This window comes from Gavia stellata, chromosome 33 (assembly GCF_030936135.1).
Source record: "Gavia stellata isolate bGavSte3 chromosome 33, bGavSte3.hap2, whole genome shotgun sequence".
Taxonomy (NCBI): domain Eukaryota; kingdom Metazoa; phylum Chordata; class Aves; order Gaviiformes; family Gaviidae; genus Gavia; species Gavia stellata.
In genome coordinates this window covers 3,108,095-3,385,765 of record NC_082626.1, presented here as the reverse complement: position 1 = coordinate 3,385,765, position 277,671 = coordinate 3,108,095, and the positions used below count along the sequence as shown (strand labels likewise).

At 48.5% G+C, this 277,671-nt stretch overlaps 14 protein-coding genes and 1 non-coding gene across 17 annotated transcripts; 6 read left to right on the top strand and 9 right to left on the bottom strand.

Annotated features, from left to right (window-relative positions):
* Positions 1-45,195: 45,195 nt before the first annotated feature.
* Positions 45,196-50,218, bottom strand: MCL1 (MCL1 apoptosis regulator, BCL2 family member). Its single transcript, XM_059832209.1, has 3 exons — positions 49,585-50,218; positions 47,481-47,728; positions 45,196-46,986 (listed from the first exon to the last, which is right to left on the bottom strand). Exons 1-3 carry the CDS (start codon positions 50,216-50,218, stop codon positions 46,870-46,872), a joined length of 999 nt encoding a protein of 332 aa, XP_059688192.1. The 3' UTR covers positions 45,196-46,869.
* A 4,860-nt stretch (positions 50,219-55,078) lies between these two features.
* ENSA (endosulfine alpha) lies at positions 55,079-62,644 on the bottom strand. The gene is made up of 3 exons (XM_059832203.1): positions 62,580-62,644; positions 59,208-59,333; positions 55,079-57,319 (listed from the first exon to the last, which is right to left on the bottom strand). The coding sequence occupies exons 1-3, from the start codon at positions 62,634-62,636 to the stop codon at positions 57,149-57,151; spliced, it is 354 nt and encodes a 117-aa protein (XP_059688186.1). The 5' UTR covers positions 62,637-62,644; the 3' UTR covers positions 55,079-57,148.
* Positions 62,645-64,503: 1,859 nt separating this feature from the next.
* GOLPH3L (golgi phosphoprotein 3 like) lies at positions 64,504-70,105 on the bottom strand. The gene is made up of 4 exons (XM_059832371.1): positions 69,923-70,105; positions 65,742-65,873; positions 65,440-65,554; positions 64,504-64,931 (listed from the first exon to the last, which is right to left on the bottom strand). The coding sequence occupies exons 1-4, from the start codon at positions 70,103-70,105 to the stop codon at positions 64,504-64,506; spliced, it is 858 nt and encodes a 285-aa protein (XP_059688354.1).
* Positions 70,106-72,101: 1,996 nt separating this feature from the next.
* Positions 72,102-87,047, bottom strand: HORMAD1 (HORMA domain containing 1). Its single transcript, XM_059832353.1, has 13 exons — positions 87,015-87,047; positions 86,489-86,633; positions 86,092-86,155; positions 83,943-83,979; positions 83,517-83,537; positions 83,395-83,421; positions 82,662-82,729; positions 80,627-80,778; positions 79,754-80,013; positions 78,504-78,567; positions 74,928-75,004; positions 74,113-74,196; positions 72,102-72,182 (listed from the first exon to the last, which is right to left on the bottom strand). Exons 1-13 carry the CDS (start codon positions 87,045-87,047, stop codon positions 72,102-72,104), a joined length of 1,113 nt encoding a protein of 370 aa, XP_059688336.1.
* Positions 87,048-91,406: 4,359 nt separating this feature from the next.
* Positions 91,407-102,819, top strand: LOC104264179 (EF-hand calcium-binding domain-containing protein 12). Its single transcript, XM_059832116.1, has 15 exons — positions 91,407-91,509; positions 91,915-91,976; positions 92,339-92,498; positions 93,117-93,373; positions 94,207-94,280; positions 94,916-95,010; positions 95,877-95,994; positions 96,681-96,789; positions 98,255-98,521; positions 98,665-98,844; positions 99,381-99,534; positions 100,032-100,243; positions 101,092-101,305; positions 101,789-101,954; positions 102,657-102,819. Exons 1-15 carry the CDS (start codon positions 91,407-91,409, stop codon positions 102,817-102,819), a joined length of 2,334 nt encoding a protein of 777 aa, XP_059688099.1.
* Positions 102,820-105,695: 2,876 nt separating this feature from the next.
* Positions 105,696-119,497, top strand: KHDC4 (KH domain containing 4, pre-mRNA splicing factor). The gene is made up of 14 exons (XM_059832193.1): positions 105,696-105,787; positions 105,935-106,172; positions 108,438-108,566; positions 108,919-108,998; positions 109,622-109,674; positions 110,571-110,734; positions 111,123-111,334; positions 111,894-111,954; positions 112,832-112,889; positions 113,107-113,360; positions 113,867-114,022; positions 115,016-115,128; positions 117,050-117,141; positions 118,126-119,497. Exons 1-14 carry the CDS (start codon positions 105,696-105,698, stop codon positions 118,323-118,325), a joined length of 1,902 nt encoding a protein of 633 aa, XP_059688176.1. The 3' UTR covers positions 118,326-119,497.
* Positions 110,893-111,021, top strand: LOC132320168 (small Cajal body-specific RNA 4). Its single transcript, XR_009484553.1, has one exon. It is a non-coding gene; the product is annotated as a small Cajal body-specific RNA 4 (non-coding RNA).
* A 429-nt stretch (positions 119,498-119,926) lies between the features above and the next one.
* RIT1 (Ras like without CAAX 1) lies at positions 119,927-126,152 on the top strand. Its single transcript, XM_059832428.1, has 5 exons — positions 119,927-120,029; positions 120,585-120,641; positions 121,606-121,679; positions 122,169-122,360; positions 123,429-126,152. The coding sequence occupies exons 1-5, from the start codon at positions 119,927-119,929 to the stop codon at positions 123,657-123,659; spliced, it is 657 nt and encodes a 218-aa protein (XP_059688411.1). The 3' UTR covers positions 123,660-126,152.
* A 7,855-nt stretch (positions 126,153-134,007) lies between these two features.
* SYT11 (synaptotagmin 11) lies at positions 134,008-146,367 on the bottom strand. 2 transcript variants are annotated; one of them, XM_059832190.1, is made up of 4 exons: positions 146,293-146,367; positions 141,500-142,323; positions 138,666-138,786; positions 134,008-137,094 (listed from the first exon to the last, which is right to left on the bottom strand). In XM_059832190.1, exons 1-4 carry the CDS (start codon positions 146,324-146,326, stop codon positions 136,781-136,783), a joined length of 1,293 nt encoding a protein of 430 aa, XP_059688173.1. In that variant the 5' UTR covers positions 146,327-146,367; the 3' UTR covers positions 134,008-136,780. The 2 variants fall into 2 exon arrangements, with proteins under 2 accessions (XP_059688173.1, XP_059688174.1); XM_059832191.1 differs by having other exon boundaries at positions 134,008-137,091.
* A 3,192-nt stretch (positions 146,368-149,559) lies between these two features.
* On the top strand, positions 149,560-176,249 carry LOC104250258 (GON-4-like protein). The gene is made up of 30 exons (XM_059832406.1): positions 149,560-149,633; positions 150,381-150,577; positions 151,988-152,062; positions 152,409-152,459; positions 152,861-152,911; positions 153,691-153,786; positions 154,033-154,137; positions 154,952-155,122; positions 155,963-156,155; positions 156,924-157,025; positions 157,696-157,736; positions 158,040-158,143; positions 160,394-160,592; positions 161,700-161,786; positions 162,332-162,503; positions 163,226-163,370; positions 163,621-163,711; positions 164,390-164,506; positions 165,561-167,300; positions 167,897-168,140; positions 169,003-169,184; positions 169,702-169,899; positions 170,464-170,607; positions 171,088-171,231; positions 171,539-171,658; positions 171,948-172,061; positions 172,551-172,758; positions 173,685-174,477; positions 174,969-175,071; positions 175,663-176,249. The coding sequence occupies exons 1-30, from the start codon at positions 149,606-149,608 to the stop codon at positions 175,810-175,812; spliced, it is 6,165 nt and encodes a 2,054-aa protein (XP_059688389.1). The 5' UTR covers positions 149,560-149,605; the 3' UTR covers positions 175,813-176,249.
* Positions 176,241-179,859, bottom strand: MSTO1 (misato mitochondrial distribution and morphology regulator 1). Its single transcript, XM_009809275.2, has 9 exons — positions 179,339-179,859; positions 179,107-179,224; positions 178,886-179,020; positions 178,616-178,768; positions 177,932-178,063; positions 177,594-177,778; positions 177,245-177,346; positions 177,023-177,141; positions 176,241-176,772 (listed from the first exon to the last, which is right to left on the bottom strand). Exons 1-9 carry the CDS (start codon positions 179,524-179,526, stop codon positions 176,534-176,536), a joined length of 1,371 nt encoding a protein of 456 aa, XP_009807577.2. The 5' UTR covers positions 179,527-179,859; the 3' UTR covers positions 176,241-176,533.
* An 856-nt stretch (positions 179,860-180,715) lies between these two features.
* On the bottom strand, positions 180,716-194,687 carry DAP3 (death associated protein 3). Its single transcript, XM_059832254.1, has 15 exons — positions 194,658-194,687; positions 194,312-194,371; positions 193,224-193,310; positions 192,492-192,538; positions 188,863-188,985; positions 185,566-185,667; positions 184,680-184,788; positions 184,128-184,220; positions 183,636-183,766; positions 183,176-183,256; positions 182,603-182,761; positions 182,136-182,195; positions 181,309-181,398; positions 180,917-181,034; positions 180,716-180,828 (listed from the first exon to the last, which is right to left on the bottom strand). The coding sequence occupies exons 4-15, from the start codon at positions 192,531-192,533 to the stop codon at positions 180,743-180,745; spliced, it is 1,194 nt and encodes a 397-aa protein (XP_059688237.1). The 5' UTR covers positions 192,534-192,538; positions 193,224-193,310; positions 194,312-194,371; positions 194,658-194,687; the 3' UTR covers positions 180,716-180,742.
* Positions 194,688-203,091: 8,404 nt separating this feature from the next.
* On the top strand, positions 203,092-259,748 carry ASH1L (ASH1 like histone lysine methyltransferase). 2 transcript variants are annotated; one of them, XM_059832439.1, is made up of 29 exons: positions 203,092-203,592; positions 211,905-212,206; positions 212,261-212,304; positions 212,407-216,654; positions 223,189-223,290; positions 226,819-227,560; positions 228,706-228,885; positions 235,777-235,867; positions 238,539-238,643; positions 240,211-240,256; positions 240,471-240,579; positions 240,982-241,188; positions 242,213-242,359; positions 243,338-243,446; positions 243,637-243,798; positions 243,997-244,091; positions 244,352-244,509; positions 245,795-245,947; positions 246,413-246,467; positions 246,570-246,702; positions 247,175-247,423; positions 247,842-247,928; positions 248,185-248,275; positions 252,892-253,030; positions 253,630-253,802; positions 254,305-254,471; positions 255,646-255,686; positions 256,420-256,721; positions 257,461-259,748. In XM_059832439.1, exons 1-29 carry the CDS (start codon positions 203,170-203,172, stop codon positions 257,550-257,552), a joined length of 8,952 nt encoding a protein of 2,983 aa, XP_059688422.1. In that variant the 5' UTR covers positions 203,092-203,169; the 3' UTR covers positions 257,553-259,748. The 2 variants fall into 2 exon arrangements, with proteins under 2 accessions (XP_059688422.1, XP_059688423.1); XM_059832440.1 differs by having other exon boundaries at positions 235,777-235,871; positions 238,570-238,643.
* Positions 259,749-262,051: 2,303 nt separating this feature from the next.
* RUSC1 (RUN and SH3 domain containing 1) lies at positions 262,052-269,708 on the bottom strand. The gene is made up of 9 exons (XM_059832296.1): positions 268,115-269,708; positions 267,429-267,521; positions 265,933-266,009; positions 265,593-265,767; positions 265,361-265,466; positions 265,214-265,260; positions 263,930-264,953; positions 263,447-263,575; positions 262,052-262,720 (listed from the first exon to the last, which is right to left on the bottom strand). Exons 1-9 carry the CDS (start codon positions 269,706-269,708, stop codon positions 262,552-262,554), a joined length of 3,414 nt encoding a protein of 1,137 aa, XP_059688279.1. The 3' UTR covers positions 262,052-262,551.
* A 1,048-nt stretch (positions 269,709-270,756) lies between these two features.
* Positions 270,757-273,298, bottom strand: FDPS (farnesyl diphosphate synthase). Its single transcript, XM_059832115.1, has 9 exons — positions 273,155-273,298; positions 272,928-273,068; positions 272,771-272,851; positions 272,563-272,685; positions 272,234-272,322; positions 271,897-271,969; positions 271,679-271,756; positions 271,468-271,602; positions 270,757-271,174 (listed from the first exon to the last, which is right to left on the bottom strand). Exons 1-9 carry the CDS (start codon positions 273,296-273,298, stop codon positions 270,974-270,976), a joined length of 1,065 nt encoding a protein of 354 aa, XP_059688098.1. The 3' UTR covers positions 270,757-270,973.
* Positions 273,299-277,671: the final 4,373 nt, after the last annotated feature.

Here is a 277,671-nt window from a genome sequence, read left to right as displayed (position 1 = left end):
GATGTTCCAGATACTGAGAAGTCATTGTCACGAGGGAGACAGCATCACAGAAGAAGGTAGCAAGGGTGCCGGTCTGTATTTCCTCCACAAAAAACCTCTCAGAGGAACAAGTATAATTGTTAAATGTCTCCATGAGATGGTACCCGAAGAACAGTAATGGCTTCAGTACAGAGATCAAATACCAGATTAAGCTCAAGGTCAGTGTTTTAAAAACGAATCTCCCAGGCAAAACATCACTAATCACTACAGAGCACAGCAAACTGAAAAAGCCAACACCAATCTTTAACAGGTCCAGCAAAAAGAAAAGAGCATGGTGCAGATCAAATAAACTAATGTCAAGAACAGATGAATCAATAGTGTGACCTGTAACTTTTAACAGATAGAAACCCCTTCTAATAAGTTCTGTTGAACCTGTTATTACCTCAAACCCTTCGAGCCCCACGTTGGGCACCAAAAAGGACTGGCAACTAAGCACCACAGAGATGCTCCCTCACTCCTCCCACACCCCAGTGGGATGGGGGAGAGAATAGGAAAAGTAAAAGCGAGAAAGCTCGTGGGTTGAGATAAGACAAGTTCAATACATGAAATGAAATAAAATAAAAGAGTAATAATAATGATAATAAAAATTGTAACGAAAAGGAAAATAACAACAACAAACAAGAAAGGCAAGTGATGCAAATGAAAACAATTGCTCCCCACCCTCCGACCGATGCCCAGCCCAAGCAGCGGTCCCCCAGCCAGCTTGCCCCCTAGTTTATATGCTGAGCATGACATCATATGGTATGGAATATCCCTTTGGTCAGTTGGGGTCAGCTGTCCCGGCTGTGTCCCCTCCCAACTTCCCGTGCACCCCCAGCCTACTCGCTGGTGGGGTGGGGTGAGAAGCAGAAAAGGCCTTGACGCTGTGTAAGCACTGCTCAGCAGTAACTAAAACATCCCTCTGTATCAACACTGTTTTCAGCACAAATCCAAAACATGGCCCCATACTAGCTACTATGAAGACAATTAACGCTATCCCAGCCAAAACCAGCACATTCTTGCAGTTCCGTTGCAAACTACAGCAGACGGGCAAGCAGCCTGGACTCTCAGCACCGGTGGCGATTGCTGCTCTTTCTCCGTTTAGAGGACCAATGCCCAGAAGGTCAAAAGCCTCCAACAGAAACCAGCTGGCTCAGGACTCGGGCAAACTTGGGCCGCTTCTGCTGGGCAACCTCTAATCAGAAGCATATCCCTGGATCTGTTGGCATTGCTCCTGCCTACCCTGCCTGCCTGACAGCTCTTGCCTATGTGTGCAGGGGTGCTGCTGCACCCCCCTGTTCTCATGGCTCTGCTTTAGGAACTGAAGTCAAGGAGTGTCACAGCTTTGGAAATTCCTGTCTCTGGAGGGATGGATGTCTGACACGTCTCACTCGACCTGTGCTGCAGTGTTTGCTTTCCTCCCAGTATAACTGAAGTTTCGAGCCTCTGTTGGCAGGAATGTCTATTTTCCTACTGTCAGAGCCCAGAGGTCCCTAACAGATCTCTCAATAAAATAACTGATTTCGAATTTTGTGCATCTGCTCAGTGCAAGTCCTTTTGCTGGGGCTCTGGTAAACGAATCCGTGGAAGTCCTGGGACTCTGGCAGACAAATTTCAAAACTACATTCCTTTTAAGTCGACAGTAAAAATTGGCGTCACGGACAGGACTGCCATGGATAAACTACTGCAAAACTAGAAATGTGCACCGTCCCAAGCAGGACTAGAGTGGGCCCAGAAATTCTGGAAAGATGAAAATAAAATAATAGAACAACTTGAAGAGTGCAGGAGTGAGCAAAAGGTTAAAGATTGTAAGGGTAAAGGAATTGCTTGTGCTCTTTTAGGAGCTTGTTTGTCCTGTGCACGGGAGGAGGCTGAGGAATCCCCACCTCCTGAACAAATTGCAGATGTGGAATATGTTACCTTAAAGTCACACAATGATGTGTTACAGAAATCACTAAATTGTGAACATGAACAGTTAGGAACGCGAGTAGATACCCTCCTAATAGACAATGCAATTTTAAAGAAGGAAAATGAGCTGCTTAAGACACTGTTGCTGCCTGTTAGTGAAAAATCTATAGAAAGTCCACTTTGGGAAAAGTTGCGCTCTGTGCTGGAATCAATGCAGACAGCTAGCGATCCCACGGCACAGATCCGCAAAATCGTTCAGGATACTGAGCCTGAAACATGGGATGGAGATGTCTGGTGTGATGATGATGATTCTGATGAAACAAAGGAGGGTTCCCATCATGATTATGCCCCAGAGCCGGTATCCGTACAGCCCCACAGCAAAGGTCACTTTATGGCTCCCGGGAGAAGATAAACTGACTCGAACTGAGGTATTGGTAGGTGCAGCCAATACCAACACATGGGGATTTAATTTCTTATTTGGTAGAGCATGGAAACTCCCTGATGGCTCTGTTTGGAGCTTTGCTGGGCAGGTTAACACAAAAGGGGATGAGACAAAAAGCAGAAATTTATTAGAGATGTCCATACCCTTGCCCCCATCAAAAATTACTAATGTGAGACAATACCCGCTGCCAGCGACCGTGCAGTCGGGCGTTGAAGGGGTGGTAACAGGCTTGGAAAAAAGAAATATTATCACTCGCACTCACTCCCCATATAATTCTCCTGTCTGACCGGTACAAAAGCCAAACAGGCAGCGGCCACTTACAATTGACTATTGGCGATTGAATGCCAATACAGCACCTTTAACTGCCGCTGCACCAAATACTGCAGAGGCAGTGACCCAAATCCAGGGAGCATCTCACACATGGGTGGCCACCCTAGATAGAAAGGATATGTTTTTAACAGCGGCAATGGCATTAACAACCCCAAAGAATCTCTGTGCTTGGGAAGCAAAGCACAGTTCTGGGAAAATACACCCCATTAGTACCAGGTGGGTGGTACCTACCTTTTAACAGAACTCTGCCGGTCAGAATACGACCGAGCATATTTTATGCCTTCCTTTTAATGCGACACCCGCCAGCCCCTGGAGCAGCGGCTGGAGGATGGGTAGGTCAAAGGACCCTGATGGGAGCCCTGCAGGGCCTCATCCATCGGACCAACGGGCACCTTCCCTTCTCACACAGAGCATCTCGGGGGCTGGAAAAGGGATGCTCGGGAGAACTTCTAGCAAAGCTCTGCGGAAGAGCTTCTCCCGCGCCCTCTGCCAGGGGCTTTCTCCACTCTGGCACCCTTCCCAAGGACAGCCCCACCAGGTGGGAGCAGGCAGCATTGCAGGGAAGAACAGGCAGCAGCCACAACAGCCAGCACTGCGGGCAAGCTGGGAGGGAGCCCCCAGAGCCTGCCAGGCTCTCCCATCCCAGCCTAGCCCCGCCTGTGTGAGACAGGGCCCAGAAGAGTGGCTTTTTCATCTAGGCTACCTGCTGTCTAACGCTCTAGGTGAGAGAACAACGCGCTGCGATGTTGCACGTAACATCAGCACTGTGAAGAGCTGTGGCATTCAAATGAAAAATGAGGCAGTTGGAGCACGTTTTAATAGCCCGCAGGAAGAAAAAGAAGAAGCACTGTGTATATTATAAAAAAGATATACAATAAAATAAAATCATTCCTGAGCCATCTGTGACAAGTCACATCGTGCCAAAGTGCATGTCCGCAACCCCCTGCACTGCACTGTGAGGGTCCCGATCCCATTCCGTGATCTGGGCGATGGGGCAGAGCGTACCCTCAGGCAGCTCGCCGATGGCACACCACTGGGAGGAGAGGCTCGTGCACAGGAGGGTCGCGCTGCCAACCGGAGGGGCCTTGACAGGCTGGAGAAAGGGGCTGACAGGAACCTCCGGAGGTTCGCCCAGGGGAAGAGCAAAGTCCTGCAGCTGGGGAGGAACAAGCCCTTGCACCAGTCTGTGCTGGGGGACACCCAGCTGGAAAGCAGCTGTGCAGACACCGGGGGTCACGGTGCACCCCAGGCTGACCAGCTTGCAGCCAGCACCGTGCCCTTGGGGCAAAGCAAGCCAGCTGCATCCTGGGCTGCCCTAGGCAAAGCCCTGGCAGCAGGTGGAGGGAGGTGATCCCTCCCGTCTGCTGTGTCCAGCTCTGGGCTCCCCGCTGCAAGGCAGACGTGGCCATACTGGAGAGAACCCCCAGCCCAGCACCCCGCCAGCTCCGCCCCCAGAATGAACGTTCCGTTGGAACGTTGGTCCGTTGCAGCCAACAGCCACCAGTGCTGGCAGGAGGGAGCTGTGCTGGCACGGGGCGGCACTGGCAGGAGGCAGGCTCTAGCCAAGCAGCGCTGCCTGGGCACCAGCACCGGCACCCCGCTTCCCAGCCTCGCTCACGCCGCCTGGCCCTTGTCCTTGGCGTCAGCCAGCGCCACACACCGCGACGGTCCTCCTGACCCAGGCGGGATGGGCCAGGCCAACTGCTGCTGCTGCTCCAGGTGGGCTCCCCCCACGGCTCGGGGACACGTGGGCACAGCCGCGCCCCGCAGCAGCGGCGTTGCTCATGCGCGCCGCCCTCTGCCCTGCAGGGAGGCTCTCACCGACGCCGAGCCCGTGCTGAGCGCAGACGTGCGGCTGACCCGGGGCCGCAAGAGGAGCGAGAGGCGCCTTCTCCTCCTCCAGGAGGAACTGGTGGTGGCCAAGCTGCAGTAAGACCCCCATTCCCCAGCTGCCTTTCCCCCAGCCCTGGCCCTGGCACCACGGCAGGGCACCTGGCACCAGCCCCAGGCCCCGGGCCCTTGCTGCTGGATGCACCAACGTCCGTCCCAAGGGCAGGCGGGAGACAGGACTCTGCCCGGGGGGGCCCCAAGGAGGCCACCTCCAGCTCACTGCCTGCCTCTCCTCTCTGCAGACGTGGCACCCCCGTGCGCCCACAGCTCCGCCTGGCCCTGGAACAGCTGTGGGTGCTGAGCGGCGGGACGGAGGATGGCACCAGCGAAGACAGCAACTCCCTCCTCCTCGTCTGGCCCACCGGCTCCTGCCTTGCCACTTTCGAGTGAGTCGTGGTGCCACGTCTCAGGGCAGGCCTGGCCGGTGCGGCACAGCGCGGCGCTGGCCCCGTCCCCTCGGGGGTCTGGCAGCTGTGGCCAGGGCTGGCAAGGGCCAGGAGAGGTTCCCAACCATGGCCACGCCATCCTGCCAACGGCCTCTGCCCTCCGTGCAGAGCCTGGGCAGGGAGCGGGCAGCACGCCGGCAGGGAGGGAGGGAGGGAGGCTGGCTTGGCCGCGTGGGGCTGAGGGGTAGGCATGCAGGCAGCTGGAACGAGAGGGCTGGGGGGCATTTCTGTGTCCTGCATCCCCTGGTCACCTTTGGTCACCATGTGACCCAAAATGGTAACCAAGCAAGCTCTCCAAACCCAGGGATAGTTTAGAAAGCCGACACTGGTTTCTAGCAGCGCTGGGTGCATGGGGGATTTCTCCTCCTGGCATGCACACCCGGTTGAAAGCAGGACAAGTCTTTAAACAGTTAACGAAGTTAGCTATGCCCACTGGTCCCACCACTTGACAAACTGTTGGTTAGTGCCTTTCTTACTTCCTCCTAAAGATAGAGTTCTCCTTTCATTCACTACGCATGCTCAGAGAGTAGGGGGCTTCTTTGGGTTGGGGGCTTTTCTAGCTCGGCGGGGTGGATTTTAACACTGTCATGAGATGATAAGGAGGCAGGTGAACTTTAGGGCACTGCCTGGCACCTGTTTTTCTAAAATTGGCCCTTGTGTTAATCGCTATTGCCTGTTAGTGGAGAGTCAGTGGACAGTCTGTGTCGTTCATAGGTCTAAACACCCGGTGCACTTGTTACAAAGTATCTTCTTTCCATTCTTCCCATTCTTTTTCACTTGTTCTTGACCTCGTGTCTGGAGATGTTCTGGAACGACCAGAAGGGAAGGCTGAAAGCAGCTCCTCTGGCAGGACAGAGGCAGGAGGGCTTCGGCAGCGCCTCTGAGCTGCCCCACGGGGCTTTGTCCTGCCCCTGTGTCCTTCCCCACGGGGCAGGGCTGTGAAGGCGCCCACCTCTGCCCAGGGGCTGGGGGGCAGCAGGGCCTGATGCCGTTTCTCCTCTCTTTCTGCAGCTCACGTGCGGTGAAGGAGCTGTGGGTGGGCACGCTGCTGGGGTAAGCCGGGGGCATGCTCCAGGTGCAGACGTATGGGGGAACCCAGCTCTCCAGCTCGGGAGAGGTGCCCCCACGGCTGCGGGCAGCCAAGGGATGAGCAGGGATGGAAAACCTCTTCTTGCTCTCTTTGCAGCTGGGAGAGGCAGGCAGGGAAGCAGGGCTGAGTGCCTGGCAGGCTGGAGCTCTGCAGGCAGCTCGGCTCTCTGCTTGGCTCGGGGGCGAGCACCCGCGGGGGTGGTTCGGGATCCCTTTCGCTGGAGGGAGAAGAGGTGTCTTGGGGCTCACTCTTTCGCTGTCCCTTCCCCGTGCACAGGCAACCAGAAGGAGCCAAGAGGGCCCGGGTGACACAACTGCCATCCATCCAACTCCTGCAGAAGGAGCTGAGCTGCCGCCACGCCGTGAGTGTCTCTCTCGGCTCGGCTCTCTCCCCCGAGCTCTGGTCCTCCAGCCGAGCAGCAGAGGCATCGCTTCTCACCTTCTTCCACTCCTTCTCTCTTGCCCAGGGGAGGACATTAAGCCCCAGGAGCCTGGAGACCCTGATCGAGGGCCAGGCAAAGGTGAGAATGGCTGCCTTTCGCCCGCCTCTCGCTGTGCCGCAGCGCCAGGGATCTCTGGCGAGCGACGTGACCTTCTGCGGGAGGGTCCCGCGGTGCCACTCGGGGAGCTGAGGGGTTTGGGGAGCCACCAGCAACGCCGGCACATCCTCGCTGGCCCTGGCGGTGCTGGGAGGAAACCTGCCGCACGGGGCAGAGAGCCCGGCAGGGCAGAGGGACCCAGCTCTGGCGCGCTCAGGCTGCTGGTGCCGGGTGGCAGATCGCCGGTGGCCCTTCCTGCTGCAGGGCTGCTCTCTAAGCACAGCCTGCTTCTTGCAGGATGCTCCCAAGCAAGGGCCTCTGCCGGTCCCTTCCAGCAATGGAGGGGGACGTTGCCACTCGGCAGGTGAGTTTTGGAAAGAAAGGCAGGGAGGGCCTTCTTTCCTCCTCCAACCAGCACTGCCGCAGAGGATGGGATGCTGCTGCGGCTGCCCTTCGCCGCGAGCAAGTCGGTCTCCATCGCCCTGCGGCAGGAGAGAGCTGAGCCCTGGGGGTCCCTCCATTCCAACCTGAGGTCTCTCCCTTGCACGCAGGGGCAGAGGGCACACTGCCGAGCGCTCGAGGTGGTGCCTGCCCCTGCTCCATCCTCAGAGCCAGGCGGACGGCTCCCTGCTCCTCAGCTGCAGGCGGCAGGAGCTCCGCTCACTTGTCCCCTGAGTGTCGCCATGCAGGTTTGGCACCCCAAGGGAGGACGTCACCTGGACGAGGACGGACACCCGCGGGGCAGTGCCCGCTGAACGTGGTTCTCTGAGGACACGGAGTCTCTGCTGCCGCGCACAGCTTGGAGGAGGGCAGGGCCGGGGCCGGGCCAGGCTGTCCCGGTGGCACGCCAGCTCTCAGGAGCCTCCGAGCTGGAGCCGCTGAGCAGGAGCCGCGGTTCCAGCTGCTGCCTCCCTGCCCGTCCTGCTGCAGTACTCAGCACTGCGCTGCAGGCAGGGCAGGGCAGGGCAGGGCAGGCTCCGAGAGCGCTGGCCTGGCGGTCTCCATTGACGGGCTCTTGCTCTGTTTCCCTTTGTAGCAGGAGGGACCGGGAGGAGGAAGGGGCTGCCCTGGCCCTTTGCTCTGCGGCAGACCCCTCCCACTGCCCAGACGCCAGGGCAGGTGGGCTCCGGCAGCGTCAGGGCGCTCTTTGGACGGCCCCTGGCAGCTCTCTGTGGGGAGGACGGCACACTGCCCCAGCCCATCCAGGTAAGCCAGCCTGGACAGGGGCTCCCCAGCCCTCCCTCCGCCTGCTCCAGAGAGGCAGTGTCCCCAGGAGCTCCGCGGATGGGGGACTGGGCTCTTCAGCCCTGGCTCACGCCCTGGTCCCAGCCCCTTTGCAAGGGGAGGCAGCCGGCTGTGGGGCAGAGCTCTGGCCATGGCCACCGCTCTCAGAAGGCAGCTCTTCAGCCAAGCCCCGTTCCTCCTGCGTCTCCTGCAGGAGCTCCTGGATATCCTGCACCAGCAAGGCCCGTCGACGGAGGGGATATTCCGGAGAGCTGCCAGCGGGGCAGCACTTCGGGAGCTGAAGGAGGCCCTTGACAGCGGCGCGGACGTCGACCTGGGAAGCCAGCCCGTGCTCCTGCTGGCCGTCGTCTTGAAGGTGAGCGCTTCTGCCCTGCAGCGGGAAGAGCTTCTGGCTGGCCTGCAGTCTTCAAAGGCTCACCTGGAGCCCTTGGCACTGCAGGACTTCCTCCGAAGCATCCCCGGCAAGCTCCTCGTCAACGACCTCTACGAGGATTGGATGCGAGCCATGGAGAAGCCAAGTAGGCAGGCAAAGGTGGAAGAGCTGAAAGCGTAAGTGCGGCCGGCAGCCTGCCTTTAGAGCAGGGACTGGTAGAGGCCTGCGACTGGCCTGCGAAGGGACGGGCTCCTTAAAAAGCCCTGTTTTCTGGCAGCCCGCTGTTGCTGGGCTGGGGTTGGATTTTGGGGGAAAGGGCACGGGCAGGGAGCCTTCCCTTGCATGGGCTTGGGTGAAACCAGGAGCTGGGAAGCAACGCCGTGCTTCCTTCCCGGAGGGCAGGAGCACTGTTCGCTGGCTGAGAGCGCCTGGAAAGCTGCGCAGCACAGCCGCTGGCTCCCACCTGCCTTCTGCCAGCTACGGGGACGGCTGTGGGCAACATCTGCTTTTTTAACGCCGTGTTCCTGTTCCCTCAGGGTGGCCGGCAAGTTGCCTGCAGCCAACCTCCTCCTCCTCAAGCGGCTGCTGTCCCTCCTCCAGCTCATCGGCCACAACGCGTCCGCCAGCAGGATGAGCTGCAGCAACCTGGCCATCTGCGTTGGGCCAAACCTGCTGAGCCCAGCCAACGAGGACCTGCTCCCGCTGGAGGCCATGCTGGAGGTGACGGAGAAGGTACGCTGGAGAGAGCAGCCGGCTGCAGCCTTCCCCGCCCATCAGAGCTTGGCTCTTCAGAGGTCCCGGGCTGCCCCGTCTCTCCAACCAATGCTGGTGGGGGGGCTGCCTGCAAGAGCAGCCCCGCAGCGACAGCCTTCTGCGCCGTGCAAGGCTCAGCAGGGGGAAAGGCTGCTTGACACCTTTTCAGGGGCCTGCGCTGAAACCAAGGCTTTCTGGTGTGCAGGTGAAGGCGCTCGTGCAGTTTCTGGCCGACAACTGCTCTGAAATCTTTGCGGAGGAGACGGCTGGCCTTGGCAGTCCCTCAGCTGAGGAGTCGCCAGCGCCCATGGGCAGATCCACAGGTGGGAGGAGGGCCTGGGGGTCGTCGCAGCCTGAGCAGACAGCCGGCGTAGGGCTTCGGGTGCCTTTTGCTTTACCGGTTGTCCACTGCCAGCAAGTCACTTTGCCGCACATGCTTTTGCTCTCCAGAGCTGCCTTTGGAAGAGCAACGTGGCCCTGCAGGCGAAGCAGGCGTGGAGCACCGGGCAAAAGCCTTCCTGGACGCAGCACCCTCTCTGCTCGTCCTCCAGAAAGCAGCAGGGGCAGACACGGTGGTGGGATCGGGAACGGCAGAGGTATGGCAGCTCCACACACGCTGGGAGAGCGTGTCTCGTGTAGCAGGGTAGATCCTGGCGCGTGCATGTGGCTGCTGTGCCTCTTCCTGGCGTTCGATCTCCTGTGGCTTTGTGGGGGTTTTTCTCCCCCGGAATCACACGTTGGAAGTAAAACTGGAAAGCAGTCTCCCTGTTGAATGGCCCCCACAGATGAACTGAGCGTCGCACACCCGTGTGAACCTTGTGTTCCCAAGTGAGGCCCTTGGCAGGAGGGCTAATGCAAACCAGCCAAAGGGACCTTCTCTGCAGAGCTAAGGTAGCAGTTGGCCAAAGAGTCGCTCACTACTCCAGGGCGTCCCTTGCCGCCTGCTCACGCCAGCATTTCTGGTTTAGGCACCCGTTGCTTTGCCTCCAACCACCCCAGAGACCACGGCAGACTCCTTGGGACGTGCGGAAGAGCTAAAGAGCCTTTCAGAGGCAAGAAGGTAAAATGAGTCCGCTTTGGCTAAATCAAGAACTGATTATTCCAGGGGATCCTGGCTCTACCGATCTCATCACACTGTGGGATGCAAAGGTTTGCAGGCTCCCCCCGGGAAAATGAAAAGCAAAGGAAAAGAAAGAGACAAGAGGCCTGGCCAGAGGAGGGGGAATGCCACCGAGAAGAGAAAAGAAGGAAGAGAGCAAGACAGAGACTGAAGAAAAGCAGGAAGGTCCAGAAGGTGAAGAAGCCCAGGTGTGTACCAGGCTCTGCTGCCCATCTTTCCCAACTCTGACCCTGCTCTAAGTCAGTCCAACTCGCTGGCAAGGGACGGCGAGGGATGGTGCTGCGCAGGGTTTGGCAAGAACTCCGTGGCAGCTCCCCAGGGGCTCCCCATCGAGCCCTGCTGTGAGGCACAGGGGCACGGGGCATCTCTGGACACTCACGGGTCTCTAAGGCCATTCCCCATGGCAGGGAGAAGGCGCCAGAGCCATCCCATAGCCAATGCCAGCAAGAGCTCTCTCTTCCAGGCTGTGAACAATTCCTTGTCGACTCTGCTCCCCGAAGAAAGGGGAACCAAGTCTCGCCTATTCCTGCCTTTGTGGCTTTATCCGAGCTTTGTGACTCTACCCTTGCAGGTGCCCATCTCCTGTTAGTGGCTGAACCCCTGCGGCTCCCGGGCTCCCGCACGTGAAGTCCACAATAAAAGGCTATTTTCTCTCCTCTGACTGTGTCTGCCCTACGAGAGTCTGGACTAGGTAGAGGTTGTTTTGTGATGAATCGTATTGGAGGAGTTTGGGATCATCCCTTGGGCCAGAATCCTTTCCCGCGGGCACCAGGGCTGAGTTCAAAGGCTTTAGGAGTCAAACCAAAGCCCACACCACACAGAACGGCTGAGGTTGGGAGGGACCCGTGGAGCTCGTCTGGTCCAAGCCGCCTGCTCCAGCAGGGTCACCGAGAGCCACTAAAACATACCACCCCGACGGTAAGATATCGGACTCTCCTGTGCGGCTGGGATACCACGTGTTTGAACAGGTGCCCCTTTCCTCTCAGCGCACACTCTTGAGAAGAGCCCCGCTCCCTCCCCTTCTTTCCTTCGCAGCAGGTTTTGACACACATCGCTAAGAGACCCCAGCCCTGCCCACCCCCACTCCTCCCTTCTCCCAGCTGAAGAGTGCCAGCTCTCCCAGCCGCTCCTCACAGGGCAACCAGAAGGAGAATTTCCACCGGTCCCCTTCTGGAGACTTTTGGGAGGCCTCCCTCTCAGTAGAGAAATGACATAAGAAATTGGAGGCGTTCGCCTTCACCTAGGTTTCCTCATGAGCTCATGCCGTGTGGTGTAGAAGTGCCAGAGCGCAGCACTAGCAAAAATAAGTAAGGAAAATAACCTCTGCTGACCAGACGGGGCCGCTTTTGAGCAGGAATTTCCTAAGCGCAAAGGGCTGTGGGGAGGAATCTTTGCCCTCTAGACTGCCAGAGCTACCCAGACTGGGGGATAACAAGACAAGAAAGCATGGTAGCCTGCTTGCTTTATTTTCTCCTCCTGATTTTTCCTACTACCCTCTCACATAGGTGTTCCCATCTTTCCTCCCTTAGCTCCTCAGAAGCACGGACTCAGCACTGGCTCGTGGTTTAGAAATCACTTGTTCGCCTCCTTCCAAACAAAGGCTCAAGTGATGAAGACCTGGATGTATTTTCCAGTTGGGTAGTTATTCTAGTCAGGGTATAGTTGATTCCGTAGCTGTTGGGAGTTGAAATCTTTATTGAACTCTTTTCCTGAGCAGGTCAGCGAGAAAGCTGCTAGCTAGCAGTAGGCAGTCGATGTGAACTGGCCCCGGTCACCCACTGTGCAGTTCATTGTTCCCCTCACTTGGGTGATGGAAATAGGTTTTTCTGTCAAGTACGTGCAGCTGCTTCAGGGGAGATGCACCCAGCTGATACAGGGCGTACGGACCTCCAAAGCTTGTCTGTTCTGTGGCATTTTGGAACGGGTCGAAATGCTGGTTTTCACTGGGCGTGAACGTAAACATTCGCTAGAGCATTGAAGTGCTTCCCCCGTCAGAGTCACCGCTTCAGGAAAACCGAGATTCTGAACTGCATGCGACAAGGAGGAGAAAATGCTGATGCAGTGCCTGGTTTAGCCACAGTGCCTGTTGGTTTGTCTTCCCTCTCTTCTCCCTGAGGGTGCTGCATGATACCGAGCAGTGTTTGCTAGATACTGGCCAGGGCCCAGCACAGTGCAGTAAGATGTGCCTCTTTGGCACAATGCCATGGCATTTTTTTTTCAAACGTTCTACCACTTCATCAGGCTCCTGTAGTTGTTCGGGAGTGAAGTTCCAGACCATTGGAGGTGAGAAGTCCTCTAGATAGCTGCCCCTATTCTCCCACATGCCGTTCCACCCATGACCATACTCTCGCAGAGCCTGGGCCATATTCCTAAATTGCTTGTTAACCTTAGAACAAACGGAAGCAATATTTCTAAGAAATACGAATAGAAGTATTTTAACTACCCAAGGATGTTCCAGATACTGAGAAGTCATTGTCACGAGGGAGACAGCATCACAGAAGAAGGTAGCAAGGGTGCCGGTCTGTATTTCCTCCACAAAAAACCTCTCAGAGGAACAAGTATAATTGTTAAATGTCTCCATGAGATGGTACCCAAAGAACAGTAATGGCTTCAGTACAGAGATCAAATACCAGATTAAGCTCAAGGTCAGTGTTTTAAAAACGAATCTCCCAGGCAAAACAGCACTAATCACTACAGAGCACAGCAAACTGAAAAAGCCAACAGCAGTCTTTAACAGGTCCAGCAAAAAGAAAAGAGCATGGTGCAGATCAAATAAACTAATGTCAAGAACAGATGAATCAATAGTGTGACCTGTAACTTTTAACAGATAGAAACCCCTTCTAATAAGTTCTGTTGAACCTGTTATTACCTCAAACCCTTTGAGCCCCACGTTGGGCACCAAAAAGGACTGGCAACTAAGCACCACAGAGTTGCTCCCTCACTCCTCCCACACCCCAGCGGGATGGGGGAGAGAATAGGAAAAGTAAAAGCGAGAAAGCTCGTGGGTTGAGATAAGACAAGTTCAATACATGAAATGAAATAAAATAAAAGAGTAATAATAATGATAATAAAAATTGTAACGAAAAGGAAAATAACAACAACAAACAAGAAAGGCAAGTGATGCAAATGAAAACAATTGCTCCCCACCCTCCGACCGATGCCCAGCCCAAGCAGCGGTCCCCCAGCCAGCTTGCCCCCTAGTTTATATACTGAGCATGACATCATATGGTATGGAATATCCCTTTGGTCAGTTAGGGTCAGCTGTCCCGGCTGTGTCCCCTCCCAACTTCCCGTGCACCCCCAGCCTACTCGCTGGTGGGGTGGGGTGAGAAGCAGAAAAGGCCTTGACGCTGTGTAAGCACTGCTCAGCAGTAACTAAAACATCCCTCTGTATCAACACTGTTTTCAGCACAAATCCAAAACATGGCCCCATACTAGCTACTATGAAGACAATTAACGCTATCCCAGCCAAAACCAGCACATTCTTGCAGTTCCGTTGCAAACTACAGCAGACGGGCAAGCAGCCTGGACTCTCAGCACCGGTGGCGATTGCTGCTCTTTCTCCGTTTAGAGGACCAATGCCCAGAAGGTCAAAAGCCTCCAACAGAAACCAGCTGGCTCAGGACTCGGGCAAACTTGGGCCGCTTCTGCTGGGCAACCTCTAATCAGAAGCATATCCCTGGATCTGTTGGCATTGCTCCTGCCTACCCTGCCTGCCTGACAGCTCTTGCCTATGTGTGCAGGGGTGCTGCTGCACCCCCCTGTTCTCATGGCTCTGCTTTAGGAACTGAAGTCAAGGAGTGTCACAGCTTTGGAAATTCCTGTCTCTGGAGGGATGGATGTCTGACACGTCTCACTCGACCAGTGCTGCAGTGTTTGCTTTCCTCCCAGTATAACTGAAGTTTCGAGCCTCTGTTGGCAGGAATGTCTATTTTCCTACTGTCAGAGCCCAGAGGTCCCTAACAGATCTCTCAATAAAATAACTGATTCCGAATTTTGTGCATCTGCTCAGTGCAAGTCCTTTTGCTGGGGCTCTGGTAAACGAATCCGTGCAAGTCCTGGGACTCTGGCAGACAAATTTCAAAACTACATTCCTTTTAAGTCGACAGTAAAAATTGGCGTCACGGACAGGACTGCCATGGATAAACTACTGCAAAACTAGAAATGTGCACCGTCCCAAGCAGGACTAGAGTGGGCCCAGAAATTCTGGAAAGATGAAAATAAAATAATAGAACAACTTGAAGAGTGCAGGAGTGAGCAAAAGGTTAAAGATTGTAAGGGTAAAGGAATTGCTTGTGCTCTTTTAGGAGCTTGTTTGTCCTGTGCACGGGAGGAGGCTGAGGAATCCCCACCTCCTGAACAAATTGCAGATGTGGAATATGTTACCTTAAAGTCACACAATGATGTGTTACAGAAATCACTAAATTGTGAACATGAACAGTTAGGAACGCGAGTAGATACCCTCCTAATAGACAATGCAATTTTAAAGAAGGAAAATGAGCTGCTTAAGACACTGTTGCTGCCTGTTAGTGAAAAATCTATAGAAAGTCCACTTTGGGAAAAGTTGCGCTCTGTGCTGGAATCAATGCAGATAGCTAGCGATCCCACGGCACAGATCCGCAAAATCGTTCAGGATACTGAGCCTGAAACATGGGATGGAGATGTCTGGTGTGATGATGATGATTCTGATGAAACAAAGGAGGGTTCCCATCATGATTATGCCCCAGAGCCGGTATCCGTACAGCCCCACAGCAAAGATCACTTTATGGCTCCCGGGAGAAGATAAACTGACTCGAACTGAGGTATTGGTAGGTGCAGCCAATACCAACACATGGGGATTTAATTTATTATTTGGTAGAGCATGGAAACTCCCTGATGGCTCTGTTTGGAGCTTTGCTGGGCAGGTTAACACAAAAGGGGATGAGACAAAAAGCAGAAATTTATTAGAGATGTCCATACCCTTGCCCCCATCAAAAATACTAATGTGAGACAATACCCGCTGCCAGCGACCGTGCAGTCGGGCGTTGAAGGGGTGGTAACAGGCTTGGAAAAAAGAAATATTATCACTCGCACTCACTCCCCATATAATTCTCCTGTCTGGGCGGTACAAAAGCCAAACAGGCAGCGGCCGCTTACAATTGACTATAGGCGATTGAATGCCAATACAGCACCTTTAACTGCCGCTGCACCAAATACTGCAGAGGCAGTGACCCAAATCCAGGGAGCGTCTCACACATGGGTGGCCGCCCTAGGTAGAAAGGATATGTTTTTAACAGCGGCAATGGCATTAACAACCCCAAAGAATCTCTGTGCTTGGGAAGCAAAGCACAGTTCTGGGAAAATACACCCCATTAGTACCAGGTGGGTGGTACCTACCTTTTAACAGAACTCTGCCGGTCAGAATACGACCGAGCACATTTTATGCCTTCCTTTTAATGCGACACCCGCCAGCCCCTGGAGCGGCGGCTGGAGGATGGGTAGGTCAAAGGACCCTGATGGGAGCCCTGCAGGGCCTCATCCATCGGACCAACGGGCACCTTCCCTTCTCACACAGAGCATCTCGTGGGCTGGAAAAGGGATGCTCGGCAGAGCTTCTGGCAAAGCTCTGCGGAAGAGCTTCTCCCGCGCCCTCTGCCAGGGGCTTTCTCCACTCTGGCACCCTTCCCAAGGACAGCCCCACCAGGTGGGAGCAGGCAGCATTGCAGGGAAGAACAGGCAGCAGCCACAACAGCCAGCACTGCGGGAAAGCTGGGAGGGAGCCCCCAGAGCCTGCCAGGCTCTCCCATCCCAGCCTAGCCCCGCCTGTGTGAGACAGGGCCCAGAAGAGTGGCTTTATATCCCTTTTCCCAAAGTGTTATATTTCCCTTATAGCATTAACCACTGGACCCACACTGTTTCTTGCTGGAATTTAAAATATCTACAAGACACTTTCATAAATGTCTCTGATTTTCTGCATTTTTCCTGAAAAAGACACGTTTTTAACTCTCTTAATCGCTTTTATTTTAATCAAGGCATTGCTCAGCATCTGCACAGTTAAACCAGACACACGACATCAAAAGCTGACTTTGGACCCTTTTTGGCCATCAGGGTGGACTTGCACACAAACTTGTCCCTGGCTGTGCTGGCCACTCGGTGGGTGAAGGTCACGGGTAACAGGGCAGGACTCCTTTCTGGTGCTCCTCCATCCGTGTGTGCCAAAGATAAAGCCTTAACACCCAAGTGTGATGAAGCCAACTTAATACCCAAGTGTGATAAAGCCTTAATACCCAAGTGTGCTGCTCCGTGGAGATGAGTATTCCCATCTAAGCTCACCACACATTTCATTTACATGTAGCTCTTGGCAGGATATGAACGGCTCTTCAGTGCTGGTGATTATTCCCCTCTTTTAGTAAAAAGGGCAAATTTTCTTCCAGTTGGACCTGCCTTAATTCCAGCGTCTTGGGGATTGAAAGCCAGAGCAGTATGTGTGCCAGAGACATTCCCCCAGCTTGGCTGGTGTGCACCAAGAGGAGTCTGTCTTTAGCCACAAAGGTCATTTCCAGGGAAAAGACCGTGTTTTATCGACCAGGAGCCTACAGGGAGAACAGAAGAGCAGGGATGCAGACACAACATTTGCCACAAGTCCAGTGGAGCAGGTTGCTCAAAGGCAGCCCGCTGTGACTTTCTATGCTGCTGGGCCTGTGGGGATGGTCGGGGAACACAGGACTAAACCTGAACTACCAACCTGAAATAGAGCAACCGCTGGCCTTGGTGCCAGGGGACCCAGGAGCTGGTCCTGCAAACCACCAGTCCAGGACACGGAAAGCTTTTAACAACTGTGGCTATTCTGGAACAGATTGTGCCACGTGCATCCATTTCTATGAACAACCCTTCTTCTACAGCTGAAAAGGAGTTTGAGATCTTGTTCATGGCTAAAGGAGGATGATGGCCTCGGTCGGTGGCTGAGGCTTGGGGCTTGCATTGCCTATGGCCAGCAATGCCCACAGCATGACAGAGGAAAGAGCAGCACTGGGAGGAGGCCAGGTCTGGCTGAGCAGCGCTGCCCTGGCACCAGAACCCTGCTTCCCAGCCTCGCTCGCGCCATCCGGCCCACGTCCTTGGCATCAGCCAGCGCCGTGCACTGCGGCGGTCCTCCTGGCCCGAACAACCTCATCAGCTCTAGTGGGAACTTCCCTCCTGCTCTGGAATAAGGCTCATCTCTGCTCCTAGCCCTTGTAGGTTAATTGTCACTGTGAAGAGCTGGCAGTGGAGATGATGAAGGTGGAAGAAAAAATCCTCAGAACAATCGCTGAAACATATTTCAGGCAGAAAACCAAACCTGTTCTTTCAGGTATCTGATCTGAGCTCATCAGGATCAGGATTTCACATGCAGGGGCCATAGAAACACAGAAAGAGAAAAATTGCTGCCCACGCCTCCACCAACTTGCAGTAGAAGAGCTGCAGTGTTTACAAATCTTTTACATTCCTGAAGAATTTATGAACCCTTTAATTGCAAGCCTTCAGGAAGACACAGTGACAATCACAAGTCCCTGGTGCTCTGCTGCTGTGCATTTGAGCTCCCATTGCTCGCAGTCCACCATTCACTGTACACAGCTCCCCTGATACTTGCTGTCTGATATGCGTTTAATAAAACAGTGTACCCCCAGAGATTTTTTTTCTTCACCTTGAGGTGTGGGGAGGGGGTTTGTGTGGGTGAGGAAGATCTGCTTTCTCTGTTTAATTTTTACGCCTGAGCAAAAACACTGCAAGGTTCGGACTGGAGGAGGGCACTGAAATCAAAAGGGGACGCAATGCAGACAGCTCTAACCACACGTTTTCACCTGATTGCCTTAAACAAAACCAGCTTGGGATCCCGACTGATCACCTTGCCCTGGAATAGTCTCCCTCCTCCTCTGAAACCCACTGCGCACCTGGCTGAGGACGGATACAATTCACACAGAGAGCAATCAATCAGAGCTAAACACTGCACCACGATAGCAGCCAGGTCCTTCCCTGCATGCTCTCTGCAGAGTGCAGAGCGTCCTGGGGACTGTTCAGGACAAATAATCATCAATTCGTATTTGAAAAGGCCATAACTGGTGATGCAGAAAGGATTTTTCCTGGGTGGTAAGGGATATTCTGATAGGCGAGTTCGCAGTGACATGGCTTTAATATACATAGTTATGTAGTTTAATATACATAGTTACGATGTTGGACAGTAACACTACTATTTTGGCTGCTTATCCTACATAGCTGTAGGATGTTCCTTGAGTGGAGACAGGTTCCAAGTGTCAGACCCGGGTCAGTCGGCACGCTGCCCAAAGCACACCTGCACTCAACCAGCTCGTAAAAGGGAGCGTGTTTGCATTCGTCAGACCTTTCCCTTCGGACCTGTGCTGGGAGACACAGAGAAGTGTCTGCAGGGGAAATGGGAGACTTGCGGATTGAAGCCTTTGTTCCAGCCCCATGCCAACGTCTTCTGTCGGCAAACCCTGCACAAACAGTGCACGGCACAGCCTGGAAACACAGGCAGCAGGAGCCCGAGACAAGAGCATGGAGAAATGCCCGGGGCAGGAGGAGGGTGCGCAGTGCCCACAGGCTTCTGTTGCTGGCCAGAGGGCAGCAAGTGCCAACGCCGCCTCCAGCCGTCAGCGGCTCCCGGCTGGCCGTCGGATGGGGCAGCTCTCACAGAGCAAGGGAAGAGCCTCTCACAGCTCCAGTTCATCTCCTCTGCCAGCGTCTGGCTCCAAACTCAAGACATTTGACAATACCCACTGCCTCAGGCACCCCTGGGGTAGAGACATCACCCCTGAGCTTCAGACGCCTTTGGCTTCCATGTTTCAGTTTTAAGCTCCTGAGCGTAATAGGAAATATTGAAATATTTTTATATATATGTTTAAGATCTAGAGGAATGCAGATGATCAGGGAAAAAGAAGAATTACAAATTGGAAAAGGATTCCCAAAAGTTTCCTTTGCAACAAAAAGGCAAAGGCCAGTCAAGCCAGGATGAACTGGCGTGGAGGGCGAGAAGGGGTTAAGCAGGCTGGGAGCAGGAATGCCAGAGCCAGGAGGACTCCATGTCAGGGAGGGAAGTTTCCCTGGCTGAGGAGGGGAGAAGCGCCGCAGTTCTCCTTGTCCCGTAGCCATGGTGCAACGGGGGTGCTTAGGGGGCACCTATGCCCAGCAGTGCTGGCGCCGGGGCACGGACCCAACGCCGGGCTGAGGCGCCCCGTGCCGATGCCCTCCGCATCGGTACTGGTGTCAGTGTATATAAGGAATCAGCTCGTGGCGCACCTTCGCAGACTCCTTGCAGAACCATGTATGGCGGCAGGACTCAATGACACGTCTGTGGCAACGCTGCGGTGATGCCAGTATCAGTGTGATGTGGAACGGTAACAAGGAGCTTCCTTTGGAGCTGTGAACATATTGGCTCTTTTTTCTCCCTTTTTTGTACGGGTTTTTTTTGGTCATTTTGTTTATGCCACTTCCTGTGAACCCGTGAGCCTCGAATGAAGTTGGGGAGCAGCAAAAGTTTTGCTGCAAAAAGAGGTTTGTGTCCATGTCCCCACCTCCCGGGTCTGTCGTTGTCCCGGGGATCAGTGCTGCTTTCTGTGTGGGGCTGTGTCCGTGAGTCCTGCAGGGACCCATCCATCCTGGCTCCCCCGCCAAAGGGCTGCTACCCTGGGGAAGGGAACAGGAGAGTCACCCCCCACCATCGCCCGCCCCGCTGGTGGCTACTCGGCCCTGGGGACGGCTCGGCACCCTTTGGGGCTCACCAGCTCTGATTTTGGGCTGAACAGTGCTTTTGCACCTCTTTGGTGCTGTTTCCCGGTGCCCCCTGCACAGCCTCCCCCCCAGGTACGGAGCGGTTCTGGAGAAATGGCATTTAATGGGAAAAAACAAGAGCAAAGCTCTCATCTGAGCAACTACATCGAACACACCCCCCGGGCCCCCCCCAGTCCCTCCCATCCTGCAGCCTGGCCTGATCCCACCCTCCCACCCCAGCGCCGGCTGCGAGAGCCTCGTGTTTGCTGCCTGGTTTTGAACACGAGCTCCACTGCCGCTTTTCCCCCGCTTTTCCAGCCTGCCGCTGCCTGCCAGCATCCCAGCAAGGTTTGGGGGGGGCAGAGTCGCCTGGGTGCTTGGGGGCCAGGGGAATGGGGGGACAGGGGTGCCGGCTTACCAGGTGGGTTGGGGTGCCATGCCTGCTGGGGTTGCCCAGGGTGCCAGCAACGAAACAAAAGAAAAGAACAAAACGGAAGGAAGAAATGCAGGAAATGAAATTAATTAATAATGAAATGAAAGCATGAAAGGGAAGAATGAAAGCAATGAAGGGAAGTGATATGAAAGAAAGCAATGAAGGGAAAGAATGAAATTTAATAAAGTGAAATGAATTAGTAATGGAAGGAAGCAATGAAAAGAAATTAAAGAAAGCAATGAAAGAAAAATTAAATGAAAGGGTAGAATTCAGTGAAAGAATGAAACAAAACAGGGAAATGAAATCAAATCAAACGATGAAACAAAATTGTGAAATCAAATCAAATTAAATCAAATCAAACGAAACAATGAAATGAAATTAAGTTAAATTAAAATGCAAGAAAGAGACAATGCGAGAAAGATTGAATTGAAAGAAGAAAGGAAAGAAAAGGGAAAGGAAAGAAAGACTGAAAAGCACGAAAAAAGACCAAAAAGCTGACACAAAAGAACTAACGAACAGAAGGAATGAAAAGAAGAAAGGATGAAAGAAAGAAAAGAAAAAAGAAAGGAAGAAAGAAAAGAAATTATGTAATGACATGACACGAACTGAAAGGACATGAAGGAACAAAATAATGAAAGATTGAATTGAAAGAAAGAAATGACAGACTAAAATGACATCCAGAAACAAAAGAATGAAATCAGGAAATCACAACATCCAGAAATTGTGAAACGGAAGAATGAAATCGTATGAAATCAATAAATCGCATGAAACCAAAAGACTCATGAAATCATGATAAATGGAATCAAATTAAATCAAAATAATGAAATAATGCAATCATGCAATGAAAATGAAATCTTGAAAGGCAAGGAAGGGCAAGGCACAAGGCAAAGAAGTGACATGAACTCGTGGCACGAATTCTTTCATAATGAAAGAATTAATATTCTTTCGCAATGAAATAATTAATTCAAAGAATGGAATGAAATTAAAAGAAGTTAAAGTGAAAGAAAAACACCAGATAGAGAGAAAGAACATATGATATGAAAGAACGTGGCAATGCAAGGTGACGTGACAACACAATGAAAGAAATACTGCAATGAAAGAAAGAAATATTGCAATGAAAGAAAGAAATATTGCAATGAAAGAAAGGATGAGGCAAGCTGGAGTCAAGAGAGATGGAGGAAAGGACAAAAAGACTGCTCTGAGGAAGAGGGGTGACCTGAGATTTTCTGACAAACTAAGAGGGGTACAAATTACACTCCAGAGATAAAAGCGTGCCGAGGAGACCCTCTAAAGCCTCGGGATGAACTGAGAGAAGAGGAAAAAAAAAAAAGGAAAAGACACAAAGAGAATTTAAAAAGCAACAGGGTATGTGACAAACAAGAAAGAATTAAAAAATAGGGATAGACAGCTTGATAAAAGTAGAGGTAGAAAGAAAATTTTAAAAGCAACTGCGTACAGTACAGACAAGAATGAATTACAAAATAAAGCCAGCAAACTGGATAAAAATAGACAAGGAAAGACAATTTAAAAGCAGCGGGGTACAGGACAGACAGGAAACAATTAAAATACAGGGAGCCACTTCTTGATAGAAGTAGACATAGAACAAAAATTTGAAAAGCAACAGGAAACAGGAAAAAATGAAAACATAGGGACAGGAAATGAGATAAAAATACACCTAGAAACAAAATTTCACAACTGAAAGAATTATGAGAGTAAAAAATTGAAAAATAGAGACAGTGAACTAGATAAAATTAGACATAGAAAGAAAATTTAAAAAGCAATGCAGTTCATGACAGACAGGAAAGAATTAAAAAATAGAAACAGGAACTGGATAAAAGTAGACACAAAGAATATTTTAAAAGCGACAGGATTAAGGAAATAAAGGAAAAAATTAAAAAATAGAGACAGCCAAATAAAACAGGGACATATAAAGAGAAGAAATAATTAAAAAATAAAGACAGTGAACAGGAAAAAGGTACACAGAAAGAAGATTTCAAAAGCGACAGGGATTAGGGAAATAAAGGGAAAAAATTAAAAATAGGGACTGCGACTTAAAACAGAGATGCTGAAAGAAAATTTTTAAAGTGACAGAACTAAGGAAAGAAGAAAAAATTTAAAAATAAACACAGTGAATGGGATAAAAGTAGACAGAACGTTTAAAAAGCAACAGCAATTAGGAAAATAAAGGAAAAATTTAAAAATAGGGACAGCCAATTTAATAACAAATTTGAAAGCAACAGGGTACACGACAGACAAAGAACAATTAAAAATAGGGATTGGCAGCTTCACAAAAGTAGACATAGAAAGAGAATTTAAAAAATGACAGGGTATTTTAAATATAATAAATGACAGGGAATTCTAAAAATGACAGAGGAAAAAAATTTAAAAATAGGGACAGCAAACTGGATAAAAGCTGACATAGTAAGAAAATTTAAAAAGCGAAGGGATTAAGAACAGAGAGGAAAAAATAAAAAATAGGGTCAGCAAACTAAATAAATTAAGACATTGAAACAAAATTTTAAAAGCGATGAAGTGGAGGACTGGCAGGAAGAAATAAAAAACACGGAGAGGGAACTGGATAAAATGTAGGCATAGAAAGAAAATTCAGCAAGCAGGGGGGTACCGGCCATACGGGTAAGAAGTTAAATATCAGGAGGGGGAAGGAGCCAGCAGCCGCAGGGAACGGACACTGGAAGAGCAACAGGGTGAGAGCAGAGGGAGTCGCTGGAAACAGAGAGAGGTCGCTGGGTAGAGCGAGTCCTCGAAGCACGATTTTCACAAGCAACAGGGACGAAGGCAGGGCAGGAAGAATGGAATCACCACGGGTGGGGCGCCGGAAAGAGGCCTAGAAAGGAAACGTAGGCAGCGACAGGGTACAGTGCTGGTAAAAGAGCAAAGAGCTTCGGAGAGCTGGACAGCCCGAAAGGGAGAGGAGGCAGGGACAGGCAAGGAGGCAGGCAGAGATCTGGAAGAGTGTGGCGGGGAAGGGCCCGGACGCGGGCAAGGGGACACCGCAGCTCCGGGTGCCAGCGGGAGACCCCACGGCTTCTCTCTCTGCCCCTGCCCCTTCCTCCGCCGCAGCGCCGGCTGCCCGACCCTCGCCCACCCAGGAGCGGACAGCGGGTCCCGTGAGGCTCCTCTCCCACGAGGCTTCCCGGACGTGCAGTGGCTCAGAGGGGCAGCTGACGGAGTGCCGCACGCTGGTGGTGCGCTCTGTCGGGGATGGCTAGGAGGGATCCTTCCTTGCTGCGGGGACCGGCCGTCCCTTGCTGGAGGCAGCTGCCTGTGGAAGCCCCTTCGTTTCACTCCTCAGCCAGCTCCCGCAGGCAGCCCCCTCCCCAGAGCCCCTTGGCACACCAGGACCAGGACCAGGACCAGGACCAGGACCAGGACCAGGACCAGGACCAGCCTCACCAGCTGCTCCTGGGGCTGCCCTGGGCTGTCCCCACCTGCAGCCTTTTTAAACCCTGGGCCCAGCCCCATCCTCACCTCGTGGGTCCCACTGGGCTGCCCCAGTCGAAGCCCATTGGGAACAGGTGGCCATCACCCCTTCCCTGGACCCAACCACAGCCACTCGCCCCGAGCCCAGTGGCTGGAAATGCACCAGGAGCGCGAAGGAGGCAGCGACGGTTTGGTCCTTCGTGCACATCAGAAGTCCCAGCAGTGAGTCGGCTGCAAGGCTCAGTGCCCAAAGGCAGCAGGATGGAGGGAAGAGGAAAGCAGAAGGGAGGACAGAGGGAGGTGGAGAAGAGGTGTGGGACAGGGAGCCAAAAAATGGGATACTGGGAGTAAGAGAGGGACAGGGAGCTGCACAAGGGTGTCGAGAGAGAGAAATGGAGCGCAGCGAGGAGGAGGATGGGGAGATGGAGCGCGAGAACCACAGGAACGGGGAGATGGAGCAACAAATAAGAGGGGGAGGGAGCAGGAGTGAGAGATGGGAAGGACCGAGCAGGACAACAGGGACAGAGAGTAGACACGCACAGATGGGAGACGGAGGTGCGGGATTTTACCACAGTAGGGAACTGCATAGAGGGAGACAGAAAACTACAACAAGGGAACAAAGCAGAAAGAACTAAAAAAAAAAAAAAAAGGGGACAGGAAGCTGGATGGAGGCAGTCATAGAAAGAGAAAATAAAAAGCGACAAACACAGGGAAAAATTAAAAATTAGAGAATGTAAGATGGATAGAGCGAGAAATAGAAAGGAAACAGGACAGAGAGGTAGGAAATTTTAAAAATTGTTAAAGGGAGCGATGTAGAGGGAGATTCAAAAGAGAAAATAGAAAGTGATGGGCTGTAGGAAACAGGAAAGAAAAAAATGGGCCAGGGAACTAGATAAATGGAGACATAAAATTTTAAAAGCAACATGGTACACAACAGGAAAGAATTAATAACAAGGGAAAGTGAACTAGATAAATGGAGGCATAAAAAGAAAATGTTAAAAGTGACAGGGTAAGGAAAGTGGAAAAAAAAATAGGGAGAGCAAACCAGATAAGAGATGAGCAAGAGGGACAGCAAACTAAAAAGAGATGGAGAAAGAAAATTTAAACCGCGAGGGCACTATGGAAAGACAAATAATTCAGAAATAAAGACAGCAAATGGGATAAAAGTAGACAGGAAATTTTAAAACCAATGGCGATTAAGGAAAAAATTAAGAACTAGCAACAGCAAGCTGAAACAGAGACGTAGAAACAAAATCTAAGAAGTGATGGCACAGAAGAAAGAAGAAATAATTTTAAAAGACAGCAAAGGGAATAAAAGTAGGCATAGAAAGACCATTTAAAAAGTAATAGGCGTTAGGGAAATAAAAGAAATATTAAAAAAATAGGAACAGTGACCTAGAACAGATGTAGAAACAAATTTAAAAAGCAACAGCATTACAGAAAGACAAGAAATAATTAAAAAAATAAAGGTAGGCAAAAAAAGACTGTGAATGGGATAAAAGTAGACAGAAGATTTTAAAAGCAATGGTGATTAAGGAAATAAAGAAATAATAAAGACAGTGAATAGGTCAAAGTAGACATAGAAAGAAAATGTGAAGAGCAACAGGGTACACAATAGCCAGGAAAGAATTAAAAAACAGTGATACACAGTTTGACGGAAGTAGACACAGAAGGAAAATTTAAAAAGTGATCAGGCACAGGACAGACGGGGAAAAATAAAAAAGCAGTGACAGTGAACTAAAACTGAGAAATAGAAAGGAAATTTAGAAGTGATGGGGCACAGGACAGAGGAAAAAAAAACAAAACCAAAGACAGTGATCTGGATAAAAGTAGACATAGAAAGAAAATTTTAAAAGAGATGGGGTACATGACAGACAGGAAATATTTAAAAAGTAGCATTAGGCAGATTCATAAAAGTAGACATAGCGTCGTGGTTTAAGCCCGGCTGGCAACTAAGCACCATACAGCTGCTCGCTCACTCCCCCACAGTGGGATGGGGGGAGAATCAGAAGGGTAAACATGAGAAAGAAACTTGTGGGTTGATATAAAGACAGTTTAATAATTAAAAATAAATTTAAAACAATGTAAGGGGGAAAAAAAACGAGGAAAATATAACCCAAGAAAATGAAAACAATGGCTCACCACCAACTGAGCGATGGCCAGCCAGCCCCGACCAGCAGCCCCCCCACCAACCTCCCCCCCGTTTTATTGCTGAACATGACATCATACAGTCTGGAGTATCCCTTGGGTTGATTGGGCTCAGCTGTCCCGGCTGCGTCCCCTCCCAACTCCTTGTGCACCCCCAGCTCTCGCTGGCGGGGCAGGGTGAGGAGCAGAACAGCCCTTGATGCTGGGCAAGCGCAGCTCAGCAGTGACTAACACTCCCCTGGGTTATCAACGCTGTTTTCAGCACAAATCCAAAACACAGCCCCGTATCAGCTACCGTCAAGAAAACAAACTCTATCCCATCCAAAACCAGCACACGCAGAAACAAAATTTAAAAAGCTGTGGTACAGGAAACACAGGAAAAAAATTAAAAATGGGGACAGAAAACTAGATAAGTGGAGACATAGAAAGAGAATTTAAAAAGCGAAGGGGTACAGGAAAGACAGGAAAACAGTAACAAATAGGGACAGCAAATATAATAAATGTTGATGTAGAAAGAAAATTTAATAAGCGATGGCATTAAGAAAGACAAGAAAAAAAATAAAAAATAAGGATAGGGTGAAAAATAGAGACAGACATGGAAATACAACTTTAAAAGTGTGTGGTGGGTTGACCCTGGCTGGATGCCAGGTGCCCACCAAAGCCACTCTATCATTCCCCTCCTCAGCTGGACAGGGGAGAGAAAATATAACAAAAGGCTCGTGGGTCGAGATAAGGACAGGGAGATCCCTCACCAGTACTGTCACGGGCAAAACAGACTCGTCTTGGGGAAATTAGTTGAATTTATTACCAATCAAAATCAGAGTAGGATAATGAGAAGTAAAACCAAATCTTAAAACCACCTTCCCCCCACCCCTCCTTTCTTCCCGGGCTCAACTTCACTTCCGATTTTCTCTACCTCCTCCCCCCGAGCGGCACAGGGGGACAGGGAATGGGGGTTGTGGTCAGTTCATCACAAGTTGTTTCTGCCGCTCCTTCCTCCTCACACTCTTCCCCTGCTGCAGCGTGGGGTCCCTCCCACGGCAGACAGTTCTCCACAAACTTCTCCAACGTGGGTTCTTCCCACAGGCTGCAGATCTTCATGAAGTGCTCCAGCGTAGATCCCTTCCATGAGGTGCAGTCCTTCAGGAACAGAGTGCTCCAGCGTGGGCTCCTCTCTCCACGAGACCACAGGTCCTGCCAGGAGCCTGCTCCAGCATGGGCTTCCCACAGGATCACAGCCTCCTTCGGGCATCCACCTACTCCGGCGTGGGGTCCTCCACGGGCTGCAGGTGAGATATCTGCTCCACCATGGACATCCATGGGCTGCAGGGGGACAGCCTGCCTCACCATGGTCTTCACCAGGGGCTGCTGGGGAATATCTGCTCCGGCGCCTGGAGCACCTCCTCCTCCTCCTTCTTCACTGACCTTGGTGTCTGCAGAGTTGTTCACAGAATCGCAGAATCACTAAGGTTGGAAAAGACCTGTAAGATCATCAAGTCCAACCATCAACCCAAGACCACCATGCCCACTAAACCATGTCCCGCAGTGCCACGTCCACACGTTCCTTCAACACTTCCAGTGACGGTGACTCCACCACCTCCCTGGGCAGCCTCTTCCAGTGCTTCACCACTCCCTCAGGAAAGAAATTTTTCCTAATATCCAGCCTGAACCTCCCCTGATGCAACTTGAGGCCATTTCCTCTTGTCCTATCACTTGTCATCTTGGGAGAAGAGACCAACACCCACCTCACCACAACCCCCTTTCAGGTAATTGGAGAGAGCAATGAGGTCTCCCCTCAGCCTCCTCTTCTCCAGACTGAACAACCCCAGCTCCCTCAGCCGCTCCTCATCAGACTTGTGCTCCAGACCCCTCACCAGCTCCGTCGCCCTTCTCTGGACACGCTCCAGCACCTCAGTGTCCTTCTTGTAGTGAGGGGCCCAACACTGAACACAGCATTCGAGGTGCGGCCTCACCAGCGCCGAGTCCAGGGGCACGATCACCTCCCTACTCCTGCTGGCCACACCATTTCTGATACAGGCCAGGATGCCGCTGGCCTTCTTGGCCACCTGAGCGCACTGCCGGCTCACATTCAGCCAGCTGTCGACCAGCACCCCCAGGTCCTTTTCCGCTGGGCAGCTTTCCAGCCACTCGTCCCCAAGCCTGGAGCATTGCATGGGGTTGTTGTGACCCAAGGGCAGGACCGGGCATTTGGCCTTGTTGCACCTCATACAATTGGCCTCGGCCCATCGACCCAGCCTGTCCCGATCCCTCTGAAGAGCGTTCCTACCCTCGAGCAGATCAACACTCCCACCCAACTTGGTGTCGTGTGCAAACTTGCTGAGGGAGCGCTCGATCCCCTCATCCAGATCATCAATAAATACGTTAAACAAGACTGGCCCCAAAACTGAGCGCTGGGGGACTCCGCTTGTCACCGGCCAACAACTGGATTTGACTCCATTCACCACGACTCTCTGGGCTCGGCCGTCCAGCCAGTTTTTTACCCAGCAAATAGTGCACCTGTCTAAGCCATGAGTCCCCAGCTTCTCCAGGAGAATACTGTGGGAGACAGTGTCAAAGGCTTTACTGAAGTCCAGGTAGACAACATCCACAGCCTTTCCCTCATCCACCAGGCGGGTCACCTGGTCATAGAAGGAGATCAGGTTTGCCAAGCAGGACCTGCCTCTCATGAACCCGTGCTGGCTTGGCCTGATCCCTTGGTTCTCCTGCACGTGCCCTGTGAGCGCCCTCAGGATGAACCTCTCCATAATCTTCCCCGGCGCCGAGGTCAGGCTGACAGGCCTGTAGTTCCCCAGATCCTCCTTCCGGCCCTTCTTCTGGTTCCTCTCGCATAGTCTCACTGCTCTCTCTGGCTGCCATTGCTCAGTAACTTTATCCCCTTCTTAAATCTGTTATCCCAGAGGCGCTACCACCGTCGCTGACAGCATCAGCCTTGGCCAGTGGCGGGTCCGTCTTGGAGCCGGCTGGCATTGGCTCTATCAGACATGGGGGAAGCTTCTAGCAGCTTCCCACAGAAGCCACCCCTGTAGTCCCCCTGCTACCAAAACCTTGCCACGCAAACCCAATACAAAGAAACATTAGAGACAGAGAGAGGAGGAGAGTGACAGGACTGAAGCAGAGAGATGAAGAAAGAAAAAAAAGACTGTGATGGGTAGCAGGCCAGAGGGACAAGGAAAGACAGGAGGAAGGACAGAGGGATATAGAAAACAGGTGAGGGACAGGGAGATAGAAAGTGGGATACCACAAAAGAGAGCGGGACAGGGAGCAGGACACTGGGCTACAGAGCCGATGAGAGCAACAGAGACAGGGACAGTGAGATACAGAAGGAAAAAAACCCAGTGACAGTGAGCAAGACAAAGGGATAGAGAGAGAAAGAGAAGGAAGGAGGGAGAGAGAAAGGAAGTCAGGGACACAGCGTGGCACATACAGGCACAGAGAGGAAAAGAACACCAGGGAACAGGCCAGAGAAATTGGGGGGAAAAAAAAGACGGATTCAGATCAGGACAAAGAGATGGAAAAGGAAAAAACAGTGATGGGCTACTGGACAGAGACGGAGGATGAAATAAAAAGAGGGAGCAGGACAAAAGCACAAAGAGAAAAAGAAAAGGGAGTGGTAGAACAACAAAGAGAAAAGGACAGAGGAAGAGGGAGCAGGACAGAAGAACAGAGGGAAGAGGAGAGGTAAAGGGAAGAAAAGAAAATCGCAGCAGCATGAGAGAGGGGGCCAGGGGAGTGGCAGGGAGGGACTGGGACACTCAAGAAAGGCGACAGGACCCCGAGGACCCGGGACTCACGGCAGCTCTCGCTCTCTGCGCTGACGGGAGAATTTGCCAGTTCAGACACTTCTTCCTCCTTCCCTTCTCCCTTTCTCTTCTGCAACTCCAGTCGCTTGGCTGTCCTCCACCTAAGAGGATACGTGGCTGTCTTACAGCTCTGACAAGACAAGGCTTCCTAGACACATAGCCTCCGTCGCTCACGTAATGCATGGCCATACCACGCTGTTGGCGATGCACACAGACCCTGCAGTGCACAATGGCGACCTGGCCTGCTGCGGACTACGAAGAGGGATGCTTCCTCACCCGCAGAGGCAGGCTCTCTCTTGCCTGCAGCAGGAGGCAGCTGCCAGCCAGATGGCCTTTGATTTCTTTTTCTTTACCTTTCTCTGGCCTCTCCAGCTTCAGCCGCAGCAACTCCTGTCCACAAACAGTAAGTGCTCTGCCTGACCCATTTCCCTCCCACGCCGCAAGGAGAGCGAGGCCACCAGAGACAACCCACGCAAGTCTGAGGTGGGCGCAGTCAACGGCATCCCCAGGGATGGAACGGACAACCACGCCCTCAGCACGGCCTCTGGGAGAGGGAAAGAAGAAGCAAAGACCGTTAGTACCATAGCTCGCCCCTGGCCGCAGCCCCTCCTTCCAGAGGGGCTTCTGGACACGCATTCGGACCCAGCTTGCCGCTGTCACGACAGGGCTCGGGGGTGGCCTGGGGCTACGGGACAGGCTTCAGGGGAGGTGCCGGCGCTGGGGGCAGCTGCGGGGCCGGGGGAGGCTCGGGGCCAGGCCTGGCGAGCTGGGGAGGCAGCCGGTGGCTGCGCCCGGGCGGGTGTCCGCCTCCTTCCCCTCTTCCCTTCTGCCAGCCCTCGCCTGGCTCCCGGGGGCTGCCCGGGCCCCGCTCGCCCCCAGCTGACCGGGAGCCTGCCGCAACGGGCGGTTCGAAGCCTCCCGTCCCGCCACCCCCGGGCAGCCAGCGGACAGGAGACACCCCCCGGATCCGCCAAAGGGGGTCGCTCACCTCACCGGAGCCCTCGGCCCTCACCCGCCGCCGCCGCCGCCGCGACCCGCGCCCTGCGCGCCGCCATGCTGCTCCCGGGCACCGCGCATGCGCCGCCCACCGACGGCGCGCCGGAAGGGCCAGAGCCGGCGCGCGGACGCCGGGCTGCAGTACCGCGCGGCGGCCACGCGGCGGCAGCAGCAGCGACACCTGGCGGGCGGCGCCTGCCCCGCTGCTGCGCCGTACGCGCCCAGCGCCCGCCGACCCCGCGTCCTGCCCGGCGGACGGCAGCGGGGGGCGCCACAGCGCATGCGCGGCGCCACAGCGGCAGTAGCGGCGCCGGTCCTTTCCCGAGCGTTTCCGGGTGAGAGGTGACCGAGACCGCGGCCCGGTGGATGCCGTCTGCGGACGGTGACCGCGTACTGGGGGTGCAGGGCTTGAATTTCCCTGCCCTTTTCCCCCGGGCAGCGATACACACCGCCGCGGCGCCCCGGGGCATCCAGGCGGCTCCAGCGTTTCGGTCCTTCGCGTTTGTTCTGAAAGTCCGGTGGCGGCTTCTGCCCGTGCCCCCCGCCGGTGCCTGGGGAGGAGAGGCAGCACGGGGAGCCTGTGGAGCAGTTCGGTTCCCCCCGAGTGAGCCCCGGGGACTGCGGTATGGGGCTGCGCGGGGCCCCAGGCCTGCGGGAGCGATGGCAGCGAGTCGACGGGTGCCGGTGAGGGATGAAAACGAAGACGGCGGAACAAACGGTGTCCCGAAGGCCGGAGAGAGGAGACCGAAAGCTGCTTCGTGTGAGAGGGGCGGCTGTGTTGAGCGGGAAGCAGCGCGGCCCATGCGAGCGGCCAATCTGCAGACAAGCGATAGGCTGGTGTCCCGTGGCTTTGCCGTGTGGTTTGCACCTTTCCTCACCTCCGTGCTGTCGGTAACCTGCTCTCCTAATCCTGCGTACACACACGGCTTCCTGCGCAGGGCTTGTCACTCAGATAAGAGACGCTGTGGGGTGTTACTTAACGCTCTGCCCTCCAGCGTGCAAAGTGATTAGACGCGAAGCAGGGGAAGCGAAGAGGCCCGCTGGCGTACTGGATGTCCTCAGCAGATGACCGTAGAGCCCTGGAGGTTCCAGCTTTGCTCGGTATGGGAGCTAGCTCTGCACGGCTTGCCACGCCTGCCAAGCAAGCGTCATGGTTGCACTTTGCTGCCTGCAACACGCAGTACTTGGTAGGCTGGAAAGGCTGTTCTGCCACCGTGTCGGGTGAGCAGCTCGGTTCCTTTGGCTGCCTAATTCACCTCCTTAAAATAAAAACTTTTTTTTTTTTTCCCTTTAATTCAGACCCCTTTAAATACCTCCTGGCCTGCAAGCCATTTCCACCTAGCAACACAGCTGAAATACAGTGCTGGTAGAAATCTAGCTGTCATCTTGCTTTGATGTCAAAAGGCTTTTGTAACCTGAACCCGACTGTTTTGGCATCAAGACTGCAAGGCAAGAAATGCGCCTCTACTTGAACAAGCAAGACACCTGCCCAATAGCTGCGCACTGTGATACGTGGCTGCCTGTGACCAGCACCATTTTCTGCTGAAAGCAGAGCACGGTTCCTTGTGAAGAGCCACTGGCAGTGCAGAATGTACCTCAGCTTTCCCTGCACCAGGTCCACAGAAAACAGTCTGAGTGGAGTGTGCAGCAGCCTGTTGTCATCCCAGTCCCTTGCCCTTGAGAATGGGGCTGCCTGTAGCAGTCGCAGAACCGCTGCTGCCCAGAGGGGAGAGGAATGACTTGGAGTAAAGCTCTCCAGGCGGACGGTGTCCTGTGCAGAGTCGATGTTCTTGGCAGCCTACACCCAGGGCCAAGCTAACAGCCTGAGAAGGAGTCACAGAGAGTAGCCATTTCTGCAACAACTGTACTTTCCAGCCTAGCTAGACAGCATAAGAGGCGAGAGAAAGGGGCCTGCCAGGTCCCTTGAGAGGCAGAATTGCTGTAGATTGTGCCGTGGCTGTTTTGCTCTTTGTCTTTGGCAGAGTTACTTCCCAGAGGTTGGGAGACGGGTATGCTCACATGGCATGACTACTGCTGCTTAAGGAGCAAAAGGCACTATAAAGCAGCAGTGAATAACAAGGACGGCCTGTCAAGCTGGTAGGAATAACATGGAGAGCCTAAAGCATTAGCCAGGCAGGGCTTGCAACTAACCTTGTGCCTTGGTTTCATCCCAGCTGGCAACTAAGCACCACACAACCGCTCACTCACTCCTCTGCCCCCATGGTGGGATGGAGGGGAGAATCGGAAGGGCAAAAGTGAGAAAACTTGCAGGTTGAGATAAAAAGAGTTTAATAATTAAAAAAACCCACCAACAACAAACTGTAAGGAAAAGAAGAAAGAAAAAAAAAATTACAAAGAGAGAAAAATAAAATCCAAGAATGACAAGGTGACCCATTTAGTAGGTGAGGGAAAGGCTGTGGATATAGTCTTAGACTTAGACTTAGACTTTAGTAAAGCCTTTGACACTGTTTCCTGCAGCATTCTCCTGGAGAAACTGGCTGCTCATAGCTTGGATGGGTGCACTCTTCACTGGGTAAAAAACTGGCTGGGTGGCTGGGCCCAAAGGGTTGTGGTGAATGGAGGTAAACCCAGTTGGCGGCCAGTCACAAGTGGGCTCAGTACTGGGGCCGGTCTTGTTTAATATCTTTATCAACTATTTGGATGAGGGGATTGAGTGCTCCCTAAGTTTGCAGACGACACCAAGTTGGGTGGGAGTGTTGATCTGCTGGAGGGCAGGAAGGCTCTGCAGAGGGATCTGGACAGGCTGGATCGATGGGCCGAGGCCAATTGTATGAGGTTCAACAAGGCCAAGTGCCGGGTCCTGCACTTGGGTCACAACAACCCCATGCAATGCTCCAGGCTCGGGGACGAGTGGCTGGAAAGCTGCCTGATGGAAAAGGACCTGGGGGTGTTGGTCGACAGCCGGCTGAATATGAGCCGGCAGTGTGCCCAGGTGGCCAAGAAGGCCAGCGGCATCCTGGCCTGTATCAGAAATGGTGTGGCCAGCGGGAGTAGAGAGGTGATCGTGCCCCTGTACTCGGTGCTGCTGAGGCCGCACCTCGACTACTGTGTTCAGTTTTGGGCCCCTCACTCCAAGAAGGACATTGAGGTGCTGGAGCGTGTCCAGAGAAGGGCGGCGAAGCTGGTGAGGGGTCTGGAGCACAAGTCTGATGAGGAGCGGCTGAGGGAGCTGGGGTTGTTCAGTCTGGAGAAGAGGAGGCTGAGGGGAGACCTTATAGCTCTCTCCAATTACCTGAAAGGCGGTTGTGGGGAGGTGGGTGTTGGTCTCTTGTCCCAGGTGACTAGCGACACGACAAGAGGAAATGGCCTCAAGTTGCATCAGGGGAGGTTTAGATTGGGTATTAGGAAAAACTTCTTCACTGAAAGGGTTGTCAGACACTGAAACAGGCTGCCCAGGGAGGTGGTGGAGTCACCATCCCTGGAGGTATTCAAAAGACATGTGGATAAGGCGCTTAGGGACAAGCTTTAGTGCTGGACTTAGCAGGGTTAGGTTAACAGTTGGATTTGATGGTCTTCAAGGTCTTTTCCAACCTAAATGATTCTATGATTCTAAATGAAAACAGTTGCTCACCACCAACTGAGTGATGCTCAGCTGGTTCCTGAGCAGTGGCCCCCCCGCCAACCTCCCCCCTAGTTTTATTACTGAGCGTGACGTCATACGGTCTGCAATATCCCTGGGGTCAGTTGGGGTCAGCTGTCCCAACTGTGTCCCCTCCCAATTTTCTGTGCACCCTGGTGCGGAATAGGGGGGGGTGGAAGGCGGGGGGGGGGGGGGGGGGGGCGGCACAAGATAGGAGGGCAGGGAATGTGGGGGGTGTCACGCGGGAAGAAAACTCACGTGGGGAAGACTCGCGTGGGGAAAAGACTCACGTGGGGTACGTTTCAGTAGAAAGGGGGATGGAGAGACATGCAGAGGGAGACGGACATGGGGGGACAAACACAGATAAAGAGGGAGAGACCGACAGTGGGTGGGGGAAAGACAGCAGGAGAAGGGGGAGGGAAACGGGGGGCAGGGGAGATGGGACATATCTTGTCGGATGGGCCTTCTGGGGCTGCATCACCTTTCAAGATGCAGGAGGGACGTGACGGTCATCCCACCCCACCAAGGCTGTGCAGGGCCAGGACTCTGAGATGGGTGCAGGGAGTGTCCTAGAGCCAGCCTGGGGGTGGTGACCGGGCAGGTCTTTTTCTGGTGGCGGGCAGGTGCCGGGTTTCCGGCGCCGGTATTGGTAGCACAGACACAGCTCAGACTTCATACAGACACCCTCTCTGTCCTGCAGCTCCCACCAGATGAGACCCTGGGAAGACGGAGGGCCCAAAGACACAGGAATTTCTTACCTTCAGTGGAAACATGTAAAACCCAAGACTGCCTTTTAGTTAGAGATGAAAAGGAGCAGTGATAACCTGCCACTGTGGTGGGCCTCAGGTCAGAAGATGGAATGCTGCTCTGCCAGGGCATATTGCACGGTAATGCCAGCTCCATCTCTGTAGATGGATGGCACCAAAGATGTGGCCCCCCCATCCCATCCCCAGCACTGCATGGGCAGCATTTTCCCCTTGAACACCGTATACGACAGGACCCGGAGGATCAGCCAGTCTGAAAGAGACCCCAAGAGCAGCAGCTGAAAGGGGCCCTGGAAAGAGGGGTGCATTTTGCAGAGGAGGGGAGGCAAAAAGCCCTCATAGTCCAGCTTGCAGCACCCCAAACCCAACAGCATTGCCTTCGTTAACCCCACAGGAGCTGCATTTGTCCCAGGCCAGGACAAGTAGGTCCACAGCAAAGCCCAGGGGTCCTGGGGCAGGGGGACAGCAGGGGTCATCCCTGGGCCATGTAACTCACCACAGGAGACAGTCAGGGTGATGTGGTTGCCATGTGTGAAACCAGGGCTCTGGCACTCGTTCTGCCCATTTGATTTTGCCTGGCATTTCTGATGCTGTGTGGGTGCCAAGAGCTTGCCATTGTATCAAGCCGTGGGGTGCTGCCGCAGCGAGCGGGAACCCCAGCACATAAGGGTCATGCTCTCTCCTGCAAGTATGCTCCGGGGTGGGTCCAGGGTCGGCAGGGCTGCCTTTGCAGCCGTGAAGGTCCAGGCAGGAAGGAAAAGCAGGACAGAGCAGAGATCAGTGCAATAGCATGCATAGTGGGGAGCCCTCAACCCTGAGCATGTAGGCTGGGATGGGGGAAGAGGGCAGAACCCCAATGCTCACTGGGGTTTCTAGGGCACTGATGGGATTTTGGGGGACTGTCTAATCTTTCAGAGGGGCGGCAGGGCTGGTGCTCGGCACCCAGTGTTGCCTGGCATCTTTTGAGCCAGACAGCACGTGGACGGGCAGCAGAATCACACCGTGCCCTGCTGCCACTTGAGGGCACACCAGGCCCTGCCGTCTTGTTCATCAAGAGCTGTCCAGGGCCCCAAGGCCTGTCATCATAAATCTGCAAGCAAAGAGACTCACCAGCAAGGACAAGGGCTTGAGCTGAAAGGAGGAAAGGAAGAAGGCACCCCTGGGATGTGCCTGCCAGGTCTCCTGCAGTGTCCCTGGTGTAGAGAGGAGTGATGCTGGCCTTGGACATGAACCATCCTGTAGGGTGGGGGTTTGGCAAGGCCTGCCAGGTCCCTGAGACACCCACCAGCAACTCCCCACTGCCCCAAAGCACGGCATCCGCATCCTCACCACACTCATACCCACCAGCCTGGCTGGACCCCAGTTTCCTTCCTCCCCAACAAATGGGCCCACCCCAAGGAGAAAGCCCTGAGCCTACGTTGTGACAGGGATGACCACTGCTCCATCCAAATCTCCTCAGCCTGGCAGGATAAAGAAAAATCTTCCCTTCCCTGGGCAGAGCAAAACCCCATCCAGACATACCCCAAAGAGGTACAAGGGGCAAGTGCCCAGCAGAGCTTGTGCTGGAGATGGAGCCTCTGTCCTCCAGCCCCCAAAGCTCACTGGGTCACTGGGGCTCTTTGGGGACGCGTTACCTCCTGGCATCCACACGGGCTGTCCATCCACTGGGAGGACAGCAGGCACCAGACCCTGCCATGCTCCCCACCAGCCCCCTTCGCCACACTCACCCAGGAGGAGCAGAGCTCTGTTCCCTGCCATCCCAGGCTGGGGGTCCAGCACTTGGTGACTTTCCTGCAGAGAGCGACGGTGACGTCCATTGCACGGAGAGAAAAAGAGGAAGGAAATGGCTTTCATTACTGTAGTTGTGATGATGATGATGCAAAGAAACAATCCCAGCTAACCAGAAGCCTCTGTGTTGCTGTAATGACTGTGCCTGAATGCACTTTTTTCCCCCCCCTCACTTCGTAGAGGATTCAGGTCTTGCTCTGTCCTTGGAAAACAAGCCCCATAAAGCCTCTGCTTCATGCAACCCCTCTGAGATCCTTCCTCCACTCCCTTGGGAGACTCTGCTGCTCCTGGGTGGCTGTCAGCATTTGCTGGTTTTTTTCCGCCCAGAGAAAAGGGGTTTTGACAGATCCTCTTCTCATAAGATTTTTTGCTACATGTTGTTTCCCTCCTTCCCCAGCATCTTGGAGTCCATCCACAAGCCAGCACCTGCCTAGCCCTCAAGCAGCAGGAGTCTTGGACCCTTCTGGGATCATATTTGTGATTTCTTTGGAGCTTTCTCCCTGCCTTCCTAGAAAAACTTTCCCTGTGCTGGAGATCACACACCAATGGGAGAGAAACAGGTTTGTTTCTGCTGCTTGCCCCTGACATGAATCATGTTGGATGGGTTGTGACAAGCACAGGACTAGTTATGGGACCCTGTGCAGCATGCAACTTCTTGTAGAAACCGTATTTCAGCAGAGCTGCCCTGAAACATGTAAGAGTGAAGCACAGACCAAGTCTGCCCCACAGTCTTTGCTTAAGCCATGACATGTCCCTATTAAAATAGCCTTAAACCACCCTATCCCCTCTACTACCACTTAACTCCAAACAGCCCATCATCCACTACCATCACCAGAGCTCGTACCTCGGCACCTCCTGCGGGGATGAGACCCATCCGACAGTCAGTCCCATGCACAGTGACGTAGAGGCCCAGACGGTTGACACTGCATTTCTCCTAACTTCGTCGTACCTCGTATTGGCCGCAGAGTTACTCAAACAGAACAGACCTCCTCGACAGCTGAATCTGACTGCAAAACCAACCTGAGGATGACTGATGAACCAGGCTCTCTTTCCCAACCATCCCTCAGTCCCAAAACTTTACAACCCCCTTCTCTTCTTCTGAACTGTCAGGGAAGAAACCCGACTCCTTCCCATCAGCTCCTGCCCTGTATTTGCACCCCTGAATCCCCTGCATCAGCTGCTCCTCAGAAGCTGCTCTTCCAAGCCCTGCCCTGCTTCCTGCAGGTACCTCCGATCCTCCGACATCCCACAGGCTCTGGGCTCTGCTACAGGCCCACACAGTAAGTGAATTTCAGACACTTACAGCCTGGGAAGGGACCTGCTGCAGGCTGCAAACGCCCCAGGGACAACATGGTACTTTATGGGCGATTGGGAAAGGCGACGAGCTGTCCCATGCCCTGAAAAACACTATGCTCAATATGCCTGCTGCTTTCTTGAGAAATGCTCAAAGTCCAGATACAAGAGGCATACAAGGTGCTCACCCTAACCCCTGCTAGATGATCTTATCATCAGTCCTATAGAAAAAGATGATCTTTAACAATATCCAACAGAACCAGTGAAAAAAACAAGGTTCCTTCTACAGTAAACTCAGAAATGCCAAGAAACCGCAATGCACCTAAAATAAAAAAACAAGAATGCAGAATATTAAACCACCTTGCAACTCCTGAACACCCCATATACAATCACTGATCCAAGAACAAGCTGTGCACAACAAACGTACTTTCTACTATAGACGCTGCTCAACCTTGACTCACCCTGAAGCTCCTACCTCAGACAGACACCTCGGCCTCTCTGCACGTCAGAACGCAGCTGCCCAAATAGCTCGGCCAGCTCCGAGCCATGGCTGCCTGAAGGAGCAGAGCACCCACCCCAAAGCAGCCCAGGAGCAGACCGAGCTCTCTCCGGGATGGCCGGCGGCTCGTGCCCCCCAGGCCCCGCACACCACCTTCCCACAGTCCGCTGGGGAAGGGGCGGGTGGGTGCCAGGAGGCAGCAGGGCGGCCGGAGGACCGGCGGCGGGTTTTCTGCTGTGTGCAAAGCACCAACCAAAGAAGTGGACCGTTACTGGAAATTGTGATACCTGCTCTTCTGCTACAACTTTGTCTATCACACCAGCCATGTGACCAGGTCAGTAGTTAAGCTTAATTTTACTGGGACAAACACAAACTTGTATTTAAATAGATAAAAATAGCTTAAGATCATACTAACCCATGTGGGAAAGTAGTTATTAAATGCAATAGCAACATTATTAGCAGAAATTATTATGTGCTTTAGTTCCCTGTTGAAGAAACCAAACACTATGTGGTTAGAATTCATTTCTAGCAGGACCAGACGTATTTCCTAACTTCTACCAGAGCTACATTCTGCATAGGACTGAATGACAAAGCAGAACTAGATCCCACACGAATCCCTTCTCAAACATATCTCCGGTCGCAAAGTGAATTATTTACAGTAAATAACCAACAACTCTGAGTCACTGAGACTCCTCGACGGTCTCTCTAACTCCCTTAACAGAAAGAGACGAGGCTCAAAGGATAGAGAACACCCCAAAAAGCATGGAAATACAAGAAATGCATTTCGTAGGAGGACTACAAAGGACTTCTCTGAAATACCCAAGAGAAGATCTGAGCTGACGAGGTATCTGTGGCGTACCAGGGACTGAACTGAAATGTACTATAAGCCATAGAAACGAAAAGACTGCTCTGGAGCACAAAGATGGCTTCGGAAAAGGTTCTGACAGGACAGGAAACATCATTACAGGGATTAGAGAAGTCCTGAGGAGGCCGGAGAGACCAAAGAAGTCCTGGGGACACAATGAGGAACTCAACGGGGAATTTAACAAAGTACAGATGCCCTCAGGGGGCTGAGGATTGAATGGAGGCACACGGAATGGATGAGAGGACAAAAAGAGCGACCTGGTTAACCGATACGGTCTCAGGAAGGGTTCTGAGGAAAAAAGGGGTGGAAGTGCCCTCCCGAGCTAAAACAGGGCTCTGGGGCACTGGGGATGTCTCAGGAGGGCTCAGCAAAGGGGGCAGAGGGGTCTTGAGGAGGGCAGAGAGACTGAAGAAGCCCCAGAGGCAACGAGGAACTCGGAAGTACAGATGTCATCAGGGGGGCAGAGGCTGAATGGAGGTACCCTAAATGGCAAAGGGGACTGAACAGCGGAATCCTAGATAGCGTACAGGACAAAATGTGTGTTCTGGGCCTCAAAGACGGTATTAGGAATGGATCTGAGGGAGCAAGAGGGGTCCAAAGTGCACTACAGAGTTGGAAGAGGGCTGTGGTGCCTAAGGAAGGTCTCAGGAGGCATCGTGAAAGATGTTCCCTATGGCTTTTGCTGAGCTTTTCCGAAGCCCACCAGAGGCCCTGCTGCCTTCCAGAGTCTCCAACAGCTCCTGCCGGGCTCTGCCGATGCCCATGTGGGGCTTTTCTGCCTCCCAGAACATCTGACAGCTTTTGTCAGGTTTGCCGAGGCCTCAGGGGGCCCTGCTTCTGTCCAGAGTGCCCCAGGGCTTTCGCCGGGCTTTGCCAATGCCTGGGAGGCCTCTGCTGCCTTCCAGAGTGTCCTGACGGCTTTTCCCAGGCTTTCCGGATGCCCTCAAGTGGCACTGCTTCCCTCCAGAGTGGCCCAGGGCTTTTGCTGGTCTTTGCCAGGGTCCGCAAGGGTCCCTGCTGCCTTCGGGAGGTCCACAGGGCTGTCGCTGTGCTTTGCAGACACCAGCGCTGGGTGTGGGGTGCTCGGGGCGGGGGTTATGTGGCTGGGCGCAGGGTGTGGGGCATGGGGCTGGGCTGGGTGCACGGGGCTGGAGGATGGATTTGGGGCTGGGCTGGGTGCACGGGGCTGGAGGATGGATTTGGGGCTGGGTGTGAGTTGGTGCTGAGCCGAGTATGGTGCTGGGTGTAGGTGGGTGCAAGGGGGAGCGGAGAGGGTGCAGGGTGGGTGTAGGGCGGGTGCAGAGTGGGCACAGGGAGAGTGCCGGGTGCGGTGCCAGGTGGGTGTCGGGTGGCTGTGGGGATTGCAGGTGGGTACAGGGGCTTAGCTGGCGCGGTGCCCTGCGGTGCTCAGCCGAGTGCCGGCCAGGGGTGCAGCACAGGGTGGTGGTGTCCCTGTCCAGGGATGCCAAGGGAACACTGGCAGGGGCAGCACAGCAGATGAATGCAGCCCCTTGGAGCGGCCCCAGCCCTGCAGTGCTGTGCCTCCCCCCCCACCTTTCCCGCTGGTTCAGCGCTGCCTGGAGCCCCGGCATCCCCGCGTCTGGCTGTGCAGTGCCCTGTGTCCCCTGTCCCACAGGTGCCTGGCTGTGAGGTGCCCTGTGTCCCCCCTCACCATGGATCCCTGGCCTTGGGGTCCCCTCTGTGTCCCCCATCCCCATACATCCCAAGCCACCGGGTCCCCTCCATGTCCTCAGCCCCACTGCTCCTGGCCGTGGGGTGCCCCATGCCTTCTCACCCCTTCCCATCCTCAGCGCAGTCCCCATGTCCCCACAGTGCTCCCAAGCGTGCCAGAGGGCACCCGGGCAGGGGACATGCAGTACCTGACCCCCAAGAAGACCCTCAGCACCCTCCATGCCCCCCACCTCAAAACCAGCACCAAGCACTCCTGCAACACCCAACCCTGTGCCCTGGAGCTCGGTAAGGGGCTGGGGCAGGGTGGGAGGGGGGCCAGGGCATCAGGACAGCAGGGTCCCCAGTGCCCTGTGCCTCAGTTTCCCCCCACCAGCAGACAAGAGCTGCAGGGACACATAACCCAACTGCGTGGTGGTGGTGCAGGCCCAGCTCTGCATCTGCTGCGCTGCCTGCGCCCACAACCCACCACTGCCACCCCCGGCCAGTAGCTCCCTGGGACCCTGCAGCCACCCCCAGCCCGCAGGACAGCTCCGAAGGGGCAGCAGCCACGTGGGGCAAATTAATTTGGTGTCCCGTCTGCTTCCCATGGGGACATGGGGGGGGGAGGCTATGCATCACGCATGCCCCCATCAGCGGCTGTGCTGCTTTGCAGCCTGTCCCCAGTGTCCCCACAGGCACTGTTCTGCTTGGGGACACCCCAGTGCCCTGCCTGTTCCCTGCACCGCTCCCAGGCACCCCACGGGACACACGCATCATTGCTGGGGTGCATGGGTCACCCCCAGCCCCGGTGGGGTGTGGGCCTGGGGCTGAGCCAAGTGGGACAGGGCTATTCCGGGCCTGGCCACGGGGCCCTCAGCAGTACGCCAGATGCGGGGCTGAGGACTGGGTGCTGGCCGCGGGCATGGGTGCTGCTGGAACAGCACGTCCTGCCAGCACATTCCTGCCTGAGTCACTGCTGGCTCCTGCCTGGGCAGGTCCACGCCACAGCCGCCCCACGCTGGAGCCACGCAAGGCCCACAGCAGCCCCACTCCACCCCACGCAGCCGGGCCAGCCCCACACACACGCACTCAAACCCTGCCGCCCCCCCAATCAGTGCACGTACACATGGGTAAGTGCCCATACACCCACTCACCCCTATCCCCCCCCCCAATAAACCCTGTGACTGCAAAGTCCCACCCACAACCTGTACACCCCCTCTGCCCTATACACACCCCACGCGCCTCTTAACCCCCATATCCTGTACTCCCTACGCCGCACAAACACCCCTGTGACCCACACGCACACTCTTTACACCCCCATACCTCAACACCCCCCCCCCCCATCCCTCCTAACTCCCATGCCAGGGGGCACTGAGGCATCCAGGCGAGGAGGAGGAGGGAGGCCTTCGTCAGGGCAGCCTCCTGCCCAGCGCCAGGCTTGCGGGCGGGGAAGGCGGGGGGGGTGTCTGCCACCCCCCCGGTGTCACCCCCAGCCTGGGAAGGGGAGGGGCCGCACCGGACGCCCGGGTTCCTGGAAGAGGCCCACGTGACTTCCCCATATGCTATTAGCGGCCCTTGTTGCTGGGCAGAGCGCTGCCGGGGGGGGGCAGAACGCAGGGCTGCACCCCCAGACCCGGCCCTGGCACCCCGAGAGGGGCCCGGGTGGGCGCGGGCAGCGGGGCCTGAGCCCCGGGCTGAACCCGGGGAGGGGACAGGAGCCCACCAGAGGCCAGCGTCGCTCCCCCGGGGGGACGGGATGGGACCCCAGGCAACCTGGCCACACACCCTGCCGCCGGGGGCTGAGGCCTGACGGGCTCATTACAGGAGTGCAGTGACACCCCTCCCACGCGGCCTGCCGAAACCAGCTACCACGTATTTGTCACCTCAGCCCAAATGAGTCACCCGTCCCCATGCCCGGCAGCCTCCCCACACAGGGACAATCCCAGGGAGCTTGGCAGGGCGGGGTAGTCCCCAGCACCCACCCGTGGCCACCCTGATAAGCCCGGGGCCATTTCTCAGGGGAGGGGGTGCTGCTCCAGGAAGCCCCTCTCCCCCCAAAGCCTCCCCATTTCAAGGACCTGTCCCCAGTGGGTGGGTGGGGGTCCTGTCCCTGCCCAGTCCTCCTGACTCAGCTCCCGGGGGCTCCTCATGGATCCAGCACCACACTGGCCCCCCCTGCAAGACACCGGCTCCGGGAGGGAGCTGCACCACCCTGCCCCACAGATGAGGGGGCAGCAGGTTGCAAGGGGAAGTACTGTGCCAGCAAGATAAGGGTGCAGCCACTAAGCACCCCCTAATCTCCCAGAACCCCCCAGAGAGGAAAGGGACACATGTAGGGCAAAAGCAGCCCAGGCTCCTGTCACAAGAAATAACAGGAAATATTATCTGAGTCCCCAATGCAGGACCAGGGCCACCGAGGCTGAAATGGGCAGGAATGGGGGTTTTTTTCCCAGCCGGGGGATTTTCTGCATTTGCATGTGCCCCCACCCACCCACAAGCAACATCAATGGGAGCTTTCGAACACCCTCCCCCCGAGGCAGACCCTGGTTCGGCCCCATTTGGTGCAGAGGAGGCAGCAGGAGGGGAGGGTGCTGCTTTGCCAACACCTCCCCTCCCACCACAGGGCAGCACCCAAAAGCCCAGCCGATGGTGAGAAATGCCCACCTGCCCTCTGTCCCAGGCAAAGGGGACCCCAAATCAGCCAAGCTGGCAGCTGAAGCAACCCCACAGACACACCATTAGACACAGCCTCCGCTTTAATCCCCTCCCCCCCGCCCTTATTTACTCAAAAGGTTCAGAGAAGTCAAAGCTGGCTTCTGCGAAAAGCCCTCGCTGGAGCGGAAGAGGAAGCCTCTGGTTTATCGGCGCCGAGCCAGGCGTTATCGGAGTGCTGCGGCCTTCCAGGAAGCACCAGCAGCCCCGACCCCCTCCGCACCCGCCAGCACCTTTGCATATTTCCATGGCAAAGGCCCAGCTTTGCATGAGGGCCCCCACCGCATCCCAGGGGACCAAACAGGCCCAAAATAGCCTGCAAAGACACAGCATTAGAAAAAAACCCACACCAAAAAAACCCCATTTTGCAGTATCTGCATAGCAGGGCTGAGCCACCAGCTTGTTTTCAGTAGTGAGGGCCTCACCAGCACTGCAGGAAGCTGTTGCCTCTCCCCTGCCTCGCCCCATCTGCAGTAAGGCTTGACGGCCCATGGGGCTGGAGCCACCAGCAGTTTTTGGGGTAGGGAAGTGCTTTGCCCCTCAGGAGGGGGATTTTCCAGCCAAGGCTGCCACAGCAGAGCTGGTCCTGGCAGGAGGAAGCTGTTCAAAGCACTGTCCAAGCAAGGTCTGCCTGTAACTGGGCCACACCCTCCATCCCCAACCTGCAGGAATCGAACCTCAGGGGCTGCAGGGCAGGGAAGCAGGGTCCCCCTAAAGACAGCTCCTAGGCAACTGCAACGCCAGCTTGCTCTGCCCGAGCAGAGGAGGGACAGAACCAACACTAAACAACCAAAGCCACACAGAGCATCTCCCTGCCTTGGAAGGGGAAAGGAGCACAGCTCACCCCCAGGCTGGGTCCCCTCTCCCCGGGGCTGTGAGCCCCTGCCTTGCTGACTCACAGGGTGACAAGCCCCAGCTGCCAAGCGCAGGCACCCAGAGAACCACAGCACGCTCCGGGGCACCGCAAGAAAAGCTGTTTCAGAGCTTGCAGGCACTGAGCACGAGGCATGTCACGGACTTTCCCCACCCACATACATGGTGAAGAAGAGTGTCTCAGCACAGAGCAGCTCCGGGGAGCCCTGACCAGTGACACAAGACACCCACGGCAGTTTTCCACAGCCTGCAGAGGCTTTCTAATAACCAAGAGGCTGTGGGGCACCCCACAAGCAGCATCCGTGTGAACAGGCCCACATCAGCAAAGCAGAGCAGGAGCATTTAGCACATCATCATCTCATTACAGGAAATGGCAAGTTTTATACTAGAGAATTGAGAACAAAAAGACATTTATTGACAAAACTAAGTGCTTGTTCAGCAAACAAGCAGGCCTGACAATAGCACCATCTTTCGGCTCTCCACTTGGGTTTCCATCGGGCATCGCTTGGGCTGCAGGTCAAGCACCACGGACGAGGATGTTCCTCGCTGTGCGGGACCCGGTCCCACGGAGTAGAGCTCCCCAAGAACCAACCGATCCCCGGTCAGAGGGCACGAGGTGGACAAGCGCTGCAGGCCCACCGAGAAGCAATGCTACCAGCTGGGGACCAGGGACCGAGCCCAGGGCCGGCACCAATGGACTCGCACAAGCTGCAGATCCGAGCTGACGAGTTTTATTCTGCTCCAGAACATTTACATTCAAACATCAGCTTCGTTTGACTCATGGCTTAGAGGATCAAAATGAAAGGAAGACAAGGAAGCAACTGATAATGACTTCCACAGCTCCCCACCCGCTAGAAGGGCTAGGCTAGAATAACCAAAAAGATTAAAATAAACAGAAACATCAACTGTCGCCAGCAAGCTGTGGGCACATTGAGAGTCCACCAGGCCACTGATCCTTGCTACACTCCCTGGCAATGTTGCTCAAGTACATCAGAGAAAGGCTCACTTGGAGTCAAGGCAGGAGAAGGCTTCGCCACAAAAATGCTACTTCACATGAGGAATGAAGTACAGTGCACCCATAAGCAGTTCTACCACATTCAAAATTACCCCTTTTTTGTATCATTAGCTCTGTAAAAATGTACATATTCTACAGATTCATAGATATTTACAGGTTCTCTACAGCTTCCCCACCCCATGTGGGGTTTTACATACTTACAAATGCACTCCCTGTTTTTAAACTGCCTGTGTGTGGTGAGTCGCATCGGTGTAGCCGAGATCAGCCAGACAGGCCAATGTGGCCGCGCCGCAGCTGGCTGTGGTTACTGCCCTGAGTCCTGCTTCACCGCCCCCCCCAACGCTCCTCTGCCTGCTCGGTGACCTGGCTGAAGCCCTGCTGGGAGGGAAGGGGCCACGCAGGGCTCCAGCACCCCATGTTCTGGCAGCGGGTTGCACATCTTGGCTGCTGGCACAGCTCTACCGCTTCCAGAGGGCAGATATGTGCAGAGCTGGCAGTGGCCAAAGGCCAGCTCGCCTGCACACCTGGGGGCAGGCGCAGGCTCACACAACACCCAGCATTCAATGCTTCTGCTCCAACAGAAAAGCCGCAAGTTTAGGCAGGACACCAGCAGCAGAAGATGCTATTTCCAGAAACCCACAACCACAACCCTGAAACATCTGCTCTGTGCACAGCTGCTGTGCCAAGCCCAGGAGGCTTCAGTCCAGACAAGAGCTGCTGGTGCTCACTGGCTTGCTGCTAAGCAGATCAGTTCCCTCCGGGATAAAACTGAAGCAGTCCACTTGAGCTTTCTGTCATCATCCTCTTGAAGGAAGCAGAATATCAATTCTTCCACTTTCTGTTCCCAAAGCAACGAATCCTCATCAGTACCCACAATCTGACTGGATCACACCTTCCTTCTTAGGAAAGGATTGCTCAGGGGATGCCTAGATATTCTCCTCAGGTCACTCAAGTCCAGCTTCATAAGTACTCACAGGAGGAAGTGATCAGCTCGCCGGCCCCAAACAGAGCCGGTCCACCCAGAGTTTTGTCCCTCTGCAGCATACCCTGGCTCACCGGATCATGTAGGCCAAGCTCGCTCCCAGTCCGGCCACACCTGCAAACGCCATCAGTACATTTCTGATGCTGCCTTCTAGGTCCTCAACTCGAAAGAAGTCGACAAAGCCCTCCTAGGAGAAAGAAGGGAAAGTCATTCCCCGGCCAGCCACCCTTCTTTGACAGGAAGGCATGGAAAGCCTTTTTCCCTGGCATTGGGCTGGGGCACAGCCTGCCCAGCACATCCATCAAGTGCGCTCCCCCAGAATCATTACAGCCACAGCCCGCCCGCAGAGGGGGCAATCAGGAGACAGCACCAAAGCAGCTGTGGAGCAGCTTCAAGCAAGCTCAGCGCATCCGGGATTGACTCAGCTTTGGGAATGCTGCCCCCTCCGCACTGGGCAGGGCACATTTTTAGGTCAAGACTGCTTCAGGCAGCTCATTGTAAGGAGCTCCTGAAACACCAGAACTCCGGCTAGATGTTTCAGACTGTGGTTTTAACTGGAGCAGTGAGTCATCTCTGTGCTTTGCTGACACACATGGTTATCAGTGAGCAGGTCACAGAAATAGGAAAATATTGGATTGTTCCGAAAAAAGCTCGCAGTGTTCAGGACAGGCAGTGACTCACCCAGCCTCCCTGGCTCATTAGCCATTCGCGCTTAGATGAGACGAGCGCATCTGTGATGATCCCTGCCAGCGAGCTGATGCACTTCTCCTGGTTTATGCTTTTCAGGTGTTTCGCAACAAAGGCACCAAACGAGATGAGCGTCACCACTCGACCCCAGTTTGTTACTCCATCACTGAACACATGGGTAGCCACTTCACACACCGACTGCAGATCTTCCTCTTTCTGGATTTCCAGCTTCCGAAGCATTCCTAAAAGAGATACTGGTTTAGAGGCAGGCACACACACAACACTGAATACCCCGCAAGGCCACCAGCGAGGAGATGCAGCCCCCACACTCTAGGTCCAAAAGCTGTAAGAGTCACCGCCGAGTGTCAGGGATGGAAAGCAAGTACCTGCCTGCTTCTGCAGAGGGCTCTGCTGCTCACACTTGCCTGGGCCAGACAAAAAACAGCCCATAACCCATTTCTAGTTCCTTCCTCCCCACCTTCAGCACAGCTGCTGTCTCTGTGCACATCACACTCCCCTATCTCACAAGGGCTTTAAAGCCCCACCACATCAGAACCACAGCACAGAAATCAGTTTGCAGCCTGGTGCAAGCCCTGCCCCTCGAGCCGAAACGAAGGGCAGTCAGGCAGATGCGTCGCAGTTTTATTAATGTGGTTTTAGTGACTGGAACAACAGAATTCCCCAGTTTGGCCTGCAGTGCCCCCTCATGAATAAGGAAACAAGACAAGCCTTTACAAAACTGAAAGGCGTTGCTTGTTGTTCCTCAAACTAACAGGAAGCCTTCCTGAAGCCAGTTCCTTTTCTGCACACACAAAGGTAACCGTCCCTACAGAAGCCTCAGATACCAATGCCAGCTCGCTTTGGTCTGAACATTCCTCCCAAGCGTGGCTCATTCAACAAGCACGTCCATGAATTTGGCCAAGGTAAATGAACCCACAGTCTTTCGCATCAGCACAGCTAAGGATGCAAGGAAGAAACTGAAGCCCTTTGCTTTTAAAAAAACCAAAAACTAGAATATCCTCCTGCAAAAAGGAAGGCGTTTCACCACATGCCACCTCAGGAGGAAATGCAGACACTACCCTTCTGTGCCAGGCACCATCCTGATCTGGTATCAGATGCAGTACAGCATGCAGAAGGCAGTCGCAGCACAAGCCCCGAGGCCAGGAGCTCAGCCCCACCACCCCAACAGCTCAGGCTAGCGCTCATTTCTGAGTTACACGAAACCAGGTCAAAAGGGTCAGTTCTCACTTCCAGTCCATTCCCAGGACACTCTGCAGTGAGGACACCCACTCATCCAAGCCCAGGCACTGGGGTTCAAGTTTTTATAGCTATTCTAGGACTCGTTAGACATGGGCAAAATACATTAAAATAGCTATAAGCCAAGCACATTGTCTGGGAGAATTTCTCCCCCAGAAACCCTGTTCCACCCGAGCCAGGGGTGTGAGGAGTTTAAACTCCTGAGCTAATTAATCTTTGGACGCTTGGGATTATTTGCATAAAGTCATGCTGAGCAAAGCAGGAGGCAAGGAGGAACCGGGGCTAATCTGTAACTAGATTATCTCCTCTGCACACGTTACCAGCGGTTTTTCCACCTCCCAGTCGAACAAAGTTCAGTTTCATTTTTAATCACTTCTCAGCTGTTTTAACTCCCTCGAAACCAGGGCCACATCCCATCCGGTAAATGACCCGGCCGAGAGCTCAGGCACCCCCTCCTCTCCCCTTGCTGGGGTAGGGTGGGGGTGGCACAGAGGCCTGGCTCCAGCCCCAAGGACCAGCTCCGGCCTAGGCCTCTCCCAGCCCCTGCCATGCAGCAGCCAGCAGCCCACCCACCTTGAGGGCCCACACGCACACGGGGCAGAATCTCTCGGGATCCCACATCCCTGTGCCTCTCTCTTCGAATGGCAAGCCCCCAAAAAAACCCGGGACCACCCACAGGGAAGGGACAGAGGCTTATAACTCGCCTCCAAAGGAGGGCAAGTGGGTCCCAGGCACCCCCGTGGCCTCCCGCCCTCCCGGCCGGGCCCGAGGCGCCCCCACCCCACACACCGCCCGTTCCCCGCCCCCCGCGTCCGCCGGGGAGGAGCCGGCCGCCACACACCCTGGAAGGCGAGCTCGTGTTTCTGCATGACGCCGTCGCCGACCCTCCGCAGCGTCTCCAGCGCCTTCTCCATCACGGCATCGCCCGATCCGCCGGGCCGGCCGGGCCCGCCCAGCAGCCCCGGGAAGAGCTTCTTCACGCCAGGCTCGGCCTCGCCCGCCGCCTCCCGCAGATAGCGGCTGATGAGTTCCAGGGAGTCCTGCCGCAGCCCATCGGGCGGCTCCAGCGGCCCGGGCGGCGTGCCGGGCAGTGAGTCCCCCCCCGGGCCGCGCTCGGCCTCGGGCTCGCAGCCGTCCAGCTCCTCCTCGGGCCTCCACAACGCGCCCGGCCGCGCCGCGGGGGGCAGCGCCGCGCAGGGGGCCGCGCCGCAGCCAATCAGCGCGCGAGGAGCCACGGCGGGGCCAATCAGCGCGCGGGGGGCCTCAGGGCGACCGGCGGCGGCCCAGGCCCCCGCGGAGCCAATCAGTGCCCGGGGTACCTCAGCGGCGGCGGCCGCGCTGGGGGCTGCTGCTGCTGCTGCTGTGCTGGGCGGCGGCGGAGCCGGGCCCCCCCCCGGTGAGGCGGGCGCCAGGGCCGGGCCGCCGCCGCAGTAGAGGTTGAAGCCGATGACGGCGTTCCGCTTCACAGCGAACATGGCGCTCAGTACACCCCGGCGGCGAGCTGCGCGGGTGGGAGCGTCGCTGCCGCTTATATGGCGGCTGTGACGCGAGAGCGGGGCGCGGCGGGGGCGGGGCGAGGCTGCGCCGGTTCCGCTTCCGGCCACGCTTCCGGCCTGGCCCCGCCGAGGGACCGGCGCCGTGGGGGCGGGGGCCGCGCCTTGCGTGGTCGTTGCTTTTTGGGGTGAAAAAGGGCGAAACAAGTCGCCGCCTCGGCGGAGAGGCGCCCCTTCCGCCGGGCCTTGCCTGGGCCTTGCTGCGGCCCCCCGGCACCCACGCCCTCCCCCGCCCCAGGCCCCACACCGGGTACCCCCCGACCCCCCGTGCTGCCGGGCCCTGCTGTGGGCCGCGGGCCCTTCTTGATGCCGTGCAAGAGCCCCTCAGCAGTGCAGGGTACCTCAGTGCCGGTACACACACCCCCCCCAGCAGCACCAGGCCTTGCCGTGACCCCCCAGCACCACGAGGGGGGCCCCAAGTCCCCTGGCAAAGCTGGGCTCCACCGCAGTACCCCCCCCAGCACGGGGCACGCAGTGCTCGCAGCCTGCACCATTTTCCAAGGGGGTGCATGTCCCACCCCTGCCTCAGCTCCTGTTTTCTGTCTGTTTTTTGCAATACAAAGCACCCCCCGGCAGGGCCGTGAGCGTGCGGCCAGCGGGACAGAAGCCCTGACACACGCGGGGAGCGAGGATGCCCTTGCTGGTGTACACCATAGGGGCTGCTTGGAAGGAGGGAGTATGATGTGCTCCGGTGAGACCCCCCTGGAGTACTGCATCCAGCTCTGGTGTCCTCAGTACAGGAAAGACATGGACCTGTTGGAACGGGTCCAGAGGAGGCCACAAAAACGATCCGAGTGCTGGAACACCTCTGCTGTGAGGAAGGGCTGCGAGAGTTGGGGTTGTTCAGCCCAGAGAAGTTAAGGGTCCGGGGAGACCTTATTGCAGCCTTTCAGTACTTAAAGGGGGCTTACAAGAAAGATGAGGACACTTTTTACCAGGGTCTGTAGCAATAGAACAGGTGATGGTTTTAAACTAAAAGAGGGGAGATGTAGACTAGATAAAAGGAAGACATTTTTTACACTGAGGGTGGTGAGACCCTGGCCCAGGTTGCCCAGAGATGTGGTGGGTGCCCCATCCCTGGAGGCATTCCAGGTGAGGTTGGACAGGGCTTTGAGCAATCTGATCTAGTTGAAGATGCCCCTGCTTATGGCAGGGGGGTTGGACTAGATGACCTTTAAAGGTCCCTTCCAACCCAAACCATTCTATGATTCTCTGTCGCTTCCCACCCGCTCAGCATTTTACTTGGATCTGTCTGGTTAAAGCCCTCTCTGACTTCAGTTTGCTTAGCTGGACGTGCAGAGGGAACTGTCCCATTTCTTCCAGTCATCGGTGGGTTGCCTCACATCTGTACTTGCAACCTCCTTCCATTTGCCGGCTCCATGAGGGCCATGGTGTCACAAAGCAGGGCAGTGCCCTCGAAGCTGCGGGCAGATCTGGCAGGGTGTGGGTTGTGAAAGGGCTGTTGGGTGCTCCCAGAGGCCAAACCTGCTCCACCATCGCCTGCAACACCGCAGGGTCACTTTGGCCAGTCTCAGCACTGTTCGGGCTCTCAATTCTGGTATTCCCTGGCCACAGGCCCATCCTTCGTCCCCTGGGACTGAGCCTGACGCCCTCAAAATCCACCCCGGTTTGGGCAAAACTTGGCTGGGGAAGAAGCCAGGGGGATCTGTGCTGATGCAGGTGGATCAGGCGCTCCTCAGAGAGGCAAATGCCGCGGCTTTGCTCTGGGGCAGTGAGGAAGGAAAGGAGGTCTCCCAAGCACCCCTTTGCCGGACCCCTTGCCCGGACTGTGTCCCAGGGACTGCACTCTGCTCCATCCCCGCCTCTCGGAAAGGCCGGATGGAGGGAGAGGCACAGGGGCAAAGGCGGCTGCCGGCCTCGGAGCTCACCTGCGGGGGATTTCCACCTGCAGAGCCAAGCACCAATGCAGCTCAACCTGCTCCAGCCTTGGGGCCTTTTTGTGCCTGACCAGACCCAAGTCACTGGAAATTGGGGTTTGGGGCCCCCAGAAATCACACCCCCAGTTACCCCCTCTGAATGCAGGAAAGGGTTTCCCTGCAGGCCCTGATGGCAGACAGGTGGCCAGGCTGGCAACGCCAGGGACACATGCTGGGGCCACTCCGTGCTGCCGCTCTGTCCAAAGGCCACCAAAATACTCCATGGCAGCAGAGCTCCGGTCCCCACCTGGGAAGGTGACGTCAGCCCCAAGTCACCCAGCCAAGGCGCCGCAGCGTCACCGAACCCAGACGTGATGACAGCGAGACGCTGGGCCAGGGGTCACAGCATGGGGGGGTTTCTTGTTTCCCCTCCTGGTGCAGGCAGGCGGGCTCACTGCTGAACCCCAAACAGCCCTGCAAGAGGGACCCGGGAAACTCCTGCCCACCCCGACAGCAAGGCCTCAGGGGCAGGTGATCCTTGGGCTTTGGGGGGGTGGGGGGAACCCCAGATGTGGCGATAAAATGCCAGATGCAGGGAGAGAACGCCAGCACAGCTCCTCAAATGGCTCTTTCCGCTCCAGGAAGGCAGTGAGGACACAGGGAGCTGCCACCGTGAAGAAGCCCCTCTCTGGTCAGCGTTTTTGGGGACAGAAACCGCAGCAAACCCAAGCCTCTGTCATCATCCTGAGATCACCATGCACTGTCAGGAACAGCAAAGGAGGAAGCTGTGGTGAGCACAGGGCATGGCCCTGTCCTGAGTGCCCCAAAGTGCTCTTGCCCCAGATCTTGCAAGAAATAGGGACGTGCATCCACCCTGGGTGCCCCTTCACCCCCTCAGCCAGCTCCTTTCCCAGCTGCCACCCCCACAAACCAGGGCGAGAGTGCAACCGGGTGTCACTGGGGTCCAGCAAGACGAAACCCAGCCCCCTCAAAATCATTCCCGTGGCCCCAAGGAATGCGTCCTTGTCGGGAAGCGAATTCTTGGCACTGGGAGCAATAACAGAGGCGAGCTCAGCTTGCTCCGGCAGCTTGGGGCAGCGCCCGGCACATATTTCACCAGCAGTTCCAAGCTTTAAAGCACAAACAAACACCGGCACATACTTGGCACCAGGCTGGAACAGTGCGTCCCTGTGCAAACACGCCGGCCCCCGCTGTAGGTGGGCTTGAGGGGCTGTGAAATGGCTGACGGGGGGGTGGAAGACGCAGCACAGAGGCTTCAGGCAGCCCCAGGGAGGGTCAATGGGTTCTTTTGAACTGTGGCCCACCCCAGTGACACCATCGGCTGGGCTGTTAAACTCTAGAAAGGAAAGGTGTGACGTCAAGACTGAAAACCCTGGAGTTAAAGCCTCTGGGATGGCTGCCAGCTGGGACAGAGGGAGTCACTGTGGGGCAGCCCTGACCCCTGGGGAGGGCACCAGCAGACCCTGCCCCACGGCATGGAGGTGGGGGAGGGATTTGGTTTGAAGGCAGAAGGATAAAAACCCACCTCTCCCTGTGCTCCCCCTCAAAGTCTCTCAGCTGTGAGCCGAGGTGGCTGCTGGCCCCACTTGGCCTGTGGCTGCACAATGGGATGGACCCCACGCCACCCCCCACCCAGCCCACACACATCCGATATGCCCCATGGCCCCACTGGTGGGCAATGGCGCCCATACACCCCACACCCACCCAGCACACACCTTCTTGCCCCATGCACACCCCAGAGCCCTGTGTATATCCCGTGGCCACATTGCTGGGGGACAGCCCCACAGAGAACCCGTCGCCCAGCACACACACCCATGGCCTCATAGCTGGGGTTCAGCCCCACACACACCTCAGAGGCCCCATCATCAGGGGACAGCCCTATGAACAACCCACAGCCCCAGTGCCAGGGGACGGCCCCCTGCATAGCCCATAGCCCCATTGCTGGGGGACAGCTCTCCCTACACCCTATAGCTGGGGATGAACCCCACATACACCCCATGGCTCCACTGCTGGGGCACAGCCCCCAGAGAAGGGTACTATGCTGCTCACACACCCAGGGCTGGGGGAGGTGGTGCACAGCATTAGCTGAAAGGAGCCCTGAAGGAGGAGGAAGAAAAGGCAGGGACTTTGAGCCATTTCAGAGGCCTATCAGGGTCTCTCCACATGCCCTCTCCCACCCAGTGCCCATCCCTGGGGTGCAGCAGCGTGGCCACACCCACCTTCCCCGACGCAACAAAACCCCGCCTGGGCTCGGCGAGCCCCAGCCCTCCCTCTGCACCCCATCCCACCCCATGGCTGCGCTTTGATGGCCTTGCTTGAGCTGCACAAGTCCCTCAGACACCCTGATAGTTGGTGCTAAACATGACTTTCCTCCTGCTGGCTCACCCCAAAAGCCCTGGGGACATCAAGCCTCCCACCGCTACCAGCCTCATCCTTGTGGTAATATTTTACAAGGAGCAGAGGATGAGAACACAAATGCCTCTGAGATCCAGGGTGGTTCCCACTGCACCCCTTCCCGTGAGACGTGGACAGCGGGGCAGACAGCATCATCACCCCCTCGCTGCCCGCCTGGCTCTGGGGGCGGAATGGAAATAACACCGCTACTACCCTTGTACCTTATACGGAATTGCTTTTGCTGGTTCTCATCCTGTGTCGTCACAATCACTTCCCCCTCCTGCGCAAGCATGCCTGGCATTTCCGGAAAACCGGGGAAAGACGTGATTCGAGAGCTGTCCCCTCCCTCTGCCCCCCCTCAGCACAGGGGCAGCCCCCAAGCTGCATTGTCCCTTTGTATTTGTCACTATATTTCCTCTTTTTTAAAAAAAAAAAAAAAGAAAAAAAAGAAAAAAGCAAGCATAGCACTCTAGAAGAGAGGAGAAACATGTAAAAAATTATATATATTTTTATATCTATGATTCATATCTATTTACAACATGGCTGGGACAGACAGCAGAACATCCAAGGAAGTTGCACAGCCACTGCCAGCACCACCTTGGCCAGGTTACACAGCGTCTGGAAAGGTGACGAAGACCGAAGCACGGACCCATGGTTACAAGTGGGCAGCCCCCAGTCCCGCTACGCTCCTTGCCCGCTCCACAAAGAGAAAACTGACCTCCGTGGCCATGGCGCCAGCAACGGAGCCCCTTGCTCAGAGTGCCCTGACAAGGGGAGCTGCGACTGGCTTGTTCCAAACCACCTGAAGGCAGACACAAGCATTCGAGCACACCCTTGGCAAACACTCTCCAGGGAAGCAACACCGCGTTCCTCACTCTAACCAGCAGCAGGAAAGTGCAATGAGTGAAAACAGGTTCTCAGGAAAGCCTGAGTCAGCCAGCCAAGAACGCACATAAGGAAAGCTGTGCCCTGCCTAGGTTTCTCCTGACCTGATGGGAATCCTTACCCCAAAAAAAAAAACCCCAAACCCAAAACAAAACACAAACACACACCCCCCCCCAACAACAAAAACAACAAAAAACCCCACATTCACTCAACTTCCGCTTGCCCACATGCCTTCAATACTGGCCCTAAACCAGGCAGGTTTAGCGCTGCCCTGGCACAGGCATGCTGAGACCTTCCGCTGCACAGGACGGGAGGCCACGTTGTCTCCGCTGCGTGAGGAGCAGACAGTCTATGCACAGAGTGTGCATGTCGTTCTGCAGGCTGCAGCCATCACACCAACTTTTTGGTTTGTTGTTTGGTTGTTTTTTTCCAGGCCTGGAACAAAGAAAAGGCAAGAAGGAAAAAAGGGAGAAGAAAGAAATCCAAGCTTGGGGTGCCTGACACTGTCAACACAGGCTTGCCTCTATGCTCTGCTTTTCCTGATCTCCACGCTCTGTCTCCAGTGCTTTTTTCCCTTCTGGGGCGGTTATTCCCAGTCCTGCCTCTCTCCCTCCAGAGATCAGCTCCAACAGCTCACATCCATTTCACCGGCTGCTGCTGGCCCCCTCTTTGCAAGCACCAAAGTCTGGGCACCAGGCAGGGGCTGCACGCAACCAGGTGGGGCTCTGCCTGCCTGCTTGGCCACAGTCTCCTGCGTCCCCAGCACCCTGCTGCTGGGGGGCTTCAGCTCACCACCTTTTGCTTCCTACCCAGCAGCCGGGAGAGGAGCCACCTCTCACCTCTGCCAAGGCAGACAGCCTTGCTGGCCAGAACTGACCGGGTCAAGAGAAACTGCCCCCAAGCCCTCCGGGGCAGCCACGAGCCTCACGCTGCGTCCCCGATCACAGCCACACTCAGACACGGCTGTGGTGGGGCTCTACCCCCAAAACAGAAAAAGCCTCATCACAGCTCCAAGCCACAAGGACTGTTTCAAACACTGCCTGGCTCCTCTCCTGTGGCTGTCAGACACGTTGTCCCCTCCTGTGAGCTCAGCTGCTTTGTGCAAATGGGACAGATCCCAGGCAGCTCAGCCCAGCAACACAGCCACGTAATTTTTTGCGTATCAGTCGATTTCTTCACTTAGACGCTCTAACGCACACACCTAACTAAACTTCCAGATCGCGTACCACACCTTTTGCCCAGCCGGTTCTTCCTCTGCAGACACCCGATGCCTGAAAAGCATTCGCACACCACGGCTCCGAGCTCTCCCTTCCTATCCGGTGCCAAGCAAACAGCAAGCGACTCCTCTGAGCACTTTCCTGCTTCTCCTGGGGCCGCTCGACTCTCCCAGCGAGGAGGCAGCGCTTCAGTGGCTCTGCAAGCCAGGATGGTTTCAAACAGCACAAAAATTAAGGCAGCAACCGACTCGCTAAAAGGAACGGCCCAATCAAATCTGCCTGTGCATCCCGGGCTACTGTCCTCTCGCTCGCCTTCTCAGTTTTGGTGTGTGTTCGCTGTAAATGCTCAAATAACTATGTGGATTCTGGTGCTCCCGTCCCTATGGTACAGTGAAGTTCAATCCATTTAGCCAAAAGAAAAAAAGAAAATAGGAAAAACCCCAGCCTGTGAGTGCAGGCTACCCTGCCAGCTTGCTGGTTACAAGCGAGGATTTTCTCTGCGGGAGGTCCTGCGGCGTGGGGATGTGGTCTCCTGTCACCAGGTTCTTGTCTGGCCCTGCACTTGGCAACTGCTTGTTCTTCATCTTTGCCTTGGCCATGTTGTAGTCACCAGAATCGAAGTATTTTTGCTGGAAGAGGGAGAGGAGTTTGGGTTACTTTGATTTGCAGAAGTATGGGGACATAGCAGAGACACAGACATGTGGCCACAAATACGATCCTGTAAGGAGCTGCTGGGGTTGCTCAAAACCAGGTCACCAAAACATCACGCAAGAGGAAAATCCAAGCAAGGGAGCCTGGCCCAATTTAAAAGGCCTTTAGCACCCCCCACCCCCCCCCAAACCCCACAGTGACTCAGAGCTGCCCCAGCTGAAAGAAGCTTTGCCCCACAGCAGCTGCCTGTCTGACTTGAGACACCGGGGTGCAGCATTTTCTCCCTTTGACCCACCTTTGGGTGTTCACAGCCTGGGATCTTTCACTGCTTGGCATGTGGCACTTGCTGGGTAAAGACCAGGTTTGTCCTGCTCAGCCCATGCACCACACTCAGCGTGACAAGGTTTCAATTCCAGTCCAGAGACCCTGAGACAGCTGAACGCAGGCACAGCCACACGCAGGCACAGCCACGTCAGCAGATGCCTCCAGGCAGAGGCTCAGCTGCAGTGGCAAAGCCAGGGGATGCTTGCTGATGCAGTTTATTCTGGTTTGGTGAACAGATGAGCCGGTGTGACAGGGGCAGGATTTTCTCCCTGGGAAGCACAGCCTGGCCAGTGCCAAGGCCAGGCCATCCAGGCTCCCAACGGCCGAAATGACGCAGGGAAATGCCTGCGAGGACGTGGCCAGAGGACACCTCCCTGCTGCACAGCACCACCGACCCAGGGTTCAAAGGGCATTTCGCTCCCTTATCACATACATCACCATGGGACTCTGTGCTCCTTCACGGTGCTGCTTCACTCCCACAGCGGCGTAAGAAAGACTGAGCACCAAAGCAGAGCTTGCGCTGGTGCTACAGACAGGGCTTTGCTGGGCACAAGGAGCTCTGAAGCCACAGTTCTGCCCCGATGTGCCGTCAGGCCCCAATGAGCCCAGTGCCGACCGAAAGCCCTTCCCTGCTTCAGCACCAAGCCATTGAACAACCCTCCTTTTGTTCTTACTGTAGGAGCTGGTACCTAAAACAACAGTCCCGGTGATCACGTCAACCGTGAGAGCAAGCATGCACAGCGGCTGCACAGGCAGAGGGGACAGCTGTCAATACAAGCTGAACGGGAAGCAACGGGACAAAGCCAAACCCTGCGCAGCGTGACACGGAGACACCGTGTGTTCAGAGCTGGGGAAGGCACGCGGCCACTGGCTGCCAGCAGCTCAGGAGGGATTTCTGTTTTCTGCACCAGCCTCCGCAAGGAGGAGAGCCAGCAGTGACAACCCAAGCCAGCTACAGATGGCTCTCGGAGAGGGATTTAATTACATTTCCAGAGAGCAGTCAGAGTGTTGGCTTTTTACACCGGTGCCAGCATGGAGATGCAGCCAGCTGACTCACTGGCATTCTCAGTGCCCTTTGCGCCAGCCCAGAACCCAGGCAAAGTGCAGACCAGACAGAAAAACTCAGGCCCACAGCATCTCAGTGGCCCACTGAACCCCAGGGAGCACAGCAGCAGGCAGGGAGGGATTTATACACTTGTTTTGGCTCTGGACCCCAAGTTTCGGGCCAGGGTGTGGAGGACACGGTGTGATCCACCACTGGCGGAGATACGCAGAGCAAAACCACCCGAGAGCCAGCAGCTTTTGGGGTCTGAGCAGGCACAAGCCCTTCTTCCTTGACCGCAGCAGCCCTCACTGCTTCAGGCTTGTGCCCACTGGATGCCATGTCCAGCGCAGGCACTGAAAGGAGCCTGGCCCATGGATTCAACAGACTTTTTGACCTAGGGAATTTTGGCGTGATTCCTCTGGCCTGGTTGGAGCTTGGCTGCCTGCGCCATCGAGGGAGGAGAGGACACGAACGAGCCATGGCTGAGAAATAAATACCCCTTTCTGCAGTCTCTTCATGAGGAAGTCGGAGCCTCCGGGTCTCTGGCCTAGGTTGGGGTATTTAGCCTTCAGTTTTGCCTCTTCTGCTCTCTCAGGGGTGATGGTTTCCTTCTCTTGCGTGTCCTGAAAAACAAAGAGGGGGGTGGAAACCCCTTCAGCCCCACAGAAAAACACACACCTGTGATGTCGTAACACAATATTCAGCAGCACGTCCAAACCCCAGCATCTGGCTTGCCGAGCAAGGTGTGGTGCCCTGGAAAACCCAGACGCACTCAGAGAATATTATAAACACCTTCCCAGCCAGAAACAGCTTGTACCTCCAGTACCTGTGGAAACAGGCTGAGACCCCCCTCCCTGCTTCCCTCCCAGACGGGCGCCCCTGCAGGTGCTTGTGCTGACATTTGGCTTTGCAAACTGGGTTAAAATGTCGCTGCAAATTGCTGCTGGACAAGCATCTTCCCCTGACCAGTGACAGGTCAGACCAGCATCGACAAACATCAGTCCAGAGCTGCCCAGCATGACGGGCTGCAGCAGCGCACTGCGGTGCTGGGAGGGTTCAGCCTTGCTGCGCCCCATCGCAGTACAGCTGAGATGGAAGAAATCCTTCTGCTCCAAAACCAATTTATCAGGAATGGCAACTGGCACAGGCAGCAAAGCAGCGTTTTAGCACCTGTTTCACAGCCACGGGAGTTTCGGGATGTTTCGGGAAGCCACCCAGCCCCCTCGAAGCCTGGGACCCCTGGGGCTGATTGCAGCAGGAGGTGCCAGGCCCTGGTTGTTGCCTGGCCCTTCTGCAGGGGCTTTGAGACATTCCCCCCCCAGTCCACCTATCGAAGAAGCATCAGCTGAGCAACGACGCCCAAAGCAGGGTTCCCAGTGCAGGGCTTGGATCTGCTCCCCACCCACCAGCCTCTCTCTTCAGGGAGGCGCATTCCCCCCTCCAGGGAAGGGCTGCAGGCCTGGGGACAGGAGCTTCGGTCTGGGGTGGGAAGGAGTCAGGGTCCCAGCAGGGCCTGGAGAGCCTCACCCACGGCAAGGCCGAGTTCTGGCCAACCGCAAGCCCAGCTCCCACGGGAACATGTCACCGCTGGCCACCTCTGCCAGTGGCCATGTTGGGCCAAGCCACCGCACAAGCGTGAGTCGCTGCTTCACAGAATGTTGGCAAGGGGTGTCTTTCATTGCTGTTCCCTTTCCAGCAGGGACGATGCTGGCAAACTTGGCAGCGGCAGCTCTGCTCCTACCAACCTGGCTGCACCGATGGATGCCACATGCATCTTCTCCCCAGTGCTGAGGCCCTGAACTGCTCCTGGCCCACCAGAGATGGCACGCTCCACGCAATAAGCATGGCAGAACACTACCACCATGAGCCTCTGCCCCATCTGTGAAACAGGAAAGCCCTCAGCATCGGACAGGACCAGCGAGGTGGCAGGACGCAGCTGGCAATTACGCAAGGTGGAGGCGGGTGGGATGGGAGTCCTGGGCTCCCCAAGGGCGAGGCACTGAAGCTCGGCCTGGTGGCGTTCAGGGGACGTGCTCCTGTGCGTTCAACTGCTGGGACTTCCCTTCTCCAGTGGCTAAGAGCAGAGCCGGAGCCCGTGAGCCCCCAGGTTGGAAACCATTGCTGGCACTGCAGGAGGTTTCCAATGTGATCTTCCACTGGCGCTGAGCCAGGGGAGCAGCTCTTGGCAGCACGGCTGCGGCCCTGGGGGCCAGCTCGCCGCAGAGGCTGCGAGAGCGCGTGCACAAAGGCTGCCATGAAACGGCTCCTCGGCTGCATCTCAAAAAGATAAAGCAAACCTGAGTTAATGGGAGCTCCCGACAGTCACAACTGGGACAACTGGAGCTGGGAGCAGCAGCGTGATGCGCAGGCTCGGTGCATCCCACTCGGAGGCCCAACCACGCAGGCTCCTCCTCACGCCCCCGTCCGTGGGGGTCCCCAGGGGATCGAAGGGGGGAGTGAAAGCGGGGGAAGGTGCCGAGAGTCTCATCACGATCTTCAGCTCCTGCATGCTGCAGGGCTTCGCCCACGCACGGCGAAGGAGCCCGGCTCTTCTTACCCGTCTCCATGACAGCCCCAGGAATAAGACAGCAACCAGCGCGTGCCACTTGGCCCTGCCACAGAGCCAGGCATCCCGCGAGCCCCAACATCAGACAGGTCGAGGAGGGTTTTGGCAGCAGGAGCTGAAGCTTTGTCCCCCACAGTGCTTCCATCACCTCAGCCTGCTCTGCTGAGTTCTTCATCTCCAAGTCTCCTTCCTCCCTGCCCGGATGCAAACACCGCTGGCTCCCGTCACTCTTTCTCTCCCGCAGTGTCTGGGATGCGCCGCTGCACCCCGCTGCTTGCCCACCTCCTGGGCACCACCTCTTCTGCAGCACCCGGCAGAGCCAACGCCACGCCGGCGTCCTCAACACCTGCCAGCAGATCCCGAGGCCGCCCACGGCAGCGCGGCCCATCGCATCCCTCCACCATGGCAGAGCACCCACCACCTCCTCTGGGTGCCTGAAAGGCAGCACACCTGCCTCCTTCCTACGCCCACCCCAGAGCCCAATTAACGCCATGGACGAGGAAAAAGCTTCTCCCGCTGCGACATCTGAGCGAGGCCACGCTGGCCGCAGGGGCACGGCTGAAGGTGGCTGGCAGCGGGAGAAGGCAGCAGCTCTGCCTGCGCCCCGGAGCGGGTCCGACTGCCCGCGGGGGCTCAGGCTCGCTCCCGGGGACGCAGTAGCCACTTCAGCCGCCTGGGACCGTTGCCCAGCCCCGCTGTTTGAGGCCAGCCTGGCTCCCCCGATGCCTGCAGGCAGCTCTGCCCCACCGGGGCAGCCAACAGGCCGCAGCCAGGGCTCGTCGCTCGGCCCCCGCGGTGGTCCTGGGGGGGAACCGGAGGGGGGGCTGCGGCACCCCGCATGCCCCTGCCCCGAAAGGGCCTCAGGCAGCTGCTGACGGGGCAGCCGCCCCCCCCCCCAACCCGCAGTCGGGCCCGGTCCCTCGGCAGCGGGGCGCAGCCCAGGGCAGCCCCCGGCCCCCCGCCCGGACACCCCCCAGCTCCCCCTCCCGCCTCAGGGGTCCCCAGGACCCCCCAGCCCAATGCTCCCCAGCACCCACAAGCCCCCCCCCATCCCACAGCCCCCTCCCACCAGTGCCCCCACCCCCAGTATCCCACAAGCCCCCACGCACCCCCCACGCCGCCATCGAGACCGAGCTATCCCACAGCCCTGCCGGAAGTCCGACCCCCAGCAGCCCCATAACCAATGAGAGACCAGCATTCATCAGAAGGACAACAGAAGCAACCAATCCGCGCACAGGGCTGTAAAGAGCGATATGCGGCCGGGCCAATGGGAGCCGGCCGGGCCCGCCCCCTGTTTCCCCACCTGTTTCTCCTGCCCAGTCTCCTCCGCGCGGGCACCGGTACCGAGCGGAGCCGCCATGGCGGGGAGGGGGGGGGGCCGGCTCCGCGCTCCCTCCGCGCCCCGGCCTCCCTCCGCTCTGTCCGGCCCCGCGCTCTGCTCCAAAATGGCCGCCGCCGCCCCCTGTCGCCTCAGCTGCCTGACGGACAGCGTGCTGCCCAATGGACATAGGGAGGCGGCCGCGGTGACCTCATACCTGGCCAACCAGCGCCCGCGGAGGGCGGGGAGAGTGGCGGGGCGGGAACGCCTCGGCTGGAGCGGCCACTGGCCAATGGGAAGTGAGGCAGCACCACGTGGGCGGGGCAGGGGGCGCGGGCTGCGGCACCCCCGGCCCCGCCCAGCGCGGCCCCTTCCGCCTGCGGGCGCGGGAAGCGCGGTGGGGGCGCCCCTGCGCGGCCCGGCCCTCCTGCCCCCGGTCCTGGTCCCGGTGCCGGTGCCGGTGCCACCGCGGCCACCCCCGGTGCTGGGGGGCGGCCCCTACAGCAGCGCGGAATCGCCAGCGCAGGGACGAGGGGCCTGGCGCGTCTGCTGCCCCCCCCCCCCACCCGGCTGCCTCACCGGCCCGCTCCCGGCAGGGACGCGCCGCCCGCTGCAGGCCCCGGCCCGGTGCGCGGTGCCGGCGACTCCCGGGCGCGAGGCACGGCGGCGGAGGCGCGTCTGGGCGAGCAGGGGGCCACCCCCCTCCCCCCCCCACCCCGGATTTTGGGGACCCCCCGCAGCACCCACACGCAACGGGGGCGGGCGAGCCCGGGGGAGGCCGAGGCAGACGGAGCGGCGGGGACGGGCAGGCCCGGGGGACGGACAGGCCCGGGGGGCGGACAGGCCCGGGGGACGGGCAGCGGATCCCGGACCCGCGGCCCAGGGGGGCCCCGCGGGGGGGGCAGGAGGCGGCGCTCGGCCCCGCCACCCCGGGCATCACCGGGCGCAGGCGGGGACAGCCACCGGGGCCCAGCACGGTGGTGACCCAAGAGCCGCCAGCACCCCCGGGGGGACCCCGAGGACACCGGGCCAGGCCAGGGCGCTGCCAGCGCCGCTTCAGCCGCAGAGCCCCGCACCGGCAATGAACTGAACACCCGGGACTCCCCCGGCCTGCGGAGAAACACCTTTAACTGAACCACAGCAGATTAAAGCGGTGGAGGAAGGGCAGGGGGGGAATAAGAAATAAAGATCACAGTTTTAACTTCTCCTACTAGAAAGAGCGGGTGTGCGACCGGGGCACAGCCCGGGACAGGACCCCACGGCCCCTGCAGAGCTGCTCCTCGATGGCCCCACGTGCCGAGGGCTTTGGGCTGCCCCGTGCCAGCCAGCGCCTGGGGTGCTCCCAGCCACCAGCCACCCCTGAACGAGCCCCCCGCGCGCTCCCCTGCCCGCTCCCCACCCCAGGAGGAGGTCAGCATGCTCCATACGGGAATCCATGCCGCCCAGGCAGCTCAAAGGCAAGACCTGGGTATGGAAGAGGGAGCCACGGAGGCGGTCGGACGAGCCGGGAGCGCACAGGGAGCGCAGGCTGCTCTGCAGCCCCGTTTCCGCCGGAGTTTGGCCCATCTGAGCAGCTCAGTTCCCGCACGCAGGGGCAGGTCTGGGCCCTGGGCCCTGCCACCAGCTCCGCACTGGCCCGAGGAGGAGGCCCACGGGCAAGGAGCAGTGGACAGGGAGCGAAGAGCTGCCACCACCACTTCTCGCCGGAGGCACCGGCCTTCGGAGGAGTGTGCGACCTGCCCACCCAGGTGGGCTCCTGCCCTCCCACCCCTGCCCAGGGGGGAGCGAAACCCCCCAGTGTCCCCGAGCTGAGCCCAGCCACTGCCGCAGGAACTCTGTGCCCAAATACCCCCGGCCTCGCGCCGAGGGGGTGAACCTCCCCCACCTGGTTTAGGGATTCGGGGGCTTTTTAGGACTTATTGAAGGCTGCCAGGACGGCCCAGATCATCTCTGCAGCCCCGGCTTTGGCTGCTTCCACCTCGGGGTCCATATTGAGGAGGTCCTTGGTCCTGTTCATTGCCACATCGTACTTGTCGTCTGCCAGGCTGGTGAAAACGTTCTCCAGCACGTCTGAGGAGTGGGCCAGCACTAGGAGAGCCAGAATCCTGCGGTCCATGCGGTGGGGGTCGTTCACCCACCGCTCCAGCATGCTCTCCTGGAGCTTCTTCACCAGGCGCTGCTTCTCGGTGGCGTTGCTGACGGGGTGGGTGGTCATGTCGAAGAGCAGGAAGTTCTGCTTCTCCGTGGTGAGGATGCCCTTCTCCACCAGCGCCTTGGCGATGCGCTCGCGCACGTTCCTCAGCTGGTACTGCAGCTTGAAGGGGTTCCACGTCTCCCCTGCAGGAGAGGAGACCCTGTTTAAGGCCAGGGCAGCGATGGCTATGCCACCCAACCCCAGCGCCCAGGCTGCTTCCAGCCCAGACTTGTGCTTGCACAGACACCGGTCCCCGCCGCAGGAACCCTCTTCCTCCCCTTGGCCTGACTCTGATGCGCTTCTCCCATCAGTCCAAGCTGGCAAAGCTCCCAGCAGCCATGGGGCGCAGCAGCCTGGGGCAGATCTCTTTGGAAACCCCGTTCTACCCAGGACCTTGGACCCCAGACTCGGTGAAGACTCATCATGAAAAAAGTGGCAATAGGGAACGAGGTCCAAGTCTTCCACCGAGCTCCCAACAAAAAAGACCTGGAAAACCATTCCCTACCCCCACATTCAGCCTTCCCCTGTTCTGCTGTCAGTATTCTGCCCATCTCCAGTGAAGTGAGGGGATGGCCAAGCCGTGGAGAGGGGACAGGCAGCAGGGACGGGCCCCGAGGCAGCCGGGGAGATGGCATCTCTAACTGGCCCTACCAGTGAGCAGCTCTATCCAGGTCTGCACTGTTTCCGCAGACTCCGTGGCCTTGATGTGTCGGAGGGTCTCATCCAACAAGACGTCACCAGTCGGCACGTCTGACTTCAAGAGCACCTGGAAGGACAAAGTGGAAACGTGGCCTAAGGCTGGAGGCAGAGCTGCCACTCCCTTCCTGAAGGAATGACACCAGCCCTGGCGTGCAGCGCTGCTTCGGCAGAGCTCGCTGCCAGCGAGCTCGGCTGGGGTGGACAGAGCCCCGAAGCCTGTTGGGCCCCCCGCCCAGCTCCTGTGGCACCTTCACCTTCCTCTCCAGCAGCCTCTTCTTCCTCATGGAGAGCGGCTCCAGGCGGATCCGGCCGCGCAGAGCCAGCTCAATGAGGATGCCGCCCCGCAGGCCTGAAGAGATGCAGTCGTTCCAGAAAGAGGTGTAGCCCTGGGAGAGAGGATGGACGGAAAGGGGGGAAGAGAGATGGGAAGGGGAGCTCTGCTGAGCCCCCCACCCCTCCCGGCCTCCTCGGCCCCTGCCCAGGCGACTCTCCCAACTCCCATTAACCGCTCTACCTCCCTGCTCTGCCTCCCAGACCAAAGGGAGAAAGGGGTTTTCCCCGTCAGGTGGAAAGTGCCCAGCAGCCCCAACTAACCCCCTCCTTGCCCAAAACCTCCCTGTAAACATTGAGCAATTCAGGCCGTGCCCCTCCCTCGGCACCCACAACCACCCGGCACACCCCAGCACCAGCCAGGCAGCTGTGCCCAACCCCGGATCGTAAAAAATCCGAGCAAGAATGAGAAAAGCAGGGCCCTTTCCCCTGGCCACAGAAGGACGTCGCTGCTGCTGTGGGGCTGCAACCAGCGGCGCGAGCTCTGCTCTGCCGCAGCGCCTGCTGCAGACATGGCCGGGGGAAACAGGAGGCGAAATCTGCTCCTCTTCTTGAAGAAAGCCCCCACCAGCTCCAGGTATGCCCTGAGAGTAATTAGCTGTATGAATAAATCACTCATCAGGCCCGTGAAGAAGAGTTTGCCCACTACCCACAGCACCGTCCCACGGGGCGCGGGCTGCAGCGAGCCCCAGCTCACCGCAGGGCACAAGAGCTTCCCCAGCCCCTCGCCCCCTCCCGCCCTCACTCAAATCCGTCCGCAGACTTCTGCGAGGGAAGTGAAGATTTCCAGCCAGGGATGAAGGATGGGAAAATACATCCCACCTCTCCCCCCAGGGTGGGGGCCTTGGGGCTGGGGTGCAGCAGTTCGGGTCCCAGCAGTGGGGCAGCGCTGGGGCTGCCGCTGACCGGATCTGCTCCGACTCAGCACGCTCTCCACCTGAGCCCACCACGGGCCGGGGTCCTCATCCCGAGAAGCACAAGCTCCAAAATCGTTAAAGCATTTGGCAAAGCACCAAGAAGGCGCAGAGGTCTGGAAAATATGACCCACAAGGAACCAGCAACTGAATCAGGGGGGTTGATCCAGGGAAGAGAAGACGGAGGGTGAATAGGATAAGGGGGATCAGACACGTGAAAGGCAGCAGCAAAAAGGAAGGGAATGCCAGTTCCCACTTCCACTGTGCATGGGACAGAGTCCTGGGCTAAAATCGTAACCAAACAGAGTGGAGCTGGCACCAGGAAGAAATAACTGTCCAGATAAGAAAGTCCAGAAACGGTTTGCCCCTGGAGGGATGGGACAGGGAAGGGAAGTCTCTGTCCCTTGAGGTTTAAGAACATTCAGCTGATGCTTCTCAGGAGACAGCTGACCCTGGTTTGAAGCAACGGGACAGCCTAGGTGACCTCTCCGTTCCCTTCTTCCACTCGTCTTTTATCCCCTGATTAGAACAAAGCCCGGTTGTTCCGACCCAGTGACTGCTGCGCTGTGGCACAGACGCGAGGCGGCAGTCCTTGGATTTCAGGGCTCGTCCAGGCAGGCAGCGGGGCTGGGAACGGGGCAGGCGCTGGTGTTTGGGATGGGCCCAAGGGCAGGGCGAGCCAAGCGGGATGCAAAGTCACAACGCACTTATTTGCAGGGGGACGCCGATACACCAGGAATGCTACAGCCCCCTCGTAACTCCCTTTTCATTGCTCTGTTTCTCTGGAGGGAATGGGAGGGAGGAGAGAAAGGGCAGGTCTAAAAGCCACCAGGAGACTGCAGGCAAAGCAACCTAACAAGCTCCTTTCCTAAGGAAAAAAGGCTGAGAACATGCAGCCCTCCGACAGAGAAGATTTTACAGTCCATATGGGTAAACTCTTGTCCCTAGCGTATCTGTTTATATAGTGCACCTGGACACCGGTTTGCTCAGCTTGCGTAGCGTAAAAGAAATTAAAATCTTTATTTGCTTTCTTCATTTCCTTGTGAGGAAAGACAAAGCAACCTTTCATCCCTGCCCTGCTGATTTACATCCTTGGGAGATGCACTGGTTTTTGCACGTGTCCTTTAGAAAGGAGTTCTCCAGAAAAGGGTGTGGAGGTGACCGAAAGTTTCAATTCACTGGGCTGGAAGGCACATTACCCCTAGAAAATTTTAAGGGGTCTGAAATCAAACAAGTCAAAAGCTCCTGGGTTACTTTCAGCTTCTGGAATCAGAGTGGTTACAAATGGCAGGCTGGTATGCAGCCAGTTTCTCTTAGATGGACAGACTCACTTAAAATAATGAAATTACACTGTGAGCTCATTGGATTTGGCTAAAATTGTCTTTTTTTCTTCCAATCATCAAACCATGAGCAAACAACAGAGCTGGGAAAACCCAATGCCTGGGAGCTCAGCTCACCGCCAGGCTACTGCTGCCTCTCGTCTTCCTTCTGAGATGGAGGAATGCGGAAGGACAGGATGGGAGGAAAAAAAAAAGTGCGACAAGTGTTTTTCGTATCTATTGTGCTCTCCTAACATCCTGGTGGCTGAAGGGCCATTCCTGGGAATACATTAACCAAGCCACGAACGCTAAACGTAGCCCGGGAAGGAAGCAGACCATGCCACGCTCCTAGGCTGCTCTCAAATGTTTCCTCCAAAATTATTTGCGTGATGTTCTCTTATAGCCCTTCTCTCCTGTTACTTCCTATTTGGCTCAGCAAGTCTTAGATCTTATCTGGGTTCCTTAAACAGGACAGCTACAAGCCTCTGTCACTCACACAACCCGCAGCTCTTCCCTGCCGGATCTGCGAGCGTGGTCCACGTGACGAGCCATGGCCTGAGCAGGTCTATGTGAGAGCAAGGCACCAGCTCAGACTAAATCAGCAATAGCAGGGTCCTACGGAAAAAAAAGCTCAGGCACCTCACAGGGGCTTCACTTCAACCCAGAGGAAGAGAAGAAGAGAAGGTGGCCCATCCAGCACAGCTTCGACAGCCACAGTGTCTCCTTTCCTCCGGGTGGAAGACAGGCTCATAGGGAGAGTGCTCCTGCAGCTGAGAAACCCATGTTTAAGGCTCTGCTCTGCCATTATCATCCCAAGAAGCACCTTGGGCAACTGGTTAGCTTCCCCTGGTCTCGATTTCCCCATCTGCTCGACAGGAATAGCAGCACCAGATTCCCCCAAAGAGATCAAGGTGATGCGTGCGCTAAAGGAGACAAGGCATGCCGACACAGCTGATAAGAGCCAAGCAGCTCAGAGAATTCAACACAGGATGTCTTCTCCTTTCCCCACGGCTCGTTCTAGGCAGAGGTGAGAAACGAGTTCCTACCGGCATCAGCACAAACCGATTCAGTCTGAGCAGGGTCCCTTCCCAGCAGAGAACAACCCCCTCAAAAGAACTGGCTGTGAAGTTTGTCCACTGCTGCCAAGGAAAGCCATTAAACCGGCACGTGTGGGCAAGACGAGCACCCAGCAAAGAGATTCCCATCGGGCCCCGCTCCCCCCCGAAGCGTGGAGCTGCACGGTGCCGTTCCTGCCCAGCTAAGGAAACTACCGGCCTGAAAACAGAGACATGGCTCCTACCTCCTCTGCCACTGCCATGTTCAGACCCATCCTGCACCTGCTTTCAACTCCCGGTCCAGCCGCCTTCTCTCGCCTTGTGCGCTTCTCTCAAAACCTGCCCCGGCCGTTTGTCACATCAATTTTTAACAAAGTGGAAACAGTGCTCAGAGTGTCTCTGTGTTTCAGCTGATGGTTTCGGATAGGAAAGCGCACCGGGGCTAGGGAGGAGGACATTTACCATCTGGTGCACAAGGTGAGGCTCCTTTTACCCCACGTCTTTGACCCCGGCAAAGAACAAACCCACCTTTGCTCTGCAAATGGCAGCAGCACAATACCATAAGGTACCTCTCGCCTCCAGCCGCTCCTCCAGTCCCCGCGGCAGAGCTGGTGGGAGAACGCTTGCAAGCACATCTCCACAGCTCAGTTTAAGCTACGGATGAAGGTGGTTTGAGCTGAGCAGGCTGGCTTTGTCGAAGGGGACTCCGAGGAACTCGTACGATCCCTTCTGCTGCTCACCGAGAACCTCACCTCCAGGTACAGCGAGGCAGCGCTGCCACCGCTGCACACACAGCCATCGGAGACGGCTGCCTTACCTCCTTGTCCTTCAGCCCCAGGAGCAGCACCTCCTCCATGAGCGTGAGGCGGATATCTTTGGAGTCGTCGGGATCACCGTCATTCAGGTCTCTGTCCGCAGCCGCGTCTTCCTCGCTGTTGGGCTTCTTGTCTGAGTTCCTTCCCGCCTCAGCACGCCGTGCTCGGTGCGTTAGCGTCGTCATCTCCCCCTCCGCCGGGCACAGAGAACCAAGGTCTGCCCCGTTTCTAAACGCGACAGCCCCAAGCCCCACAACCCAGGCTCCAGGGAGGGACAGACAAGGACAAGGGACGCACACCCTTTCTACCCAGGAATTTTTGGCTCACCCTTCCCGGGATGGCTGTGCAAGAGTCAGTGACAGGGAGCGGCCGTCTGTCACCGAATGACGTGCCTGAGGAGAGGACTGCACCTTCAGGGAGAGGACGGGAGAGCTGAGCCGCAGCCGAGTCCTCTCACCGGGGACCTCCCGGCCACGCACTCACAACGGAGATGAGGTCCCGCACCCGGACAGGACGCGGGGCAGTGTCCCGGGGTGATGCCGAAGGAGCACCCTCATTCCCACGGTTCTCGTCCTCACCTCCTCCCCGGGCAACCTCCCTGCTCGCCTCTGGCACGCACCTTTTCGCCGAGGCCGAGGAGCTGCACCTCCCGGGCTGCCAACCCCAAACCTCCCACTAAGCGCCCCGAAACCCCGCGCAGCAGCAGCGAGATCCGACACCTTTGCTCCTGCGAAATGGGCAAAAGCAGCAAACGCGGGGGGGGGGGGGGGGGCACAGCCTTACCCCCGCTCGGCGGGTCCTTCCCAAACCTCCCCCGCGGTCTAACGTGGGGGCCGGGCGGAGGAAAAGCTTCCTGGGGGGCCCGGGCGGGAGCGGCCCGGCGGCTTCCTGGGCTCCGGTGGCTTCCTGGGCTCCGGTAACCCAGCCCGGTGCGCGGCCCCGGTAAATGGGCGCCCGCAGGGCCCGGAGCCGCCAATGAGCGCGGCCGGGGTGGGGTTTCCCCTCCGTCCCCCCGCGGGAGGGCAGGCGGCACGTGGGGGCACCGCTCCCCGCCCCGGAGCCCCGCGGCGGCCGCGGCCGGAGCCCCGCGGCGGCGGTTCGGCGCGGGGAAGCGGAGGGAGAGGCGCAGCCCCGGGCAGGCGCCGGCCCGCGGGGCTCCTTCCCGCAAAGCCCCGTCCAACACCCTCCGCCCCACCGACAGCCCGAAGGAGCGGGCGGCCGCAGGGCCCCGGTCGGCGCGGTAAGGAAACGCACAGCCATTAAAGGTTAACAGGGTTTTAACTGAGGAATGATAAAGAGACACGCTTAAAGGACAAAAATGCCAAGAAAGGTGCAGCTGTCCCCACCTAAAGACAGCAGCAGCTCTTGGCCGTACAGGAACAGCACAGGAAAAAATCAACAATTTTTTGTTAGAAAAAGAGATGGCACCACATCCAACTTCTGCAATTAAATCATTTTACATACATACACAAGTTTCCTCTTCAAGTAATCTCACACCGTTGTAACAGATGCCTGCCGCAGATTAATACTTCACTTGCAATTACATAGGTCTCACGACGGCTGTACAGAAATTCCTGCGTTTTGGCACAAAATACGTAATTAAAGGCGTGAAGAATGCTTGTTTTTTACTTCAGCCTGGCACCTTCAGTCTGGAAGAAGCGCAAAGAATCAAGCCCCCCTAACTGTCCCAGTAGTGATACTGCTGTAATTGCAAGGCAGCGCCCCTCAACCGGCTCCGCAAAGCTCTGGAACAGGCTCGAGGGGGTTTGTGCCCTGCGTGGCAGGTTCTGGACAAGGAGTTCCTCCGCTCCGAAACAGCCCAAAGCCCCCAGTGAAACCTGGTGGTGCCGGTAATGAACATTACACATCACCATCAGGATTTAAATGCGTTAGGAACAGGGAGTCAAATCCCCCGAATCACCTTTGTTACAGACATTTTCTCGGTTACAGCACTTGTCAGGTACCTTCTGCTTCTCCTGATGGGGTACGACCTCCTATAAAAACTAAGTTCCGATTTCTCCAGCTGGGCTTCTTGACAGAATTTCTTTCCTTAAAATATACTCCATTTTGACTACAAATAGAAAAGATCCCTAAAAGATACTTAAATACGAACATTCACATTAAACAACAAAATGGAAGTGGTGCGGGGAAGAACTCGGTAAACAGCAGGGAGATGAGTATCTAAAACTGCTCCTTTGGTTCACTGATCTTCCTCCTTTTTGGCAGCACATCTTGACTAGATGAGGGTTCAAAGTGATGAACCTGCCAAGGGAAAATAAATACTGCATTACAGGTTGCCACACTGCACGGACTGTGGCCTGCTCCGGGGCATCAGCAAGTTTAACGTGTAGAAGCCCACCCCAAACAAGACAGCTGCATGACGCACCGAGCTGCGTCCGGAGCATCTGGCTCGACCTTGCTATTACCTGGTCCCTGCCCAGAGGTGCCAAGCCTGGAGTAACACCTGGATACTCTGCTCTGACAGAATTGACTCTCCCTCTAAATTACTGAAAGAGGGCTGGGATGTTTTTACGCTGCAACGGCAGGACCTCCTGCGTGCCTCAGCTTTGAGAGAACATCATGAAGGCTGTTCCCGCCACAGAGGCAACACACCTGAAGTCCAATTCCATGAGCAGCTCGGAGCCAATGCAGTGGCCCCAGCTGCAGGCAGGGCAGAGCCAGGCAGCACCAGGAGGCCTTTGCACAGCAGCAGAGTGCCCCGTACCAGCGGGAGAGGGGACTCAGCACCACGCAGGCTCACCTCACCGAGTATAATCCAATTATTTCTGACTTGCACATGTGTGAAAAGATGAGAATTTAGCCTTTAGCTCAGCTGTGCTTTTGATTACTTAAAGCAACTGTGATTTGTTTACATTCTAGTATTAAGTTCATTAACAAAACCTTTTTTTAAAAGATTCAGTGATAGTGAGCATACAGAATGATGTCGTTTGGTTTTTTCCACATCAGTGAATAACAAAAAATACTGCATATGACCCTGGGGTTGGAAGTAAAAAAGTTCTATTCTGCGGTAAGCAGCACTTTACAAAAGACTGAATCTACTAGTTCTGAAGTTAACATCTCTACTTCATGAATGTGTTGCAAACTCCGATAGCCCTTTTCACATGCAACTTTCATACATAGATATTTTTCAGACACAGACCAATTTCTCCTCTGTATTTCTTTAGAACATTCTGCTGAGGAATGAATTTTGCATGCTCCCAAGCTTGATTTCCATCAGCCTTTATAGAAATAAGGCAACTGTAAGTTTAGGAGAAAACTACTGGCAACAATTGAGCTGCACATTATGAATCTTACACAACTACTGTTCCCTAACCCACACTAAAAATTAATGAAGGGCTTTCCTGAGCGGGGACAGGAAGGGTACGATCTTCCTTGGCCCTGACACATAATTTCCCCTCCAGACTGTAAATGAAGAGCACTTATTTACCAGAATGGTAGTATTGACCCCACAGCTTTTTCTGAGAAGAACCTACCAGTAACCCTGAACATTCACAAGCGAGAGATACATTGAGGTCTTGTGAAGGCCCCCCAGAGCCTCACAAAGCTGAAGGTACCAAGCTCAGCTGGTAAAAACAGCAACAACAGAGGCCCCCAACACCATCCCCAAAGGACAAATTCCTCCCTGAAGACAACTTCTGCTCCACCTGTGCAAGACTGGAGGAATTTGGCTCCCCACAGGTAGCACCGACTACAAGACTCATCCGCTGCAATGTGATTAAGCAAAGACATAACGGATTTTTCTTGGTATGAATGAGTCATAGATCTGAGGTTAGAATTTTGGCCTCATGTTTTCCAAGTAAAATCACTAGCAAGCATATGGTACATTGGGCTGGGGATGTCTTCTGGCACACACTCCTATCAACAACGGATTAAACCAGCGGGGAATTTGGCTAAATGCATTCTCAAAAAGATATAATCAATGCTAACGAATCCTTTTCAACCTGTGTTAACTACATCAACACTCAGCTTTTAACTCTTTGGAACAGACTTTTTTTGACACTAAGAATCCAAATGTGTTGAAGTTAATGGGAATTTTGGAAGCGATGAGAATGTAATTCTGTCAACATGAAATGTATTAAAGCTTAGAGTTTTCTTCACTGTTTGGAACAGAAAAAGGCTTAAAGAAGAACAGAAACAGAAAGAACAGAACTAGAGAAAAAATGATACTAACAGCGCTGGTTTGAAATATCTTTCCACTTCTTGTCCTGCTCTCTGACACATTAAGTTCAGATGTCTTACTTGCCAAATGATCAACCTGAAATCAGAAAACAGATGGTGCCTTGTGACAGCAGTAAAAAATATGTATTAGAGGCTACAGCAGGGTTCAGTGCTGGAGCATGCAAAGAGCTCTGGCTCTGCTCACCACAGCACTCAGGCTGAAATTTGAATACAGGAGTATACCCACTGAAGTCAACAGCACCATTTACAGCTGAATGTGTCGAGTGCCCTGACGGCTCACAGCATCACTTATTTTTATACAGTAAGTCACTCACAGTTGCCTAGGGCTATTCTGTTTTAAGAAATCTTAAGGACCTGTGTTTGAAGTAGTCCTCCACATTTAAATTAGACCATTTTGCTATATGTAAGGGAATACAGCCTGAGTTTTCAGTTTGAGTAATAAACGTGCGTTTTAAGCTTTCATCAACCTTTAATCAAATTTTGGTCTGTCAGAATTAGCAGAGAAATTTCTGTTAGGCAGAGTGTTTAGTTACAGCAGTTTATAAACATGGAAATTACATTCCCATTTATCTTAGTATCAGTCAGACAATCTGTTTGGTTTGAAAACTGTATCACAGAGAAACAACCTTTTGTTATTGCTTTAGAATATTAATCACTTTTGTAAAACATTGGAAAGTAAAATGTAAATGCTTTTTATTGCTGAAAATACTGACTGTGGTAGTCTATAACCTATTAATCGCTCAAAGTAGGAAAGAAACTTCACAAAAGCTCTAGTAAGTTTAAAACGACAGAGTGCAGTTTTCATACCTGAGGATTAGAAACATACAGATTCTGGTTCCCTCCAGCCTTCGTACTTTCACCCTCTTCACAAGTTAAATTTGGTTCTGTAAAAGAGCAGTTAAATAATAAAGCACATTGTTGACAACACCCCAGCAGCCCCTTAACACACTGATGTTTTGCCACAAGAACACGCGCACATTGTAAATGCAGCAAACAGGTGCTTCAAAAGGGTTCTAATTCTCTACATGCAAGCAAGTCCTTAACTCCACCAAACATTACACTCTCTTACGTCTTTAATTCAGCAATTGCCTATCACAACTTCCTATCACAGGCACTTAAGAGATGCTTATGCTAAGTAGTACAGATTTACACGCAGGATCGTTGCAAGAGTGGGCTTGATCCCCAAACTCGCTTATACACTGTACTGCTAAAGGCTCATCTACATCAGGATTTGCTTCCAAGTAAAAAGCCTCACAAGCCCATTTTGCACCGCAGAGAAGGCAAACACACTGCAGGGCCACTCTGGCACAGCTTCTGCGTATCCTGGACCCGCTGCCAGCAGACGGCTCCCATTTTGTAACCCAACCACACACAACGGAGCAACTTTGGCTGCAGTTCCTGTCACTACAGTTCCCCTTGTCACTGCCTGCAGCTGCATGAACGGGCCACAAAGAATGAGCAGTCAGTTCTGGAGATTTTCTTTTGTTGTTTCTAATCCACGCTGGTTTTTTTTCTAGGATGCAGATATAAGCATGAACTGGTTAAAGATAACTGTGTTTCAGCTATGGAAATGACTGAAGAATTTCAGGGTGACAAATGCATATTCCTGTGTCTTGTAGTTCCTGCAAATAAAACATTATACTAACTCTATAAGACAAGTAATTTGCTGCATTTTTGCATGGTTTTGGAACTTCTATGAATTTCTAAAAGCACCAGATACAGCTTTATGTGGTTATTCCAGTTCTGCAGCCTACTAGCATCATCAAGATAAAAACACTAATCTACACGGGCTGCTTCCTACACATTTCCACGATTATTTTTGAACAGCATGGAAACGTTAACTGTTTTTGCAAAGTTGCACATTTTATTTCTGAAAAAACATCATTAATGCCACCATTTAAATACACAACACAGCCTGTTCAGCGTTGGGCTTGAATGACAGGAGACTCCAACCCATTTTAAAAAAATAAAATCCAGGCTCAACTTGCTTTGTCCAACTGCCTCTGCAAGCACTCAGACACCATGGTAGCCCCAGCAAGCTCCTAGTCTTGTTCAGGCTGGGAAGACCAAAAGCCTCACCACTAACACAGTTGCCACTTCTACAGTCACATGGAAAGCAACACATCTGGAAGTTTTAGTGGAAAATTGTGTTTCTGAAGTCTGCAGAACCAGAGTTATATTTCAAAGCAGATGCAACTTTAGCAAAATGCCTTAAGAAGAGTGAACAGAGCAAGCAGCAGCATTAATGGGCGTTTTTTCCTAGGCATGCCATATATTCATTATCTCCACAGAAGCCTCTACTACAGAAGCCTCTGCTACAGAAAAAAAAGCATTTTGCTTAAGGGTCTCATCCAAATTAAGTCGTCGTTCCGCGCCCCCCCCCCCCCCCCCCCCGATTTTGGTCATAAAGCTTGGGTTTTTTACTTCACAGTCTTGAGAACTGAGTTCCTTTAGCTATCCTGTTTTACGTGAGCATATCGAATAATTTCTGAGCATACTCGTCAACATCATCTCTACTTAATCTTCTTCCAAAAAGGGCACTTATTTCCCCTTTTGATCTTTCTTTGCTATGTTTGAAATGCTTTATGTACAGCAAATGGGTCCCAGTATCGTCTGCATGCTTCATATATAGCCTCTGCAAGATTAACAAGCAGCAATTCATTCTTCGGCTCGTTCGATCTTTGAGGCCCTGGGCTATCTTGGGAAATCTGAAGATAAATCACCTTTCCTCCTCGTTTTTCTAAAAATCTTAAAGGGAAGCTTCTGCCGACAGAGATCGCTGAGGACAGAGTTTGCTGTCTCATGTTTTGAATTGGAGACAGTCTGGGTCCACATCTTGGACCACTGATAAAAAAACAGTGGAGTGCTTCCAAGGTGTGTTTCTGGCAGCAGCTGCGCTCAGGCTGGTGTAGCCAGGACAGGTATTTCATTGGCACTTCTGCATTCAGAGCTCACAGTGGAGGACATTTATATAACTGCAAGCAAACAGCACAGAAACTATTTATAAAGCCTAACAAAAATCCAGCAAGACAGGTGCTGCTGTTTTTCCATCAGAAAGGATGAGCAGGAACTTCCTGATGTCCTGCATAGCAGGAAGGGCATAATCGTTTATTTGATAACAAGGCAGAAGGCAGCTTTGCCTTGCAGTGTTAAGAGTCCTCAGAGTGCTTCCAAAACATAAGATTTCACTTATATTATCCGCAGAATTCAGTTCAATTGCTTACTGAAGTTATATGAAACTTTTTTAAAATTTAAACAGAAGTAAATGTTTTCGGTACCTTCTTGAGAAGTGCTGTCTTATAGGCTTCCACCTGGAATTTGCTTTTTGCTGCTACTCACATTGCTTGCACAGTTTTACCTTGACAGATTTTAGGGTGTTAGGATTTTACTTGAGGAAACTCAGTTTGTTGAGATTCATACTAACAAAAATGCTTTGCTAGAACTTGTACCTATTAAAACTCCAGTTAAAAAAGTTCACTTGCAATATCAAAATGTTCCACGTATGCAGTAAGAGAAAAGGGCACACAGGTCCAGAATAAGCTGTGAAAGCAGGCTAGAAAAGGCACTAAAATAGCCAGCAGCACAGACATAATCATACAATCATTCATAAAACAAAACATTTTTTGAGCTGAAGTTACTGATTGTATCAGGAATAGCAAACCACAGGAATGAACAACTAACTTTGTACAGAAGAACATGCATCATACAGATTGGTATTTTTACATGGATATCAGTCTACCACAACGTAAAAACTCTTCTGTTGTACACAAGCCCCCCTGGTGTCAATTCTTCCATAACCACAGACTGACGCATGTATGGACTGCAGAACCAGACCGTGGTCCTACTGCAGTCAGAGCTTAAGGAAAAAGGGTGGCTAAAAGTAGTATTTCTGCTAAACTTATTTAATGGCTGAAGCTGTGAGGATACAGTCCAAACAGGTGTGATTTAAACACAAATAGACCTGGACTGGTTTTTTGCACAGAGAATTCCACTTTCCAAGTCTGCAATAATGAACTCAAGAGCACAATACCTCTGCAAGCTTTATGTGGAAATAAATATATTAGTAAAAACATAACAACAACAACAACAAAAATCAAACAACAAAATTTACTTCTATATACATATAACCCATTAAATTTAGCTTATCTGATGAAGTGGAACAGATCAGAACTTTAGAACAGAAACATGACAATGTCCATGTGCTAACCAAGCGCTTCACAGAACACAACCAGGATAGAAAATAAAGGCATAGCAATGTATGTGAAGAAAACAGAATGTAAATTTGAATATAGCGGTCTACAACAGAAAATTAAGCTTTCATTTTAGTAACATCAGGAAAAAAAGGCACAAACTGGATACTTGAAAAATACACATAAATGTTACCTTGAGCTTCTGAAATATTTACATTATTCTTATCTTCCACTTTATTATCCAAGACAGGATCTTCCTAGATTAAGAAAAAGGTCTATCACTTACTGCAGACAAATAAGGAAGAGGGTTTGTACTCAGATGCTTAGGGCCAGAGCTTATTAGATGGATTCTCAGTGGAACAAACTTATTGAAATACTTGAATCTGACATGGAACATACAGGCTAGCTCAGTATTACTTAATTATTAATGCAAGCACACATTTAATTCAACTACCAAGCAAAACATCTGTACAAAATACTAAATTTGTAACGATACTGAAAGAATACTATCAGTGCATCAATTACTGCCTTCCAGTTGCCTGTGAAACAGCAATTCAGAGGCATATGCAGATTTAGAGGGCCAAGCAGTTTATTTCCATCACATCACGTACAGGCCTCCTGAGCAATGCTCACTGAGGTGGAGGGGCCAGAAGCCTTGAAGCTCCACCTCCTTCCACCTATGGCCAGTAGTGATCAGCACACGTATTTGCACATTCTAACATGACTAAAGTATTTGCTGCCTGCCTCAACTTACCCCAGAAATATATGCCTCCAATTGCTGAAGCCTGCACAAGCACAGTCCCGAGAGCTGTCTCGCACACTCTAGCCTCAGCAGCAGGATGCACATGTCTGTCACGCGCTTGTGCCTTCAGCAAGTTTAACTTTGTGCTTTTTTTCTGGGCAGATTTCCCCAGGGAAAAATCCCAATACAGAATCAAGTTTGTTTTAACTTTAGCTGTGGCATTACTGGCTGGATGTACACTGCTGTACAAGAGGATCCCAGAGCCGATTTATTGCCAGTCAATACTGCTGGGCTGCAGCAGCTCGCTTGGGACTGGTATGGGACAGCTCCAAGAAGGTTTCGCCTGCATCCTGTGATCGGAGCTGAACAAACAGCACCCATACCCACAGCATGAAGCTGTCCCTCTGCTTCTCACCCTGCTGTTCCTCTCCAGTCTCAGAGACATGTCTACCAACAATGCTGCTGTGACAAGCATTATGCTGATGCACTCGTTCAACACTGCTTTGATAATGACAGATTGCTAACTGGAGCAGAAAAATTAAGCAAAAATGTATTGAAGACATATTGTCTCGCTTAAATATATCTGGAAACACAGAGGGTTTTTTAATGTTATAGTAAAACATGCAATAAAATAATTAATGGCCCTTTTCTAGACTATAAATCATAAAAAAAATTCAACAAGCTACACAAAACATTTGTGCTCTTACATTCATGTCCTGGTTCTCTTCTGGATCATCTCTGTCCACTCTGAGCACCTGGAGGGGCACATTAGTCTCTCCGTGCTTTAGGATGCTTTTATCAACATTTTCCATTCGTTGTTTTTCAGTCGTAACTTTAACTTTCAGCATATGAAAAGGCGTTGGCACTTCACCCACATTAAGATACATAGGCTCCCCCTCAAATATCATCCCCTCACATTCACCCTCCTTAAAACCAGGAGGCTGGTAATCAGATGGTGTAACTGCAGAAAAGAATTCATTAAATGTGTCAGAATGAAACACAAAATTAATTTTAACTTGTGTGGCTAAAGGACTCTTCTCCTCTTTAAATACAAAGAGCTACTCCAAAAAATTGTGTGTGCAGGGAAGGGAATAATCAATATTCAACTTGTACTAAATGAAGTTGTTCTTCCCCTACACAACAGGCAAAACCCAATTAAAGCTACTTGAAACAGTTTATATATGCAAAGAGATGAGCTAGAAGCTCTGATTTTTCATTACAAAGCAATAATACATTCTGAAAGCAGAGCTAGCGTCAGACAATTAAATAGTCATCCAAACTAGAACTAGTCTGGCAAACACGTTACATCCTAACATACTCAGGAAATCTCAATTTGTTTTTAAAACACACTGAAATCCTTGCTCCAATGAAGTCAGTGACAAGATTGTGTTCCTATAGTGGGATCAAATCTGTTCCCCTTGGGTTTTAGAAATTGTCGTGAGAAACAGACACATGCAAAATAACATCATTTAACAAGTCCCAGCAACCATAAATATTATACATTAACACATTTCTTTGACTTGTTTTCCAATGTCTGACACAGTTGACAAATCAAGGCAATAGAGAAATACTACCTTCATCATAATAAAACAGCTTCATAGTCAGGCAAACATCATTTGGTAATGGACTCAGGTTTTGCATCAGAACATAAATCTTGCGAATGAGGAGGATACTTGCTTTCTTGGTGTCTGCACAGGTGATTGGGGAATCATTCCTTTTATTCTTACTAAAAATGGACAGAATATTCAGATTCTTTTTTATACAGAGTAAGCTGTTTCTAGAATTAAGGTACAGGAGTGTTTAACAGACTATGAATGTCAGAAGCAGACATCACATTTATCGCTTAAGGTCTGTGAGTACAAGCATTGCAATTCCTAACACTGTCCAAGTGACCTGCATGTTCTCTGCCCCTTGAAGATCAAATCCTGAGCCAGGGACATCATGAAAGCGTTATGGTTCAGCAGCTGTGACCAACTACTGTGTTTACATTACACAGCGCTTAAAAAAATAACCAATCTGAAAGAAAGAAAAAAGTAGGTACTTTTGAAAGCCCCAATTCTGCGCAGTCTTACATACTTGCTTTCCCTTAAATAAAACAAGTAACACTATTGACTTTGACAAGAATGGTTCCTGATAAGAAAATGCGTGCCTAAATGACTCTTGGCATCCAGCTCCGACGTTTCCATGCTCCTGTTCTACCAGCAGCTGACCCAAAGCCCACCTTGCTGCCACTAAAAATGCTTTCCCTCTACTCCCCTGCTCCTCACAGCCACGCAGCTTAGAGAGGCCCCTGAGGACCTGAAGAGCCAGCCCAAGGCTGTGAGTTATTTGATTGGGTAACCCTGTCTTTTGGAAACACACCCTTAGCTGCAATGGTTTCAGCTATCTCACCCCTCTGCAGATGGTTATCTCCTTCCCTGCAGGGCGACACAGAAGCAGGCCCATGCCTTCTATTTTCAAATTCGTCTGGTGTGAATTTATGCTAATACACTAAGGCAGCCTGGCATAGCTGAGACAGATTCACATCCCTTTCCACCAGTGTTTTTACATGACTTACAACCTCTTTCAGAGGGAAGTAACTAAACTCAGCCCAAAGGACCCAGGTCTGCAACACTGCAGCTTTTTTTTTTTAATTTAAAAAGCATTTTCTGCAGGAGGAAACCTGGGAGAAGTTTGTTAGGTACAAACTTGCTACATTTCAATTACTTGTCTTAAAATAAGCCATTTCCTTGCAGCTGTGACTGACCAGTAAACCCCTACAACGAAAGAAGGCTCAGTGGAGATGGGCAAAGGTGACATGCCCATGAAGCTCAGGGAATAATGCAGGGTGTCACTGACCATAGCTGTTGTAAAGAAAGCTGACTTTATCTCAACACACAGGGGACCTAAGTGTGGCCTTAGATAAATAGCTATGTCAGTTGAGTGGATCAACCAGTGGTGTAAACGCTTCTCCTTGAGTTCATTTAGTGTGTGAATGTCTCCTTGAGTTAGCCAGACCAGTATGGGGGAAGTGAATACGTGGCTCAGCCCAAAGAGTATAAAAATGAGTATAAAACCTAAACTAACAAAAGAATTCCGAAGAGAGCAATGGGCTGGAGGTGGCTTCAACCCACATATTCCTCCCCTGTGACTGGGGATGCCCAGCATTGTGGTGGTGAGCATATTAGAGACCAGTAATGGGAATCACATTGGTATTGTGATTAAACTGTGTATTGCAATTTTGCTAAGCATTTTCAGTGTATTTTGTATCATCTCCGCTAAATGAGAAATTCCATGCAACATCAAGTACCTTCAGATAAGTAAATCTGATATTAAACATTTCACCCTCCACACACGGAATATCTTCAAGAACCTGGTCAGAGAGTATTGAACTCTGACACCAAGAACCATCTTTTGAGTGAATGTTTAAAAATATGACCATAATCTGACAAAATTATTAATTGTATTTTAAGAATAAGTCTAAGCTAATAGTACACATTAATAAAATTAGTCTTAAGATCCAGAATTAAAAAAGGAAACCCCAAACAGATAAAATCCGAGGTTTTTACATTCAGGTGTATGCAATGGACTGTAAAACCACAGAGCAGAATAAAGTCACAGTGACAGTACCTGCTGAAATCCAGGAGTGGCCCATTGTGGGTGTACTTGAATTTGAAGTGGTAACATTCTGTAATTGTCTGCAAACAAATCCAGTAATTATTAAACAACCAGCTGTCAAGCCAACTACTACTGCAGCTTCTGTCTAGTAATCTGTTACCCCTGCATTTAAAGAAAATGATAGCCCAACTCCTGTCTGATGCACTTACATGCATTGAATACAGCTTTCTAATGCTGTAACAGTTAACGGTATGTAACTGTCATCAAATAAAAACAAAGATTTACATTATTTTCCAGGAATCACTGTGATAAAATATTTTGAAACATCAGCCTAAGTTTTTAGAATGAAATATTTGTTCAAATTTTAATCACTACGAAAATGTTTCACACATGTAACAGAAACATGGTGACACCCAGTGGTTAGTTAAAACACACTGTGCTTTCCCCAAAGAAGTTCCATAAATTTGTTAAGCAGAGTTACAACCATGCATCTTTACAGGCATTTAACCCTCCAACCACACTTTGGGTTTCTTGTACTGGCCTGAGAATAACCCGACACTAGATATTCAAAGGCAATTCACTATGTGGCAATTCTGATTAGCTCTATGATTCTTACGTTTGGTATTTTAAGATGTCTTTTTTTTAATGTGCATTAATGTGAATGTTAAGTACTATTGCTTGTATACACATTCCACTATATCCATACTATCATTAAGCATCCAGTAAAATATTCTAGCAGGTTTACCTGAGGATCTTCTGGATGGGTATAGACCTGTATTTTCAAAGAGAGGAAACAGTAAGAACTGTACATAGCTCTTCAGCATCTACCTTAAAAAAATATGTACCTTACTTTTCAAAGATACTTACTGCTAGGACAATCATCCTTAGCTGTCAGAAATATAATGAAAGAAAGAAAAAGAACATTAAATGTATTCCATAGCCCATTTCTGCTCACCAAGCTGTTTTGTTTCTCTAGCTCTGGAAACCAAGACAGACAACTATGGGCCTGTTTGAAGAGAAACCTCTTCATACGCTTAACTCCTTAGCTGTTTAAGAAAGGACTTAACTGGCAGAAGAAAATTCCTAAGTATCCCTGCCTTTAAGTGTTTCTGTTTACAAAGAATATTATCCTGAAACATCTGTGCATCCCACATTGTCGCTAACTGTTTTAACATACTGAAGTACAGCTGTTCCCTAACCAGAAAGTCCTATAACTACACTGGCAGCTAACGGACTTAGATAAATGAATGTTTAAATACATTTAAAATGGCTAAATGATACTGGAAGACTTACGTATTTCTTCTGCAAGGCATCATAACATCCTAACATCCTGCAAAAATCAAATAATATTGTCCATCTAGTACTAATTTCCATTTGCTTTACTTCTGACTAAATAAATAAAATAGTCCCAAAAAATGAAATTCTTGTGTTTAGCCTTCCTAATATTAGATTACAGCAATAAAGAATACATATTCCATTATTTTGTTTTTTTATTAGTAGCAATACAAGCAATTACTATGTTTGTAACACCCCAAATCATCCTAACCTCTTTGCGCAGTAAGTAAAAATATAATCTGTAAGTAAATAATTTACAAGAAAAAACATAATGCAATCGTAGGGCTATAATTTTCAAGCACCTACTAACACATGCATTCATTAATCAGTTTATAAATAAGTACTTCAGCTGAACACCAACATCTCTGAAGCACAAAGGAGTTGTGTTATTGCCATTATTTACATGTTCCAATTTGCTTTTTATATAATGTGCAAGCAACAGTCAAATAGTGATCCAAAACTTACCCTAATTTTTTTCTAACATTTCTTTTGAATATAGTTAACCAGCAAAAATTGGTTTTGGTGTGTGCGTGATGCTGAGTTAAGAAGGGCTACTCACCTGTAAACTCCAAACAGGTAGCACACGCCCTTCACACAAAAACCAGGGAGCTTTTCCTTGCCAGCATCCACGGGCTGCCACGCCACTGCCCTCACTAATGTTTGATGCGTGAGGGTAAGGTGAAATGCACCCGGCGCCACTTGAGTTTCCTCTACCACAGAAGATCAGTTAAGAAATTCCAGGTTACAGTAAGGAAGCCTTTTCTCCCCCTCTCTTAGTGACAGCACATGGACAAAGAGTGGATGACTAATTACACCTTTAACATCAGAACTCAGACCTACATCTCTGAACACCTCAACACTGACAGCAGCTGCAAACCTCCTCTGCTGAATGCAGCATCATTTCCGACACCTTACCTTGTACTACAACTGGTAGAAGTGTGAAAAGAACAAAGATGGCCTTTATAGAGGTAACAAAAAGCAAGGAGAGCAGCCATGAACAAATCACACAGAATCACTACAGTTGGAAAAGACCTGTAAAATCATCAAGTCCAACCATCAACTCAACACAACCATGCCCACTAAACCATGTCCCACAGTGCCATGTCCACACGTTCCTTTAACACCTCCAGGGATGGTGACTCCACCACCTCCCTGGGCAGCCTCTTCCAGTGCTTCACCACTCTCCCAGTAAAGACATTTTTCCTAATATCCAACCTAAACCTCCCCTGGTGCAACTGGAGGCCATTCCCTCTCGTTCTATCACTTGTCACTTGGGAGAAGAGACCAACACCCACCTCACCACAACCCCCTTTCAGGTCATTGGAGAGAGCGATGAGGTCTCCCCTCAGCCTCCTCTTCTCCAGACTGAACAACTCCAGCTCCCTCAGCTGCTCCTCATCAGACTTGTGCTCCAGACCCCTCACCAGCTCCGTCGCCCTTCTCTGGACACGCTCCAGCACTCAATGTCCTTCTTGTAGTGAGGGGCCCAAAACTGAATACAGGATTCGAGGTGCAGTTATTGTGAACAGAAAGAAAATCAAAATAAATACCTCTAGTTCCACGTGACAAACTTACACTCAACTGTGTGACTGTACAAGTGGACAGACTAGTGTTTGCAGATACAATTCTGCCTTTGAATATAAAGGCCAACAGTACCACTTTCTTATACAAGTCTGAGAGCAAGACCTTTAAATACAAGATGCAAAATGGTAACGCTGCATCTCCTGTTCAACTAGAGAGGAACTACTGGTTAGATTTTTGCATTTATATGCACCTTAAACACTCATATACACCCACAAAAACTAAATGTAAAGTATAATCACTCTGTAAACAAAGATTTGGGCTCTATTAAGCACCGAGTTGTAAGCCTTTCTAGAAACACAACTGTACAAGTCAATTACATCTTTACCAAAACACACACCACTTCATTTTCCATTTTAAAAAATAATTGCCAACATAGTAAATACCATGCACTAAAAGCCGTGCTTCAGCAGTTGTTTACTCACAGCAAGGGAAATTTTTTCTTTGTATTTGCAAACAACCAGAAAGGTATCTCTCAGAATTGACATGCTATGGAAGTGTTATATATGCACAATAATTAACATACCATTTCACCAGCTGAGTAGAGCCAGGACAGTTTTTGTCTTCCCTCAGAATTTTGACACAGACATCTCAAAAAAAGAATATATACATGCATATTTACTTAGGACAAAATGCAACTACATCGCTGAGAAAGTGAAGTTCATTCCCTAAAAGCATACATCAAAAGCAGACTAAAATTAACATTACTGACAAGTGCCAGCATGGTTTTAATTACTGAGTCAGCATCACCGTTATCATTAACAAAATCCCATGATGACTGTCTTCGTGAAGTTTCCATTACAGTCACTGAAAGTGGCTATTGGCTTTAATCAAGACAACCAAGCGGCTTGAAAAACTCATTAACTTCACAACAATCCTATGACAACAGATTTTGCAAAGAATCATGAAAACAGGCCTGTTACCATCCATGTATCTTGTTCCATAGGCACTTTCAGGAAAGATTCCTCTCAGATATGTAATGCAGGATACAGCTACTGCCAGGAGCCTCTTCACTAGCATCAGGGATTGCTGTTCAGTAGATATTTTGTTAGGAAATACAACTGCACTCTGAAAGTTAGAGAAAAAAGAATTAATCTCTGTCCACAACAACCAACCTGTACGGTCTACCATCTGGTCCAATGCCCACTTAACATTTTAATTTAATTGAAAAGTATGACTTTCAGCATTTATAAAGTTAAGCATATTCTTAACACTTGGCATTACTATGGTTTTAGGACATAGCTGATTTCTACCAAGTGTATGACCAAAGTTCAGACTCAAACTATTTCGCTACTAAGCATCTTTATTCATAGTTAAAAGACTGAATTAGCCTGTAATTTTCAAGTTAAGAAATATTAAAGAGCACCTGGGTGCACTATTTCAGCTAAAATTCACTGATTATTCCAATTCAACCAATACACTGTGCTGAAATACACAAGAAAATCATACCACACAATTCCTTTGCTTCTGAGCGGTTGCCATTTTGCAGATACTCTTCTGTCTGTTAATAAAACATCTGCATTAACACACGTATGACCACCATTCACAAGCGCACGCAAGCCCAGACCACAGCTATTCAGCTTTAACTAGTCAGTGCCTGAACCTACAGACACTTCCTACACAATCAATCTGCATCAGTTCAAACACCGTAATTTTAAGGCAACAGAATGGGATGGTTTATCTCATCATCACCAATATTAGATTCTTGATTTTCACACCAGCACAGGCCTCCCCCAAGGTTGCAGTATGTGGTAATTAAAATATCGTGTGCTTATTTCTATGAAACACAAGCCTTTGAAAGTGATGCTCTGAAGTGCTAACTGGCACCCAGCCGAACAGATTTTCAAAGCACCCTGAGAAGTGGCTCTCCACGTTTATGTCACCTCCAGCCAAAGCTCAGCCATCGCCTTTGGAAAACACCTCCAGGCTTGGGTTGTTTTCCTCTAATTTAAACAAGTATTGTAGAAAGAGACCCCTCTCCAGCTATTCTTTTTGGTCACCCATGTTTGGATCAAGCCTTTAACCCTCAGCACTGTGAGCCTGACTCCACAAGACAAGGCTTCCCCACTGTCTGTAAAAAGAAGATGCAACCACACCTCCTTCCCCACTGTCCGTAAAAAGAAGATGCAACCACACCTAAGGACATGGAAGATGCCTTTCCCAAGTAGGAGGTTGGCCCTGGGCTACGCAGGGAAATGAGCTCCCCCTCAGCTGAGCCTCCACAAAGCCACCTGATCTCGGTACATGGCTAAGCTCAGCTCTTCTATGAAAAACGCAGAAATAGAGGAGCCCTTTCCCCACACTAACACCCCTAGGAAAGACAACCTGCCTCGACAAGGTATAAAGGCCACCCACAACCCGAGGTGGAAGGCAAGAATAGCGTGGGTGGGGGGGTGTGGTGTGGGTGGATGGGTGTCAAAAAGCCGCAGGAGGTGAGGAACCGGACACAGCCCTCACGCCCGGCGGTAACGCAGCGGACCCCCCTCACCCACGCTGGTCCCCCGGCCGCCGGGCGCTTCCCGGGCCCGCCCGCCCCCTCCGCTTTTATAAGGCAAGGGGCCGTGTGCAAACGGAGGGGCGGGGCTCGCCCTCCCGGCACGCGCCGGCCGCCGCGGGCCGTGCGCAGTGCCGCCGCGCAAAGCCCGTCACTTTCCCCCCCCCCCCCCCCCAGCAAAATGGAGGCGGGTTCAGCGCCGAAACCGGCTCTTAATTTAACCTACACCGGCGGGTTCACGTAAAGCGTTGCTACTCTCTTAGCTCTTTAGCCCAGCTAAATACAAAAGTGATTCACAGCGGCTGTTGTTCGCTAAAACAATTTTTAAACCCGTGCGGAGGCCTTATGTCAATGTAATTTATGCTTAAACGTAAAGAAAAGGTTTCAGTGAGATTGCAGGCTCAAGCAACAGTTTATACATGAAGACCTTTTTCCTTCAGAATTGGTGTTACCTCCCTGTTTGAAGCAAGCGCTGTGCAGGAGCAGGGAGGTGATCGTGCCCCTGTACTCAGCGCTGGTGAGGCCGCACCTCGAATCCTGTGTTCAGTTTTGGGCCCCTCACTACAAGAAGGACATTGAGGTGCTGGAGCGTGTCCAGAGAAGGGCGGCGGAGCTGGTGAGGGATCTGGAGCACAAGTCTGATGAGGAGTGGCTGAGGGAACTGGAGTTGTTCAGTCTGGAGAAGAGGAGGCTGAGGGGAGACCTTATAGCTCTCTCCAGTTACCTGAAAGGGGGTTGTGGTGAGGTGGGTGTTGGTCTCTTCTCCCAAGTGACAGCGACAGGACAAGAGGAAATGGCCTCAAGTTGCGCCAGGGGAGGTTTAGGCTGGATATTAGGAAAAATTTCCTTACTGAGAGTGGTGAAGCACTGGAAGAGGCTGCCCAGGGAGATGGTGGAGTCACCATCCCTGGAGGGGTTCAAGGAATGTGTGAACGTGGCACTGCGGGACATGGTTTAGTGGGCATGGTGGTCTTGGGTTGATGGTTGGACTTGATGGTCTTACAGGTCTTTTCCAACCTTAATGATTCTGCGATTCTGTGTGAAAACTTGGGTTCATTAGCTGATGTGCATCGCCCAATTTACACACAGAGTCGAGGTATTATCTTTTATTACGTAAATGCGCAGATACTGGACCAAACCAGCACACCGTTGGTACAAGTTAACAGTTATTTACATTCACTCTCTCTCACAATGTGATTGGTTTACATTTTCTAATCTAGTATGTAAATAGTCATGCATGCTCAATAGGTATTTTTATGATCTCATTTCCTTATTCTTTTGAGTCGGTGGGTTTCCTGAGTGGGTGGTCTTTGAGTCAGTGGTCGTGATCTCCCCCTGCCGCGATTACTTTCACCCTAGTTTTTCGTTTGTTTGACAACCTTAATTGCTTTTTCATGGACTCCTAACTCTGCAAATCATTATTTACGCACAGTCATTGTTTTAAGACAGCAAACTAATATATAGTTCAAAAGACATTCCATTTCTAACTAAGTTATAATATAAAGGCATTCAGTTTCTGTTAGTCTTTAATGGCAACTATCCCAGGTTGTGTTGTGTGGGTGCGATGGCAGCTGAAAGTGCCAGGGACAGCGTCTGTATTTCCATTTCATTATCACAAAAATACATCATCGTGAAACCATTGACAGCAGTTACTTCCCCTCCCCACACCTGGCAGTGGTGGGACAGTCCATATCCTCCATTCCTGAATCACAAACAAAACAAAAATAAAGAGAAGCCGGCCAGGGTGAGGGTCTCAGTGGGACAGTGGGAGGCCAGGAGACACAGCCTCCAAGGAGACCAGCTCCACCTGAAGTTCTTTTCCAAGCAGCACGAGATGTGTGCACAACTTTGTCATCCGTCAGTCAGCTCAGGGGATCTGGGCCCTGCTCCTGGATAAAATAAACGTATTAAATAAACTCAAGCTGAAGGTGTAGGAGAGGAACATGGCTCGTCATAGAATCACAGAATGAGAAGGGTTGGAAGGGACCTCTGGAGATCACCTAGCCCAACCCCCCGCCAGAGCAGGGTCACCCAGAGCAGATTGCAAAGCAATGCGTCCAGGCGAGTTTTGAATATCTCCAGAGAAGGAGACTCCGCAACCTCTCTGGGCAGCTTGTTCCAGTGCTCTGCCACCCTCAAAGTAAAGAAGTTCCTCCTCATGTTTAGATGGAACTTACTATGACCAAGTTTGTGCCCGTTACCTCTCGTCCTGTCACTGGGCACCACTGAAAAAAGACTGGCCCCATCCTCCTGGCACCCACCCCTTCAGTATTTATAAGCATTAATAAGATCTCCCCTCAGTCTTCTCTTCTCCAGACTAAAAAGACCCAAGTCCCTCAGCCTTTCCTGAGAGGTTTCCCTCCTGGGGGTGCCCTTAAACAACACCACTTTCCCAAGGAAGTGTTTCTGTCCTGCTTTTTGAACAAGAAGGATTCACCATGCCACAGGCAAGCAAACTATGGCATAGCTGCCAAGGACAGCAAGCAGGCAAATTTGAGCATCAAACAGCTGGGCTGTAGGAAAAGGGAGCTGAAGCATTCTGTGAGAGATACCTACTTGGGGGAGCACCGCCAGATGACAAACTACCAGATAGAGCCAGGCCAGCTAGAATTCCCTCTGCCATCTATTCCTGCCTCCAGATACCACATACAGGACTTCCAGACGGTGAAACTGATCTTTAATTCTTCAAAGAAGGTCCACAATTCCATCAACAATGCACAGAGATAAAGTGATATCTGTGTCATGGTCACAATACTCAGAACGGAACTGGAGGGAGGAAGATGGGATGTCCTTTATGACTGTAGGCACCACAGTTTTACTTGGAAAAAAACTGGTGGCCCTGCTTGAGCAGGGGGGTTGGACCAGATGACCTCCAGAGGTCCCTTCCAACCTCAACCAGTGTGCGATCGTGTGATTCTGTGTCCCAGTTTCCATCATTTGGTGACATCTCGGAGGCTCTCCCTGCCCCACGCCCTCCTCAGGGAGTGAAGATTGAGTGTGTGTTTTAGGGAGCAGCCCGGGACCAAACCTGGTTGGGTCAGTGGGTGTGGGGGTGATGTGGGGGCGTCCCTCTGTCACCTCATCCCATGTCACAAAGCCCCTCCTCATCATAACCCCGTGCCCCAGACCCTCCCTTCACTTAGTTCACTGCGAGGTCTCGGCGAGCTCTCAGATCCAGGGGACACGAGAAGTCTCTCCTGTACCTCAGAGACGCAGAGGACACGGGGAGGTCGTTGGAGAGCCGTTTGGTGAAGCACAGGCGAGGGCATCGGAGAGGGGGTGTTTCCCAGTAGGAGACATCAAAATCCTTCCCCCAGCAGCCTCATGTGCTGACCCAAAGCAAGAACATGACCAACCTGGAAGCGCTGATCACCGACATCGAGCTCTGCAGCAAGGCTGATGGCTGCAGCACGGTCACGTTTCCCACCCTCAAGAAGCTTTCTGTCAATGGTAAGTAAAGCCTTTGGGAGCTCTCTGACGAGCATCACTGCAGACATGATGAAGGGCACAAATCGTTGTGGGAAGTGGGGTTCATCCCTGGGGGGGAGGTCCCTAGGGACACCCTGAGCCCTGCAGAGTCCAGTGCATGCAGCACCTCCCCTTGCTGTGGTGGAAGTCCCATGGACGGGTTTCCCTCAGCAGGGGGTCACACTCAGGGTTCTGGCTCTGAAAGGAAAGATGTTCTGTTGGAAGAAGGCTGAGGTCAGTCAAAGATTCGACCCATGCCACAGATGGATTTATCCCATGAGGAGTGGCGGAGCACACTTGCATCTGCCGTCTCCTTGTCTACAGATGTGCTGATGGGCCGTGAGCTGGCTGTCTTATAGCCTGACGTGTCTTTCCCTTGCTTTCCAGATGTCGTTACTATTTGGAACACTGTGTCTAAGCACGTTCGGCAACAGCTCCTGCAGAGAAAGGTGGGATCCTACCCTACCCCTCCCCTCGCCCACATGGCTTCAGGGGTCCCAGCAGCCCTGTGCCAGCAAGTGCCGTTGTTCCTCCCAGAACTGCATCGCAATTTACAGATTTGCTGCGAATGTGCCAAACACCAGCTTCTCCGTAAATTGAGAGGCATTATATAAACAAATAAATAAACATAAAATATATATTTTATATATAAATGCAATATATAAATACAGAAATAAAAATCTGGTCGAGGTGTGCAAAAGTGTTCTGCACCAGGAGTCGGCAGGGCACAAGGCAACCCCCTTGCAAGCTCTCACAAGTCCTGACTCTGTTTTTCAACCTACAAATGCTTGCCCTTCTCTTCTTTTTGCAGCCTCAAGCTGTCAGCATAACAGGACTGGGGACATTTCATATTCAAAAATGGCATTCTTTCGAAAACGGCGAGGTAGTCACGTTTCAGAGACCTCTGTTTTCGCTGTCCAGGACTGTTGCACAGATCCGTGAGCTGCAACATGTTTCTGTACCTGTTCCTGGTAAGAAGAGCAATGCAAGTCTTTGTCTTCCCCTGTGTCCATATATTTGCTGTTTAGAAGGGGGGGCCTTGAATAAGAGATGGAAATGATAGTGAGCACAGAAACCTGCCAATGGCCAGATTAACTGCCATTTCTGACCATTTCTGCCATTGCTGTATCTGCACTGTGCCATTGGTGGGTCCTGTGCAGCACTAAGAGCTTGGTGGTTTATTTGTGTTTATATCCAAGTCTCCCCAGACCAGGAGTGTGCTACATGTGGGCTCAGCTCCATGGCCCGGCACCCTCCGCTCTTCCCATGGGAACCAGCCCCATTCTTCCCACCTTGTCCTACCCTCCTGCGCAGTGCGGACACAGATGGCTGAGGTCCTTGGACAGAGATGGCTGGGGTCCTTGGTTCCTTTTTCTGTTTAGGGAGTCATGGATGCGGCTTGGCACATCCGTTAGTGGAGTGGTTTGACCTTAACTTGAGGAGGGGCCTACATCAGCTCCTTTAAGGAGCTGTACCGGGTGGTTAGACCAGACAGTGCTATAGCAATGTATTTTACCTGAGAGCTGCTGGCACTTTATTTGAATCAGCACAACTGCTGTCTGAGTTACAGTCTTCCTCCTCTTTTCCAGGCGAGATTACAGAAGTGTCAGTGAACTACAAGAATATCCTCTCAGACGTCCCTTACTCTAAGGAAGTTGTGCAGGACTGTATGCAGGAGACCCTGAACTTTTTCTACTTCATCCTAAAAAACAGAGAAGACACGGACTTCATTTTAAATGACGTTGGCACTCTTGCTATCCGGGGAAGAGAAGTGACAATGGCATTTTGTGAAGACTTTTTACTAAGCCTCAACAAGTCTACATGCATAGTAGAGAAGTTGCTCACAGTAAGTGTCTTGTTTTTTCAGCACTACTTAGAGTGGGTTAGACATGCTCTCAAAGGACTGGGGAACTGAGCCCTGCTGTCCAGCTGTAACGCGCTGGGTCACGTGGGCTAGGCAAGTAGCAGTGAAAGCTTTCTGTAGTTTCTTTCTTTTATTTGCTGCGGTTCAAGGGTGCTGGGAAGGTACGCAGTACTACTTTTGCTGGGCAAGGGAAAGCCCTTGGAAGGGCCTTGCCATAAATAGGAAAAAGGCCAAAGCAATGGCAGGGGTGATGATGTTCACCCCACGTCCTGGACATGAGGCTGAGGCGCAGAGACACCAAGGCCTTGCTGAGACCAGCCCCTCATGACTGCTGGCATGCTATTGGTGTAGTTCTCCTGGCCTGACAGAAGAGAAGGAGCCGGTGGCTGGGTTCCTCCACACTGCAGAGGCGTGCAGACTCTTTGGAAGTCTTTGGAAGGACTCAGGGGATAAAACCAGCTTAGAACCATTTGTTTTCGGTTCAGCAATAGTTCAGGCAAGCCACCTCACTGCAACCAGCAGCCAGGAACCCAGGCTTGTAATGGGCCTTCCCTTGTGTTTGCCACCATTGACTTCTTCCCTGGTAAACAAGGAGTCTCCTGCCTGACGCCATCAACTCTTGTCCTTGCAAAAAGGCTGGCAACATTCTTCGCCCTAGCAGATGATATGCTGTACAGCTTGTTTTAGCAAGGGGCTGAAGCACTTGGCCAGAAGTTTGCTGAGAGGCCACTAATTCTTGGAGCTATGGAAAAGCCATTGTGAGCATTGAGTTCATTTCCCTGGAGTCACGTCAGATGTTTCTGTCCCTGTTGCAGAAGAAGTGGGTCATATCAGACAAAGAAGTCACTCTTTCTCCGAGCCATTTTGGCCATGTCCACCAGCTTCCACAGTGAGTATATTTGTTTCTGCAGCCCTTGTCTGACCAAGCGCAGATGTGCTCAGCTCATGTTTGGTAGCACTCTGTCAAATTACTGCTTTGCAGTTAACTTCATCCTTGCTTTTGCTTAGTCTGGAGTTATGCATCCTCTGTTACTGATTGTGGTTTGCATTTTACCATTACTCCCATCAGAGGGAACTGATTTGCTAGGCAGAGGGATTTAGGCAACCCTGCTAACCTTTCTTCTGCTCATACTCTTTCCATTGCTAGAGACTGCCCAAACATGTAACAGAAATAAGATCCTAATATTTCCATTGTTTTGAATATAACATGGAAATTTTCTCTTAGAGGGTGGATCAAAGACCAGATGCATGCAAGTCCTCTGTGACGTTTCTGTGCCTTCTGTGAAACTCATGTGAATCAAAGTATATCCGAAACGCCTTCTTGGGTCAAGATGGCACAGGAGGACTGAGGCAAAAACCCCAAACCTCTGTCTAGTGAGGGGCTGCTGAGCCATTCCTGAGGCCAGCACTACTTGGTGGTTCCCTTAATGGCCTAGGACATGGGGTTGACTCTACAGAGATACCTTGACATTCATCTGGCAAAGAAGCCCGTTTCTCAGAATTGTGCCTTCTTCCTATTTCCAGGTTTGAGACTAGGGCAGTGCCTCGAAGAACTCCTCCCACAGACAAAGAGATAATTACAGAATTTGAGAATGCTTTGAGCAGCTTGGGATTAAGAGGTAATGTTAGTGACTGATTCCTAGCAGAGGTTTATGTCTTTGCCTGTCTTCATTACTGGTGGATGTTTAGGGCCCAGGCTACAATAGATGCCTGGAATGGTAGCGGCACCCTGTGTGCCTCTATTTACCCCTCCCAGTAAATCTCAAGGGACTGGTTTTGGAGCAAGATCCCAGGAGAGCTCAGCAGTAGACAGTGCTGAAGTATGTTTTGCCCCTGCACTCCATGCCCTGGAGTATACCTCTTCCATTTTAGGAGTCTGTTTGTGCAGGAGGGAGTCAATGTTTGGGGAATTCCACTGGCACTGTGAATGACAAACTCTGCCTTGAGTTGTGGGAGACTGGGGGATTGGTGTATCTGTTGGAATCACCACGGTGTGATTTGATGAGAAAAATCATGTAGAGAACAACTGTGCAAAGGTTACTAAGCTGTGCCAAGACCTCACTTCTCTTTTAAAGCTGGGAAGTCTAGCTCCTTTACCTAAATCCCTCAGGAACATCAAAGCCATAACGTGTTTGAGTTGAATGTGCCATGATAGCAAATTTTTGTATACCAAACACATATGCAACGCCAAGAAATTGTTCCCCCAAAAGAGAATGTTAAGCACCAAGATCTGTCTCCCCATGAAAGCTGCTGTGCAGAGGAAGGACTAGCCGCAGCAGGAGAAAACTCACACGGAAGAGAACAATGTGGCTATGGAGGGTTGAACAGCATCAAGGCTGGTGTCAGGAAGGGCTTAAGATCTCCCTCCGAGAAAGCAGGTCTCAGAAGGAATCCCAGCGAGGCCTCAAACAGCTTCTAACATTGCAGGGCAGATCTGTGCCTCCTCCTGCCTGTTCTGAGAGGTTTTCTCCTTTCACCCTTGCAGCAGCTGTTCATCACACACTGCAGCGTCTGCGAAGGGGCATTTCTCTAGACAGCTTAGCCAGAGTTAAGCTGGAGGAAGAAGCGCAGGAGAAAACAGAGGGAGAAGGACCTCATGGCAGGTAAGACTCTGAAAGGGCTCGATTAGAGTGGCCTTGTGCTCTAGTGCTTGTGTGGGATGTTTTATAGGCTCATAAAATAATGGAGGTTGGAAGGCTCTCTGGAGGTCCTAGTCCAACCACCTGCTCCAAGCAAAGTCACCTATGAGCTGAGGTCAGACCAGGCTGCTCAGGACTTTATCCAGTCTCATCTTCAAAGCCTTCAAGGATGGAGACTGCCCAAGCTCTCTGAGAAACCTGTTCCCCTGTTTCCTTTGGACCCAGTGTTTGTATTAACTCAGAAGGGCTGTTAACACACGTCACCAGACAGTGCATTTCCTTGCTGGACGGGAAGTCCCACAGTGTTTGGGACTGCTTTGCAGTGGTCAGTGTAATGGCCAGGAGCAGGACACTGCTATCTCCAGGTGCCTGTCATTGCACAGGATGCAAACCCTCTCGTCATTCCATCAAGAGGGCCGCATCAGGCTTCATGTCCTGGAGCCTGCCTTATGGAAAAAGCTCATCTCCTTGATTTCCTTGCTGGCACATCTGAGCGTTACAGCTCAGGGCTATCCCTGTCTCTGTGGAGGGAAAGACAACTGGGTCAAGAAAGCTCACTCTGCTGCCAAAGTAGGTGAGCAGTGTGAGCACAGGGTGGAGAAGAAACTCTTCCTGCACTCATACCAACTCACCCCGGTGTGTATTTTCAGACTGTTGCCACAATGTGCAGGCACAGAAGGAAGGCTGCACAAAGAAACTCCTTTTGAGAGCCCTGAATTGCCATTGCCTGCTTCCGAAGAACACAGGCAGACAGGACAGGTACGTAATATGGATTGAGACAATTGTTGCGTCACTTGATTGTAGAAAATCAAGTGGGGATATCTTAGGAGAAATAGGTACATAAAAAAATACATAGGTACTGATTCTGAGTAGATCTCTTACTGTGGCTCATTTTCCCATTCAATTACCTATTTTGGGTATTGTTCATCTCAGAAAAGGAACTGTAGCCCTTTTCAAAAAGTAGCTCTTTGATTACTTAGTTCATTGGTCATAACAGAAGGGCTTTCTGGTTGCATCTGTAAGAACTGGCTGTCGACAGAAACTGGAGAAAAAAGGAAGATGAGAGAGAGAAGAGCATTATTTAAAAAAAAAAAAAAGCAAAGGCAGATGAGACTAGCCTCTGTTACAGCATTTCTGGGTTCCCTGTAGAAAGGACAGTCTGTATTTAGGCTGAATGGTAGAAGAAAACTGGAGGCATCCATGGCCAAAAGGGAGGAGAAAAAAGAGAACATAAAAGCAGGAACGGTCACCTTGCTAAAATTGCCTCAACCGCAAGCTGGGAGGGAAGGTGACAAGATGCAGAGGGCCCAGGTCCGGGAGTATCAACAGAGCAGCCTTTTTCTGGTTGAGGTGGCACTGAGTTGGGAAGGTCTCCAAGTCCCAGCAGCATTGCTCCCTCCAAAGAGCAGGGCGGGTGGCTGTGGTTTTCATTCTTGGGTGCTCACTGCTGTGAGGGAGGAGTTGCTGGTAGAGGCCAAGGGGCAAAATGAGCAGCCGGCCAGGGTGAGGGCATCAGTGGGCTCACTCCGTCCCTGGAAAGGTGGCCACCTCTGCCCAGGCCCCAGCTCTGGAGCTCAAGCAGGAGCTCTTCTAGTCACATGGCTTGAGCCAGCTCCAGCCGGAGGCGTGGAGGGGGAGAGCTGTCTCTCCAAGTAGCACGGGGAGCACTCCGGCCATTCTTCATAAGCAAAATGGCCAACATGTTATTTCAGCTGCTCCTTGGTGGCACGGAGCCAGCATTTTGTGAAATGGTTTGCTGATGTCCCTGTCTCCACCCCACCCCTTCTGGTTCAGCCAGAAGCACGTCCGAATTGGAGGTCCCTGCCCACTACATGCACGGAGGCCGCCACTTTTGACCACATCCTACCATGCGTGTTTCCACACCGCTCTGTGACAGGCTTGCTGCTGGTTTTGGAAACCACCATACCCACTCTCAATTCCACAAGAAGTGCACCTGTTGTCACGTAAAGTACCAGCATGAGCAGCGAGGATATGATAAGAGGGTTTGTCTGAAGTCAAGCCAGAAGTAGTCTTGGAGCATGGTTTCCAATGACACCATTGGAGAAATACGTATCCAACATTTGCATTTAAACTGAAAGCAAGTAGGTGTGGGCCATGCAAATCCAGACATCACATTATTTTTGCTCCATGTGTGGCAAGACCAGCTTCTCCCTCTTTGAAACCAACTCAGGCCACAGATTTCTGTCATTTGTCTGTCTTGCAGCTGCCCCAGGAAGAAGATAGCCTCACCTTCCCAGAGACCACCTCCAATTCAGAAGAGGGTCTACAAATGGTGGAGGCTTGGATTCAGGCGAGGAGGAAGTTTCGAACTGAGCTGGAAGGCTTAGGGGACATTGAAAAATGGCTGACTCATAAACCTTCCCTCAGCAAGCAAGAAGAAAGATGCTGGCAAAGAATAAAGGCACACAGAGCAGACAGGAAGGCTGCTGTCAAATCACCCGTGACTGACAGCCTGGATGTAAGTACGGAAGTGCATCGGAAATAGCGTCTGCTGTGAAATCAGTAGAATGACGCTACTTTACCCCAGCTGATGCCACATTGATGGGCATGGTGATCCTGGATAATGGTGATCTCAGGGTATTTTCTAATACTTTTCAGCGCTCACCACCAAAGAGCAGCCAGCCCCAGAAGAAGGGTAGAATTCCCCTTATTTGTGCACCATATCCCCAGGCTCTTGTCACGCTGCATAACCTCCTGCACAAACAGAAGCTGAGGATGGTGGACGTATTCAAGAAGGCTGGTATGGAGGGGAGGAAGATCAAGAGAGCAGACTTCATCAAAGTCATCAAGGAGGTATGTAGGGAACAGAAAAATAATGAACGCTGCAACTCTGCCCTATTTTCCTGCGTGCCAACCCAGAGCAAATGGAAGAGCTTCAGCAAGGGGCGTTTTCACTTGCCTTAGTCTCAGAGAATAGCCCCCACAACCTGTTGAAGGGGCTATTCAGTACATGTTTGCACAGCATGGCTCACACTGGGCCTCACTTTCCACAGGCTACAGCATTACAGAGCTGTGAAGAGCATGTTCAGGTTTATTTGGGTTTAGGAATTCAGATGTTAACTGATATTCTAGTCCCAGCCATAATATCTTCCTGAATCCCAGAGGGCTGGGAAGTTTGGCACAGTAAAAATTGAGAGCTCTGCAGAGGGCAGCAGAAGACCGGTCAAGTTGTGAATGCTTGATAAACCCAAGGTAACCTCAGCAGGTTGCCTTTGTGCCATGCTTCCCTGCAAAAGCATCTGGAACAACAGCAAAACTCGCCCCTCCCACTCTGCGGCAAGCTTTGATCTTTTGGTGATCCCACTGTCATTTTCTGTTTTGATTGCCAGACCAAAGTTCCCATCAGCGACAAGGATCTGGAGGACGTGGTCATCTTCTTGACTTCCTCAAAACCGGGGAATTTTATAAGCCCCGAAGATCTGATTGACTGTCAAAAGCAGTGGCTGGAAATGAGGAAAGGACAATCCCAAGAGACCAGAACAGGTGAGAGGAGAGCACCAGGTTGGGAAAGCATCTTTAAACAGACAGGAAATGCCAAAGTGGGTCCAGAATATGGCTTCTTGAGTCCATTGTCCTAGAGTAGAGTGGCCAGAAGGAGACTTCTAGGGAAAAGCTGAAGGATCCGGGGGGATGTGCAATACCATAGTCAGCCCAATTGCAGGAGACAGGTTATCCAATCTTTTTGGTTGGGATCAAAGTCTGAACCCTGCAGTTTAACATCCTGTACTGGATTTTGTTTGTTAGCACTCATCATCCAGCCCATCCAAAGCAGACCCTTTCTCCAGCTGTTGGTGGCAGCTGGAAAAAAAATGATTCAGAAGAGCTTATTCTTTAGTAAGCTCTGTTGGGAGTTCCAATCAGCACAACATGCCAAACATCTTTGTTTTAAACATGGATCAGATGTTCCTTTCTGCTACGCTCTAACATGGCTTCTCTGGGCTTTTTGTTTTTTTTTGTTTTTTAATCTATCCCGGGTGTAGAGGCTCAGTTCTGGAAAGCCACCTGCAAAACTGCCACTTGTCCACCTTCTGCTGGGGACACAGTGAAACAGATGGCTCCTACCAAGCCCAAAAGAAAGTTAATACACTTGGAAGTTCCACCAGTCAACACTGAGCCAGAACGACGACATCTGAGCTATGATGAAATGGAAGAGGTTGGAAAACTTGTAAGAGAGAGGAGACGGTGGAAGAAGGTACTGTGTATGTGGCAGGAGAGCAAGCACACCTGCCTGCCTTGGTGAATGCTGGGTGGTTTGGAGGACAGTGCAGCAGTAAAGGAAAGGGCAAGGGGTTATTGTGCGTATTAGCTTCCCAGTAGTCCCTTGACCACATGGTGCCTTGCAGCTGAGGTGCTACAAGCCATCTCAAACAATTCATTTGGCTTCTGAACACTCTGGTGAGATAAACACTTTCTGGGTAACTGGCAAGAAGAAGAAGAAGGAGGAGGAGAAGCTGAAGCAGTTTCTATGTCTGGGGAGGGAGCTGTCTTCTGATTATCTAGTTGACCTATCCACCGGGCTGTGATTTGTCCCTTAAGGTGCTGATAAGCACTTTGTCCTGTTCAGTTTTGAGGCTCAGTGCAAGACAGTCCAATGGAAATATAACAGTGACTCACTCATTCACTCACTCCCAAATGTTTTCTCTGGAGCATCTTGGGTTGGATGAACTGTGGCAGAATACAAGACTACCAACGTGCTCTTGCCAACGTGCTGCCCACAGTCGCCGGCTATGGGGAGAGCCTCTGGCTCCCTGATACAATCAGAATCGAGAAGGTGACTACAAGACTTTTTTCATCTGAGGCACCTGTGCCCAGTGTGCTGCTCTTCTGCTAAGCCCTCCAGGGACTATCTGTCTGAAGACCCAGCTCTGGATGGGAATTGCACTCCCAGAGGAGTGCCTATCCCTGTGATCTCATTGCAGGGTGCTGCCTCCTGTTTGCACACACTTTTGAGATTAATCCCTGCCTGTAGCTTTTCTGAAGGGAATGCAGCAACTCCAGGGCCTCACTGAATGCTAATCAGGATGTGCCCTTTACTTGCAGAATAAAGACAGCCCGATAGAAAAGAAAGAAAAGTGCCGGATGGTGAGATCTGGGGATGGCCCTGTTGATAAGCACTGTCTGCCATCAACTGTGGATGCTGACTTGGGAGAACTGGTTGACCGATATCGCAGGAGTGCCTTCATGAGCTATGTGAAGAGCTCCGAGCTGTGCAAAGAGCGCAGTGTTCACATCACCGAGCCAACGCTGCAGAAAGGTAAAGCAAAGACCAAGGGCCTGATGCGAATGCACCAAATCTGACAAGTTCATGTCTCTTCCCAAGCCCAGAAGCATGACTGATGTCAGGGCGCACTGCCAATGGAGCATGTTTGCAGCCCTCGGAGAGCTGTGGCAGATGCTGCCGGTTAGGATCAGCAATATCATCAACAGGGCCAGAGCAGGGCTGAGATATCAAAGGGCACTGCAGATCAGCCAGGGCCCTGTCCCGTTGCCCCTGGGATGGCAGTCAGGTTCAACCGAGAGTGCAGCTCACGAGGCAAGCTGCAAGTTCATGGTGATGGGGCAGGTCCAAAGTCAGGCCAGGAAGTCAGACCATAGTCAGGATCAGCGGGTCCATGGCCAGGAACAGACATGGCTGTGGCTCAGCTGAAGACTGCTACGCCTACAACGTCTGAGCTGAAACAGGGCTCCTGATCCCAGGGCGAGGCATGACTGTTTTCTCTGTACACTTTGCCAACAGGCCTGCTGCATCCAGGAGACAGGATCATCAAGGAGGGAGAAGACCTAAGGAAGATCAGGCAGCCTGGAGGATACTACAGCACAGGACGTGATGGTGCTCTATCACCTGGGAGCACCTCCAGATCAGGAACTGCATCTGGAAGCCAGGCTGAGCAGGCAGAAAATAGGTTTGTCCAAAGAGGGCTTAAGAGCAGTCCCCTCCTGCTGCCCTGCGGTGTATCACCCCTCTGTGCTCAGTCCCCACGGTGTCAGAGGCAGTACCAAGGTAGTGGAGTGAACCATTAGGATGCTGCAAGGGAGCAGCGAGTGACAGTGAAGAGGCAGATCCTCTTCTCAGCTACACGGCCACTCCTGTGTTTTAGCAAAGTCTTTGCATTGCAGTGGTGCCGGTGAACAGTTTGTGGTGCCTGGCAGGAGCCTTGCAGACTAATTGGGACTAGCTCTGTGCTCTGAACTACAGAGGTGACAAAGCTTCTCCTCAGACCGACCCAACGCTTGTCTGAAATCCCCTCAGAGAATGTTTATTCTTGTGGAAGAAAGACAATCCTGAAGAGCCGAGCTTTGGATGGCCAGAGAAGCTTTTGGAGAGAAAAAAACATTGCAAAGCAGAGCACAGTCTTCTTTGTTTAGCTGAGTTAAAGTGTTTAGATACTACAGTGATGGGCAACAAAGCAGCTCTTAAGATAGCTTCACAAGCTGGCATTTCCAGTGTCATTCGTGTCTAATAAGGACTGACAGAGTCTGCACAGGTCTGGCAGACCTTCCCGGGGTCTGGAAGCCCAGAGAGCTGGTCCTTGTCAGGCTCACTGTAAAATGTGCTATACTTATTTTTTTTTTCTTCCCTTTCCCTCCCCCCCTTTTTTTCACAGGCATCTTCAGAGGAATAAGATGCAAAAGTCAAGTGACAATAAGTTCTGGCCAGGTCATCTCCTGGACAAGCTATGCCTTTACTTTCCTGAAAAGAAGCATGACAGGGCACATGCCTTGTTCAGTTATGTTCATCCAACCAAGCCTGTCTACCGTCATATCTAAAGCCTTGACTGCAGCTAGCTCCTCGGTGAGCCAGGACACTCGGCCGCTGGAGACACCGCCTTCAAGACACTCTTCTCCAAGCAGCAGATGTGTGCATGGCTTTGTCACGCCTGTCAGCTCAGGGGATCTGGGCCCCGCTTCTGGATAAAATAAACGTATTAAATAAAGAGCGTATACTTAGGCTGAAGGTGTGGGAAGCGGACTGACTGCAAAATACACTTCTCAACTGGGAGCTTTTCTGCTTGCCTGGTAACAAAAGGTCTTGGCATTTTGTGATGGGTAATGAACACCACACTTCCCAAGCCCAAGAGCTGCAGCTGAAGTGTGTGTGTGGGCAGCGGGTGGTGGAGGGAAACCCTGCTCGACATCCAGCTGCCAGGATCCGACCCTTCCCTGGGTGGCACCTGGCGCTGCCAGTTCCCCAAGGTCCCCGAGGGTCGGAAGGCTCTGCAGAGGTATCTGGACAGGCTGGATCGATGGGCCGAGGACAATTGTATGATGTTCAACAAAGCCAAGTGCCGGGTCCTGCACTGGGGTCACAACAACCCCTTGCAATGCTACAGGCTTGGGGAAGAGTGGCTGGAAAGCTGCCCAGCGGAAAAGGACCTGGGGGTGTTGGTCGACAGCCGGCTGAATATGAGCCGGCAGTGCGCTCAGGTGGCCAAGAAGGCCAACAGCATCCTGGCCTGTATCAGAAATAGTGTGGCCAGCGGGAGTAGAGAGGTGATCGTGCCCCTGTACTCGGCGCTGGTGAGGCCGCACCTCGAATACTGTGTTCAGTTTTGGGCCCCTCACTACAAGAAGGACATTGAGGTGCTGGAGCGTGTCCAGAGAAGGGCGACGGAGCTGGTGAGGGGTCTGGAGCACAAGTCTGATGAGGAGAGGCTGAGGGAGCTGGGGTTGTTCAGTCTGGAGAAGAGGAGGCTGAGGGGAGATCTTATCGCTCTCTCCAATGACCTGAAAGGGGGTTGTGGTGAGGTGGGTGTTGGTCTCTTCTCCCAGGTGACTAGCGACAGGACAAGAGGAAATGGCCTCAAGTTGCGCCAGGGGAGGTTTAGGCTGGATATTAGGAGAAGCATTTGGAACAGGCTGCCCAGGGAGGTGGTGGAGTCACCATCCCTGGAGGTGTTCAAGGAATGTGTGAACGTGGCACTGTGGGACATGGTTTAGTGGGCATGGTGGTGTTGGGTTGATGGTTGGACTTGATGATCTTACAGGTCTTTTCCAACCTTAGTGATTCTGTGAAGGTCTGATCCTGTCTGGTGGAGCAGCCATCTGCAAAAGACGTGTGGCAGGGCTCAGATGGTTGCGAAGTTGCTGAGCCTCTAGTTCAGTCCCAGGAGAGAAGATCAGACTGGTGGATCCTGGAGAAGGATTGCAGGAACCCCAGTTACAAGTGCAAAGATCAAATCAATCGTTAATTAGTTAATGCAGATAAATGACCCCTCTGCAGGAGCCTGTCACAGTACTTGGTGCCACAGTGGTCCCCTTCCCTCGCAACACCAGAAGAGTCATTACTGGGCCGGCATTCATCAGTCTCGTCATGGGGCAGGGCCAGCTCCTGCTGCTGCCCTTGACACAGCAAGTCCCCAACTGTCCTCTTCCCCGCTTTTTCCTTCAGGAATAGGATAATAATTTGGAGGGGAACATGCCTTCTGAGAGGTTTCCCTCCTGGGGGAGCCCTTGGAATGCCATCCTTTTCCCAAGGAAGTATTTCCGACCTGCTTTTTGAACAAGAAGGATCCACCATGCCACAGGCAAACAAACTGTGGCATAGCTGACAGGGACAGTGGGCAAATTTGAGCATCAGACACCACATGCAGGCTTTTCAAACTGATCTGAAACTGATCTCTAATTCTTCAAAGAAAGCCTACAATTCCATCCACGTTGCACAGAGATAAAGTGGTATCTGTGTCATGGTCGCAACACTCAGTACTGAACTGGAGGGAGGAAAATGGGATGTCCTTTATGACTGGAAGTCTGAGTTTTACTTGGAAAGAGAGACCAAAGACCCTCCAAGTGCCTCCCAATACCCTCCAAAAGCCTCTCGGTACAGCCCAGAAAGTCTTAAAACAGATCTGCTCCTGGTGACTCATGGTGACCGTTTCTGTGGAAGTGCAGCTGAACAAAGAGAGGGAGAGACCAGGCACCTCCGCAGCCTCTCCAGCACCCCCTCTTCTCCACACCACCAGGACAGCTGCCCACGGGCAGGCCTGTGGCCTCTTGGGGGACCTGGAGCAGTGTTTAGGCCCGAGTTCAGCGGCCGTTGGGCTCAAGATGGCGGCAGCTTCTCCTCCCCCGGCCGCGGCTTAGAGGCGCCAGCACGGCGGAGGGCAGCGCGCATGCGCCAGGGGGTAGCGCGAAGTGTAACTCGCGCCCAAGCGGCTGGGGGCAGTGCGCATGCGTCAGCCGACCGGCTGCCGTACCGGTGTGTAAACAACTGACGGCGGCACTGTGACAGACAGCGGTGCGCATGCGTCAGCGGCCCGGTGGCAGTACGGGTGGGCAGCCGCTAGGGGCAACACTGCGCATGCGTGAGGTCCCTGCTGGCAGTGCCCGGAGCGCGCGTGCTCGGCTGCAGCCGCCGTCTTCCGTGACGTCATCGCCGGCAGCCCTGCGGTGCGGGCGCTCCCCGGCCTGTACCGCCTCGCCTTTGCCGCGGTGCTGCGCGGTCGGTGGGCGGTTTCCCGCGGTCAGCCTCAGAGCGTGCCGTCCGCTAGGGCAGCGGGGGCAGGTACCGCGCCCCGTCCCGGTCCTCCTTGCCTGTCCGGTGTCGGTTCCCGGCAAGCCCCGCCTGAGGGGACGCCGTCCGCGGGCCGCGCCGTCTCCGTGGCAACGCCCGGAAGGGGCGTTTCGAGGCGGCCTGGAGGCCGGAAATGACGCTGCGGCTGGCGCGGAGGCGGTGGAGCCGGGCCGGAGCCATGTCAGCGGGTGGTGGAGGGCAGCGCGACGCTGGGGCCGCTGGCGGGTGAGGCCGGGCTGCGGGCGTGGCGGGGCCTCGGGCGCCCCCGGAGAAGGGCCTCGGTGGGGCGGTTGCGAGGCGCGGCAGGTCCTGGGGCTCCCGCGGGGCAGCGGGCTGGGAGGCGGCCGGGTCTGAGGCCTCTCTCTTTTCCAGGCGCCGCAGTAAGTGGGACCAGCCCGGCCCGGCCCCCGCCTTCCTTCTCCCTGGCACGGCGCCGCTGCCCGGGCGCCCCTTTCCCGGCGGCGGAGATGGCGGCTCCTCTGTGGCGGGCTCCGAGAGCTCCGCAGCCCCCTCGGGAGCGCTGGATGCGGCCGCGGCCGTGGCCGCGAAAATCAACGCGATGTTAATGGCCAAAGGGAAACTGAAGCCGGCGCCCAGCACGGCGGACAAGGTGGGTGCCCGGAGGGGCGGCAGGAGCCGTGCCGTGATGGTGGGACCGCCAGGCCCGGGGGTGATGGGCGAGGGTGGGTGTCAGGTCTGTTTTCCGGAGACCTGCGACGGTTATTTTTCGGAATAGCACTCAGTGAGACGGGAAATGATGCAGGTTTGCTTCCTAAAGCAGAATATAACAAAAAACATTCGCAAAACCTTTTTTAAAAGTTTCTTCAGAATAACAAAAGACAGTAGTGTAGCTGTAAGGTCAGTCCTGCTGCTCTTCCATAAGGCTTAACCAAAGCGATCTGTCAGAAGGTGATAAGCTTTTTTCAGAAGTATTTTCTAAGTAGTACAGCTGATGTAAAAACTGCAGTATAAACCAGCCAATTTAAAACATGAGACCAAATTATTTTCACGTTTCAGCACATTATGAGTAGGAGCTGTGTGTCCAAGTTCTAAACAACTTGGTCAGCTCTGACCTGAACCTTGGTCAGGCAGTTGGACTAGATGATTGTTGTAGGTCCCTTCCAACTGAACTTTTCTATTCCAAAGCAAGTGTAACTTAAAGCCTGTTTGCCAATTTCAGTAATGGGAACAGCCTTGCTTTTCTGCATGTTACTAGCCTATGCTAGAGCCAGGTTTAGAAGGCTGTTTCAGGTTTCCTTCCAAACTTGTTCAGATACAAAGTTAAGAAGAGTATCTTTTCATGGTGTATTTTATCTTCTTTTTCACATGCACGGTATTGGTGGGACCGCCAGTTATGTTCTAAGGGTTTGCCTTGTAAGGCAGCATGAAAATAAGTACTCATTTTGTCATTGGATTTATTCACAGATAATATAAGAAAGAGTAGCAAATGGGCTCTGCCACATATTCACCCTAGTTGGTTCTCTGTAAGTTCTGTATCCGAAATGATCGTTACGGGCTTTGTAATATGTGAGGTTTAGTAGTGAGTGTTTCTTTGATCATTGCCATCAGCAGTCCTGGGTGGTTTTACACATTGTTTGCTGCACAATGGTGTCTGCTTCTCAATACTTAACATGCACCTGAGGATGTGAAATTTTCAGTGTTGAAGAACGCGTGGCTTGCTATGGTAGCCTCCGTAGTCATACCGGATGGAAGGAAAGTCTGTTTGCTGACTGGCAGTTTGAGACACCTAAAAATTGGAAGATACTGTGATGTCTCATTCTTCCATCTATGTTTGTTCCATTAGCTCTGGTGGCATTCTGGCATCCTGTGACAAATTGTATCGCTGTGGGAACCACTTAACCAATTAATTTTCTGATGGGATGATTTATTTTAGAAGTTGCTTTTGTTAGGAGATGTTCAGTGATGACACTTCCAGAGTAATTAACTCTGATGGCACTTCAGATTGTGAGCAAATGGAAATTAAGGAGCCTGCAGGTTAATGAATGTACTTTTTTTTAAGTGTGGAAGGAATGGAGAAATGGAATGCATGTACAATGCATTAGACTTGTGTCCCTCTATAGCTGCCTTCTGGCTCCCTTGCAAGTGCTGTGCTTCATGTGATATTTATGAGAGTGGATAGATACCTTTTGGATGTTACTGGAAGGTTCTCTTTTCGTAGAGTTTTCTTTTATGTCCATGTCCCCAAAAGCATTTCAGAATTTGTAGAAGGACGTACTAGCTAACTCTCTACATGTGGAAAAAGCTATAAGGTCTTTGTTGTAACTCCAGCTCTTCTGCCATGTCTTCTGAATCTTTTTGTGACTCTGTGGCTTTTCCTTTCTTAGCACTTAAATACTGACACAAAATATCATGGCCTTGTTTTAAAAAAAATAAGTGGAGGGGGGAGTGCAGTCATAGTGTGGATGAGTTTAGGTCTTGAACAGAAATTCTAAATTCTATGTCTATGTAAGGGGAGTTGAGAGAAGTGTGAATTACATGTTCTATTAGTCTCACAGATTTCTGTCAGAGATGCCAATTCAAGTGTAAGATGCCTTGGTTTCCGTTTGAGCAAATTTACTGCTTAGTTCTACATCTGTTTCTCCATTTACAGAACAGAAACAGTAATTACTTGTTATATTAAAATGTGCTGAAGATAAAACTAGTGTTTTTATTTGGGCTCAGGGCTGTGAAGAGGTAGATTAAGTAGTAGATATAATGTGCTTTCTGCTAATATTTGTAAAGCTTTTGGGTTCAACAGCTGAACGGCAAGAACAAAAAGGATATTCACCTCTTAGAGTACTAGCATCAATTTGTTTGTTACATCATTTGTCTCTGCTTTCCAACTGCTGGTCTTTTGCAACGGTTGTCTTTGAAGCTGCAGGCTCTGGGAAAAGGTCCGGCTACAAGTAAAAGCAAAGATGACCTTGTGGTGGCAGAGGTAGAAATCAATGATGTCCCCCTCACATGCAGAAACCTGCTGACAAGAGGACAGACTCAGGATGAGGTATGTTCAGGATCCAAATCTGATTTGTTAGGCTTGGCAGCACATTTGTACCTGTTTGTAAGGTTAAAAGAGCTTGCAATAAACTATATTTGGTGGTCGTTTCCTCTTTTTACAAAACCTGTGTTTTCTAAGATGCTTTAATAGTTTATTGGTTTGTTCAATAAAATGTCATACGATGAGGTAAGGTAGCACAGCTAGCATCCTTTAGCGGGTGCCATTCATTCTCTTACCACTTTATTAATGACTTCTGGTCTTTTTATACAACAACATAGGTTAAACTGCTTTGGGTTTTTTGTGTGTGCTTTGTTTATTATTGGTAAACTTGTCACTGTGTTTTTTAAATTGTTTGTAGATAAGTCGACTGAGTGGAGCAGCTGTTTCTACTCGAGGGAGATTCATGACTGCAGAAGAGAAAGCAAAAGTGGGACCCGGGTTTGTATTTCTTTTTTGGGGTTTCTGCTTTTTTGTTTTTTCTCTCTGGGTGGCTATGTGGTTGGGGTGTCAAGTCTGTGTGCCAGAGCGAATTGACTGTTGAGTGTTTCAAATGTTTACAATTAAGATAGTACTGACTGCATAGCTGCTTTCCTACCTGCTTAATATTGATAGGGTGAAATAAAAAAACCCTAACAAACAAACTACAAATGTGACAGATCAGACTGTGCTGAACTCCCTCTGACTGAACACTATACTGGATCTCTTGTGCATTTTGCCGAAAATGGGCAACTTTCCAATTACAAAGAGAGCTAATGTTTCATAGACTTGGTGCTTTTAGTTAACCTTTCATGTGGACAAACAAATTAAAGTCTTCAGTGGTGTAACTTTAATAACTCGTCATGTAAATAACTTCTGAATCTTTTCAGTTTTCAGTGCAAAGCTTTGCTTACTGACCCCTGTGATTTTCAATAAATATGTATTTACTTCCTTATTTGAAGAGTATTTCCAATCTTTATGTGTTTAAGACTTTATGTGTCTAGATGACTGTAATATAATTAGATTGAATCCATTATTGTATGTTCTCTGTGGGTTTCATGGAATATTTGACATTTCCTTTCCAGAGATCGTCCTTTGTATCTTCATGTCCAGGGTCAGACACGGGAATTGGTTGACAGTAAGTGTACAAAGCATTCTGCTTTTTCTCTCATTATTTGTGATAAAGGGGTTTTACTAAGGGCCTTTGTTATGACCGGTATGGATTTGTACTATAAATATCTCCGTGTTGATAACAGACCCCATTTAAACTTTGATGTTAAGGTCTCTGCTCAAAACTACCTAAGGTGCTGTGTACTGCATCCTTTAAGTCATGAAACAAAAACTTGTGATAGACTACAAGGAAGGCGGGGGCAGCGGGTAGGGTTCCTAGGCAGGTACAGCTCTTATGTGTAAGTTTATTCACTGATAACACGCTGAGATCCCATTACAATAGGTGTGTGACAGGGAGACCTTCCCTTCAATATACAAGTGTGAACGTTTTTTATGAAATATCTGAATTTCTATTAGAAGCACAAAGAGCTTCTGGTTGCCTGTGCCTGCTGGAAAAAAAGGAAAAGTATAAACTGTTCAGGTGTTCATTTGTTCTGTGTATCAGTTCACGGGTTTGCCCTCAGTTGTCTTGTGAAACTTGAAGCTGCCCATTTGTATGTACCTTGATTTCCACAGCCAGTAAACAATTTCTTACGTGTTAGGTTGCTCATTCACGCAGATTTAAGTTCTATACAGGGTTAATGTAAATGTTTCTAAATGTTGCTAAAATGTGTGGGCTAAAACTGCCCGCCTGCATATATCAGCGTAAGCTTTATCAGGGAGGGAGTGGAGAAAGAACGCTGATGCTTGTTGCCATCCAATCCCAGAATGCTAATATTGGGCCCCACTGTCAGATGTAATCTTTTTGCCTGTAGATCTGCTGTCACAGAATATGGGAAAGTAACCTAGTCATTTCATAGTTTGGTTAATCTGGGCAGTTGACAGTGGCTGAAGTATAAATGAATTTCATATTCTGTCAACTAGGAGCTGTTAACCGAATTAAAGAGATAATTACTAATGGAGTAGTGAAAGCAGCCACAGGTTCTAGTCCGACATTCAACGGAGCTACGGTTACTGTCTATCACCAGCCAGCCCCTATTACTCAGTTGTCTCCAGCAGTTGGCCAAAAACCTCCATTCCAGTCAGGGGTGAGTAATTAGTTTATGTGACTTTCATTGAATATCACTGATTAAAAGATTTGCATATTACAAAGTATACATATAATGTGCTATTTATTTAAAAAAAGTAACAACCAAACAACAAAAGACCACCCCAAAAAATAAAATAACCCTTGTGTGTTGTGAAAAATGGAGGACTAATCAGACTGAGTTGGCAGAGTGAGACTCAGGTGACGGTAGCCTCCTAAAAGAAAAGGGATGGAGAGAGCAGTCCTACTTACAGAAAAGCAAAGGGCTGACTGTGCCATCCAACACTGAACTGTTCTGACTGTCATAGAAATAAGATTTCTGGCCTCCAGTGAAATGAACATCCTAATTCTTAGAGTGAAATAATAACCTTTTACTGTTACATTTACAGATGCATTATGTTCAGGACAAGTTATTTGTTGGTCTGGAACATGCTGTACCTACATTTAATGTGAAGGAGAAGGTGGAAGGGCCTGGTTGTTCCTACTTGCAGCACATTCAAATTGAAACGGGTGCCAAAGTCTTTCTTCGTGGGAAAGGCTCAGGTTGCATAGAACCAGCATCAGGCAGAGAAGCTTTTGAACCCATGTACATCTACATCAGGTATGAGGGGGTTTTAAAAATAAAATAAAAATACCAGTGCCCAGACATGAATGTACCTTAATGCTTAATCAATTTGCGGAATTCTTAATTCTGACTGACAATGCAAATGAAACAGGTTTTGAACCTGACTTTTATTTTAATAGAGCTCTCCCTAAAGTGGTAAATATATCAACCATATGATGATATGGTATAAAGTGATATTCCACCATAAGATAGTGCTTTTATTGGGAACACAGTAAAGCTGCGTTCTTTTTGGGCTTGGGTTGTGAGGTTGAGCTTTAAGCGAAGAATACAAAATGCACTGACCAATCAAGTCAGTGTTCTGTGCTCGTTTCTTGCAGTATTTAGACTAACCTGAATTTTCATGTAGAAAATAAATACTCATCGCTTTTGTTCACAATTGTTCTAAATAGCTGCAGAGCTGCTAGAGTCCTGTTGAGGTGACTGATCTCTCGTTAAAGGGATAAGATCTGACAGCAGGTTGCTGATGAAAGAAGTAGCTCCCAAATTTGGTGGAAATGTTTGTGCTTATGAGGTATTTTTTTGTATATGTTTTCAGTCACCCAAAGCCAGAAGGTTTGGCAGCTGCTAAAAAGCTGTGTGAGAATCTGTTGCAAACCGTGAGTACCTCTTACAAATAGGAGATTTCGGAGCCTGTTGTAGCTTTAGAGTGTGCCTGGCTAATGATGTTTTTTTATGCTCTCAGCGAAACTGTCCATGTGTTCTGACTTGCTAATAGGTATTTCCTTCTAAGTACTGCTGTCTGATTTTTGTGCAGTGAATAAACATTTCTCAGGATGGAGCTGTAGTAGTGGAATTTTGGGAGAAAAAAAAAAATGCAAATGCTTCCTGAGTAGAATGGAGGGTGAAAATTGTCTGACTGTATGCAAACATAAAGGAATCCTGCTTTTTTCTGATTGCTGTAGCTTCCCTTGCTTTAGCTTTAAAAGTTGTCCAGAGCCACGCTGTCTGCTTTATCTTTCCTAAAGTGATTATTATACCAAAAAAGTTTTAGAAAATCTCACATGTACACCCAGAAAATTAATTTATCAGCTTTTCTTATATGAATGCAAACAGAGTAAAATCCTGTGAGACAGTCTTTCTGTTAGTATTAGTAATTGAGTATGGGCTTACAAAGTCTCCTTTGAAAAAGATATGGAAGCTTTTAGATTCTTTGAGTATTTTTATGTCTACTGAAGTAATTAGCTTACAGCTCTGTATTTCCTGTGAAAGATTATCCTGTATTTTACACAAATCTGTCACAGAGACCAGCGGGATCAGTGGGATGTTCAGCAGGGTTTTGGTAGTGTTTTTGGTCTGTGGGGTTTTGTTTTTGGGTTTTTATGTTTGGATTATTGCTGTCTTTGTGCATAGTATGTTCTGTAATCGAAGTCCCCTTACAGTTTTGTGGGGATGCACGGTAAGATGCCTTCTGCCTGCAAAAGATTAATATAGGAAATGGATGTTTATTGTCTAATCTTTTAAAATCCTTTGTAGGTTCATGCTGAATACTCCCGATTTGTGAATCAGATAACCACTGCAGTACCCTTAGCAGGTAAACACTAGCAATAATGAAGTCTTTGGAGTTGCATTCTGCAGAGCTGTACTTAGTGTTAGTTTTGTGGAATTTATTTATCTGTGGAAGTCTTTGTGTTTTAAGTCTTTCAGTTGAAAAGAAGTCCAGCTTTTTTTACATTTGGTAATTAAATTTACTATTTTTGTGACTCTGACTGAATTGAAGATGACCCTTCTTTTCCCCTTTCTCTCACCAGGCTTCACACAGCCTGCCGCTATAAATAGCGTACCTTCCCAGCCATCGTATTACCCTTCCAATGGGTATCAGTCTGGTTATCCTGTTGTTCCCCCTCCTCAACAACCAGTTCAGCCACCATATGGTGTACCAGGCATAGTACCACCTGCAGTGCCATTGGCACCTGGAGTCTTAACAACACTACCTACAGGAGTTCCGCCTGTGCCGACACAGTATCCAATATCTCAAGTACAGCCTCCAGCCAGCACTGGCCAGGTACTCCCGCAGATGAATTATTTGCCCTATAGTTGTCAATTTACTAAGCTGTTTCTTTGCTAACAGTAAAATACTTAAAGAAGAATTATCCATCTGGAACTACTTCAGGGCGGTTTTCTGGCTGTTGCTTTGCTGATGCTTCTGTCTAAGCAACTAAATTGTTGGTATGGCTGCTTCATACCATGTTTTTCGTATCGTAGCCACCTGTTAACATACAGGATGTTTGCAGGGTGTGGTCACTTGTTTATGAAAAGTGTTGTTGCAGGCTGTGATACAGCTATGCAGGTACAATGAGTTTGAGTTACAGGTAGTGATTACTTTGAGGTGGGAGCGTTCTATAAATTAAATACTTTAAGTAGTGAATTTCCTTTTAGTTTCTCTTGGGTTCTGCAAAGAGAAACTAGTTGTGGGTTCTGCTCCTATATGTGAAACTATACATTGAATTAATACTTTGTATGCATATTACCAAATTTTCTTGTGTTTTGTTTTCAATTTCTGCATGCCAGAGTCCACTGAGTGGTCCTTTTCTTCCTGCTGCCCCAGTAAAAACAACTGTGCCGACTGGTACGCAGCCACAAGTCCAACCCCATCCCCAAGGTCAAAAGAGACGCTTCACTGAGGAACTACCGGATGAGAGAGAGTCGGGACTGCTGGGATATCAGGTGGAATAAAATCGGCAATTTTAATTCATTCACCAAAATGGAACTTGGCTGGAGAGGGATTGTTTTATCACAGTTTATTTGACAAGAGTCATGCAAGACCTTTGGCAGATGGCAGCAGTTGTTACAAAACATCGAGACCACGCTTTGGTTTCTTTGAGTGGATGCACTGTTCTTAAACTGTGACTGACTTGATTCATTGGCAGCTTGCTTTCCATACCCTCAATCTTTCGTGAAGAATAGCAGTGCGTTCAGGTCAAAGAGATGACAAGAGCGTGTCACTGGTTAGTTTAAAGGGAGATTACTTGGGGTTTTGTTTGTTCTTTTGAGTGGGCTTGTTTGAGGGGTGGGAGGGAAATGTGGTAATAACTTCCAGATTTTCCCATTTACCTTTCTTGCAGGTTGCACTTGAGAGGATTTCAAGAAGCCTAGTTTTAAGAAATTGATTTTATTTTTTTTGATAGGGAATGTTAAACAGTTGATTTTAATAAAAATAATTTTGAGTTCTTCAGATTTGTATGTGAGGAAAAGGGAGTTTCTGCAAATGCTTCTGTCATGATACACCCCTGCTCACAGGCAGAAACCCTTAATAAAAGCTTTGCCTAGAGAAAATAAGGAACTGCCTATGTGTTTAGGTCTAATATTAGTATCTTGAGCAGAGTTTACTGTGGCATGAGGTCTATAGAGTATTCTATATGACTGAAGAGGTACTAAGTTGATCCATGAGCTAAGCAGCTATCTTTACTGTCCTGAACTACTGGAAAGGTGGAGTAGGTGGTGAGGTGTCTTCCATATTGGTGCTCAGGCATGTTTCTTACTATGTTACCCTCAGTGTTTTTAGGACAAAGCATTTTGTTTAACAATGGCGATTAGTGGTTTCTTCTACTAGTTGGCAATATGCTCTGAAAAGTTGGGTTTCCTATCATTATCATTAAGGAGCTATAGCTTATGTTGTAGTTGTAGATTTGCTAATGCCGTGTGTTTTTCTGCTCATAGCATGGACCCATTCATATGACTAATTTAGGTACAGGCTTCTCCAGTCAGAGTGAAATCGATGGAGCCGGATCGAAGCCAGCAAGTTCCTCAGGAAAGGAGAGAGAGAGGGACAGGTGAGTGATGAAAGAACTATGTTCAGGTCTTCTCTGATTCTGATAAAAAGCTTATTTCAGAGATGATCTGTGTTTCATGTTCTCTTCTGTGACTTGGGGAATAGGGGGGGTGGTTTGTTTTCTTGTGGGTGTTTTTTTGTGGTGTTTTTTTTTCTTAAGGAGAAGGGATGGAAGAGTACCTTTTCATGCTACATAATGAAAATAGCTTGATTTCCGTTCCTCTCAAAGTGTGTATGGTCTTACTTTGTCTGGGTCTGGTATTTTGCCAGCTTCTTGAGATAACAGGATATTCTTGTGAAATAGGTTAGCACTTACACTTTAAATGATTCCAATTTTAAAACAAATCTGGAAGTGTTGTAAACTTGAAGTTTTGCAGCCTGAAATTTCAGGGGAAGATTAACTTGGTAGTCCCTTTTGTTTTCTGGTCGTTATGAAATACATCAAGGGTATTGGCAAAGTTTTCTATGTTCTACATCTTGTATGTAGTCCTAAATTCAGCCTAGCTATTTGAAGTCATCAGGCATCACTATTCTTCCTTACGCACTTCAGTGTATTGAGCCACAAAACTGTCAGACTTGCACTTTATTTCATAGCATCACAGCATAGTTTGGGTTGGAAGGGACCCTTAAAGATCATCTAGTCCATCCCCTCTGCCTTGGGGAGGGATATCTTCTGCTAGATCAGATTGCTCAAAGCCCCTATCCAACCTGACCTTGAACAGTTCAGGGACAGGGCATCTACCACCAGTCTGGGCAACCTGTTCCAGTGTCTCATCACCATTCAGAAAATAATTTCTTCCTTATATCTAATCTAAATCTGCCCTCTTCTAGTTTAAAACCATGACCCCTTGTCCTCTCACTACAGGCCTTGGTAAAAAGTCTGTTTCCATCTTTCTTACAAGCCCCTTTGAGGTATTGAAAGGTTATAATAAGGTCTCCTCAGAGCCTTCTCTTCTCCAGGCTGAACAACCCCAACTCTCTCAGCCTGTCTTCATAGGAGAGGTGCTCCAGCCCTCGGATCATTTTTGTGGCTCTCCTCTGGACCTGCTCCAACAGGTCTGTGTCTTGTGCTGGGGATCCCAGAGCTGGGTGCAGTGCTCCAGGTGGGGTCTCAGGAGAGCAGAGTAGAGGGGAAGAATCCCTTCCCTCAGCCTGCTGGCCACGCTTCTTTTTATGCAGCCCAGGACATGATTGACTTTCTGGGCTGCAAGCGCATGTTGCCAGCTTGTGTCCAATTTTTCATCCACCAGTATCCCCAAGCCCTTCTCTCTCAATCCATTCATCTGCCAGACAGTGTTGATACCCAGGATTGCTCTGACCTAAGTGCAGCACCTTGCACTTGGCCTTGTGGAACTTCATGAGGCTTGCATGGGCCCACTCCTCAAGCCTGTCAAGGTCGCTCTGGGTGGCATCCCTCCCCTCTAGTGTATAGACCGCACCGCTCAGCTTGGTGTCATCTGCAAACTTACTTACTGAGGGTGCACTCAATTCCACTGTCTATGTCATTGATGAAGACATTAAATAGTATTGGTCCCAGTACAGACCCTTGAGGGACACCACTTGTAACTGGTTTCCACTTGGACATTGAGCCGTTCGTTGTAACTCTTTGGACGTGGCCATCCCGCCAATTCCTTAGCCATCTAATAGTCCGTCTATCAAATCCGTTTCTCTCCGATCTAGAGATAAGAATGTTGGGTGGGACCATATTGAAGGCCTTACAGAAGTCCAGATGGGTGACATCAGTTGCTCTTCCCTTGTCCACTGATGCGATCGCTCCATCGTAGAAGGTCACTAGATTAGTCAGGCAATTAAAAGTTAAACTCCTCAGGTCAAGGACTGAGTTATGAATGTGTTTGTTATTACCTTTGACTCTTCGCTTGTTTTAAAAAAGAAAAAATAAGGGCTTGCATTGGTTTGAATAGGCAGTTGATGCCTCCGCCAGCTTTTCCTGTCACTGGGATGAAATCGGAATCTGAAGAAAGAAATGGTGCGGGGTCTTTACCAGGCAACCATGGTGAGTGCAATGAATAAAATACACTTGTAAGTCAAGTTTTCCTTTCCCAAATGAGTTTCTGCTGGTCTTTACACTCATTCAAATCGGTGATTTTTTTTTTCTTTTTGGCTGTTCTTTACACCGCATTTTTTAAGTGAAAAGCAGGTTGTATTGTACTGCTCTAAAATCACTTATGTTCACTGTGATTATACACACATTATATTCTTTTAAAACTTTAATAAATATCCGTATGAACGAGGAGAGTGTAATTAAGCGAAGGACCAAAGACAGGTATTTTTGACCCCTCAGTCAGCTGAGGCACAGAATCTCACAGGATTGTTCTGCAACACAGATATGTGGCTTTACATTGTGAACAGCTATCTCTAGAGGCACTGAGGAGTATCAGTGGGAGTTATGGTTCAGGTGTGTATTTACAGGCATGAGTTAATGTCTACCTTGTCTGCGGACAACAGAAGTGCTGTCAGATTTCCTCCCTTTGTAGGGCTTTCATACATCAAGTGTTTGCAACTTGGTAAAACATGTAATCGTTATAACTCTCCTGGTAGTTCAGTGCCTTTCAGGTCTGCAGGCACATCATGTTAGTCTGTTTAACCTTAGTTTTTCTGCAGTATTGGTCCCAGAGATTGCTCTTCTGTTAGCTTTCTTTTGAACAAAATTTCTACTTTTCTTTACGTGTTTATCTCTTTAACGGTGAAATTTCCATCACTTAGACCCATTTGCTAACTTTACCTTTTTTGTGTGTTTCTTTCTTCTTTCTCTGTTCTCTTACATGGTTCTGATGGATCACACGTGCTGTTGCTGGTGCTGTTTCGTGTGGCCTTCGACCTTGGATGACCATTGGCCTTGTGACCTCAAAATGGTGTCCAACTAACAATTTACAATTAACATCTTTTTTTATTAACTCGTTTTGGGGCATTTTATCTCTTTTTATTTTTATTTTTCCTTCTTGGGGGCTGGGGGGATTGTTTTGTTTTCCCCTCCTAGATCATCAAGCTAAGAAGATGAAAACTGCAGAAAAGGGCTTTGGATTAGTGGCATATGCTGGAGATTCATCGGATGAAGAGGAGGAACATGGTGGCCATAAAAACGCAAGTACTTTTTCACAGGGATGGAGTTTGGGATACCAGTACCCTTCCTCACAACAGCGAGCTAAACAACAGATGCCATTTTGGATGGCACCGTAAAACCTGCAGAAGAGTTTTCATTCATCTTTTTTTTTTTTTCCCCCCTCTAGCAATAATGCATGTATATTACAAAATGAACTTTGCAAATATGCATTGTTTTTACATTTGCAGAAGCTAAAGGTTCAGTACTCCCCCTTGAAAGGGCTCCATTATTTTTAAAATCCTTCTTTCTGCAGTGAATTTGTCAACTAAAAGAATATTTGAAATAGTATTCTGACAGGGCTAGTCCCTTATACAATGGGGGAAGTACTGTAAAGAGAAACTAGGGAAGCCTGTGGGTCCGCATTTCCCATTTTTCCAGGATAACTTAAAAATGGAAAGAGTCAGTCATGCTGACTTCATTCTACACCTCGTGTTTGTGTCTTATTGAGCGTTCCTACTGTCAGCCTGCATCTGCAGTCCCGTTGAGCTCATGGTGACCCCGGCTTCAATGTTTGGACTTTCAACAAAGGAATACACAGTAGTTCTGCAAAACTTGGGGATCGCATTTCCTAAAACTCGTCATTTGTTTTTACTTTAAGCATCTCCTGTAACTCAGCACTGTTTTTTCTTTAAAATGTGGTTTTACTAACCCCACAACTTCTCGTTCTAGCCAAACCTCGGGGCGGGGGGATGCTCGGTTTTTTTGGGTGGGTTCATCTGAAAGCTAATCCCCAGCTGGACTTGGCGCTGTAGCGCTGGCACTTCATCTTCTCCCATCACCCCTCTGCATTTCGTTCCCATTCAGCAGTTCGGACGGAACCCCTTCTCCTGAGGTTCGCCCCCATCTCTTAATCTGTCATTCGATTCTACCCCTTCTGTTTCACGGCGATTTAACAAAGAAAAGGCAGGCAGCAGCCGGGTCCACGCAGCGCCGGGACCCCAGCGCAGGCCTCGCTCTTGCCGTGAAGCGCGGAACTGGAACCCGGGAATGAGTTGTTGGGTTGTTGATGGACGCGAACTGCACCACGGGCTTTCTTGGCGGGCGGGCTGTTGCAGAAAGAACTCTCGTACGGAGAGCAGCGACGCGCGGGACCGCGACGAGGTGCTGCTCGGCTTTCCCCGGGGGAGAAGTGGTTTTAAAAACGGGGCTGTGTGTGGCTGTTGCACACGGAAAGACCTTGCTGGCTCCCTTGTACAAACACTGTCTTTCCTACCTGTTGTAAATAATTAGAACCGTACTTTCATTATAAATAAATGTATAAATATTCTGCTTCCTGCTGCTTTTTTGGCCAGGCTCGACCTCAGTGCAGCCAGCAGCCCTGGCAGGCAGTGTGTGTGGGGAGCCCTTAGGCCGTAGGCGCCCGCGGGACCCGAACCCGCGACCCTGCAGCGCGGAGGGGCGCGGCGGGCGGCGCGAGCACTGCGCCTGCGCTGGGCTGGCCGGGCCCCGCCCCCTCCGCGCGGCGGGGGCGTGGCCGGGGGCTCGCTGGCGGTGGAGGACCCGCCGCCATTTTGGTGTCGTTGCCGCGGCGCGGAGCGGCAGCCGGAGGGATGCGGCGCGGAGGAGCCTGACGGTGAGGGGGAAGGGGGTGGCGGCGGGGCAGGGCCGGGCGAGGGGCTGCCGCTGCTGACGCTCTCCTCTCCTCTTCAGCGGCGGCGGCTTCCTGGGCGCTGAGGAGATGGATTCGGGAGCCCGCCCGGGCGGCGGCGGCGGCGGCGCGCCGGGGCAGTCCCGCGAGTACAAGCTGGTGATGCTGGGCGCCGGTGGCGTCGGCAAGAGCGGTGCGTACGGCTCCTCCGGAGCGGAGCGGAGCGGACCGCGGGGCCCATCTGCCGTCGGAGGGGGAACCGCGGGGGGCGGCCCTGGAGCCCCGCTTCTGCTGCCGCGGGCGGGGCCGCCGCTCTCCCCTCGGCCGCGCGGAGCGGCCCGGGGGCTCCGCAGGTAGCGCTGGCGGCCGGAGCGCCGGGGGGGCTCTGCGCGGCCGCCGCGGGAGGACGCGGTTCTGGGGCGAACCGGCCCGGTTTCGGGCGCTGCTCCGCCCGCCGGCGCGTCCCGGGAGCGCGGTGTGTCAGCGGCTTCCGCGTTCGGGCGGCCTCCGGCTTTGTTTGCGAACCTCGCACGGAGCGCTTCGCTGAGGGCGAGGGCGTAGTTCTCGGTGTTCCCGGGCTGTTTAACCCGTTTCGTTTACCGTGCTTCCTCCCAGCCTTGCACCGAGCGTGGCTTTATGTTTTAGCTGTTAGTGAGATAACGTGCTCAAGCGTGGCGTGAAGTGAGCGCTGAAGCGGCAGATGTGTTGCCGAGACTTGATCAGTTGTGTCTCTGGCTTTTGTTTCCAGCCATGACCATGCAGTTCATCAGTCACCGGTTTCCAGAGGATCACGATCCCACGATTGGTAAGAAAAATCTTTGTTTTCTCTTTGCTGTTCACTCCCTCTCTTAGCAGGTTAAGCTGTTGTGGGGTCCATTGCTTTAAAGCACTCAGTTTAAAGAAAGCTCTACCTTTGGCTGTCAGTTTGAGGACTTAAGTCCTTTAGATTACTCATTTAAAGGTATTAAGAGTGCTGAGACTGCCGTGAGGACTGGGATACTATCCTGACTTTTAGATCTTTAATGGTTTTCCTATCACGTGTATTCAGGCCATGCGCTATCTATATTTCTTTGTACGTTAGCAGACAAGGATGAGAAACTGCTGATAAGTGATTATCAGCTGTCTATTCAAAACAACCTAGTCTCCATGCTGTGTAGATCAGCTCTCTGCTATTAATTTGTGAGGCCAAATTCTGCTCTGTGTTTTAGAAATTGGGAGGGATGAAAGTGCTTGACAACTTAGTATGTTGCTGCGTAACTTTTGCGGCATCTCTAAGAGAAACCTTAACCAAAAGTTACACTGTGAAAGGAAAAGTGGGGAAACCAGCCAGCTTCTTGTTGAAAGCGGACTGTTGCAGTGTGGGTAGTGCTGACTTAGAGGGACAGAATCTTTAGTGTCTTACTTTTAAGAAAATGGCCGTTGGTGGTGGCCAGTTCTTCTCTTGAATCACGGGTATTTTCTAGCTTTGAGAAAAATGTAATGCTCTTACTCCGTGCTTTCCACCAAGGTGTCCAGAATTGAATTTATAGGATGTGGTCAGAAATAGCATGTGCAGTAGCATGATTTTAGCAAACAATTGGGAGGATGCTAAATCACACCAGAACAATTAAAAATTTGATTTGTTGTTAACCAAAGATCAGACTAATTTTGTGTACTAACATTACCAGATTAGGTTTTTCTAGTGTAACATTCTCTTTGTGAATTGATGACTAATGAGTATTGCAATTGTATTCCAATCTTGTTTTTTCCAATGTGTCGTGGATTCACAGAGGATGCTTATAAAATACGAATACGGATTGATGACGAACCTGCTAATCTGGATATCTTGGACACGGCGGGACAGGTGTGTGAGTAATAATAAGTGAATTGGGATGATGTTAAGAAGTCTGTAATGGTCAGGCATAGAGACGGAAATCCTGTAAAAGTACACCCGTCTTTTCTTCCCACTTGTTTTTTGAGCTCTCTCACTTCTTCTAAGCATCACGTTGCTTATAGCATCTGTATCATACTATCTATGTTTAGGAAGCTCAGATGGTATTCTGGTTTCATGCACTGCTTTCTCTGTTGTACCTTGCTCTTCATGATCAACAAGCAGTAAGTGTTGGCTGATAAATAATGCATTGGGACGATTTCTGTAGCGAGGGAAACTTGGTGTTAATCCCAGACATAGGTAGTATCTTGTCCTGTATGTAATGGGACGAGAAGATAGATGACCAGCTTGTTTACAGAGTTCCTATGCAGCTGTTTTGGGAATGTGTATTGTGTTTCCCATTCTGAGCAAATTAGAAAATCATTGTATTTGTGCAACTGAAATGTAATTGTCTGTTTCTAGGCAGAGTTTACGGCCATGAGAGACCAGTACATGAGAGCTGGCGAGGGATTTATCATCTGTTATTCAATCACAGACCGGCGCAGTTTCCATGAAGTGCGAGAGTTCAAACAGCTGATCTATCGTGTTCGACGCACTGATGACACTCCCGTGGTCCTGGTGGGAAACAAATCTGATCTGACACAGCTACGGCAGGTAAATGGCACAAAAGGGGCCCACAATTACAAGCTATTTCTGTTGTAAAATGCAGTAATACAAGAGGTTATACTCCCTTTCCTAATTTTTTGCATGTTTACTATATAGTAGGTTTAACATTAGAGAAATACTTGTTTAAGCCAGAATATGTTGAATAACCAAATGCGTATAGCAATCACGAAAGTAAAGGCTTCAAGTTGATGCTTTGGGTTTCAGCTGCTCTTGGGCTTTTCCTTTTTTTTTAGTTCTTGAAAGGAGATACTGTTAATAGAGGTTTAGCATTCCATAAACCACTGGCAGATACTGGTACAAATTGCAGGTGCAAGGGTGCTAAGAGTGGACGCGTAAGAACGGACAGAAAGGAAAATTACTTTCAGCTTAAGATGACCATAACTACCATCAGTGGGAAAACAGTTTGAAGCAGAGCTTCACCCAAAGGAAATGTGCTTTGAAAAACAAGTTCCAGAGGTGCTGTTTGTATGCCTGGAGTTAGGTGAATTTTCAGTGTGCATTATAGCAGGAAAATTCTGATAGCTACGGTAGGACACCCATGCTAAGAGAAGTGAAGCACAGGATGAGGAGTGGGTGTTGCTGTTCTATGGCCTTGGCAAGACTGGGGGTTTTTTGTTTTGGTTGGTTTGGGGTTTTTTTTTTTGGAAAGGGTTTGCTTGGTTCTGGGAAGTAGTTTGACAAACATAATAGATTTGGACCAGGAGAAGGAAATAGCCTTAGCTTACCCAACTGACAAATACTTGTGTTAGGGCGGAGGACTGCTTACGTTAGCCAACTTCTAGATTAAGCTCCAAGGAAAGAATATTCTTTCGAAGGATTTTGTTGTTTCATGAATGTCCAGAGAGTCTCTTGCAGATGATTGCATTGCTAGAGAAGCGATGAGTGAAAGAAAAAGAAAAACAGGTTTGTAGAGAAATATTTAGAGATCAGTGGAAATGAGCTGTTCTGGAACTGTGAGGGTGCATGCACAGTTACAGAGCAAGCCGAACAAGAAATGGTAAAGAAATAAGCTTTCTGGTTTTGGCTTTCTTGACAAGTGTGAACTTCTTTTTTCAGGTCTCCAAAGAAGAAGGCTCTGCTTTAGCACGAGAATTCAACTGCCCTTTTTTTGAAACTTCAGCTGCATACCGTTACTATATTGATGATGTATTTCATGCTCTTGTGCGAGAAATCCGCAGGAAAGAAAAAGAAGCAGTAATGGCAATGGAAAAAAAATCAAAACCTAAAAGCAGCGTGTGGAAAAGACTGAAGTCACCATTTAGAAGGAAGAAGGATTCAGTCACTTGAACAGAGAGAATTCCTCCGCAAAATAAAACCTGTGAACAGCCATTTGTAACCAAAGCGGTTTAGTGACAACATTTTGCCAGCATGTTTTAAACCTGATGGGACTTTTATGAGGGAATGCATAACTTTTTCCAGTTATTTTTGTTTAGAATGATATTCCCTTAATTTTGGATATTTAACTTAAGACACAGTAACAGTTGTACTTTTGTTTGTCGTCATTTTTTTACTGGATCCAGCAAATGTTGCTTGTATGTCGTTGGTTACAAATGCTGGTAGGTTATGTCCCTGCACTTTTGAATGTTTGTCTTCAGTCACTGCGTACTGGAAACTGAATCATGTAAAATATTGCTGAAGCTCTACCCAACCTAACTTAATTCATTTTTGTCCTAGTTGTTTGCACAAGAAAATTTTGCTGCTCTCCGGAGCAGTAACCCACATCACGAGAGGCGGCTCGTCACGGTCGTGCTGAAAAGTATTTTACAGACTGTATGTCGTGACTAGCAGCCTTGGCTGTGTATAGGTGTCATCGAACGGAGCTGTGCTAGAGTTCTTGTGTTCTCATTGAATAGATTTTTTTCCAGCAAAAGTAATGTGGAATACTTGTACAAGTTTATCTAAATGATCAGTTAATCAGCAGTTTTGTAGGTGGGATTCTAAACAAGTCAGAAAAAACAAATTATGGTTCCAACGGCAGCTATAACTTGGCAACAGAGCATGAATATGTAGCATTTTCCTACTGTATATAGCATTTACTGTGGTGCCATAGCATGTGTAACGTAATGATGCTGTAGAAACCACTGCTTTGAATTTTCTGACTTGCTTGTTAAAAATCATAGCTGTAATGGTGTGCTGGCTTATTTATTTACATTCAGTTTTATGTTCTTGTCTTAAAGGAGCCAGTATCTTTGTTAAGTAGAAGTCTCTAACATAGTCATTTCAAATTATTCTATGATAACTCCTTTGTAGAGAGGATGACTGATACTGAGGTATCTGGGCCCAGAATTAATATCCCTAATACTGGTAAGATTCTTCCAGTGCAGTCTTAAAAGTAGAATTGCCGGTGCAGTGGAAGGAAGCAATTAGCTGGGCACAGTGACAGTCCTGACGGATACTCGCATCCCTGACCTGACATCTGCGGGCGGTCCAGGCAGTGCGGGTACAGGGTTTCATATGCTCAGGAAAGAAAGGTTTGGTTAAGAAGGTGATTCTGAGGCAGACCCTCCACACGTAGAGATACTTGCTGCTTTCGAGCCGATTTACGTATACATCGGTTCTAGAATTTAAATCCAGCAGAGAGACGGATGTCTGGTGTTCCTCTTGATCTTGTTTTTCACTAATAGAACAAATCATAGTTGGGTAACTCAGACATGATTAAAACAAGTTTCTCAGAGAACTAAGTGCCTAGAATCTTTCAGTTTAAGAGTGAAAGAGCGTAGTAGACCAAATGTACTATAGCTTCTGTTATTCTTTGATCATCTGTGCCAGTAGCTATGTTAATCTTATGATCACAAATCCAACCTGTAATGGCAGTCTTACTGTGCTGCATGTGACAGTGCAGTCAAAACTGAAAATTCACGTGTAAAAGGGTTAGTACGAGCAGCGAGGATAGCAAATACATAAACTTAAGCTATTTTTCTTGCTACACTCCTTATTGCTTAAGATACAACTGGAAATTCTGTGCCTGTTGGTTTTAACAGTATTTTCTTTGTGTAAGGTTTAAAAAAACTTAAGACGAGAAATTTGAAGGAGGGGGTACATTTTTTTATTTTCTTTATGGCTGAGCTAAACATTTGAATTGGTTTCTGTTTCTCACTTCCTTCCAGTGCTCCAGTGTGACGCTACGCTGGTAATAACCACACGTAGGTTGTCTGAGAACGAGACTGAGCATAATTCAGGCTGTTGAGAATTTAAGACCTCTTTTACATTAACCGTGAGAGCAGTTGTGTGCATCTTTTCGGTAGTTACCAGTGTAGGACTGAAAGCCCTAGTAATCATTCATTGTTGGATTAAGTGCTGTCTGTAACTTGGGTAAAAACCCTGGGAAAACCATCTGGCAGAAAACTTAAGGAGAAGGCGGGGGCAACAGCTAAGAAGTTGCTCTAAAAGCAGTAGCTGATTCTGTCATCGTAAAAATTACTTCCGACCAACCTTCTGGAAATGCTGAACAGGGGCCTGACTGTGATTACAAGTTTTCCCTGTGCTTCTCCTTGATGCAGTAAGTTAACATAAAATATTAGCCTCCATTCAGAGTTTTTAGGTGATACGTAAAGGTAACCCGTCAGCAGTACTGAAAGCTGCGTGGGACTATTTTCACGTTTAAATACCTGATGTCTGTGCCTTACGCGAGTCCTTCAATGCAATTGAATTGTTTACTAATGCCTTTTGTGAGCCTGTTGCTTAGAGAATTATTACATCAGAACAGCAGCAAGCACTTTTTTTACACAGTGTTATTCAAAAAGAGTTTTATTTTTGTCATGTATAAATTTGTACACAGAATTATTGTTTTACTTGACACAATATATAATTTTTAATACAAACATTTGCATCGGATGTTTTAATCTGGGGTGTCGAGCGTGATGGGTCGAAGGCCGTTCAGCCTGAGGGTGCGGGAGAAGGCAAGCTCATGGTGTGTTAGCAAATTATTTTGGAAAATGCTCATCTTGCTTGAAAAAAAAAAAAGGAGTTGGTATGTTACGTTTAAGTGGGGCAAAGCTTAAAAACTCCGTGATGCGAGTCTGGTGCTAAATGATTCTATGATTCTAAATCCTGTACGTACTATCTGGACACTTTGCAACTGAATTACTTTGCCTTTGTACGCTCTGCGTAAAGCCTGTTGACTTTCTGAGTTTTGGTTAGGAGTGGGGCAATAGCAGCTGCATGAGGTGTCTAAATCTTTGCCCAGATACTTGAGTGTTGGGGCACTGACCAGAGTAATCCCTCTGCATTTGCCGCTGCCTCAGTTTCTCTGTGCGTTGGTTGGTTTTGTTTTATTATTTTGTGCTAGTAGGAAGCAGCTGGGTTTAGACTCCTGTGGGCCTTCGGTATAGTTGTTTTTTCTTTCCTTAAGGTTTTTATACTGTAGCCAATTTGCAATACAACTCTCCCTTCGTGACTACCGGAAGGCTACTGTCATCACTTGCGTTGGTTAGAGAGGATCTCGTCTGGTAGTAGAGGCGCAGAACGTTTCAGCTTCCGCACGTGGCGCCAATGTCTTCTGGTGTGTTTGTGAGGCGTTTGGAGGCAACTTCCCCAGCTACCATCTCGTCTAACCACGGCTTGTAAGAATCGTCTTGTCGTTGGCAGCTTTTTTTCTGGTCTGGAGAGACGTGCATAAATTGCGGTGGTTGTGCCGATAATGTCCCTAATCAGGTTTACAACTGTATCTTTTTTGCTGTCTAAACAGATCAGTCGGCAGATGAGTCTTCCCCTGGTTGATAGCCTGATAGGTGTTACCCGCTCCTGCTTTTGGGAGGAAGCCTCTTGGACTATAATTTTGGACTAAATGCAAGATTCCTAGAAGGTTAACTCTCTCACAGTTTTTTGTTCAACACGACGTCCAGCTGATGGCCGTGAATCACGTAAGAGGCACGCGGATGTTGTTGTGGTTCCTCCGTTATTGCCCTTCTCGTAACAGAAAGAATATCTTTGTCCATCAGCACCTAGCTGGTGATGAGGCGTGAGTTTAAAGTACGCTTTAGAAACCGCTTCTTATCCAATAAACTTTGAAAAAATAGAAATTAATGAAAACTCGGTAGACCTGCAAGTTGTTTTTAGCAACGTGAAATGACTTCAGGATATTGTCTAAGTAGTAGTAAGTAATACAATAGTGATAGCTTTGGTGGTGTTACTTTCCTCCTGGGTGTGTTTTCACGCTGTGTGCAGTTTCATCCAGTCATTTAATAGTGTAGCTCCTTTCTAAGCCCACTAGGAAATATTCCGGGTCTATCTAGCGTTTAATACCTCTAAAGCCATGACATCATCGCCTGCTCCATTTTGCAGACCGCTTAAGAGTATATTGAATAACATGGACTCTGCCGTGTGTTCTCTTAGAGCTTCCCGGTAACTCGTCTGCTGTGAACAGTGTCACCTTGCTCATGCTCCTTTTGGTTTTCATCCTTTTGCAGAGCTGACAACATTCCTTCTTATTCCGAGGTAGCTTTGCTTAAGAGTCACAGGTAAGATACAAAATACCCAAATACGTCAGCTATTTCACCCCCTCCCTGCTAAATCCTTCGATACATCCTGAGTAAAGATCTGAAACACGACTACCTTTTTCTAATGCTATCTTGTCATCGATCGAGCTGTTGCTCGTGTTATTTACTCTGGATTGGGCCGGTTTATCCGAAGTCAGCGTGTGGAAGTGTATTCAGTAGCAGTTAGGTAGCAGTTCTTCAATAATTTTGCTACGTCTCTGTTGTGTTCTCCATAAATACAGGAAACATCATTTAGACCAAAAGAAAAAGCTGTTCTTCCATCATTTTTGGCTACGTGGCTTTCAAATGTAGACCGCAACAGATTACTTTGCAGACATTCATACTAAAAATTCGTAGGTGTGTAGGTACTGTGGTAAGATCTAGAGACGAATTGGGGGAAAACCTCTAATTATCTTGTTAAAAGCAGAAAACTAAGAGCTTAGTTTTTAGGCTTCTCCCTAGAAATTCAGAAGCTGTTTCAGCTGTTCCAGTGGTGACCCCTTTCTTAAAGGGCTTGAACAAATCTGTGGAATTAAATCCTGCCACAGCATTCTTACAATTCTTTGTCCAACCTGGGTGTCAAGTGCTGTTTATCTGTCATCTGAATAGTTACAGCAGTGTTTTTTTTATATAAAAACTTCCTGTAATGGAGACTTTAAATAAGAACTGCCTTAGGGATCAAAGAAGTCGGTACCATTGCATAGTGGTTGCCTGAGTCTCTGAGAGTTCACATACGAGTCGGATGTCTGGGAAGAGACAGCTTTGCAGTATTTCATCTCCCCAAGACCGGGCTCAAAGGTGTTGAATGTTGCAGTTACCGAGAGCTGCTCACAAACAGCGTATGCATCGCCAGAACAAAGAAATCTCGGCTAAGAAGGGTCTAACTGTTGTAGTCGGTGTGTGCGCGTAGTTGAGCTGTTCGCTGTCCGCTTCGAGTGTGCTAAGAAAATCTTTCATATATTCTGTGGTGCTGATATGGATTTACTTTGCGTAATTTTATTATAGGGATGCAAAACTATAATGCCTCCTTGCTGTTCATAAAGGTCAGTCTTTTGCCGAGATAACAAGTTGTTGTTTAGAAAAGTGCAAAACTGGTAAAATTTAAGGTACATGCAGGTTAATTACCTGTAACTGAGAACTTAAAAAACCTGCCAAAATTCCTGCTGAATTACAGCAGCAACACTTGTGTCACGAGACTGGAGGAGTGAAACAAAAGACTACATAGAAACCGGATGATGAAGTCAAGTATCTCGGCCATGGGTAGCGTGCTGACGTGCCGTCTGGTTTACACCTGCATATATCTGGTCGCAAGTGAACTTACAAGTCGTAAGATGAATGCTCCTGCGCTGTCCGTTGTTCTCCAGCGCGAGCCAGCTGTCTGCCAGTTTGCGCTTTGCCGCAGCACATGAGCGAAGCTGGAACATTTCACTTGGCATAGGCTGAGGTCTGTGGGTCTGTGCGTTAAATGGAGGGAAGATGCACAAAAAGCACCTGCTGTGAATTTGCGCTCGAACAGCTGAAACTCCAGAGGCTCTGCAGGGGAAGAGCTGATCAGCAAGAGCTGATCCCTGGAAGGGATCGTGCCCCTGTACTCAGCGTTGGTGAGGCCGCACCTCGAATCCTGTGTTCAGTTTTGGGCCCCTCACTCCAAGAAGGACATTGAGGTGCTGGAGTGTGTCCAGAGAAGGGCGATGGAGCTGGTGAGGGGTCTGGAGCACAAGTCTGATGAGGAGTGGCTGAGGGAGCTGGGGTTGTTCAGTCTGGAGAAGAGGAGGCTGAGGGGAGGCCTCATCGCTCTCTACAACTACCTGAAAGGGGGTTGTGGTGAGGTGGGTGTTGGTCTCTTCTCCCAAGTGACTAGCGACAGGACAAGATGAAATGGCCTCAAGTTGCGCCAGGGGAGGTTTAGGCTGGATATTAGGAAAAATTTCTTTACTGAGAGTGGTGAAGCACTGGAACAGGCTGCCCAGGGAGGTGGTGGGGTCACCATCACTGGAGGTGTTCAAGGAACGTGTGGACGTGGCATTGCAGGACATGGTTTAGTGGGCATGGTGGTCTTGGGTTGGTGGTTGGACTTGATGATCTTACCGGTCTTTTCCAACCTTAGTGATTCTGCGATCACTAACTGGGATGGAAAAGTTAATTCTGACAAATGCTTTCTTTACTAATAGTCAGCTTTGTAATTTGCATGTAATTTGAATGTTGTCGAAGAAATAAACCCTAGAAATACAAAAAAACCTCTGCTGAAAACATTACCAAAACTCAGTATTGAGAAACATTACCTTAGGATGACTAGGAAAGGATGAAAAGGAAAAAATACAAAGCTTATTACATGGCCTAAAGATAAGCATTTGCATAAACGTGGTCTCACCAACGTGCATGAGCCAGTAAAACCGATATTGCCATGAGATCTCAAGGAACACTTGGATGAATTTGCTTTAATTTTTTTAACTTGTTTGCTTTTTGGTTTTGTTATTTTTGGGTTTTTTTCCCTCTTCTGTATGACAAATAATGGAGTGCAGCACTTTGAAGATGGGATAAGAAAAGGTGGAGTAGTTCTCCTCTAGAGTCATCGTGTGACCACGACGTTGGAGGTATGTGGAAACACAGATAATTCTCTGCAGAGAATATTGGTAATAATGATTAAAAAAAAAAAAAAAAACATTCTATAGATTGGTGACGGCCAAGACACTGATTCACTCTGACAGCATCCAGTATGATTAAATGACATTCTGTACAGGCTTACTCTTGGATTTCTGTGTCCGGGCTGTGCAGCTCTTGTGTAAGGGCATCTTTCCTATTCAATCCTTTTATACATTTTTCCCCACCATTCCCAAACTTCATTATTTTTTCCCCAGACCTGTTACTGCTATATTATTATAAGAAAAAAATTGACTTGAAAGCATCAGTTCTGGCTTTGTGCTGTAATGTGTGGTAACACGCGGATTTTTCTCCTGTCTGCACTCCTGGTATAGTATTTCTTTCAATGATAAGATCTTGGTAGATAGATCTCGGTGTTGTAATTCATTCTTTTAACAGTGTAACACTGTGAGACACTTTGTGTTTGCTAAATTTTGCTTTGCTGAACTCCTGTTCGTCTCGTTACGTTCACTAGCAGGAAGGAATCGGAGAAGCTTTTACATTTTGGCTTTCTGGGTGTAACCTGAAGTCTGAATTTTTCCGTATGTGTATTAACACTCTGTTCAGGACCAAAAATTAAGATGGTGAGCTCCCTGGGATAAGTTGCATTGCTCCTTTAATTTTTTTAAAAAGTCAATGTTATGTAAATTGAATGTTCCCCGAATAACTTTGCCTGGTTTTTATTCTTTTCTGGGTGCAGATGGGTCAGCCCTTCCCCTGTCCCAGCGGAAATTAAAGTGTCCTGAGTACGTTGTGACTGAGAACATACCTTACCCTTCTCAGGCCAGACGTGCTCAGCATTCCTGCGCCTCCCTACAGCTTCCCTTCGGCAGCGTGGGGAGGGGTCGCATGCTCCCCGTGCTCTCATTTATTTTGGGTACGCTTCTAATATTTCTTTTTTTCCAACAGCTGGCTGCTTTTCTTCAGGGATAATGGGATGTCTGTAAGTGGCTACTGAGCCCTTTGAGATGACCAATTTCAGGACCAGAGGAATTAATACGCTGATGTATGCGATCCAGCAGGTTCTGTCTTGACGTAGAGTCTGAAAATTGTCTATACGGGCCCTTCCATGTTGGGAAGAAGGGTAGAACTGTCGTGCAACATAGTAGAGGTAAAGGGGGGTCATTCTGTTTTTTTGGGGTTTGGTTTTTGTGTGTGGTTGTTTTTTCTTTGCATTGCCTTTTCTGTCACTTCCTTAGGTTCTACTTATTTCTCGGTATGTTTTTCCTTTCCTGTCCCATTTCCCATTTGGCCCAATGGAGAAAGCAGCTCCCGAAGAGCCGTGTACTTTCTGTAGCACAGAGTGAAACCAGGAGTTGAGACGCAGCACTTGCCGACGTCCCGGCAGGTGGTACGTTACAGACCTGCTCAGGCACGCTGGCCTTCTGCTGCCGTAGGCTCCAAGGGGGACTAGCTCGGCTTTAAATAGCGATTGGAGGAGACTTCCCAACTTTCAACAGGAACGGTGTTAACGTTGGGGCCCTGTGATCTGTCTGACGTGGTGGAATGGCTCGTTGAATGCTCGAGATCCAGTTGTTGCGTTTTAACGAGGGTGAAATGAGGGCGCCCTGAAGCCCTTCAGAGGGACCCGGCTGATGGCAGCTTCTTCCCTCTTAGCGCAATCCCGTGGATCTGGGGCTCGGAAAGGAGACGGAGCTATTCCCGACTCTGCCTGCTGAAAGGAAATACCGAAAGACCCCGACGCAGTGTCTGCCGTCAAAAGTGAATCGCATTGCCGTGGCAACACGACTGGCTCCTACAGGGAATTAGGTGGGGCAGAAGCTGTCGGAGGAGGAAAGTCTCAACTGTGCTGAAAGCAACGCAGAATCCTGCTGATTGAAATGGCACCAGCACCCGGACCCAGGGAAGGTGGGAAGAGAGTCAGAGCTGAGCTTCCATGCTCTCCACAAAACCATTTCTTTTTTCATGGTTTGTCAAACCCATTCTGTTTGCTTTTTTTCTTTTTCTTATGCAAATTCTTTTGTTTCTGTTTCAGCTGAATGGTGTAAGAACCTGAAACGGGACGTTTTATTAAAGGCATGCAGTATTAGAGGCAGAAGCCAAGCAGAGAAGGATGAAGAGAGATTTTCTTTCACATCTTGCACAATGAGTAGAAAATAATCAGCGACTGTGCGCTTTGGCTGAGCAGTTTTAACCAATGCTCCAATGACTGCGGTTATTACCATGATAAATAACTGAAAGTGGTTAAACACTGCGATCAATCGCAGTGCAGAGAACAACGTAATTAATGGAAAGCATAGGTGTTAAATAAACCACTGTGTCCCGAGTCCCTGGACACTGAACTCAAATGCACGCACGTCATGTGGATCACCAGCTGCCTCATCGCAGCAGCTTCTGGTATTTTTGTGTGTTCAGCACCTTGTCTGACTGCCGCTGTTGAGCGACGTGGTGGAACTGAATCACCAGAGCAGGAGTCGGGTCAAGCCCATTCAACTTCTTGAGTGCTTCCGTAACTCCTTCCTCAGAACCACTGGGAACGTCACTGGTGAACCCGGCGAGGGGAACGGCAGCCGTTGCAGTTTCATCTTTGTCCCGGAGTGAGGCTGGAGAGCGCCGGTTTTTAATGTTCACTGGGGTGTTTGTGTCAGAGAAGGCAGGCAAAGGTACTCCCCAGGGAGCACTTTGCGCTCGGTGTACAAGGCAGGAGAGCTTGTGATCTCCTTACCTCTGGTGCAGAATTGTATGTGGAGAGCTGCAGCACTGGCCACCGTCCTTTTTCTGGGACATTAGGCAATCTTTCCGTAAAGCTTGGACTGAAACTGTCAGGTTCCTTGAAGATGAGACCTGAAGCTCACACGAAGTTCATGTTAAGTGTTGGGACACCTCAAACACGGCCGGAGATGGGTCCTTTGCTACATGAAGCCATCAAAAAGAGCGAAGTATGGCACTGAAGTGCTTGCTGTAGTCTGTGTTGCTGGGGAAACGCAGCTCACTGCTCTGCGCTATTTGGCATTTTCTAAAGACGTGGCTTTGTGCCTCGCAATATTGTTCTGTGTAGTGCTGGTGGGGAGCTGCAGAAAAACAAGTCACAGAAGCCAGATCGCTGTGCTTGGGAGAGACTGCTGCCTCTCGCACAGAGCGAGATGGACAGAAGCATTCCTGGAGAATTCAGTTTTGACTAGGAATCCAGGAGTGACTCTAGGTTACAAATGTTAGAGTCAAATTCCTTCTTTTTCTGCCCATCTGATGTCCCCTTCTTTCACTTAGATGCAACTTGGCTAATTAATATCCATTTACGCCAAATTACACCCACGTACTAGGCCGTGTAGATTACTGAGAGTTTTTGTACGTGCTAATGTTTTAAGTAACAGTGTTATACTTAATTTGCCAGGATTCTCTTACGTCCCTCTATTTCTTTGACATTTATTTTGTGTGTGCTTTCCCTGTGAATTGTCCTCGCAGAAATGCATGTTTTTAGAAACAAGTTCTTAAAAGTATTCAGAATAGTCATGCATGTGTTGCCTACGGTCAAACATGGCACAGTCAGCAGCTAAAGTGATTTAATTTTTATTTGCACGCTCAATGTGCGTTAACAAATTCAACATACAAGATAGCATTACATAATGTAGATTAGCTTATAGCATTATGCAGTTTCACACATGTTGAGTTAGGTTTTTTGCCTTTTTTCTTTTTTCACACAAAGTTGTAACTGTCCAAGTTAATTTTACAATAGAAGACACAAGGTAAAGAATAACCACACCTGGGAGATTTTACAGTGAGTCCGCTGTCACTTACTGTCTCTTTTACGTTTTAAAAAATATATATCTGCACATCTTCAGTTTCCTATTATTCCAGAAGAGTGTTGGAGCTGCTCCTATCTGCCCGATAGCCTAAGTCTATTTACCCTGAGCATGTTTCCTTGACAAGAAGTTCATCTTTCCTTTTCAACTAAAGGAATCTTAAGGAGATCATCTAGGCTTAAGCATGCTTTTCACACCGAAGGGAAAAAAGGGAACTTTTCTGTTGTTGTTAGTGCGTCTATACAGATGTTTGGAGCGGTGTTGGAAAGCACGTTCCGAGGAAAAGTCGTGACAGTTGCTAAGCTTCAGCAACACAATTGCTTAGTGCAAAAACTAGGATTGAAATAGATCTACACCAATTTCCAAGGGAGAACTCGTTCTCTGGTTTGTGGCTGTGAGCCACTAATAGAGCAGAAGCTAGAAAGCATTTAAGACAAAGATAAAATCTACCGTAACCTCAGGCAGAAACCTCGTTATCAGGATCGATAAAGCACGAACGGAAGTCCACGCTTCTGTCTGCCACGCGAGGCTGAGAAACAGAGCGCTTCAGCTTCAATGCGACTTCTGTTGCTAAAAAGACGCTCTGCCTGGGAGGAAGTTTCAATGAGTAACTAGCTATGAGTGAGGAAATTTGGCTTTCCAAAAATAATTTCTTAGGACGAGATGCCAAAGTATTGCCAACTAACAAAGTGCTGACTGTTTGCACGAAGAGCCCTCCCAGCAGCTGTTGGTGGCTGGAGAGGAAACCGAGTAAGACTTGCTCAATTATTCTACTTTCATTAGTACGAAGGTGGAAAGGATCGTTTTCCCAGCAGGGCTCTAAAATTCAGTAGTCAAGTCCTGTAAGTAGTTAAATGATCTTAAATTTTTAGAATTATAATACATTATTTACATTCCACAGGGCACAGAACAGACTGGCTGCCTGGAAGCAACTAAACGTTTACTGAAAATTCACCGTCTTCTATTTGCCTCTTTGCAAGCTCAGTTCTGCTCCGTATTTCCATTGGAGAGTTCAGAAATAATCTGAATTTCTACAGCCTGTTGTAACTATTTCCGCTCAGTTTACCAACAATGTTTACAATTAATTATTTGCTGCCAATTATCATCCTTATTTCTTTCCTGGCTTGAATGTAGTAAGAAGCCAAATCGAGTTACCTGCCAGGACGCTGCTGCCTTGTACAAAACCAGGTCGTAGGCTGGTGTGTTTACTGCGAGATCTAACGCAGCCGCTTCCAAACTTCATTTCTATTTGTGGAACTTTATGAACTTCTCTTCAAAACTACTGACTATTCAGGGTTAATAGCCTGAAGTGCTACAGGTCACACTTGTCAAGTAACATTTTTACACTTCAGAGGTGATGGTAAGCGTATCCTAAGTCTCAGAAGTCATTCACAGTTATCCTAAGTCTCAGAAGTCATTCACAGTTTAAGAACTGATTCAAGCTGCCTTGAAACTCTGAAAATCAACTTGAAGCGTTTGACGCATTTTGTAGTGACAGGCTTTGCCCTGTGTTTACTCCTTTTTTGAGAGCTGGCTTTTAGGTAACTACAAGATCATATATAATGCAAATTGACTCAAGTATGAATGAAGAGAAGCTTTGTAATTTTTTCGCTTAAAACCTCTCCCCCCAAGATATCTTCCTAGCTCAGATATGTTATGCCATTATAACAGAACATATCCATCATGTAGAATTTCACATTTAACGTTTAAAAGAATCAGCAAGAGTTTCCTTACCAATCAATGACACGCCAGTTTGGGGGTGTTTTCTTGGGCCCTTCATGCACGGGCAGGGTTAAATAAAATGAAATAGAGCGGAAATTCCCCAATTCTGGTAGTCTGTGAGATCACGCCTGTGCTCACTTCCACGTGGCAAAAGCAACGTGATCAGTTTGTTGGCGTTTGAATTTTAGATGCAAATCTTTGCTGTTGCGGCCCTACAGCTCCACAACAAGTACATCGCAACGGCAAGTATTTCAGTACCTGACAACAGAATTATTTCTTCTCTGAAGGAAAGTGCCATTTTCCCCTGTATTTTCCTTTTGCGCTAGTGCAGAATTCTAAACCACCTTTATACGGAAACGCGGTTGGTACTCCCAAACCAGCGAAGAACAGAACTGCAAGAACCAATGGGCAGGCAAACTAACAAGAAACTAGAGGTTAAACAGCAGAATTCAGAACCTTTGGGAGAAGCCTAATAAAGACAGGCCAATCTTGGTGAATACCAGCAAAGACAGTTCGGCACAAACACAACTTCCATAGTGACAGATAATTGTATTAAAATCTGCAACTCGATATTGGTAGTTATACTAATTTCAGTTTGTATTAGGCATGCAATAGCGTGATTACACTGTTATATATATTCGTGGTATCTTTTTTTTTTCCACTTAATGCTCTTTAGGATTTTAGTGCCCTGCAAAATCACATCACTAGAGAACCAATCAGCTGCTGCTTCTTACGAAAGTTTAGTTTCTACAGCTAAAACAAGGTTTAAGTCTGTTCTACGAGTCGGCTGTCGCTGCCGCAACCTCTGCTAGTATTCGCTCAGGCTGTGCCATTTGGCAACTGGCTTTCTAGGATTCTCACACACCTCTCGCCAGTGTTCCACGCCACCTGCAGTGATGCTGTGCGCTCCCAAAATCAGCCGTCCCACCACTTCGTTTTTTGTGGTACGGTCGAAATCGATAACTAGAAATTCAATGCTGATGTCAGGAAGGAGATCGACAGGGATATCGTAAATGAAGGATTCGTTGAAGACAGGATTCAAAGTGCACTTCTTCACGTGAGTCTTCTTTTTTGCTATGCGCTTTCTTCCGTAATACACATTCACCTTAACATACGGATCTGCTGGAGAAGAGAGAGAAATAAACTAATAACACAGCCCAGTAACGCTCCTGGAAGTAACGGCTAGGGTTCAGCTTGCTGAACTTGAGCCAGCTCAAGTAAATGCTGTGAATCCAGGCTCCTCGCTACAGCTTGCCCAGGAGGGGGGATTGCTGGCGTGTTTTCTCATTGCAAAGCAACCCGCTGGTGTTAGCAGGGTGAGTTCTTTACGAGTTTCAACATTGCGTGGGGACTGGGGGGAAGCAAGTCGCACATAAATTGCGGTAATTAATCCTAGAAATACCGAACGGGTAGCTTTTTGGTGAGGTCAGTGCTCGACTGGCCAAAGCTCGCACTTTTCACGGTCATCTGCAACAAGGAATATTTTTACCCTATATTTCAGGAAATAGCCCAACAAAGCATCAAAATGGTTTTAATAATTTGCAGATGGAAAACATATATAGAGGAAGGGACTGAAAAAGAAGAAAGTTTAAAACGAAGCCTTCGTTTTTCCATCAGCATCACTTTCTTATTTTATCGGTCAGCTTGCTCTTTATGCGGATGCTTGTTTAGGATTAAAATTAAGATACCAGGCACACAGTGTTTTTTGTTTTCACTTAACACAAGTTTTGAAGCTGGAAGTCACTTGCCCAGCTGACACTGGCTAATTTTCCCATTTTTATCCAACTGAAATGATGACCTTATGCATAACATAAAGAACATATAAAGAAATTATTTTAGCCTTGCAAGATTCAGCAGGTAGAAGAACAATTACTAGAAAATTTATCTTGTAATTGGAGACCACGCATGGAAAGCTTTTTTTTTTTTTTTAAAGAAAGAGTAAAATTTAAGGCCTACAATAGAGAATTAAGCCTAGTTTTCTGAGGTGTGCAGGAGAAAGCTGCAAAAACAGGATTAAATTTGGTATCAGTCTGACTATTATTGAATCTCAAGTTGATTCCAACCATTCTCCCGTAATTCTGAAGGAAACTTTGCTAAGGGGATTCAGGACTCTGAGAACCTGTGACTGCGAAATAGGAAAGCCAGAAGAGCTGCTCTTCTCTTCAAAGAGCGGAACAACAAAACTGGCAAAAACAAGAAAGAAAAAAAATAATTGTTTCTAATGTCATATGAATTTACTCCTCTTTATCATGAGTCTATCCCTCCTCTTTTTTACGCTCGCTCTCTTCCACCCTCCCCATCTAGGAGCAGTGTTTGAGGTAGACGTAGTAAGCAGTGGTCGTGCCATGGAAAAATTGCTGCTAAGGGCAACGCTGAGTGACGGCAGCGTGGAGGCACAGAGCCTGCACAGCCTGGCCAAAAGCAATGGGGAGATCTGCTGAATTTGGAAAATGCTGTCTGCATAAACAAACCAGGTGATGCCAGAAAGATGCAACTGTTGGTCTCGCAGTAGGAAGGATTTGGTCTTGTTTGTATAACCATCTGTTGGTGAGTGATGGCTCACTCGTAGTGATCCATCACCCTTAGAAAGAGTTTGAGGAAAAGTATGCAAACAAAATGGTCAGAGAAAAGACCTGGAAGTGAACTCGGAGATTTGTGTATACACATTGAGAGCTGGAGAAAATAGCTTCTACCTGAGAGGCCAGTGATATCCATCTTTGGCAAATGTCTGGCTTTCAGCACCACAACAGTCATTCTCTGCGCCACAGGCTGGTACGACAAGGAGACTTGCAGCTCCCCTCTGCTAATGCATTTCTGTGAAAAAGAAACAGAATGAACTTGTTAGGACATGATGGCCTTATAAATAGGAGCAAATATTGGGGGTCACCAGAATTTCCTTTCCCTGTGCTAAATGCCTAAAAAGCTGGAAAATCAGATGCAGGCCATTTTAAGTGCCTCAGGCAGATGGAGCCTCTGGGAGAAGGAGCGAGCGGCGTAAGGTAATTCCTCCTGGGCTGTTCACGCTGCGCCTGTTGAGCACAGTAAGCATCACTACAGCCTCTCCCTCGAATTCTGTGTTTCCATGAGGGCGAACCTGGTGAGCACCTTCGGGAGAACAGCAGCTCTGGCTGCCTTTTGAGGCCTGCTACTAGAGGCATCTGTGGGTTTTAGAAGCTTAAGGCTCACTGACTTTTGGTGGAGCTTCGATGGTCGAGCACCTCAAGCTCTTTAGGTATGCTTTGACAGTTTCACCATTGGTTTAGTCTGCAAAGGTAAAGGATGAAGATAAAAGAAGATAAAACCAGATCTACTCGGTTAAACTTGCTGTACATCCTTTCGAAGAGTAATATAATATTAAGATAATTAGGTTTGGTTTCCAGATGGTGTTCATTAACTTTCATTGAGATGGCACTAATTTAAATTAAGTTTAGTTGCTATCAAGGCAAACAGAATTAGCAACGGGTACGCAATCGTGTGGTGTCAGTAACGCACCGATAGCAGGGCTACTGCAACTACTCGAATAGCTGCCCGCAGAAAGTTTTGAGTGGAGCACCTTGCCCCACTCCTGCCCCCGTCGGTGTCTGGTATGTTCACTCTGTGGAGCAAGGGGTGGGGGTCCCCAAATGAAGGAATTTTTCTCACTTCAAACCGGTAAAGTGCTACGGGAAACATCACACTAAATGCTCTGGTGATCACCCAAGAGGTGAAGCTGTTCTTTCAACTGCTGTTACTCAGCTTAGCAGGGAAAAATTGTGTATGTAAACTTAAACATGGAAAATGTTCATTATAATTTTGGTGGTTCCTTTTTATTTAAGCAGTTCCCATGTATTTAAGACAACGTTTCCAAATGCAAGGAACGAAGCCTGTGGCTGCTTATGCAAAATTTTCGGAGGAGAGTAAATATATGAGCAAGTTTCTGGCCCCGGAATGGGAATCTTGAGGACTTTGGCTCCTTGGATACACCAGAATACAATGGCCAGAGAGAGCACTGGGGGGGGTGGAGGGTGTATGTTGTTAGAGTTTTGGGGTTCTTTTGGCCTTAAGTAATTTAATGCAGTTACTTCAAAGTAATCTGCATTGTTAGATTGTCTGTTAGAAATTATTGGGAATGTTCATTAGGATGGGGTGTACACCTTTGCTGGCTTGGATCAGTGCAATAATTTACTGGGGTTTAAATGCAATTCTGTATTCCGGATTTTGAAACTTCCTGACATTGAAAACTTTGTTCAGTAACGGATGTTGTGACATTGTGGAACTATGCAGATTTTCAAGAATGCACACCTGACACTAAGGTAAATCTATTTTTGATTACTGATAAATGTTAAATAATTTGCATCCTTGATTAAATCTATTTTTATTTAGTGTGACCTGTTTCCTCTATTTTTAATCTATTACTTCTAAGGGATACGGTCAATGCACTGAAAAGAATGCTGGTAAAAGAACCTAAACCAGTCAATTGTTTTATCATATTAGAGTCTCCTTTAAATAACTTAAAAAAAAAAAAAGTTAAATACCCCATACAGTAGAAAAAACTTTTCAAGTAAAATACTGCCACTCTAGGAGGTAATGAAGTATTTCATAGAGCCCAGCAACAATTTCCAACACGTTAAGGCAGTAAGTGAGCCCAAATGCCATTTTCTGTTGAACCTGGAGGATGGGTAGCAAAAATAAACAAAGCAAGAAAATAAAAATCTGCAGTACCACCTCATCCTCCTACTTGAGCACAGTGTATTTTCTGAGGACAGAAGACATCTTCCCCAATGTAAGCCTTAGTATCTTAGACGGATTGCTCATCTTTCTAGTTTACAGCAGTAGACACTAAGAGTGGGATTCATTTCACCTCAATTTTAGATGTCTACATTTGACAAAACCATCTTAGACACACTTTGTTCTCAAGTGAAAAAAATAGCCATCTAGGGTGGGATTCATCTGAGACGATTTAAATATCTACTCCAGGACAAGAGGAATCATGTCGGACTCCGCTGTGTTGATGTATTCCCACTTACTTACGGCTTACAGTAACAAATTCAGATGTAGATAATTACAAGTATAGGTGTCTCAAATGGTCAGAGCAGACAAATCTCCTTCTCTAAGCGAGGTTTGTCTTTGCAGAACAGACTATGTTGTTACTCAGAATGCATACAAAACTTACTCAGAGCACCCTTATCTCTAGCTCTCCCCCCGCCGCCATTCGGTCCAGAAGGCCGGGCTCCGAGGAATGTCCCACTATCACATCAGCTCTTTTACTTGGGGATGGGGACATTGCCTTTTTTCTTGGCATCATCAGTTATAGCATTCATCATTTCTACGCCGAAATAGTGACTATGCCTTATCAAATCGCCATATCCACACAGCAAAGAACTGCCTAACTAAAAGAGCACAGCCATACAACACCAATAATATGTATCTGTGGAAAAATGGGTCTCATGGCTAAGGATCTGCAGTATTCCTGCTTATTAGACCACAGAGACTCCCGGATCAAATACAGTGCAAGAGGTCTTGTGTCACACTACGTGAAGCGACTTACTTGTATGTTCCTTTTGAGGATCTCCCTGGTCAGCTGAACCTTTCCAGTGCTTGGATCCACCCCTGCAAGGGGCACCATGACTTCTCCAATAACATCATCTCGAGAAAAGCGATCAAAGCTCAACACGAGGAAGTGAAGCACCAAATCCTGGAGCTGGCTGTACGGGATCCCATAGAAGGTGAAGGTTTCATCAAAGACCGGGTCTAGCGTCTTGCGAAGTACACGAGTCTTCACTCGATGCCTTTTATCTGGAAGAATTGTCATCTTGATGTAAGGGTCAGAGCTCTGAGTGTGCTCATCCATCACTGGCAGCCCATGAGCCTCCTGAATGGTAACTACCAGCGCTTTTTTAGGGAAGTTGTAGTCCACTGAGAAAGTCAGTTCACCCAACATGACGTCATCCCCCGGAGAAGATGGGGAGGAGGTTTTACTTCCTCCTGGAGTGAGGCTTTGATCTGGACTTAGTTCATCTCCATAATCTACTTTTATTGGGAGCTGGTCGACGTGGGGGGCTGCACTTGGCCCATCTGGAGCCTTATCGGAGCCTATTAAACCAGATTCAGCAGCATCCACCAAGAGGTTTCCCCTTCCAGTCTCCTTAGGGGTGCCATTCTTGTCTCTCCGGATTCGGTTGATTTTCTTCTTGTTACTCAAGGTCTCCGGATAGATACTGATGCCTTTCAACATGTGAATGAATTTATACGGTGGGGTTTTGTGCTTCTTTTCTGCTTGCTGGTGACAGCATGTCCACACAAAAACTGTTACTGAGACAGAAACCACGAGGACAGTAGCACCAATGAGGCCTGCCACAACTGGAGAGACATCTGCGGAGAAGACAAGGCAGTCAGGAATGAGCTTGTACCTTTGCGGTGGCCGTGCCCTCACGGGGCCAAGCACATCTGGACGGAGATCTATACAGTACCATTATGTTGTTCTTAATTCAATAATCCCAGTATCAAAGCTTCCCCAGAATAAAAAAATCACTTCCTTTAATTTCTATTTTCCTACATGGGAAACATTTTACACGACCAACGCATTGCTTGATCTATGTTTCACGTGCCAAGAATTTCAAACGGTTGATTGCCTTTATCTTGCCAAATCAAGCTCCTGCCTTACCAGCATCTCCACTGGAATACAGTTTCTTGATTTACAGGAGACACTCTTTCTTTTTTAATGCCCTGTTCAGAAACATTACACAATTCTATTTTAACAAGAGGAAGGGAGTAACAAATATGGCCATTACACCGGATCTGGAGTTATCCTTTGTTAACAATTTTTAAAAAATCACTTTGGCCTGAAATGGTCGATTGTTTTGTCCTAGCCCCTTATGACAGATATGGGACCAATGGTACCCACAAAAAAGACAGAGAGGTGTCATTTGGATAGACGACAATTATTTTTCACTGGTGGGCTGAATATTGCCCTGACCTAAGATGTCCAAGGGAGAGAAGGGCAGTTGCATGTCCATATAGCATGACAACGATCTGTATCGCACTGGTGGACTGCTTCTCCCCCAGTGATCGTTCTGGCCATTCCCACAACCTCCTTGGGGAAAGTAGCTGAGCACTGACGAAATGATCATGCGGGTCCCTCTGTGTCTCACCCAAAAGCTGAGGTTGTCTCTGTAACTGTTCCTCTGCTTTTTCATCCCAGTATTGCTACTGATGTTCTTACAGGTTTTGCTGAGGCGGGAGCTACTGACAAAAGTCTTTCCACCCCACAGTTACCACCAAGACTCCTTTTCATGTGAAAATCCAATGTCCAAAAGCAACGGACAGAAAACCCTGTACTTGCATTTAGGGATTGTTTGATATTTTCTAGGGCTTATGTCGGCTGCGTTCTCCAGTAGTGACATGCCAGAATAAAAAAGCACCATGCTCATTTTTAGCAACCATGCTAGTTATTTTCTATTTATAACAGTTGACTTTAGAGAAGTATTACCAAGACACAGAATGAAACCAGCAGTGTTGAGCTCCCCAGTATATTATATTGACATACTCAGGCAATTCCAGTCAAGGGCCACTGAGATGATTAAAAAGTTGGAGTGGATGGAGAATGGAGAGTGGATGGAAGATGAGGAGAGACCGAAAGAGCAGGATTTGCTCAGTCTTAAAAGGGAAGGAAAAGGGAGAGATCTTTTTGCTGTCTCCAATTTCTTAGTGGGAGGTTATAGGGAAGGTAGAGCCAGGTTCTTCTTAGAACTTATTATTATATTACTGGCTTAATCATCATTAAAGCAATTTTTTTTTTTTTTTTGAAGCAAGCAAACAAAAAAGCCCTCTAGCCCTACATCTCTTTCTTTACAAACTGTACAAACTGCTTCCATAGTAAAAGGGAAAACCAAAAATCATTGTCATGACAATCACAGCAACAGCTAAATGGAGCAGCTAGTACAAAAGGTAAGCTTGTGTGATTTTCATATCTTCATTCTGTACCATAAAGAGGAGAAAATAATCTTCCAACCTCATACTTGAAGCTACAGAGAGCACCTTAATTTTGTATTTTGTCTGTTCTTTCCACACTATTACTTATTGAGGTTAACAGGCAAGAGGACAAGACTGCCAGACTGCAATCTGAATAGCTGATAGGCTCAGGGAAACAGGGATTTTCAAGAGAATGCACCTCGTTTTTTGCAAAAATAGCAGTATCACTTTTGGTTAGACAGAAGTCTTCCCAGACTGAAGCTGCAAGTCTTTTGCAACGGTGACCGACTCCACAGATAAATCTGTCTCAGCGCCCACTGCAAGTATAGCCTTGGACTGAATTAACTAAAGCAAGAAGAATTCATATTAACAAAACACCCCCCAAAACCCAACTTTGTTACTTAATGTTCCCTCTTTGAAAAGTGGCAAGTGGTCTGTAACAGCTAATTTGAATACAAGTCAGCCATAAACAGATATCAAAAGCCTCAGTGGATAGGCAAAAAAGGACAAATGCAGAAACTCCTTTCTTATTCTGATCTCATTTTTTTGGTGCATGTTTTGTTTCTATCGTGTCTTCATAGAATCAGCTCTTGTACCTTCATTTCCCCCAGAGCTGATGGACAATTTTAGAAGAAGCAACCAGCAGTCCCACTAGAAAGCATCAAATAAGTCTTTGGGATCTTTCCTCCACCGAAATATCTTAACTCTTAAATTTGGGTCCCGTAATGCTCTGTGGCAAGGAGTAATGTTCTGTGGCAAGGAGTTCCGCAGCTTAATTACGCGGCCAGACAAAACAAGGGCTTTTATTTTGAGCCTGCCCCACCTCGTCTCATTTGATGCCTGTTCTTGCATTAGAAGAAACAGGGAACAATGGTTCCCTGCTCTGTGCCGCTCGTGACACCCCTCTTGTCCTGGCTGAAGACTCCTAGTTGTGTAATCATTCCATACATTCACTAATCCTGTCTCTATAATTCCTTACGGTTGTAAACCACACTGATGTAAGGCTGCCTAAAACCAATTTTAGTCAAGCTTTGGCAACTTTATGCATAGCGAAGCGCTTTGAATGTCCATTTTCAATGGCACTGCAGCCTGCCTCCTCTCTCAAAAAGAGCAGAACTGCGCTTTTTTTATTCAAACTTCGCGGAAGAAATCTTTGTTCTGATGTGATGCTAAGGTTTAAATGAAACAAAACCAACTTCTGGGGATATGTAGTTATTTTTCACTTAAAGAAAAATCCCTGAAAACTTCCTTTTAAAACTGACGTTTGCCAATGATACCCTAATAGCTAATGGTGGCCAATGGTTAAACTATGACAGCGCGTGGCTCTTGGATTCCAGGAAACACAGAATGTAAAAGGTAAGTCGATACATTGTAGATAAATTAGATAAATTATATAGTACGGAGAATTATTACTAAGTGCTTCAGAATTTAAAGGAAATGTAGTAACCGTGATTTAACTACGGGGCCTTATGGTCTGGGGGGAAGGTCAGTCAATTGCTGGAGGACAGAAAGAGGCAGCGATTTGAATCTTCAGGACTGGAGAAACCCAGCCGACACAGACACCCAGCGCTGCGGTACCAGCCCTTGTCCCCCACCGGACTACAAAAAAAAGCATATTAAACATCAGCCAGTACCAACTCGGAGAATCACGTCGCCGGCAGCGCAGGGAGCTGCGCCATGGCCCTGGCTGGACCGCGGCCACGCAGCCCCGGCTTTGGGCCGCTTCGCCTCTGATGATTTAGCAGGGTTTGCAGTTTCTCCCTCGCCGCCGAGGCGCTCCCGGCAGCCCCGGGACCGGCTCCCCACTCCACCGGGGCCCGGCCCGGCTGGGCCGCCCCCCGCCAGCCCCGGGCTGGAGGACGGCGTGACACCCCCTCCGCCCCGCACCAACACCCCCCCACCCCCCACCCCGCTCAGGGGCCCCCGCCGCCGCCCGCAGACCCCCTCTCCCGGTTGCCAGGCCCCCCCGGCGGGCCCCGCCTTGGCGGGCCGCCGGTGCCGCAGCCGCCCCGGCCCCCGGGGAGGCGCGAACAAAGGCCGGGGCGCGGCGCGGCCCGGCACAGACATCACGTCATGCGGCGGGGGCCGCCCGGCCCGGCCGCGCACCTGCTCCCCGCGGGCCCGGGGCCCCGCTGCCGACGGCCGGGCCGGGCCGCGGCCCCTCTCCCGCGGCGGCCTCGGGGGCGAGCGCCGGCACCGCCCCAGCCGCCGGCGGCGAGCGGTGGGTGTTGGCTGCCGCCGGGGGGAGGACGACCGGCCCGCGGGGACGGGGACGGCGCGGCGAGCGGGGCCGATGGCGCCGCGCGGGGCCTCGCCTGGGCGCTCCCGGGGCGGAGGAAGGGGCCCTCCGCGCGGCCCGGCCCCACTCACCGAAGCCGGGGTGGACGCTGGTGATCTCCGCCATGGCCCAGCTTAGGCCGAGGCGGCCGGGATGCGGAGCCCGGTGCGGAGGCGCCGCGATGCCGGCCCCCGCCCGGAGGATGCTCGCAGCCCGGGATGCAGGAGCTGCCGACTGGTCCCGATGCGGCGCAGGCCCCGCCCGGCGGCCCGGCCCGCCCCTCCCGCGCCAGCCGGCGGGCGGCCCCGCCCCGCAGCCGCCCGGCGGTGACTCGGCAAGTGTCGGGGCTCCGGCCGCGCCTCCCGGGCGAGGAGCCGGGTGGCACCGGAGCGGCGGCGCGGGGCGTGTGCGTGGGCTCGCGGGGCCGGTGACCCCCCCCCGCTACCGCCGTGAGGGGACGGCGCTGGGGCCGACGGGCTCCGCCGGGGAGCGCGGGCAGCAGTACCGGGCAGGCCCTCCCTGCCCCACGGGAAGACCCTCCGAGGCGGCGGGGCGGGGGGGGGGGGGCGGGCCGGAGCTAGGCAGCGGACGCGGCGCCCGGCGGCGTCGCCCAGCAAAGATGGCGGCGGCCGCGCTCGCCGCCCCCGCCGCCCCGCGTCGTCACGGCGGGGCTGGCGGCCTCCGCGCCGCCAACATGGCGGCGCCTCGCCCCGCGCCTGGCCAACATGGCGGCGCGGCGCCTGCGCGGCGGGCGGGCCCCGCGGCGCTTCCGCTTCCTGCGGAGCGAGCGGGACGGGGCGGCGGGGCCCGGGCGGCGGCGGTGGCTCGCGGCCAGCCGCTTTCCTGTCTTCCAGGTGGGCGCCGGGATGTCGCTCTCGCTGAAGATGCTGCCCTGCAAGAAGAGGAGAGCGGCGGCGGGGCCGCAGAGCCCGCGGGAGCGCGGCGCCGCCGGGGAGGACGGGGAGCTGCCCGGCGCCGGCGGCTCCTCCTCGGCGGGCGCTGCCGATGGCGGCTCCTCCGCCAAACTCGCGCCGGCGGCCCGAGCCGCTGGGCCGCCCCCCTCCGGCCCGGGCGGGTGGAGGGGGCCTGGGGAGGCCCCGCTGAAGGGCGGGAAGAGGCCCGCGGCCAGGCCGGCCCCGAGCTCCGGTCAGGAGGCGGCGGGCGCGAAGGAGGCCTGCGCCGCCGCCGCGCTCCCGGAGGGCCTGAGGAGCCCCGAGGCGGCGGCGGAAGGTAAATGGAGCGCTGCCCCCCGCGGCGCGCGTTGCCGGGTGTGGGGCCGTTCCCCACCCCCCCCCCGCTGCCGCCCCAGCTCCTGGGGTCGGGCCTCGGTCCTGGGAGCTCTGCTCGTCGCCGGGGTCGGCTGAGGGGGAGCTTCGTAGGTGTGTTTATATAAAGCTGCTCCTTTGGGTGATGGGGTTTTGTGGTGGTTTGTTTTTTTTCTCTGGAGTATTACAGGTTAGGCACCCAGGTTTCAATGTTTGGGGGTTTTCCTCCCTTAAAACATTAGAAAACTAATGGAGAAGTTAAGCCGCTTGCCTCTAGCGCTGCCAAACACCAAGCGCTTTAGAAGTTGCTTTTTTTCCAAATTTCCAGTCTAAAATACCCAGTTTTACCAACCTGCACGCGTTTTCCTGGTCTTGTCCCTGGGTTAGTCGTTTATGGACTGCAGTAGCGATCAGTCCCAACAGTAACTCACAGACGTATTTCACAGGTTTTATATGCTGCAGAATGTGTTACTTTCAGCTACTTTAAACAAATGTTTGTAAATCCAGGCTTTGATTTGAAACGGTCACCTTGCGTTTAGTTTCTAAAACAAGTGTTTGGCTAATGAGTTGTGAGACTGGCAAAAGTGCAAGGAGCTGCTTCCAAAAATACTGTTTTTCAGAGGTTTTTGTCCACGTTTGCTTTCATTCTCAGAAGATAATTCTTTCAAGCATTCAGCAAAGTAGTCTAGAGGGGCGGTTGTATGGGGCTGCACCGTGACCCTCTACAAGAGCTGATGTGAGTAGAGCTTGTGTTAATACCAAGTTACCAATTTGTCGTGGAACGCAGGTATTTTGGATGTTTGTGTAAAAAGCAAGGTGATGTTTGCTCCCTCTGAGGTTCACTCAGTGAAAGTGTGAGCTTGTGAGGGAGACGAGAGATATTCACGATCCAAGTGATGCTCATTTTGTATCTCCGGTCGTCTTGAAGTCTACTGAAATAAGTAGTTATTCTCTCTTGCCCCAGATTGCCCGTCCTATTCTTTTTCTCTTTTCCTGGCGTATGCCTTTGCCTCTGAGCTCAGTGAGATCGGAGAATTGATCTGGCAAAAAAAAGTGGGGATGTGTGGGAAGTGTGTGTTTGTGGGGTGTTGTTTTTTCCTCTCCATCTGGATTGACTCGCTGATCTCATTTTCTGCGCAGCTACACAAACTGCTGCGCCAGCCCGGAGCAGCGACCGCTGCCGTGTCGGGGAGCTGGTTTTATCAGGTGACAATGTGTTTTTGTACTTGCTTAAGGTGTTCGTGAAACTTCAGGGTTCAGTTGTTTCTTAATAATCATTGTAATCCCATCTAAGTACAGGCCGCAGCAAAAAGGGACAGCGCTTCCTTGTTTCCTTGTGAAAAGTGTCGTTTCTGGTTCTCGTGCTGCTGTGATTAGTTCACTGGTTTGACTGAAAGCTGATTTTGTGTCGGGAGAAGGGGAGTGGAGTCAGTTCACAGTCGTTTTCTAGGCCTGTGTGACTTCTAGGACTGTGCAGAGTAGGAGCGGGAAGGTTGTGTAGCCAGCCCTGTCAGCAGTGGTGTGGTTTTAAATTGGCCCAAGGTGGCTGTGAAGCTGCATCCTAAGGTTGCCGTCAGCTGTGCTGTTCTAGCTGTGAATAACCTGTCTGGGTGAAGGAGCGCCTACCCCTAGCTGTAGATTGCTGTTCTTGCAGTTGCATTTATACAACAGGGAGTACAACCATGTTTTAAACAGCTCATCAGTTTTTTGCGATTGGATCATTTGACAGGAGCGGTTTTGAGCGTAGCTGTGCAAAACTGATAGTGGAGGGAGCAAGACTGAAATAGCTGGAGGTGGGGATCTCTTTGCCTGGATTTGTTTCCAGCAGGATGAGCCTGCTGCTGCAGTGTTCAGTGTACCTGGATCACTTTCACAGGCTAGGTTAGACTTCTGCGGTTGATTTAACAGATTTGAATGGGTCATGACAAGCTTTTGTAATTGCAGCAGCCTCTTAACCTTGCTCAGCTGTGTCCGTATGACTACAACTTAGTGTATACTGTTTACAGGGAAAATGCCTAAGCTGTATACAGAGGTGGAAGTGAATTCACAGAGAGATACGTATCTGACTGAAAACCAGTCTGCAGTGCAGGAGTCTCCAGTGAGAAGTTCTCTGCAGCTGGCTGTTAGAAATCCTAATGTGATGAAGCCGCTGAAGAACACCAGAGCTGGTGAGTAGCCGCAGCAGACTGATGAGGAAAATGAGGATGTGGGGCTGTTTATTCCACTGGGTAAGCTTTGTGCAAGGAACAGATCTGTGACTTGATACAGTAGACACAGAACTCTGGAATTGCATACACCGTGGCAGGAGCTGCTTAGGTGCGACGTCTTTTTTAAGTTTTCATCCTCTGCTCCATAATTCAGTGGCTAAATAAACTACAGGTATCCAAGTGAAACTTGCTGGAGTTGATATCTGCAATTTTTGGTTACTAAAAACACTGCTTTCCTTAAGAGGAAGTTATGCTTCTTTCATTTCCTTGAGTCAGCAAAACAGTACCACTTGGGAAACACTTTAAGTCCCAGAAAGTGTAATCTGCTCTTGCTGTATGGTGCCTGGAGTTTTGCAACTGTTTTAATCTTGATGGCATACTTAGAACGCCTCCTCTGGAAAAGGCGTAAAAAGGCTGCTGAGACCATTCTGCAAAATCCATCTAGTAGAGATGGCAAATACGTAACCTTTATTTGCTTGACTACTGTGACTCACTCGGGTCCTACAGAATTTGAATCCATTACTCAAAAGACTGTTTCTAGTTCTTACGGCCATTTCCATTTGGGTGATCTCCTTATCAGCTGTTGGAAAGCTGCTGCCCCTTCAGTATCTGCAGAATTCTAGCTTTTTTTTTTCCAAACTCATCCTGTCAGAATGTGCAGGATGTGAAGTATCTGAATTTTTAGACTGCATTTTTATTAATTTTCAGAGGAGCAAGATGGAGAGGATGTTGAGAGAAGGAAGAGGAGGAGGAAGGCAACCAAACGGAAAAGAGAAGGGAAAAGTCAAGAGGAGGAGGGACCCTTGTCTTGTGACATCAAGCTGGATGATACCCTTGATCGCACCTTAGAAGATGGGGCTAAACAACATAACCTGACAGTTGTCAACGTGCGAAACATCCTGCATGTGAGTGCGGTGGGACTGGGACAGGGAACGGAGGGGTACCCAGCTTTTTGAGAAAGTGCAGTCTGGACTTGAGTATAGTACTAACGGTAGCATTTGATTTCATGAACGAGGAAGACTTGGTAGGCACCCATGTCCTAATCTCTCCTATAAAAAGCTATAAAGAGAGAATCATGTGGTGTACGTATAAGTTACCTGAACCTGGCTTTGTTAGTAGGTATTGATCCCTGACTTCCGTTTATTTACAGTGGCGAGTGGGTCTGTTTTACTGTACCGTAATAGCAGTAGCAGGAGTAATTGAATTAAAATGCATGCTTCTGGTTCCAGGTGAGGAGATGTAGACTGTGAACTCACTGTTTCTTGTTTTGAGTGAACTGTTTCATGATAAAGTCCTGATGGAATTCTAACGGTGCTGGCAGAAATGCATTACTCTTGCATTACTCTTAGTTAATGACCCCAACCAACCTTTTAGTCCATCGCACAACTTCCAGTTAGAAAGGAACTGCAAGAAGAATATCTGTGCTGCCACAGCTGAAACCCTAATTCTATGCCTACATTAGGTGTAGATTTCAGTTTATCCTGTGAGCAGGATCTGGAGAGCAACAGTATTTGTTTTTCCACAGCATCAAAAATTGTGCCTTTTTTTTTCCCCCTGCAGCTGGTGGTGTTCTAATCCAGGTGATCTCACATATTTTCCCTTCTTGCTTTCCATGTAGCAAACAAACTGGAGACTGCCATTATTCGTGCAGGCAGATTCACCACCTGATTTTGCGCAAGTGCCATAAATTAATGCCTTTCTCTGTCACATGGCACTGTGGAAGGGCTGTATCTCACAGTCACCTACTTTCCCTGGAACCTCATGGTGGCATTCAGAAAATGTAGCCATGGATATTGGATCTCTTTGGCCTTCCCCTATTTCTTTTCAATATATACAATGTTTTCTGAAATGATGTAGCACAGAGTTTCAAGGAGTAGATTATTACGTACTTTCTGTAGAGAATTAGACCCTTACTATTTTGGAAGCCTGGGAGTGCTTAAGGATTTTAGTTTTCTGTTGCAGCTTTGTAGCAGCATTTCTCATGTGGCTGGGATCGGCACATTTTACTGATTATGTGATACAAGGGAAGGGAAACTGGTGTGGGCTTTTGTTTCAACTATTTTCTTTCCTTCTGCCAGAAATTTATTCCGTAGAGTGTTCACAGAGAATGTAGTGCAAATGTTTTTATCGCTGCTCTGCTTACTTTATATTGTCTTGTCCGATCGCTGAACAATCTTTTTATTATAGTATGATTACAAAGTATATTGTACACTGCGTATTTCTCCATTGTGTTTCCAACTAGTTTATTTTAACATTAAGTCTGTTTCTTTTTAACAAACAGAATGTAAAGGATACTTTTTTGTGTGTTCCTGTAGGAGGTGATCACAAATGAGCATGTCGTTGCCATGATGAAAGCAGCCATCAGTGAGACAGAAGATATACCTTTGTTTGTAAGTAAAAAGCTTTTTCAGTTTGGTTTTTCAGTTGTTCCAAATGTATGATACCTTCACCAGTCTATCTTCTTGGTCCGTGAAGTGGTATGGAGAGAATAGGTAGTACCATAATTTATGTTTCATTACCAGATTTGCTACCTGGATGAAGCGAGTAGTGTCTGTGTATAAGTGTAGATTATGAAACAGAATTATGAGGCGTTATTTTTGAGGTCACTCTGATCGTGTCTAAAAGGTGATGAATTTAAAAAAAGAGAAGAGTCTTGTGGTAAGAGTTGCTGGGGAAAAGTTTGCAGTTAAGGAAAATAGCTGAACAGGTTGCTGTTGTCTTGTGTTAAACTCTCAGGAGCCCAAAATGACTCGTTCCAAACTGAAGGAAGTTGTGGAGAAAGGAGTGGTAAGTGTGTCATCTGCTTTTACTATTGCACCCTCCCCCTACCCAAATGGTTTTGATTGTTGGGTCTTCTAAAAGAAGTGTAAAGTGTGCTTTTATGTGATTTATTCTTAAAATGAAAAAAGTAAGTTAAAACAATGTAAAAAATAATTAATTTTAGGTGAGCAGAATAGAATCGGGTCAGAGTTAGAAATGCAGTGAATTGACAGTGTCCATTATACTAAAGTTCTTGCCCGTAGAGATCACCTGGGCAGTTTAGAAAACATTTGTTTGAAGTCTGTTGTTACTTGGCTGCCTTGGAGAACAAGGCCTCGAGCTCAAGTACTCATTTGATTTAATAGGTTGTCTAAGCTGTGCAACACCGTGCTTTTCAGAGACAGTTAAAGTGGTTTTGCTATCTTTAGGTGATTCCAACATGGAATATTTCTCCAATTAAGAAGGCAAATGAGGTGAAGGTAAGTGAACTACTGCTGGGAAATAGGAGACCACACTAGAGGCACCCTGCTGAGCAAGGAGCCTTTTGGAGGGGTGGAGCAGACTCGTGTCCAGCATGTTGGGAGTATTGGTGACCAGGAGCGTTGCAAACAGGGTATGCAAGGCAGGACACGGCAGTTAACATAGCAGCAGGTGCACAGAGGGCCCAAAAGAGCTGCCTGGCAGGGGAGGACAGAACAGGATGAGGCGATGACATGCCCTAGGGAGTGGTCTTTCCCTCTGGGTGGTCCAGCTTCCCATGTTGGTACTGCACCAGCCCCTACCTGGATGAAACTCCTGATAGTGAATGCCACTGCCCAGGCCTCATGCTGTGAGGTTCTCCTCCCTGGGACTCTTCTATACGTTTTAAGAGTGCCTGGAAACATGGCCTGGATCTCAGATTTTTTCCCTGAGTTCTGCCTGCTCCAAAATGTTACCTAGGTGTGGGCAGGATTCAGGAGTGAATGGCCATTCAAGTACTAGACCCATGTCTTTGAGATAGTGTCTGCTCACGCGGTGTTGCCATCATATAAATGCCAAGTCTTTTGTGCCCGTTCTTGCACCTTTTCAAACCACTTACTTTGCTTTACCAATCTTACTAATATATTTGGTTTCTTCAGCCTTTTTCAGTAGTCTCCTTCTGTTTATAGCTTCAGGGTATTTCCTCAGTTAGAAATCTTTGATCTGATAGTGCACTATTAGAGTGTAACTCTTTATCTTGCCTGTAAAAAGTTGTCACCTTTCTTCTGTTCTGTTGCAGCCTCCTCAGTTTGTGGACATTCCTCTTGAGGAAGATGATTCATCTGATGAAGAATACCAGCCTGATGATGAGGATGAGGATGAGACTGCAGAAGAGGTAAATGGAACTTGTACAAGTTCCCTGTTCTGTTCAGCATGGCGCTGTCTGCATGTTTGAGGCAGTAGAATGCTGTCTTTTTTTTTAACCACATGAAAACTTGTAAGTCATCCCAGACCTTCTAGTAATCTTTCTTCAAAACTATAATATTCATTTGGCTAAAAAAGAGTCTTTGGAATATTAGCTGAGGTAGTATTTGATTGTGGCATGATTGTTTGCTTGCATTCTGCATCTCTTGCACTGTAGAGCTTACTGGAAAGTGATGTAGAGAGCACTGCTTCTTCTCCTCGGGGAGCAAAACGATCTAGGACAAGGCGATCATCTGATGAAGAGGGAGGGACACTCTGCGAGGTAAACTTGCAAGAGAGTTTTTGCTTTCTTTAGAAACAACTTTCAGTCATTATTCCAAAATTATTCATGCAAAAGCAAAAAATACGTATTCTCGCTTAAAGTTGTGGTGACGTGACAGGTGCTCTGTGGATTTGGCATCCCACTGCAATGGTTCCTGCATAAGCAGTGACGTGCAACCCTTGCAGAAAGAGCTTAGTCTAAAATAAACATGAATACTAGAAAAAGCACTGGCAATGGAAACAATCGGCTCTTCTTCAGATAATGATTATTTTTGAGAGGAGTTCAGGAGAATTGCTTTCTGTGCTTGGCTTTGGAAGAGGAAGTGATTTTGATAAAAGCGTAGTTATTTGTGGTGACTGTATGCACTGTCACATCAGCAGGAGTGTGTGCAGTGGAATAAGAGCCGAGTATCAGCAGATAAGAATGAGAAAGCAGCTGTGAGAAAGGACCACTGACACTGGAATCAGAGAAAGAGCAATAATGTATTGATATTTCCACATTCTACTCACCATGGGTTTGTTTTTGGGAGTGTGCGGCAATTACTAGTGTGCAGGTTTATCAGCTTTAGTAATGTTGAGGCTGATACTCGAATCTTCCAAATGTCTCCTTTCCTGTAAGTCTTTTGAATAGTGAATTTATTTGTACTTCCTGAAAATCAAAGTGAGTGTAATATGAAGAATCCATTTCCTTCTGTGAAGCATTTCTCTCATTTCTATTGTGCTGGGCTTTGATCAAACAGAAAGAGACACTTATTCTGTCCTTGGAAATTTATGTTCTAAATAAAACCTTTTAACACAAAGGCCTTTTTAATTAGATGGAGAAGGTTACTACACCTGTTGTTAGACATATTAGTGCTGAAGTAGTTCCCATGGGACCTCCACCACCTCCTAAACCAAAGCAAAACAAAGACAGCACGTTCATGGAGAAGCTGCATGCAGTGGATGAAGAATTGGCTTCAAGCCCAGTATGCATGGATTCTTACCAGGTACCGTTTTGGGGGATGCTGTAGTAGTGTGGGTTTAGTTTGAGGAAAATTGGTTAGAACGGAGGTAGCTTCCTGATGTTCTCTGCTATTACTTGTGCTACATTCTGCTCTCCCTTTGTAATTTTAAATAATAAGTTGAATCTCCACAGTGTGTAGGATGCTAGCTCTGTGAGAGAATAGAGGTAGCTGTTAGTAAAGTGTTGTTAGGGACGTATGCTTTTAGTTTCTTGTAACTGCACTTTCTATTTTTGCTTGTAAGTGTCTCACTGCCATTGTTTTGACTGTTAAATGTAATTCAGTGACATTTACATAACTAATGAAAATAGTTTTCCTTTTGAAAGATATCCTGTCAGCTTAGTTGTGTTTTGCAGGCAAGTATACTATTGACACCTGAGGAAGCTTGGTTGTAAAGAGAACCACTATTTAATAATATTAATGAGAAAAATATTACTGATCTGTGTTACTGTGCAAGGGTGAGGAGTCATGAAGAAACAGTCCTGTGCTGCTGCTCGAGATTAATTTCAGATAGTGAAGAGGGCAAACAGAGTAAAACACATGTGAAAGAATCAAATATTCCAAGTGGAGACTGCTTCCTCGGTGGCAGACAGGCGTTTAGCATGAGATAAATGAACAACAATATATTTATAAACAATAACAGTTTAATAGTGAGAGTAATGAAAGTTTCGCTTCCTTGGACTACCGAAGTAAATGATTCTTTGTGGCATGAATCTAATATTATTGGTATTGGACTTCTTTGGCGGGGCTGAAAACCCCACTGCTGGAGAAACTGAGAAAAGCAGAGACGTTGTAATTCTGTTGTGCTTTTCTGTCGCCTTTCAGTCCCTGGAAGACAGCCTCATTGCCTTCCGAACCCGATCTAAGAGACCACTGAAGGATGTTCCTCTGGGTCAGCTGGAGGCTGAGCTCCGAGCCCCGGATATCACACCTGATATGTATGATCCCAATACTGCAGATGATGAAGAATGGAAAAGGTGGCTTGGGGGACTCATGAACGACGATGTAGAGAATGAAGGTATATGACAGATGTGGTGGTGGTGGTGTTCACTGGAATTGGTTACATTGAAAGCCTGGAGCTTTTTCTTTCTATTTATATGTGATGTTCTTGGCTGCAGCCATTGTCTTGTTTAGTAATATGCATGTTTTGCATGCCGTCAGCTTTCCTCATCTTGTCCATGGACATTTGTGAGGGTTTTTAAAACTTCAGGTGTCTCACTTGTAAATATTTACTAGCCAGCACATGCAGTAACTGGCAACCACAAATGAAAGTTTTATGTTTCAGCCCTTAATCCATCGTGCTGTGTTGTGAAGTTAGCAGCATTGATATACCTGAATCTGAGTGTGTCATGCTCCTTGTTAGGGACATGACTTGTTTTGATAGAAACAACTATTTTGTTCTTCGAGAATAAACAAGAACAAGCTTTGGGGCTTGACTTCCTTTTGTCCTGAGTTTACCGGTTGCTTACAGTTGTACAAATTGAATATAAAACACAAATTGAAATAATACTACTTCACTCTTTCTAAATTTAGCTGAAACTCAGGTCACAGAGAATAAATCCAGCTTGTCTAAATGGGAATGGCTACAAATAAGGATGCTGGTAGCTCAGTGTGAAAAGAGGATGGGCTTGATATTGCTTCCATAAAAAGGAACATACAGTTAATTTCAAGCAGTAATCCTAGCCCTCTTTATGCCAGGTCAGGCAGTAAACAAAGTGCTTCTGCTCCTGGCTACAGATTGGTCTTGGGGCAGGGTAATGACATTTCAAAACATGCTTCTTATTAGATGAAGCAGATGATGATGATGACCCTGAGTACAACTTCCTGGAAGATCTGGATGAACCAGATACAGAAGACTTCAGAAATGATCGTGCTGTGAGAATTACCAGTAAGTTCTTTGGGAATCTCACCTCCTTTCATGTTAGGATTAGTAATTCATTTTGAAAAGTGAGTGTTTTGTTGCAAAGATTTTGCAGTGTAGGCTAATTTAAAAAAAAAATCTGCATACTGACTTGAATAGCTTTTCTATGCAAAGCTGCCTTTCTGTGAATGCATGAAAGGATCTAGCCAGAGCTGCTGGGCTGTCAGATGCAACTTTGCTCCATAGCAAAGACTGGAGAATAATACTTATGGGATAGTACAGTCTTTCAAAAAGCTTCAGCCAATGCAGAACTGAATGCTTGCCTTTATGACTTGAGTGTAATTAAATTTTCTCCAAGCCCTTACAATCTTTGAGTTAGTTTTATAAACATACCATGTTTCATCTTCTCAGTAAAGCACATTTGTTTTAGGTATTATTAAAGGTTAACATAACTTTAAATTCTGAAAATTAGTTTTTATATTATTTTTTTGAATTAAAACAGTCTCAGCTGAAGTTTTTTGGGGCCCAGCATTAAAAAGGGTTATACTATCGGGGCCTTTCCTTCTTGGTCCTCTCTTTGCAAGAGGAGGGTTTCTCTTTGCAAGAGGGATTCCTTAAATGACTTGATATTATGACAGGATTGCTAAGTGTTTCTTGGAAAAGGAATCTTCATACTTCTTTTTAATTTTACTTGCAGAAAAGGAAGTGAATGAACTGATGGAGGAGCTGTTTGAAACAGTAAGTGATAAATTGGGCATAGCACTGAAGAATAGATCTTTCCCAGATCTGAAATGGAATCTCTAAAGCCATAAAGGGGTGGTCTGTAAGATGCTTAGTGCTGACTATGTGCAAAGGGCTCTATCATAAAAGTGTGATTTTTAGCCTTAGGAAGGAACGTATATAGGAACTTCCATAAGTCCCTGCAGAGATGGATGTCTATGCTAAGAGGATCATCATGAGCTTTATTAGCTAAAGGCAGTTGGTGGTAAATGTACTACTTGAGCTTTCTATTCCTGACTGTTGCTGCACATTTGCTGTCAGTTTCAGGATGAGATGGGTTTCTCGAACATGGAAGATGAAGGTCCAGAAGATGAAGATAACGTTACGGAATCACGGCCAAATTTTAATACACCACAAGCACTTAGGTAGGATCATTTGCTTATGGTCATAAAATTAAAAAAATAATAATAACAACTCTGTTCTGATAAAAAGCCTGTTGTTACCTGCAGCTGTACTATGCCATGCACCAAAGAGATAATGCCTTTTCAGCACAGGCCACTGATTTGAAAGCTCTGAGCCATTTTTATTTATGATATTGAACACTTCACTTGACCCTCTTTTTTCTATCTGCCACCTTTGACTTTACTGATTGTGATGCATCTGAAGAAGATAACAACAACAATGAAAATGTAACTGTTCAGAAAGAGACAGCAAGAATGCCTGCGCTAAAAGATTGGTGCTGGCTGTTCTGTATCATAGGTGAAAACAGCCGAGGTCTTTCAGAATGGTGATCTATTCCAACAAGCCATCAACTCTAGTGGAGGATTCTGTTCCTGCTTCTTCAATCTCCATGCTATATATACTGTCCCTGTGTATTTAAATTATCTTTATTTCTCAAGTCTGTTATATTCTAACTCTGTTAGACTCACCCTTCTGAAAAAATTGTTTCACTACCTGCTAAGTCGTTTAATTCAGCTGTTAAACTAACAATAGTTAGTGGAGGAGATATTGCATGGCTGGCGATGACACTTCAAAACAATGGGTAGAGAAACAGTGGATACTGGGGTGTTGCTGCGTATGTCATCAAAGCTATGTAGGACCTGGGCAAAGAAAGTCCCAACCTCAAAGTGGTAGCCACGCTAGCTCTCTTAATTCTTGTGCTTTACACTGTGGTGGTGGGCGTAATGTTCTGAAATAATTTCAGAAAAATAATTGTTTTCTTGCCCTTTTTTTATTTTTTTTTTTTTAATTGTTAAGGGGGGGGTAAAGTCCACTTACTGCCCTTACATTTTTTTTTTTGTTAACAAGAAGCACTTGAGGAGCTGGTTTGACCACGTGTGTCACCTTGTCTTTTAAGTAAATAGCGTGGATGTAATGGTGGCCTTTTCTGCGGAAAAGGACTGCATAAGATAGCTGAGGCCTAGGTCTGAAACAACTATAAAGTTTGGAAATTGGCTTTTGATGATTTTTGGTATGGGTTATACTTGAAACAGTGCCTTGAAGAGGAAAGGGCCTAAAGCTTTTCTTTCTAGGTAATAATACTGCTCTATTGAACCAATTACAGAAACTGCGGTATGAATGGTGTCTCCTTGTTTATGGGGCAGATCAGCTCGAGATCAAGCTGTATCTGTTTGGGAAAGGAGCTAAAATGAAGGCTGGAGTTTCTTGATACTCTCTCTGGGATGAGCAGTACCAGAGGGGAGTGCAGCAATTCTTAAACCAGCTACAGACTAAAAGCAGGGAAACTTTACGCTCTCTTATTATTTGTATGCATTTGTCTTTCATAATGGCTAGTTGTGTTCATTTTTCTTTGGTGGGCAGTTCTCCCAATTGTTTCTTCCCCAGTTTTATTTGTATACAGGATTCTTAAAGTTGGTTTGTGGCAAAATACCCATTTGCTAGGTTTATTGTTGTTTTTATGATACCTTGCATTAGAAGCATCATGGAACAACTTTATTTGCAACTGACTTCAGGCCTATTACAGAAGTGAAGCTAATAACAAGCAGAAATCAGAATATTAACTGGTGTAGCTAAAAAATAAAAATCTGTCATAAGACAGGGGATAGTTGAAGCTGTTTTTGAAAGGACGGTAATATGTACATCCTCTTTCTGCTACAGGAGTAGCTCCTACTATAGTATCAGCAGATGTCTAGTAGAGTACTGTGCGTAAAGCTAGATAATACTTAATTTTTTTTTTTTTTTTTGGTAAAGTAACAGTATTTGAGTCAGTGTGTGATCTTTCTGGAGACCCTCATGGTAAAACGCCACCAATAATACCTTGGGTTCAGACTTTGCCTGATGATATAAATTAAATAGGATTGGTATGCTGGATTATTTTAGATCCTGAGTGCTTATCTGAGCACTTGAGCGGAACACACATGGGGTATGATTGGGAATGGTGGATGAGACTGTTAACTGTCCTTGGTATAAACAGTTGAAGCATTGCATCCCAGAACTACAACAGTGCTGTAGCAGATTAAAAGATTTATGTATAAGCCAACTGTATAAATAACTCTGTTTTTTCAAGTTGACATATACTGTCAAAGTGTTGAGTAGTACAGGGATGATAGTTCTTAAACTGTGCATCCCAGATACAGAGTAAAATATTCTAAATAAATGTGAATGGTTATTAAATCATACGCTTATTATATTTTGGTCTGCCTGGTCTGAAACAGATTTGAAGAGCCTCTGGCCAATTTACTGAATGAACAACACCGGACGGTGAAGGAACAACTTGAGCAATTGAGAATGAAAAAGTCCTCGATCAAACCACCACAAGAGATAGAAAAATCAAAACCTCAAAATGAGAAGCCTCTCCAGAGCCTTGTTCTGGACAGTATGCAAAGAAAGAGGCTCCAGCAGCAAATGCAGCAGGTAATAAAATGTTATCTGGTCTGACCTAATGAATATTTGCTGTACATTGCAGGGGGCGGGGAAAGCCAATGGTACAGCAAGCACTTTGGTGTGCTTCCTTAAAGAAATTAATTGAAAAAGCTGCATTTGAAGCTGGAGCTTTAATAGGTGATACTTAGATGCCTGATTCCACACCGAAGGACAATTTGAATAGAATGTGCAAAGTAGAGCTTATTTCTTGGCATCTGTATTGTTCTCATGTGAGATAGCTGCCTTGGCTATGTTTGAATTCTGACTGTAGTCTGTCAAAATCCTCTGTTTTCACCAACTTCTTTATTACTTTCTGAGAATATTACTCTTGATGTAGTTTGGATTCTTTTTTTCCTCCTCCCACCAGGTAAAACTACATAGAAATTCAGTTTGAATGTTTTAAAAGCTGTCAGCAGCATAGATGAGAAGCTGTACTTAGAGAATTTTTTTCTGTGTCCATACAAAGTTCGAAAGGACTTCTTCCCAAAACCTGAAACTTACTGTCAACTCGATCTCATGAGGACAGAGTGTGCTGGTTTTGCGTGAACTTGATACAAGTCTTGCTGAGTAGTCGTTTATTATTCTGCATACCTCATACAGTGTCATGTCTTGGTCTGTGGCAGCTACGAGAGGACACAGACCTCTCAAACACAAGCTAAAGAAACGGATCTTGCGTTGGACTTGTAGAGTAAATGACCTTTTTAATTTTTCAGCTGCAAAGCAAGATGTATGGTGTTTGTGTGCATATGGGGAGTTCCAATAGCTGAAGTCCATTGTTTCTGAAGAAATACTTAAGTATTTAATTAGAAAAAAAATCCTTTCGGTATTAATCGTTATGTTATGAGACTGTCACAAAAGCTAGGAAGCTGCCCTAAGCCTTAAACAGATGATGTGTTCTAAATCTGTGTAATAAACTTCCTGCCAGTGGATATTAAAGTTTCCGCTCAATTTTCTGTTGCTTAAAAGGTTTTTTTGAAGTCCGAATGTGATTTTTGAGGTGCTCAGGAGGTATTTCTTGTGCCTCTATACTTATGCTCTCCAGTTTCTTGGATTTCTGATACACTGAAAAAAAAATTTTCTCTGATTTTATTCTTCCAGCATGTTCAGCTTCTGACTCAAATCCATCTTCTTGCAAGTTCCAACCCTGCTTTAAGTTCGGAGGCTAGTACTACCAGGATGTTTTTGGTAAGGACATGTCTAAAATCAGAGCTACGTGAATTTTAATGATTGCTGGTCACTGGAGATTAACTTCGAGAGCTTAATTTATTTAATTAATCCCATTAAATTGAGAGAGAGTACCACTCAATAAGGGAGTGATGTTGTTAGCCTATTATGAACATGCTCATTACTTCAAGAAATAATTCACATTGTGATGACTAATAATAGTGCTTTGAATTGGCATGTCTTTGTATTTTTCTTACTGTTTTCTTGGAAATACTGAAATCAAAGTTCAACAAATACAGCTTCTGTAATTAGTGAACATTCTGTGGCCTTGAAAGGTTCCGGAAAGTAGGGGATTTAAAAAAAAAAAACCATAATTAAAAAAAAAAAAATCCCCTGATTGTTGCTAGACTTGTAATGCTCAAAAATAAGACCTGTAACACTCTACATTTTTATGCCTATCGCTTCACCAGCTTTTGGTTTTTGCGTTATTGTATTATGTGTATTTGTTCTTTACCTTCCATTTGAAGGCATGTTTTTTTATTTTTTTTCTGTGCTTGACTTTGCAGAGCGAGCTTGGTAACTTTGCCCGAAGCTCTACGCTCCTTCGTCAGTCGTTCAATCCTAAGTTTCAAACGATGTTCCAGCCATGTAACTTGAAGGGAGCACTGCAGCTCATCGAAGATTTTCATGCCCAAGTCCAAGTTGACTGGAGCCCTCGCAAAGCTGTGAAGAAGAGTGGTATGTATTTGAAGGGACAAGAGGTGGGAAAGCACTTACAGTGGGAGTTATTTCATGCTATGCACCCTCCAGATGAGATGTCGTTCAGACTGCTGTTTGGAAATTTTTTTTTTTAATTTTGTGAGGTATTTTTAAATAAAACAATCCACTTTATTGATGGCCTTTTTGCTTCTTAAACTTGCAATACAGTAAAGCATGTTAAATGAGCTGTTGACTTTCCTTTGACATCATAATCCTGCAGATATGATGTCCATATCCATATTCTTCTGCAGATGATGTTTTGAGCTGCAGAAGTCCATCAAGAAACTACGAAACTGCAAAAAAATGTTCCAAATGTGGTGGTTAACACACATCAAGGAATATCCCCTTCATTGAAGTATTTTGGTAAAAAAAAAAAGCTCCAAACTGTTGGTTTCAAGTACTTGGTTTGTGATTTTTCTGCTACCTAGAGAGTGAACTCACTTGAAGTAAATGGAGCTTTTTACAAATGCTTTTGCATTATAGAGCAAAAGAGAAGATGGAAAGGGAAAGTAATTTTACCTTTTGCTGATGTAAACTTAAGGGCAAAACCTAGGAAATACGCAAATTCTAAAAAGCAGGGAGAAAGTCTCTCTCTTTTTGCAGTGGAGGGATTAAAAGAAACTGTTTTCAGGAAGTCAGTTGTGAAAAAACATTATTTGTCCATGTGTACGTCTATTCTTATCTGTTAATTCTTTTCACAGCCAGTGAATTTCCATGTTTGCCAAAGCAAGTGGCATGGATTTTGGCAACAAGGAGAGTCTTCATGTATCCAGAGTTACTGCCAATATGTTCCTTGAAAGCAAACCCTCCCCGGGACAAGATTATCTTTACCAAGGCAGAGGACAAGTAGGTGCTTAGAATTATTGAATAAAATGCATACAAATGAGACTTCTTGGCAAAGGAGAATTTCTAGGATGCAAACTTTTGGGTTTTCCATGTGTTGTGCAACAGCGCATCCAAATAGCAATCTGCTGTACTGTCTAAAAGAATTTTCTTTTTTTAATTTCTTTTTTCCCCTCCTTCCTTCCTCCTTCAGCTTATTAGCTTTAGGTTTGAAACATTTTGAAGGGACAGAGTTTCCAAAGCCTTTGATCAGCAAGTATCTGTTGCCAACGAAAACTGCCCACCAGCTTACAGTACGAATCAAGAATCTCAATATGAATCGAGCCCCTGATAATATCATCAGAGTAAGTGATGCATTCAGATTGTGGTTTGGTATTTTTCAGATTTGTCTGTCTGGTTGGTGTTTGTTATACAAGAGAGGTGCTGTTTGTTCCCAGGACCTTTTTGTATATGTCCTGACACTTTCTTAAAAGATAATAACATCCTTTTATTAGCAATGAGGATTTCTTCAAAAAGACCTTATCCTCTGTACTTTGCAAGTACTTACATTACTATTTTGGCTCTTTAGAGGCCAGCACTTGCAGACAGTCCTAGTACAACTGTGACTTTGGTAATCCTGACAGATTCATACAAATAAACTTGGAGTAATGAAACTTAAACAAAAGTGCTGTTTCCAGTCAGGCTGAAGGTCCAGCTGGCCAAATATCCTGTCCCATAAGCTGAGGGCCACTGCTGAAGAGAGAATAAGAACCAGAAACACTTAAAGCAAGTATGCCTGCACATCTGCTAGAATTTCATGCTTTCTTTTGAGAGAAACCAAGATGGCAGTGAGCTCTTGTTCAGCCTTTATTATTCTTTTTCAATGATTCTGTGGGTAGGACCTTATTAAAGTACTAGTGACAAGAATCGCTTAATTCACATAAACACTTTTACAGAGCACAATCCTTATCCTACATCCCAGCAGTTATTTGCACAGGTGTTCTGACCACAGTCGTCTTGCATTCTCTCCTGTCCCCACATAGTACTATAAAAAGACAAAACAGTTGCCCATTCTGTTCAAGTGCTGTGAGGAAATCCAGCCTAACGAGTGGAAGCCACCTGTGGAGAGAGAAGAACATCGTCTGCCATTTTGGCTAAAGGTAGTTTCTGCTGTTCTTCATCCAGCATAGGGGGGGGTTGTCGTTGTTGTTTGGTTGATTTCTTTTGGCGCTTTTTTGTTCTTTTTTTTTTTTTTTCTTTCCCTTTCTTTACAGCCTAGGTCTAGAGTGAGTTGTTTGGTTAGCCTACAGCTCTGAAGTCAAAAGGTAGTCTGATTGTATTGCATGGGAGCCTGTGTTGTCCTGAGTCTAGCTAGTAAATGTAGCAAGAACAGTAGTACTTAGCAACCTGAAGTGTTATACACTACTCTTGGTGCTTGTCTGCACAGCTGCAGTGCATGATTGAAGTTACCATGGACATACAGTGTGTGTTCGTCACATCCTTGTTTTGCTACATGGGTGTATTTCTAATGGCTCTGGTTTGATGCGTTGATTTTGTTACTTGGCTTTGTTAATGTTAATCAACATAGTCTTACCCTTGCCTCGTGGTTAGCAGTGTTGGCATCTTTCCCACTGTATTACAGCTATGAGAGAGTGTTCTTCCCCCTTAAAACCTCACCTCCTAAGAGGAAAGAAGAAATCTGGGGGCTTGGGGTGGTTGTTCTTAAGGTTATCTTCACCTGCAGTGTGGCTGCTATTTTTGTTATACCCAAATGTCTCACGCTTTGTAAGGATTCTTTCTCTGAGATTCTTTGCACAAGGAAGACTAAGTTCAAGGCATAGTGACCATGCCTGCGAGTCAGTCAAGGACTGTGTCTGAGGAAAGAATTAGACTCAGATGCCATAAAATCCAGTTCTCTTTATTGCCTGTTGTATTTCATTGTTACAGTGAAGCTTCCTTCCCACAAAATACTGTATTTACTAAAGGAACCTTTATAAAGCAATTCAATTCTGTTGTTTCTTTAGGCTCTCAGATTCTTTTGAAGGCTTTGGAGTAAAACTCATGAATATAAAGTAATATACAGTAGTTTAAAGTAAATAAAAAACGCTTTACTTTATAAGCAAGTTGCTGTCTGTCACCTTCTGTGGTGCTGTTTGAAGGTGGTAATAGAGGAATAGCCTATGGACTGGACTAATAAACTCTTGTTCCCTTTAGGCAAGCTTGCCCTCCATTCAGGGGGAATTGAAGCAGTTAGCAGAAGATGCCAGGGAGATGCCAGGTTCACCTGATGCAGAATCTGTCTTTTTGGGGACAGGAAAGGAAACTTCAGACACAGAATATGATGAAAAATACCCTCTACTCATGCCAAAGGGACTAGTCCTGACCTTAAAGCCCCTTGCCAATCGATTCTCTAGGAGAGCATGGAGGAGGCAGAGGTCTTCAGCTCTGAAGCCTGTCCTCATTCGACCGAGTCCTTGTCTGCAGCCCAGTTCCAACACTATTAACATCCAGAAAACTGTGAAGTTGTCCCAGTCAGAAGCTCCTCCCAGCAAAGTTATGGTTCAGATTCCTCGGCTGATCCAGCCAGCTACAGTTGTGCAGACGGTGCCGGGAGTGCAGCCTTTGAATGTTCCAGCAGTGGTAGGAAGTGCGGATGGCTTGGAATTTCAGAACGTGCTCTCCACTTCACATTCGGACTCCAGGCAAGCTTTCTCAGCTGCTGTGCCACCAGCTCTAGTGTCCTCAAATCCAGTCACTTTTCAGCCAAAACTGATGTTGCCAGCTTTGGCTGGAGCAAAAATACGCAAACCTTGTGTTCGTAAGGGATACCAAAAGAAAAAAGGGACAAAATCTGCCCCACTGATAAAGACTTCACCTTTGATTCAGCCATCTCCCGTCATCCTTACTGTACCTGCTACCACAGTGAAAGTGGTTAATATAGGCAATGGTTGCAATATGATTCAGCCTATAAATACAACAGTTGGTAGAGGCACTCAGGCTATTCCAGTTACAACCTTATTGGTAAATCCATCCACTTTCCCATGTCCCTTAAATCAACCTCTAGTGACTTCTTCAATCCCTTCGTTGATAGTCTCTCCTAACCCTGTTGGTCTTTCTGCATCATCTGTTGGTGAAAATGAAGAACAGCTGAATCTGATTCCTTCCTGCCCTGCTGGAAACAACAAAAGTACCTATCCCACAGTGGAGCCCAAGGTTGAACCCCCAGAGCTGTACGTTTCATGCTCTGCTGTCTCCCCCAAAGAGGAGTGTAATACAAATCCTGCCACTTCAAATAATGGCAGTCAGGAAAAGGTAAATAAGAGTGACTGTGGTAGCTGGACAGTGGTAGAAGGAGACGAGAACGCTTCGGAGCCATTGTCTGTGGACCTTTTGCCTCATTTAGAAGATCCAGATGAAACGGTGAAAATCGAGCCTGAAGATTCAAATGATGCTACCAAGGAAGTAAATCCAGTGCAGAAGAGGGATCTTTTATGTGCTGAAGTGAAGGAGGAATTCATGCTGGATCTTGGCCAGGAGCTGAACATGGAGACTGCATGTTCATGTTCAAATGACCTGAAAGAAGTTAAAAAGGAGCACACTTCATGTGATGAGAAGGGAGAAGAAGAACGACGGGCTTTGCAGTCATCTCCCCATGGTGAACAGCAGATGGATGCAGGTGTTGCTGCCGCACCACAAGTAAGCAGTGAGTCCCCAAAGACTCTTTCGTATACAGCAGATGTTGAGGCAGAATTTAGTAGTCCATTAGGAAGACCAGAGGATTCATCCAGTATAGATGGCCAGTCTGTTGGGACACCAGCTGGCCCTGAAGCTGGAGGAGAGAGAGAAGGACAGGAAGAGGAGGAAGAAGACGACTTTGATGATTTTACACAAGATGAGGATGAAGAAATGTCATCAGCCTCAGAAGAATCTATTCTTTCAGTGCCAGAACTTCAGGTAAAAGCCAAAAAAACTTTAAAAAACTTGCTAATGACAAATAGTGGTATCCTGAAACACGCTGGTGGAGTCAGGGCAAATCACAATTTGAATCCAGTTGGAAAGCTGGACTGTTAACTACGTAATAGCATGGTATTGTGCTGTTTTACAGAGAAATTGGACACCACATTTTCCTGAGAAGATTTTAAGTCCAAGCTAAAGGAATATTTTGCAAATATGCAGATTTAAATTCTGCTGAGTTGTAAGGACCTCCTCAACTGAGGCTGTTCTTTAATAAGCAGTACTTTCACTTAAAGTTATTTTCTGGGTCACGATTCCAGCAAGCCTTTAAGAACTAAGATGATCATTAAGGAATCCTGTCGTAACTTAAGGCTTTTATAAGTGGCAGATTCTGAAATTTAATTTTATGCATGATACAAAAATAGACAGTTCTGGTTGTTGAATTCTGTCCCTTCAGTAGAATCCTCTAGCTGGCCAGATGTTGATCTGTGAAATTGGCTGATAGAATTATGGAGTGAGCTAGTTGCTGAATGACAGACATCAAAACAAACACTAAAAGAAAACAATGTGAGGTTTTCTTGTTGTTGCTTTCTAAGGAGACAATGGAAAAACTTACTTGGCTTGCAACAGAGAGACGTTTAAGCCAAGAAGGAGATTCTGAAGAAGAGAATTCCCAGGAAGAGAACTCTGAGCCTGAGGAAGAGGAGGAGGAGGAAGGGGAAGGAATAGAGAGTTTACAGAAAGATGATGAAATATGTGGAGATATATCAGAGGAACCTAAATCTGCCTTCACATTGACAAAGACGGCCCCGCAGGTGGAAGCCCACAGAATGCCAGCAGGTAAGTTCTGTGGGTTTCTTTTGACACAGTGCATGGGGAAGTAGAGCAGCTCTCTGCATTAAAAGCAAAACCATAGGGAAACTCTTATCTGGGTTTAATTTCACTTAGCGTGTCTGAGCTTAGCGATGCTTTCCATCTGGAAATTAAATTTTACAACACAGTCACAATTCTGTAAAAAAAAAAGTTCCTGCCATAGAAGCCCTTGTGCATGTGAACAGAGTGTCTTTAATCCGTTGTAATGCATTTGTGCTTCAAAAATTTGCAGACGTAAGATTTGTGGTTTGTGTCAGCTAATACCCAATGCCTGTATAAGGACAATAGTAAATAGACAAATCTTTGCTAAATTGAACTTTGTGTTAAAAATCTCTCTGTAGCAACTCTTAGTACACTATTTCATTCCCTATTATGTGACACCAGTTATTTATCTGTGACGTTAACTCTATTCATGTAAATATTATAAGCTAAAAGAATAATTTGCAAGTGTTACAGCCAGCTCTGCTGCTCATCTCATATCTCTGTTCACCCACTAGGATTTTTTTGCCCCCGGTATGCAGTAGATGTACCTATTAGTTCTTAGTAGATTGCTAGCTGAGTAACAGCTAGAATGGGTTTGTTGCTGTATCCAGAGATTTTTCCCATCAGATGCTATAAAATTAAACAGCCAATTTAAAATATGTTAGACAGCCTGACTACTGAAAAGTATGTTGCTCATACACTTACAAGAGAATGTAAACAGTTAACTCATCACTAACTCTGAAAACCTACTTTTTCCGTTGCAGTATTGATCTAAAAGAGTAGTTGTCTGCCAGCCCAGGAAATGTATGAAAAGTACCTGTATAGCTTTCTCTGTGCTTCTTCACAGGAGAAAACATGAAAGCCCCTGGGAAGAGCAGGAGCTCACACAGAACCAGAAATAAGAGGGGACGGGCTCGTGCTAGCAAAGATACATCTAAGCTGCTCCTCTTGTATGATGAAGACATCCTGGAGAGAGATCCCCTGCGGGAACAGAAAGATCTGGCATTTGCACAAGCCTATCTAACCAGGGTAAGCCAGACCAGTATGTAACCCAGAAATAGGAACATCGGACACTGAGTCCTCTAACACAGTTCACGCCTGAGCCACATAACTGCCAGTTCTAACTGGGTGTACTGAATCTGGTCGGGATGGAGTTACCTTTCTTCATAGCACCCCATATGGTGGTCCTTTACTTATTAAACTGTCTTTATCTCAACCTATGAGTCTTGCTTTTGCTCTTCCTTTTCCCTCCCCTGTCCTCCCTGGGGGAGGCGGGGAGTGAGTGAGCGGCTGTGGGGGTGCTTAGCTGCTGGCTGCAGTCGATCCACAATGCCGGGCCTCTTTTTAATTTCAGAGTTTTGTAGTCTTGGATTTGGTTCCCTTCTCTCTTGAGAGCAGTTTAAATTTATCTTTAAGGAAGAGACTTGGTTGGCTCAACAAAACTGGAAGCACTGTGTAAATTCTGAGTAGCAAGAGATCAAAGATTACTAAATTAAATTGTTTTCTTCCCAGATGCAGTTCTGTAAAGGTCTGTTGCTCTTTCTAGGTGCGTGAAGCCTTGCAGCATGTTCCTGGAAAGTATGAAGACTTTCTTCGCGTTATCTATGAGTTTGAGATTAGCACGGACAAGCGAACAGCTGTGGATCTCTATTCCACTTTACAGAAACTGTTGCATGACTGGCCACAGTTGCTCACAGATTTTGCTGCCTTTCTTTTACCAGAACAAGCCTTGGAGTGTGGACTGGTAAGTAGAACGGAAGGAGACCAGGTTTTAAGCAGAGAATGTGAATGCTTGTAGGAGTGAAAGAATAAGGAATTCTTCCTAGGGCAAGAAAGGTAAACAGCTGGTAAACCATTTGCTTACCTTGCTGTTTTATTAATCAGAATTGAAAAGTCTAGTGTTTGTTTTAAGTCTCATACTAAGTATTACTGGGGAGGATCAGCCTTTCCCAGTGACACCGCAGAACCTGACTGCAGAGCCAACGTGCAGATACAGCAAGTGGAATGGTTTCCCTGTCTCACAAATCAGCCTTCCACTTTGTAAGACAGAGGTTTTCACCTGTTACATTCTTTCTGGATTTCCCTACCTTATGTGCATACAGTTGAAGCAAAACTTTATAGCTCACATAAGTATTGATAAAACAAAGTCTTGTTTCTCTTCCTCCACCTCTTCCCAGTTTTGCAATGGGTGTCAATGCAAGTGGAAAACAAATAGCAAGACAGGCATTTCATAGCTTGCTTAAGCCAACTAGAGATGCTTGGAAATACATTCTTGAACATGAGGGGTGAATCTTTTTCTTTTGCTCAGTTTGAAGAGCAGCAAGCATTTGAGAAAAGCCGGAAGTTCCTCAGGCAGCTGGAGATTTGTTTTGCTGAAAATCCTGCCCACCATCAAAAGATCATCAAAGTTCTGCAGAGTTGTGCAGACTGCCTCCCCCAGGAGATTGCAGAGGTAATCAGGCATCCAAGGTATCTCCTTTCGCTCAAACCCCCTGAGAATACAATTAGCTAGCCTGCTTCCGTGTTCCCACGTGCTGCTCTTTGAGACCACAAGAGTTTAGCAAATGTGATCTCCCTCTTTGGGTTGTGGTAGAGAACTGAAGCTGCTTTTCAAGAGGCTTTACAATTAACTGGCCTGTGTGAGTCTCCTCTCTCCTACCTCCACCTTGCTTTTATCACCTTGCAGGTGAAATCTTAACTTAGTGCCTCCTACAGAGTCTGCCTAAATTTTGGAGGGATATTTCTATGTGAATTTGATAGCTGGATGTGGAACTATGTCAAAACGTTCATGAAGTAGTACCAATGCAAGTACAGACTTCCATGTTCGAGGTCTAATAAGCCTTGATGTTCCACTTGCTTTGAGAAATCTTTCTGAGAAGAATGTGACGACATGGGATGAAATGCTCATTGTCTCTGGATTTCTCTCTTTCAGCTGAAGACCCAAATGTGGCAGTTGTTGAAAGGACATGACCACTTGCAGGATGAGTTCTCCATTTTCTTTGATCACTTACGGCCCTCAGCCAGCCGCATGGGAGATTTTGAGGAGATCAACTGGACAGAAGAGAAGGAGTATGAGGTGGAGTAATCTTTTCCCCAAGACCAGAAAAGATAAAAGCAGAGATACTAGACCTGGTTGAGCTTGAAGGACTCAAATTGAGGCTGCATTTCCAGAATGAGGGAAGCAGCAGGTTGGGATAGCTGTTGGTGGACTGAAGCAAACGTCACAATTTTTTTTTACAGCATTTATGTCTTTTCTAACATAATTGAACTTGTGATGTCCTGGAACTGAGCTCAATGTTCAGAAATTCACAGGGAAAAGGAAGTTTGGTCTGCTGAAGAGCTATCATCACAGCACAGTTTTGTGTGTTTCTTTTTTTTTGTAGTTTGATGGGTTTGAAGAGGTGTCTTTGCCAGATGTAGAAGAAGAGGATGAACCACCCAAGATGCATGCAGCCTCAAAAAATAAGAAGCGGAAAGAGATCGGAGGCCAGAACAATGACAAGGTGGGCCTGGACTATCTCACTACACTGCATATCTGGACACTGAGCAAATACGTGCCCATGAGGATAAATGTGTCTTAGAGAGACATGACAACAGTCCAAAAAGATTTGAAGAAAGGGAGTTGAAATGTTTCCATTGTGCTTTACTTGCTAGAAGCATAATCGCTTTCGTTTTCTGAGTGTGCACAGAGTGCCACTCAGCCCTTCCTGGCTCCCTCTGGGGTTAACCTTCCCCTGACTGTCATCTTTGTGTACCATGTGCATTTGTCAGCTGGAGTATGTCTGTTTCCAGGAGGTCGAGTGGGTAGATGGGATGAAGGAATGTTCATGTTCCTGCCATGAAGGGAGTAGCGATCTCAAGCTAAAGAAAAGCAAAAGGAGGACCTGCAGCCATTGTAGTAGTAAGGTTAGTTGATAGGCCAAGTCATTGGAATGGTGAGTGGAAAGTAGAGTCCTGCCAAGAGTCCCGCTGTTGTGATGATCTGTCCAGCCTTGGGCCTCATGTCTCCAGAATAACGTGTTGAGGAAGAAAGTAAATCAAAAGTTGACCATTAGTGTCTCTTCTTCAGAGCTCTGACTGCACTACCTGGCCTTCCCCTGTCTTATCTCCTGCTCACTTCCTATTGCCCCTCCTTGCTGTGCTAAATAGTGTTCATTTTGATATTCTTTTGAGTTAAGAATAAGCTTTTTTAGTAGAACGTGCTTGTGTGCCACTATGTGAAAAGAACTGTGCCTGTTCACAATAATAAAAAAGATTCAGCTTTCTAAATGCAAACATATTGCCAAACTGAAGCCTTTTTTCGGGTCAAGGAATACTTTGGAAGCAAAGGCTGAGGTGTTAGGTTTGGATTGATATGCCACATCTGTAATTGTATGCCTCTATATTAATTTGCAGGTGTGTGAAAACAAATTTTATAAAAATAAAGATTCTGAAGGGCTGACTGCAAGCCTTGTTCAACAAGAATCAAGTCCTCGGCCTGAAGGAAAGGATTCTGGAATGTCTAAGGAACCTGCAGAAGAAAGCCTGGAGAACAAAGATGAGGGAGAGGATGTCCAGAGCAGAACAAAAACCGTATCTAGGAAAGCGGACTCTCTTGCTTCAGGTATGTGAAAGTCTTGTGTACAGACATGTGTATCATTCATCTCCAAGCTGGTTCACACAAGTGAAAATAGGTATAGGACTTTCTAATGCAAATTTATTGAGATGATGAGAACTTCTAATAACATTTTTTCATTTTTTTTTTCCTTGTGTTCATCCACTCTGGATGCTCTAAACATGCATATGTCCAGAGCATTCCCGTCAAAAAAAACCCCTTTCCTGACTAGAGAATTATTTCTCCCCTTTTCAGAATGATTGGCCCATTTAAGCTTCTCTTGCTAGCGTACTAATCCAATTCCTAGAACTACCAGTCCATGATAACTGTTTTTTTTCCAGTTTTCATTTTAGCACAGCAATTAAAAATTACGGTCTCTCTAATCTTCCTTTAAATTATCTCCTTCGTGTTACTTGTTTCTCCTTCAGTCTGGTACAGACAAGGGGAAACGTGGTTACTGCAGGATAAACAACCTGAGAGAGATCTCTTCCTTCTTTCAGTAACCATGTCTCAGTTAATGCTACTGTTGGAGGCACTGCACAGGTTAAATATAGCGGTTTAAATGTAATGCAATGATGTCTAGTTTATAGTTGTTTTGTAAATAGGGCGCCAAGAGCAGCAATGTCTTTTTCACTTGAGAATTTTGTTCTGGGCAATGCACTTAAGCTTTCTCATGTGGTCATTACTTCTTCACACAGCAGCTGGTTATAGTAACCCACAACGGTGAAGAAAATGGACTGCAGAGTGCCTTCTTTGAAGTATAGGATGGGTACAGAACTACAAAGTTGCTCCCAAACTGTGTTCTCATTTACAGCATTATGCTCTAGAATTTAAAAAAAAAAAAAACAAACAACCTCTTAAAAAGTAAATTAATAAAGCCTCCAGAAGTTTTTCTTACTAACAGCTAGTCTAAACTTGTTTGGGTTTCTTATCAGGATCTCACCTGGAAGGAAAGATTGTCTCCAGCAGACATGCATCTTCTGAAAAAGCTGCACTGCCTGATAATCAGGTTCAAGATGCGGGTGTCAGTGCTGCTGTGAATACTGCAAAGGACAGTGACTCTTCTATCACTGGCCCCAGATGGACACATCTACAAAAAGCTGCTCTAAAACTACCTCAAGAAACCAAAGACTGCCCTTGCACTGTGGGAAGTGAGAGTGAGGAACTAAACCAGCAACGTCAAGGAAATGCAGATGCTTCCCTTGGGCTGAGCAGAGACCTGCTGCTGTCTTCTCATTCTGCTACAGTAAAAGGTTTAACGGGACCTAGTTCCCCTTCTGGAAAGAGTTTATGTCAGACTGGAGGGCTTCATTCTGATTCATCAGATAAGCTCACTGTCTTTGGTCATGCTTCAAAATTAGGTGTGAAAGAATCTGAGGGACCACCTTTGCCTCTGGAAGGAACACCTGAAGCAAAGCAGGGTTGGATAACACCAGGGAGAAAACCAACTCTGAGTAAGAGCTGCAGCGCACAGTCCCCTGATAATCGCATTTTGGAAGCAGATGATACGGGCTGCACTGGAAACTTTCCTGAGAGCAGATTGAAGTCAAATGCAAACAACTGCTTCCAGATGCATCAGCATTCTGAGCAGCTAGAATATAGAGTGGTTACGGCCTCCCTGGGGCAAAAGGAAGAGGAGCAGCAACAGCAGCGAGTCACAGAAGCAACTGTGTGTGCCAAGAACAGCAAAGTCAGCTCGACTGGGGAGAAGGTTGTCCTCTGGACCAGGTACGTCTGCCTGAACTGCATCTTGCATCCTTTGCGCATTTCAGTATTTGGCTGAAGCCAAATTATAGAGTACCCTCTATAATTCATATTATAGAGTACCCTCTATTTTCACTTTGTATTCTGATTTTCTAATGTCTTCTGCCCCCTCCCTCTGAATATTTTTGCCTTGTTTCCTCTAACCACAGTCCATCATAGCTGTCATTTTGGTCCTATGAGAAATGCTGTCTGCTCATGGCAGTGTAATTATTGTAGTACTTCAGGCTGGGAAAGGATTTTTTTTCTCCTTCAAAAACCTTAAAAATAGGCTAAATGCAGCTCTGCTTAGAGATACGTCTTGTGATTGGTGGTGGTAGTAGCAGTAAAGGAACAAGCCTGCTGGACTTGCTTTGCGATTGTTATCCTTACCCAGGAACAGGCCTCGTGGGCTTGTGGGGGTTGAAGTGTGTCAGTGTGTTTTCAATTGCTTTTGTAACTACTGTACTGTTTTGCAGGGAGGCTGACAGAGTCATCCTTACCACCTGTCAGGAGAAAGGAGCCCATCTGGAAACCTTCCACGCCATCTCGCAGAAACTGGGCAACAAGACTGCTAGTGAGGTGAGGGGTTGCTGTGGAAAAGCTTGCACCTGTACAGGGACTGGGGAAAGCGGGGTGAAAAGGAAGGAAAGGTGGAGGTTTGCTGTCATATTAGTCTCCCAGACTTAACTTCAAGTTGATGCTGCACCAGAGAAAAATAATCCCAATTGCAAATAAAAAAACAAACCAAACCCTGATCTGTTCTGGTGGAGCCAAAAATCGTGACTGCTATGGTCCTTTTACAACATTACCATTGACATTCTAGCCTTGTATTTGGTACCAGAATTGTTTCCGTGACTGCTACTTGGGTCTTTAGCCTTCTACTTAAATACAAGGAATGTGTCGGGTTTTGTCTTTTAACCTTCCCTACCTCACTGCCTAGGAATCTTCTCAAAGTGCCAGTTTTTACCTGTAAATCAGTAGAATGTAACTGTTCTTCCAAAGAAAACAGAAAAACCCAGTGCTCTTCCATTTCTCTTTCCCTTTCTGATTGAATCTTGCAATGTTCTTTTTTACATAAAAGCATAAACACCCTGAACTTTGTAACATGACACTTCCATTTCATACCACCTTTTACGTGACTAATCATCTTGGATTTCTCTGGTTCTTCAGGTATCCCACAGGTTCAGAGAACTGATGAAGCTCTTTCATACATCCTGCGACGGGAGCTCTGAAGATGAGGAGGATGCAACTAGTACCAGTAACACAGACCAGTTGTCAGATAAAGATCTTCTGCTTTCTGAGGAAGAACCTGATGACTAAGTTTTTTTTTTTCTGGCTTGATAAGCTATTGACTGAATCAGGAGAGTTGTTTGCCAGTTTGCTGCTAGACAGGTGCTGTGGATAAAGGAAAAATATTTGCACAGGTACTTAAGATAGCACCTTTTTTTTTTTCACTTTCCTGCTACACTTCTGACAAGCTGCACTTCTCAAATTGTACCAAACTGAAGGAATGAAGAAAGTTGTTAGGGTGATAACATCCTCTAGAACCTACATGGGGAGCTTCAGCAGTGAAACGACAGAAGTGATGCTTGTGGACACTGACCTCAGTCTGTGGTGAAGGTTGGGCCACCAGCCTTTGAAAAGAAGATGTAAATATTGTATCATAAGATGTCTGTTTTCATGTGGAACACACACGATTTTTTTTGTAAGATTTCTCCTTGTGTTGATTGTACATGGGAAAGTTACAATCTGAATTCTGTATTTATTGTGTGGTCTTATTCTAACAAACAGGCAGAGCAAATTCACTTTGCAAAGTTTAAAAAAAAAAATCCCAAACAAACAAAAAGAGCCCCAAAAAAGCAGCTTTCCTCCTTTACAACACAACTGCAAGTAGCTGGACAGCTTCAGCCAGCCTTTGTAACAGGATTTTGCTGAAATGAAAAGAAAGTAGCAGTTGGGCCATCTTTAAAGCCATTCCCTTTATTTTGAAAGTGATCTTAAAGATACGAATACTTCCACTATCTCTAGTAATAAAGATGAGTTAGTCTGAATCTGCTTCATCTTCAGACTCATCTGCTTCAAACCCTGTTTCATAGCACTGTGACAGAGTTCTTAGCTCCTCTAAGGCCTCCTGGAAGTCATCCTGTTCAACTCCAGCAGAGAAGAAGCTGGCCCATCGCCGCGTGTTCAACTTCTGTAGATCCTTGTATAAGCTGTAGAGGAGCGTGTGCAGAACTGGTGAAGACTGCAGGGCTGCCAGTACAGGGATGCTTTCAACAGCTGCAGGGAAAAACATCTTTGTTTAAATATACCAATCAAAATTTGTTTCCCTACCCTGTTCTACTTCAAGCAGTTGCTTTACTTGAACTTAGCGTAGCATAAGAGTTGCTTAACACTCGTAATTTTTGCCCTACAAACACTCAAAAGTGTTGGGGTTTTCTTTAAATAATTCTCTTTTACCTCCGTTAGACCCTACCCCTCCCAGATGATCTCATTCTGTTGCAAAGTAAGTTTACGGGGTACTTGTTACCTGCTGAAGAATAACTGGGAGGTTTGTCCAGGAGGAAGCCTTGTTTGGTCAGAAGAGGAGAAAAAAACTGGGGGTACGGAGGAAGGGTATTACATGGCTGCTCAAGCACGTGGGATGTGCTGTAAGGAAGAAGGTGGATAAAGTTATCCAAAACTCCCTCTACCTTCAGTTTTCAGTTAGCGTTCCCTGTTCTGGAAAAAATGGTACCAGACTGTTACCAACCTGAATGCCCCAGGAAACGCAGCGTGTAAGTAATGCTGCAGAATCTGCTCAGTGCTCTCACAAGCGTGGAGCGGAGAAGTGGGCTGCTTTCCTGGGCAGCTGCTGCAAAGAAAACCAATTCATGGTTTGCCAGGGGACTTGACTGAAAGTGTTGGCGACTCAGCTGCTTTTTAGCTGTTTTGCTATAAAGTTATTAGCGTATAACCAGCTAGATCACTAGACTTTTTTTTTTTTCCTCCATTCAGCTGACACTCCTAATAGAAGGATTGTGGATGACTTTTGTAAGAAATCATCGCTGTTGAGAGTGACAGAGTTCTGGAGGGAAAAGTGCACTTCAAATGCTGATTACCTGATGTGACTTTCTTTGCGAATTCCTCGTAGCACAACAGACTGAGCAAAACAGCAGCTGACCTTTTGCTCCCTACATGAAGACAGAAGCTTCCAGGGTACGTCCTGCTGGTAGGCGTATAAAGTATCGGGGAGCGAGTAGCCGTGTAGGGCAGGAAAGGGAACAGAAGCCCACGCAGCCACAACCTGTGAGTTGGAGAGGGGGTGACAAATCACGATCTGGAACACGCTCCCCATGTCTTGTGTGTCTGGATGTGAAGTGGAACAGCAGCTCTTGCCTACAGCAGTGGTTCAGGTAGAGCTGAAAGGATGGGAGGTTGCTATTCTCCCTCCCCTTACCTTTCTCCCAGAGAAGTTAAGTGTTTCGGCAAGGTGCATCATGGAGCACTGAGAGGAACAGAGCCGGTAAGGCGCAGTAAGGGTGTCGAGCGCTGCTGCCAAAATTGCGCTACTGTGGTAGTTAAGTGATGCCTGTGGAGGGAGACAAAGGGAAGTTACAGGACAAGCTAAACTCATCTGTTCCTTAACCGATTTTTGTATATTTAATTTAAGCATATTGTAAATTGTGCTTTTATATAGGTTGTGTTTAACAGTTATTCTAGGTTTTGGATAAGCAAGTCAGCTGTTTACTAACAAACAGTCTGTTGCCAGTAGCTTTATAGTGCTCAGACAAGGCTGGAGTTACATGTTCCACACGTGAAGAATAATGCAGTAAAGCATTTTTTTCAATGCTGAAACTGAAGGCAGCAGTACACCAACAGAAAGACTGCAAAACCAGAAATGTGTCAATATTTTTAAGAGTATGAAAAAACTATGGGAATGAAAAGTTGGCAGTTAAGTCTCTGCTAACAGTGAAAAAGCAGGAAAAAAGTCTTTTCTGCTTAGCAGAACACCATCATGAAAAAACATTGCTTAAAAATACACAACTGCAGAAAACACTTTTAGAGAGGGGTACATCTGAAAAAAGCTGAAAGCCAACCAAGGTGGGTGTTGTTTCTACGTAAACCACTACACGTTACGTACATCATAGTTTATATACGGAAATGTCACGGGAGGTTGTGGCTTGATTCCTAGGCTCCCACTGAGCGACAGCGGACAAAAGAGCGAGCTGTGACTGGCGAGACGGACGATTCCTAGGGCTGTGTTCATCAGCCTGTAAAAATTCTTCTGAGAATCCTGGGGGGGGAAAGAACCCCAACCATTACAGTCTTAAAGGTGCAAACAAGAAGCGGTCTAATCCAGATTGGGCACAAAAGCGTCTCCTCTTCTTGTTTTTTCCCGTTGTTTACTTACTCCCACATTACTTGTGACCGGGGTCAAGCCCCAGGTCAGGATTCCTTTTCCTGAATACTCATCGTAGAGCAGTTCTGTCACCTTGGCACCAACTCCCGAGAATCCATTGTGTAGGTCGCAGAGGACTTGAAATCCCTGGGTAAAATGATGGCAGCACCTCAGATTCTACTTAATCAGAAAGTTTCTTGAAAGTAAAGGGAGTTTGGCCTAAGCTGTCAAACCTGCAGATAATCACACTCCTCAACATAGAAGTGCAGCCGATCTTCCAACTCTTCTATGCAGCCAGGATCCTGCAGGAGACTTTCACCTTGTCCGAAGGCTTCTAGACAACCACACTCCCTAAGGAAAAAAGGGAGGGAAAAGCTTATTCTATCCCCTTTTAATTTTTCCTGGAAGGCAAAACTAAGATCCTGTTCTGGACGACTGGTTCTGGAGCACGCCTTTAGGTCATACCCATCGTGCATGTACTGACGGATGACGTAGACGCTCTTGGGGTGCAAGTGCACATTGAGGTAATCGGACCAGACCTGCACGCTGCCGCCCGGGGAAACTTGCTGGGAAACAGCGAGTCGCGAAGGGGCGGGAGCTGCGCCTGGAACGAGATGGATGTGAAGAGCGAAGGCCTTTGCAACTCCCAACATCCCTTTGAGTAAAGAAAACAAACCCAGCGTTTCACCTCCTCCAGGTTCTTAACCTATTTGCTGCTCTTCGCCCCGTCCTTCTGTAAGCGAAGAAGTCTTACCCCATCCTTTTCCTTCTCCCCGCGCGCTCGTTCGCTGGCAGCTCGTCCCGTCAGCCTGCTGCCAGAGGGCTGGTCCTACCTTTCTAGAGCGCTCTGGTCCCAGCGAGTGAACCAAAGCCCTCGGGCCAGCCCGGACCGCACAAAGCCCACGGAACGCACAGAAACCGCACACACGCACCTCCAACCGCCGCGCTGGACCTTTCCCTGCTGTCGGAGGCAGCGTCTTCCTAGGGACAAGGCCCGGGGCGCTCGTTACGGGCTGCTTCGCCCCGTCCTTCCACGCCTGGCCGGGCAGGGAGCGCCACGGGGGAAACAAACCCGCCCGGAGCCCCCGACACCCCCGGCGGGCTCCGGGCAGCGCTTCGTGCCGCGGGGCCGCGCTGCGCCCCGCCCGCCCTCACCGTGCAGCGCCCGGCGTCCCGCGGCGCGGAGCCCCGCTCCGAGGCGCACTCCAGGTAGGCGGCCACCGCCCCGTCCCTGCAACACAAACCGGCGGCAGCTGCCGGCGGCCCCGCGCCGCCGCCGCCGCCGCCGCCGCCGCCCCGCACTCACCAGGCCACCGCCGCCTCCGCGCCCGCGCCGCCGGGCCCCAGCGCGCCCACACCGCCTGCAAGAGAGAGCGGTCACGGCGGGGCCGCCCCGCGCCCGCCCGCCCCCCGCCCCGCGGTACCTTTCAGCTCCAGCGCCACCAGCCGCGGCGTCCGCGTCTCCCGCCCGCCCGCCCCGCGCCCGCTGCGGAGCAGCGCGGCGGAGCGGAGCTCGGCGGCCTCGGCGGGGCTGCGCAGCGCGGCGGCCTGCGGGGAAGGGGTGGGGGGAGCGGGTCAGCCCCGGCCCCGGCCCCGATCCCGACCCCCGCCCGGCCCCGGCGCCCCCCGCACCTGCAGCCCCCACCAGTGGGCGCCCACGCAGCCCGCGTACTGCCCCAGCTGCAGCGTCACCGCCTCCCCCGGCATCGCGCTCGCGCCCCGCGCCAGCCAGCGCGCATGCGCGCCGCGCCCGCAGCGGCGGCGCAGCCGGAAGCGCGTCAGCGGCGGAGCCACGCCCCCCCCTCCCCGCCCCGAGCAGACCGACACTGACACCGACACGGAACCGCCGCCGCTGCGGCCTTTATTGCGCTACAGGGGCCCCGCCAGCCGCTCCAGCTGCCGCGGGTTGGAGCCGCTCAGGAACCGCAGCTCCTCCTTGCCGTCCTCCGTGCGCGCTGCAAGACAAGAAGGTGCGTTGGGGGCGCGGCCGCCGCCGGGACAGGCCGCTCCCCGCCGGGACAGGCCGCTCCCCGCCGCGCTGACCTTTCTCGTGCTGCAGCCACTTGCGATCGAGGTAGTAGCCGTAGCAGCTCTCGAACTCCCGCGGGCTGTAGTTGGGGACCGGGACGGGGACGAAGGGGTCCAGCGCGTCGAACCCCTCCTGGGGAGGAAAGCCGGGTGAGGCCCGGGGGGGAGGCCCGGGGGGGAGGCCCGGGGGGGAGGCCCGCGGTGCCCGGGCAGGGCCCTGCCTTTCCGCCTGCCGGGGAGGGGGCCCGGCCCAGCCGCCTGCGAGCTCCAGCGGGGTCAGGTGGAAGGAGGAGGAGGATGTACACAATCCGAAGAGTAACTACGGCGAAGTCCGCCACCCGAACGGAACGCAGCTCCCAAAGCCCCGTTTCTCGGCGGTTCCCAAGGTGAAGGGGGCCAAGACTCACCTTTCCCAGCAACTCCTGGGGCAAATAGGCAGAGCTGGGTTTGAAGAGAGAGCCCGTCTGGCTGAGGGTCGTCACAATCGCACCTCCGCTCTGAAGGAGAGGTAGATTAGAAACCCTTTTAGCCACAGACGTAGTTATTTGCGAAATAGTTATGGGTTGATTCTAAACAAGTGAGGTGTTTTCTTTTTGTTACTTCAATTCCAAAATTCTATATAATGGACTTACTACAACGTTCCTAACTGCATTAAACCTGGCTACTCCAAGTACGCACACAGCACAGGGCATACGCACCTGGTGTTTCCAGTGCTGGCATTTAAACCTGTCATTCCCACCTATAAACAGCTTTCAGCTGAAACAACTGAAATACTCTAAAAAGGATTTTTCTGTATGCTTTCAAATCTGAAGACTACCTGTTGGAGATATCAGCACCCAGGGGATTGGAAAAGAAGCAAAAAGAGTTTACCTCCTAGAGCAAAAAGTTTAACAGGGTTTTTTTTTTTAGCAACTGAAAGTTCTCCTTAATTCAAAAAATCATAAAATGAAGTGTCATTAAGGGTTATTAAATACCTCTAGCTCAGGAAGCACGAGTCATAAACCGGAGTTTGGCACAGTAACTAAGCAAAGCATTGTTATATATTTGACCTGTTCTTATTCTCTTCAGGTGATGTCAGAAACACTGAGGAGGTACTAACCCTTAACAGTTGCACTATGCTCACGCTCCCCTCTGCTAAAGGAACAGTGTGATGTTAGATTTGTAGCTTTACGCTTATCGGCGCGTAGCTTTGATTGCTGAGAGTAATGCACCCAAAGGTACAGACCGAACTCACCCAATCGTTCATCATCATCTTCCTTAGGTTGTACACAAGCGTCAGCTCCTCTGGAGAAACCTGGTAAGATTGTCTGTATCACTCTTTTTTGCCAGCAGTTTCTACCTGAGACATAAATTCCCTTCCCCTACTCTAAATTAGACTGGATCATTTGCATGATTTTAGGCACATTTCTTTCTTTGCTTTGACTTAGCACTGTAGCATTCAGCCTTAGTAATGTGACATAGCGAAACGCCCAGACCTTTCCTACTGTAACAAGACATAAGCGCTTTTTTCTCACTGAGAGAACTTTCTTCAGTAAAAACTGTCTAAGCACAATACAAATTTTGCAGGTCCCTCCAAGCTAGCGAAGCCAAACGCACATCTTTCAGGGATCGCTACAGAACTTAAAAATGAACCAAACGCCCTCCCCTGCTCTCCCTTGCAGTAGGAATGCAGAAATAGCATCAGAGCAGATCACTTCTTACGGGGCTTTTGTCTTCCTTCTTTAACGTAGTCCTTCCCCAGAGCGCGTTGACACCGTCCACTGCCACAAGAAGTCGGAATGAGCCGAGATGACATTGCTGCTTTATCTCTTTCAGCACAACCCCTACAGCATCGCTGGCATTTCTCATGCGAGCTAAACCCTTTAAGTAGAAAAAGGCACATAACTTGGGTTGGTTTTCTTGTTAATAAAGAAAGCTGGCAACTTTGTGCACTGTCCACCCTTTCTAAGGGGGAAGGACGATAAAACGACAGTCAATGCTCTGTTCGTTCCTATCAAAGGAGCAATCTGGTCTAAGGCACTGAGCATCAAAGGAGTAGGAACTTTCAAACTCTAATTTTTTGTTTCTACGCAAGTTCTCTGTACAGCTTCCTTTACAGATCCACCGCATCTTCCACAACATTTTCTGTAGCCACACCTTGTTGATAGGGAAATGCCTTCCATTTCCTAGAACTGCTACTTGTAAGATCTTTAGAAGCAATTTCTTCTACATACACAATGATGGGACCGTCTAATAAAAGGTGAGACAAAGCAAGAAACACTTGTTGTTCCTTACCTGCTCCACCACTTCACCCAATGGTCTGCCCTCCTCCGTGCTTTCTCGTTTGCCCCACACGTATTTTTTTTGTGTTTTTATCTGCAGTAAGAGAACAACAATTAAACTGAGAACTAAGTGCAAAGGCAGCTCAGCAAATCTGGATGGCAAGATTCCTCTTTCTTTGCCACTGTTAAAGACTAGTGCAGAATCTGGGAGAAGTGTTCATTGCAAATAGCCATGCCCACAGCGGGGATTTAAAGTACTACTTCTACAAAAACTGAATTCCAGTGAAGGGTAGGGTTTGTGGGTTTGCATGCAATGTGACTGCATACATGAAGCATTTCTTGAAAATGAATAAATCTAGAATTGGCGTCAAGGTGCTCAGTGACAGGAAGCACGTGCACACGCAGTCCCTGAGAGATGATCCTGTGGGTAGTTCTTGGCTACTAACCAAAACAACTTGACAGGCTCTACAAACCTCTTTTAGGAAGCGCTCATTTGAGGTTTTGAAGTTCTTGAGCCAGAAAGATGCCTGCAAAGGCTGATCAAGCCGTTCTTTGTTATAGGAAGACTGCATAAGCTCCTTGCAGTTTTTCACCCAGAGATGAGCTGTAAGCAAAAGAAAACAGTTGCTTTTTTTTTTTTTTAAGTCAAAATAATTGTATGAGTCTGCCATCCTTAATGGACAAGGCTCTCCCTTGAGAACAGAGGAGGCCACACAGACCCACGCGCAATACATCTCCTGTCGTACTCGTTAACAGTGGGGAAAAAAAGACTGCCTATAAGCATGTGAAAATAACGAATTGTGTTCTACTTTATTTGGGGGGTTTGTGCTTTATTAGCCTTCTCCGCTATGGAAAAACCAAAGATAATTTGCTGTGGCCTACCCTCCACCTTTCACTTGAAGGAGCATCTTGCGGATCAGCAAGTGTATTTGAGGTAGTAGCACAGATAGCGTCGGTGTTCTTACCGTCTGGGATGTGCAGCACCAGCCAGCCTTGCCTTGCACAGTAGTGAACCACGTGACAAAGAGTCATGGTTTTCCCCGTTCCTTTCTCGCCGTCTCCAACATGGACTGTCAAGGAAAGTCTCCAAAAAACCGCTTCCGTTTATACTTGACTGTAATTTTTTCGCAAAAGGCATAAAGGAAGTTCAAAGGTGGTAAAAGCAGGGATGGCATTCCATCATGCTTTTGTCCAGCAGCAAACCTAGCCTAAACAATTCCTTCTCTCTGTATCCTCCCACCCCACTATATCAGAGCTGATGATTCCCATTCCCTTAGTTGTGCTCATAGCCCTGTTTGTGGATCTGTGTCATAAGCCAGGTCTGGCTTAAAATAAAAGTATATGAGGTTCATGAACTCCTCAGACTAGCTCTGCTGACAACAGGCCTGTGGTAGAACCACCTCCTGAAGACTAAACCACAGTGGTCAGCATAGGATCAAAACATCACCCTCATCTGTGTAAACTCACCTGCTTGCATTTAATTTGCATTCTACCATCAAGTGAGTGATAAAAGATACAGATCACATATCTGACAGCTGGGTGTGCAAAGTTGGAGCTTTTCAGGTAAGTGAAAAGTTCTAGAGCTGGTTTTCGCACCATCAGGCAGGCTTCATTGAAGGTCTTAATCTGAGAAAAGGAACAGAACGTGAACAAGAAGCCGGATGCCAGCACACTACCGCTGTTCCTGATGCGACTCCATCTCTGACTGGTACTGTGCAGGGCCTGAATATCCACCGCTCTCCCCTCGTCTGCCAGGCCAGTCATGTCATCACAGAAGTTTATCAAGCTGGTAAAGCGTGACTTCCCCTGGGTGAAGCCGTGCCAACTGCCCCTGATGACTTTCTTGTCCTTTGTGTGCCTGGAAATGGTTTCCAGGATTAGCTGTTCCATCACCTTCCCAGAGAGCAAGGTGAGGCCGACCAGCCTGTCAGTGAATCAAAAGTCAACCACCTAGAATTACTAACTCACAGATAAGAAATCTGTTCTTAAACTCAAGTAGGCAGTCCACGAAGCCTTATCCAGTCACAGCATAATCTGTCTCACAACAGGAATCAAGATTTTTTTGTTGCTGATATAAACTTACTTAATGAGACAGCCTGTCATACAGAAATGTAACTATGGAAAATGTTTCTGTAATTTTTTATGTACTCAGAAGTTAGACATGAAAAATATTGGATAGAATGTTGCCTAAGGTCGAATCCTCACACCCTTCTGCCACTATTCTGATTAGGTTGATTGATACCTTTTAGATGTAGAAAATAACAGTAAGGACCAGGAATAATTGCATTCTTGCAGCACGTCACTCTCTCTTACTCCAACAGGAAAGCATCATAGTTACGCGATGGATCTGGTTCTTCCCACGTACCAGTCCACTTCCTACAAATCTGCTCTAAGACAAAGTACCTGCTGCTGGAAGCGGTAGGGCAGCCCATGTGGAAACACAGCTTTCACCTCCTCAAGTGAAATGCTATAATGGCGACCCTCATGGTGTTCTGCGTGATTGGCCTGGGAAGGTAAAAGGCAAACTGTAAGACTCGGGAAAGTTGGATACCTTTTTTCTGGATACAGAATGCCTGTGAGTATGGAACAGGGAGGGAACACTCAATCAAAGCGAGTATCTACTTACTGAGTCAGAAGAACTAGTGTATTAAAGTAAAGCAGGAATTGTAGTATCAGGACACTACTGGCAGATGCTTAGGAGGAGTCTAAAGAAAGGATATCCTCCCTGGCAATAAATGATACAGGGATTCCTTGAGCTTTTATATGAACCACTGGGTTTTGTGGGCACCGGTGGCCCTATGCTTCATGAATTTATCTAATCTTTTATTAGTCGACTTGTACGTCTGGTCACCACAATATCTTAACGGTAATGTGATCCCCTTTTGAGTTCTCCAATAGATTCAAATTTACTTTCTTTAAGTCTGCAACAAAATTACATTTTCTGGTTTGTTCTTTCTTGTGTCTCTCAACAGTAATTCCTAATATGCCATTTGCCTTTTTAACTAGTACTGGTCGCTTGAGAACTCTGTTTTCTGATCTCTTTTCCAGGCGCTAATTTCAAGTCCCTTGTTGTGACATAAGCGGTCAATATTACTTCTCCAGCGGACATGCATCTTTCTGCATTTATTTATAGCGACTACTTTAAGATCTCTGACTATGCACTCTAAGAAGCAGTTGTTACTGGTATCTGAAAATTTAATACCTGTTTCATGCCTTGTTATACATCCTTGTTTTTTCCCTTCATTATTCTATTTTCCTACCATGCCATACTTGCAAAGCACTTACTTATTTACTCTTGGTGTACGTCAGCTTTTGTGTCTTGTGTAATTAGGACAGTATATAGACTATTCTGCAGTATTTCCCGTGTGACTTTTAGCAACTTTTGTGCCAAGCTTTGTCTGGCTTTTCTAGCAGCTTTGTGCCAAGCTTTGAAGCTTGTATCACATCCCGCTCTGCACTTTCCCATGGATTTAAAGTCAAAAAAACCTCCTCTATATTCTTGTGCATGCCCATCTCTTCCTTCCATTTTGGTTGAGATGGAATCAGAATGTAACAACTTCCTTGTTTTCTTTATTTTGCATAATGATCCAGGAAAATACTATTCAGAAAGAAAAAGAAATAGTCATTATTTCTGCCTGCTGTAGCAGATTTAGGGGCTGATCCAGACTTGCCTTGTATCCTTATTAGCTTTGGTGTAGACCCAGGGCTTGATTTACTGAGGCCCAGAACAGATGAGACAATACTGGTGTGGGCTTGGTCGCTCACCTGTGCTGTCTGGCTGACAAATGGTTTGACCAGAATGAATGGATGGGGGAAAAAAAGGTTGTGATGGGTACTGCTACCCTGACCTGGCTGCCTGCTGTGTTCCTCACATGAAACCACGGGAGCAGCCGGACCTACAGGTTTGACTACTGCCTGCTTTTGCTGTGAATATTTTGCTTTTCCCAGTTCCCTGACGGACTCTTCATGCGCAACTGCTGCAGCTCTATTGCAGGCCCATGAATTCTTTAGCCCCAGAATTCTTGCTACGTGTTAGTCTCCCTACCCTTTCTTCAGACCAGATTTTCAGTCTTCCAGCATGCAACGTGCCTGTTCTCTTATCTTCTGCCCCCACCTCCACTCTGAAAAGCCCGTGGTAACTACACCCCTATTCCACACCTTACTGAGGACAGGTCAATGCATCCTGGACTGTACGGTTTACCTTGGTACGACTGCAGGATTCGAGGTACCCACAGGTTTGCCAAACTGCTTATATGAAGAAACCATTTGGCAACTTCAGCAAACTGCTCTCTAAGCTGCCTAAGTTGCCAATCTGCTGTTTACTGGTCAGTAAATCTTAGCAACAGGAAGAAAATTTAAAAAAACCTGGCTAGTCAATAGCTCCTCTACTGTAAGGAGATGTTACTTGGAGATAGACTAAAGAGGAGAACTATTAAGAGAGACTTCAGTCCTTTTCCATGCAGAGCTGCATTTCAAACTCTGGGCTGGATTCCCTAGAGTTTTCCTGCACGTGCTGGACACAGACAAACAGGACCTGTGTTTTTGCATGGCAGTGTTATCTATGTACTCGAACAGAAGAGCAGGACTCCAGAGACCATTTTCATTCTCAGTTTCATCACTGACTCGCTGCGTAACCTTGGGCAAATTCCTTCACTATTCAGCTCCTACATCTGTAAAGTGGGTCAGTATCTCTATCCTCATGTTTAGTCACTTGGAGTTTTGATAATGGACAGGTATATAAAAGCTAAGTCTTATTAAAAATGTAGTTTTCATTTGGTCGTCTTAATCCATTTTTAATGGGACTTTATGGTGCACAAGTACGGGTGCAGTCAGAGCTATCGGGTTTGTAGAGGAGGCGAGCCAGCGGAGCCTCTCCGCTGCAATACGCGATCTGCAACACAGCAAGTCTGAGGAACGCTGATCTGATAAATTCAGAAGCAATGGCGGTTGTCGCCAAACATCAGGCACGTGAAGTCAGAATGCCAAAGCCAGTTGCCTGGCAACGTAAATGGTAGGCACAGGACAGTGGGGACAATCCTTGCCATCTGGACTCTTCTGTGCGATCTATAGAGACACTCGCATCACGTGAGTAAGATCATCTGCATGCTGCTGTTTCCATAGAGACCCCAGAGGAATCAGTATTGAAAGAGTCCAATTACAGAGGCAGCAGAAAAGCACCTCAAAGGCTTATTCCATTCATTTATTCCACTTCATTTTGTGCTTGAGACAGAGAGTGTGAGGCTGGAATTACGATGTTGGAGAGCTGTGCTGTGCTGAGGTCATCTGGGGTGTGTGTTTTTTATTCCCCTTCCTAGCCAATTTGGGGAGGTTAGTCAGGGAAGAATAACCCTGGAGTTGAAATTAATGGTGTCTGATGACAAGCTAAGCCACATCTGAGCTTCTACAATACACGGTCTCTCTCATCTGTGCAACTACAGAGAAGGAATCAATACTTGTTCCCAGGAGCTTTCAGGCAGAGGACCAGCCCTGTCTTATTTAAACCCAGGCAGGTGCACTGTTTTCCTTTGGGCTGCGGATCATGGTCTAGAGGCCTGTTATTAGACCCGTGGACTCCCTTCCCAGATGTTTACTAGAACAACACAATCCCAGTAAGCATTCCTGGCTCCAGCATGTCCGCAGACAGTCTGATGGAATTTAGGCACTTGCTGTCTGACAATAACAACTGTGGCAGTAACTCACCGGGTCGTTCTCGCTGGTATAGAAAACTGCTCGCGGTCTTTCTGCCAGTGTTTGGGCATCCTGGCTGGCAACGGAACTTAAGCAATCTTTGGCTGCCGTATGGAGGGCATACCCATGGTCCAACTAAGGAAAGAAAAAGGCAAACAGACAACAAACTTCTCAGCAGTCAAAGATTACCGGTAAAAAATCCAGGTAGTAGTTTGGTTTGTACACTCATTGCTTGCACATTATGATCAGATCAAGGTAGCGTGCAATACAGAATAGAATTCTCTGCAATCGGAATAAAAATTCATCATCAGAATGTAAATTCATCGTGAAAACCCACGTGCTTTAGAACCCCATTTCACGTTTAGATGCCTGCTTCTAAACCATTTCCATTCGCTTAAGTCAACTACCACCTTAAGTCAGCCAGAGACTCAAGCCCTGTACCCGAAAGAGTTATCCCCCTCAAGATTGCTTAAGAGCACAAGTACAGCCATTAAGGTGCTTTCGCTGGGAAGTTCCCACAACATTTCTGCCTACACTGAGTACTAGCTAGCACCTTGAAATTCAAGCTGTCTAGTAATCCATAATCACCTCAATTATTGAGGGATTAGTGCCATGCTGCCCACTATTTGATATTTATAATTACATTCCCTGCACTGATTTTCCTAACTGCGTCCCTGCATACAGACTCTTTCATTATAATACAGGTGTGGCTGAGAAACTGAAACAGCCAGCTAAGCTGATTAATTCTTTTTTCCATAGACAGACTGCTGAAGCATGCCTGTAAAGCCTAGCCAAAATAGGCAAGAAAGTGAGTAGTAGAAGGACAAGCATTTTATTATGTTACGGTGAAAGAAAATAGGAGCGTTTGTCAATGAATCAAAAAAGCGTACGCTCCAAACAGAGGCTGTGACCACGGCAAGCAAAACGGAAAGCCACCCTTCATATTACTGACTGGAACAGTTGCAGGCTCCACTGTAAACAGAGCAAGTAGTTTCCTATTTTGTCTGTCTGCATAGATGAGAGTAGCCATGAACTACGGTTTAGAGACAGGAACAGCTGCTCCGGTTCTCCAGGGCATGATGCAATCCTGCTGTCATCCGGGTTTTCCTCAGGGGGTCATCTGAAAGCCACGAGGGCTCAGAAGCAAGTGTAATGTCGGATTACCCCACATCCCCTGTGAAACGCACAATGGACGCCTGAATCAGCATTTCAGCGCTCCTCTTGTAGGGAAGGAAATAAACCGGTTTGTACTCAACACCAGATACCCATAGAACGAACTACTGCGATGTAAACATGGAAGATCACTAAGCATTCACTGTTGTCATCGCATTTTACCACCACCTTCTCTTGTTCCCACCGAGTTCTTTTCCTCCTCAAATCCGAACGATCAAGTAGGATGTCTTATTTGGCTACGTCTAGTTTTAAGTCCACAGAAGTGACTTAATTTACAGCCTAGAGCAAGGCACTAAGATGCTAATTTAATACGTGAATAACTGGAGCACGCAACTATTGTCACCTATTCATCTAGAAAATGTCAGCCCTAGGTCATTTCTAGCCTGGAATCATAGTCCCTCTCATTTTCTTTGAACATCCCGCATTCCCTCCTCCTCAAAGCTCAGATGAACGTCTTGGGGCTGTGAGCTTTGCTCGCTTAGAAGAAAAGGCAAGCTTATAGCTCCGGGGACATCCTTTCTCTGGAGTACCGTACAAATCCTTGTCCCTGCCCTGTGTAACAGTGAATGAAAATTAAGCAAGGATTAACGCCTTGCTCTGACCGTGTTCAGTTTTTATGTGTGTCTAGACTCAGCTCAAGACTTTAGCTGAATGATACTTAGTCAAACCAAGATTAGCAATACAACTTTTTAAAAAGCACGATCTCAGAAGATCAGCAGGAGTTGGATTCTCTATGGTACAAAAGCCAATTCCCAGTAAGTTCTATGAAGGGAGTAGAAGACAGCACAGTAAGACAGGGTGCAAGTGGGAGAGGGATGTGTCTTTAAGTTCAGTCCTCTCTTCTTGCAGCCAAGAACACAGAATTTCTATATTTCCATCAACAGAACATATCTCATCTTTAAATTATGACATCTTCCTCCTGGAAGGACACCGTTTTAGAACGGCACTTCTTTGAGCCCCTTAGCATGATACATCTTCCTCAGAACCACCATCTAGCCTTGCAGTGCTTTGGAACTTTTCCTTTGTGGACTATAGCTTGCACTGGGCTGTAGACGCAGCTTCTAAGTACCTGGAGACATGAAATCCTTCCTAACTCTTTGAAGTGCTACAAAATCAAGACAAGCTCCTAGAGCAGTGACTACACCACTATTCACAGTTCTCCTGAATTTGAGAGATACAGACTTGCATTTTATGAATTACTGTGTTTCCGTTTACAAAATCCATGCACAAGTGCATCTGTGTTTTTAACAGGCTACAAGAATACTTTTGAGCGACCCAGAATACCACTGCTAATGCATTACATATCCTGACTTTAAAGCAGCAACATGCCACTTGCTCCCTCCTCCTGCACAGAAGACAGTGGCTTATCACTGATCCCCTTGGCTTCACGCAGAATGCCAGAAACACATACATATACCTTTCTGGCTCACTGTAGAGCTCTGCGTAGTAAATCCTAACGCGTACATAAGGCTCTCACATTTTCACATCATCTTTTAACGCGGTTAATGCTCATCGTGTAGAGCGGATTTTATAGTAAGTTTCCATCTGCCAAAGGACAGAGTAATCTAACTCAGATCCCTGAAATGGCAGCAAACTATCACGTGGTACATGGAGATTAATCAAAGTCATGTGCCATAAGGTGGAGCTGTTCCTACATGATTCCACGTATCTTAGTCTCTAAAAAAGAATGTTCATTTCATAAAGGCTGCCATCATAAGTACAGTACTGTACAAGCAGAGCCTCGTCTCTGGAAACAAGTAGTTATACAGCCATCCCCTTCAGTGGTTGCATATCGCGATGTACTAGTGCAAAAGCATTGAAAAGACAACAGCAAACAAAACAACTAAAATTCTTTAGCATTAGGAAGTCATTCCAGATATGCAACATTAATTCATTATGCTGTTTATAATTGTAAGGAAGCTTTACTGATAACGTAGTGCTGCTGTGGTGTTGTGGCAGAGCTAATGCTACTACACCCACCTGAAGCACTGAGCCATCTTTGGCAAAATTATCTTCCCACCAGCAACGCAGGCGTTGTGAAAGGCTGGTGGTTCTGTTCTGTATGAAGGGCTTCTTCCCTTGTACTTCCCAGCAGCGCAGCGCAAGTAGATTCTCTGTTTTCTGAGAAACACTTGCACTGAAGATGCAGAATTTCAGCATTCTGGACATTTCAGAAAGCTGCTAAACTTTAGTCTTCTAACAAATATTTAAGCCAGCTATCCAGGCTTGCTTGCTTGCATGTTCTCCCTCTCCAGCCAACGCAGAGAAATGGAGGAGGAGTAACACACACAAGCGGTCTCTCTTTCCTTTGCCCATAATGGGAGTTTACACAACCAGCTTATAGTCAACACCAAGTTTTTAGGTGACAAACGTAAGAAGAATCTCACTTTTTACAGCTGTAAATTGTCATTCCAGGTCACAGGACAGCTGAAATATTGGAAGAAGCATCACGCTATTACAGGACTTACCTTGAGAGGATGGTAGACAAGTCCTTTCAGACTTCTCAGCATTTTTTCTGCAGAGACAGAAGTGGATGTTTTAGGGATTTTTTATCACGTTTAACGTATCTTACACTGGGAGAGAATCGTTCCTGCCTAAAGAGCTTAAAGTCTAGGCACACAGATAATTCAGACAACCTGTCAGAATGCTCTGTAGCAATACAGCTGACTACTGGTAAGCAGCATAATTTGCCTAATTAAAAAATATTCCATTAATTATGTTGCCTTTTTACAGAGAGACATTTACCAAAAAATCCCTTACTTTATAAATAAAGAGATTTCATTCATCTAGTGAGGAGGACAGATTCTTTTAATGGGGAAGGGCATCTATTTTGACTGCAGCTGTTAAGAGATGTAAGAGCAAGGGCTACACAGTGGTTATTTAGAAGAAACTGGAGTAAGGCAGAGACTGAAGGTGCTTCTGCATTTCCAGCTTCATCCTAATCAAATATTAGTATCTACTGCTCAGCAGTCTTTGATCAAAACAGGAGAAAGAACCCAAAAGAAAACACTTGAGCAATTGTGATGCAAAAATAGAGGCAAAAAGGCAAGTAAATTAATTAAATCTGTCATCTCTGCCGGCATTCAAGGCCTTCTTCATACCACTTTCTGAGAAGAAAATGATGACGATACCTAACAAAGATGCTTTAAGAATTCTGGCTTGAGATACGTTACACAATGCATTCAAAGTGAGATAATTACCTTGTAATTCCTTAGGAGGAATAGCTGTCTCGGTGAAATCGGTGGTTAACTGCAGCGTCAATGCTAAGCAATTCAAAGATGATTTAACTGCATAGAACGGCATTTACAGCTGTTACTGCATAGAATGAGAAAATAACTCCGCACTGAAGGACGTTAATTTTGTTAAGATGCTTGACATTCTTTCATCTAACAATCAACGCACAATACATGTTTGAAAAACAAGCTCCAGTTTTGCTACTTCAAGAATAGGTGACGGTATCAGCCTGTGGAGGCTGTTCCAGGCGTTTTCCTTTGCCACGCCAGCATGTACAGCAGAAGGGGAAGGAGAAATCCAGCTCTGCTGAGAATGAATCGCATTTTGTTCTGTATCAGAGGTTTAATGGTAAAGAAAGTAGGGTGGGAAAGCTGTTTTCTCACACACAACGGGTAGAATTAAGGAGTCACGAGAACCTGAAAGTTTCCGTTTATTTTGGGCACCCTAACATTGTGACAGAATTCCTGAATGAGTACTTTAACGCAGCTGCCGGGGCTCTTCTCTAGGGCTTGTCTGTCGTGGGAGAGGAGCCTCAGCAGAAGAGTAGATTAAAACTGCGGCCACTTCGCTGAGCTGTGCCTGGCTCAGGTTAAAGAATCGTCCAATTCAGCGTACTGCTCCATTATAGGACAAATACTTGTCTGTTTGTGGTCTTTAGGAAAGGGCTTATAGATCGGAGTATAATCTGCTGGTAATTATGATGCAAAGAACCCCGAAAGTTATATTTGCAGACATCGTTAAGTAATCCTAACCTATCCCCGCTCCGGACTAAACTAAAAACAAGTTCCTGGTTGCCTGCTGTCTCTGTTTTTACTGCTGCCTTCAGGAACTCCAAGCCAAGCGCCAGAAACGCGGGCCTCGAAAACGGGAACAACTTCGAGGTGACCAACGGTACCGTCTTCGGACGAGCCGTGTCTGCGCGCCCGCCGCTGCTCCCGGGCCGCGTCTCCCCGCGCCTTCCCCCCGCTTTCCCTTCCCGTGTGCTCCCCGCCGGGAGCCGTTATTCCCTCTCTAGTCACGCACAGGCCCGGGATAAGCAGGAGGCGCCGCGTACCTGAGCCAGGACCGGGGCCGTTGGGGGACACGGCGAGGGCTGAAGCGCTGCTCGTAAAACCTGCGAAGGCACGAAAGGCAACGCGTCGCCCTCCCCTCCCCGCCTCCCGCAGGCCAGAGCCCGCTTCCCTCGGCCCCGCCGCTCCTCCGCCCCCCTCCTCCCGCAGCCGGGCCCCATCACCGCCCCGCAGCCGCCGCAGGCTGCCGCACCGCGCGGGCCCGACCTCCGCACGGCTGCTGCCCGAGCGGCCGCCGCGCCTCGGGGACGGGCCCTGCGGGCAGCAGCCGCCGCCGAGCCGAGCGGCCGACCCGCGGGCCCCGGCCCGGCGATCCCCCCCGGTACTCACGGCTGGCGGCGGGCCCGCCCCGCCGGCAGGATCGGCCGCGCGAGAGGCCGCGGGTGCCGCGAGGCCGCTACGGGTGCCGCGCAGGGACAGGCGGCGCGGGGCGGGGTGGCGCGGGCCCCGCCCACCGCCTGGCTAACGGCGCCCTCTCTCGGCGGGGGCGGGGCTAGGCCGGAGGGGTGTGGCCGGGCGCGGGGCGGGCGGGGCGCCGGGCGCTCGCTCGCGGTGGAGCAGGAGCCGCCGCCATTTTGGTTTCGCTGCCTCGGCTCGGAGCAGGGCCGAAGCGGCGGCCGGTCGGTCCGGGTCCCGCCCTGGCCCCGTCCGCGCGGGCGGCCGGGAAGATGCGGCGCGGAGGAGCCCGTCCTCGGCCCCGGCCGTGTTGTCGCTGACACGGTGAGGAGCGGGCGAGCGAGCGGGCGGCGGGCGGGGACTGGGACCGCCTCAGGCCCGGAGCCCGGGGGGAGGGGAGCCTGGCCGGGGAGCCGCCGCGGGGGCCGCCCCGCCCCGCACCGGCGCCGAGGCGCGCGCTGCCCCGCATCCCCGCGGGCCGCCGCGCCGCCCCGGGCCCCGCTCGCGGGCGCGGGGCATCCCCGGCGGCGGGGCTTGCCGGGGCGGCGGCGGGGGATCCCCGGCGGCGGCGGGGTCCGCGGCGGCGGGCGTGCGCGCGGGCCCCGGCAGGGCCCGCGCCCGAAGTAGAGCGGGGGACCCCGGCAGGGCCCTTGCGTGAAGCGGGGCGGGGGATCCCTGACAGCCGGGCCCGCGCCGGGAGGGGGCGGGGGATCCCTGACAGCCGGGGCGGGAGGCGGGGTATCCCCGCCAGCGGGGCCCGGGGCGGCGCGGGGGGTCCCGGTGACAGGAGGCCCGTGCGCCGGCGGGACGCCCGCCGCCGGGCCTGTGCCCTGCGGGGGTGGCGGGAGGCTGACAGCCGCGCTCATGCGTTGTGTCGGGCCCCGCGGAGGGGGGGGGGGGGGGCGGGATATCACCTGACAGCTGGCCCGCTGCCGCGCCGGGGGGGCCGGGGGGGCGCGGGTCCCCCTGGCAGCGGCCCCGGGGAGTCCCTCGCCGGCCCGGCGCCCGCCTCGGCGGTCGGGAAGTTTCCCGGTGGTCGGGTCCGCGCGCCAGCCTCCGCATCCCCGAAACTTTCATTTTTCCCTAGGGCAGAGCCGGTGGGAAGAGCGTGGTGGTGCTTCCCCTGGGAGGAAGGCGGTGGTGCAGCGGGAGCCGGGGGTGCTGAGCTGCTGGAGGCAGCGGTCTCTCCGGCAGATCGGTTTTTGTGCTTATTGGGATATTGGCTCGTTAGGTCAGTGGCTTGTAGGCTGTTCTTCTTGCAGTCCTCCCCCCCAAAATCATACTTGTGAAATTTTACTTCTGTTGGATTTTTAATCCCGTTTTAGTTTTACGATGGGTAATTTGGGATTTGGTGGTTGAGCCTAACGTATCTTAGCCTTACCCGTCTCTCAGACCAGGAGCCAAAATGTGTTGCTGTCCTTTTCTTTCTATTAGATAGTCTCCTGACTTTCTAACTGCTGTTTTTCACCCTCGGTTTGTGGTTCCTTCACCCTGTTAATTACCTAGCAGAGAAGGAGAAACTACTTGGAATGTGGCTTTCCATCAGATGGCCTCAGGACACGCATTCACTCTCCTGGTAGTTGTGTGTTGTTGTCGGGAGCCAGTAAGGGAAACTCGAGATAGTGGGTTCTTACCCTGGTTTTCCAGTCTTGTTAGGAGAGTTTTGGGGAGCAGGGACTGCGGGATGGATGCGTGGTGAAAATCTGTGACTTTACGTTCATACGTTTAAATATACGCCGTTTTCCTTTTCAAGAGCAGCGTACCTTTTTTGCATCTTCCGTTGTTTATGTTGATTGTCTTCCTTGCATTAGTGTAGATTGCACCTGCAAAGGCAACGTTTTCCGAGAACGTGGGAGTTTGTAGGGGGTTTTTTTGGTGAATCCTGAAAGACTTGTGTTTCACGTGGTCGTCCTTGAGGACATTGAGACCATCCCTGGTGCTTCTGCCTCTGCGTGAATGGGGAAGTTCTAGCAGCTGCTTGAACATATGGGTAGAGATGGGCTCTAAAATCATCATCTGTCTGCCTACTTGAGTTCTTAAGAAGCATTCTTACTCGAAAATGAAAGCTTCAGTAGCTTTTCTAAGCTGTGTAAGAGTATAAGACAGATTTTTTTTTTTTTATTTTGAGGGTGTCTAAGCACATCTTGGTTTTAAAGACAAAATTATCGCAACTTCTTTTTGGACTTTAGTTACATTTGATTGCTACAGGCAGTGAACAGTCATCGAAAAAGCACTTAATGTTTGAGTGATGATGAACAATGTTTGAGTAATGATGAACAGTAAAATAATTTGAGTCATAATTTACAAAAAGAAAAAGTTTGTTTTCAGTTGTTTTCAGGAATTTAAACTGTCCTTGAGGATACAAAAACCAGTTTTAACACTTGGTGTGAGAGACAGGCTTATTGATATAAATTATACCGCTGTTGTCACAAGAGAAAAATGGAAATAGCACATATAGTTACTGAATCACAGTTACTTTTCAATAGGTATTGTTGTCAAATGGATTGTTGACTTTAAAAAAAAAAATTGGATTTGTGCTGCCATTGGCAAGAGGTCGACTTTTGCCATTGTGGACACATTTCTTCCACTCCAGTGAGGTCATGTGTTTCATCTCCCAGCCTTCAAAATGAGAAAAATAAAAAAATCTGATATGCAGATCTAATGTGATTATTCTGTGAAAGCAAAATCTGTATTTGTTCCTAATTTTCTGTATCAGGGCGTTACCTGTTGTGCAGCGTGGCTCACACGGTGCGCTTGGCCATCCTCGCACTGGGGTATTTTTGGCATAACCAAAGGCATTGTCTGCACATTATGTCAGGAGTTAAAGGTGAAATACTGGTTTACTATGTCCCTTCCATTATCTTTTACTAGGTGGGTATAAACAACAGAGGTTTTTGTTCAGAAAAACCCATTGAAAGGCATTAGATGTAGAGACATACCTCTCAGGAAGTTCCTGAATCACAAATTTAGAGGCTGGGAGAATATTTTAGTGGAGTTACCACAGCATACATTGGGGTTTTTTATGCTTTTCCCTAGGCAATCAGCATTGGCTAATATTGGGACTAACAGCATAAGGCTAAACGAACCTTTGCTCTGATCAAATACAGGTTTTGTTATGCAGTGGTTAGCAATTTCATATTAATTTGCATATGAATAGTGAAAGAACAAAACTATCGGGCAAGTCAAAATTCAATCTCGTGTTTCCAAACTTTTCAGTTGAGGTACGGTATCAGAAGTAAGGTTAAGATACCAGAAGAAACATTATATCTGCTACCAAAGTTTTCTTCCCACTGGAGCATACTCGCAAAGTGTCATCCTGTCTGCCCTCTGCGTTTCTTCCTACAAAATAAGTGTCCTGCCACCGTTTGCTCTCCCAGCACGTGGCCCGTACCGCCTTTGCCGCAAACACTTCTGAAGAATATTCCTCTTGACAAGACAGGTACTCTGTTATTTTATGGCTGTCAAAAAACACATTTAACAGATTCTTTTTGTAAAATATTATAACACAAACAGTAACTTTATTTCTGACAAATGTCTCCATCTCTAAACATTTAAAAAATACTCACATAGGTAATCCAAGGTCCTTGAGCTCCTGTTTCCGTGACCTCCGGTGGTCCTTGTTGCTGCTTAGGATATGTGATGTGGAGAAATATTGTGGGGTTTTTATGACACGTTTTATTCTCTTTTTGAGAAAGAACTTCTGAGTGTAGTAGCCATCTTCCATAGCAGAAGAAGGAAGACTAGGAATATGCAGAGGGATTGTGGGAGGCTATAGAGTTACTAGTAATATTCTGCGATTTCAGACGCTCAGCTGAATTTTTTTAATGTCCCCTGGAGCTGAAGCAATGGAAAGAACCAAAAGAAAACTACCCACCTTCCAAATATACAGTCACAATATGTTTTCATCAACAAAAGCAGTAGCAGAAATGAGGATTACTTAGTAAATTGGACAGAGGAAAAAAAAGCTCCTTTAATACTGCTAAGGGGATGGGGGGGAAACATATCTAGGAGCTGACAGTAAAAGTCAACCCTTGGGGTTTTTTTCTGGAAAAGCAGGGGATCAGAAGAACAGAAATCTTAGCAGATGATGGGCAAAAAGGGCTTTGGATGCATCAACAGGGGAATAAGAATTAATAATAGGTATTAAAACTGTATGTGGCATTAGAAAGATCATTAATGAACACCATTTAGTTCTAGGTAGCACATGTCAAAACTGATGTTAAAGTGCTTCCTAGTTAATCTTTTTGGGGAAGAACACTTACGGGGGGATTTGAGACCTGCAGAATCTGCTGGATGAGAGGCTGGAAGCTTGATGTGTTCTGCTTCTTAGGGAGATGGTTAGGACATGTCTTGGTCATGATTTCTAAGGCTGTGTAGACATGTGATACTGGATGGTTCTTAATCTAGCAAAATTTATGTTAGCCTAAGATCCCATGGATGAAAGTTGTTGCAAAATGTGGATTAGGTCTTGGAATAGAGTCCCCAGGGAAATGGCAGTTTCCTTCATCAAAAATGTGTTTAAATAAAAAATGTTGATATTGCTTTGGAAAGACCTGTTGTGGGTCTGCAAAATGGGGGCAGTGGGATGGGAATTGCTGAGCAGGGTTTTTGGCCCGGTGAGAATGCCATGCTGCTTGATTATAGTGGTACTTTATAGTCTTGAAAGTTATGAAGCAGTCTGGTTAAATGACAGCGTGCAAGCTTAGAAAATACTTAATAGTGAGCATGGCCCATCAGGCTCCGCTGCTCTAATTTCCCATGAATCTTACTGGGCACACCAGATGGATGTAGTGCTTTTCTGGTAAAGGTCTTTGTAGTGGAAACATGCTAAGATCTCTTTCAGGGGTCAGTATCATCGAAGCAGGTACTTCACAAGTCCACAGTCCATTTTTCTTACCTGAAGAAGCCTGTAGTATAATTAAAAACAAGACTTGCAAATTAACGGAACAAATGCGGAACACGAAGACACAGATATGTACCTTATATTACATGGGTAAATATGATAGTTTTAGGTCTTGAAAGTACCAAATCGTTGGAGTTTTCGGGGTAAATTCATGCAAGCTTTTATAGCTGCATCTCAACTGTGGCTGTCGTTTGGCTGCTCATTTGTATTGACATCCACGAGATCTTAAGGCACAACTTGCAAGAAGAATGGTACAGATCCTGTGGACTGGTGCAAGCAGGGCGTACGAAGGGTGAAGAGTAGCACAGAGAAAGCAATGGTGTTCCTTTAAAAAAAGGAGGGAAAAGAAAAAAAAACCCACCACATATAATAGTTGTCACTGGTGAAACAGAAAACACTAAGGAACGGGAATGAGTGGAGAGCCGAGGTACAGTTATGCACGCCTTGAAGACAATGATAAGAAGCTTGAACTTGAGGTAGGGAAGAAGAGGCATTCTTGGGATTCAAAGAGATGAGATCTAATCAGTTCACCGTTGTGAAAATGATCGAATTGGCAGGCACATTTTCTGTGAATTAGAGTGGGGTGACTGGGGACTCAGAAGAAGATTGCCGTGATCGAGGCAAAATGATGATTAGGTCCAGGATTAGCATTTTTGTTGTCTGTGTAGAGAGGAGTTAATGGATAAATAAAATGACCTGCTATGTGTTTACGAGAGCCATCAATTTTGTGACTTTGTTTCTAGGATAGTTACTGATTCTGTGTTATCACAGAGTAAGATTTTAGCACAGTTGTTCTTGAATTCTCAATGTGCACTTTGTCTTGGTCTTGCAGTTTCTAAGGTCAGTGTATGAGTGTAATTACTTAAAGTCTTGCTATTAAGGAAATATGGAGCCAAATACAGCGGTATAGATGGTGCTGTTTCAATTTAATTTGATTTCAGATTTTCAGCTTACTAATTAATTTTAATCGTAAGAAAATGACCGAAGTGTGGTAGCTGTTCTGGACCATAGTCACTAGAGAAGGAAACATTTGTGTGAACATAGATTTGAGAGCTGCATGATGGCCTGTAGAATTGTCTCCGTTTCTTGAACTTGAATAATAAAAATTCACGCGTTAGCTTAGAATTACTTTACTGCTGGCCAGTTTTCCTTTGTGCATTGGCATGTAGGAAAAAGCCCATTTTTGGTGACACGGCGTAGCCTGATGGACTGAACATTGGGCCTCGAACAAGGGACTGTCACTAACTTGCTTTCTAGCCCCCTGTGTCACACTACCCATTTCTTCTAGTTGTATAATGGAGATTTTATCTCATTACCTCTGGTCTTCTGAGTAATAATACCAGTTTTGGTTTTTCAGGGATGTTCTTAGTTGAAAAGTCATAGCTGCAGACAGAAACCCCTTTTAATAATGTACACAGAACATGTGAAAATAAGTTAGTTTTCTCTGAGAACGTAGCAAATGAAGCCTAGCTTTCTAATGATTTGTGTTTTGTGTTCTCAGCGGCATTTCTTCTGTCCCCGCTAAACCTGGCATCTGACTTCCAACCTGTGACCACTGCAGTTGCCTTAATCCTCTCCCAGTATCACCTTTCACATTCCGTATCCTTCCCCCTTTTTATGCAGTGCTTGTGTTTACTGAGCCACCTCAAAATACCACCTCCTCACTGCTGTTTTTCTAATTACTGTCTGGACAAGAGGCGTATGGCTTTGGGACCTGCCATGTGCTGATGGGCTCGCGTATGCGTGTGCTGACCTGCCAGGAGGCCAAATGTCGTGGGTAATTGCTGAGCTCATTGAAACCTTTTTGAAACTACTGAAACTCATTTTGAAGTTCACTGAAACTGTTGAAATGCTTTCATAGCATTCCTTACAATTTAGCCTTAATAATTGTCTGGAAGATAAGAACAGAAAATCATGCTGGTTTAGCTCCTGTGATGCTCTTTTCGGTACGGTGATATTTTTTCAGACCTGCTTCTGATGTATTTAATTTTCAAAAATGATTGAGATATTTAAACGCTTTCTGCTTAGAATGCCCCTAAAACAAATACATCCACCTGGATTGTTGGTTTGGCTCCTGGAACTTGGGAAAGGAGAACTTCTCTCCCGAGCTGCTCTTAAGGCTACGTAGGGTTTGATCTGGAGTGGTTCGGTGTGCCATACGCACGGGGTCATGGGCATGTGGACAATGTGTTGTCGTAGCAGTGTCAAAAAGAGCTGATACTTTTTCAGTACGCTACAAGGTTTGTGTATGTCCTTGTGGCTGTTGCATTTTGCCGGGAGTTCCTGTTCATCCTATGCACAGAGTCCTTTTGAGGGTTGCTGATTTTCAAGTCCCCAGGTCTGTAAACATTCCTTGCGTCCTTTCTCTGACATCATACTCTAAATATCTGACCATATTGAAATGCATATGTTTAGCTTCTCCTTTGTAACCTGTGAGTCGTCCTCTTTGGTAGTTACCAATACACCATATTTCTATCTTCTGCGGATTCTTTCTGTGATGATTTTTGTTTCCATGGATAAAAATATAATGGGGTACGCGGAGTTTGTTTGTTCTTTGGCAGCGGGGGTAACAGCGGCTTACGGCTCTGTGGTGGTCCGCGTGCAGGCACGGGAGGCTGTGCTGGCACACTGCGCGAGTAGTCTGCCAGCCAGGGGTTTGAAACCCTGGCATTAGCAAGTTGAGTCAAATCAACTTTTGCTTTAGTTCTTAACGGCAGTTAAGATGAAAAAGTGCCCTCTAGTATCTTACAATAAATAGGTTAATTATATATACGTAACAGTGTCTCTGATGGTAGAAGTGTGGACTTTTCTGTTCCCGTCCTCCAGGAAGTGCAAATTTGTGTGTGAATGTATTTCTGGGGTTGTTTGATGGGATTTTTTTCCTGGCTTCCCATCCTTCTTCCTGAATTGTGGAAAGTCCTCAACTAAGAAGCAGATTTTGTGGCGTGTTTGGAAACCAATGCATACTTAGGTTAAGCTCAACTCTCCTAGTGGCTCAGATGATTAAAATCGGATTGTCTCTGGGGTTTGGATGCTTTATCATAGGTTTCATCAGCTGCATCATTCCTTAGATGCAACTGTTTCAGTGGGTCCAGGCTAAGAGTGGAGTACTAGGAGTAGCTAGGCTCTGCTTTTAAATAAGAAAAGTTATTTTGATGATCAATATTAAAAGTGTTAACCATCATTTGAAGTGTCCTGTGGATGAACTGGAAATTATACTGTAATAGTCACATACTTTTGATTTTCACCTATCGTCTAAGAGCGGTTTTACAGATAAATTGTATTTTTGTAGTAGGTTACAGGAAGGGCTGGTGATTTGAAACATGAACTGCATAATTGTGCTTGTCTGAGATATGATCATTTGCTTTCTAATTGTTTTTACTATGCATTTCCTTTCTGCTAGAAAACTGAAGTTTACTTCTGTCTGTCTTTTTCTTCTTCAGAGTAAAAGATGCTGGCTACCAATAGTAGAACAGATCTTCTGTGGAACATATCTCTGTAAATCTTCCCTAAAATTACCCGAAGGCATATATTCCGCCTGTGATGGACCCTCGGAATACTGCTATGTTAGGCTTGGGTTCTGATTCTGAAGGGTTTTCTGGGAAAAGCCCCTCTGTAGTAAACATTGGCACGTTGGTGGGAAAAGGAGAAGTAGAGCTAGAAAGTTGCACCAAGGAAGACGACGACAGTAAGAAGAAGAATCGGGAGGGGAACAGTACCGAGAATGGGAAGAATGAGGCTCTGGCTGATGCACAGCAACAGTTTTCAGTGAAAGAAACAAACTTTTCCGAGGGAAACTTGAAACTGAAGATTGGTCTTCAAGCAAAGCGAACGAAAAAGCCTCCCAAGAACCTTGAGAATTATGTGTGCCGGCCTGCTATAAAAACCAGCATCAAGCAACCAAGAAGGGCACCGAAGAGTGGGAAGATGACAGATGAGAAGAACGAGCACTGTCCTTCAAAACAAGTGAGTAGTGTGTTTATGTAGTGTTTTGCAAGTCATAGTAAATTTAAACTGTATTTAAAAGTTTCTGGCATCTCTGCATGACCATGTTCTACTAGCTGTTTTTCCACGTAACCTCTGATATTGAAGATTCTGAAGTTAGGAATGGTTTGGTTTAATTTCCATCAACAGGAAAAAATGCTTTTGCTCTTTCACAGCTTGCAAACATTGGTTTTTTAACAGTAGTGAGAGATAATTCCCGTGTTAACTTGATGTGAACATCATAGGTAAATTTCTGAAAAGTACTAGCGTAATTTTTAGTCTCGTGTAGAAGAAGGTGGGGGTTCTTGCCTCTGTTTAAATGGGGCTCTGTATTTGCTGTGCTTGTGTCTAGTATTTGGATTTATGTTTTTTCTTACCTGGTAGAACCATTGTTTTTGCTGTGTGTCTTAACTGACGCTCTGCGAAGAACATATCGAGCGGCGTCTGAAAAGTAAAAAATACTTCTCCAGATATGTTAGAAAACAGCCCGATGATAACCTGCATATAAATGCAGTGGCTTGAGAGATGTGCCAGGTATTTTCCAAATGTAAGGAGAGAGCCTTGCCTTGAGGATGTCTTGTTTTTATGATATGCGTGATGTAACAAGTAAGAGCAGCAATAACAGGTAGGGAAAATGGGATAAATGGCAAGAATTACAAATGTAGTTGCATAGATGCTAAATTTTAGAAGTGTTTTGTTACAGCATGTTCTTTTTTTCGATATACATGACAGTTTTGCTAACTAATAAAATGTTAGAGTATACCGTCCATAATCTGTCTCCTTTCAGCATTTGTCTACTGGTCTAAAGCTGAAGTTTTTCCCTACGCTCACGTTTTTCGTACACCTATCTGTGTTTCCTTATGAGTGTGTATTTATCTCTCGCAGTTCCCTTGCGTGTTCCTTACATAGCCTTGTTCAACTTTTGCAACACCAGGCTATTCAGCAAGAGAATACCAGTCCCTGGAAGTTAGAGTCCTTCCTTCGCGTGGTTTTCTGTTCATGGGGCTCCTGCTTCAAAGGTTCCCAAGGCTGTGTCCTATTCATAAGGCTACCTGCATAAATCTGTCCTGGCATGTCTTGTGAGGTCGAGCCTACCCAAAGGGAAGGAAAATTCCTTTATCTTGTACTGAAACGATGTCTGTCTGACATACCCAAACCTTTTTCTTTCCCCTGGCATACCCAGACTTAAGTTTTCCTTGAGGAAGAGGATCTTCAAAGAGAAATAGTAAATTATGCCCTGAAAGAACAAGTGTGCTGTATGTTAGAGGTGATGACTAAAATTGCTTTTTCCAGACCCTACCATGCAACTGCATTGGATTTTTTTTTCTCTATTATAAACAGAAAGGCAGTTTTTGTCAGCCTATCAAACAAGAAATTCTCAAGTGGTACATTACGTAACTTAAAACTTTGGCTATTGCCTTTATTTTACATTCTTCCGTTTCAGAACAAGCTTATTATTTCTAATTATTTCTCTGACTTCATCTTGAAAAATTTTGGAAGAGTAGATCACAATTTGTCATTGTACTGATGACTTTCTTTTTTCTTTTTAACAAGACTGTATTGCAATGAGTTGAGTACTGGGCCAGTCTGGAATACCCAGTCGTTGATCTCTTCTTGATGTCTGAATTGAGGTGGTACTTGCAACTGAAAACCTCTTGCTAGCAAAGGGAGCCATTAAGCATGGAAACTTTCTGATTGCGTCAAGAGATCGTGCCCTGAGAATTTTTACCAGGGAGAATAATATTTAAACTCAGATGGTGACAGCATGGATTCTTCATCCTTGACATCTTTGTTTATATACTAGGTTTTCCTTCAAGGCACCCATCATGTTTCAAATGGAAGTTAGGAAGTTATATCTGTATCAGTATATCTATACCAGTAATATCTATTACTGATATTACTAAATATTATGGATATTATATACGATATCATGGATTCATTGATACCATATCACTTTTTAATTTCAGCTATTCTAAGTGGAGTTACTCCCGCTCCTTGTCTGGTGAACAACCTAAACACGTAGTGTAGAGAAGTGCAGATCTGTTGCATTAAATTTGCATTACTTAAAATAGTTTCAAATCCCTGACTAATGATAATTCACTTTAGATACTCTGCTCTCTCTCTCTCTCTCTCTCAAATTGTACTGAAATGGTTTTCAAGTTGTTTAACTCTGTATGTTCCCTGCTGCCATTCTGGCACTTTGGATTGTTAGAAATGATGGTTTACAGCATCTGATTTCTAGCAAGTATGATTAAAAAGGGTCTTTCTAGAAGCAAATGGTAAACATGGTTTAAAACCATTGCATGTTCTGAATATGATACCCGAGGGATTTTTTTGTTCTTACTGCAATGAAATAAAGGATGTTTTAGCACTGCAAATTACACTTCAGAAAATGAAAGCGATCCCTTAAACTTTCCTTTCGATGGAGAGGAGAGGGGAAAAGTGAGTATATGACCCATTTGTAGCAAGGTGTGGCAATACTTTGAGCTGTGAAACTGAACTCTGTGCTTTTAAAGGAGGAATAAAGAATTTGAATGGAAATTTAGCACTTGCAGTATACTCGGGTAACCGCTAAGACACAAAGAGAAGTGGTGGGAATCTTCTCCTGGGAATATCAGTGTAAAAATTAAAATAGTAGGAAAATACTTTGCACTCCCATCTATGACAGGTGTGCTTCTTTCTCAAGCTTGCTGCTGAAAGGACTCTAAAAACTTGGGCAGTGTCTTCAGTTATGTTAGTAGAGGGTTCATCTCCATTCTGAAAGATGAGTGGGTTAGGTGAAGTGGGTAAATTGTGTATTTACAAATTGTCCTCCAGAAATGTGTAGACAAAAAAAGGTAGTGGTCTTCTGAAGAGAAAATCAATCACAGAACAGAAAAGAGAGACCTAGAAATGACTAAGATTCCCAGGTGTTAAGAGAAACAAAATTAGAAGTTACTGTAATAGCAAAACAGGATGCCATTTGCTTTTTGACACTTTTGGATTTCTTTCATTCAGAAAAGTGTGCTGTGACAGACATTGCTATATGGCTACTATACCTTCGCTAAGCCTGAAAACCTGAGCCTTAGACGTAAATACAAATTTTGCTTGTTAGTTCTAGCACAAGAGGTATATGAGCGGTTTCCCTGTACGTGCAAGGTAAACGTAGCTGATAACATAGCAAAGTTGCATTACTAAAGTTTTAGAAAATAGGAAGGCAAGAAGTGATCGTAACAGCCTGCTGTAATTCTAAAATAGTCATGGTAAAACAGTGAAGCAAGTTGGAGCACGCCCTTTCGCTCCATCTCCTTATTTCTTTGTAAAACTGCTGAGCGCAGTGTTCTGTAGTTCTTTCTATTGCCCTTGGTTATGTAGGGAAGCTCTACAGGAAAGTTTGCTGATGAAATCACAGCCACTAACTGAAAATTTTCAAGCAAAAAAGTAACAAAGCTAAAGAAGTGGTTTGTTTTCTTTTCTTTTTGAGTACCTCAAGAGTATTTTCTGCAGGCTTTGGGACATAAGTTTTTGTCTTTACTTACACAAAGTAATTTTTTTCCTGGTAGTTAGCTAAAACTTGCTGTTAGAAAAGACTAAAAAGTCTTGGTGGTGAAAAATAACCAGCAAACACACTTTCACTCATTATTTGGGGAACTTGTGGAGAATATATTGATGCCACAACTACACAAGCAATTTCTGTGATTCTTCAGAATGCTTATTTGAATTAAAGCATGTGCATTGGCCAGAAGTACAACTGCTAAAGTAACGATGGGTAAATCTCTGTGTGTGTGTGTGTGTATGTACATCTGAAAATCCTTATTGCTTGCTGGTAGTTCTTAAGAGAATTAACAAACAAAATTTTCATTAACAATCTGTTTTCTTCTAACTGTTTCAGCTTTTGGAAGCTGAGACTATCTTGCATTTCCTAATTTGGCTCTGGTGTGAATTTTACACCAGACTTGATAGGAGATATCTTTGTTCTTGTGAAAGATTATCTACTCTTAGGCTTTTTGAGAATAAGTACCAAGGATAATAACAACAGTAAATAATAATCTAGTAATAATAAACCCTGAGATCATGCTGTAGTGTAACTATGAATGCCTTTTTTAGAAGTAAAGCCAATTTTTTGCTGTTGGTGCCTGTGATGGTTCTAGAATGATTGATTATAACCTGTTAATAGTTTATATCAAAATAACCTGGAATTTTTAGTCTTCAAATTAATGATGCAAGTCTAGAAACCGTATGTCCACGTAAGAGATTTACAATTTTAAATTCAGCTCAGTGCAAAATTAACAATGATACCAATTTTATGAAAACTTAGATGTTTTATGTAATTGCTTTGGGCAATTCTTTTGTCGCATAGAGTTTTAAGCCGGACAGTTGTAGCTAAAGATTGCACAGGAATAAATGTTTTAGTTTTTAAAGCACAAAATGATTTTTAATGTAATGTAGTCTAGACCTTTCTAACCTGAGGCTTTGCACCTCCATGTAACCTACCATCTGAAACCCAGAGTGACGTTGAATAGGTCTAGAACTCCGAACTGCAAATGCGTGTAATCCAAGAAAAACTGTTTTAGACTCTTATGTGGCATAGTCAACTTGCATTGCGACGTAAAGTTGTCAGTGAAGAAGCTTGAAGTATGTGCTTGTTTGCAGATGTATTAGGTGAGTTGAATGGATGAAACACCTGCGAGATGTTAGGGGTTTTTTTCTGTTTGTTAGTAGTCCTTGCAAAACTGTCTGCATTAAAATCTGACTTTACGCTTTCTCTGATATAAAACTGTGCATTTGTTCAAGTGAGATGGTGAAGTAGGGCTCTCTACTCCACGGAACCCCAAAAGTGAAACGCTAAATGTGCCACGTGTAAGGCCAGCTTCCAGCACCAGGCGCAAAACGACAACAAGAGACCAGATAACGCATTTGTAGAGCTGCGTGTGAATGTGGCCACGCCAACTGTTGAAGCTTTGAAGTGCTGTGCTCACTGAAAGCACTCTGTAACGTGTTTTGGACTTCAGATCTCTCCTTCCCATCTAATGGAGTGATTGTTTGCGCAATAGAAGTTATTTCAGGAAAGCGTGGCACCTTTTTTGTCTCCAGTGCAGTAGGACATATCATGGCTGCTCCCCGCCTCCCAGCTGTATGTTCTGTGAGTACGAGGGTGGCTAAGTTGGGGGGAAGTTCCTGAAATGTGATGCTCCAGCATAATTTACATAAGATTGCAGCTGCCACAGAAAAGCTGGGCTAAGTGCCAAACTATTCTCCATAGACACCAGTCTCTTTTACACCGCAGCTTTAAAACCAGTAACCGATACAGACTGGTGGGTTTTGTTCTACTACTGCAGCAGGTTCAGAGACAGCCGACCTCAACCGATGCTCGTGGCCACGCTCCCCCAGAAGGAGAACTTTGATCAGTCACATATCACTGTTCTTGTGAAATCTTGTTTACTTTCTGCAACCACATTTGGGCTGCTAGGGCAGTGATCGTAACAGCTAGTGAAAATTAGCTTCTGGTACAACAAGGATTTTAGTGTGGACCCAGTAAAGAAACAGGCGGTGATCGAGGCTAGTCTGAGACGTATGGGGTGATCTGTTTTCACTAGCTTTTAGATAACTTTCTTAAAAATACTTACAGCTGGTATGTAGCACCACTTACGCTGTGACTGGTGGTGGCAGAGTTGTGCTAATGCTGGCTTAAGCTGAGAGATTTACTTGATTTCCTCAGTATACGAGCAGTGTATTCAAATTCTTTTCTTCCATTGTTGCTTTCCATGCAGCAAGTGTCCTTGTTGTTCCTGAAGTTCATGGCTGTGCACTATTCAAGTTTAATTTTTATCATCTGTTTACAATAACCTTATTCTTCCCGTATGATATTCTTCAGTGATAGCAATACCTCTCATTCACTTTAACAGATAATTTGATATTTTTAATAATACAGAATTGCAAGAAGGAACTCTGACTCTATGCTTCCTGGGGTTTTTTTAATGTTTTTGCAGCTACTGCAGCAGCCGGATTAGTACGACCTTCTCTGAAGAAGGTTAGATATTTTGATCAAGATGTCTCTATTAACTGTTATCAGATAAAATTTTTTCCTTGAAAGAAACCACACCACCACCCCAAAAAAATAAACTGTTCTGTTAATCATACTGATTATTAAGTGGCTTTATGGGAAAAAAAAAAAAGAAAATCATTTCCCATATACAATTTTTGGGTTTAAAAATGCTGAAAAAATTACAAACTTTTTTTGACCTCTTGTCTGTCATCTCAATAGAAGTTTCTTGTTTTGTTTTTCATGTTCTTTGAAATAATTTTCAGTGTGCTTGGAAAATTCACTCACCCTAGATGAGAAGGAAACTTTCCAGGGTGAATGCCTTCAGCTTTCGAAGAATCTTTGTTTGATGCTAAAGTCATGTTTTGAAAATCCTGGCATCTCATTTAGATCAAAGCTAGTGTTTTGAAGGGTTTTCTTATGTATTTGTTTTATTTAAATATCTAATAAAACTTCCAAGCTCTTTGTTTGGAAACAGAGGGTAGGAAGATGTGTAGCCTGACGAGAGGCATTCGATACCCAGAAGTGGTAGAGTATGAGCATACAACAGAAGCCGTCTAGGAGGGTAGCGAACTGTACAGGAGAGAGAGGAGAGAGAAGGAAGAGAGCATATACACAAGTGGCTCGACAAACACGGGAAGGAAGAGTTGAATTCCCAAGCCAGGATTTAGGTGAATTTTTCAAATGTATCTGAAGTCCACTGAACAAAGAAGATAAAAACTTTGTTGCAAAGTTCTTTTCAAAGTTTAAGACCATAGAAAAGAGGGTGTAGCTCTATGAAGGCAGTCATTCAGGTTGATCAGAAAGACTACTTTGGTACTATTTAGTTAAGATCTCTAGTACTCACAGTCTACCCCAGGTATGTCCAAGAGTGTCGGCTGAAGTGGTTGGGTTCCGTGTTTGGAGTCGTGGCGTGTGTCGTGCTGACTCAGTAGTTTCCACGTAAGTGCCAGGCCTGTATGTGGGCAGAAAGAAGGACACCTCTTGCTCCATCCCGGCAGAAAGGCAGCAGCCTGGGATTTGGAGTGCCTGTTCATGGACTGCAGAGGCTCTGACAGCTCAGGAGGCACATTACCCAAGCAACTACTTCCCATCTCTAGGAAACTGTCGGACTGAATCCAGCTTGCAGTCTTCTGTATAAGTCATGCTGGCGTAGCTTACTGAACAAATACTTCGCTCATGATCAGCACCAAAGTTTGTTGTTTATCAAATGATTTCAAAGGTATCCAGGCTATGTCTTTCTTCAGCATAATTACATATTGGCCAACCATGAACGTGATCAATCTAACGCTGAGTGTAATCAAGTACAGTAAGTACCATGCAATTGTCTTAGTCATTTTTATTGCAGAGGGATGAAGAGGTGTGGCATTGATGCCTCTCACTCTTTATTTAATGTTTGAGATAGTAAATCCCAGAAGGTTTTTAAATTGTGTGTATATGTAATTATCTCAGAAGGGATCAGAGTCTTCCATTATTAGCCCCTGCTTGGAGTGAATGTATCCCATGCATTTCAGAGGTCTGTTGGGCACTGTACGTAAAGAAGAATGTCCTTCCAAATTAAAAGATTAATTTATCGAGATGTTCCTAATAGGATTTATTGAGGTAATGAGTATTGCAATTTTTTGTTATTAACCTTTACAGAATAAATTTCAAATTTGGTTAGGTCGGAACTGACAATAACTTTGCAAGTTTCATTTATTCCATGTGTGTTGTGTGTGCTGCCCCCCAGCCCGTACAAACAACAGAATAATTTGACTTATTTTAGTACTGTCAGCAGCCTGCTGTGAGGAGAAGCTGTTACTACAGTGGTTGAGGCCAATATGGGGCAAGGCTGAGAAACGCTGGTAGAGCTGCGTGAGGATGGGTTTACACAGTGCCTGCCCTTGCAGTGCGCCGCGCAGCTGCTTCTCAGTAGCATGTGAGGTCTTCAAGTGCTATCACACTATAAATAGTTAGCCCAGTACATTATTGTTAATGGGCTTTTTAATAAACATTAACAGTATTTTTGGAGAATGTTTATAATTGGGGGACAGATTAAATGTTTTACATTTGAGGACTGGGAGCAAGTTTGGGTTTCCTTACCAGAAAAGCCTTACAATGTCCACTGAAATACATTTGGTTTAAAATTAATAGGCTCACAAAGTGTGTGTTTATATAGTTACCCAATTATCAAAAGCAGGTATTAATCATCTCAACATAAAAAGATACTGTGTTACTCAGAGAGAGTCTTTGTGCTCTATTCCTAAAGATTATTTTTTTTATTAACTTCTAGGACCCTTCAAAGTCGTACAAGAAAGCTGGAGAAGTTGCAACAGTTGAATTACATGTGGAAGAAGGTATACAAGTAGAAACAAATCCTTTATCTAAGAAAGTTACCCCCTTGCACTCTGAAATGACAGATTATATAAAGTCATCTCCTCCGACTCTTATCAGTAGCCATAATTCTGACTTAAAGGATAGAACGCAAATTAACGGAGCAACAACTGTAACAGAAAAATTGGCTCAACTTATTGCAACTTGTCCTCCTACAAAGTCTTCCAAAACAAAGCAGAAGAAGCCTGGAAACGGAACTGCGTCTGGTTTGATCAAAGACTCTGGGAAGAAGCTACCAGGAACCATAACTGCAAGTGGGTTAGTCAATAAAGATTTAGTAAAGAAATTGCCAGGATCTGGTATTGCTGTTGGATTGGTTAACAAGGACTCAGGGAAGAAGCCATTAGGGATTGGGAGTGCAGCCATATTGGTTAACAAGGACTCTGGGAAGAAGCCACAAGGGATTGGCCCATTAATTGGATTGGTTAACAAGGACTCTGGAAAGAGGCCACCAGGGATCAGCACTCCGACTGGGTTAGTTAACAGGGACCCTGGAAAGAAACAGCCAGTGACCAGCGCGGCAGTTGGATTAATCAGCAAAGATGTTGGGAGGAAGCTTCCGGGAATCGTCACTCCAGCTGGGCTGACTAATAAGGAGTCTGTCAAGAAGCCAGTAGGGATTGGCACTCCAGCAGGCTTGATTAACAAGGATGCTGGGAAGAAGTTGTTGGGAATACCTACTCCTGCAGGACTGGTTAACAAGGATTCTGGGAGAAAGATGCCAGGGACTGGCAATACGACAGTTCTGACTAACAAAGACTCTGGAAGGAAGACACCAGGGATTGGCAGCCCAATGGGACCAGTTAACAAGGACTCTGGGAGGAAGATGCCAGGAATTAGCAGTCCGGTGGGATTGGTTAGCAAGGACTCCGGAAAGAAGCCAACAGGAATCGGCAGTCCGGTTGGTTTGGTTAACAAGGACTCTGGAACTCTGAAAGCAGACTCTCTTATGCCTGCCTCGGAGCCCTTTAAGCTTCCTTGCAATTCAAACCTCAGTAGCCTTGAAAGCCATGAGACTACAGATTTGCTGAAGGAAAATACTAGTAGCAAAACATTTGAGAAGCATATTATGAGACAGAGCAAAGAAAGTATCTTGGAAAAATTTTCAATTCGGAAAGAAATTGCTGATGTAGGCAAGGAGATGTTTAATGAAGGAATCTGCGTTCCACAGGATGGTTACTCAACCGGTGAAAAAGGGGTTTATGAAACATCTAAGCATGAAAAACAGCCTCCGGTATATTGCACTTCACCAGACTTCAGAACAGGAGGTGCTTCAGATGTATCGACAGCAAAGTCCCCATTTAGTGCAGTAGGAGAGGGAAATCTCCCCTCGCCTTCACCCACAGTGTCTGTTACCAGCTTAAACAGGAGCCTCTCAACAACATCTTCACAGTTAGCATCTAACTCATTGCATTTAAGTTCCACAGCAGATCTCTTAGAAGGTATTTCAGATCAGATTGGCAAAACTCAGTTTTCTTCTGACAGTACACTTCTCAATATAAACAGAACATTGAACCACACTCTGAGCACTGATTTTAAAGGTGCTGATAAAGATTTAAACGATTCAAAAGCTACGTATGTAGAAACTTCAAGAACTAGTCCTCCTACAGGGAAAAAGCCTATTTTGGCAGCTGAAACGAGCATTCATGCTACTGTCACCCCTTCAGTAGTTAGTTTTACAAGCTTGTTTAGTAGCAAGCAGTTCCTAAAGATTGGTGCAATAGCTGCATCAGAGAAATCCTGCCAAGGAGCAAAAAATCTGAGCGCTACTCAGCAATCAAAACCTTTAAAGAAAAGAAAAGGAAGGAAACCGCGGTGGACTAAAGTGGTGTCAAGAAACACATGTCGACCTCCGAAGGGTCTAGAACTAGAAAGGTCAGAGCTTTTTAAAAACATTTCATACAGTGCACTATCAAGCAGTAATTTGGAGCAGGCCAAATTCTTGAAAAACATAGGATCGTCTTCATTTGTGGAGCATGAATTTGTCAAACATCAGTTGCCAAAACTGAACGAAGCTAATGGGCAGTCTCTTGCGCTGTTAGCTGAGACTGACAAGCAAACACAAAAGTTCTACAGTACGCATAAGCAGCCCTCTAGTTTGTGTATGTCAGATGATTTCTTACCTGACATGTATAAACCCAAAAGAGGAAGACCTAAATCCAAGGAGATGCCAGAGCTCGAAGGTCCCCCGAAAAGAACTCTAAAGATCCCAGCATCAAAAGTCTTCTCAGTGCAGTCGAAAGAAGAGCAAGAACCTCCCATTTTGCAGCCTGAAGTAGAAATTCCCTCCCTAAAACAGAGCTTATCGGGACAACCTTTTCCTAAAAAGAGAGGGAGACCTAAAAGACAGATCAGGTCATCACTTAAAATGAAGCCACCTATTCTTTCTGTGGCACCTTTTGTTGGAACAGATAACTCGAGCAAGATAGAGTCTGAAAGTGATCAACATCGGAGTGGGGATTTTTTTGAGAGAAAGGAGCAGCTCCGAGGGCCAGAAGAAGTTCAAAAACCTAATATTTGTAGCATGACTGATTTGGAAGTAGACTCAGACAGAAAAGTTGCCAAGAGAAATAATGGACAGTTAATGAAAACAATTATTCGAAAAATAAATAAAATGAAAACTCTGAAGCGAAAGAAACTTTTGAATCAGATTCTGTCTAGTACAGTGGAACCAAATAACAAAGGGAAAGTGCAATCTAAACTCCACAATACAGTGTCAACTCTTGCTGCCACATTTGGTTCAAAATTAGGCCAGCAAATAAATGTCAGCAAGAAAGGAACAATTTATATAGGAAAAAGGAGAGGAAGGAAACCTAAAGCTGTCCTGAATGGCATTTTAACTAGCAGTTCTGCCAGTTTGACAGTTCTTGAGAAGTCTGCTCAACAAGCTCCTGGTACGTCACTAGGACAAGTACTTCCCCATTTGCTGCCTTCAACAGCGAGTAATTCCGAGATTCTTCCATCTCCAGTTTGCTCCCAGTCGTCTGCAGTGAGTGGGGGACAGAGCCCTGTCAGCAGCGATGCAGGATTTATTGAGCCCAGCTCAGTGCCGTATTTACACATACACTCCAGACAAGGAAGTGTTGTTCAGACACTTGCGATGAAAAAAGCTGCTAAGGGAAGGAGGAGATTATCTCCACCTACGTTGTTGCCAAACTCTCCTTCTCACTTGAGTGAGCTGACATCGCTGAAAGAAGCCACTCCTTCCCCAGTAAGTGAGTCTCACAGCGATGAGACGATTCCCAGCGACAGTGGAATAGGAACGGATAATAACAGTACTTCAGATCGAGCGGAGAAGTTTTGTGGGCAAAAGAAGAAAAGGCATTCATTTGATCATGTTTCCCTTATTCCACCCGAAACTTCCACCGTCTTAAGTAATCTAAAAGAAAAGCATAAACACAAATGTAAGCGCCGCAGTCACGATTACCTTAGTTATGACAAAATGAAGAGACAGAAGCGAAAAAGGAAAAAGAAGTATCCTCAGCTTCGAGGTAGGCAGGACCCGGATTTCCTCGCCGAATTAGAAGAATTAATAAGTCGATTAAGTGAAATTAGAATAACCCACAGAAGTCACCATTTTATACCCCGAGATTTACTGCCTACCATTTTTAGGATAAATTTCAATAGTTTCTATACCCATCCTACTTTTCCTTTAGATCCTTTGCACTACATTAGAAAACCAGATTTAAAGAAAAAGAGAGGCAGGCCTCCAAAAATGCGGGAGGCTATGGCAGAAATGCCTTTTATGCATAGCCTCAGCTTTCCTCTCTCCAGTACTGGGTTCTATCCCTCTTACGGCATGCCTTACTCTCCTTCTCCCCTTGCAGCTGCCCCCATAGGCTTAGGTTATTACGGAAGGTATCCGCCAACTCTTTACCCTCCTCCACCTTCTCCTTCTTTCACTACCCCCCTGCCACCACCTTCCTACATGCATACAGGCCATTTGCTTCTCAATCCCACCAAATATCACAAGAAGAAGCATAAACTTTTACGCCAGGAGGCTTTCCTCACGACAAGTAGGACTCCGCTCTTGTCGATGAGCACGTACCCCAGCGTTCCACCTGAAATGGCTTATGGCTGGATGCTCGAACATAAGCATAGACATCGCCATAAACACAGAGAACATCGTTCTTCTGAACAGCCGCAGGTTTCCATGGACACCATAACGGCTAATAGCTCTTCTAGAACAGTTCTGGAGTCCTTGAAGCGCTACAGATTTGGGAAGGAGGCTGTTGGTGAGAGGTACAAACATAAGGAGAAACACAGATGTCACATGTCTTGTCCACATCTGTCACCTTCAAAGGGTTTGCTAAGCAGAGATGAACAGTGGGTCAGGAGAGAGCCTTCGGAGTCTAATTCGTTAGCACTGGGATTGCAGACGCCGCTACAGATAGACTGTTCAGAAAATTCCCCAGGGCTGTCCCTGGGGGGATTTACTCCAAGCTCTGAGCCAGCCAGCAACGATGAACACACAAATCTTTTCACAAGTGCAATAGGCAGCTGCAGAGTCACAAACTCTACCAGCACCAATGGACGTAAAAAATTAACTGACAGCCCTGGCCTCTTCACTGCACAAGACACCTCGCTAAATCGACCTCTCAGAAAGGAGCCGTTGCCTTCTATTGAAAAGGCACTGCAGCCGCTGTCAGGTAAGGGAGCTCTAACTGTGCGTGCTTTCCTACGAGTCTTGCTGTTTTATGTTGTACCAAATATGTGCTAGAAGAGGAGGGCAAGTATAGTTTTGGCTTTGTAGGAACCTTTCAGTACGACTCTTGCTTTCGCTCTTGAGTGTCTCCATTTGTTAAAGCATTTGGAACAGACGAATGTAGTGTCTCCTCCAGAGCTGCTTACGGGATTGTGTAAGTACCTCTTGCCACCAGATTTTCCTCGCTTTGTTATAGCAGTACGTAAAGTTATGCTAAGGATGCTTTCTCATGAAAAGGTCTTTTCTTTTTCCTTACAATTTTAACTTTCTGGAGAAATGAGTTAAAATTTCTCATTATTTTTGATACCTTAAAACCCGTGTTTCTGTTTGTTTCGAAGTTTGGTCAATTTGGTTTAGACTAGCTATTGGTACTACTATTGTGAATAACATTTCCATTTAAGAGAATGTTTCCTTTTTCTTTTGTAACTCCATTTTAGCTATTTTGATAATATAGCTTTTGATCCCTGACTTGAGGCCTCTAGCAGTACCTCAGAACGGTTGCTAAATGATGCTGGGAATGCCCGAGACCAAACCTTGTAATGACTGCTTGATTCATGGTTGGGAACCTCATTTTACGTAGCCTCAAGCAAAACTGAAACAGAACTAGCTGAGACTGTATACACAGAGAATTGCAGTGACGCTGTTTAAGGAAAAGACCTCTCCGCTCTGAAGCTGTGAACTTTGTCATTTGCATAATAATAAGAAAAAAAAAATCTAACGTGAAATTTAGGACTTGAAGAAACTATATTATACATCACTTTCCCTACTGGCTTAAGTGTCATTTCATGCTCTACTTTATTGCTACAGGTGTTTGTGGGAGTAATTTTCACATTTTATTCACTTCTGTCTTAATTGCTGTGGACACGTTAGTGAGACCACGTAACAAAGATAACCTGCGGAAGACAACAGCGTGGCTTGTGCTCGTACTTGCTTACTTCTGATGTGTACAGAAGTCTGATAGCTTCTCCTCCCTCCCTCCAATACTTGCCAACACTCTCCCTTGAAATTTAAACCATTTCTCCAAAACTACTTGTGACTAACATTTCACAGACCAAGAGCCAAGCAAACAGCCGGTTACCAGTGATGAATAATCCCCCCTCACGTCCCTTACTCTCATCTTCCTCCTTTTCTTGTGGCACTCCCCTCCTGCCACCTCCCTGCCCTGGCTACGTATGTATGGAAATGGAAGCGTTTTTCTCTTGGGGGTTATGTTTTGCTTCTTTATTTTAAGGGCAGTTGGCAGTGGCTGGATTCTTTCACAAGTTTGTATTACTTCATACTATTTCGTATTACTAAAACTACTCGGGGCGGGGGGGGAGTCAGGAGAAAGCGATAAAGCTGTGAGATTGCTTCTCCTGCAGCAACGGAAAGAAAAATTCAAAGTGCTAGGCCACCAAAAGGGTTAAATTTGGCTCCGAGGAGTGAAGAATTGGTTGTGCTAGCTCGTGCAGTTCTGGGAATTTCCTGAGGATTTCCATTACAGTGAATGGTCTGACTTGGGGTTTTAGGAGGAACAACCTAATTAAGGGAAGAAGCCAAGGTGGTTTAGGCTGAAACCTGCTCGTGAAGGCCCTGAATCGCTCTCCCTCTCCCAGTGTCTTTGACTGGTTCCTCAATGCCATCTCTCCCTTTCGGGAAGTATATTGCCCGCAATGGAAAGCAGCTGGTTTTACTGGGAGACTGGCTTTCAGGTCAGGATTCATCTCATTCCCAAGGAGCTCCTAACGCCCCACGTCACATGCGTGCAGCCTGTCAGAAAACTTCAAACTGCGTCTAGTGAAAAGCCCCGGTGAAGTAACGAGGCTGGCTTTTTGGTTTGGGTTGTTTTTTTAGAAGATCAGTGTCCAGTTGGTCTCTTCTCCCAAGTGACAAGTGATAGGACAAGAGGAAATGGCCTCAAGTTGTGCCAGGGGAGGTTCAGGCTGGATATTAGGAAAAATGTCTTCACTGAGAGAGTGGTGAAGCACTGGAAGAGGCTGCCCAGGGAGGTGGTGGAGTCACCATCCCTGGAGGTGTTGAAGGAACGTGTGGACGTGGCACTGCGGGACATGGTTTAGTGGGCATGGTGGGGTTGGGGTGATGGTTGGACTTGATGGTCTTACAGGTCTTTTCCAACCTTAGTGATTCTGTGTGTGTGAAATTGAGTATTGTGTTTGTTTTTAACAGTAGCGCTGAATTGTGGTTCTGAAACTAGTACCATGAAAGACTTAGATGTTTCTGTGCACTTCAGAAAACAGCACAGATGGAGAAAAAAGCTGTGGTGCATCAAAGATTGTTTCTTTATTAAACCAGATGCAATTTAGGGGCATGGTGGAGAGAACGCTGAGCAGTTGAAATGAGCGGAGACCAGCGTCGGGGAATGCCTTCTGAAATTGTTCGGTATGATCCGTAGGGGATGTTAATGATATTTTGTTTCAGAGTATCCCATATGGAAAACACACTTTGTTTCCGTAGGCTTTTGAATGTAAACCTTGCCTGGTTGAATTAACGGACAGATCCTTTCTATGATACTAGCTGATGCTAGACGTTCTCAGAGATTGGCTGTGTCCGAGTTGCATTAGAAACGTGCGTGTTTTGGCAAACAGGACTCTGGAGAAGGTCGGTATTTCACAGAAGATGAAGTTTAGATAGAGATTTACATGCCGTAGGCTTCTTGTTTAATGCAGACGGTGCCTACACACAGTTACAGCGATGAAGGTCGCGAGGCTGAAGGTTTTATCTGTAAGTTTTTCGTCGGACGCCGTTACCTGTTCCTCTGAAGTCCACAGCGGTCTTTAGTAAGCTTCTGCAGCGTCACACCACGAGCGATTTCAAACCACCGGTAGCTTATCGTAAACCGGTCTCGGTGGCTTATCGTAAACCGGCTGCGCACGATTCCTGGAAGGAACGGGAAAGAAACACCGCGCCAGCCCCTCGGCGGGGAACGGGGCCGCTGGGAAGCCCTCGCTGCCTTCTCCGTCGGAAAACGAAGGGACGGGCCTGCGGCTCGCCGTCGCAGCGTGGCGGGAGATGCGCTGCCCGTGCGCGTTCAGGCGGGAGCAACCGGCCTCGTCCGGCGCAGAGCGCCCCGCGGTGCCGCGCGCCGCCGCGCGTGCCTCCCCCCGGTGTCACGGGTGGAGCGCAGCTTTGCTCTCCCTCCCAGCACTCGGCGGGGCCGCTGCCACGCGGCCTTTCCCGCGCTGCGGGCGCGCGGGGCGGGGCGGGGCGGGGCGGGCGCGCGGTACCGGCCCGCCGGAGCCCGGGGGCGGGCGGCGGCGCCCTCTGCCGGCCGCGCCGCGCCGCTGCCTCCGTCGCGGGAGCGGCCGCGTCCCGCGGCGCTGCCGGTGGCTCAGGGCAGAGCCCGGGCTCCGCCGGCCCGAGTGCCGGCGCGGCGGGAGGCTGCGCGGGTCCCCGGCAGCGCCCCGGGCGTGGGGGGGGGGGGGGGTGGTTCGCGCGGGGGCCGCAGAGGCCCCTCCGGCAGCGGCGACCGGAGGCCGCGGAGCGGTTAGCTGGGGCGCACCGGGGCCGTGAGCGCCGGGGCTGTGACAGGAGGAAGGCCCCGGGCAGGACCGTGGCCTGTCAGCGAGCACGGGTACAAACGGCTTTGCCAGCCAAGGCACGGATCCCTCTCCCTTGTTTTTCCAGTTACAGCCCGGCCCTGCCTGCGGCAGTTATTCTTCTGAGGAATTCCTCCTTTTCTCTGAGGCCCCAGGGTATTCCTCTCCGTCTCGGCTTCATGAAGCCAATGCGTCTCATAGTTTCTTAGCAGAAAAATTCATCACGGAATAAAAACCCAGTTGACTGCTCTTTCTAATACCAAGCAACCATGTGTAGTCTCCCGGCACAGCTCCGCTGCAGCTTCCTCTTCAGCTGCGTGTTGTAGGAACCGACAGAACAGACCCCCTCCTGAAGAGCGCACCAGCGCCGTCTCTACGTCAGGATGCCATGTAGGAGAATCAGAAAATCTTCACCGGGAATATGATTTGCAACTTGGGACGATGTCCGGCAGCCTCATGATTGTGCCCTTGTTGAGAAGAATTAATGAAAAAGAAAAGTATTGCTCTGCCTTGTCAAGAAGTTAGCGTATTTGGAAGAGCGATACTGCTTATTTCTTCTATCAATCAAACGTATCTTAGATGTTACACCATCAGCTAATAACACCCATGATAAATCAAAAAAAAATCCAAACCTTGAGGCAAGACAGGATCCCAAAGGAGATTCTCCTAAAGATTTCTGGGGAATCAGTTTGGTGCATTCCAGGATTCTCCCATCGTCTTGTACCTTAGGATCTCTAGTCACGCGCTGAAGCAAAGGGCCCTTTGCATGGGTGCTAACTGGTGGCCTTGATTTAGAGCATAACTTCAGCGGCCCGCTCTCCCGTTTCTTTGGAGTCTGGTGGTAAGGAACGAGATCAGAACTGAACGTGCAGCGCTACGCTAATTTATCACGAACGATATTTCGAAGGGAAGGCCTGAAAGTTTATTTTTAAGTCTGCATTCTAGATTTTCTCTTCTAGAGATTTTCGTGATGTGCATGTTCTCATTGCACACTGCCGTATGCTTTTTTGCCTACCCAGGTTTTTATACTAGTATCTGAATTTTTAATAGCTCAGCATTTTCATGATTGCAATGTGCAGATTTTTCTATGAAATTTTGACAAATCCCACAACCTTTGCTGTCAAGAGTAATTGGGATTCTCTATAAGTTTAAGTTTTAGGGAAATAAAACAAGTTACAGTACAAAAATGCGCGTATGTAAGAAAAGAGAACAGAAATAGGCCTTTCCTCATGTTATCAGCAAAGGTGCCATTACCAGTTTTGTCCCTTAATCTTTCAATAGTCATGAGGTTCCTATAGCTTTTTAAATTTTTTTTTTAACTTAAGTAATGGTAATTGTGATTGCCGCTGCCTGATGACATCTTGCAGTGATAAGCCGATATCTAATGACTTTTTTTGTAATACCAAGCCCTGTGCATTCAGAACATGTAGCAAAACATGTTCTGCAGGTGCCTAAAATCCAGTAATGTATTATACTTGTTTGTGTGCAGCTAATAATCTCTCTCGTTTGCTTAGACCCTGGGGTTTTTACATATTTGCCAGGGCTGGCCGAAGCAGAAATTTTTATTTTTATTTTTTTGGTGACAGGATCTTAAAAAGGAAAAGTTAACATAGGAAGAGACAAATTTAAAGAAGTACTTAAGAATTTTTTTTCTAGCTTTTCAGCTTTCTGCAATTTATAGTGTCTTACATGCAGCAGTGCTGCCTGTGGAGTGGAAGAGAAATGCTTTTACAAAACAAGGTGGATTGAAAATCGGCTGACCTGCCAGGCACAGAGGGTTGTGATCAGCAACACAAAGCCCAGCTGGAGGCCAGTCACTCGCTGTGTACCCCAGGGATCAATGCGGGGCCCAATACTCTTTAACCTCTTCACTCATGACGTGGATGATGGGACAGAGCGCACTCTCAGCAAGTTTGCAGATGATACAGCTGCGAGGAGTGGTGGATACACCAGATGATTGTGCTGCTGTTCAGAGGGACCGTCACTGGCTGGTGGAATGGGCTGGAAAGACTTTTAGGAGGAACAGTGTCTTGGGATGCATTAGGAAGAGCATTGCCAGCAGGTCAAGGGTGATGGTTTTTCCCCTCTACTCAGCCCTGGTGAGACCACATCTGGAGTGCTGTGTCCAGTTCAGGGCTCCCCAGTGCGAGACAGACATGGACATACTGCAGTGAGTCCAGTGAAAAGCCACAAAGACAACTGAGGGATTGGAGCATCTGTCATACAGAGAGAGGCTGGGAGAGCTGGGATCGTTCAGCCTGGAGAAGAGAGTGCGCAAGGGAGATCTTGCCAACGTGTACATGTGCCTGATGGGAGGGAGTAAAGAAGAGGGAGCCACGCTGTTCTCAGTGGTGCCCAGTGACAGGACAGGAGGCGGTGGGCACACACTGAAGTATGGGAAATTCTGTTTGTACGTAAGAAGAAAGTGTCTTACTGTAAGGGTGGTGGAACTCTGGGTTGTGTAATCTCCATCGTTGGAGATGTTGAAAACCCAGCTGAATGTGGTGGCCCTGAGCACCCTGCTCTAGTTGACCCTGGTTTGAGCAGAGTGGTTGGTCTAGGTAATCTGCAGAGGTCCTTTTCAAATTCAACTGTTCTGTGAAAATCAAGGAATGAAGCTAGGGGGTTCATCTGAAAGTAGGAATACGGGGGGAGTTGTTTTCTTTTTTTAGGTAAAAGCTAATACTCTGATGATACTAAGTGGCTTTTTCTCATGGCTTGTTTACTGTCCTACCTATGCCATTAGCCTGTGACAAATTCCTTCTCGATGGTCCATTTCTGTCCTTCTCCACCTACGTGCTGTCACAGCAAGCAAGTTGTTCCTAAAGTTAAAAAAGAGTAATCTTAGTTTGAATATTTTGCATCTACCGTGTGTTGTATGGACACTGCCAGACTGAAATGATTTTTTTTTGTGCTTTTCTCTTCCCTGATCTGCTTTTCAGGCACTTTGCCAACACAGGACAAACCTTCCCAGAGGCAGTCAGAGAGCACAAATTGCAGCCCTTCCAGAAAGAGATCAACATCTGAGAGCACATCTTCTACAGGCAAGTAGTATTTGGTGGCCTTGTTTGCGGGGCCACTGCTGTATTAAGACTTATGCTACTACTATGCTGAGACAGCATTGCTATGAGAACTTTAACAGCAGCAATATGTTCACGGAGATACTGAGTTTTTCCACTTAGATTTTAGGATACAAGTGCTGCAAACTGGGTTGTAGAATAGGGAAACTTGAGCTGCACTTACAGAAGCAAGTGACAGGACAAGAGGAAATGGCCTCAAGTTGCACCAGGGGAGGTTCAGGCTGGATATTAGGAAAAATGTCTTCACTGAGAGAGTGGTGAAGCACTGGAAGAGGCTGCCCAGGGAGGTGGTGGAGTCACCATCCCTGGAGGTGTTGAAGGAACGTGTGGATGAGGCATTGTGGGACATGGTTTAATGGGCATGGTGGTATTGGTTGATGGTTGGACTTGACGGTCTTACAGGTCTTTTCCAACCATAGTGATTCTGTGATTCTATAACCAATAAAGGAATAAAGGAAAGCAGCAGCAGCATAGCTATGGCAGAATGGAATTTGGTTCCTCAGCAGGTTAAATTAGTCTTTGTGAAGCTCAATGCTTTAATGCTAGCAAGACCTGTGACACCACAGTTAATCAATGAATTAGATTAGTAGATCCATTCCTCCATGGGGAAGAGCTTGGCTTCTGTGCTGATCTGAAGGCAGACAGTTTTCTGCCCTTGGGTAGATACCTGTTAGGATCAAGATGGGTTTTCTTCGTAGCATGTGAGAATTCTGCTCAGGCGATGGAGGATGACAAGCAGCTCATCCCAGTCATCACTAATGATACAGTTGTGAATAATCCCAGGCAGGTCAAAAATGATAGTAGGAGAGAGGTGGAAGTACTGAAAGCCACGAGAACTCTGGTAGCGTCCTCATCAATTCTATTAAATGAGGACCAAGTGTCAGATGCACAAAATCGTCGTGAAGTTAAGCAAATGTATGCCGACAGGATATTGAGGGAGCTGGCTTTCTCAGCCATGGGGTGACATACTGTGCAGGTGGCTGCTTGAGGAAGTCCATCTTTGTTCACCTCACGAGGAAGGGAAAGGTACTTCTGATGTGTTTGCTTTTGTAAGGATTGTCAGACTTGTGCAGTCACACTGTGTGTGAATGCATGCGTGTTGCTATCTGTCACATTTTCACACCTACAAAACTGTCAAATCCATTGACCAAATTGTCAGAGGGAAGATCTGAAAATGTTCGTTTCCTGTATATTACTGGTTGTCAGGCATGTAGTAAAAACAGACCCTGTTTGCAGTCCCTCTGAGGAAAATGTGATTTGAGCTTTACCGGTGATTGGGCACAGGAAGATCCGTAACGTTGACCAATTTTCTAAGAAGCCCAGTTGTAGAAAGAACTGCTCTTAGCAGAATTCAAACATTCTTAGGCACCAAAGTTGATTGCAGATTTGTAGTAAACGTCCTTAGGATTGGTACTTACAGAACTAGTTATGATTCCCATATAGGAAGGATGTGCCAAAACTGCTGTTTCCTTCTCCCATTAAACAGATATTTGCAACAGATGCTTTATTCAGCATATGCTAAAGAAAGTCATCTGCAGTGAAGAAGCATTCTCTCTTTTTCCTCTCTGTCTTGTTAACTTCTTTTACTTACTCATTTTAAAGGGGCAACTGCAATTGGTGTAAGTCTGCGTATAGGAAGATGTTAAAAGTTCAGGCATATTTTGTGCAAGAGAGCATAAGAATGAAATGAATCACAAGTTTATCAACTTCAAAGTCATTGAATTGATGATGCAGCTGAAAAGACCAGTCTTTGTTATATTTTCCGTAGGTCTGGAATGCATGTGGGATTTCAGTGCGTTTGTCAGAGAGCTGCTTTGTTACCAAGGGCTGCAAGACTGCCTGAGCAGGGCTACAGCTGTTTTGGGGATCACAGCCTTCAGTTGTCCCATCCTTTTGGATCAGTTTCCAAACAGAAACACTAGTTCAAGGCCGCCCATTAGACTTGTGTCCAAACGTGTTGTGTTGTATAGTTTGGTTATCGTTGGATGGTGCAGCTGTTTACAGAGCTCACTGTGCTAAACAGAAGGTGTTTCTGCGAGGAACCCTCAGCTCCATCCCGACGTGTATTTAAAGACCATAAGAAAACAAGGGGTAATTTATTTTTTCATCTAAAATTGAAAGCTGGAAGTGTAAATCCTTCTGGTTCTTTCAAAGTTGTTCAGGTTGCTAGGTTTTCCAAGTGATTACAGTTAGGCTTACGGCAGTGACCTGACAAGTATGTTTCTCTGTTCCTTTTTCACCCTGTAGGAAGAACATTGTTCGCAGGAGGATTTTTAGAACTTGTTATGCTGATTCTTCCTCCTTTAAATTGTGCGCTCTCAGAAGCACGTTTTAATTTGCACTTGCGAATTCATGACTTTGGAATCTTAATGAGGAATACATTTCTCCGGAGTACCACACTTGGACTAGTGATCACTAGGACTAGAAAATATTTATTTAAAACCATTTATGCTTTATCTTTGTCAGCTAGTGCATGATCTCCCACCTGTCGAATGACAGAAACCCTCTTATAAAAACATTTTGTTGTCTTCCCTTTAATAGTTACCTTTACACTAGTATGTGCTCTTCAGTCTACAGCCTAGGACCCGCTAGTTTAAGATCTAATGTAAATCATTGGCTGCAGTTACAATAACATTTTATAAATGCTAATGTGGAGTTGTGATAGATTTATGAGAAGACAGCATCTGGTTTATTCCAGAAAGAACAGGGTTTCTTCTGATTAAATGTTATCACTAATAACTAGCAGGGCAGCTTTGGGAAGCTCTTAGTTTGGAACAAATCCCTTTCTAATACAGCATAATTTATATGGTTGACCTGGAAATTCTCGTTTTCACATACCAGTCTGCAGCTCTAAAGCAAATAACATTTTGTTTAAAAAGTGAGATCTATCTTTACTTCCGAGGTAAATTAGCCTTTCTCTTTTGTCCAGATATTTTGATACACCTTTATCCAAGCCTGTTCTTCATTGCAGTCAGTTCTGTCATCATTATGCTTGTCTTTTTGATATAGAAACTGCAAGAGCAATGAAAAAGTTGTTTTAGTACTTCCAAGCTACGAAGAAGAAAAATTAGTTTAAAAACATTTCAGATGTTGCTCAATTTTTTTATCGGCTTTTAATTTTTTTGTGCACAGAGCGTTTCTTATTTTTAGCGTTGAATAGAAAGAAAGTTGAGAAGAGTTCTGCGCTGTACTTACATAGGGAATGCCCTCATTGCTCTTTGCTATTAGAAGTGGGGGACTGCATGTGAATAAAGAGAAAATAATTGTACGTTAAAACTGATAGTATAGAATGTAGACTTCCCGCTTACTTGCACCGCTAGGTCCCTTTCCCATTAGAACTTGTGTTAGAGAAGTTGGTGTCTTGTCGTTGGGCGTTCCAGGCAATTATAGGATATAAAAGGCTGTCAGTCTATCCAGCTATTGTATTTTCATTCCAGCCTTATTTGATGATATCTCAAGTCTGTTTCACGGTATATGTATGTTTGTTTTCAGTGATTGGAGTTCCTACCCGGGGAGCAAGGCTGGCAACCGCTGTTGATGATTCGGTGGATAGCTTACTGCAGCGCATGGCACAACACGAAGGCCAGGCTACTTTGGACAAAACCTTAGAAGCAGTCATTGCAAACGTTTCTGTTCCACCATCAGCTAGTCCTGCTCGAAACCACAGTAGGGAGAGAGGTCTGGGGAAGCAGGACAGCCTCATTGCTCCAGCAATTCCCAGCAGCTCCTGCAGCGATAGTATCTCGCTTCTGTCAGACAGACTGCCAAACAGCTATTCCCCACATCATCTCAAGAGAAGTGTGGTTGAAGCCATGCAGCGACAAGCTAGGAAAATGTGCAATTATAACAAGATCTTGGCAACAAAAAAAAATCTTGACCACGTCAATAAAATTCTGAAAGCCAAAAAGCTGCAAAGGCAGTCACGGACAGGGAATAATTTTGTGAAGCGCAGGCCAGGTAGGCCCCGGAAATACCCGATGCAGGCTGTCGTCTCAATGCAAGCTTTCCAGGCGGCTCGACTGGTCAGTCAGGAGTTAGATAAAAGAGAAGAAAGCAGCAGTCCCTTACACCTTGGACCTGATACCATCACTGATGTGATTGAAGCTGTAGTGCAGAGTGTGAACTTGAATACAGATCACCGAAAAGGCTGGAAGAGAAAGAGGTGGCTTGCAGAGGAACAGGCCAGGAAGCGACAAAAGTCTGTACCAGAAGATGAACAGGAGAGCAATAAGAGGTAATTAATTCCCTTACAATTTTGTACCCTCAGTGTAGTCATTGTTGATTTTGTAACATTTCAATCCATGAAAGATTCCTACTCTGGTGAGCTCTGTTTGTTACGTTTGTTTTTATTAAGGAGTTCAGTTTAGAGGGAACCAACATGTCATTTTTAAGTATGCTTAGGGTCTTCCTAAATTACTGAAGACACTCCAAAATGGGATGGAATCTCAGGTAATCTAAAACTGTTGGATTTGTGCTTGTGTCTTAGGTGAAGCAAGTTTTATGATTGTCTTGGTGAAGAATACTTTTAAGGAGCTGGTAGCAGGTTTACAGATGAGATATCAGAGCAGAGATTGTTCCTTCATCATGTGCGGAATAAGGAGCTGTAAGAGCTACACGTGCCATGAGGATCTTAGAGTGTGACTCATGCATTACAAACAAATACTTACAAGCAGTACAGAATGTCAAGTGAGATCAGTTGATACACAGCAAATAAAGAGTAAAACCAAAGCAGCAAGGAGGAGTTCAGGCGTGCACCTGTGCAGTCACTGGCTAGTAAAGGACCACACCAGAAATCTATCTCTGGTCTAATCTTCACATGCTTAGCCCCAAAGTCATCAATACAAACAGATCAAACTCTTCCAGAAGTCTTCCTTCATGTGTTTTCAGAATTGTTCTGAAAAATAACCATCCATTTGTGCTTCAGAAATGAATACTGTAATATAGGCATTTAGATTCACAGAATGTTGCTGGAACCACATGTTTAAAGGGTGTGTTGTACCGCTCTCCTGAAGGCTGAGAAAAGGTTTACCACATACTATTTTTAGAGTACAAAAACAGATAGCATAAGCCACCTCCTAAATTACCCAACTGAGGCTCAAAGGGATAAACATCAGCAGTACAAACAACATTCTTTTTGTAATAATTAATAAGAACATTACTATAAAAAAATCATACATTTCTTATGATTATGTTTAACCACCACTTGATCATGATCTTTGAATTGCATTTTTTTAAATAGCTGAGACATGTAGCAATTCAGAAACATGGACTTTTTTTTTCTGCTGACCAGATTATAGAGAGGAATAATGAAATACGGCAAGATAATCTTTATGGTAAGAAATATGGAAGATAATCTTCAATCTTTACTTTTTCTTCCAGTTTTTCTGAGACAGTAGCTGAACCCCCCAGTCCACATGATGCCCTTGGGAAACCGCATGAATCTGAAAATACTGAACAGCCTTTGCCTCCTGTAGCCCAGCGTGAGAAAAAAGCGCCTCGACCTCCAAAGAAGAAGTACCAGAAGGCAGGGCTCTACTCTGATGTGTACAAAACGACAGAGTAAGTAATACCAGTGAAAAGCTGCTGTCTGATATTCCAGTGGAAACAGTCTCCTTTCAACTAGAGCCGTAAAGAGCTGCTACTAATGAGTAGCTGAAATAAAACCATCCACTTAGTTCAAGCCTGTGAAAAATTACATGCGTGATAATTATCAGAATCTGACCCAGTGAAGATTTAAAATGTAACCCCAGTCAGAAGGCAGCCTCCACCAATCTGAAAGTGTTTCTGAGTATCGACCTTGAAGAAGGTAAGAGAGCTTCATTCGACAATCTTAACGATCACACAGTAGAAGTGCTGGGAGAGCTTGAGGTGTTCAGGTACTGAGTACAGTGTGTACATAAAAGGGGCCATTAGTTCTCTATTTTTATTGACGGAATGATGACGACTGGTCATCTTTTGTGTGAAAGAATTTCTGATACGCACCCTGTTCATTTCACAGTTAAGTGAGGTTCATCTCCTTCACTTTCTATGAGGTGTTTAGAGTCAAAAATCCAGCATTCTTCTATTTTTTTTACTGGTTGGCTCAAAACCTAGTGTACATTAGAAAGCGGACATCTCCTGTTTCAGATAACCAGCCCACTTCTGCTTCCAGTTGTAGTTACATACATTTTCTACAGCCATTTGAACAAATGTCTTGAAGTCCAGAATTTGCACTTCTCTTGTAATATGATCTGACAGATTAAAAAGAGAGAAAACTGGGCACCTTCTCATTATGTTGTAGACCACTTAAAAATGTTACAGAGACCACTGGGAGACTGCTAGTGTAGTTTATCAGCTGCTCCTGTGTCTGCTCTTTCCATAGTAGAATGAAGTCATCGATGAAAGGATCAAGACTCTAAGGAAGAAACAAAGATATAGGTCTGATCAAAGTGAGACTGCTATGTTTCTAATAGTTTGAAAGCAGATGTGCTAAAATTTTCAGCATTTGGCTGTTCTGTCACTGGTATATACAATCATGCAGCATTCAAATATGCTATCATAAAACTTAGATCTGTTGCCTTAGGAGGGGACCTAATTGAATCTTCTCTTTTTCTTTATTATAAAATGTTAGTAACATTGTCAGACCTAGTCAGCCAAGGGTGGACCTTTATTTCATAGTTAGTAAGCAAACATGTAATTTGAAAAATTGTATGAACACAGAACGTGAAAGTCAAGGTTTGTAGTTATTGTGGATGATGATGGAATCAAGTTCACCACCCTGGAGAAGGCCACGACGAAGCTGAGCTCTAGTTACAACCCTCCCTCTCCCATAACAATTCGCGTTGCAGTTCCCTGGAAGCTTAAAGAGGTCTGATTTGGTTTTCCCCTTTCCCTATTGCTCCACATGCCGAGTTCTTCCCTCGCACTGATACTGATGTTTGTGATGAGCTGCTTAAGAACACTGAGGAAGCTTTACCCCACCAAGGAGGCAAATGCTGCCTGCACAATCTGAACTACCTCTCTGCACGGTTGTTTGAACACTGATACTGAAACAAGGCGGGGAAATGCATAGCTGGGCAAGGACAGAACTGTGGCCGTCTCGATTTAGGAGTCTTGTCTTACAGCAAGGTGCGGCTTGAAGGGCTGATCCCACCATTCCTTCATGCTGGCACTGGCTCTCTTCTTTACTAAATTGGTTCAGCAAACTAAATCAGCAGAACAATAGTCACTTTTTTACAATTAAATTTTCTGTTGATTTAACTTGCTGTTCCAGTTCTACTGCACAGTCACACGTATGTCAGTGCAAGAAGAGAGCAGAAGTTCATGTTGTTGTCCTATTATTTATATAACTTCCTGCTGTATGAGTATGAAAACATGATCTTAGTTGAGAACAAAAATGCAACTCTGTAATCGGACGGCACCCTCTAGTGATGGTACAGTTAAGCGTTACCACTGTCTCCATTAAAACAGTCTCTGCGTTCTCTATTAACGGGTGTTGTACTCACCCTTCTGTATTTCTGTTTGCAGTGTTCGGCTGCAGACACTGCCTTAAAAAACATTTTCCTACTCTATTGGATCTTCCTTAAATACTTCCTAAACACCATTAGAGCATAGGAAGTAGTGGAGGTCTTACTGAGGTTTACTGCTACAGTTCACAGCCTCTCTCTAGATCAGTCACATCTGACTGCGAAACAGCAGCACGGAAAATATTTGTCATGTCATTGCCAGTTTTAGTCTACTGTTATAAGAGAAAAGTCTGTGTTATTTCTCTGCAGCCACTTGAATTGTACAACTTGCCTCAACAGGATTTCACTCCAACTCACTTTGATCTATTATAACACAGGGAAGAAAGTTCAGACTTTGATTCCTTGCAGATGAACTAAGAATAAAAGGAATGGTTTCTGGAGTCAGTCTCAGCTGAACCTCAGTTTCCGAATGTAATTTCGTAGACAGCAGTAGCTGATCTGACGTTAACCTCCACATGAGTTTTCCAGAATCCTCAGCTCCCACTGGAAGAATTACACAGATCTTTTGCTGAAGAGAAGTTCAGTGTGTGGTTGCACAAGACTGCAGCTTTAAGAACAAAGGAGGATTTTGTACAGGAGTTATTATCTATTTACCCAGCAGTGGCTTTCCTACAGGAGTGCAAAGTCTAGTTCACCAAAGAAATTTAATAATAATTAATTAAGCAAAATGTTGTATATTGTTTAGGGAAATAAGATATTTTATATAATATGTGATTTTTATCAGTAATAACAAATAATGAGTCCTCATTGCTGAAGTGTAATCTATAGAATTTGCTGTGATCAACGCTGAATTGCATCTCGCCCGTCATTATGTAGCCGTAGCTGGTCAAAGACCGTGGTTGCACAGACAGTGTAGTTCAGCGCAGGCCTGTTGCTCTTCAGGGACGTGGTGTTTCCACGTGATAGGCACGTTGCTCCTACAGTGCCTCCGTTTTGCTGATGTTAGAGTTTGTGGAGCTGCAGGGTGACTCAGAGTAGGTAACTGAACATTTTAGAAGCAAACCTATTGAAAAATCAGCCAGCTGAATTAAAATGATGGTCTAAGATTGCAGTTCAGCAAATGCTTTAAGTTGGCATAAGCTAACGTTGCACTAAAAGAATGAGTTTTACTTTCTCCTCACCTCTGTGGCTTATTCCTATCCCTGTGCCGTCCCTTCCTTTGTCTCATCATGATGACCAGGACAACTGAACCAGGCCGGGTTAGTGATTCAGATGAAATCCAGCCTTCCACAGTAGGTTTTCTGGTGCAGTTAACCTTGCAGTCATACCAACGGTTACGCCAGCAGAAGGTGGGAGCATCAAAGCCAGCTTATACTGACTTAAAACGTTTGTTAGACTATGGTCTCAGAGAGGAAATTGGGCTCCACGCCTCAAAAATGTAATTGTGCATTCCACAGAGAACTAATCCCAGACAACATAGTAAGAGTGTAGGGAGAAGACACTAAGAAGCTGGAGAGGGGGAACAGAAATGGAACACTATCAGAAAGGAAGGAGAGGGATGGAAAGAAATGGAGGGATGGGAAAGAAGACTGTGGTTCAGGTCTTTGTTCCATTCTTAATTTGCCTGAGACTTCAGACTGACATTCTGAGACTAAGCCTGGCATTCAGCCTTTGCAGAATGGTACAAAATGTTCTCATCTTCAGCAAAAAAAATCACTTCGCCATCGCTTTGTTGTTGGGAGCTTGCGAAGAGAGGCCAGGTTAGTCTATTGTTGGTAAGTGGACCATTTACAAAATGGGTATTTTAAATTTGTCCCCACAGAAACTGAACCAAACAACTTTAGGCAGTAGATCATAGAGAGGGGGAGCATTTCTTATCTAGCCAGGCTTATGTTTCAGTCTGTCAGGCAATCAGAAATGTACTCCTCCAGCTTACTGTTGAAAGTATGCTAACCTGAAACGTTAGAAGGTACCATTTCTCTGTGATTATTGGTGAGGTCTCGCCCTATTCTAACTGGCTTGCTTGAAAAAGGGAGGGAGTGATCCTGCATTTCTGGAGAGATCTTTTGCTTTTCAACTGCAACAATCATTATACCTGCTTGTGGAGTGAAACATCTTAAAGAGCGTGGTATGAAAATGAGCAGGGACTTGTCCGTGATAGCGCAGAGCCGTCTGATCCTAGGAGGCTGCAAGAACAGTCGGTTTAGTCCTGGGAATTCCTGCGACCCGCACCATCTGTAGTGAGGTGTATCTAGCTAGTAAGTATTCCAGCTTAGTTAAAAAATGACACGAACAGAATGTGATCCGAGCAGCAGCAAAGGAAACCTGTTGTCAATCCCACAGCCCCAGGTGAGGCAAGTCCGACAGACCGGGCAATGGTACCCAGCGTCAGCCAAGAGTCCGGATTGCCAGACCAGGCTGAGGTTAAGTGGGGAAGTCAGTCTGCAGGTCAGGATAAGGTCTGGTGATGGTAACCGGGGTCAGACACAGTCCAGGGTTGCCAGGCAGGTCCAGGGTCAAGCCAGGAAGCCAGTGCATGGCTCAGCCACCAGATCCACAGCTCCCGTGGCTGTGGCTGAGCTGGGGATGGGTGCACCCACAAGGCAGTCCAGGCAGGGACTGAATGGCCGGGGCTGAGTGTAAATGGACCTGCGGGGCCCGTGGGCAGAGGCTGTGGGTAGAAGCACACCGTGAGGCTGGTCGGGGTCATAAAGGCGTGTTGGTGGCACTCGGGGCCCTGACACCGAATTTAAGCTTCTGCGAGGCTACCGGCATGCCTCAGCAAAGCGAAAGGGAGAGGTCTTCTCGCAAAGATAGTAGCTGAGCACAAAACCAGAACCTTTATTGCCTGCCGAGAAACCCCAGCCTAAAATAGCTCGTTATCTTCCTATGGGGAATATGTGGGCCTGTTAATACAGACCTTTTCTTGACAGCGTAGAGAGGCCTTTTTTAATTCATGAGGCTTTTTTTGCATGGTATTTATGTTTATAAAACTGTGTGTGTTGTTTATACTTGATTATTTAGTATGTTCCCTTTTTTCATGAATAATTATGCTTTATTTTGACATGTCAGCCTTTCCCTCTGAAGTCCCTGAAGTATTGATGGCCCTTGTTCAGCTTGCTGATTTGTCATAACAATTTTTACGTGCCTCTAACAATACTTCATCTCTGTGCTTGGAAGGAAAACAGAGTAGGTGCTTTCCCCGGTGTTCTTCGGGACTAGGTCTAAGACAGGTGTGTCTGCAGTGCCTGAAGAAATTCATGTTACATTTTGTGTTTTTAGATAATTGCCTTCTGCGTTTCCTTTCCACACTGGTTTCCTCCTTGCAGTTTATTTACCATAATTTATTTTTCCGTTGGCTTCCTTTACACTGAATACGTGGGTGTTAAACAGTGCACATTTGGCTTGAATTAAGTCACCTTTCTGTTGAATGTTTTTCCTTTTTCTCTGCCTTTCGTTTAAGGATTTGCTTGCCTCTTGGAAATGGAGGTTCACACTTTGCCTTTTCAAAATACCTTTCCTTTTCCTCTTGATAAGAACTTGCTTTCCAGGTCTTGTAAGTAGTTACTTTATGGCCTTTCTTAGCAAGTTTCAGTGATTCAGTGCAGCACAACCTGAAAGGATAGACGACGTGAGTTGGGCTTGGGGGGGGTTTGGGGAGGAGTTGTGGGTGTTTTTTCTTTAATCCTCTTTAGAATGTCATTTTTCCCTGGTGTGCAAGGGAGCTGTCCATTTGCCAAAGCAAATGAAACTAATTCCTGCCATCCATAAACAGAGGGTCATATTATTTAAAAACCATAACCTTCATTGCTTGAGAGAATGTTACTGCTTTTCGATTAGGATAGCTATGTGTACAAACCACCTGTATACGTTAAGTTAAATGCAAGTGTATCATAATCACTAGAGCCTTCCCATGTAATTCTATTAAAAGGAGAGTTGTTTAACGAAGAGTATATACAGCATTTAGCTCAACAGAGCCCTCGTTTCAGCAGTATGCCTTAGCTTTTATTTCACTTGAGTTTAGTAACTTGTTATACTTGTGAAGTAAGTACCAGGAATCCAGAAAGTGTTAGAAGAGTATGCGGACCACATATCATTGCAATCCATCAGTTCTGTCTCTGACCTTCAGTAATTATTTTCAGTTGTTAATGTCTGTATCTCAGAATTTGTTTTTAACTTGCATTTTCCATTCAGTAATTAAACAATATCACATTTTTTATTGATACAGCTTTCAGTTGTATGTCCAGTTATTAAAATAAACCCCTTAAAAAACTTCAGTAAACTTTAATAGGCTTTGGTATAATTTTAATCTTTGGTATATTTAACATTTAAAAGGCTCTTCTGAATGTTGCAGGGCTGCAGTACTAAATATAACCACATCAGTTTTTTCTTTCCATACTTTGTCCGTAGCCAAAAAGGAGATGTTTATAAAAGACAGGTTACTGGGCTAGGTGGTTTGACATCTGCCTGACCCATACAACCATTCTTATTTCATATTCCTATTTTTTCCTTCCGTAAAGGGAGCGTCTCATTGCTTTTTTAACTCTGATTTCTGTTCTTTTGCTGCTTTTCTTGAGGAACAGCCTTCTAAAGGAGTAGCACGTGAATGTTTGCTCTTAGCAAATGAGGAAAGCAGGCACTATATGTGTATAACATGTCAAATACCTAAGTGAGCAACATCAGATATGATTTGTTGAGCTTCTTAGTTATTACTTACATATCACATACTCGGAATTTAATGTTGATGGTGTCCCATTAGGCGTTGCCTGAATAGTAGTTATGGAGAAAAATCAAATCATGAGTTTCGACATGGATGTGATAAGTGTATTTGGCAAGCAACCTGGAAATCAATTTTTTTTGCCATTTCTATTATTATTCTCTTGCCTGATGTTCTAGACATTCATGCCTTAATTAAAACAGAAAATGTGGGTTTTGCAAATGACAGGTGTTCCTCATTTTGATTTTTTTTTTTTTTTTTTTTTTTTTTTGTCGCTGTCGTCCACAGTCCGAAGAGCCGCCTCATACAGTTAAAGAAAGAAAAGCTCGAGTACACTCCTGGAGAGCATGAGCATGGATTGTTTCCAGCCCCTATTCACGTTGGTGGGTACTTCATGTGTGTTTTAGTTGTTGGGAAACAAGTATCACACTTAGGTGACATGGAAGCAGTCTGTCTGGACTTCACAATCTCTCTGCCTCTCTCCCTTTTTTCTTTTTTTATTTTCCCACCTTGCCAGGTTACTCATATCTTTCAGCATATGAACTTTGCCAAAGGTCTTACTCATCTGTCTGTGTTCTTCAGTGCAGAAATTTTACTCAAGAGAGGCTTTTTTTGTTTGCTACATGAACTTTCATCTCACTTTTTGTTTACCATATCAAAATACCAGTCCAGTTTAAAACCTGCTTTAACTGCCGTAATACTTTTGCTTAAATGCAGTACAGTAGTCTCCTTTTCAAACTAATATTACAGTAGAATAGCCAGAGGCTATTACGACCGTTTGTTAAATCTCAAAAACTAAGCGTGCAACAATAAATTCCCTCATGTCCCCATGCATTTAATGATGTCTGTCTTTAAGCATGGATAAAAGTGCAGGAAGAATGACAAACTTGGCTATTATATAAGTTTTCATTTCAGCCCAGTTTTAAGGTCTGAGGTAGAACAGAAATGAGGTTTAGGGCTTCTCTTTGCCTTCTGCAGAAAGAAGCCATAACCTAAGGCTAGCATGAGCATTTAGAACTCATGGAGCTGCAGGATGCTGTTCGCAAGTCCAGTCTGCTGGACTGGACTGCCTGGAGGGGATGGCCGTGAACTCCCAGACTTCCAGGGTTAGGACTCTGCCAGTTTTGCAGCTCATGTCATTTCCCAGGACAAACCAAGACTGATTTATTTTTCAGGTAATTGTTTCAGCTTTTAAAATGCTGTGATTTCTTACTTCAAGTACTGTCATACAAAGAGGGTTTGGGAAATTCCTCATTGTTCAGTGGGAATATTTATCCCATCAAATACAAGCATTTAATAGGCTTGTCTTCTTTAACTGAACTTTTTGGCTCCATACACAACTTTGACTTTTACAGAGAGGTAATAGCAGGGGAAGAGTTTGACAGATCTGTGCGGATCAGTAGCTGCAAAACAGGTTTCAGAACTGAAGGTGTGAATTTAAATTCTCAAAAACGTGACCTTTCTCAATTCCTTTTTGAATTGGGTCATATAACTCCGTTGCGCGACCGAACCATCTGTCGGGATGCTCAGGTTCAGTTTGCAGCGCCACGATCCTGTTCTCTTTCCTCTTCACGAGGCCCCGACCCCACGTTTGTTTGTGCCAGCAGACACAAACAAGCTCCTGCGCTGAAGATAAAGCTGCTTCGATTACTCTGTGTCATGTAGCTGGAGTGTGGTTGAACTGCAGAGCAGAGTTACGAGGTTTAGGACTCTGCCAGATGACTGCACTAGTGCCCACTTGACGAGGGCTGGAGGGACCTTCCAGGCACGGTGCCAGGGCACCAGAAAGAGCCTTTTGTTTTGCCCGCTGAGGTCATAGAAGTGAAAGCAAATTCCCGGCAGATTTAGCTCTTTCCTGGAACCTGCTATGGATGAATAAAGCATTGAAAATGAAAAATAATTTAGGAGTAAATTGTAAGGAAAACATTACAATTTTTATTTTCCAGTGGTGAGGGTGTGTGTGTGAATTTACATGAAGCCACAGACTATCGCTGGAGGAATGTAAAGGCACTTGTTAACATTTAGAAAAGCTGGGAAAATCAGACATGGGACTGACGCCTCATCCTTAGTCACTCTTCTCGCTGCAATTTTTTGACACAGTATTCCAACAAAATGATGAGAACATTTTAATCTTGGCTAGAACCAACTTAGCGCTTGTTGCAAATCTCAGGTCTTATGTTAACCAAGTATGTAACGGGTCAGTTTTCTTCTTTTGGGAAAAGGATGGGGTGACAGTAAATTTTAGAATAGAGACAAAATCTACAATGAAAGTAGTAACTCCTGTCTAAAATAAGTTTCAGTTATTGCTGAAAATACAGATCATCGTGAAGTCTTTCCAAAACATTTAGGAATGTGTTTGCCAAGTCTGAATTTGTTCTTAAGTCTCTTTTGGTAAAGGTTGTAGGAACAGGCTTAGATACCATTTTCCAAACTGATTTGGTTTCTTTGAGTACAATATTGTGATTTACCATCTTGCATGAATTGTGCATGCAGATTTTTTTTAATGCGTATTTGTTCTCTGTGCTAAATCATTGTATTGATGTGTACGCAGAAAAGCTCAGGAGAAAGTGTCAACTTTGTGGTTTCCACACAGAAGTTACTAGCGTTTACTGGAAGGCACAGAGTTGTGTTCGGTTTTGTCAGTTATTTGCTGTTGTCAGGGACCCCTCCCGGGTGAACACCTGCAGGTTCCTGGCACTGCTTTTAAGAGTTTAACTGTGACTGTTGGAGTTCAATGGCATCCGTAACGTTCAGTCATCCAGGCAGAAGGCAGCTCCCCTCTGCCGCCTACCTCACCAGGCATTTCGTAGCTACGACGGCAGCTTTCCTCGCTGTCAGTGAGGGTTTAAAACTGGCTACGACAACAGAGCAGAATGCAAAAGATAACGTCTTGGAGGGCTCTTCCCTGTACTTACCGCTAACAAACAAAACGTTCTGGGAGGATTCTGCTCTTCTGCCTTTTTGACTTTCAGACATCGAGAGGACCTATCAGCATTTGGCGGTGTGCCTAGGAGCAGTCCTTTTTCCTCTTGGGGATACGTGAATATGAGTGTGTGCGACTTACAAACCTTCTTGTTTCAGGAAAGTATCTCAGACAAAAGAGGATTGACTTCCAGCTGCCTTACGACATCCTCTGGCAGTGGAAACACAATCAGGTACAAGATAAAAACTTACTGGTTGCCAAGATTATGATCAAAAGTCGTAGAAAGAAAACAGCAGGATTCTTACACGAAAGCTGTGTTTATATATTCTCTGTACTGATGAATGTACTTGTTGCTGCCACTGTATGAGGGAACAAAGGATTTGCATATGTATTTAATGTGAATAATTGCCATTATTCCATCTCTTGCAAAATAGCAATCCTATGACTTTCTGCTGGAAAAAAAGTCATTAATTTTGCTGCAGACTTTTATTTTGGTAGCATGCCTGCTTTCTGCAATGATCTCGTTTTAGACACGCCTCAGGAGAATTCAGATGTACTGCCAACAGCACTGAGAAATTTCAGGCCTTATTTTTCTTGGATCAATCCCAGCAGAGTGGAATTTATTTTTCACTTGCAAGCTGACATTTTCATACTGAGGAAAGAAGAGAAACTGTTTAACAGTCGCATTCTTTTTAAAGAGCTTTAAATATGTGCAAACCTAAAAATAGGAATATTTTTTTCCCTGAGAAGTTTCCACCAAGTGATTTGACACAGGATTTAAGGCTGGGAGGGTAAATCTGTCCCCAGCTCTACTGCAAGAAAGCGCTCTCAGACCTGTAACTTAAGCATGTAAATGAGCGAGACAAATTCCCAGGTGGTTGTGGCTCCAACTACTCTTTGTAATACCACCAAAATCTAATCCTAACGTAATGATCGTTGTTGACATTTCAGCTGAGGACAGTTTCTTGCCATGTATCGAAGATTACTTACATCTGCCTATCTTATCTATTCAATATTACATAAATAATAAATACGTGATCTATTTCCTCGACATTTTCCATATCTCCCTAGAATACTGAAAACCCTTACAGAGTAGTTTTGTTTGTACAATGGTTGTATAGTTTGTACACTGCCTATCTGCCATATATGTTACTGAGGGAAGGCTATTAATGCAGTAAACGTGTGTGAAATACGTAATAATTTGAAAGTATTCCTTATACCTTGTTTGAAAGGTTGGAATATATATGAAGCTATGAAATGTGATCTAAGCTTCCCTTTTCCCTCCAGTCATCTCCATCTGCAGAGGAAGTTTCTCTAATTAGAAGATGAATCTGCATTTCTCTTGGCTCCTGCCTGTAGTCACAGTTTTGATAAGCACCTTAATTTTTCTTTTTCACTTTTTTAAGTGTTGGCACATGGTAATTCCACCAAAGGTGCTTTCTCCGAAGTAGATTTAAATAATTATTATTCTTTTCATCATTGAAAAGAACAGCATTGTTCAGAATAGTCTGTCCTCATGATATTGCTATACATATTGCTCTGTTCAGATAGTGTGGGAAGAATAAACAATATGTTAGAAAAACTGCTCAGCTAACTTGTTAAGCCTAAGTTCTACTTATTCAGGTACTTTTTTTGACCTATTTGCTAATGTATTCTGAGCCTAAAGAAGAGAATGTAGACATATTTTCTAGTAATGATTACAAAACTGTTAAGTATGTACAGAACATAATTTCCCTGATTCTTTTGAATAACAGATGCACTTATGCAACGTATTGAAATTTTCTTTCTTTTCCTTTTAGTTGTATAAAAAGCCAGATGTCCCACTTTATAAAAAAATCCGTTCTAGTAAGTAAAATCTTATTACTAAAATGCGTTAACTGAAATTTTCACATGACGCCACTCCTTTCTGTCATGCTCTTTGTCCTACCACAGACACTTCCACCTTCTTTTTTTGTTTTATGTAATCGGAATGAAAATATTGTAGATAAAGGGTTCTATTTTTTCACTTAGAAAGAATTCTTTTCCCTGTTTGGGTTTGGTTTGTTTTTTTTTTCTCCAGATGTCTATGTGGATGTCAAGCCTCTTTCTGGCTATGAGGCCACTACCTGCAATTGTAAGAAACCAGATGATGACAACGGAAAGGGCTGCATGGAGGACTGTCTGAACAGGTTAGAAATAGGTCGACTGACTATGATAGGAGAATTTCAATAAATGTGTTATTTCACATCAGCTAATAATATCTTAAGAAAGGAGCTGTGCTGGATCCAACCCCAGTAATAAAAGTACCGTTAAAGAGCATACAGGGTAACTTTCTGCTGCACGTATGCTCCCCCACCTCTTTCTTCAGAGGAAGATCCCATTAAAAGCTCCGTTTTGCTCTTTGAATAGCAGCAAGAGCCAGGCTGTGAATCTTTGTGTGAATTATGCCTTGATTAACAAGAAGCATTTTTGTTCTTCAATAACTTTTGTTTAACAGAGGAATTTTTTTTGTTTTCTTTTTTTTTTCCTTGTATGATAGATCTAGAAGTATGTTATTCACCTTCCTTTAACTTCTCTGTTTTTTATTTTAGGATGATCTTTGCGGAGTGTTCACCAAACACCTGCCCTTGTGGTGAACAGTGTTGTAATCAGCGGATACAGAGGCATGAATGGGTGCAGTGCCTGGAAAGGTTCCGGGCTGAGGAGAAAGGATGGGGTATTCGTACCAAAGAACCCCTGAAAGCAGGACAGTTTATCATTGAATATCTGGGAGAAGTTGTTAGTGAGCAAGAATTCAGGTAGAAATATTTATTTGCTGCTTTAGCATGGAAGGCTCGATAAATGACTTTAGCATCTATTATCGTTGCTGGGAAATCCTTAGACAGAAACGAAGGGGAGAGTAAGGGGTAAAAAAGAATGCTTTTCTGGTCACAGCCCCCAGGAGGAAGGCTTACAATTCAGCTTTTTTGATCAACCAAGTTTTTCTCAGTCAAATAGAGAGGAATGATTAGTGTTTGGAATGCATCATCTGCCACATCTGCTCTGTAAATGCCAAATGCCACGAGTGAATGTGAATTTGATACAATTATTACGAGTACTGTGCAGGATTTGAACTGTGCAAGATAGAATTGAGGGGCAGAATGGGGCAGGAAGGAAGATGAGCTTTTGCAGGTAGGTGTGAAGAAAAAAGAACAAGTGGGAGCATTAATAACCAATGAAAGACAGAAATTGTAGTCTTGTTAACTACATAGCATCATAGGATTATTGAGATTGGAGGGACATACTTCCTACTCTTAGAGCTCCATCAGAAGACAAATGCAATCTTCTCATACAGAGGTAACTGCTAACACAACTGACTCGTGCTACTGTTGCTCTCTTGTTAAAAAGAGGTAGCTGTAATCCATGGATGTAATTCCAGAAATTGTGTCCGGTCCCAGATAATGAAAGGCAGAGGCTGATTGTTGTACACATGCATACATATACACACCAAAGAATGTATACTTGCATTTTCTCTTCCATACACAGGTTATCAACATGAAATGTATACAAATAATCTGCAGAACCCAAAAGGGAGCATTCCAGAAGAGCAAATTTCTAAATTCTAATCCAAGCTCTGTCAGTGGCCTTGACTTATAAAAATAGGTATAATAATGGTTTTCCTCCATCTCTAGGTGTACGGTTCTATAAAATATAAAAGATTATAATTGCTTTTTCTTCAAAACCCTCTCTCAGAATTCTTGAATGCGCTATTACTATGTTACTCCCTGTATGCTTTGCAGCAACAAGCAGAATCACAAATAACTTTCCTGTGTTGCTTCCTAGGAACCGGATGATTGAACAGTACCATAATCACAGTGATCATTACTGCCTGAATTTAGACAGTGGAATGGTGATAGATAGTTACCGTATGGGCAATGAGGCTCGTTTTATCAACCACAGCTGTAATCCTAACTGTGAGATGCAGAAATGGTAAGAAAGATATATTCTGTTTACTGGAAGACTGGTGTACCAGATGTAGATAACCAGATCATCTAAGAGAATCTGATCTAAAAATAGGGAGGGGATTCAAGCTGAGCAGTGTAAATAATAGTTACTATCATGCTTGCATTGCACAAGAAAAGTAACGTAGTGTTTTCAAGCGTTGGACATTTTGGAGACAGGATCTAAGGTTTCTGCAAGGCAGATCCAACACTGTTGTTTGTCATACTGTTAACCTGCTACAAATTTTGAAGCCTAGGAAATGCCATAAAATAATCTCTGTGTATATATTCTTTCCTTCTGGCAGTTCAAATATTTTTTTTAAAGCAGGCAAACAGGGAAGTAGTCTGATTTCAGCACACCCTGTGTCATATCAGTACTATGTTATCAGAAGAAATCCAGTGCCAGACTAGTAGGAAGTGCTTCTGAGAAATTTATAATGAATGACTTACAGTGAAATAGCAGATGGTCGTAATAGGAATCAGCTGTGGTGGCAGTACGCAGAGTAGCTTTTGATTCTCAGATAATTCTAGTGGATTTAAGCAATAGTAATCAAGTTTTAAATTTTAAAATCCAACACAAAAAATAAGTAAAAGAATTGGAGAGGCAATTAATTTTAGTGCATTTTAGGAAATGAAGTATGATGTTCAGTGTAAGCTTTTGATTTAGGGTGAGGGCCTGAATCTTGGCAGTTGATAAGGAGATCTGCCGTGATAGCCAATATAGTTTGTAGCTTCTCTATTTGAAGCTACTCATTCTCTATTTGAACTTCCTACTCTTTGTAAATACGGTATTCACTTTTTTGGCTTTCAAAGTTTATTGTAAGAGATATAAACGAGAGAACAGTACAAATAAAGAACAAGCATAACCCAGGGAACAGCAGAAGTATTGCTTCCTGTCTTCCACTATGTGGACAAAGACAATTTTCTTTTTAATTACTGGGAATATTTTATTGTATTTTCCCTGCAGGTCTGTTAATGGTGTTTACCGGATTGGATTGTATGCGCTTAAAGACATGCCTGCTGGTACTGAGTTGACTTACGACTACAATTTTCATTCATTTAATGTTGAAAAACAGGTAAGGACCACAGTGCGAGACCTTGAAAAAACTCACCAAGGACAAAAAGTTCTGTAAAGTTGAAGGTCAATTAACAAAACCTATTGTGTTGTATTTGACAGAACAGGTTCTTTATAATACTGAGAGATAATCTAAATGTTTCGGGGTTTATTCAAAATAATTCCTCTTTTTGTTTTTTCCTCCCCCAAAGCAACTCTGCAAATGTGGTTTTGACAAATGCAGAGGAATAATTGGGGGTAAAAGTCAGCGAATGAATGGACTTTCAAACAAAAGCAATCAGCCTGTGAGCACCCACAGAAGGCCTGGACGGTCGAAAGAGAAAAGGAAGTCAAAGCACAAACTAAAGAAGAGAGTAAGTAGTAAAGACAGCTTTTTTCGTGGATAAAGCTTGATAGGAAATCAGTTTGTGCCATCAGACCGAAAAAACTGTGTGTGTGTATATTTTAAACTTCAGAGAAATACTACAGGTTCTGTCTCAGGAACTACTTTTACTGCTTTGCTAAGTTTTTGGCACAGTTTTTCCTGTCTATCAGAATGATCTGTTTTCCAGAGGGGCCACATCCCAGAGGAACCCAGTGAAAGTGTGAATGCACCAACGAGGCTGACACCACAGCTTCAGATGAAGCCCATGTCTAACAGAGAAAGGTAAGGAATGGGAATTATTTCAGTGGTTTTTTCCTCAGCAATGGAGTGTTCTGCAAATGTTGAAATTATTTTTTTCTATGAGATAGGGCATCGTGAAATGTCTGAGTAAGCAGTTCTTAGATCTCCTTTAACCAGCTAGGGTGGAATTCCTCTCCACTGACATCAGAAGTGTACCTCTGAATATCTGTCTTCTTCCCCACATTAAGGAATTAATTTTACAGTAAGAAGGTGATTCTTGAATGCTTTTCTAATTTTTGTAGGAATTTTGTGCTAAAACACCATGTATTTTTGGTACGAAACTGGGAAAAGATTCGACAAAAGCAAGAGGAAGTGAAGCATGCCAATGACAATATCCATACCACGTCGCTATACAACCGCTGGAATGGAATCTGTCGGGATGACGGCAACATTAAATCTGGTGAGGCCAACACAGGTTCCTCAGGCTGCTACTTTGAGAACCTGTATGTCCCAAGTGACAAGTGATAGGACAAGAGGAAATGGCCTCAAGTTGCGCCAGGGGAGGTTTAGGCTGGATATTAGGAAAAATGTCTTTACTGAGGGAGTGGTGAAGCACTGGCAGAGGCTGCCCAGGGAGATGGCGGAGTCACCATCCCTGGAGGTGTTCAAGGAACGTGTGGACGTGGCACTGCGGGACATGGTTTAGTGGGCATGGTGGGGTTGGAGTGATGGTTGGACTTGATGGTCTTACAGGTCTTTTCCAACCTTAGTGATTCTGAGGTTCTGTGACATGCCCGTGAAGAGTTTAAGTAAGCTCTGTGTATAAATCAAATGTAGAGGGAGGTACTACAAGATCCGTACACTTTTTGTAATACATACAGGGAGTGCTATACAGATAACAATACCCATACATGTGTTTGTGTACCTATGCTCTTATCTTTACATAGCAGGGCAAGACAGAAGCCCTTTCACTCTTGCAGTGTATTTTTTGCGTTATGGGATTCCGCAATTTCCTCTGAAACACTTAATGCTATTTTCTCAAGAATGAGAAGCTTGTACTATATAAACCATCTGCCTGGTTGCTGGATTGGTTTGTGTTCCTCCAGCAGCCCTGATGTCTCTCAAGTCCTGTTAGAAGTAGTCATGTCTCGTGTTTCATCAAGAGTGGTTTATCGGAGGAGGATGATATTTAACATTTTCTGTGATTGGACCCTTACGGAGAAGGGCTGGTTTCTGCTTTCTGTATCCCTAGACCAGAAACAGTTGCACTGACTTTGAAAATTGTCATTTATCCTCGTAATTCGATGGATTTCAAGCCTTTAGAGAACAAAGCTTTTTGGCATGCAGTCAGTTATGGGAGTGGGACAAAATACGACTATCAGAAACAAAGTATTAATCCTGCTCCAAAAATAGCGCTCTATTCGTAGGACCGTAATCTTCGCAGCCATGCAGGATTTGGTCCCCACTGTCAGGTACGTGAGAAGTTGGGAAGTGAATTCAATGACATGCTGTATTTTCTCCAGCAACATAAAATAATTTGATAACCAGCTTAACCGTTTAGGTGAGCTATAATGAGTGAGAGCCGACTTGGGAATATGAAACTGAAGCCTTTAACTGTTAGAGTAGCTTAGAAAACATGTTAATTTTAGTAATTGGTGATGGAGTTACTAGATCGGAAAAGATGCTGTAATTTGATCTTTTACTAATTTTTTGTTTAGAGATAATTCTTTTTTGCCCTCTTTCAGATGTCTTCATGACCCAGTTTTCAGCCCTTCAGACCTCCCGCTCTGTGAGAACACGGCGCTTGGCTGCAGCTGAAGAGAATATTGAAGTGGCTCGTGCTGCCCGCCTAGCACAAATCTTCAAGGAAATATGTGATAGCATCATATCCTATAAAGGTGAAGGTGACACTCATAAAAAAATCACCATGGAGATTTTTTCAGCCTCTGGAACAATGGACTCAGAACAGAAAACACTAGGGAAAAGAGAGTTTATTTCAGGACGTTAAATAATCTTCCTTTTTTTTTTGCCCCCCCTTTCTCCTGCTACCAGTAATCACTTTGCTTTATCCTCAACCCCTTCGTCTGCCACCAGAATCTGCAGACGTTGCTGTCCTTTTAAATTGATTTTTCAGTAGTTCAGCAAAATGGTACAATCGACAGAACTGCAAGGAAACTATCCTCCATTTTGATACATGTAGTCCGATTACAGCAACCAACTTCTAGAAATGCAAAAGCATTTCAATTCCCTGTGCCTCAGATAGTGGAAGAGCCTTTTTTTAACCTAGATTGAATGTTGTTAGTTACTTGTCTTTTTAAGTTTTACTCAAGTAAATGTTGCTAAACTGTATGTTCCTGTTGCAGATTCCTCCAGGCAGGCTCTTGCAGCTCCCCTCCTGAACCTACCCCCAAAGAAAAAGTAAGTACTTGCTTCTCAGAGCAACCCATAGTTTCCGATAATGGATTTGCACAGCTTTTAAATGCTAGGGAAAATGACACTGTGCATACATTCCCATTTTAGAAATGCAGACTATTATGAAAAGATCTCTGACCCATTGGACCTTGCCACAATTGAGAAACAGATCTTGACTGGCTATTATAAAACTGTGGAAGCTTTTGATGGGGACATGCTGAAGGTCTTCCGGAATGCAGAGGTGAGGCGCTCTCTGGCCTTAGAGCTATTGCGTAGCCAGTGGGGATATACACTAGATTAATGCTCTTGATGACTTACAGTAATAAAAGAAGAAAAGTATTTTAGAGAAAGAGAACTTGTGATGATTCATTTCTGATGAACAGACATTGATACCAATTCGTGTGCTTTGGCTTACTCATGGTGCTTTTTGATTGCCTTAGGTCAGACAAATAGAAGGTCAAGAACATGCATGAATAGCTAACCTAAAGAAACTTCAGTACCTTTTGGAAGAGGTAGCTTGTTCTTCAGTGTCATATGTAAGACACATCGACCTGCTGTTCAAAATAAGGAGGTAGATGGACAGGTGTATACCACATTGGTGGATGCAGCTTTAGTGAAGACACCTTTAAGGGTACATGCAGACAGGAGGAATGCACCGAAAGCATGGCACCTGGAAAAAAAATTTTCTGTTTCTTTGTTTTGTTTTTATTCAGAAATATTACGGCAGAAAATCTCCAACTGGGCGTGACGTATGCCGGCTACGGAAAGCATATTATAATGCTCGTCATGAGGCATCTGCCCAAATTGATGAAATTGTGGGAGAAACAGCAAGTGAAGCTGACAGCAGCGAGACATCGGTCTGTGAAAAAGAAAATGGGCATGAGAAGGACGAGGATGTGATCCGTTGCATTTGTGGCCTTTACAAAGATGAAGGACTCATGATCCAGTGTGAAAAGTGCATGGTGAGGCACTGGTGCTCTTTTTCTATTCTCTGTAACCAGTGCGACATTTACGAGCAGTTAGCAGCATCAATTACCTCTTCAGACCTTCATTTTCTCTCCAAGAGAATTGAGAGATTCTGTTGTCACAGAAGAAATGCAGCTTGCATTTCTATATAGAGGAGCTAACACTTTTCTGAAACTGCCAGCAACTCCTGTCTTTAGGCGGGCAGAATTAATTTCAACAATTTTGGGCTTTTACACAAACAGTTGCATGGGGATCTTGTCTGTCTTCTGACATAGTGTGAAATAGTACAAAGAAAATCTTGAATTTCCTTTGGAAAGCTTGTTTTCTTGCTTTCCTTAATATTTTTGAGAAAATGCAATTTGTAAATAAAATCTATCACAGGAATTTCTAATTGGATTGTATCTGTTTTTCTAGGTCTGGCAGCACTGTGACTGTATGGGTGTGAATTCTGATGTTGAACACTACTTGTGTGAGCAATGTGAACCTCGGTCTGTGAACAGGGTAAAAAAAAAAAGTCTCCTCTTCATGACTACAGTTATAAACTAAAGCAGCTCTTGCATTTCTGTGTATTGAGATTGGCAAGACCAGTGTGGGATTCTCACTGTATAATGTAGCTTCCTTGGTTTAGGTTTAATCATGCTAAGTGTCCGTTCTTCTTCTCTATCCACTTCTGCGTATTTCCAAAAGGATATCAGCCCTGTTTTTGCATTATGGTGGGCATCTCAGAATTTCCTTCCTCTTTTCTTTTTTCGTCCAGGAGGTTCCCATGATTCCTCGCCCCCATTACGCCCAGCCTGGCTGTGTTTATTATATATGCCTATTACGGGATGATCTGCTGCTGCGCCAAGGTATGTGCTAACTCTGGTGGCTGCTGTGATTTCCATCAGATAAGAGTGTGCAGAGATTTCTGGCATCACCCCGTTTGAAATGCTTTTATCTTGTTACAAGTAGAAAGCTGCGCTCTTTGCTGTTATGGGAGGGACACATAGTAAGAGTTCTCACAGGCTGGTTGATAAAGAAACATTAATTAGCTTTAGCACAGCTAGGGCTGTCCTCCTGGCCAGAGAAGGAAGATGCTGAGCCAACTTCTGGTAGTTAATGTTTAGAAGTGAAGGCAAAGAAGGCTATTAGGCCTTCAGTATTTTAGTGTAGAATGGTCATTAAAACATCCAACTTACTGCTTGTTTGTTCCCTAAAGTGTATCTTTCTGGACATTGCTTCAAAGCCCTGAGTCTTTCAGAGGCAGCTACACAGCCACATAATTCAGTTCACTGATTTTTATTTTTTTTTTATTTCATCCTACAGATACATACAAGGTTAGAGAGAAGCCTATATAATTACTAAGAGAACTGCTCTTGAATGAGTAAAAACAGTTGGTGTGTTTGCTAGAGGGGAATGGGAGAGTCTTCAGGAAGGTGGAGAATTAAAAAAAAAGTCAAAGAACAGTGTATTCTTTATCCCCTCTGCAGGGTTCTAGAATTTGCATTCAGTCTTCCTTTTTCATTGTTGCTATGCATTGTCTGTCCTCTCCAGAGTTCAGCCATTTGGTTTTCTCATTTCTTGTTTTTTGCTGGGTTCCTTGCTGGAGAGTAACTCGCTTTTTAGAGTTCATTTTTCTCTGTTCAAACAGATTATGTTTTAGCTGGGTTTTGTGCCATTGTCCAGTCATTCATAGCATTAAGGTAATTTTTGTCACGACACATTATATTTCACTCACATACCTCTGATCTGATCTTGGTGACTGTAATTAGAGAAATGTTAGTCCTTACGTGGCTAAACTCCATGTACCATCGGCAGAGACCAAACTGCCACTGTTAGGCACCAAATGCCTCTGCAGTTACAGGGAATAGACTAAGCAAGGTCTATACTCAGAAGGTGCTAGAAAGGTATACACAGCTACAGTAGAAAAAGGGGAAGTCCGTGGATTCATTGCTGGTCTCAAGTTCTCCACCAAAAGTTCTGAGGCATGACACCTGCCTATAGAAATTGTGATGCGGGCGCACAGGCATATGAGGCATCTTGGACACAGTAGAAGAAACAGTTTTTTACTCCCTCTGGTTTCTAAAAGGTCATGTAATTTACAGATTAAAAGGCAAAAGAGACCGTAGTGACCTTCAGTCCTACAGTCACTGTACGCGTAGACTATTACGTTTTTCCTCTGCACTGTGTATTAGAAAGAGGCCGATCTTGCGATAAAGACTGAAAGTGCTTTTGAGACTGTTGCCTTCCTTTGTAAGTTGGTCCACCCTCGCTGCTGGGCAGTTGTGTCTGTACGTTGAATTAGTTTGTCCTCCAGTTCCAAGCTTGGGAACTCATGTTTTTGAGGAACAAGGCTGAAAAGCTTCCAACTGTGTGAGTGCGCGTACTTTACTGTGAACAGATCCCTCTAAATAAGTGAGAGTCCTTTAGTCTCTGGTTAGAGGACTTGGTTTTTAATTTCTTGACAATTCTACTTGAGGTTATAAAGCACAGACGTCCTTCCTCTGCAAAAAATTACCTAACGCACAAAACCAGGAGATTATGCAAATAGACCTGATCAATTGGTCCATCACATCCTGCGGAGCGAACAAGTTCTACCTCAGATGCGACTTGATAAACAGAAGTCAAAATGGATCTTGGAAAACCCATATAGCCAGAAACTGTCATACGTCATTATCTCTGATGCACCAGCAATAGCAGCCGCATTTCTTCCTTGAAAACACAGAACTATGAACTCCCTTTTCGAGACAGAAGGGTAGCTATTTCAGTAGTTAGTAACGTCTGGATAAACTTGAATGGAAATCAAGCTTCCTGATCCTTAGGGCAAGAGAGTATCCGTGTACATTTCTTTCTGAATACTCCTTTTTCAGTCAGGTACAGTAAGTACTAGAGTTGCTTTATTCTCACTGAAGAGGTAGGGAAGAAGGGCTGAAAGTAGCTAATTTAAAATAAGAGCCAAAAATAAGTGGTTTTATTTACATTCTGCTTGGGGCCAGCAGCTACTCTCTCAGCATGTACCTTACTTTTTTTCTCTACGAGTCTTTTAAAGAAATGAGGAAGATGGGTTCCTTAAAAGTAATCCTGAACTTAGTAAAATGAAGATGTTATTATCCCAGCTTTAGTTCGGATAGTAAGAGCTAATACAGTGGGTGAGTACAGGCTAATCACCAGCAAATACACGCTGAATCCTTGAAGAGCTTGCACTCTGCTAGCTTATGTGCAAGCCTATGTCATTCTGTCTTCGGTCCATTTTTTACTTAAGCTAGAATAGAACTCTATCTCTCCTTCCTACAACTACAGCTTCTATTTGTTTAACAGCAATCCTGGTATAGCAGAAGGTTTAGAAGCTGGCTTCATGGTTGTAGGCAGTTGTCGGTGCCCACATGGCCCACATCATCTCTGGTTTACATCAGAGGATTTTTTCAATAGCGCAGTGTGTTGTACCCCACTGTTACTGCGACAGGTGACAACATAAAACCTTAAAGCGATTTTTGCATATGAGGAGTCCTTAGGAGCATCTTTTAAACTTATACAAGATTGATAAATGAGATTATATTTATGAAAATATAATTACATGACCTTCACTTTAATCCTAAATTTGGCATAAGCTAAGGGAAAACAAAACCAAGGTGTTCATGAACCTGGGGCCATGTTGTACTTGGTGGTTCCCTAGCATCTTTTTACTAAGCTGTGGAAGTAACAGAGGCTGAACCTGCTGATTAATTAAATAACAGTAACGTACATGGAAGGAAAATAGACATAACTGCACATACACAAAAATAGGTATGTACTTAGGGCAAAAAATTCAGGGGTCATTGCAGTTTAATGGAAACAGAAGAGAAGTGCTTGGCAGGAGTCAAAAAGGCAAACTGAATGTTAGAAATTATTATCAACAAAATAGAAGAAGTAATTGTGCCATTCTGTAATCTTACGGTGCGTCTGTCTCTTGCGTGCTGTGTAGTATTCTTGTCATCCCATCTCAAAAAGAGTATCATGTAAAAACAAGCGCGATGACAAGGATAATCAGACCTGAAACATCTTTGCTGTCAGCGAGTCTACGCGGATGATTTGGAGGGTGATAAGATAAAGGTCTGTGAAATCACAAGTGGCATAGGGAAGTGCAACAATGTAGAAATTGGGGAACAAACACTGAAATTAGCAGGCAACATATTTGAACAATAGGAAGTCTTTTTTCCCAAAAACATAACTAAACCAGGGAAAGCCTTTGGTAACAGGAGGTTGGAGAGGCCAAGAGTATAAATGGTTCCAAAAAGATTAGACAAATTCTTGGAGGAAGGATTAATCCCTGCCGGTTCATGCACAGCGGTCCAGCTCTAGCCTTCAGCTCTAAAAGTCCGTAAAACAGAGATTAAGGGACGCCTGAAGGGGACACCACGGGAAGGCTTTTCCTATGCGTGCCTTACTCCTATGCTTTTTCCTCCTAAGCATCTGCTACTGCCCACTTTTCTAGCTAGAATATTATGCTACATGACCTTTGATCTTACCCAGGGTAGTTTTTCTTAAGTTTTTATGACTTGGGACCTCCCAGGTTTTTGTTCATTTTAAGATAAATAACAGAAAAGATGGAATTGATTTTTAAATACTATATACTAAATCCAGCGATATTTTCAGTAATACTTTGAGTTTCCCAAATGTTCTCCCTCTGAGACTCTTCAGGTTCTTTGTGAACATTAGTGATTAAAGCTTTTTGTCTAAGGGAGAAAGGCTTTTTGAATGGAGCAGTGTATTTTCACCCTATCAAATGATAGTCTTTGTCACAAAGAAAGGTGCAGCATACAAGTGAGAATGGCAGCCAAGTCTGGGGGGCGGAGAGGAAGTACTTTTAATGTCGTTTCACAGATCAGGGCAGAGAAATTAAAGAATTAATTCACTTATGGGACAAAATGAATAAACAGAAGTTTAGGGACTTGTTTAGGGTTGCACTTAGGAAAGGCTGTTTTAGTTGCCAGGAGTGTCATTTTGTTCAGCCCTTTTTGAGTTCTGTTTACTTTTCCTGAGCTGTGTGTCTTATTTGAGTTCTGCTGGAGTAATCAAAGACTTGGGGCTTCTCAGTCAATGGTTTATTTTCTCAATAATAATCTCTCCTAAGTATCTTTTCTCGTAAATCTTAAAGATTTATTCTTTAAACATTGCAGCTATCACTAATTTCTGCACATTTTCCTAATCAAAAGTTATTCTGTTATGTATCCTGCGGTCTATCATAATTTTTCTTGATTCATGACGTTACTATTTTCAGTCTGCGCATACAATTCAAGTTATGTTTTGCTATAAAGCTTTGGTGAAAATGATCAAGGTAATCTTTCCTCCTTTTGCGGGTTCTGCATTGGGTTTGCATCACTCTTTACAATTCAACATTAGGTAGCTCTGTCATGTTAGTTTTAATGAAACCATTTACTCCTTTCTTTTTGGTGTGCTGGCCTCATGAAAAGTTCTTTACAGGTGTGTATTTTGTGCCTATTGCCAGGTGATTGTGTTTACCTGATGAGAGACAGCCGTAGAACTCCAGATGGACACCCTGTCCGGCAGTCGTATCGGCTGCTGTCCCACATCAACAGGGAGAAACTCGATATTTTCCGCATTGAAAAACTCTGGAAAAATGAGAAGTATGTTCAAGGCATCTTTTGAATTTGAGACATTCTATATACCTACCTGTCAAAACACAGTAATTTTGTGGAAGTCTTGTCATAGCTTAAAAATGCAGGACTGAACACAGTTCGGTCACAAAGGCTTGATGATTTCCCACTTGTCTCTGCTTGTGCTCCACAACTGCAATGTAAAAACCTGTATGGTTGGAAGTTTAAGCAAGCGATAAGAGATATAAGTTGATGCACTTTCCTCACTGTTGGAATAGGCTGAGAATACACACTGACAGCTGAATTGGCTCAGCTAACGATCACTGACTTGCTAAGCCACTGTAACACGATTAAATGCATATGCCCCATAGATAGCAGCACAGTAAATCTGCTGTGTTCATGAAAATCACACTAGGAGTATTTCCGCTTACTGAAGGAGATAAAGTTGAACGTGTAATATTCGCGTGACTTTGCTTTACATCACGGTCATTGCAAAAGTGCAAGATAGATAATTCAAAATTAAGTGGAGGGCATTAAGTAAAGTTGTATCATGGGCTTATAGAAATAGTCTTTTTTTTTTTTTTTTCCTTCTGTTTCTCTCTTTCTCTTACCTTTACACCTTCAAACAGAGAGGAGCGGTTTGCATTTGGTCATCATTATTTCCGTCCACATGAAACGCATCATTCCCCTTCTCGAAAGTTTTATCACAATGAGCTCTTCCGGGTGCCGTTGTATGAAATTATCCCCTTAGAGGCTGTGGTGGGAACATGCTGTGTTCTTGACCTCTACACCTACTGCAAAGGTAAGGAAACTTAACGGGATGAGAAATTAAATATCATACACCTTTCTAATAATTTGGGAAGTATGCTAAAATAGTTACTGCTGGAAAAAGGCAGTAGGCAGTGTTCACAGGGTATCAGAGCTGAGGAAGCACTATTGCTTTAGCACTGGGCCAGTGATTTCTGGTTTAGGAGGGCCAGTACTGAAGAGACAACAGCAGGGTGGGATTGTGGTGGGCAAGGACGAGAAAGTGATGGCAGTTGATACTAGTTTTTGTAAAAGTTTGGGTACTATTTGGTTAGAGTATACAGGTTTTCCTCTTAAATTGAACTAGCAATGTGTCTACTAGTATGATTCTGAATCAAGGAGAACAAGTAAGAATGCCTGCCATCCCACTGAACAGCTCTGACAGCCCCCTACTTCTCTGACACTATGTATGGCTTGTTCTTCTTCTGGTGTAGCATGTGTTTCCTCTTGAATCTGGTTAACATCTTTTTCTGCTGTGCTTTGTTTTGAAACTGCAGGGAGGCCAAAAGGCGTGAAGGAGCAGGATGTATATATTTGTGATTACCGCCTTGATAAATCAGCTCATCTCTTCTACAAGATCCACCGGAATCGTTATCCTGTCTGCACCAAGCCCTATGCCTTTGACCACTTCCCCAAGAAACTCACGCCCAAGAGAGACTTTTCAGTAAGTGTTTCTTCTCTTAGCTTCCTTACTTTTTACTAGAAGACTGGACTTATTTTTGGAAAGCCTCTGGCTCTCTGTTTATGAATGAAGCTTGGTAAAGCAAAGGAGGCTGCCACATAAGCGTACACAGTCTGGCTGAAAAGTTGGCTAGAAAGAAAGCTTGGAAAGGAAAATTGACTGTAGACAGAGGATATGCAGTTCAAAGGCAAACAGATGTTGAATGAATGGTTGTGTAACTTGGATGTATAAGCTTGGAGATTGTGGTTTCTGATGGAAATCTAGATGCAAATTTCATTTAAGCCACTCCTGAGTGAAGGAAATCTTAAAATTCACTTCTTAGTCACAATTCTGTGACTGTAAAATAATTTTACGTGTTTCAGAGAATCACACAACATACAGTCCAGTGTGAGTTTGTTAGCCTGTCTGTGTCAGACTTTCTTTTCTTTGGTGTAATTATTCCGTGTTCTAATAAACTTGCTTAAAAAAATGGTTTTCAGCAGTACCTTTGAATAGTGATTCCCAATACAGAAAAGCAGTATTTTCCTATTTCCATTTCCCTGCTCTATCAAATGGCATACTGCTTTCTTTATACATAATTATCACTGAAAATGGATGTTTTATCAAAAAAACAGCAGATAGGCAGCAAAATCATGAAGTACAGTTTCCCTTAACATCCTCCACCTGAATATCTGTTCATTTTGCTGTCTCATTTTCCCCTATTCCGTGGAAGTAGCAACTCTTCACTGTGCACGTCCTCCTGCACAGCACTACTTTGTCTCTGAGCAGAGGTATCAGATCTGGCAAATCTTGCGCAAGCAAGCACTTTTCTTACTGGAAGAAGAGAGATTTTTGTAGTAAGTTTAGAGACGGTTCCAAACTTCTGCTATGCAGAAAGCAAAGATGATTTTTATCACGATAGTCTATGGATTGAAATTTATTTAGAAGATATGAAGAATCAGATAATAAGTCTGGCTCTAATTTATCCTTATTACACGATTATGCCTTCTCCTTTGAATTCATCTGATATGCAAGATACGCCAGCCATGCACTGGCATTTCCAAAGTGTCAGATAGGTGAGTCCTGTATTGGTACTTCCAGAATATTAGATAGACCAGCACTTTCTTCCACTGTGAATTTTATTAGGTATTAACCAAAATCTTTCTTGTTGTTACAGCCTCATTATGTACCAGACAACTACAAGAGAAATGGAGGCAGGTGAGTCTTACCTACCAGATTGTTCGTTGAGAAGGGATGAGATAATCCTGTTTGTTTGTCAAACGTCCACTCTTTTGCCTACCCGTTTCCCCTGGGTGCTATGGAAATAATAAATTTAAATTATTTAAAGCGATCCTCTAAACTGTCAAAGACATAAAAGGGAACAAGTGAGGACAAATAGAATATAGAAGCAGCCTTAGTGTTCCTTAATAATGTACGTAAGGAAGAATACAGAAGTCATTTTGAAAGTTAGCAGAAGCAGCTGAATGTGGGAGATGGCAGAGCCGAAGACAAGAGCATCCCGCCTGCCCGCACAAAGGGAGGTCGGATCCCTGAACACACTGCCCATGTTTGCATGGCAGTAAGCGCCAGGGCCCGTGCACTCTCTCAGCTCTGTTAGAGACTTTAAAAATACCCATCAAGAGCCATGGCTGTTGCAGAAAAACATCAGTAAGTGCTGAGCTCAACTATTTTGGAAGATAAAAACCTTTGCAAATGGAAATAAAAAAGCAATTTGTTTTTAAAAGCCTGCATTTGACATTCCGCAAACAAGGTTATAGGAACGTAGCCTGCCGTAGATCATAACTGGTGGGTTTGAATGCACCTGTTAAGTCAAATGACTGAGATTCCAGAAAGCCCCCCAACTACTGAGACGTTCTTGACTCACTCGTAATTGGCCTTTCAGGTGAGTGTCTGAAAAATTGTGGTATTTAAACCCTTTTTTTCCCGCTAGATCGTCCTGGAAATCAGATCGCTCGAAACCACAGATTAAAGACTTAAACCAAGAAGAAGATTCTCTTCCACTTATTGAGGCTGTATTAGGAAACCAAGATCAAGCTTCAAGTGAGATGCCTAGCCTAGAGGAGCCAGAAAAAGAGGCAGTCTCTGGTGAGAGCTGTGAAACTGATAAAAAGGTGGAAGAAAGCAATTCTGACACAAGGCAGCTGTGCACTCCAGAGGAAAGGCGGCATATTCAGAGAGAGAGACTTAATCAAATCCTGCTAAACCTCTTAGAGAAAATCCCAGGGAAAAATGGTGAGATTTTATGCTATGGTTACACAATGGCATTTCTTCTAAAGATGTGTTTTTAGTTTGCTGCAGACCGTGTTGATAAAATAAATGCTTTTGTCTGAATGTATTGCCAGTGAACCTTATTAATATAATTAGTTTTCTTTGCAGTAAGGTTTTCTTTTGCAACAGTAGCAGTTTTACACTAATTCCAAATGAAATTTCTTACGACTGACACCGTGTTTTGTATAATATTTTGAGTAACCGCAAAAATGTTCTGAAGACAAATTCCCCCCTATCGTTCCACGTTTACAACTGAGAAACTTAACAGACACGCAAAGAAAGACTGAAGAGAATTTGGAAAGTCTCTTTGACCTTTAATGAGCTGGTTCTAAGTAACTCTGTAGGTATTGTCTAAGCTGTAGAATGAGGGTGCAGTGGTAGCACTGGTGAAGCGTGTCTCTGTTTTTAATTTAAAGCCTAGGATGACCTCTGTCCAGTCTCTTTCGTGTTCTGGGAGTTAATGCAAGAGAATCATGGACTCAGGGAGTAATTTGGGTTGGAAGGATCTTGGGAGGTCATCTGGTCCAAACGTGACTCAAAGCAGGGCTAACTTCAAACGTAAATCAGGTTGCTCGACACCTTGTTCAGTGGAGTTTTGAATACCACTATGGATGGAAACATCCTTGAAAGGACGGGGAGTGGGGAAGCAGGAAGGCTGTTACTCGTATCACCTTCTTTACCAAAAGCCTGTGGTCTGTTGCAGCTATTGATGTCACTTACTTGCTGGAGGAAGGATCAGGAAGGAAGCTGAGGCGGCGCACTCTCACCATCCCGGAGAGCAGCTTCAGGAAGTGATGCCACGAGAGGAAGCTGTGGTCTGGAGTCTGCTACAAGGTCTGCTGAGGACTGAGGGCAGGAGCCCAACTTCCTCTGCACCAGCCAAGGAAAAGAGGGCAGCAGAAAACGGACAAATATACAAACAGTTAGCACTTAGATGTCTGGGTTGGCAGGTTGCCCTGCCCTGCTCTGCAGTGCTCTTATGGTGTGTGTGTTGTTGGGCGTGCCTTGTATTGATGTTAGGTACTGAGAAAAACCTCGTGGTTATTGTCCAGGATGGTCAAATTTAATTTATTTTTGCTTGATATTCCCACTCAGAGGAAAAATAAAATTAAAAAAAAAAAAAATGGGGAGGTAAGAAGGATGAGGACTGACTTACTCTGATGAGAATATTCCCCATGTTCACCAATTAACCTGTGATTGTACAAGATACTGTTGGCACCACCATGGCCCATGCCAGTGAAAGAAATCCAGATGGGAGGGTGAAGGCCCAGTGGCTTAAAATTAAAGGCTGCCCTAAAGTTGTGGCCTCTGATTTGCACAAGTTCCAAGAAGAGAGAAACGTACCCAAACGTGCGAAAGGTTCACTGTGGAACGGCCAGTGCACACATGTACCTTTGGTCTGTGACAAGGAGAAACTTCCGAAGTCACCTTGGAGCAAAGCAGGAGTTGGCTGGTTGAGGCACTTGTTCTGCGTCATAGACAGGGGAAGGGGCGGGGTGTGATTTTTTTCACTTTTTTCTGCAGAGAAATTTTATAAAGCAAGTCAAACACCATTGCTGTTGGGTTTTTTGATAAGCTGTGGTTCTTGTGTGTCTAGTGTGTTGTGCAAATTAAAATCTGTTAAAAGAAAAACAAAAAGGAAAAAAAAAAAGGAAACCTTCACTACATGAACCGTCAAGCAGTATTCAGAGCGAGTATTTGTTGTGAACTGTAGAATATATCAACTGCTAACACTATTCTTGTGTTCTGGTTGTACAGCTTAAAATGTCCGTCTCTTAAATTAAGAGACAGTGTATCTCGCACCGCCCTCTCTCTCGGCCCTGACGAAAAGTATTACTCCCGAAAGCAGCAGCGGCGGCACTGATTTCTCGCCGCGTGAAATGGCGATGGCCGTCACGTGCCCCGAAGCAGTGCTGCAGCAGGACTCCCCGTGCTGCACCCGACGACCTTCCCGGCGTGCGGAGCCCCGAAGCTGCCGCCTGTCTCCGGGCCGGGCTGTGGCAAAGGGAGGGGGTGGTCGGCGTACGCTGCCCCTTTAAAATGGCTTTGCTTTTTTGTCTTTCAGACGTACATATGCATATACAGTCCTGTTTTAGATGTTCTTATAAGAAAACCAGTTTTTAATGTGCCAAGTTGTATATATCTGCTGCGTGGATGTAAAGCAATACAGTAGTTACATGTTCCTTTTTAATGGACCAAGCTTGTCCTAATGTACATTCTTGTTATTATTATAATTATTTTACTCTTAGTGGAACATGACTCATTCCATTAACTTTTATGTGTTGATTTAAAAAGAAAAAAAAAAAAGAAAGGAAAAAACCCTTTGAGAAAAAATATTTTATTAAAAAAAAAAAAGAAATAAGAAAATAGTTTGGAATATTTTCTTACTGTAGAGAAGCACTGTACAGTACCAGGAACCCTGAGTATAAAATACTCGTGCGTGTAGTAGGAATATCGCATGTCCAAAATCTTGAGTTGTCTCATCTAGTTTAAAACAGAAATCATTGTCTCAAATGGTGTTAAACACTAAAAAGTTTTTAAAAAATAAAGTGCGTACAGAAGCGAGACACTAGCTCTGTCATTTTATCTTTCTTTTGTTGAAAGACTAAACAAAATGTTTTTTAGACAATCAAATGTTAGGTAAGTGCAAAGAATTGTTTTTCTTACTGGTGTAGAAATTAATGACTTTTTTTATTTTTCGGTTATTTTATAATAACGAGAAGACCAGTGTGTCACCAGGATCGCTGTTTTAAGACCAGGAAGCACTACATTATTGCAAATAGATATGAACTCTTAGTCTGCATGGGTGTAGGCTGTGTGATTGCTGAAAATAAATGCTGCTAATATATTTCCTTTTTACAAAGCATATCTAAATAGATCATTGTTTTGATGTTAATCTTTGTAAATTATGTATTACCAATTTTAACATTGGATGTAATTGCATAAAAAGCCTGCATCTCAATCCTGAGAGAGTCTAGTATTAAATGGAAAATCTTTTCCTATCGATGACTTGTGGGGTTTTCTTTGACATGTCTTTGATTTTCTTTTCTTGCCTCTTTGTCTCACCCGCTCCTGTCGTGTTCTGACTCTCTTACAGCCTCGTTTACGGGGGGTTGTTGCCCCATCTCTTTCGAATATCCAGTTGCCTGATGGGTGATGGTGTTGCGCAAGGATGTAATTTGGTGCTGATGGTTCTCCTGGTCAGACCTGGGCAGGAGGGACGATGGCAGCGTCCGTACAGAGAGACAGGAGCGTCAGCGCAGACATTCACTGTTTGGTAGTCAGAGGCTGTGTAACCCTGATCATATATAACAGCAGGTCGGTACGTGAACCATTAAATCTACAAATTCAGTGCCTGTTCCCGGAATATAAACCCCCGGTACCTGGAGACGGTGCCTCCCGTGGCCGCATCGAGAGCAGGTTCGGTTCGGTCAGCGTCCTTACTGCATCTCGCAGTGACAGTGCACTTACACCGCTAATACTAAGACCCGAGTCGTGTCAGAGAAGTGACTTGCGCCATAGGGCACGTTCCCCTCCGTTACCAAGAAGTCGGGTAAGCCAGAAAGGCTGGGAGGTGTTTGGAGTTGTGGGGAGCTGTCAGCCCAGTCGCGTACTGTCATCCCGCCCTGTGCCTCCGGGCAGACAGCAGGACGTGGAGGAACACAGGAACGGAATACTTCGTGGCCCTTCAAACCAGCCTGTCTAAGGCTTCGTCCGCCTCGCGTTTCCTCTGGTCCCCTCGGTCACGGTTGGCACTAATGAGCAACGGTCCTTGCAAATCTTTTAGGATTTAAACTTCCTCCAGTTCAAAAGTGGTTTCTGGGAATGTTTGCTAACTATTTGCATTACTCAGGAATGAAATAGCTTATTAATGACCCTCCTTTAACGTAACTTGATTTTTCTTTTTCCAGTCCCTAGCCTGAATCTCTGTGGTCATCAACATGCCATACTTGACCCATACACTTGTCTTCCTTTTAAACTAGAGACACCATGCCAAGGACTGTAGTGGGGTTTTTTTTTATTATTAAAAGAAAAAAATACCTGCACTCATCTCCTGCTGGCTTGACCCCATTTTAAAGTCCAGAGTCAGCTGTGGAATTCAATCAAACCTACTTAAGGCAAGCCAAATAACATTCCAATTAAGATACACTGTCCCTTGTCTGCGAGTAAAAATTCCAGAGAGAGCGAAATGGAGAACAGACTAAAAAGAGAGCGGCTGTAGCCTTGAAGCAGAACACGGGCCATCGGCTGAAGCATGGTCTCCTTTGCCACTGAAACAGTGGACGTTAGAGGGATGAAATGCAGTTCCTGCTCCGTATGAGCGGAGCGGATGGCCCAAACTTTTAAACTGTGTAAAAAAAAAATAAAATAAAATAAAGAAACCCAACAGGGCAGGAACCTAAATTCTGAGACCCAATGTAAAAGTCAGATTTGGTGGTTCTCAGAGTGACACTGAGGGTTTTTGTGGGGAAGGGGAAGGGTGGTCAGAGATGGGTTCTCTTGTTGGCCTTTGTGTCTCACTGGTTTTCATCTTCCACATCCTGCAGCGCTTCTTTATTCTGTTCTTCACCATCACCCTGCATGTCTGAAGTCCATAGTGTCAGATTATCACGTAACAACTGCATGATAAGTGTAGAGTCCTTATAGCTTTCTTCACTCAGTGTATCCAGTTCTGCAATAGCATCATCGAAAGCTGCTTTTGCCAAAAGTTGCCCCTACGCCAAGCTGCTAGTGCCATGTGCCCCTTCGCTGGACGCTCTCCAGTATGTCCACATCTCTCACTGGGGAGCCCAGTGCAAAATGTAAGTAGTTTGGTATGAAATCACAAGCAATGAAAAAAACTTGGGGGGGGGGTGGGGGGGGGTGGGGAAGCCATCCAGCCCCTACTGAAATCCTGTGACTCAGTAAAAAGATTAAGTTAATAAATAAATAAACAAACCAACATCTACCTTTAGCAGTGCTGTGCAGCTCCCATCTCGTGGGGCTGATTGCCAGCCAGCGTGACGCACGCTTTTCCAGGGTTATTTCTGGCTCTGGCTGTCGGCAGCTGCCTCTTCCTACACCACGTAGGAGACTGGGCACCTTCTGCCAGGGCTTGATGCTGTACCGGGCTCTCAGGGCGACAGCTGACGTCGGTACGCTGAGCACCAGCTTTGCCTCCAAAAGCGTTTATTCACTGCAGACCCACCACCAGCCCGGGCTACCCACGCAGGGACGGGCCACGTGGCCATTTCCAGCCCCCCAACCACAATGATCCATTCATGCAGGTGGACACGTGAGTCACAACCTTTATTTCCAGCTTTTTCCCCCTGGAATAAGCTTGTTCCTGTGGTTGCAACTATTTACAGAGTGCTGGGACTGCGTATCAGTGGCCTGGGCCACCAGCCCCGGCCACGGGGCAAAGCAGGGCACGTGGAGGCGGCGGCGGTGGCAGGACACGACGGCACAGAGACGACATACAGGACTGCGAGTACCGCGCAGGGACAGGGTCCTCCCCTCCCCTGGCACAGGCGTGGGCAGTGGCTGAGGAAACATGAGCCAGAGCAGGTCCCAAACGGGGGCCACGGTGAAGTGCCAGCAGATCTGCGGGGACACGCACAGCGGTGGCTCGTGGGACACACCCACGGCAGACGGTAACGTCATGCGAACGAGCAGCAGCGCCGAGCACCAGGACAGGGTCCCCTGCAGAACTGCTGGCCCCGACGGTGGTGAAGACGTGGCAGGAGAAGGTCCTTCCCGGGGGTGGCACCTGCTTCGGCAAGCTCAGCTGCTTCCTCAGGTCTCCTCCGCCTCCTCACAAAATCAGGGATGTGTAGCCGACAGGAACTAGGCCACTGCTGTTTCCATGGCAGCAGTGGATCCAGTCTTCATCCACGGTGGAGAGCAGCTGCAGGACATCCCCTTTTTGGAAGCTGAGGTGACCCTCGGCAGTGCCCGTGTGGTCACAAAGTGCCCGGACTGCCCTGCACAACAAACGCCATCGGGATTCATCTCCCCCGGACCCCAGGCAGCGCTGCGAGAAGCTCCCCCAGGACTCAGGAGACATTCACGTGTGGAACCAGCGTCCCCCCGCCCCTCAGGCAGAGACGCCGCCTGACGATGGACTTGAGATCGAGAAGCCGCATCGCAAAAACCATCCTGCCAAGCAGACCCTCGGAGCAGCAGCAGAGCGTGAGCAGCACTTGCGCGGCCGTGGAGGGGAGATCTAGGTCAGGGCCAGCGAGGGCTGGGGAGGAGGGAGGTGGCCCAACGTGGTGTGGGACGGCCACTCGCCCTCCGTGCTTGCTTGGACAGACACTGCGCAAGCACAGGAGGACCACTACAGCTTTTCTGACCTGCCACATCTTGGTCAGAGCTGCCACGTAGTTGCCCCAAACAAGCTGCTCTGAATCCAGAAAGCGCGCAAGAGAAAGAAAATGCTCCAAATTCCCCCCAAAAATGTCTGGGAAAAACAACTGATCACAGCTAGGCAGGCACACAGGTTCTCCCAAAGCTCAGCAGGAGAGGGGGGAATCCCCGGGGGAGCAGTCAAGGTGCAAGGCAGCAACAAGGAGCGGTGTAAGCCTCTCCCTAGAAAGGCGTGGAGAATATCCGGGCTATGCCTGGGAACAGCCCCTGCTTCCCCCACCCCCCCAAAAAAAATCCACCACCAGCTTTCCAGCCCCAAACCCTACGGTGCCCTGCATCACCTGTGGGGCTGGGGCGCATCCGAAGCGTTCTTCTCCGGCTGTTCTTGGTCACGGGTCTTCTCGGACGCCAGCCCCTTCACCACCCTGGCCAGGACACGCGTGCTGGGGGACAGCCAGCTAGAGGGTCTCCTGCCACAAAGCAAAGGAAGCCGCAAGCTCGTCTGGAAAGCCTTTTCCCATCCATCCTGCTCAGAAAACTACCCTGGGAGCTGACAAGGGCACTATCAAGCACCACCGAGCCTCCACCACGAGCTCCTGCTGCTCTGAAGGACTGAGGCAATGCGCTGGCAGCAGCACCTGGGACGTGCACTAATCCCCTGCACAGGGCAACAGCCCAGGAGAACAACCCGGATAACGGGCGGCACAGGACACCCCGCCAGGCCAGCGAGCCCCAGGGTGCGCGCTCCGTACGCTGCCCGGGAGAAAAACCCTTCCTCAGCACGTGCCGCTTCCCCCACCGTCCCTGCCCAAGCTGGGTCTTACCTGGACCCAGCTGAGATGGTGTCAGGACTGGGAGGGAAGCTCCTGGCAGAGGGGCTGGGGGCTCCGAAGAGCCGGCCCAGCCAGCTGCCCTTGTCAGGACCAGGAGGACCCGCAGCCTCTGGGGCGGAAGGGGCTGCCCGGTTCCTATTCGCACGAGGCTCTGGGGAAGCAGCCAGGAGTTTCTCTCCAGCGGCGGGATCATCTGGCCCGGTGGGTGCTCCAGCTGGAGCAGGCAGGATGAGGTCTTCCGGGGAAGAGGTCCCAGAGGTGTCAGCGCTGCTGCCGGGCTTTGGACCGGAGAGTTCAGGGACAGCTTTGGTCTGAAGGAGCTGCAGCTCCGTGCCGCTAGGCTCATTCACGGATACGTGGGGTCGCACAGCCTGGCCGGGGCTGGAATCCCCCGCAGCCGTCCGCAGCTTTGTCCACCAGATGAAGGGGAACTTTTCCTTGCTAGGAGCAGCGTAAATCCTGGAGGCCTGGCTCAGCTGGCCCCACCAGCCACTGAGGCCGGCCCCGGTGTCCCGAGGGCCTGCCTCGGGCCTGGGGGTCTCCGGGGAGCCGTCAGCTCCCAGGAAAGCGCAACTGAGCTGGTCGCCCCACCGCAGCACGTGCTGGAAGGTCTGCTGCAGGGCAGCCCCCACCTGGGGACCAGGGACCAGCCCGCGCACGGCTGCCTGGGACTGGGCCCTCGTGCTGCCCTCCGCACCGGCTGCCCTCCCCAGAGTATCCGGGGGGGTCTCGTCTTCCAGGCTTGCCCCCGCAGCACTGCTTTGGCCCTCCAGAGAAGGCTGCGCAGCCCCCCGAGCCTGAGCAGCGCGACGGGCGGGAGACAGGGGCGACTCCAGCCGACGGGACAAGGGTCTTACATCCACGGAGAGGTGGTGGTGTTCAAAGAGCAGGTCAAGGTGGAAAGTCAGCACTGAGAGGGGCTGGATGAGCAGCAGCAGTTCATCAGCGAGGTGGGGAAGAGGGCCTTGACTCAGGGCAAAGAAGGCCATGGGTGAATACAGCACGGAGACTACACCTACGAGATACGGACAGCGCTGGACAGCTGCAAAATGCCCTGCCCTTGCCCACACATCCCTCCCAGGGCCAGCTGGTCCATCCCAGCAGGTCCAAAAGACGCTCCAAATTGTCTGCCTGACTACCCTCAGCCAGTACAACAGCCACAGAAAACAATGCCCTTGTCCACTACGGAAATCCTAGCCAAGCGTTGTGGGTGGAACGGGTATGGGATTATCCCCCCGGACTTGGGCAGGGGGCTTCTGGGCACTGCGTCCTTACCTGGGCTCTTCTGCAGGTGAGAGATCCACAGCTCCAGCTGCTTAATGCTAAACAAGAGAAAGGGAACCCAAGTGAGAGCTCTCGGGACTCTGCCCCATCCTGCCATCGCAGCAAGAACCGCCTGCACCATCAAGGGCCAACACTCACTTCAAAAGGCCGAGGATGAAGGCATGGAACTTCTGCCTGGTGCTGTTGAGAGGGGCCAGCCCGGCCACGTGCCAGCACAGGGACTGGAGAGAGCGGGCGCTGGGGCCTGGGGAACACACGACACAGTCACTGCTCTGGGGGCACATCCTCCCCCAGCCCGGGCTGGAGCAGGACTCCAGGCACCTTGAGATGCTGATCCCAGCATCCCCAAGAGCACGTTCCTCACACCGACCTGCCTTCACGGAGGCTTCCACCACACTCCAGGGGGAATTTTTCCTCTGCCCTGTGATAACATCCTTCTGGAACGGCTTCAGCCCGTCCTCCACCAAGGCATAGAGCGCAGGGCAGAGGGTGTGCAGCAGCAGATAACCCACATCCGGGCTGAGCCGGCTGTCTCCCAGCTGGGCCTGAAGTAGGGAGGCACAAGGAGAGGAGAGGGAGGGGAACGGCAGCACCTAACCCTGAGCCGGCAGGGAGGGATGGTGGGATCCTCCCCTGGAGCTCCCAAAGGCTCTCCCGCCCAAAGCCTGCACCCACCCCAGCCCGCTCAGGGCCTCAGCCCAGGCCCTCACCTTCTGCACCAGGTTCCGCGCAGCGCTGAAGTGGGCGATAATCTTATCCACGGCGGAGCTGACGGCGATCAGCAGGGCTGTCGGGCACGGGAAAGGAAGACGTCAGCACGGCACCCGACCCCCACCACCGCTCCAGCACCTGCTCAGCCCCTCGGCAGCGTGCGGCCCGGTGGGGCTGCCGGCGTCGCACCGGCCACGGCCGCAGCGCGGGACGTCAAGGCCTGGAGGAGCCGGGGGAGAGCGGACGGGCACCAGCGAGGCCCAGGAGGACGGAGCATCCCCGGCTGCTCCCGCGGGAACCTGTCGCTCTCGGGTGCGGGGATGAAGGGATGAAGGACCCGCCGTTCCCACGGGGACGAGGCCCGGAGGGAGGTGTGGGCAGGAGACCCTCAGGGTGGTGGCACGATGCCGGGGGCTGCCCCACCTCTGTTCTCCGGCTCGACAGCTCCGTCTGCCGAGAGGTGGACAGGGCCGCCTGCCCCTGCCCGTACCTGCCCGTACCTGCCGTACCTGCCCGCCCCTGCCCGTACCTGCCGCCCCTGCCCGTACCTGCCGTACCTGCCGTACCTGCTGCCCCTGCCCGTACCTGCCGTACCTGCCCGCACCTGCCCGTACCTGCCGCCCCTGCCCGTACCTGCCCGTACCTGCTGCCCCTGCCCATACCTGCCCGTACCTCCCGTACCTGCCCGTACCTGCCCGTACCTGCCGCCCCTGCCCGTACCTGCCCGTACCTCCCGTACCTGCCGCCCCTGCCCGTACCTGCCCGTACCTGCCTGCCCCTGCCCGTACCTGCCCGCCCCTGCCCGCCCCTGCCCGTACCTGCCGCCCCTGCCCGTACCTGCCCGTACCTCCCGTACCTGCTGCCCCTGCCCATACCTGCCCGTACCTCCCGTACCTGCTGCCCCTGCCCGTACCTGCCCGTACCTCCCGTACCTGCCTGCCCCTGCCCGTACCTGCCGCCCCTGCCCGTACCTGCCGTACCTGCCTGCCCCTGCCCGTACCTGCCCGCCCCTGCCCGCCCCTGCCCGTACCTGCTGCCCCTGCCCGTACCTGCCCGTACCTCCCGTACCTGCCTGCCCCTGCCCGTACCTGCCTGCCCCTGCCCGTACCTGCCCGCCCCTGCCCGCCCCTGCCCGTACCTGCTGCCCCTGCCCGTACCTGCCCGTACCTCCCGTACCTGCCTGCCCCTGCCCGTACCTGCCGCCCCTGCCCGTACCTGCCCGTACCTGCCGCCCCTGCCCGCCCCTGCCCGTACCTGCCCGTACCTGCTGCCCCTGCCCCCCCTGCCCCCCCTGCCCCCCCTGCCCGTACCTGCCCGCGACACCGGCCAGCCCCACCACCGCCCCCCGCACCTCCCCCGGCCCTGGGGGCCCCCGTGCCCCCGCTCGCCGGGGCCGGGCCGGGCCCGGCAGAGGCTCCGGAGGTGGGAAACCGCCCGCCCCGGCTCAGCGGCCGTTGGCGGGGCCGGTGGGGGGGGTGGGGGGGGCCACCGTTACCTTTCTGCCGCTCTCCCCGGGGGCGAGGCGCTCCCTCCGCGCCAGGCCGGGCTGCGCCCGGGGCGGCTCCAGCGGCGGACGGCGGGGGCCTGGCTGGAGAGAGGGGGCGGCGGGCTCAGGCGCAGCCCGCGGGGCCGCGGCCGGGGCCGGGGGGGGGGGGGGACGGGACCGGGGGCCGAGGCCGCGCTCGCCGCCCGGAGCCCGCCCTGCCGCCACGGGCCCACTCACCGCGGGCGGCGCCGGCGCCGGGGCCGGGGCCGGGCGGGTGGCGCTCGCCCATGGAGCCGGAGGCCGCGGCGGGGCGGGCCCCGCTGCCCGCCCAGGGCCTGTCCCCGCGGGCCGGGCGGGGCAGTGGAAGGGCCCGGAGGGGGCCCGCGGGCGGGGCGGGGAGAGGCCGGGGCGGCCCCGGGAGCGCCCGGTGTCCCAGCCGAGCGCAGCCGCGGCGGGGAGGGGAGGCCCGTGCGCGCCCGAAGCGGAGGGCAGCAGCGGCCCTGCCCGGCCCGGAGCACCGGGACCTCGGGACCCAGGCAGCGAGGAGCGGGCCAGCCCGGGCACAGCCGCCACACGCACCCGCCGCCTCCCCAACCAGTGACCCCCCAAGTCCTGCAGCTGCCCCTTGCCCCGCTCAGTCCCCTCACGGGTGACACCCCTGCACCCAGCCCAGAAGCGGGGACCCACACTCTTACCCTCCTTGCAGGTCTCGTCTCCTCTCTCGACCGTCCCTGGCACCCAAGGGTCCCCACCGGGTCCCCCGAGCCTCCGAAGCCGGTCGTCTTTATCCCTACCAGAGCCCAGCCCCTTCTCTCCTGGGACGCAGCTTCGCAGCGGCAGCCCCCCTTCCTCTGCGTCCCCCGGCTGTCCCTCCGCAATGGGCTGCAGTCCCGGTCGGGATCTCCTCCTCTTCGGCTGGTGGCTTTCCATAGGTGCCAGCAAGCGTCCACCCAGAGGCGTGGGTGGCATCCAGCCCGAGCCCTCGCTGCCTACGGCCATCTCAAGGGGTGCAGATGGGTGCTGAGATGCCACCGGCTCTGCCCGCCCGCCGGCTGGCTGGCCCTTGGGTCTGCTGGAGGCACTGCGGTACCGCAGCTCCTTGAACGTGGTCACCTCTCTCTGCCTGGCGCTGGCCGGTTTCGCTGGCCAGTCGTGCTGGAGCTGGGGCCAGGCTGGCTCCTGGCCCACGGCACTGGAGAGGAGCTCGCAGGGGGGCGGCAGCTCCGTGTCAGGTGAGAATACGATCAGCCAGTCGCTCCGGTCAGCCCTGGCCTGGGCAAGAGCAGGCCCAGCGGCATTCCTCTTCCTCCTCTGGGCAAGCTCATGGAAGGAGGTGATGGTCTTCTTGCCCACGTCTCTGCAGAGGTCGCCCGAGCTGGGCTCCGGCTCCGCCGGCTGCGTGGGCAGCAGCGGCTGCTCTGCTCTGTGTGCATTGAGAACCTGCAGCCGTCTCCGGGGCCGGGGGGGCACAGGCGGGGGGATGCTGCCAGCCCGGGGCCGCGGCTCAGGAGCGCTGCTCAGACCGGGATCCCACCGTCCTGGCGCGGGTGGTGCCGGAGACACAGCATCAGGGTTGGGGAGGGAGTTGCAGTTAGGGTCTAGGTTGGCGCAGATGCTGGTGGTCTCCTGCGCCACTGCACTGGGAGAGGTCTCATCACACTGGAAGTCCAGCGAGGTGCTGCTGCAGAGGCTGTCCGGGCTCTCTCCAGCCAGGGCATCCGATCTCCAGAGCAGTGGGGGGTTGAGGTTGGCATCTCTTCCATCACATGTCCTACTCGGGTCAGCCAACAACTGGCCATCCCGGGCGTCTTCTATGGGAATGACGTTGGGCTGATTTTCCGGGGATTTGGACTCTTCTCTGGAGAACCCTTTGCAGTACACGGAGACTGGGGAGTCATCCAAGCTGAAATCTGAGCAGCTACTGACAGAGGAGGAGGAGGAGGAGGAGGAGGAAGCCAGGTCACAAGGAGGATCACAAGGGGAAGCCGCCTCCTCCCCAGTATGCAGGCAGGGAAAATCCTCTTGAGCTGCCTGGTTCTGGAGACCCATCGTCACCGGCTGCTGAGTGTGGGACTCACAGCACCGGCATTTCAGGGAGGGGTTGTTGGAATTGGCATCCACTTGCTCACAGTTCTCCGGGCAGTCGCTGCAGCCGCTCTGGTCTCCTCCGCCCATGGAGACAGAGGTCTCCTGGAGCTCGGGGTGCCGGGAGAGATGCAGCCCCAGGGAGATGTGCTGCAGATGGATGTGGTTGAGGTTGCACAGCAGGCCTTTCTTCGGAGCCAGCATGATGCCGCCTCGCTGGTAGTGCCGGGGCTCCACAGAGAGCCCCACAGCTCCTCTCTTCAGACCATCCAGCTCCCTGCAAACATCAAACGCCCTCTCAGCCGGTGGGGGAGAACGCGGCGGCCCAAACCCGGAGAGCAACGGACAGGGCGAGAGGGAGGATGGTGACCTTGCGGCAGCCACCGAGCAGGGAAGGGCTGGCTACCGGGGACCGGTGCGAGGGCCTGCGGCTTCAGAGACGGGAATACACCCAGAAGAGAGGGGCTGCCCCACAGCTCCCCACCGAGCTCGGGCCCGGCCGGGCGGGCAGGGGCTGCTGGTGGCCGGGGAGCCGGTGGCCGATCCCCGCAGCGTGAGCTGAGCGTGGTCCGAGGAAGCTCTGGCCGGCCCAGGCGTCTGCGACAGCGGGGCTGAATCCTTCTGCCGGGTCTCAGCGGCCGGGGGCATCATCTCAGAGATGCCCTCAAGGAGAAAACGCCCTTGGAAACCTCAGCCCGGGGCCGGGTGGCACCGCCGCCGCGCTCAGCCCCGGGCACGGGCAACCGCAGCCACGGGCGAGGAGCCGCCCGGCTCCCGGCAACGCCGCAGCCGCGACACGGCAGCCGCTGCCGCCCGGCTCGGCCCTTCCCCAGCCGAGGGCAGAGCTCCGGCCCCGGGCACCCACCGGCGGCCTCGGGCAGGGGACGGGAGGCTCAGCCCCCGGGGTGGCCTCGGGCAGGCGGCGCCGAGCATCCACCGGCAGCGGGGGAGCAGCGGCCCCGGGGCTGCCCGGGCTGCAGCCGCCCCTTCCTTCCCCCCCCTCCCCGGAGCCCCCCCAGCCCGGCCCCGGCCCCGCTCACCTCCTCTCGCTGCGGCGGCGAATGCGGCTGCGGGGAGGGCGGAGCCCCGGCCCCGCCCCGGCCCCGCCCCGGCCCCGCCCCAGGCGGGAGCGGTGCTGCGGCCCGGCCCCCCCGCAGGGGAGGTGCTGCCATGGCCCCCCCCGGCCCCAGCCGACACCAGGCAGCAGCGACACACCCGCAATAACTTATGTTTATTGACACAAACGCTGACAGACGATCTCGGACCCCCCCCAGCAGCCCCATAGGATGACCTACAAACAGCCCCCGGACCCCCACCCCGGGGCAGGAGACCTGGGACCCCCCACGCCGGGGCAGGAGACCCCCTGGACGGGGTGGGGAGACAGGACCAGCTCCAGGCAGCTACGGCCAGGGGGGCAAACCCTACGAGGCCCCCTTAGCAAAGGCCACAGTCCAGAGCCAGGCCCACCATCACTTCTGCCGCTTGTAAATCTTCTGGGCTAGGCCAAGAAAGATGGCCTTGGGGAGGCGGTGGGCGTGTTTTTCGATCAGGTCCTGCAGGCGCCGATAGCTGCTCTCCTCGTATTCCTGAAAAGCAGCCCTCATACCCAGAGTCTCATAAAGCTCCTTCACCTTCGCCACCTTCTCAGGCTCCTTACGGCCATAGTTCTCCTGAGAAAACAGCAGAACGCGTCAGGCTGAGGGCCAGCTCACGGCCGCTGCCGTAGCTGCTCATTCAAAGCGCGGCAGGAGCCACCTCTTGTTCTCCCCGCCACCATCTTACACCGCTCACAACAACCAACCCTTCTCCCACCGAGGTAGCAGCACAGCGCGGCTACGCAGGGTGGCAGGTGGCTTTTCAGGCGTACGTTATGGCACTACACTCCCTCTATGCCATGTCCTCAGGGAGTCCACACCACCTCTCCCCCCTCTTCGGGGGGCTTCTGTCAGCCTGGTGGTGTTACCTCCAGGATCCGCCTCTGGTCCGGCGTGACCCGGCGCAGACACTCCACCACCAGCCAGCTGCACTTATTGTCCTGGATATCAGTGCCAACCTTCCCCATCAGCTCCGGGTCCCCAAAGCAGTCCAGGTAATCATCCTGTACGAAGACGGAAACACGTGAGCACCACAAACGTCTTACAAGCACAGAGGAGGGGTGGGGAGCCACCTCCTACCTGGATCTGAAAGAATTCGCCCATCTCCAGCAAGATGGCTTTGGCATTGTCATGCTCCTCCTTACCGTCAATACCAGTCTAAGAGGGGGAAAAAGGAACAAAGCCTTCCAGCACCTGCCTCCCACCCTTACTGCTCCCATCTCCCAAACCCCCTGCCCTCCTCGACAGCCTCGTACCGAGGGTTAGGCCCCTCCTCGGACTGTCTCCATAAAACTCACCATGTACATGGCAGCGGCCACGGGCAGGTAGAAGGAGTAGAACGCCGTCTTGTACTTAACGATCGCCTTATACCTGCGGCGGAGGAACGATGCTCAGTGACAAGGCCTGGGCCTTCCCCTCCCACCAGGGCTCTGCAGGTCAGGGCCAGCAGGAGGAAAGCAGCATCTCCCTGCAAAGCAGCTCCCGAGCTCTGAAGGTGTGAGCAAGACTTGCTCCCCAAAGCCTGGTAGGTGACAGCGGCGCTTCAGCCAGCCAGTTATGTCTCTCACCCAGCCTGGAAGGGACTGCAAGCAGAGCCAGCCGGGCTGGCATCTCTGTCCCCTTCAATCTCTTTACCTCTGCTCACTGAAGCGATTCAAATCCACCTGGGAAACAGGAGCAGTGATGAGGTCCAGCATCTGCCCGAGCTCAGTCTGGTAGGCGGTCTGCAGAGGAAAGAAGGATTTATTCACACAGTCCCTCGGGGAAGTCCCCACAGCACAGCGAAAACCCCAAACCCAAGCCCCATTTCGGCTCCTCTCCGAGCCTGAAGGAAGGCTGCGTGTCTGGCAGGATGCCCAGGAACTTGAGGAACAGTTTGAGATCCACACGCACCGTCAAAACATCCAGAAACGGCCCAGACCCATGGCAAACCCCCGGGGGGGGGACGCAGGGGCCGGGCTCACCTGCAGGAAAAGCTCCAGCAGGTGCAGGTAGTAGGGCCGCTCCCCGCAGTACTTCTTCAGCAGCCTGTAGACCGACGACTCGAGGAGGAAGGCGTCGTTGATGGCATCCAGACCGATCCCCTCCTGCGCCAGGAGAGCAGGGAGGTGTCCCAAAAGGCTCTGACCCCCCAGGACCCCCCGCGGGCAGGGGCCTCCCGAACGCTCTCACCTTCTTGTACCAGCACAGCTGCCCCCGGCGGGTGAGGGACGCGTCCATGATGTCGTCGGCCACCAGGAAAAAGGCTTGGAACTGCGAGAGGGCCGGTAAGGGGGCGTGGGGGGGTCCGTGGGGGGGTCCCCAGCCGCCCCCCCGCCCCGGCTCTCACCAGCTCGATGCACCAGCCGACGGCCAGGGCGCACCGGAGGCTCTCCGGGTCCTGCTGCCCGGGGCTCGCCAGCTCCCGGAAGGCGGCCAGCACCGTCAGCCCGCGGTTGCACTTCCCGCCCGGCGCGTTGTACTCCAGCACCTGCGGGAAGCGAGGGGCGGGCAGCGAAGAGCGGGAAGCCCCGGGGCCCGCCGCCCCCCCGGGGCCCCCCCCCGGGGCCTCCTCACCTCCCTCAGGCGCTCCACGGCGTCGCCCACCTCCGGGTGCCCGAGGCCGCCCTCCGTCAGGTCGCGGACGATCTGCGGGAAGAAGCCCACGAACTCCTCCCGCTCGGCGGCCGCCGCCGCCCCCTTCGCCGCGCTGCCGTTCATGGTGACCGAGAGCGCGGCCTACACCCGCCGCCGGCGCCCGGGCGGCCTTTTGAGGGGCTCCGCCCCGCCCGAGCGCCGGGCGCGGGGGTCGCCGGGACGCGTAGTCCGGAGCCGCGGGGGCAGCCGGCGCCTCGCCGCCGCCCGACTACAACCCCCGGCGTGCCCCGCGCGGGGGCGGAGCCAGCCGCCGGCTATGGCTGACGCCCGCGCTCATTGGCCCGCTCCATCGTATGAGGATGAGCCCAAGGAGGCTGAGCCAGTAGGGGCGCGGGGAGGGCGGGACCGAGCCGGCCGATTGGTGGAGGGGGAGAATGGAGCGAGTGCCCGGCCGGAGCGCGGGGGCGCGGCGGAGCCGGGGCGGGGGGGGGGGTGTGTGTGCATAGGGGGGCGCGGGCAGCCGGGGGGGGGGCAGAGGTGGGGCGCTGCTGGGGGGGGCGGGGGTGCAGTGCAGTGCAGGTGGGGTGCAGTGCAGGGGGGTGCAGTGCATGGGGGGGATGCAGTGCGGGGGGGTGCAGTGCAACGGGGGGTGCAGTGCAACAGGGGGGTGCAATGCAGGTGGGGTGCAGTGCAGGGGGGGGATGCAGTGCAGGGGGGTGCAGTGCATGGGGGGGGGGTGCAGTGCATGGGGGGGTGCAGTGCAGGGGGATGCAGTGCAGGCGGGGTGCAGTGCATGGGGGGGATGCAGTGCAGGCGGGGGTGGAGTGCAAGAGGGGGGTGCAGTGCATGGGGGGTGCAGTGCATGGGGGGGATGCAGTGCAGGGGGGTGCAGTGCATGGGGAGGATGCAGTGCAAGGCGGGGGTGGAGTGCAACAGAGGGGTGCAGTGCAGGTGGGGTGCAGTGCAGGGGGATGCAGTGCAGGCGGGGTGCAGTGCAAGAGGGGGGTGCAGTGCAAGAGGGGGGTGCAGTGCAGGGGGATGCAGTGCAAGGCGGGGGTGCAGTGCGGGGCGGTGCAGTGCATGGGGGGGTGCAGTGCAGGCGGGGTGCAGTGCAGGCGGGGTGCTCCACAGGCCTTTCGTGCAGGCGAGAAGCCGTGTGCGGGGCGGGGGAGCTTTGGTTTCCTCACGGCCGTCACCCCGCTGGGCCGAGGGCTCGCCGGGCGGGCGCAGCTCTGCGGTGGCACCCTTCCCACGCGGTGCTGCGAGGGACGCCGACGCTCCCTCCCCGGGCCCCGCGCCGCGGAGTGGCAATCTCCCCCTTATCTGCCGTAATCCTCTCATCTCCGCTAACCCCCCTTTAATCAACCTCTGCCTCGCTGCCTGATAATTCCCCACCCGCCATTGCCGCAGCCGGGAACGTGGGGGCTCGGGGCAGAGCCGCCCCACGCCACGGTCGGGTGCCCTTGGGGAGCTGCGGCCGGGCTGCTGGCGGCCGCGGGGGGCTCTGCCCTCACCCCCGGGCGGGCAGCGGGGCTCTGCCTTGTCCCGGGACACGGGACGCGGTGGGAGCCAGCAGGTCCCTTCGCCTCCTCCCCAGCCCCGGCTGCGTTGGCTGCCCGAGCAGTCCGGCCTTGTAGATGGTGGGTCAATCGCGGTTGGGCATGAGGCATACGGCTGGAATTGCGTTTCCAAGAAAATGCTCTTTTTGGTATCGGCGGCCTCGGCATGCCGGCTGCGGAGCGGCTCGCTGGCGGGGCAGAGCCAGGCCAGGCGCTGGCAACGCAGGATGCTGGGGCAGGGGACCGTCAGCCTACACACGCTCTTAATCAGGCTGGCTTCAGTGTAATCTGAAATAATCAAATTAGGAAGAAACCGCTAATCAGCTCTGATCTCACCCTGTGTCACGGAGCCTAATTCTTGCTGATGGTGGGGCTACCACCAGTGTCCTGCGGGTAGGGGCTGCCCCGGTGACGCAGCCCCGCAGCGGAGCTGCCGTGGGGAGAGCCGGCAGGGCACCGCAGGACGGCTGCCCGCGCTCACGCCCTGCCTGCGCCGTGCTGATGGTGCTGCGGCAGGGCGCGGAGGCGGGAGCTGCCGAGGAGGGGTGCAGTCAGAGCAAAGCTGTGCCCCCAGACCCATGCTGGCTGCGCTGGCAGCGCCGCGTGGGGCTGTGCGCCGCGAACGCCCCGGCTGCCGTTGCTCGGGCACCCCAGCCCATCTCACGCCGCGTGACCTTCATTTAATCTAGTTAATGCCTAGAGTCTGCTCTGCAATCAGGCGGTATCAAACCTCCCCCTCCCTCCAGGTTAATAAAGGGAAGGGAGATGGAAGGGAAAATAACCGAAGATTAAACATTAATCTCTCCGGGGCCCAAGGAGATGGGGTGGGCGGCAAGGGACCTGCTGCCGTTGGGCTCCCACCGCGCTGCCCGGGCCCACGGGGCGGAGGAGAGGCCCCTCGCCGGGCACCCGAGGATGCCCTGGCCGCTCCTGGCTCTGGGGAGGGCCAGGATCGGCTCCAGCTTTTAAGTAGGAGGGGAACCGCGGCATCCCCCCCTGCCCCGTCCCATCCCTGCAGGCGGGGCGCTGGGGGTGCCGGCGGTCAGCACCGAAGGAGGCTCCCCCAGACCAGCTCCGAATCTCTCTTTATTATTTAAATCCATTATGTACAACGACCAAAAATAAAAAAACGCTTTTAAATTCTCTGCGATATGAAAACTACAAGCTCTGTACATCGACTGCCGTGAGTGCAAGAGTGAAGGATCATGGTCTTTGGTGGCTAGACTCGTGCCCACGCACGCCACGGAGACGCACCCGCGCACAGCCGGCACCCCTGGCCCCGGCCCCTCCAGCCGCGCCTCTCGCCTCCCCGCCGGGACGGGGTGCTGGGGCCACGAGCTGACGGGGCACACGGCAGGGGTCTGCCACGGCGGTGACCGGAGCACAGGGTGGCTCTGGCTCCTGGCACAGGGCTACGGCGTGGGGAGGATGCACCGGCGGTGCAGCTGGCAGAAGCGGAGCCGTGCTCGGTGCTGTCCGGGCCGGCCCGCGTGCTCTGCGGGGGACACCTAGGATGACCGCTAAAACATCTACAACACGCAGTGTAAACACAGCCCGGGAACGTCTGACTACGCGGCCCGGCTGCAGACCCCTTCCCGAGGGGCTGCCGGGGAGACACCGACCATGGGGATGGAGCGGGACGTGGGCGGGGAAGAGGAGTTGAAGTCCATGAAAAAAAGGCAGTGCTGGACATCCCCTCCGACGGACACGCTGACGGGATTCCTGCCGGGCTGCTGTGCCCCGCAGGCTGGGCTCCCCGAGCAGCCCTGCGGTCCGGACTGGTCCCGACGTCCCAAAACACGAGGGGGGAGAACTGAAGACCTCACTTCGAGAAGTACCACGTGGAACAAAACCCTTGCCCGCTGCACCGGGGGTCCGACGGGCCCCGTTTGGCGGCAGCCAAGCCCCAGAGCACGACTACAAGCCACGGTTCCTGACTCCGGTAGTGAGAAGCAGCTTGCACAGCGCGGCGGGGTCGGGAGGGGACACTACTCTAACCAGGACTGTTAACATGGTTGGCCCAAAGCGACACTGTAAGCAGAGCTCAGCTGCTCGGCAGAGCCACGACTCGAACACACGTTGCTGATTACTGGCTCTGGAGGGGCGACGTGGGTTGGCCGCGGGGACCCCGGGCCCCTGCCCTCCCGCCTGGAGACCCAGGAGGGCGAGGGGAGGCAGCCCCACGGCCCCGCACGGTCACCCAGGTGCCGCCCGGGGTTGGCATCTCTTTGCGACACCCTTTCGCTCGCTTCGGCGCTGGTGACCGGCGTCTCCAGGCAGTCTGGAAACGGGACCCCAGCGCCGGGCAGGGTGGGGCTGCTCCCTCTGAGCATCTCCTGGAGCCGCAGGCAGCAGGGCCCCCCCGGGCTGCCCCCTTGCCAGAGCATGGCGAGGGTCCAGGGCGCAGCGCCCGGCTGTGGGGGCAGAGCCCTGCCCGGCGGCACATCCCAAGCCGGCGGGGAGCCAGCACCTCTGAGGCAAGGTGCTCCCCCAAGCCGGGGAGAGGCACCCAGGGGCTGCTCGGTGGGAGACCCATCTGCCCCCGGCTCCACCGCTTGGCACTCGTCACACCGGGGGGACCCTGCCCGGGACCCCCAGGTCCTGGCACCGGGCCCAGGGGACCTGCCAGGGCCCCAGGGTGGGGGGACCCGGTCCCCACCGGCCCTGGGTACCCACGCTCTGCCTGCCCGGGGACACCCCGCTGTGGGCTCCAGCCCCCTCACTCTGCCCTCGGCAGTGGGCCCCGGGGGGCTGCCTCTCCCTCCTCTCCCAGAAGCGAAGGCGCTGGGCAGGGCCTTCCGGGGATCGAGGCGGGCATGTGGCAGCCACTGCTGTGACAGAGGACAAACTGGAGGAGCCGCCAGTGCCAGCCCTGAGGAGAGGCCGTGGGGCGCAAGGGCAGAGCACAGGGGGGCCCGGCCCCCGAGGAGCAGTTGG

Excerpts from the sequence above, each read along its gene's own strand:
- LOC104264179 (XM_059832116.1), top strand. The coding sequence starts at position 91,407 with ATGACCAACCTGGAAGCGCTGATCACCGACATCGAGCTCTGCAGCAAG. Across the intron at positions 99,535-100,031 it reads ATCCCAAGAGACCAGAACAG|AGGCTCAGTTCTGGAAAGCC; the intron begins GTGAGAGGAGAG and ends TCCCGGGTGTAG. Across the intron at positions 101,955-102,656 it reads GCTGAGCAGGCAGAAAATAG|GCATCTTCAGAGGAATAAGA; the intron begins GTTTGTCCAAAG and ends TTTTTTTCACAG.
- RUSC1 (XM_059832296.1), bottom strand. The coding sequence starts at position 269,708 with ATGCTGGCTCCGAAGAAAGGCCTGCTGTGCAACCTCAACCACATCCAT. Across the intron at positions 265,261-265,360 it reads TTCATCCTCGGCCTTTTGAA|CATTAAGCAGCTGGAGCTGT; the intron begins GTGAGTGTTGGC and ends TCTCTTGTTTAG. Across the intron at positions 262,721-263,446 it reads GATGCGCCCCAGCCCCACAG|GGCAGTCCGGGCACTTTGTG; the intron begins GTGATGCAGGGC and ends TTTGTTGTGCAG.
- MSTO1 (XM_009809275.2), bottom strand. The coding sequence starts at position 179,526 with ATGTTGGGAGTTGCAAAGGCCTTCGCTCTTCACATCCATCTCGTTCCA. Across the intron at positions 178,064-178,615 it reads TTCCGTATATAAACTATGAT|GCATCACTTAACTACCACAG; the intron begins GTACGTAACGTG and ends CTCCCTCCACAG. Across the intron at positions 177,347-177,593 it reads CGCAAAGAAAGTCACATCAG|CAGCTGCCCAGGAAAGCAGC; the intron begins GTAATCAGCATT and ends TTTTCTTTGCAG.
- SYT11 (XM_059832190.1), bottom strand. The coding sequence starts at position 146,326 with ATGGCGGAGATCACCAGCGTCCACCCCGGCTTCG. Across the intron at positions 138,787-141,499 it reads TCCTCAAAAGGAACATACAA|AAATGCATTAGCAGAGGGGA; the intron begins GTAAGTCGCTTC and ends TCTTTTTCACAG. Across the intron at positions 137,095-138,665 it reads GGATATCACTGGCCTCTCAG|CAGATCCGTATGTTAAGGTG; the intron begins GTAGAAGCTATT and ends TCTCTTCTCCAG.
- ASH1L (XM_059832439.1), top strand. The coding sequence starts at position 203,170 with ATGGACCCTCGGAATACTGCTATGTTAGGCTTGGGTTCTGATTCTGAA. Across the intron at positions 253,803-254,304 it reads CCTCTACACCTACTGCAAAG|GGAGGCCAAAAGGCGTGAAG; the intron begins GTAAGGAAACTT and ends TTGAAACTGCAG. Across the intron at positions 254,472-255,645 it reads CGCCCAAGAGAGACTTTTCA|CCTCATTATGTACCAGACAA; the intron begins GTAAGTGTTTCT and ends TTGTTGTTACAG.
- GOLPH3L (XM_059832371.1), bottom strand. The coding sequence starts at position 70,105 with ATGACGACGCTAACGCACCGAGCACGGCGTGCTGAGGCGGGAAGGAAC. Across the intron at positions 65,555-65,741 it reads AGAGGCTGCTGGAGAGGAAG|GTGCTCTTGAAGTCAGACGT; the intron begins GTGAAGGTGCCA and ends TTGTCCTTCCAG. Across the intron at positions 64,932-65,439 it reads CTGGATAGAGCTGCTCACTG|GGGAGACGTGGAACCCCTTC; the intron begins GTAGGGCCAGTT and ends CCTCTCCTGCAG.
- RIT1 (XM_059832428.1), top strand. The coding sequence starts at position 119,927 with ATGGATTCGGGAGCCCGCCCGGGCGGCGGCGGCGGCGGCGCGCCGGGG. Across the intron at positions 120,030-120,584 it reads CGGTGGCGTCGGCAAGAGCG|CCATGACCATGCAGTTCATC; the intron begins GTGCGTACGGCT and ends TTTTGTTTCCAG. Across the intron at positions 121,680-122,168 it reads TCTTGGACACGGCGGGACAG|GCAGAGTTTACGGCCATGAG; the intron begins GTGTGTGAGTAA and ends GTCTGTTTCTAG.
- LOC104250258 (XM_059832406.1), top strand. The coding sequence starts at position 149,606 with ATGAAGCCGCTGAAGAACACCAGAGCTG. Across the intron at positions 158,144-160,393 it reads AATACACCACAAGCACTTAG|ATTTGAAGAGCCTCTGGCCA; the intron begins GTAGGATCATTT and ends GGTCTGAAACAG. Across the intron at positions 168,141-169,002 it reads AGCCCACAGAATGCCAGCAG|GAGAAAACATGAAAGCCCCT; the intron begins GTAAGTTCTGTG and ends GCTTCTTCACAG.
- KHDC4 (XM_059832193.1), top strand. The coding sequence starts at position 105,696 with ATGACGCTGCGGCTGGCGCGGAGGCGGTGGAGCCGGGCCGGAGCCATG. Across the intron at positions 106,173-108,437 it reads CGCCCAGCACGGCGGACAAG|CTGCAGGCTCTGGGAAAAGG; the intron begins GTGGGTGCCCGG and ends TTGTCTTTGAAG. Across the intron at positions 112,890-113,106 it reads CACTGCAGTACCCTTAGCAG|GCTTCACACAGCCTGCCGCT; the intron begins GTAAACACTAGC and ends TTCTCTCACCAG.
- MCL1 (XM_059832209.1), bottom strand. The coding sequence starts at position 50,218 with ATGTTCGCTGTGAAGCGGAACGCCGTCATCGGCTTCAACCTCTACTGC. Across the intron at positions 47,729-49,584 it reads ACACGAGCTCGCCTTCCAGG|GAATGCTTCGGAAGCTGGAA; the intron begins GTGTGTGGCGGC and ends TATCTCTTTTAG. Across the intron at positions 46,987-47,480 it reads TAATGAGCCAGGGAGGCTGG|GAGGGCTTTGTCGACTTCTT; the intron begins GTGAGTCACTGC and ends TCTTTCTCCTAG.
- HORMAD1 (XM_059832353.1), bottom strand. The coding sequence starts at position 87,047 with ATGGCAACCGCTCAGAAGCAAAGGAATTGTGTG. Across the intron at positions 80,779-82,661 it reads CCACTCCTGGATTTCAGCAG|TAAGAATAAAAGGAATGATT; the intron begins GTACTGTCACTG and ends GTCCATTTTTAG. Across the intron at positions 74,197-74,927 it reads TGTATGTTTCTAATCCTCAG|GTTGATCATTTGGCAAGTAA; the intron begins GTATGAAAACTG and ends TTCTGATTTCAG.
- FDPS (XM_059832115.1), bottom strand. The coding sequence starts at position 273,298 with ATGAACGGCAGCGCGGCGAAGGGGGCGGCGGCGGCCGCCGAGCGGGAG. Across the intron at positions 273,069-273,154 it reads CCGTGGAGCGCCTGAGGGAG|GTGCTGGAGTACAACGCGCC; the intron begins GTGAGGAGGCCC and ends CGCTTCCCGCAG. Across the intron at positions 272,686-272,770 it reads AGCTGTGCTGGTACAAGAAG|GAGGGGATCGGTCTGGATGC; the intron begins GTGAGAGCGTTC and ends CTCCTGGCGCAG.
- ENSA (XM_059832203.1), bottom strand. The coding sequence starts at position 62,636 with ATGGCGGCTCCGCTCGGTACCGGTGCCCGCGCGGAGGAGACTGGGCAG. Across the intron at positions 59,334-62,579 it reads AGACTGGGCAGGAGAAACAG|GACACGCAAGAGAAGGAAAC; the intron begins GTGGGGAAACAG and ends TTTGTTTTTCAG. Across the intron at positions 57,320-59,207 it reads TGAAGAGACTGCAGAAAGGG|CAAAAATACTTCGATTCTGG; the intron begins GTATTTATTTCT and ends TCCCTCTTCCAG.
- DAP3 (XM_059832254.1), bottom strand. The coding sequence starts at position 192,533 with ATGCTGAGAAGTCTGAAAGGACTTGTCTACCATCCTCTCAAG. Across the intron at positions 184,789-185,565 it reads CCTACCGCTTCCAGCAGCAG|ATTAAGACCTTCAATGAAGC; the intron begins GTACTTTGTCTT and ends TCCTTTTCTCAG. Across the intron at positions 183,257-183,635 it reads ATGAGCGCTTCCTAAAAGAG|ATAAAAACACAAAAAAAATA; the intron begins GTTTGTAGAGCC and ends CTCTTACTGCAG.